The sequence below is a fragment of the Podarcis muralis genome, chromosome 9, assembly GCF_964188315.1.
Source record: "Podarcis muralis chromosome 9, rPodMur119.hap1.1, whole genome shotgun sequence".
Taxonomy (NCBI): domain Eukaryota; kingdom Metazoa; phylum Chordata; class Lepidosauria; order Squamata; family Lacertidae; genus Podarcis; species Podarcis muralis.
In genome coordinates, this window is record NC_135663.1 from 20,906,329 (window position 1) to 21,186,937 (window position 280,609).

The window sequence follows — 280,609 nt, forward strand, 5'->3', positions numbered from 1 at the left end:
AAATCTTAGCTAGAAGTCTGGTAAGTAATTGCTGAATTGGGGTTTGGCTAGCAAAACAACCCACGAAGGTGAAGGCAGGAATTTTTTGTGTGTGTGTTTTTCCAGCTCACACAGGCCTAAACCGTAGTTCTACAGAATAACGTAATGAAGGACTATATGGCAAATGGTGCTATGCAACTAGGATTTATTCAGAGTAGAGCCACTGAAATTAATGAACATCACTTGGGTCTCTTAAATTTCAGTAGATTAATTTGCACATGTAGATTAATTTACCACCCTCGCAAAAAAGAGGGGGGGGGAATAGGATGAGATGCAAGTAGAACAGTCTTTTTTCAAAGCTTAAAAGAAGTTAGCAGGAGTTACTGCATGGGGGGGGGGGTCTTAAACCCTCCCCATATATTGTGCTTGTAGGGACGCGGGTGGCGCTGTGGGTAAAAGCCTCAGCGCCTAGGGCTTGCTGATCGAAAGGTCGGCGGTTCGAATCCCCGCGGCGGGGTGCGCTCCCGCTGCTCGGTCCCAGCGCCTGCCAACCTAGCAGTTCGAAAGCACCCCCGGGTGCAAGTAGATAAATAGGGACCGCTTACCAGCGGGAAGGTAAACGGCGTTCCGTGTGCTGCGCTGGCTCGCCAGATGCAGCTTGTCACGCTGGCCACGTGACCCGGAAGTGTCTCCGGACAGTGCTGGCCCCCGGCCTCTTGAGTGAGATGGGCGCACAACCCCAGAGTCTGTCAAGACTGGCCCGTACGGGCAGGGGTACCTTTACCTTTATATATTGTGCTAGTATTAGTCCAATAAATGGGAAGCTTGGCCTTTTTAAAGAGGGCGCTGCTAGACTTGCCTGCCTTCACTTTGCTATGCTCAGAGACGAACCTGTTTTGGATACTGGACTCTGAAAAATGGGGGACTTCTTGCAGCAGGGCCTTTTCCAGATGTTTTTGATGAGACAGAGTACACAGTTGTAGCCCAGATCAGAGTCCATTTCTCCTGTCAATATTCAATCCTTGTACACTGAAGTTCTCAAATAGCAGTGTATGATGTCATAGCAACTGCTTTACGAGAAGCCAGATTTGAAATCGAAACCATCAACTTACCCCTATTATGAGAGTTGTAGCCACTCTGGTTCAGGTGCTATTTCAATATGACATTATAGCTGCATTTTTTTTAAAAAAAAGTAAGCTAGTGGAGCAAAGGGGAGACTGCGCTCTGGAGCTCCTGCCACCTGCTGTTTCGGGGAGGGCGTGCACCTGGCCCCCTGCATAACCCGTTTGGTCCCAAGTTTGAAAGCATCTTAGCCACAGACCTACAAACACTAGCTTTTGTAAGCTGGCAAAAGCTCATCTATTTCATCTAAAACAAAACCCTTGACATGTCCTGACCTGCAACAAGAGAGCTATTTATTTATTTTTTTGTAGCATGCCTTTCCCGCTCTCCACTGATTCAGTCCAGGTGAGAACTGACACCCTCCAAACTTGCATGCCATAACCCAGATTTATTTAAGAAAAGGGGACAACACAGCTGTATGCCTATGTAGGAAAAAGGTTTTAATCATGATTCTTCTACTCGGGTTAATACCTCCCAATTGCAGGATATTTTAGAACAAAAAGACACCGATTGTACTTGAGTTCAGTCTAACAGCAGTCAATAAACTGTTTAACTGCAGAGATTTCTGGCACTTAGTGGTACAGTAAGACATGAGCAGATATTAGCTGTGTCTAAGATCAGTGTTTTGTTCACATTGTCAAGAGCAGGTGATGCTTCTAACTAGAACAGCTTTTCCTAAATCATTTTTGACCAACGCATCCTGAATTACTGTTGCACTGAGTTGAACTGCGGTGGAAGCTTCCTTCAGGCTTCTTGAAACTTAAGGACACTTCGGATGCTGCAAGAGTGAAAGAAAAGAGCTGAGATCATGAATTTGATTTGTACTGTCAAACTTGATTTGATCTTATTTTAAGAAAACTGGCATGCTATCATGCAGCCTTCTGCAACATGGTGCCACCATTGGTCACACTGATCCTATGGGCAAGGCTTCGAGTAGGAAAGACGCTATTCATGGGGGTCATGGGGGGTCATGATGATCATGGGGTCATGATGATCATGGGGGCACTGGAACAGCCACTACAACAAAACATCACAGGGTTGTTTTGAGGAAAAGTAGACTGCTATATGTTGGCAGGATAAAGGGAGAGAGAAACTTGCCAAGGAAAAAGAGAGAAATCTTTCCCAATGGTTGCTTTTACAATAAATATGCACCCTCCTGTCCCAAAGCATACAATTTAGGTAACTGAAAGGTAACTTCTGAGTAGACATATATGGGATTGTGCTGTCAGTGATGTTGTCATTCTAAAATCTGTCCCAGCACACAATATATAAAAAGTAAACTTGTTAACAAACAGCAGACAGTACCTACCTCTTTCCAGCATGCATGAGTTCAAAAGCCTCATTGATTTTGTTAAACGGTAAAGTGTGAGTCACAAATTCATCCACTTTTATCTTTTTGGACATGTATTCTGCTACCAGCTTCGGAACACTCTCTACACTCTTCCAACCTGTTAGAAAATGAAATAATTGTGTACCGAATGTGATGTGACACAGCAAGATGGATGAAGGAGCATTACAAAAGTAGTATCTGTGTCAGACAAGGAAATCTTAATGATGCAAGCCTGAAAGAAAACTCTTTTCTCTCTCTAAGCTAGAAAGGGAGAGTTGTCTCTTGGCTATCCTTGGCATGCTATACTACTGCATTTGTAATGTGGCTGCAGCAGCAGTAAGAAACCTGGAGCCTTCCAGATGTTGCTGGCATGGCCAATGGTCAAGAAAGACTGGAGTTGCAGCACAGCAAAATCTGGAAGACCACAGGTTCAGCACCCTATGGTGCAGCCTTGGGATTGTCTGTGCACAATACTGAACTGACTATCTGAAAGTTGCAGGGCAGTAATAAGCAACTTGCGTTAAAATCGCAGTAGACAGAGCAATGCTCTCATGTAAGAGCCGGATGTTCGGCTTTCAAGGCAAAGTTTGCAAACCAGAACACCTACTTCCAGGTTTGCAACGTTCGAGTTCCAAGTTGTTCGTGAACTAAGCTCTTCGAAAACCAAGGTACGACTGTATGTATAACTTAAAGATACCCTTTACTAATGAAGATAATCAACCAGAAGATACTTAGGAACGTATTGCATTAAATAAAAATGGGGAATCGCCTCTAGACTTTTTCTAAGTAAAAAGTCTACATGGGCAAGTGCAATGTATGCTTTTAGAAACGGGATATCCTGTTTTGGATTGGAGTATAAGACGTCTCTTGCAATTTTGATGTCCTCTCTTAAATGTCCTGATGTATACATGGACGGGTTATGCCACAAGTTTGCTAGCCTTTTAAGGTTCATGGGATTCATTAGCAGTTGTCCTGTGCAGAAATGCACACATGCACAAGAACATACTGTGACTGCCCTATGTAAGACAGGTTCATCAGCACTCCAGCAAAGTTATACCTCCAAAGGCAGTCCCTTTCCATGTTCGTCCAGTGACTAGCTGGAATGGACGGGTGGCAATTTCTTGACCGGAAGCAGCAACACCAACTATGACACTCACTCCCCAACCTTTGTGGCATGCTTCCAAGGCTGCTCTCTGTGGGATGTGAAAGAAAGGAGGAGCAAGTGATACAAACAAAAGAAGTGGATGGGTGGAAGAGAAGCATAGTTCAGTAGCAGAGCACATGCAGACAATCCCAGGTTCAATCCTAGCATCTTCAGGTAGCAGGAGATGGAAAGAGCTGCTGCCAAGATAAACAATGCAGAGCTTGATGGACCAGTGGTCTGACTTGGGATAAGGCAACTTCTGGGTGACGCTGTGGGTTAAACCACAGAGCCTAGGACTTGCCGATCAGAAGGTCGGCGGTTCGAATCCCCGCAACGGGGTGAGCTCCTGTTGCTCGGTCCCAGCTCCTGCCAACCTAGTAGTTCGAAAGCATGTCAAAGTGCAAGTAGATAAATAGGTACCGCTCTGGCGGGAAGGTAAACGGTGTTTCCGTGCGCTGCTCTGGTTCGCCAGAAGCGGCTTAAGTCATGCTGGCCACATGATCCGGAAGCTGTACGCCGGCTCCCTCGGCCAATAAAGTGAGATGAGCGCCACAACCCGAGTCGCCCACAACTGGACCTAATGGTCAGGGGTCCCTTTACCTTTAATGTTCCTAGAGAGATGCTCCAGGAAACAGTATATTTAGAAGGAATGATTGGTAGGCTGCTCAAGAGATCACCAGTTGCAAATATTTAGAGATGCAAATCCAGAACTGGCTATGGATATTGGCTATGGCATCTAAATGCAACCTTCACGGCTGCAGATCAGCACAGAGTACTGGCAGAGGCTTCCCAGTTCTGGAGATGGCGTTGATGGGTGCTGAACTGACTAGACAAAACAGGCCTTCACCAGACATTTCTGATGACTTTCATTATGCCCTGGCTCCCATCCATGCCCCCACCCTTGCCACATTCCAGGCTCCGCTCACCCTAGGGTGCTACCTATGGACAGACACACTTACCATGACACCAACGTTACCGATGCACTCAAATGAGTAATCTACTCCTCCATCCGTCAACTCCACCAGGACCTCCTGAATGGGCTTCTCAAAGTCCTTGGGGCTGATGCACTCTGTGGCCCCAAATTCCTTGGCTTTTGCAAATTTGTCCTTGTTGAGGTCAATCCCGATGATCCGGGATGCACCTGCCACCTTGCAGCCCATGATTACTGCTAGCCCAACTCCACCCAAGCCAAAGACAGCACAAGTAGAGCCAGGCTCCACCTGAAAGAAAGAACATTCACTTGAAGGAGAACAGTTCTTAACATCGAAAAAATAACAGCTCTGTCTGCTGCAATAAACCAGCCTCTGGCAAATGTTAAGTCTGCTCTTAGAATTAACAGCCATCCTACTTTGAACTAATAACACAAGCTAAAATCATTGCTTGCTGTCGCTGCCCATCTCAGATAAGGAAGACACATGTCAGATAGTTAACTCTTTATTGGCTAGAGAAATACAGCAGCTTCCCCAGAGCTCTGGATACACATTCTCACACACTTGTAGCCTCTAAGCAGCAGTCCACAGGTCTGAGCCCTATGGAGCAGCTGCAGCAACAGTGGGGCCTCTCCTCCAGCTTATATACCCTCCTCTTGACGGATTGCATACCCACAATCTGAGACTTCTTCTGCATGGAAGTCACTGCTGCTCTTCCCTTTTCAAGCCCCTCCTGGTTCTAGGGGACGGCAGGGTGGGAGAAGGTGGGGAGAAGGTACTGACCTGTCCTTCATCTGAGCTGTACCTTCTTCCCACACGCCTGCCTTCGCCTTGAGCTGCCCCGACTCCCCCTGGCTCCTGCCTTGTGGACTGTGCCAAACCCCATAAATCACTGGTCCACTCTCCTGGGTCACTCCCCAGCCCCCTGCCCTGCCTCTGCCACACACTCTTCAGAGCCCTGCCAGTCCATGACACTGGCTCTTCTAACTCACTGGTTGGATCTCCAGCCCCACGGGCTTAATTAGGCATGCAAGGTCTTTTTCGTCAATCCATACTTAATGCCAGGTCGGTGGGTTTGAGCCCCACATTGGGCAAAAGGTACCTGTTGGACTAGGTGACTCTCATGGTCATTTCCAACTTTACAATTGTATGATTCTATACCCACCAGCTGTCAGATGTGGGGTAAGTAAAGACGTCAGAGGGCTGAAAGGGGGCATGCTGACACAGCCAATTAACTGCCCTGGGCACAGTGCTTTGCAAGCCCTGGTGGTCAGCTGATCAGACCCAACTCACAATTGCAAGCAAATGTTACTAACAGTGGTCTCTGCCAAACTGGTGCAAGTGAGCAGATGAGGGCTAAAACCCTTTTCCTCCCCAATGAAGTCTCCCAAGGGGGCGGGGGGGGGGATTAGGTTTCAGGGAAGGTTCTGCCACTTAATTTGTTTTATGAGCTGTTTGCACTGCAAGGAGTGGCAGAAGCAGCAATGGCATGGAGGTGAAAGGCAGTTCATCAGCACCCCAGCAAAGTTATACTGTACCTCCAAAGGTTTAACTTAACTCCTGTTTAAACAAGCTGTGCTTCTAACTTTCAGGACAGGGATGTGGAGCCACAGCTCGGGTATGGGGGGTGGGGTGGGAGGGCTGTAACTTCCTGTACTATATTTTCTCTGTTGTGTGTGGATTATATGGCTGGGAGTGGCGGCCGAGACCATATAACACAGGTCCTGAAAGATCTTCATAGGCTCCCAGTACGTTTCCGAGCACAATTCAAAGTGTTGGTGCTGACCTTTAAAGCCCTAAACAGCCTCGGTCCAGTATACCTGAAGGAGCGTCTTCACCCCCATCACCCAGCCCGGACACTGAGGTCCAGCGCTGAGGGCCTTCTGGCGGTTTGCTTGCTGCGAGAAGTGAGGTTACAGGGAACCAGGCAGAGGGCCTTCTCGGTAGTGGCACCCGCCCTGTGGAATGCCCTCCCAGGAAATGTCAAGGCAATAAACAACTATTTTACTTTTAAAAGACAACTGAAGGTGGCCCTGTTTAGGGAAGTTTTTAATGTCTGATGCTGTATTGTTTTTGATATTCAGTTGGAAGCTGCCCAGAGTGGCTGGGGAAACCCAGCCAGATGGGCAGGGTATAAATAATAAATTATTATTATTATTATTATTATTATTATTATTATTACGCTACTCTGTGCTCAAGAGTCAGAAAAAAATCAACAGGAAGTCAGGGACCCCAACCTTTGCAGTGTTCAAGGCTGCTCCATAGCCTGTAGAAACCCCACATCCCAGCAAGCAGACTTTGTCCAAGGGAGCAGAAGCATCTATTTTCGCCAGAGAAATGTCTGCAACAACGGTGTACTCCGAGAAAGTGCTTGTCCCCATGAAGTGGAGAACCTGTTTTCCTTTACATGTGAACCTACTGGTACCATCGGGCATCACTCCTTTTCCTTGGGTGACTCTGCAGAATAAAATCAGAACAGACGTGTTGTTTAGAGAGCACGTATGGTCACACCAAAAAGCAACAGGCCCATCAGAAAAAAAAATCGTATTGGGGCCATACCTTTATTAAGCCAACCAGAATATAGTTTAGGGTGCTTTGCAAGACTTGACAAGCAGCTGATCGCTGCTGCTTTATGGTGCCTGCAGACTCTCTTGGCTGAGCCAGGTCTTTCCAATGCCACACGTAGCATCACATGTGAAGTAGGTGGGTGTGGTTTGGCCAAAATGGCCTTGCAGACCAAATGGGGAGATCTGCCACACCTTATTAGGTTTCTGCCTATGTGCAGAGAAGTTGAGAAAGGGATACAGTCTCTGTCATTCTACACAAAGCAAGAGACTTCTCCAGATGCCAAGCTCTCTGCAAAGCTCAAAGAATTTGGAAAGAATTTGCGAAGCTTTAATAATTTGCACTTTGTTCTGGGCAACTGGGAGCTGGCGATCGCATAGAAATTAGTGTGTGCTTTTGGCCATCTGGCTGCTGCTGCATTTGTGAACCCCTGGCACTGACGTCCGTGCTCTGTATGACAAAGGAAAAGATGGGGAAGGGGGAAGAAGGGGAGAAGAGGACCAACCTTATTTTCTGGCAGAGATTGGTTTTAGGGTTTAAACAAAACTTGCATTCTCCACATTGTGGAATGTACAAAGGGATTACTGTGTCTCCTGGAAAATACAAAGAGTTGGTTTTTTATTTTATTTTTTAAATGTTTCCAATACTGTTAACTGATAAAAAGCACACTGTGTTAAAATTAGATGTTCCATTAGAGCATGACATACTAATACTTTTATACAAGTGGCATGTTTTGTACTCCCAAATTGTTCCAAGGCAACTTCAGATGCAAAGCAATGGAAATATTTCTGCTGAAGGGCTGGCCGAACTACGATGAGCATTAGGGTCCTTGCATCTTAAGCAGAATCCCCTTACCTGGTTTGAATTTGGTCACTCCTTCCCCAACACTCTCCACAATCCCTGCTCCTTCATGACCCAGGATAACAGGAAAACTCCCTTCAGGGTCAGCACCGCTTAGAGTATAGGCATCCGTGTGACAAACAGCAGTGGCAATGATCTACAAAGTCATGAAGAACAATCAGATTCAGCAGGTTATTTGACAGGCATTGTGTTTTCAGGGCACTGGAGCTGTAGGGCAGCTGAGGGAGAGGCGGCAGGCAGACCGCAGGAAAGCACTGCGTTGCCCGAAATAGCAGCGTGGGTCTTGTGTCGAACTGCGTGGAAGCTCCCTGCCCCCAGGGTGTCCATGCGGCTAGCTATGCCTCTGGGTCAAATATCCTAGTCCCTAATGGTTTAGGGCAAGCAATGTAGCAACTATTTCATTACCTTGATACGAACTTCATGAGCTTTAGGTGGTCCAACTTCCACCTCCTCAATGGACAGTGGTTTACCCGCTTCCCAGGCAACAGCTGCCTTGCATTTGATAACCTAAATAAGAAATAGAAAGAGTGCCCTATGACATTGCACAGCAAGCTTGTATAATGAGCTTCCTTCCTTAGAGACTGAAGTCACACACTACAGACGCTTTGGAGATGACACCCTGTCGGAACTGGTGGAGCTCAAACTGGACCTTTGCTGGTTAACAGATTGTCAAACAGCTCTGAGAGCTGCTTGTGTAGGTACTGGTGATGGTGGGGGCACCCTATTTGTTTACTTGCATCATTTACAGGCTGCCCCATGGCTAAAAAAGTTATCTCAGTGGCTCACATGAAAATAAAATCAGTTTAAAAATGCGAGTGCAAAAGCTACAGTCTATGAAAGGCCAAACAATTCTAGCATCTGTAGAACCTGAGAGATGCAGCAAAATATACAGGCACAGTTCCTCTCATTTCCATGAAGCAATAGGCCGTCCATGTTTTACCTTGTTTCACTCGCCCATCTCAGGGAAAATTCCTGCAAATACCCAGGCAAACAGGAGCGATGAGAAGGTCTACCTCCTCAATATGTTTGAACAATAAGTGAAAACTACATCAAGTTACTAACCCGAGAGAAATCAACTCCATGTAACTTTGTGATTATTGAACGTAATCCTGTTTGCTACAAATGGAAGTGGCTGGTACATTTTATCACCCACAGCAGATGGCAACTACATACTGGGCAAATATTATGAGGCAACCTATTGGTTTTTCTTAATATAATTTATATAATGCAATTCAATTCTTAGCATTTGTTACTAAAAATGTAAAGCTAAAACTGATAATGGTTCCTATTATTTAGTGTGCCCAAATCCTCTATGCAAAATAGCGACAGATAAACAAAACTTCCAGTGTCACTGAAAAGAAATGCATGCTATTTGACCCATGCTGCATGGCTGCAATGTCCTAATTGACCAATTAAGAAAGCAAGAAGAGAAAATGAACTTGTTATACAACTTGTTCATTCCTTCAGTGACAACCTCTTATTAAGCACAAACACTACTGCCATGGATGTTTTAACTTGTATTTATTGTATATCCATGCTGTACACTTTTGTAATAGAAAAAGTAAGTAAAAACTGTAGCTGTAGTGTTCCTGCTTAAAATAAGGTTAATGTGTGTGTATGCCAAGGGACCAGTCACAGAAAATTTAACCAGCCCTAAAACTGGTTAGTTTCTCACAGAGCAAAGTTCACAAAGATCATATGCCAAGTAAAATATTTACATTCTTCAATTTCCCCTTCAGTTAGGGAATTTCAAGTTTAAGAGTGAAATATGGAAAAGGTATTAGTAAATGATTTACATATTCTGCATAAAAGGGTTTTGGAAATAACAGTCAAAATGAAGTTTTTATAGGAGGTACTAGTTAGAATCTGGTACAGTATATTATATGACATGTGTAGCGTAAGAGCAACGCAAACACTAGTTTTATAATTTATGTAGGCTAAAGGAATCCGGACGATAGCATGGGCCGCCGCCGGAGCCCTAGCGGTTAATCTGTGCCAGTCGCTTTCCCCTGCGTTTTTGTCCCATCTTGACGAATTTCCCTGGGGCGCAACTCTGCATGTTTACCCCCGAGAGCAAGGGCCGTTGACTTAAGTGGAGCTTACTTCCGAGTAGAGCGCGCACTGGGGCGCGACCTCCAAGCTGGTGCCTTTCTGCCGGCGCCTCGTCGGAAGTAACGAAAACGCAAAGGGCGCAAGGGAGCCTAGCTACGCCTCTGCTCGCCCGTTGCAAAAGGCTCCCCCCCCCCCAGACCCCTAAATTGACCCCGACTCGGAAGCTTTCCAAGTTCAGACGTGGGCTTGCAATCCTGCGCGCTTCCCTGGGAGGAAGCACGCTCGGCCTGCAAGGGAAAGAGCAGCGGCGCGCTCTTTCGCCGTGCCGCGTCGCCTCCCGTTTCCTTTGCACCCGCAGGAGGGGAAAGGCGCCCGCGCTGCTTGCCCGGGGAATGTTCGACGACGGCTCCAACTTACCCCGCTCGCCATCAGCGCCGCTGCTCCGCCGCCTGCAAGTGCCCCTTTCTCGCCGTCCGCGAAGCAGCTGCCGAGCGACTTGGGGGCATGCGCGCTCCTTCGAGAGCCGCCCTCCAAGCAGGGGCGGGCCGAGGAAATAGGGCGCTGCTCCCTCGTCTCGCTCGTCTTCTTAGGGAGAATTGCAGTGCCCTCTGTCGAAGGATGCTCGTTCAGGAGGCTGTGATTGCAAGCGCAGCTACTTAGGAGGCGGGGGAAGTCCTGCAGAAATCTGTGGGGCTCGAGCAAACGTTTAGGAAGAATCACAGAAAGGGTAGAGTTGGAAGGGACCACAAAGGTGAAAGGATGGCCACAAGGATCATCTAGTCCCAACTCCCCTGCAATACAGGAATCTTTTCCCCAACGCAGAACTTGAACCCACGACCCTGAGGTGGTGCTCTGTACCGACTTGAGCTATCGGGCTGCAAGGTTATTGTCGTTTTGTGGTTATGAATATCTAGGCCTCGGCTTTTCATTTTGGTATTTTCCCTCACAACTCTTTTTTCCATTTGGCTCCTCAACCGACACATCCATGGCAGGATTTTGAAAGTGGCTAAACTGTCCAAACAGTCAGAAGTACAACCAGAGCAGCTTGGAGATTCAGAGGCAGATTTGTCCCCCAGTAGCTGGACTAGGCCATGGAAGTACAGTGGTACCTTGGGTTACATACGCTTCAGGTTACATACGCTTCAGGCTACACACTCCGCTAACCCAGAAATAGTGCTTCAGGTTAAGAACTTTGGTTCAGGATGAGAACAGAAATCGTGCTCCAGCGGCAGCAGGAGGCCCCATTAGCCTAGTGGTGCTTCAGGTTAAGAACAGTTTCATTTTTATTTATTTATTTAAAAAAATAATATTTATTACTTATCCAACAATTTAAACACTACAAAAAAAAGAACAATACAATACAATACAAAAACACTACATAACACTAACACATTAAACTAACAAAACAAAACAAAAACCGTTTAAAACACATCAAACAATTTCAATATCTTATCTTTCATTCACTTATTTCAACGACCTCCTCACACCTCCCTTTTTGTATTCCACTTCTGTTAATTGTTTTTTTTTTTCATAATAAATTTTTATTAGTTTTCCATAAGTAAAGAAAAAACAAAGCAAAAACATAAACATAAACAAACACAAAATCGACTTCCCCATACCACCCCTTTTCTGCATTCTTGTTTCAAGATTTTTCAGCAACCCTCTGATAATAAACTTGATTATATTTCATATATTTAACTTCAATTAGTTATTAATACAACTGTAGTTCTTTATCTCTTATAACTCTGAGCCCCTAATTTTCCAAATTACAACAGTTTTTGAGATAAACTTTAAATTTGTTCCAATCTTCATCCACCGCCTCTTTCCCCCGGTCTCGAATTCTGCCAGTCATCTCTGCCAGTCCCATATAATCAATCACCTTCGTCTGCCATTCTTCCAACGTGGGTAAATCTTGCGTCTTCCAATACTTTGCTAGAAGAATTCTTGCTGCTGTAGTGGCATACATAAAAAATGTCCTATCCTTCTTTGGCACCATTTGGCCCACCATGCCCAAGAGAAAGGCCTCTGGTTTTTTAACAAACGTTCTCTTCAGAACTTTTTTTATTTCATTATAGATCATTTCCCAGAAGGCCTTAATCTTCGGGCAGGTCCACCAAAGGTGATAGAAAGTTCCCTCCGTTTCATTACACTTCCAACACTTGTTGTTGGGCAAATGATAGATCTTTGCTAACTTAGCAGGAGTCATGTACCACCTGTAGATCATTTTCATAATGTTTTCTCTTAAGGCATTACATGCCGTAAATTTAACACCAGTGGTCCATAACTGCTCCCAGTCAGCAAGCTCAATGTCATGCCCAACATCCTGTGCCCATTTAATCATACTAGATTTCACCATTTCATCTTGAGTATTCCATTTCAACAGCAAGTTGTACATTCTTGACAAGTTTTTAGTATTGGGTTCTAACAGTTCTGTTTCTAGTTTTGACTTCTCCACTTGGAAGCCTTTCTTTCTGTCCTGTTTGAATACTTCATTTATCTGTCGATAATGTAACCAATCTCTCACCTTAAACTTCAGTTTCTCAAAACTCTGCAATTTTACATTTTCACCATCTTGTTCTATAATTTCACAATATTTAGGCCAATTAGAACCCATATTCAATTTTTTCACCTCTTTTGCTTCCATTGGTGACAGCCACCTGGGGGTTCTACTTTCAAACAGATCTTTATACCTTATCCAAACATTATACAGAGCTTTCCTCACCATATGGTTCTTAAAACCTTTATGCAATTTTACCTTGTCATACCATATATATGCATGCCAACCAAATCTATTATCAAATCCTTCAAGATCCAAAATGTCTGTATTCTCGAGGAGCAGCCAATCTTTCAACCAGCAAAACGCTGCTGATTCATAGTAAAGTCTTAAGTCCGGCAGGGCAAAACCCCCTCTATCTTTCGCATCTGTTAATGTCTTAAATTTTATTCTTGGCTTTTTGCCCTGCCAAACAAATTTCGATATGTCTTTCTGCCACCTCTTGAAACAGTCCATCTTGTCTATTATTTGTAATGTCTGAAACAGAAATAACATTCTAGGCAATACATTCATTTTGATAACAGCAATTCTGCCTAACAAGGAAAGTTTCAGCCTTGACCATATGTCTAAATCTTTCTTAACTTCTGTCCAACATTTATCATAATTGTCTTTAAAAAGATTCACATTTTTCGCTGTCAAATTCACCCCCAAGTACTTCACTTTTTTTGCTATCTCCAGACCTGTTTCATTCTGGAATGTCTCTTTTTCTTCATTTGTTAGATTTTTCTCCAAGACTTTAGTTTTTTGTTTGTTCAATTTAAATCCTGCGACTTGACCAAATGTCTCGATCAGTTCTAAAACTCTTTTTGTACTAGTGATTGGCTGCTGCAAAGTCAAAACTAGGTCATCTGCAAATGCCCTTAATTTATACTCTCTCACTCCGACCTGAATTCCTTTAACCAACTGGTCCTTTCTAATCATATTTAGCAAAACCTCCAGGACCAGTATAAAAAGTAGGGGGGAAATAGGGCATCCCTGTCGTGTTCCTTTCTCTATAGCTATCTCTTCCGTTACCACATTATTCACAATTAGCTTTGCCTTCTGCTCAGAGTAAATTGCACCTATACCATTTTCAAAACCTTGGCCTACCCCCATCCCTTGGAGATTCTTTTTCATAAAACTCCAACAAATATTGTCAAAGGCTTTCTCCGCGTCCACAAAAATCAAAACCGCTTTTCTGTTAATGTTCATTTCCAACAGTTCCACAATGTCTATTATGTTCCTCACATTGTCAGACATGTGTCTTCCCGGGAGAAAGCCAGTTTGATCCTTATGAATCTCACCTGTCAATACTTTCTTCAGTCTTTTTGCTAAAATGTCTGCAAAAATTTTGTAATCCACATTTAATAATGATATCGGGCGGTAGTTCTTAACCTGGTTCTTTTCAGTCTCGGTCTTTGGTATAAGTGAGATAAAGGCCTCTTTCCACGTTTCAGGTGCCTTTTTCCCCTCCAATATTTCGTTGCAAACTTCTTTCAGTGGTTGCACTAAACATTCTCTCAAAGCTTTATAATATCTAGCCGTCAGTCCATCTGGTCCTGGAGACTTTCCCAGTTGTGCCTTTTGAATGGCCTCCTCTATTTCTTGTTCTGTTATTTTCTCATTCAAAATCAACTTGCCCTGTTCTGAAATTTTCGGTAGTCCATGATTTTTAAGAAATTCTTCTATTTCTTGTTCGTTTACTGGCCCTTGTGTGTATAATTTCCTAAAAAAACTTTGAAAACAATTACTTATCTCATTTGGCTTATGAATATTCTTTCCCTCTATCTCCAAACAGGTAACTGTATTCAATTTTTGCCTCTTTTTCAATTGCCATGCAAGGAGCTTCCCACATTTGTCTGCAGACTCAAAAGTCCTTTGTCTCATTTGTTTAATTTTCCATTCTATCTCTTGATTTGTCAATTCCATATATTGCGTCTGATAATATTTTATCTCTCTCAAAATTTCTTGAGACTTTGGTTTTGACCTCAGTTTCTTTTCTCCTTCCTTCATTTTTTCTAAAATTCTTTCTTTCCTTTCATTTTGCTTTTTCCTCTTGATTGAGTTCTGTTGTATCAGGAAGCCTCTCATCACGGCTTTACTCGCGTCCCAAATTATTCTTTTTTCAACATCTGTTCTCAAATTTATCTCAAAGTAATCTTTCAATGTCTTTAGGGCCTTTTTACAGAATTGTTCATCTCTAAATAAGGAGTCATTCATTCTCCATCTAAAGGATCCAGTTGTTGTCATTTTCATTTCCATCTTTACGGCATTATGGTCGGAGCAGGTTTTTGGGCAGATTTCTATTTTTTTAATCTTTGTAGCCATCACACTAGATACCCAGATTTGGTCAATTCTTGTCCATGTCATTTTAGATTCCGAGAAAAAAGTTCCCTCTCTCTCGAGAGGATTCTTTGTTCTCCAAATATCAATCAAGTCCATATTTTCCGTCATCTCGAAGAAAGTCTTTGGTAGTCTTCCTTCTTTAGATATTGTCTGTCTTTGTGCCTTGTCCATATTTGTAGAAACCACTCCGTTCATGTCCCCCATCATTATTATTTTGCAGTCGAGATAGTCTAGTAAAGTCTCATGCAACTTCTTAAAAAATTCTGCCTTCCCATCATTTGGTGCATATATTCCAATTATCAAATATTTTTCCCCCTGGATCTGTACTTCAATTGCCAAGTATCTTCCTTCTTCATCCTTAAATTTTAATTTTGGGTCCAATTTTTCTTTTGCATAAATCACTACTCCTCTCTTTTTTACTTTATCGGAAGATATAAATTCTTGTCCCAATCTTTTGTTCACCAACAATTTCCTGTGTGCTCTAGTTATATGAGTTTCCTGTAGACATATCAGATCCAGTTGTTCCCTTTTCAAAATGTGGAAAACCTGTCGTTTTTTTCTGGGATGGTTCAAACCATTGCAATTCCAGCTTAGAAGTTGCAGAGACATTTTGTTTGTTAGATGTTTGATCCTCCGACTGCTCCAAGCTTTTCTTCCTCTTCAGTTGGCGGTTGTGGTAGTCCAAATGATAGATTTGCAATGTCCGTTAGCCCTCCTCCTTCTGGTGTTAATCCTTGTCCTTCTTTTGCCGGGTCCACCGTACCTTTCTGTAGGTCCTCTAGGTTTCTCTCCAAAAAGTACTCTTTCTCCTGTACTGTTCTTATTCTTACTTTCTTCCCTTTGTAGTTAAAGGACAACCCCTGTGGAAATTCCCACCTGAAGGGTATAAAGTTCTTCCTCAACAAATTGGCAAGGTCTCTATAAAAAGTCCTCACTTCCAAGATGTATTTAGGGATGTCCTTAAAGATTTGGACTTGAATGTTTCCAATCACCAAAGCTTTTTGATAGTGAAGGTTCAGTATCTTGTCTCTTTCCTCTTTGGTTCTAAAGGTAATCAGACAATCCCTTGACTTCTTGCTTTGCTTTCTACCAAGTCTGAAAGCAGTTGTTATCTCCACTTCATCTTCCTCCAGATCTCCTTGCCAATTTTCCAGAATTGCCTCTGTGAGAAATTCCGCCAGATTGTCCTCTTCTTTCTCTGGAACCTGTCTAAATTTCAGATTCCGTTCTTTCCGTTGTAATTCCAGTAAGGAGAGGGCCGCTTCATGCTCATTCACCTTTTTCTCAATCGGCACAAGTCTTTCCTGTGTCTCACCTGCAACAGATTTCGCACTCTCTGCAATTTTCCTCGTTTCTGAAGATTCCTGAATCAGTCTATTTATAGATTCTGTATTTGTTGCCACTGATGTAGTGTTCAGATCCAATCTTGCTGTAAGTTCTGTCAATTTCTTTGAGTTTTCTGTAGATTGCTTTGTTAAGGCCTCAAGGGATTGATTTATTTTAAGCAGTGCCTGTGTCATAGATTCCATTGATGCTGCTGTCACACTATCCGGTGCAGGCACTGTGTTGCCAGAGATTGATCCTCTTTTCTTTTGTGTTAGTTTAGCTTTAGATCTGGTTCTTATCTCCTCTGCCGTGCCACTCATATCCCAAGGCCGTTCTCACAGGAAAAACTTGCAATGGAAAATCCCACTATTAGTCAGTTACTTTGCAATTTTTCCCTCTTAGCCCTCAAGAGGGAGCAGTTAAAAGTTTCCAAGTTAGAGACAACAAAGAGACAGAAAGCCGGATGTAAGAAATCTCAAGTCCGCCATTAAAGTTGTAAAACTTTTTCTCCAATTTAAATTTAGCTAGTCCAATATCAGTAACAAAGTCCCATTCAAATCTTAAGAGTCTTAAAATTTTTTCACCATTTAAGGTATAGTCTATATCCACTTCAAAGTTATTTTAAAGAACAGTTTTCCCGGTGTTAAGTCCTGGCAGATCGTCCCCGGGGATCAGAGCAGTGAAAAACTTTGTTTCCCTTTAAATTAAAAGTATCTTCACAAGACTATCTTTTTTCCCCCTTCTCCTGCCAATCTGGAGGGAAGAGATACTTTTGACAGCTCAGGGTTGACAGTTCGCAACTAAGTTTCTTATAACTGCAGCGAGGTCTTTCGTTGCTTTAAATTCCTGCAGTCCGGGGGGGGCAGACTTCCTTATTTTTTGCCCTCCCGTTTTCAGCCAAATTTTCTAATTTTAAAGGTTCCTGATTTTTTTCCCTTCTTACTCACGGGAATCCAGTCCAGATTTTCTTTTCAGGAAGGAATCGGCGCTCTCCGCTAATGGCGACGCGGCTTCACTCCGCAGGCTGGGTAGCGACTCTCAGCACCGCGCTCACTCCCGATGCCGCTCCGGAGCCTTTAAAAAGGCTCTTTCACAGTACCGGGGGGCGCAAAGGTGCCCACCGAGTCTCCTTGCTCTCAGGCTTCCGCGCCTGAGATTTTAGGGGTCCCCCACTCGCCGTAGCGGGTAAGACCCGAACTTGCGGAGCAGTCCTTCTCCGGAGCCCGGAGGTAGGACCGCCATTAAGCGCTGGCACCGACCGGAAGTCTCCCACTTCTGTTAATTGTTTCAGCAATTCCTTTCCATCTTCCTCTGTTTTCTATCCTATAATTATTTTAACACATTCTAACCTTATTTTTTCCTTTAATACTCTATTAATCTATTTATACTTAATTCCTTATAACATTTCTACTAAAGCCATATAACTTCATTCCAACATTTTTCTAACATTCATTAATTTTACAGTATTTCTGTAAATAGTCTTTAAACTTTTTCCAATCTTCTTCCACCGACTCTTCTCCCTGGTCTCGGATTCTGCCAGTCATTTCCGCCAGTTCCATATAGTCCATCAACTTCATCTGCCATTCTTCCCGGGTGGGTAAATCTTGTGTCTTCCAATACTTCGCGATAAGTATTCTTGCTGCTGTTGTTGCATACATAAAAAAAGTTCTATCCTTCTTTGGCACCATTTGGCCGACCATGCCCAGGAGAAAGGCCTCTGGTTTCTTCAGGAAGGTATATTTGAATATCTTTTTCATTTCGTTATAAATCATCTCCCAGAATGTCTTAATCCTTGGGCATGTCCACCAAAGGTGAAAGAATGTACCCTCAGTCTCATTACATTTCCAACATTTATTGTCGGGCAAATGGTAAATGTTTGCAAGCTTGACTGGTGTCATGTACCACCTATAAATCATTTTCATTAAATTTTCTCTTAGGGCATTACATGCCGTGAATTTCATACCTGTGGTCCATAACTGTTCCCAGTCAGCCATCATTATGTTATGTCCAACATCTTGTGCCCATTTAATCATAGCTGATTTCACCGTTTCATCCTGAGTGTTCCATTTCAACAGCAAGTTATACATTCTTGACAAATTCTTGATTTTTGGATCTAACAATTCTGTTTCCAATTTTGATTTTTCCACCTGGAAACCAACTTTTTTGTCCAAATTGTATGCCTCCATTATTTGGTAATAATGGAGCCAATCTCACACTTTGTTTTTCAATTTTTCAAAGCTCTGCAATTTTATTCTGTCTCCATCTTGTTCCAGAATTTCCCAATATTTCGGCCATTTGGCCTCCATATTGAGTTTTTTCTGTGCCTTCGCTTCCATTGGTGACAACCATCTTGGGGTTTTATTTTCTAACAAATCCTTATATCTTATCCAAACATTAAACAATGCTTTTCTAACAATATGATTTTTAAACGCTTTGTGTGCTTTTACCTTATCGTACCACAAATATGCATGCCAGCCAAATGCATTGTTGAAACCTTCTAAATCCAACACGTCAGTGTTTTCAAGAAGCAGCCATTCTCTCAGCCAGCAAAAAGCAGCTGATTCATAATAAAGTTTAAGGTCTGGCAGGGCAAATCCACCTCTTTCTTTGGCATCAGTTAATATATTAAATTTTATTCGAGGCTTCTTGCCCTGCCAAACAAATCTGGAAATATCTTTCTGCCACTTCTTGAAACAATCCATCTTATCCAAAATTTGCAATGTTTGAAACAAAAACAACATCCTTGGCAACACATTCATTTTTATCACAGCAATTCGGCCTAACAATGATAACTTCAAATTTGTCCATATTTCTAAGTCCTTTTTCACTTCAATCCAACATTTTTCATAATTATCCTTAAATAAATTCACATTTTTGGCAGTCATGTTAACCCCTAAATATTTCACTTTCTTAACCAATGTTAGTCCTGTCTCCTCCTGAAACTTCTCTCTCTCATTCACAGTTAAGTTTTTCTCTAAAACCTTAGTTTTCATCTTGTTCAACTTAAAACCTGCTACCTGTCCGAATTCTTGAATCAGTTCCAATACCCTTTTAGTACTAGATTCTGGCTCCTGTAAAGTCAATACTAAGTCATCAGCAAATGCTTTCAGTTTGTACTGTTTAGCTCCCACTTGTATACCTTTAACCTCTTGGTCCTTTCTAATCATATTTAACAAAACCTCGAGGACTGATATAAAAAGCAATGGAGAAATTGGGCAACCTTGTCGTGTCCCTTTCTCAATCTTAAACTCTTCTGTCACTACATTGTTCACAATTAATTTTGCCTTTTGTTCTGAATATATCGCACCTATACCAGTTTCAAAACCTTGACCTACCCCCATCCCCTGTAGATTCTTCTTCATAAAACTCCAAGAAATGTTGTCAAAGGCTTTCTCTGCATCCACAAATATCAAGACTGCCTTAGTATTGATATTCACTTGTAGTTTTTCTAGAATATTAATTATATTCCTCATGTTGTCAGACAAATGTCTGCCCGGGAGAAAGCCCTCTTGGTCTTTATGAATTTCTTCTACTAACACCTTTTTTAATCTTTTAGCCAAAATATCTGCAAAAATTTTGTAATCCACATTAAGCAGCGATATGGGGCGGTAGTTCTTGAGCTGTGTCTTTTCAGTCCCTGTTTTCAGTATAAGTGTAATGTAAGCTTCCTTCCACGACTCTGGTGCCTTTCTCCCTTCCAATATTTCATTGCAGACTTCCTTCAATGGTTGTATTAACCATTCTTTCAAAGATCTGTAATATCTTGAAGTCAGACCATCTGGCCCTGGAGATTTACCTAATTGCATGTTCTGGATGGCCCCTTCCACCTCCAAGAACAGTTTCAGGTTAAGAACGGACCTCCGGAACTAATTAAGTACTTAACCTGAGGTACCACTGTATTTGGTTGCACTGGAGGTCTGGAAAATTTGGCCTGAGGTTGACTTTGAGGCTGTTGTAAGCAACTGCGTCTCTTAAATCTTCAGAAACTGTCAGCAAACATCTTCAAGGCCCCAGTGTAAATACCAGTATTCCCTTATGTACATAATGTCCCCCTTAATACACTAACAATCTTCGTTCATCCTGTCCAGTGTTGGTGTTCATCTCACTCTTAAGCTTACTATACTAGCTACTAGGTTGTTTTGAAAGCACTCCGAGTGAATTGGTGTTGGAGGAATATTAAGGAAGCCTAGATACCTAAACCTGTGTTTATACAAAGTGACACCTACACAAGCCAGCAGCCCTTAGTTCCTTGTTGATGGATGAGGCCTGCATGTCTTTCCTTCCATTTCTCAAAGAGTCCCAGGGCAACTCACAGCTAGACACTGGTGGTTTTTGGAGTGGGTGGGAGTGGAGCAGGCTCCCTATAGCTGCTCCTAGATAGAACAGTAATCTGAGGCAGTGTGGAAAATTAAAATGTAGACTAGACCCAGCCAAGGGTGTTCATGTTGGCCCCAAATGCTACAATAACTGTGCCTAGTTACAGAAGTCATATTCCCACTTAATGAACCATGCCTCAACTTTTGGAGAAATTTTATTTTGGCACAGAACTTCCTAAACGCCAAAAGTATATTGTTATAGGATTGTGGTGGTTGAGGTAGCTTGATTGTCACTTTTGGAATTCCCTCTCAGCCAGTAGTTTTATATCTGTAAAACTGGATTCTCTAGAAAGAGAGACTGCTAAAGGGTGAAACCAGTATCTGTGGAGTTAATTGCTGCAAACCAAGTTGGTAGTATCTATTTGCCTGACTAAAAAATACAATGGTACCTTGGGTTACAGACGCTTCATGTTACAGACTCCGCCAACCCAGAAATAGTACCTTGGGTTAAGAACTTTGCTTCAGGATGAGAACAGAAATCACATGGTGGCGGTGGGAGGCCCCATTAGCTAAAGTGGTACCTCAGGTTAAGAACAGTTTCAGGTTAAGAACGGACCTCCAGAACGAATTAAGTTCTTAACCCAAGGTACCACTGTAGAGGTGATGGTTCCCACAGAAACTACTAATAGCAATACTTCCAGAAGGTGGGTTAAAAGGGTTAGAATCTTCCCTCCTCCTCTGGTTGAAAGGGATATCATTGGTGTGCAAAGGATAGCAATAGTCCTGGACCAGTCTTGTCTTGAAGTGGGTTAGGAAGAGATAGAGAGGTTTACCTGACTTGCTCTCTGTGCTGAATCCAAATCTATGGCATTGCGGGGCTAAAAATCTAATGGAGGAGCAAGTTTTGTTAATGTGTTAATGTTGTGAGCCCTTCCATCTTATGCTCAAACTGCCTATGTTTGTAAGTAAAACCATATTTCACAAAGACACTATCTCCAGTGGTCTTCATTCCAAGAAAATGAGTTACCACCACAAAACCTCTTCCTGCTTGGAGATTGGAGTACACTAACAATATTATTCACATGAATTATTATGTCATTCCATCTTTTTAAAGTTGCCACCTTTTCCCAGGCAGAGTTATTCCACCTTTAACAGCTTCATGTAATTTAAAAATTCAACTCTGCAGTTTTTCTGATCACTTTTCTTTTGTCAGGAACAGATGCTCCCGTTAGATTTGTGTTTTTTGTATGCCTATTAAACACACAGAGGCTTTTACAAAAAAAGGGGGGGGGGCGAGAAGAGCTAACCTAAATCTTCATGTTATTTCTGATGAATATGGAATATAGAACCAAAATGTAGTTGGCTGTTACTTAAGCTTGGGTATGAGAACATGTCCTGTGCTATGAAAGTTTTAAAATGGGATAAAATTACCATATATTATAATATCAGTTTACTTATTTATTTCTCTGACATCTACTAGTGTTAAAATAACCATAAAATCAAGTTCTTGATTTTTATTTTCAGGATGAAATATTGAGCTTCAAAATCCATAAGAAGAAAAAGTTAACGGTAGGTGGCACTATAACATTCTAGATAAATTATATTTCAGTCACTGCAGTGTTATGGCTTTTAGGCTTCCTGTGTTTAGAAAACCTTTGTGTGTTTTGTGTTGTCTGCTGAGGAACTCTTTGCAACTACCACATAAACTCTGAAAATTGCAAAAGATTCTGGGGTGTGTGCTAGGGTGCCCACAACTCTCCTGGGGAGCTAGCTCTACCCATCTCACTCTTCCATTGTCTCCCGAGACAGACGGATGCCAACAGCAGACCCTGGAAGGGTAGAGCAATAGTAGTGAGCAATTAAATGTGTGTACCATTAAATGTAGGGACGCGGGTGGCGCTGTGGATAAAAGCCTCAGTGCCTAGGGCTTGCCGATCGAAAGGTCGGCGGTTCGAATCCCCGCGGTGGGGTGCGCTCCCATTGCTCGGTCCCAGCGCCTGCCAACCTAGTAGTTCGAAAGCACCCCCGGGTGCAAGTAGATAAATAGGGACCGCTTACTAGCGGGAAGGTAAACGGCGTTTCCGTGTGCGGCTCTGGCTCGCCAGAGCAGCGATGTCACGCTGGCCACGTGACCCGGAAGTGTCTCCGGACAGCGCTGGCCCTCGGCCTCTTGAGTGAGATGGGCGCACAACCCTAGAGTCTGTCAAGACTGGCCCGTACGGGCAGGGGTACCTTTACCTTTACCTTTACCATTAAATGTGTCTACCGTACCTCTGATAGCCTTTGCCTAGGAAGAATATAATACTAATGACTTCCAGTAGATTTGTAATGAGAAATGAGTCTTAAGCACTAGGTGTCCGCTTCATATTTAAACCTATGCAGTGTTGCAATTTGCTAGTCTACAATTCCCATCACCCCTGATTGTTGGCCATGCCAGCTGGTCCTTTTTAACCCCTTGACAGGGGCCTAATTTTGCTCAGCTGTTTGTTGCAAACAAGCCAGCAACACTTTGGGAATAAGTTTGGTAGGGATGTCAGAAGCTGGTTTGGTTATACTGAGAGGAGTTTAGAAGTGGTACGATGGAAAAACCCCCACACAAAATGTCATCACCCTGAAGCGAGGAACTTATTGCAAATGTTTTATTGTGACATCCGATTAAATCTATTTGAATCTATTGTTTTCACACAATAGCTTTAACAGAAAATGATTTTGTACCCAAGTGACCCTACACATTTAGAAATGTGATGCACCAACACAATATTCATATGTATATATTAATCCATGAGTGACACAACACAACAGGAATTGTCAGTTTTAATAGTGACCTGACAGTACAGGAACTAAAAAAGTTGCTCTAAAATATTACACCTATGGCTTGGAGATGCTGAATTATATGCTCATGTATCACAAAGAAATGCTTTTGCAAACAATGTCCAAGGGGATACATTAATCAGAAGTCAGTGGGGCAGATTTGAATAAGGATCACATTTTGTTGGGCTTCTAGTCCTCCGGCGTTTGTACTGGGTTCTTAGTACACCAATACAGTTCGGTTGCTGAAAAACAGGTAAAAAGCAAAAGGGGGAAATGTATGTGTTCATTAGCAAAAGGGACTATGCTAAGCATCTGTTACTGGCCTATTTCTGGTGATGCAGTTAGGCTGCTTGCACACCAGGGGTTTAGTGGGTAGAGCAGTTGTTTTGCAGGTTCAATCCCCAACAGCCCCATCCTTTATATGCCCAGCTGAAGAGGGCATAGAGTCCTCTCCCCAAGACTGCTGATTCCTTATGTGTCTGTGGTGCTGTTTTTGCTAAATGAGCAACAAACCTTAAGAGCGTGACCATAGGAAATAAAGGGAGTGATACACATGTGTGTGTGAACTTGCCCCAAGAGTTTCGGGTTTGTTGTAATGCCTTACCTTTTCCCTTGACGCATAAGATCAAATGCTTCGTTGATTTTATCAAAAGGCAAAGTGTAAGATACAAGTGCATCCAGGCTGAATTTCCCTGCCATGTAATCCAACACCAGGTTTGGTACAGAATCCACACCCTTCCAGCCTGTGAGGGGGGAAACAAACAGATTCAAAACTGAATTCCTGATTTTTTTTATATGATATGTTTGCAAATATGCCAGCATGTTGACTGGGAGATATCGTACAACAAACTTGTTTTCCCCAAAGACCAGACTTATTGTGTAAGGAAAACTATAGGGAAATGCACAGAAAAGTGTGGGATCAAGCTTGCTCTGACACATTATCATCTAACCTCCCTGCAAACAAATCAGAATGAACGATTTTAAAAAAGCAAGTCATCATGAACTGCCCCCCCAAACTGCATGGATGATCTGAATGCCTGAATGTTGTTGTGCCAGTTTTTCCTCCTGTTTCACCACCCACTTTCCCAGCTCCTGGGGCACACTGTGCATGGGCCCACACTCTAGAATGATGTCGAAACAGCTTTTCATTTATTTCTCAAAAGTGGAACAGGCTGTTCCATTTAACATCCACCAGATATTTGGATTCCAGAAATGGGAGGCAATTCAATAAAAACATTCCAGCTGTTATGTTTTTTGAGGTTGGCTCAGAAAGAAATATCATCCATATCCGGGAACATTTGAGCAATTGACAATAAATCACAATTATTTTGTACTAATTGCTTTGGCTGCCATAAAATCCGCAAAACAATTGAATGAGTAGTAGGAATTACTGGGACTAAGGCATTTTCTAGTACGGTGGGACAGTAACTAAAATCTGTGTGGCCCCAATCCCCATTAGCTTTCTATTTAGTACATGTCTTGTTGCCTTTCTCTTTAGTGTCTCCTTTGGCTTAAGAAATCTCTAGTGCTCCAATGAGAGTTTATGTAATCTGAGATAATTCTTTTACTTTCAAAAGACCTTTAAAAGCCACTGAGAAAAAAGCTTGCACGCTCTAGAATGTGCCATCGATGTGCCACTCTTCTGACTTCATTCTCTTAAGTCAGGGGTCACCAACCTTTCTGGGCCAGTGGGAAGATTTGGGATCTTGTGAAAGTGACGTGGGCACTACTTACAAAATGCATGCTGTGGAATGTGGTGCATCACAACATGACTGCTGTGGGGGTGTGATGTAATGAATGCCACATCAAAAACTGCATTTGCTCACAGAGAGAAGCTGTTTGCACCTCTCCTCTGTTCAGAACAGATAGAAGGGCCTGTGTCCAGTTCTAGTATCCAAAGAAAAGTGGGCATGTTTAAGGGAACATGTTCAATATAGGAGAGGCGGAGCAGGCAAACAGGAACTGAAGAGAAAGAGCAAATAGTCTCAGGTATTGCGTGGCTATTCCCTCCCCACCCACTAGTGGAATAAATGAAGACAACGGAGACAGAGTTATAGTTTAATGGGCGTAAATGGCCACAACTTTATTGATTACAGGAAAGAAGGGTATTGGCATTAGGCATTGGCCCCTAACCGACTATCCGGTCTAACCGGGAAGGGTTAAACACCAACAGGGGGAGCCACCCGAGATGCATATCCCTAGGCGCTCCCCGAGGGGTTACCGCTCGGGGGCGCGCTTTAGGCCCTAGCCTCCGTAGGTTTCGGACGAGGCGTCGCCCCTCGGAGTCCTTTAACGAACTACCCTTCAAGCCTTGGGGGAGGTGATGGCGTTCCTCCCCCCCAACCACATCTGCATGACAATACCCCGGCCAATGCCTACCGCCAAAACCAAGGAAGTTGTGACGATTTGCTACGAGGTAGGCGAAAAAACCAAGTGGCGGAAAATGAGCCAATTAGCCAAATGGAAAAACTCCTACCAGGCCCCTTGCGGCGACCAGCCGAAGCCCATAGCAAAATCAAGGGAAAAACCTAAAGGGCGGGAGGGTGGGAAACCTCGTCGTCTCTGGAGCCAAAAGGGGCGAGCCCGGGGCTGCCCCGACCTTAAATGCCCTCTCTAAGGCCCGCCCCTGCCACCAGCCGATTGGCTGGCGCGTCAGGGGATGAAGCTGGGGAATCCCTATCTCCCGCGAGGCTGACGGCAGCCTCGCGGGAGTGCGAGTGGGGTGGTCCGTGATCCCGCAACCCCCCCTCCTCATGACTCTCGGAAGGGGCATTGCGTGGCTATTCCCTCCCCACCCACTAGTGGAATAAATGAAGACAACGGAGACAGAGTTATAGTTTAATGGGCGTAAATGGCCACAACTTTATTGATTACAGGAAAGAAGGGTATTGGCATTAGGCATTGGCCCCTAACCGACTATCCGGTCTAACCGGGAAGGGTTAAACACCAACAGGGGGAGCCACCCGAGATGCATATCCCTAGGCGCTCCCCGAGGGGTTACCGCTCGGGGGCGCGCTTTAGGCCCTAGCCTCCGTAGGTTTCGGACGAGGCGTCGCCCCTCGGAGTCCTTTAACGAACTACCCTTCAAGCCTTGGGGGAGGTGATGGCGTTCCTCCCCCCCAACCACATCTGCATGACAATACCCCGGCCAATGCCTACCGCCACCGAGCCGCAAACCGGCTCGCCACCAATACCCTCAGACCTGTAACCAATCCCTCACACCTTGAAAAATATCAGCCAACCAAATGTCATTGCCAGCATCAGATAGATGCACGCCATCCCAGCGATAAAGCGCTTCAGCGTCAAACCGTATGCGCGGGTGCTGAATAACGCGGCCGCCCCATGCGGCCACCCTGCGCGCCACCGTGCGCTCCACAATCCTCCTAGCCTTATTCACTGCCACTGGTTTCTCGGCATCCCGCCAACATCGCCTTTCCAGCAGGGATGACCACAGTATCGTAATGCACCCGTGGTCTGCCCTCAACCTCTCTAAGTCATTTATCATGTTCCACATCAGGTCCACCCCTTTCCTATACGCCAGGTCGTTCTCGCCCAGCTGGATGATCAAGGCGCTAGGTGGACCTTCAACCGCTATCCTTTTGGATACAGTTGGGAAAAACTCTTCCCAACGCATGCCCCTCCTAGAAATCCATGACAATTTGACCCAGCTGGGCAGCTGTAACTCATTATCCCAGCCCCTTTGTTCGGCGCGCTGCCTAGCCCAATACACGATGCTGTGGCCGAGGATCCACAGTCGAACGACACCAGAACCTGCAACGAAAAGAATCGGAAAGGCAGATCAGGAGGAGCGCCGGGAGGCAAGCTGAGGGGGAAAAGCTGGGGGGGATTTTTATAAGGGCTCCCGGATGTAACCCCTGTATGCGTTAGATTTCCATCGCCCCATGTCCATAATTCTTTCAGCTGGTAAACCCATATGTGCAGCGGTGGTTGCCGCCCCAATACGGAAGGAGTGGGCTGCGTACTCCTCCTGAGGAAGCCCAATGGCAGCCAGGGCCTTGCGCATGACCCTCGTGAACTGCTGTTTTGAGAGGGTCGAACCGTCAGAATGTACGAAAAAGGGGCCACTAGACTTCGGTCTTAAAAACAGGTATTTCCTAGCATCCTTTACTGGGCAAGGGCCTGCCTTTTGTGTTGCCTGTAAGCGGACCAACGCGCCCCTACCCAGTTGATCAGTCTTCGAGCTACGGATTCTTAACGTAACCTGCGCCCCATCCACGGTCACATCCTCCAACAATAATCCTCTAGTAGCCGCGCGGTCCTCACAGACCACTTCACCTATGCGTAGGGCGCCAAAAAACGCGAAAGAAAACGCTGCTGAAAATAACCTGGCTTCATATCTTGACCAGCACAATGACCTCAGCTTACTGCGGATTCGGGTGAGTATGTCTAAGGTTATGGGCCGTCTCTTGTCCTGGCCGTGTGGCCTGGATCTGCGCCAGCCCTCAAGCATCTTCCGCACTACGAAATGCGCACAGGGATCGGTGGAAAACAAAGTTTTGGAAAAGAAAGATATGGCGGCCGAATGAATATTGAGGGTTTTGGGTGCCCGGCCAAGGTCTCTAAGGTGGACCATATATTCTATGACCTCCGATTTGGATGGTGACTTGCCAAGCTTGAACCGCCCCTTTTTGATGCGGAAAGACGTGAAGTCTAGCCACGCCTTATTATAAGATCTCAGGGTAGAAGGCGCCAGCGCAGACAATACTCCCTTTAATGCTTCTCGTTGCCAATATTCCAGAGGTGCTCCGGGAATGGTTGCGGCTGCTGCTGCGCATCCGGCGCCAATGAGCGAAAGCGTTCCATCTGGAAACGAGATAAAGCATCCGCGATGTTATTATCAATACCAGGTACAAATTTAGCAGAAGCGTGGAGGTTCAGCCGCAGGCAAGAAAGGACAAAGTACCGAAGAAGGGACGCTACTCTGGGAGAACGTGCCGATTGTTTATTCAAGACTGACACGACTGCAAGATTATCCGTCCAGAAACAGACCCTATGGTTTTTAAATTGGTCTTCCCATAAGTGTATCGCAACTACGATGGGAAAGAATTCCAAAAATGTCATGTCCCGAAGTATAGGTTTACCCTGCCAGGAGGAGGGCCAGTGCTGAGCGCACCACTGGCCCCTAAAGTACACACCGAAACCCAAGGACCCAGCGGCATCCGAGTGTACTTGGAAATCTGACTGTAGAGCCAGACTATCCTGCCAAAGCGAGATGCCATTGAAGCCCTCCAGGAATTGCAACCAAACATTGAGGTCCGCCTTTACTGCCTTGGAAAGGCGTACCCTATGATGGGGTGATCGCAAACCCTTGGACAATTTTGCCAAGCGGCTACAGAAGGGACGGCCAGGAGATACCACACGGCAGGCAAAGTTAAGGTGCCCCAGGAGGGACTGGATCTGCCTCAGGGTGACCTTCTTTAAAGGCAGTATCTGACTGATAAGCTCCTTGAGAGCAACCAATTTCTCAGCTGGTAAGCGCGAGGTCTGGGCTACTGTGTCAAGTTCGATGCCCAGATAGGTCATGGTGGTGACCGGGCCTTCGGTCTTCTCGCCTGCCAAAGGGACCCCTAATTCCCTAGCCAAGGACTCGAAAGCCAAGAGGAGCGACCTGCACTCCTCCTCCACCCTAGCGATCAAAATAAAATCATCGAGATAATGCCCCACCCCCAAGGCGCCGGTTCTAAACTTTAGGGCCCATTCCAGGAATGTGCTGAAAGTCTCGAACGCAGCACAGGCCACAGAACAACCCATGGGCATTGATTTGTCGATGAAGAAGGCTCCCTGGAATTTGAAACCCAACCATCGGTAGTCATCAGGATGTACCGGGAGTAGGCGGAATGCTGACTCAATGTCGCATTTTGCCATAAAGGCCCCCCTGCCAAAGTTCCGAACCAACCTCACAGCTTGATCGAACGATGAATACTTCACCGTACACATCTCCTGGGGGATGGCGTCATTTACCGAGGTACCTTTGGGATAGGACAGGTTGTGAATCATTCTAAATTCTCCTGGGGCCTTCTTTGGGACTATACCCAGAGGGGAGATATGAAGCCCCTCGATAGGCGGAGTAGCGAATGGACCGGCCACCCTACCAGCTGCGATCTCCTTTAGTATCTTTTTAAGAGCAATGTCGGGCCTTTCTAAGACTGATTTCTGGTTAGGGGGGCAAGAAGAATTGGGAGTAAAAGCGACCGGAATTCTAAAACCTACAGAAAACCCTTCATCCAATAGGTGAGCCGCCTGTCTATTTGGATAGAACTTCAAGAGTGCTCTCAAGGGCTCCAATTTTATCGGAGAGCACGCAAGACCCAGGGAGAAGTTAGTAACGAGCCCCGGCTGGCCCTTGTGCAGGGGCCGTGGGTCCAGCAGCGCCACCCCTGTTTCCCCGGGCGAGGTGACCCCTTCCCCCCCGAAAGGGCTGCTGCCTCCCTTTGAAGCAGTTGAATGCTGGGTGGCTGCCTAAGCACCTTTCGCATTCATGTAGGTACTTACAGGTAACGCGCTGACAGGTACCCTTGTTGAAGTCCCAGCACTGTCTACGGCGCTGGGTCTCCACCTTACCGGCTTTAGGCTGTTGGGCGGTTTTCTTCTCGATATTGGGCCCCACATGGTCAAACCAACAATTGTTGTCCTTTTGGTCCCAACGAGTCGAAGACAGCAGCGAGGAGTTCCTCCTGAAGTCCTCATCGTACGCCAGCGCAGCTTCCTCTCCTGCCATCTCCCGAGCCCTCCTGACGTGCGCCAGGTAGGACACGAGGTGCGCGCCCCTCTTAGGATAACAACTTGACACCACAGCCATAAACACTTGATATCCGTTAAGCCAATTTTCGAACGTTCGCTCTACTCGGGGTACCCTGTACCTCCTTTTCCCATAGTACTTAATTTTTTCCCCTTTCCCCTTGACTTGAGCTGGCGGCAGCAGTGAAAACATATCCACGTAATTACCATTCAAAATCTTGTTCCTCTTCCTCTTAGAGAGGTGGTTCCCCAAAATAAAGTCGGTAGCCGCATTGGTCGAGACTTTAACGTCTGGGACCAGGGCCCCATCCTTCCACTCAAGCGTGCCATTAAACGTCTTCCTATGTGAGTTGGCCCTACGTTCATGCACCCACTGGGGAGCTCCAATGTCCTCTCCCTCCCCCCAATACGTTTCCATAGGGGCATCACTATCCCCATCTGAAGAAGAGGTACCTGTTTCCTCCTCGGAGTCCGAAGTGTCCCTCCTCTTGCTCTTCTTCGCCCGATGCTTCTTCTTTGCCTTACGCTTTCCGCCCCGATGCGCATCGTCGCGGGGGGCCGGGTCGCTGGCGGCGGCCACCTGCTGAGGGGGCAACTCCTCCTAGGATGACGACTCCTCCGAGGTGCTTGGTTGCCTAGGATCGTCCTGAAAAACACTGGGGACATCACACACCTCCGGCCGCGGGGCTGATGTAGATGCCGCCACCGGCCTGGCCTTTTGTGCGCTCGACCTAGGTTTTTTAGCTGGTGCCTTGCCTTTTTGTGGACACGACTTGGTTTTTTGAGATCTAGTAGCTTGTAAGCGCGTCCGCGGCCTACTGGGTGCCTGCTCGACCGCGTCGGCTGTACTAGTGGAGGGACCATCCTGACCCTGCTGGCTAGGTGGTGTGTCTGGTATGCAATCTTGGGACACCTCCACTATGTTGGGAGAAGGAGTGACAGGTGCCCTGCACTGCGCATAGAATGATTGCAAGGCGGAGAAAAGCTGGGCCAAGGCCTGGGGGTTACAAGGGCCTGTTGGCACTAGGGCATTGCCGAGCTGAGATTGTTGGGGGTTGTTGTTGCTCTCCATGACCAAGCTGGGGCAGTGCCCTGGGTTGGAGGGCGCAAAACAAAGCAAGTATTCCCGCAAATTCGAGTGACTCTTGCGATTCAACTCCTGTCCCCCTTCGTTTGTTTACTTATTTAGTTATTTAGTTATTTAGTTATTTATTTATTTTTATTTTATTTTATTTTATTTTTATTTTATTTTTATTTATTTATTTATTTTTTTAATTATTATTTATTATTCCTTATTATTTACTATCTATCAATATATATATATATATAGGTTTTATTTATTTATTTAATATTCAATTATTTATTTGTTTATGTATTTACCTTATTTACTTATCTGATTATCTAGGTATTTGTTTTACTTATATATTTATTTATTTATGTATTTATTTATTTATTTATTTATCTTGAATATCTATGTATGCTAGACGTATGATATGTACGTGCTTATTTTTTGAATTTTTCTACTTATTTATGTTTCAATCGCTGCCAATGTATATATGAGCGTGCCAATTCTGATTGCCTTTAGGCTACTGTGGCAATAGCGCTAGCAAAAGACCTAACCCAGGTGGCTGATGGCCGGGGAAAAACACCTAAGCTTACTCTGGCCGGAAAAACAACTGGAAAAGGCTCAGAAAACCCTGCTTGCAGAAAGGTAAAATAGACCAGGCAGAATTGGCCAATATCCTTTTAAATCCCTTAGCTTCCCTGCAGGAGACCAGCAACTATGTATGATGCACAAAACACTTAAGCGTCAACAGCCAAATGCCGCCTATAAAACTGAAATGCTACCGTGAGCAATATATAAATGCTGACAATAATGATTTAACTGCAGTTGCACACTGCTGGATTGCCACTAGGGTGCGACCTCGTTTCAGAGTTCCCCAGTGAGGCTCCCGGGCTAACTTGCCTCTGGCAAGATGGCGGCCGTGACCAAACCACGTGGTTTGCAGCAAAATGGCGGCCGGAGGCAACCCGTTGCCTAGCAGCGACGCTGACTATTTACGTTGGGAAAGCAAACAACCGAATCGGGCAAGTAAAAACAGTCTGGCAAACAAGGTTCCAACCCGCAACCAGGGGAACCCCACCACAACCCTCGGAATTAGCGAGGAAAATAACAGCCCCAAAGGTAGCCTTAGCCCCCCTTTTAGCAGCCACGGGCAGCGGCCACCCCCCTATTAGCTACCGCCGCCCGCCGGGGCCCTACAACCCCTTATAAAAACCTGTGCGTTGTAATGCTGAGGAGTCCGGGGATGCGTTAAGTAGCGCTGGAGGCGACCGGTGTTCGCTGACACGTGCTACTCGACGCGGCAGGCTCCGTTGGTGGGCAGCCGCTAGCCCGCTGTTTAGCCGTAGAACGAAATCCGCCGCTGCCGGATCAGCTGATGGGCGGCCGGCTAGAAGGGTTGGTAGCGGCGCTCCTATAGGCCGCGAAGGGTCAGCTGATTGCCGGCTGCTGGATGTCGCGGCAGCGCTTCCTGCGCCGAAGACCGCTGCTCGTGAGGCCGCAAAGAGAAGTGAGGAGCAGGTAGCGTAGCGTCGGGAGCGTTGTAGAACACGAGTAGGTAAGCCGCTTGTAATCCACGCTCGCGCGCAACCGACACGGAGAGGGAACGATCTAAACCTCGTCGTCTCTGGAGCCAAAAGGGGCGAGCCCGGGGCTGCCCCGACCTTAAATGCCCTCTCTAAGGCCCGCCCCTGCCGCCAGCCGATTGGCTGGCGCGTCAGGGGATGAAGCTGGGGAATCCCTATCTCCCGCGAGGCTGACGGCAGCCTCGCGGGAGTGCGAGTGGGGTGGTCCGTGATCCCGCAACCCCCCCTCCTCATGACTCTCGGAAGGGGCATTGCAGGTTTTTTAGCAAACTTTTTGTGGGCATCGCAGGACGTGCTGGTGGGCACACTGACTCTCATAGAAACCAAGTTGCAACCTCTTCTTAAATCATGAATGGGGCGGCATGAGATGACCCAGTGCCAGAAACTGATCCTGACACGATCCATATGCGGACCAAAAGGGTTTCAGGCATCATGCTTGTCTGTAGTCCAGCACAAAAATGTAGAGAAATGTAATACAAATAATACAATGTAATATCACAGGGTGGCGAACCTGTGGCCTGCAGACTGGATCTGGCCTGCCAAACCAACTGCAGGTGCCTCACCAGTCCTTGTCAAAACCTGTATGTGCAGTCCAGCTCAGCGAAGGAGAAATCACCTTATCACAATACTGAGCTGAGCAAGCAGATGGGCTGGATTCAGGATTCAAAGCAGCAAGAGGGACAGAACACCTGTAAAATGTGTTTTACGACAAGCTACAAGAAAACAAGCTGTGTTCTGTCACCCCTGCTCTTGCAGATAATTAAAGCAGCGCTGCCCATCTTGATCATGGCAGTACTGAAAAGGAAAATAAAATAAATCAAATGTGCAAACCTAGAAATAACTATGCAAGTGTTATTTCAATCCTAGATACTACTACAATGCCATTTCTGGCATGCATATACCGTTAGGGAAAAACTAACCTCCAAAAAAGGTGGCGTTGATTTTCCGGCCCATTATCAGGTCCAGCGGAGAAACAACGAATCCTTCTTCACCCACAGCCACTCCGACGATTACACAGGTGCCCCAGCCAACAGTGGTACAGCAGAGAGCAGCTTTCTGGAAGGCAAAGGAAACTAACCACCCAGTCCTGCTTATAATTAGGAGCCACAAAGTCAACTCTGCCCATGAGTTCAAATGGAGTTACAACATTCCCAGTTGACTTTCACTGGCTTCTGCAACATTTAAAGAGGGGGCTTCCAGATGAGTGCTTAGCGTGGAATGGATGCTCCTTTTGCATGCTAGTAATAAATATTAGCAGTGTGCACATGATGTTATCAGCATCAAAATAGTAGCCTATATTCGCCCCTTCTTTTACTCTTGATTTATGCTTTCAGGAGGAAATACTATGAATAATAATTAAAAATCTGTTGCCAAAATCCATTTGCAATATTTTGTTTGCAAATTAAGTCCCTGTCTGGGGAAGCACCCAGAGTTATATGCTGCAGTTGAATGACCATTTGGCACCAGTGCACTGACAGGTTTCCATTTGCAGAGGTCTCACCATCTCATTAAGGCAATAAAGTTTTGTCTCTGTGTTGTGTGCATTGCAGAAATATCTCCTGTCACCCACCAGGTATAAAAGCCCCCTCTCTCCAGTTTACATGACACTAAGCATAGCCTGCCCCCTAGCTACATTTTACATGGATGTCCTGAAGGCATTAGGCAGGTGGAAAGATGGCTCTTTCGAGTCCCAGTATAGTCCAGCTTTACCCACACCTGCTATTTCTGCTTGTTTCTGAACAGTTTACCCAAATCTATGTCCTTACTTACAGTACATTGGGATCTGCTGCCCCTGTCAATCCTGCTGCCTGAGGCAATCACTTCACCTTGCCTCATTAGTGGGCCAGCCCTGACATAGGCTTACTATATTCATATAGGAATATATATGAATATGCTTACAGTGATCATATAGGAAGCAAAAACGCCCCAAAACCCAAAATCGCATCCCATAGTAAATAACATGTGACAAATGGGAGAGACAAACTGCTTCCTTTGTTGAACAGTTGAGTTTTCTATTGCACTGTAAACAAAAAGTGAGGTTCCCTAATGAGAACCTGCAAGTCGGACCTTGGTGTGATGTGGTGGTTGCATTAGTCTAGAACTCAGGAGACCTGATCAGCTTTAAAAGACAGACTTATGAGTTCTCATGAAAAAACGAAGCAAGGCCACATTCATTAGGGGTGGATTTTGAGAAAATCAGGGAATTCCCGGTGGAATTTCAGGAAAAGCTTAGATAAAATTGAACAGCTTTCTCATTACAGTTGTTGGATTTTGCTCATCCTTACTTAGAACATAATATTTTAGCTTTCCTGCTTTTATTACCAATCTTTACTGCATTGTAACTTTATTAAGTGAAGGCTAAAATACATACCATTACTTTTATGTTTCCAATGCACTCGATGGCAAAATCTACCCCTCCATCGGTCATTTCAGCTATAACCTCCTGAATGGGGTTCTTGAAATCCTCAGGACTGAGGCAGTCAGTGGCTCCCAGCTCTTTTGCTAGTGCAAATTTGCTTTTGTTAATGTCAATCCCAAAGATACGAGATGCTCCAGCTGCTTTGCAGCCCATGATAGCAGAAAGGCCGACCCCTCCCAAACCAAAGACAGCACAGGTAGATCCAGGCTCCACCTAGAATAACATGAGAGAAATTCACATGGAACTATTTTTAATAGCTGGATTTCCTTTTTTACAAAGAACCTCTTATCTATTTGGCTGAAACAAAAGTAAACCACAGGGTGGGTGGAATTTCCTCTTCTACACAACTATTAAGGGAGAGAGCCCTGCCCCCTTGTGCATCCCCCATGCAAAAATAAACAAAATCCACCCCTATACAAAGCTAAATGTAGAGAGGAAATAATTTTCTACTCTGGTCTTCTTGACATGATAGTTCCCTCACCCTGCGACATTCAGTTAGCTGTGCCTCTGCTTGCAGTCTGAAGTAAAACTGTTGACACAGCTGTACCACTGCAGAGAGAATTAGGCCCAACTTAATGTAGGATAACCAGCCTCATATAACCAATATGCTTAAGTCTAATAAATGCATGAAGAGGTTAATACCATAGAGTAAGCTGTCCAGCCTGCTTAAGCTATGTCGCTTCCTTTTACCTTGGGAAGAAATAAACAAGCTTTTGTCTCTCTTCCCCCAGCCTACTTGAGAATTCAGTATGTGAGGAGGGCTGAGTTGGTTGCTCCAGCTTAGCTGCATGGCTTTCATAAGCCTCTCATGTGTTCCTGTACCAATAGTTTAGGAACTTTCACGACTTTGTAACTAAGCTACGTTTTACTGCCTTTGCAACTTTTCTGATTGATGTATGGAAGAGCACATGAATCTGACCTTTAGAGAGTTTATAAGTAAACAATTTTTTTACTTACTAAATGCATGGTCTTTCCCTAAGCTGGGGAAAGTGGAGCACTTTGGAAGGAACTTTTAAATGGGACAGTTTTGGAATTCACTTGGAAGGGTGTATCTTACAGCCTAAATTTCCATGCTTTGCTTTGTTGCATATTTGGTGATTTTAAATATCTGCTGGGGTTCTCTCACCAAAGAGTACTTGCCCCAAACTTGGATCTTGGCTTTCAGGAAATTCTTCTCTTTTTTGAATCAGCACTTAAAACTAGTAGTCTGAGCACGTCTTGCTTAGCAAGGGGTTGAAGTAAAAGGCTTTTGGGATCCTGCCAAGTGCTTATTTTTGTAAAGATTCTAGTTGGTCTTGACATGGCAAAAATGTTGATACCTCCCCTCCCCCTGTTAATTATTTTTTTTAAAGTAAGACTTGAGCCATCATGAACTCACCTTGGCAGTATTAATAGCAGCTCCATAACCCGTGGAAAAGCCACACCCAATCAAACAGACTTTATCTAGAGGAGCAGCAGGATCAATTTTGGCAAGAGAGCTTTCTACCACAACTGTGTATTCGGAGAAGGTACTGGTCCCCATGAAATGGTAAATCTGCTTTCCTTTGCACATGAACCTGCTTGTGCCATCAAGCATCAGGTCTTGGTCAGAAATTGGTGTCTTTGCTTTGCTGCAGAAGAAAAAAACAAAAGTGAAATATGAGCATCCATGGGCATCCAGGATTTTTCTTGGGGGGCAGCCCAGGCCTTTTGTTGGTGGGGGCAGGTCTTATGTTGGGGGAGGGTAGAATCTCAGTTACCTATGTATTTTCACTTTTATTGATTGGGGGGCAGCTGCCCCTCCATGATCCCCCCTGGCTATGCCCATGTTAAGATCCAAATTTGCTTATTTAACTTCTAAGTATAAATACTGTATGCATAAAATTTCTACACACATACCTCAATCCTCCATCTAGATAAGCAGCAAGCATGATCAGAGTTCAAGGATACATTCCAGGCAGGCAAAAAAATGCTTGAGAAGGAGGTGAAACAGAACCAGTAGCAGGCATGACTGGGGAGAGTGTGTAGGTTGGGGAGAGTCCCAAGGAAGAGATGGAGAGGTTTGGATATATCAAAAAGTGAGTCCCCCAAAACAATATATACACAAGTGGGGTGGTAGATAGGGCAGAGATGCTGTGTTAGCTCCCTGGCAGTTGGGTTACTCTTCCTCACCATGAAGGAAGCGGTAGGGAGGTTGTCACAGTGTAAATACATTGGAAGGCACACTGTATTGGCTCTGGTGCATTTGCACTGTGCTCAGCTCTCTATTGCCTCACTTGCTTTCATTTCCCCTCCTGGTAAGGAACAGGTTTTGGTAATATTTCTACTGATGGCTTTGCAGCTCACTTGCTAGGTAACCTAGCCTAGGTTACTTCCATATACTGCTTGCCTGGCTTATTAAGTTGTCCTCAGCAGGCTCCAGTGCGTACATGTGGGCAAACAATGTGACAGCTGCAGTAACTGGTGCCTCAAATAAATTTACTTGAAATGTGTACCTGATCCGTTCACAGAGGTTAGTTTTGGGACTCAAGCAGAACTTGCACTGTCCACACTGAGGAAGATACAGTGGGATAACTTTGTCACCTAAACAAAACAACAAGAACGCATCCAGTATTACATTTATTTCTGCTATGAACTTCAGTACAAGGCAAGCCTTGGGCTCATGAACTCTCCCGTCTCTTCTAGCCTGATCACAAAGCCATGTTCAGATGCTTTTGCTTCCATTCTTGATTAACTGCAGCTTGTCATGTTGTCTACAGTTGAACAATCTGTGGTGGATCTGATGGTTTGAAACGGTCTAGCTGTGGGTCATGAACCTGTCTTGCTTCAAACAAACCATAGTTAAGATTAACCACAGCTTAAGGTTCAAGTGCAATGTTAAACGGGGTAATTCAAAACAGAAGTGAACATACCAACACAAAGGGAAGCATGCTGTTTAGGAGTTTAAATTGACAATGGGGAATATTTCCCAGCCTAAGGCCTGTGTTCTTTCACGGAGAAGCTCCCAAGGGCCACATGTCAATGTGGGTAGAGCAATAGATACGATTCTTACTATATGACAGTATAATAGGCTACATTTGAGCCATGCAAAATCCAGAAAAATCCTACATTCACACCTTCCAAAAATGTTCAGCTGAAAATTGGGGTGCGTGTCTTTTGGTGCTGCACTGCTCCGCAAGTCAGCTGGCTGCCTCCCCTGCCATAGCCCCTACCTGCCAGCTTCTTGTATGGGCTTCTCACTGCCCTGTTGGGGGCCAGCTGAAGTTTTGAGATTGTTTTCAAAGGCTAGAAGACAACAGGGGTGTCACATGCATGACAACAGGGGTGCCAACTTGAATAAAATATTGGGGGGGAGGTACGCCCCACCCCACATAATCAATGACATGACGCAGTGCACGCACACAATTTGAATGGTAATGCACATCAACTTTGCAGGGCCCCCGGCCACCTCAAATATTTTATTGGGGGAGGGGAAGCCCCCTCAGCCCCTAGGAGTTGGGCTCCTATGCCTGACAATAAAAACACTCCTTTTTCGAATAGCCGTTTAAAGCGATTAAAGACCTTCACATGCAGTATATAGTTGTAATCCTTACAAAGATTATGTAAAATGCAGGCAATCCTGTAAGGTACTTCCTATTGCAGTTGCACTCAGACTGAGAGAGGGTGACGTGCCAGAGGCCATCCAGTGAGGTTTTGGAAGATGCAACATCTGAACCAGGAACTTCCTTTAGCCTATTACAGTTTTAAACTGTTTAATTTTTTTTTATTTAATTGTTGTAACTCACCCTGGGACCTTAGAGTGAAGGGCAGGTATTGATTATTTAAAATAATAAATAATAATAATAATACCACCACCTTTCAGGCAGTTGAGCATCTTAAAAAGAGAAATGGGCCAATGGCACTGAGGGCAATTTATAATGTATCAGTACCTGGTTTAAATCTAGTCACACCTGGACCAATGCTCTCTACGATTCCAGCTCCCTCGTGGCCTAGTATGACAGGGAAAAGGCCCTCTTTAAAACTTGGACTCATGGCATGATCATCTGTGCGGCACACCCCGGTAGCAATAATCTGAAAGAAAGACGTAAAACACAAGTTGATAACCTAACTAGATGGTGGTGGTGGTGGTGATGATGATGATGCAGATTCACACTCATTCTCCTTCATAGACTTCCATATTCACTACTGTCTTTCCCCATATTCATCCTCCAATATGCATCCTCCAGGAACTTTAGGGAGGGTAGGGGAAGCCAGTGTCAGTGTATCGGGGAGAGACCTTTCCAAAATGGCCTCCATGTTGTTTGCTGTAAGTTACAGTTGACATTATTTCAAAGCTATGCTTATAATGTAAGCTGTGGGGTATAATAAAGATGTTTCTCAGATCTTTGGATGCTCACCTTAACTCGTATTTCATGCTCTTTTGGAGGGGAAACTTCAACTTCCTCAAGGGAAAAGGGTTTCCCTGCTTCCCATACAATGGCAGCCTTGCATTTAATAACCTGGAAAAGAACCCATTGAACTGAAATGTAAGGTTGGTATTAATGACCCCTGAACACCCCCGCTCCCACGGCCCTGTTATTTTATAGCTCTAAGATCAGATTCTGCATAAAAAGAGACTTTGCCTAGCAGTTTACCTCTGGCTAGGCGAATGGGCTTTTGCACAACTAAAAAGATGGCCATAGAAGCTAGTAGTTGGAGATCCTTGTGGAAAGTGGCATGTCTTTCTTCAACCCCATCTCCCCTGGCTGGAGGTGATGCCATCAAGTGGTGTGTGTAAAAGTAAGAGAACGTATGTTTGGCAGTAACAGAACCAGGTCACTATGAAAGAGACAGAGGCCTGACTCATTCTTTGTGAAAACCTGGTGCCTACAGCACCGGGAGTTCCTTTAGAACGTTAGTGGGGGAACAGGACCAGTTGCAATGTGAATGCTGTGAACATTTCATCTTAGCCTGTAAATAAAACCTGTTGCAGAAGTGCCATCGGTCTCTGGCTACCTCATTAAAAGGAAACCAACTCCAGGGGTTGTTTTTTTTAATCTATATCTATATCTAATCTATATCTATATATCTATTCTGATTATTAAGCAGGTTGTAAATAAAATAAATAAAAACAGATCCCCTAAAATGTAGCTTTATGGCTAAGCAATTGAATGCTTTTACTGCAAGATACTCTGAGGGCCAGTCTTGACATGTGCTTAAATATGTAGCAGACGCCTCCCCACCATCACCACAGTGGTATCAACTGGAGACTTTTTTTCTTAGGTTCCTAGTCATTGGAGAGGAGTCCAATCTCCATTCCATTCAAGGCAAGGGAGAAAAGAGATAAGCTTCTCCTTCCCATGTGTTGCCTTCACCGTAGGAATCAAGATCTCTCGTCCCTGTAATTAGCTATGGAAAAACAAGATATGTAGCTGCCTGCTACGTATGCCTAGGTTGGCCTTCAGTCTCATTTGAGGGGGAAACTATCGTACATTTTTGAAAATTAGCCATGTGAAATATCTTACATGTGTCAAGACTTCAGAAGAACGTGCTGGGGGCAAATCCAGTCCAAATCTAGTTTTTAGCACTTGCCAAAATTATGTTGGCTGACTCCAATTCCCATTGTTATGTTGGACACATCCCATGAACCAGCTGGACGTGGATTGATTTCTACTGTGTGTGAATTGCCAAGGCCATATCAATCCACTCTTAGCTGTATTACAAAATACACAGCAATCAGATGATATCCAGATGTGAACAGGGTAGCTGCCTACATATTACTATTATTTGATTTGATTTATAACATGCACTTCCTCCAAAATGAGGAAAAGGAAATTTCACCCAGAAAGCATAAGTGCATCACCCAAAAAGAGGACACCAATTTGCATTTGCTGATTTATATGGATGCATGCTAATTTAGAAATAGTTACTATGCTATAAAGAGAAATATATTTCATCATAGCAGGTCAGGTGCTGCTAAGTGTTGATGGGCAAGTTCAAGACTCCAGTTCTGCCTCCTTAGGGTTCTTTATCTTTAAACTAGGTTTGGATTGATCAGCTCTTTGAACAGAGGACTCCTTCAAAGAGAGCCTGACATCTAACAACCCTTCTGACACAGGACTGTTCTCTGTAAAAATAACATTTAAACACTCTGTCTGTCTCTGTCTCTCACTCTGTCTCTGTCTCATTGTTCTGCATGTCTGTGGAAAATACTAGCCTTGATAGCATCTCTGAGCTGGCACTTCTCTTTATTAAGGACACTCATGGGAGGTCAAGCCAGCAATGGTTGCTATCCAAAAATCATCAAGGGGTGTTCACGATCAAATTTTAAATTTGGAAGTGAAGAGACAGATACTGCAATCTGTATCTGATCTATGTATGTGTCCTATGTCATAAGAAATGGTAAGTGGGCTGGAGCATCTTCTCAATGGAAATAAACCTTAAGAGGGTTGTTTTTTTTTTAAAAAAACAACCATAAGAATGTGGAGCTTTCTGTTTGGAAGGGGGAGGATGAGAAGTATTGGGGGGGGCAGTATAATGCTTTATGTGTTGTCTTTGGCCATCCCCTAAAGTACTACCCAGATATCAGATACGCTGTACTGTTTTAACACTGATTGGGAGCCGCCCAGAGTGGCTGGGGAAACTCAGCCAGATGGGCGGGGTATAAATAATAAATTATTATTATTATTATTATTATCAGTCTCCTTTCCCTTCTCTTCCCTCTGCCTACAAGCAGCTCTGCTGCAGGCCTGTGTTAAGAACCCCACCAGTAAGCTGCAGATAACCCTTTTAATAAACCAGATTACTAACTAATTCACAGGGCTTGAATTCAGTAATCAAGATTGACCAGATATACAGCTTATAAAAGTAGAGCCCTCTAAAGCAGAGCACATCTCCTCTGACTGCATCACTGGGATGAATGACTAATGAGAGCAAATCAGGGTGAATGTGGGAGAAATGCACATTGCCATCACTGGTGGACCTTGGGGTCTCAAATTTCAGTAGCTCCCTGTGTGACACCAAAAATTGGCAACCCACTCCTCTCACACTCTATTATAAATAATGGTTGCGGTGTCCCCTGAGGCACTCCTGAGGCTTCATGCCCAGTTACAACCAAGCCAGTTGTGCTCCCCTAAATCCGCCTCTGTTGCCGTATAATTTCCATGCAAACAAACTGGAATGAATGCATAATAAAGACTGGCTTTAATCTAACATTTGCAGAAGCTTTGTGCAAGCAAATCACAGGGAATTCTCAATAAACAAGTTATCTGGAGGGTCCCATAACCACCCTGTCCAGCACTAAAGGGAGAAGTGCATTAAACAGCATGGCTGCCAGTGCGCACCCCAGTTTCTTACTTTGCCAGCAGTGCTCATGCTTCGTTCCTGGGGAGATCAAGACGAATTCAGCTGGGATCCCTTGGGGTCAGTGGCTCTGTGAAGGAAGCAGCTTGTAGAATCTGTGTCTTTGGAGGGAAGATGTGGCCTAAATATCAGCTGGAATTCCTCTTCTGCCACTCTCTCACTTTACCCTTGCCACCTGCTCCCTCTTCCCTCCTACCAGTGGAGGTGTTCTTGTTTTTAAGCCCTCTGTCCTTAACCCGTTTCCGCAATTATAACTTTATATTTTATTTGTATCTATGCAGCCAACATCCTTTTCCCTTTATACCTAGACTTTCAGCACATGCAAACATATAATGTTCAGTAGCGTGTCAGTGCAAACAACTCTAGTGACAGGAGAGGCTTTAGCAAAATTAATGGTGACAATGATACCAGCTCTTTACTCTGGAAATGAGAGTGGGGCGTGGGGAAAACTGTGCTGAAAATAAAGTCGCTGTAATATGAACCTCACCACTACCCTTTGCTTATACAGTGGTACCTCTAGTTACAAACTTAATTCATTCCGGAGGTCCGTTCTTTACACACATATATATGTGTGTGTGTGTGTGTGTGTGTGTTGGTTTTTAGCTTAAAAGGTAAAAGGTAAAGGTACCCCTGCCCATACAGGCCAGTCTTGCCAGACTCTAGGGTTGTGCGCCCATCTCACTCAAGAGGCCGGGGGCCAGCGCTGTCCGGAGACACTTCCGGGTCACGTGGCCAGCGTGACATCGCTGCTCTGGCGAGCCAGAGCTGCACACGGAAACGCCGTTTACCTTCCCGCTTGTAAGTGGTCCCTATTTATCTACTTGCACCCAGGGGTGCTTTCGAACTGCTAGGTTGGCAGGCGCTGGGACCAAACGACGGGAACGCACCCCGCCGCGGGGATTCAAACCGCCGGCCTTTCGATTGGCAAGCCCTAGGCGCTGAGGCTTTTACCCACAGCGCCACCCGCGTCCCTGAAAAAAATTATTACAAAATTATAAAACAGACCTCACAGTTTATCACAGATACATTCTTATTTGGACTTCCATCAGCACCTCTGATAATCCTCCGTCTTAATCACTTCTTATGCCTTTCTTAACTTAATATTGCCATTAAATCTTTTAACATTTCATCTCTCTTTTTCCATTTTTACAATATTTCTAATATTACTCCTCACAGAACGTCTTGCAAATGGAGGTCCGTTCTTAACCTGAAAGTGTTCTTAAGTAGAGGCGTGCTTTCGCTAATGGGCTCTCTTGCTGCTGCCGCGCCGCCGTAACACGATTTCCGTTCTCATCCCGGCGCAACGTTTTCAACTCGAGGTAACTCTTCCAGGTTAGCGGAGTTTGTAACCTGAAGCGTTTGTAACTCGAGGTACCACTGTAATTGTAATGCACTCAGAACTACTTACAGGAATTGCAAGTCTATTTGAGACTGACTTGGAGAACATACTCAACAGTTAGATCAGCTGATCATCACTGATTTTGCCTTTTAAAATTAAGTGTCTTGCTTACTCAAAGCAATGTTAAGCACATCAGTATTAAGAAAGAAGCAACCTATATCTGAATTTTAACCAGAAAAAGTAAAACAAATTGTTCTTTAAAAACCCTCTTACACATCTGTTTTGATTGAATAGTTTTTCTGCTTCCAAAATAGCAACCAAGAAAGAGCGATCGCACTAAATTCTTGACTCCAAAGTTTGCAAGGGGTAGAAGGACATGATTAATTGGCCCCATGGAGTTCATTTTAAGCCAGATGGTTTTTGTCTACAATTTGATGCATGCTTACATGGGAGTAAGTCCCACTGACCTCATTCATAGTATCATAGGATTGTGCTGTTACTTAGGTAACCAAGTGCATAACTGAAAACAGGGATGGGGAACTTGTGGAGCTCCAGATGTTGAAATATAGCTCCCACCATTCCTTACCACTTGCCACGCATGCTGTCAAGGAATGATGGGAGTTGAAGTCTAACAGCATCTGGAGGGTCATAGGTTCTCCATTCCCTCCAGCAATGGGGTGGGGGGTGGGAGACTACTTATTTCCCCCCAAGTTTAGCATGTAATTCAGGAGCCGACACTGATCTGCTTGCAAACTCCCTGGACAATTAGGTGGGGTGTAATGCTCAAGGAAGACTGGTCCCAGACAAGCTGAAGTAGACTTGGTGTTATTCCTTACAGTCGCTGCCAGCTTTCCAAATCCAACATATGCTACATTTACAATTCTACTTCCTGCCTTCCCACTCAATGGGGAAAGGTTGGTGGAGTGGAAGGGGCTGTTGTGAGTGGGGACACTGGGGGCGGGGCTTACATGCATTGCTGACACCTCCTACTTATGTTTTAAATTTCCTGTTCAAGGCATAGCACATAGGGCTTAAGTGCTACATTGCAAGAGCACCACCTTGGCTGCGGCAATAATTAGCTGATCTCACTGGTAATTCTTACTCATCTAGGCCTTTAAAGCAGGCTTAGGCAAACTTGGCCCTCCAGATGTTTTGGGACTACAATTCCCATAATCCCTGATCACTGGTCCTGTTAGCTAGGGATCATGGGAGTTGTAGTCACAAAACGTCTGGAGGGCTGAGTTTGCCTATGCCTGCTTTAGAGCTTCTGAATAACTTAGGAGGATCATAGGGCCATAGACACAGACCGTCCTGAGTCTTCCAGGTGTAGGGCGGTATATAAATTCAATAAATAATAATAATAATACTTAGTGCTTTTTTCTTTTAAAAAATGTACAGTGGTACTTCGGGTTACATATGCTTCAGGTTACATACGCTTCAGGTTACAGACTCCGCTAACCCAGAAATAGTACCTCAGGTTAAGAACTTTGCTTCAGGATGAGAACAGAAATCATGCTCCAGCGGTGCAACGGCAGTGGGAGGCACCATCAGCTAAAGTGGTGCTTCAGGTTAAGAACAGTTTCAGGTTAAGTACGGACCTCCGGAACGAATTAAGTACTTAACTCAAGGTACCACTGTATAGGGATACTCTCATTTTGACTCAAGAAAATCACCATTTTATAGCTGAAATCGGGGAAAATGAAGAAATGGACAAAAGTACAAAGATTCACAAAATGTATGCGTACCCCCTGCGTACCCCCAGAAAAAAGGACTAATAATAACCATCAACTGCTCTGGAAAAAAGGAGTGGAAGCACAGAATGAAAGCATTTGCATGGAAGAAAAAGCATGTGGGTTGTAGAAGGATGTGAGTGATTAAACTTTCTTTTCCTTGTTGCCACAGCCACTTTGCACATCAATGGGAAACATGGGCCAGGCAATATTGTGGGGGTTTTTTTTCTTGCAAGAAGACAGTGGCCAAAATCTCAGTTCCAACACTATGGTATTTGCAAATATGTCCCCAAGCAAAATGGAAAGATAGTTTCCTTACCTGGGCCTGCCCTTCTGGAAGTGTCCTGTCACATGCATATATAAGCACAAATAATATTGCAACACTGGGATTAATCACTAGGACAAAAATATTAATATTCTGCTTCAATAAATATTTGTTGCAAAGGCTGGCTTATCACTGGTCAACATGGTTTTGAATGAGCCACCTGCTTGAATGTTTATTTTCCTACATTTTACTTTCTGGCAGGATTCCTCAGAATTTATATGATAATACGTATTGATTTAAAAAATATTTTGCAAACTAAAGCTTCTAGTTCGTGCCTGTTGTTGGAGAGGGCCTCTAGCAGATCTGAAAATGTGATTAATTTCTTAGGAACTTTCGTTTACGACTAAAGAATCACATACATTGTCACTTTGGCTGAGATTAAGTGCAATGTAGCATCTTGTCGGGCTAATCAGACATCAATTTAATATTTTTATGTTGCCGTTCATAAGTCCTTTGCTTTACCACTAATTCATTTCCTTTAGCATCTAACCACCACCACCACCACCACTACTACTACTACTAGTACTAATACTTTTTTATTTATACCCCGCCCTTCCTGGTTTAAAAACCGGGCTCAGGGCAGCTAACAGCAAATATATAAAACATTGATTAAAATGCGACTTAAAGCACTGAAGCACATTCTTTTTGTTCTGTGCTGTGTACTATCTCTGATAAGCCTCTCATTGCCCACCTTATCTGTTTCAACTAACATTGATTTTCATGTTGCTTTATATTATGTTATGTTCCATTTATGACCCTGGGATCAAAGTAATTATGTGGGATATGTTTATGGGCTTGAATTGGTTTCCATAGTATGTTCCTCACTGAACACGACCTTTTTATCTGTCTTGCTCATGCCTTGCGTGAGATATCCCTGTAGCCATTGGGGGAAGCAGGAACATTATCGCAAAGGTTACAAAACAAACTCAGTTTTATCTTTAGGTGCCATCACAATTCATTTAGCTTTTAGTTTTGTAAAAGGAGGCCAGCATCGCACAATAGTTTATGTTTCCGTGCTATTGTATTGATTCTAGAGTTTCTTCTCTAATCTGTAGCGACCAAACATTTCATGGCAAAGAGGTATCTGCAGCCCAGCAACATTTTAACTTGTTTCAGCAGACCCAGATGACAGCTGGGAAAACAAGACTTTTGGCGTTTATTGTCTGTTATAAAGCAAAAAATGGCTTGTTGATGATTTCCCTCAGGAATTCCCCCCCCCCATTTATGACAGCTTTATATACAAGTTTATGACCACTTTGAGGAGAGACATATTCACACTAAATGTGTGTGGCGAATGAACGGAATTATTTGCAAAAAGTGACAGGGTTCTTGTTGCTACTATGTTGTATGCTATTTGTTGTCCTGATCACTGCCTGACATCCATTTCACCACCAGGATTTGTGCTCTTCCTAGTTCAGAATAAAGGCAATGAAGGAAATCAGGAGAAAAGTATTTGCACTTCCTTTGCAGTCATACCAACTGCTTTGACCACTAGTACTGTTTCCTGCTCCTCACTTCTTCAAGTGGTGAGAAATCTCAGGGATAATGCCGCAATAAAAGAGGGGGCCTGCCCCCACCAAAGTTGGTGAGCATTTCCATTCAAATAGTATGCGTGCGCCATGTCATGGGCTTACCTCCCACCCCCAATATTTTATTCAAGTTGGTACCCCTAGCTTGAGGAATGGATAAATCTGCCAATTTGGGTTTCCTTCAATTTCTCATGTCTCCAGTTTCAGATTTTTGCTAAATTTCCACGTTTTGCATTTTAAAAAAGTCCTCATGAAAGTCCGTCAGTATTTTAGTGTACATCTCTTGAAACATAAACATTTTTGCAAGCTACTGCCCCTAATCCCATGCATTTTTGCATTTTGTTTATGTAAATATGTGTGTTTCATTCGTACTCTCCCTAAAGCAGGTAGAGGCAACCTTCGGCCCTCCAGATGTTTTGGACTACAATTCCCATCATCCCTGACCACTGGTCCTGTTAGCTAGGGATCATGGGAGTTGTAGGCCAAAACATCTGGAGGGCCAAAGGTTGCCTGTGCCTGCCCTAAAGCAATGCAATTTTGTATGTTGTTTTCGCCAATGTAATCACTTTTATGCATACGTTCCCCTTTTATGCGTAATTCAACCTTTGCGAACAGAAAACCCCAGTTTCAGTCTCTGGTATCTCAAGGCAGGGCCAGGAGAGAACCCATGCCCGTAATCCTGTAGAGCCGCTGCCAAGCAGTGTAAATGATACTGAGCAAGGTGAACCTATGCTTACACTCTCTAAGGCAGCTTCCTATGTTCCTATAATCGCTAAACCTGTCATTGGCTCTGGGTACCACCTGTCATAGGTGCCATCTCACGCCGAAGATTGTGGGTGCCCACAAAAAGGGCTTCAACTTTGCCCATTGACTTTAGTGGGGCTCAGACCCCACAAATATATTAATGTGGGTGCCAAAGCACCCACGGCCCCCTGGAGTTGGCTCCAGTGCCTCCTGCTGTTCGTCTCTCTGCCTTCTGTCCTATCAGTTCCAGTGGATACCAATCACCAACCATGTAGTTTGGCCCCCAGGGAAGGTCAGTAATGGTGCAGAAAGCAAAATCACCCCACCTAGCTATACAGTTCGTAGTTAGATATATCGCAGGAGTGGATTAGACCACACAGAAGAAAAAGCACTTCCCACCTGGCCACGTCAGCTTTGAACTGGCTCATTGTTAAGGATTAAGCAAGTTTACTCTTACTGTTAAAATATACAATGATCTCATTGCTTTTGCAGTAGCTTTGTAGACAAACTGTAGCATGTGTTTTGCTCTCCCTTTTTTCTTCTGAAGTGAAACAAAGAGCCAGGGGTTGGATTTGCAGAGGAATTATCAAAATGTCCCTGGCTAATGTAGCATAAAGCAGTACAGAAGATTGCTTAAACGTTACTATGTACTCTAGGTCACAAATACGATAAAGCCTCTGTCCTAAAGGATATTAATGATATCCTAGATTATTACAGTCCAAATATGTGGAATAAATGCTCGTTTGATACGGGCAGCATATCACCTGACACAAGAACAAGAAAGCAGCAGAGACTGCCTTTAACTTTCTAGGTGCATGACTCTGACTTTACAATACAGTGGTACCTCAGAGGTCGAACTGAATCCATTCCGGAAGTCTTTTCCAGCCCTATCAGGAGATGCCAGGGATTGAATTGGGGAGTTTTGCAAAGCAGATGCTGTTCCACTGAGCTCAGGCCCTTCCCTCTGTGGTCCCATCCTTCCTTGGCGCAAGTGGCATGCAAACTGCTCCCCTTTGGCAAGAGCCCATGTTGCTGAGGTCAACATTTCAATACATATGGATCCTTCTTACCCAACTGTTGCCTAGTCATGGAACATCCCTTCCTCAACCACAGGACCACACAACCAGGTTAAGAATAGAAGCACTGATTTGGGCAGCTAACCAATACGATATAATGTTTCTTATTGTGTTATACTATTGTTTTAATGGATATTTTTAAAATCCTGATTTTAAGCCTCCTTTTACAAACCACTAGGCCAAAAGATGAGATTAAAGCAAATTTATTTGTTGCGATTATGCACCAGCCATGTCTGTGTGGTTTATAGATCCAATAATTTCTGGCCGGTTGGAAACCATAATCTATACATGAAGGGGGTTTAGAAAGTTTTTGAGGTCAGCAGTAAGAACTTTTAAACAGAAAACAAATGAAAGTCAGTCCACAGCATTTAGATTTGGTGGGAAAACAGTAGTCCATGCATGCTTGCATGCCATGGTTGAGGAAGCCCAATCATATCAGAGCTGAGATGGGTATTTAGAACGGTATGGTAATGTGGAATAAAATTATACTGATTTGAGTGTATTTTACATCGTGACATTTTAGGATGCTGGTAAGTTCATATATTGCAACACAGTCATTGTGGAATCTTTCTGACAGTAGCTGCAGCCTATTTTAAAATATTGCATCAGTATAGTTTGAGCTTCTGTTCCCTAAATGACCTCTAAAAATACTACAGCTTTAAAACAAAACATTTCATATCTTTAAATGGAAATAAATCTCTAGCAGAAAGTTACAGTAAATATTTACATACTGTGAGATTATTGCTGGACAAAGATTTTGCTTAAAAAAACGGAAAGCCTTAATGGTTCTTACATAATGTTTCCTTATATAATTGAAACAGCAAGGCCCGAAATCAGTCACAAGAGTGTTGCTGCTGCAATGAGAGTAGAAAACCAAGCACTTAAATGAGGGTTGGAGGAGGAATTGGTTTTACCTTTAAAATTTGTAGTTTCTACTCCAGGAGAGCTTGGCCTGCATTGGGTCGTCTCTTGAACTGAAGACCTAATTATGTCTGAGGCCGTTATTCATTATGTGTGTGTGGAGAGGGGTTTGATTAAAAAAGAAAGTGCAAGTAAAACACTTCCTAGTTCCCAGTATAAATGGGTCAAGTCTCATGTGGTAGTATATTTCCGCAACATAATCTTGTAAATATTAGTAAGTAACTATATTTATGCAGTTAATTCATTGTTGTATACTTTAGGAAATGTATAGAGTCGTACCTTGGAAGCCAAACAAAATCTGTTCCGGATGTCCATCGACTTCCAAGATGTTTGACTTCCAAGGCGCGGCTTCCTGCAGCCAATCGGAAGCTGCGGAAGCCTCGCCGGACATTTGGCTTCCAAATGAACATTCGCAAACTTAAGCAGTCACTTCCAGGTTTGCAGCGCTCGGGAGCCAAAACATTTGACTGCCAAGGCGTTCGTCAAACAAGTTATGACTGTACTTAAAACATAGAAGTATACCCTAAACTTCTGTGATTATGTACACTCCTGTATATATCTGAGTACATATAATATTACAATATAATAATGAATATTATGTGCAATCATTTTTCATTTTTTGTAGAATTGTAAAAAACAAAACAAAAACTCCCCCTAATTCTTTATTGAGATCAAGGATTAAGACAGAAACTGGAAGGAAATCTCTTTTGAGGATGAAAAGAGTACCCCATGCTCCTCAGCTAGTCCACTGAGTGTGTGTGCTGGTCCAGGGGGGAGGTTACCGTGGGGCAAGGTCCAGGAGCTGAGTCAAGGGTCGGCAGACAGTCCTCCGTGGGTGAAGCGGGGTCCACAGCGAGGAGCCGGGCAAGGACAGGAACTCTGGGGGAACCGGACTGGGTGCTGGCCGAAACAGCTCTTCAACGACGTTGCTCCCGCAATCTGGGACCGGGCTGACTGGCCTTTATCTTCTCTGAGGCCAGGGGCGGTCCTGGCCCCCAGGAGACCCGCCTCTTCTGGCCGTGAGGCGAGCACTCCTCCTGGGAGAAACCAGTTCCCTCCGCCTCTCTGCCCTGAGCCTCTGCAGTTCAGGAGAGGCTGAAGGGTTACTGGACCCAGGGGGAGACTCACCTGTAGGCACTGAGTCCTCAACCACCTCCGGAGCCAGAGTGGATTCACCTGGTGCCTACTCCTGAGGATCCGGCACAGGTGCAGGCGCTTCAGAATCAAGGTCCTGCCCCAGTTCAGCCGGCCCTGGAGGCGGGGACTCCTGTGCAGGCTGGGATTCCTCCGGTTCAGCCTCTGAATCGGATTCCCAGGCCATCACAGTGTGTCTGTGAAGGGTGTGTGTGTTAAGGGTGTCTGTGTGTCATTGTATGTGCTTCTGTCTTAAGCAGGGGTCCGCAAACTATGGTATGCGGGCTGGATCTGGCCCACCAGGGTCCTGAACCCTCCCCGCCCGCCTCTATCTTAATTTTTTTATAGCTGTAAAACTGACTCATCGGCTCAATGGGGCAGCCCTACATTGCAAGCACCCAACCAAAAATGGAGCTCTCTTTGAGGCGCGCAAACCAAACCAAATAATAAAATAAAAATAAAGATGCAACAGCAATGGCCTGAGATGCTGCGCCCACCGCCGGGAGAGGCGGGGCCTACAAGCCTTCTAGTTCTGACTCGGCGTGACTTTCCTCCTTCTAGTTCCGGCAAAAGGTGCGCTGCCCTGGATCCAGCTGCAGCTCCCTTAATTCCCACTCCCAGGCGCAGCCAGCCTTGAGTCGCGTGCAATTAATGCTTCCCCATGTTCCTCTTAGACTGCGTTTCTCCCTGCCTTGTGAGTGCTGTGGAGGAGGCTCCTCAGAGGCAGCGTAAGAAACCTGGAACACTCTGTCACAAGAGACCAGGGCCCTGCGGGACTTGACATCTTTCCGCAGGGCCTGCAAGACAGAGCTGTTCCACCAGGCCTTTGGCCAGGGCACAGCCTGACTCCCTCCCTCGGCAATCTTCGCGGAGCTCTGGCCCAATGGCTGCCAATGGCTTGAATTAATTAATTTTATAATGAATGATTTTAGAGTGCTGTTTATGCTGTACTTTTGTACTGTTTTATTGTTGTTAGCCGCCCTGAGCCCGGCTTCGGCTGGGGAGGGCGGGATATAAATAAAATTTATTATTATTATTATTATTATTATTATTATTATTATTATTATTATTATCAGCACGCAGGTTTCTCCCTTTGCTGCCGCTCCCGGGGGTTTGTGTGGGAAGCAGCATGCACGGAAATCATTATGTAAAAAAAGAAAAGAAAAACTGACTCTGAGTGCAGGCCCATGCTTCCCATCGAAATACTTATAAGTTTATGTTGATAAAAATCGTTCTTCATTTTAAATATTGTATTGTTTTTCCTGTTTTTTGTGCACTACCAATAAAATATGTGCAGTATGCATAGGAATTCATTCATATTTTTTTTCAAACTATAGTCCGGCTCCCAGGAGTGTCTGAGGGACAGTGAACTGGCCCCCTGTTTAAAAAGCTTGAGAGCCCCTGGTCTTAAGGGTGTGTATGAAGAGTATGTGTTAAGGGTGTGTTTAGCCCCATCTAAGCTTGGGTTTGGCTCCACCCACTGCTGGAATGAGCCCCCCAAGAGCTTTCTATCCAGATAATCCAACACTTTGGTTGAAAAAATATTCCTCATGCCTGGTATAGGAGGTCCTCTTACATCAGGAGCTCAGTTGTGTTGTTGGCAATGGCATAGCACCCAAAACTCTTCCATTTGGTGGAGGCAGTCAGAACCCCAGGCCTGAAGCCTAACATGCTACATTTGCCAGGAAGAGAAGGAGCAAATGCCCCATGAAGTGAGCCGGTGGTACTTGCTTCCTCAAGATGAGGAATTCGTGCCCATTAAGCTAGGTGCCAGTAGGAGGGTAAGAGTCAGTTGGGGTAGTCTCCATCCCACCTCCTCCCTTCCTTGGTGCCATTCAGTGACAGATGCTGCCATCACACTAGATGACAGGTGAGGGTAGCCCATAACACAGCAAGCAAGCAGAGAACAGGTTTGCCTAGTGTGTTCCTTCATCCCTCTCTTACTCACCCAACAAACAAAATGGAAGAACGGACTGTGTATTGACAATAGCTGTGACAGGTGATAAAACATATCCAGTGGGCTTGCCAATTAACCTTGAGCACATAAGTGTTATTGTGGGGTTTTTTTTGTCAGCTTCCCCTTATAATATGCCCACAGTAACAAACAAATTAGGGACGCGGGTGGCGCTGTGGGTAAAAGCCTCAGCGCCTACGGCTTGCCGATCGAAAGGTCAGCGGTTCGAATCCCCGCGGCAGGGTGTGCTCCTGTTGTTCGGTCCCAGCGCCTGCCAACCTAGCAGTTCGAAAGCACCCCCGGGTGCAAGTAGATAAATAGGGACCGCTTACTAGCGGGAAGGTAAACGGCGTTTCCGTGTGCGGCTCTGGCTCGCCAGAGCAGCTTTGTCACGCTGGCCACGTGACCCGGAAGTGTCTCCGGACAGCGCTGGCCCCCGGCCTCTTGAGTGAGATGGGCGCACAACCCTAGAGTCTGTCAAGACTGGCCCGTACGGGCAGGGGTACCTTTACCTTTTAACAAACAAATGCCCAATGCTATAAGAATGAATTCCATTTTATTTCTTGTCTGCTGCTGTTAAGCTGTTTTTCAATGTCAAAACATACGCACTGCAATGTCAGGAAGTAAGAACTTTCTGATTTCTTACAGAAAGGAAGTAAGAACTTTCTCATTTAGCTGTTGCAGTGGCAAAGTGCATAGAGTACATGGCAAGATTAGATCTTTCTCAGGAAAGCTAACAAGAACAGGCATGGTTCCTGTGTTTAAGAGAGGCTCAACTTCTATTGTTTGAGAAACGACAGGAAGGATAAGAGTTCACCAAGAATGGAATGTATCGCCTGTTAAGCATTAGAATCATAGAATTGTGGAGTTGGAAGGGACCCCAGGGCCATCTAGTTCAACTCCCTGCAGTGTAGGAATCCTGTCCACAGCCTTCCCCAAGTGGCTCAAAACACCAACCTTCTAGCTAACAGTGATTGTTCAGGCGAAATAGCTAGGGCATCTTTTTCAGTTTTCCACTGAAATCTTCACCAGAGCCAGTGATTCTGTTTTTCTGAGGTTTGGCTGGCCATCTTCCCCAACTGTGTTGCACACCACCAAATTGCGGTAAGTTGTCTGGAGGTCATGTAGGAGCTTTGCTGCCCCACCCATCCAGGGAAGCAAGAGACATTACAGTGGTACCTCGGGTTAAGTACTTAATTTGTTCTGGAGGTCCATTCTTAACCTGAAACTGCTCTTAACCTGAAGCACCACTTTAGCTAATGGGGCCTCCTGCTGCCGCCGCGCTGCCAGAGCACGATTTCTATTCTCATCCTGAAGAAAAGTTCTTAACCCGAGGTAATATGTCTGGGTTAGCAGAGTCTGTAACCTGAAGCGTATGTGTCAGAGGCTGCCCTAGGTCCCAGCTCACAAAGGACCAACGCCAGGTCGTTGTTATATGAAATAGTCTTTATTTAAGTTCTGTTTCTTTCTTACATTCTCAGCGTGCAGCTCTACGTCTCGAACTCTAGACCGCCGAAGCTCCGTCTGAGTCTCCTCCCCCCAGGCACCAGTTTAAGACCCTAGTCTTGCTCCACCTCTTCCTTTGTTCTTTCCTCCTCTGGGTCCTCTTGCCCGCCGAGGACTCGCCTTTCCTAGACACTTCAGAAGCTGAGTCTCCCGAGTCCTCCCCCAGCCTTCGGCGGGCTTTAGGACCTGGTTCCCACTCCGGGCTGTCAGCAGTCCCGCGCGCCTGTACATTTGAACTTGGCGCGCGCGCGCAGCCCGACACCTTCCTCCTCACTGCTACACAGCTCCTGTCGCTACTCTCTTCCCCAGGGGTGCTGCCTGGCTCTGACTTCCCCTCCATTCCCTCACTCTCCGACGGGGGCGTGGCCAGACCTGACTCCTCTTCCCCCCCACTGCGCTCCGGTGGGGAAACTGGTCCTGATCTCCAGCTACTACTTTGGGAGTCTCCGCTGGCCCCTTGCTTCTGGTGTGTCCCCTCTGGGACCCCCTTCTCCCTGGCCGTCGGCGCCCCCTTCTGGGAGTCTTCTGATTCACTGGAGAGGCTTATGGAATCTCTCGAGTCACTGTCATTCTGTTCTCCGCTACCCTCAGATTCCTCCCCCTCGCTCTCCATTTCCTCTCTCCCCTGTGGCTCAGTCCCTGAGCCCCTGACAGTATGTAACCTGAAGCGTATGTAACCCGAGGTACCACTGTATCATAATTCAAAGACGCAGCCTAGTGAAACACTCAAGGAGAATGCAAAGCAGGACTGGTGAGCGGTGTGCCCTGTGTCAGCAGCAGGCAGCATGGTGGGGCAGCAGAGCTCCCCTGATCTCCAGACAACTGTGTCACTGCTTACTGGGGTATGGTGGAGGGGAGAGCAGCATAGTGCAAGCTCACTGGTGGAGCCAATCTGACATTCCTGCTGGTGTGTTTGCACCACACTGACTTCCCCACCACCTTGCCCCTTCACCTCTCCTCCCTGTCAGGTCAGGTGACCACTATTATCCTACCACACTGCCAGCTACTCATCTGGGAAGAGGGTATGTGACTGAGGAGGGTGGTTTTTAAAGGTGGGTCCTTAGGGCCACATAAAGAGGTGGGGGCACATTTGGCCCCTGAACCTGAGTTTCCTCATTCCCATACTGCTACCCGTCTGAATGTATGTTCTCATTTTCCTAAATGAACTTTACTTTTGCTTAATACTTCATTTGTTTTTATCCTGGGTTATTCGGGAGCTCTGAAATTCACCAGTGCCTCCTCCCTCTTGAAAATACATTATTTTTAAATATAATACAGAACAGAGCTAAAAGCAGGGTGACTGGAACACCACCCCAAATTTAAAAAGGCACTCGTGGATCTATATCACCTTTAATCCTGGTGGTTTTAAAACCCCTTTCAATGGTGGCAGCCACCCTATGATTAGTGTTGGCATGACAGCTAGTTGGCCTTCATTAACTTGTAACTGTCAAAGGTCACACCAAACAGGCTCTATGAGAGGCAAATATGCAAAGATGACTTAAAGTACCCGGTGAGATTATGCTAACCCATTTTCACAATTGCGGAGCTTGAAGTACTGATACATTTCCATTCATTAGCTGACTTTTATGCCTGAAATCCGTGGATCATATTTAATTAAAAGCTTTAAACTCCCAAACAGTGGCTGTTTTACTTGCCTCTTAAAAGAGTATTTGAAAAATATCTGGCTATGGATAATATTATGTTTCAGGGCTGAATATATCCTGATATATTCTACATTCTATAGCTATTCTATAGCTACAGAGTAAATAATATCCACAGGCCAGTGACGTAAACTAAAAATCAGCCATACAGCTGGCTTATAGTTAGTGAAGATCAAGTTTCAGCTCTGAGCTTGTTAACAAGTTACACAGCTAAATATATACCCAAGCCACTAAAGGAGACATCAGAAATGGGTGGTTGTAAAGGTCTGTTTATTCAGCTATATATGTCCTTTTTTGGCTATTAAAGCCAGTTAGTAAAGTCAGTAACAAAAAGGAAATAGTTTCCATAGTGGAAGTAGCTATACCCTCCAGATTAGGGATGGGGAAGAAATCTGGTTTGCATTTCAATGAGAAGTTGCTTCCTTCATACTTTTTGAATTAACACACAAATCACAAGACAATTATCCTTTGAAATTCTCACGTCTCTGAATTTTGCGATGTAGTTCTCCAACCAAGCAATGTGCACTAAAATGCATATATTAGGAGAATATGCTTGAAGAAATGCATGTATTAGTAAAAAACTATTTACAAAAATGAGTATATTAGGAGGAACACACAATAAAATGCTAATGAATTTTCACCAGTACTTTTTATAAAATGACGTATTGCTGCAGAGATGTGTGGAATCCAATTTAAGAGTGAGTTTCTCTTTTGAGTTTTTCCCTTTTTCCAAACTGACAGCTTCAGCCACATCTTCTCCAGATGTTGTTGGACTATGACTCCCATCATCCTTGACCCCTGGCCACGCTAGGAATAGGCACCTAACAACATCTGGAAGGCACTGCATGCCCCACCCCGCTCTTCACTAGCAAGTGCTGTTACTGCTGTTGCTAATAGTTCTAAAAGAAAAAGCACATTACACGATTAGCAGATCATGTATGTGATGCAAAGAAGGAATTTACATGCAAGCAAGTTTCATCTGGAGTTTCTTTTGAGCCTCTACTCGATTTACAAACTGGCCTTTCTCCTCAAGAGTGGGAGCCACTGCACAGAAAGTTGCAGTCAGTGCCAATGGAGAGGCCTTGCTCTTTTGGCTTGCAAGCGACGGACTCTCTACAGCTAAACTATTGCTGCTTGTTTGCTTTCTGTTGAGCTCCTGGGGAATGTTTTAAAAGACTGCTCTGGGGCACCCATATATCCTAAGATGTCTGAGGAAATGAGCGTGCGATTGGGTGCTGCCTACAGAGTTCCTATAGGCCTTGCTGGAAAAAACAAGGATAGTACCTGTCAGGGGTTCAGGGAGAGAGGCACAGATGAGGGAGGAGACTGAGAGCGAGGGGGAAGAATCCAGGAACGAGGAGGAGGAGGATGACAATGACTTGAGGGCTTCCATGAGTCTCTCAAGTGAATCGGAGGATTCCCAAAAGGGGGCGCCCCTGGTCAGGCCAAGGGGAGCCACAGGGGGGACTCGTCAGGAGCAGGGGAGCAGCAGGGAAACCCCGAGTGGGAGTGGGAGATCGGGGCCGGCTTCCCAGCTGGAACGGAGTGAAGAGGGTGGAGTTCCCAGTGTGACACAAGGAGCAGAGCAGGAAGCAGAGAGGGGAAGGAGGGGCAAGACGTCCTGCCGGAAGGGGTGGAGAGTAGTACAGAGAGTAGTATAACTGTCAAGAGGAAGGTCAGGGGTAGCGAACGCGCGCCAAGTTCAAATGTGGAGGCGCGCGGAAATGCGGAGAGCCCGGAGGAGGAGCCTGGTCCCAAAGCACGGAGGAGGGGGGAGCAGGCGTCTGGGGACTCAGCGTCAGGGGAAAGCAGGAGGGAAGGAACCCAGGGGGGCAGAAAGACCCTGCGGAAAAGGAAGGACAGGAAGAGGTGGACTAGCACAAGCCTCTTAAACTGGTGTAGAGGCGGGACTGATTCAGAGGGGACTTCAGCGGTCTAAGCGTAACAGACGTGGGGCTGCGCGCCTCGGCTGTGGAACAAACAATGTACTTCAATAAAGACTTTTGTAAATAAAGTGGACTTGGCGTTGGTCTCTTGTGAGCTGGGACCTGAGGCGGCCCTGACAGTACCTATCAGCTGTTCAGGAAAGGAACAATGTTGTTCTTCTTGCTCTCCAAGTCAGCTAATAGTGCTATCACCACTCATGCATACCTAGCCTGCCCCAGATGTAATGAGTCCCACTGAGATGAGAAAGAAGCATTGTCAGTTGTGCCAAGGAAATGTCTTGTCAAAGGATCACATTGTAAGAACGACCCACCCGCAGGGACAAAAGGTCCAAGTATGATAAACATAAGAATCTAGGATCAGATCCCTGTTGGATCAGACCGAGGGTCCATCTATTTCAGCAGTTCTCAACTTGTGGGTCCACAGATGTTGTTGGACTACAACTCCCATCATCCCTGAGCTCTGGCCTTGCTAGCTAGGGGTGATGGGAGTTGTAGTTCAGCAACATATGGGGACCCACTGGTTGAGAAAGGCTGATCTAGTCCAATGTCCTGTTTCACACAATAGCTAACCAGATGCTTCTGGGAGATGCACAAGCAGCTCATGAAGGCAATGGGCCTCTCCTGTTGGAGCTCCCCATCAATTATGGTATTGATCTGATATAGGCTGTATTCAGGGGTGGGTTATATTTGGAGCGATATGGTGGTATTCTTAGGGATATACTCCCCCTAAATCTGGAGGTTTCATTTAGTTATTATCCCCCGTAGCCCTAGTCAGAGAATTTGTTAGTCCAGCACTGAGTGAAAGTCTAAAGGGTATTGTAAGTGCATAGGCTGCTGTGAATGGGAACCCTGATCATGCAGAAAGGGTCAAGGTCACAAGCAAACTGTATATTTAAAACATACACAAAGCACATTGTTTCTCCCCCAAAAATCCTGGGAACTCTAGTTTGTTAAGGGGTCTTGGAATTGTAGCTCTGTGAGTCGTGATTGTTAAAGTGGTGTGATAGCGTTTTAAATGTGTAGTGTGTTCACAATGGCTCATTGCAACAGGTGATGGTGAACTGGTTGGAAAGTTCCTATCTGGACACCAGAGGGCTCCAGCAACATCTTAAAAGCACCCGCACCCTGCATTTGCAGGGCTACAATAACGGATATAAGGGTTACATGTTTCCCCTACATTTGCTTCTCAACTTTTATTGGTTGTAAACCCTCAACCATTTCAATAAAAGCTCAGTTGAATTTGGGGAGGGATGCAAATGATCTGCAGGATGGCAAGCTGTATTCAGCTGTGGCCCCTCTTGCTAGATGCTTCTGGAGGTTTAAAACAACAAAACACAGCGAATACTGAAAGAGAAAAGGGAAAACATTAATATAACCATGAAAAAGCACCCTAGCAACATTCAGTAGACATCTGGTGAGATCATAGCAACAGCCTTGACTCTGCTTGGATATTTTATAGCTAGGGCTGGTCCAAGATATTTTTTGGCCTGAGTCAGAGGACAAGATGGTAGCCCCTCCCTCCCATTCCATGTTCAGAAGCTGACCAGACTGGCTACTGAATCCTATTCTGACACAGATGACGCGACTGCATCCATCATTGTGCCTAAGGACAACAGGCTAGTCCAGGGGATGTAGGTCTGTTCACATTGCACCAACAATTTCTGTCCTCCAGCATCTTCCCAGTGCTGTGCATCTCTTGGCATCTGCCACCTGAAGCAGCCATCTCACTCTGACTAATGTCAGGGCTGGCTCTGCTTATAGCTCTTAACAGTCTGTATACTGTCATCTGAGGCATTTTAGATTGCTTTGATGAAAGTCAAATTCTGACGTTTCCAAAGCATGTAAAAAGGAACACGAACATTTTCACTTTCACTCTTTTGACTTGAAGACTGACATGGAGATGAATGTGTTGGATTTGGACCAGGGAGACCCCAGTTCAAGAGGAGTGACATGGCTGGGAGGTTGGCATGATGCAAATGAACCAGCAGGAACACTGGATTGGCTCTGCTGGGGTGTTTTCACCACACTGACCTCCCAGCCTCCTCAAACTTCCGCCTCACCCCTCAGCTTTTGGGAGGTCAGCCAAGTGCTGCCACTCCACTGTTCTATCTGCTACTGATTGGAAGGAAGGAAGGAAGGAAGGAAGGAAGGAAGGAAGGAAGGAAGGGGGAAAGTCTAAAAAATAAAACATAGAACCCATACCTTTTTCCTGCATGTAAAAGCTCAAAGCCTTCAGCAATTTTCTCAAAGGGTAATGTGTGACTTATTAATGCATCCGTATTAAATTTCTTTTTCATGTAATCAGAAACCAGTTGAGGGAGAGCATCTTTTAACTTCCAACCTGGGGTGGGGGAAATAAAAGAACATTGGATCAGCATGGAAGCTGGATGCTTATTATTTTTAAAGAACAGAAAATGTCGGGATGTGTGAGCTATAAATTAATTTTTTTTAGAAGATGAGGATAACTCCTGTTTATAAGTTAAGAAAATAAGCTTAATAGAATCAGAGGCCAGTGGGATGGAGGTACTTAAGCAGAGGCTGGAGGGCCATCTATCAGGGTTGCTGTGGCTGCAGAGAAGCAGATTTCAGCTAAACATTAGGAGAAACTACCTAGTGTAGGGAAGCAGATTGGCTCAGTGGGTGATGGGCTTCCCTAGGCTGGAGGTATTTGAACAGAAGCTGAAAGGCCATCTATCTGGGATGATGTGGCTGTATCCCACTCTGCAGATCCTGCACTGAGGAGGGGGTTGGACTCGGTGACCTTCAATGTCCATTCCTGTTCTATGGATCAATGCAGTAGCTGCCATATATCACCAACTTTAACCAATCCACACCTCCAAGCAAGCATCCTATTAATTTCTTTCCTGTGAGGAGCAGAGTAGGGTCGATGGAGAGCTGTGATCCTGCAGGAGGTGCCCCAACAAGCACACAGGTGCCATGGCCCAAATGGCAGGATTTAAGGGCAGTGACCTGTTTGGGACACACAGAAAAATGAGGTCAGAAATGGAAATGGTATTGCAATATAAAAGCATATGAACATAATAGCCTGGTGGATCAGGCTAGTGTCCCAACTAGTTCAGCATCCTGTTCTCACAGTGGCTAACTAGATGCCTGTAGGAAGCCCCAAAACAGGACCAGAGTACAGCAATGCTCTTTCCTCCTGCATTTTCCAGCTAGTAGAATTCAGAAGCATATTGCCTCCAACCATGAATCCTCCCTCTGTCCTCAGAATTTCCCACCTAAATCGTTTACGTAGTCCCAACCAGGTGCATTGCTTATATAAGGAGAGATCAGCCCTAGGCTGAACAGGAGAGCCAAAAGATGGAGATGTGAGCCCAAGTGATTAGCACCAAAACAGAAAACATACCGCAATGTCTGTGCTTCCAATCACTTCAAATGCGTAGTCCACGCCAAGACCTGTCATCTCTACCAGAACATCATTCATGGGCTTCTTGAAATCTTGAGGAGCGATGCATTCTGTGGCTCCTAACTCTTTGGCCTTAGTAAATTTATCTTTGTTGATGTCAATCCCAATAATCCTGGATGCTCCAGCAACTTTGCAGCCCATGACAACAGACAGACCAACACCTCCCAAGCCAAAGATGGCACAGGTAGAGCCTGGCTCAACCTGCAAATCAATAAAAACTGCATTAGGGACTTCCCAGAACACAAGTGATGTAGCAGGATTGAGGATCTGGGAGGAAGGAAGACTGGCAGGCCGGAAGAGAAGAGGCATACAGAGACAGAACTGAGAGACACTGTGGTGTAGTGGTTACGGTGTTGGACTAGGACCTGGAAGAGCACGGTTCAGATATCCATTCTGCCATGAAGCTCACTGGGTCACCTTGGGTCAGTCACTGGGAATATTGTAGGACCTAAACTAGTTGGGGCATATGCCACCTTGAGCTCCTGGAAGGAAAGATGGGATACAAAATATGTCATGGACTGGTTGGATGCAGAGGAATGTTGGGAGGAACTAGTTGGAGAATCACAAAGAGAGGAAGGCTCAGAGCCTGGGGTGTGGTGGTGGGATAATGATGAGTGGTCACAGGGAGAAGAGGTGGTGTCAGAAACTGAAGAAGTAACAGGTTTTAGTAAGCTGGGAAAGTTTGTGGCGCAGAGAAGTCCAGAATCAGAGGGAGAAGCTGAAGCTGGGAGGTGAGTGGAGATACACCAGGAGGCAGAGATGAATCAGGCTGGTGAAGAGTCATGAGTGTCTCCCCCTCCTGCTGTGACAAGCTCCCTCCCCACTTATCTCCCAGAACCAGAAGAGGCATAAAAAGGGAGGAGAAGAGTTTAGGTTCACACAGGTACAGTCTCTGATTGCTTGAGGGAAACCCTGGAAAGGGGACTTCTGGGGAGTAAAGCTGGCGAACTAACAATGCCTGGAAAGTAAGATCAAAACACAATGACCTACCCAAACAACAGCCTTTTACTGCTTCCTTTTAGAGGTACTGTTGGGAGGCTTGAGCCAGTGAGAGCAGGGAAGTTCAAGTAGCATCAGCTGTTTTTTTTGGAAAAGTGATATCTGAAGGTGCCTCTCTTCTCTAGCAGGGAGTAAGCAAACTCTTGTTTCACTTATTTGAGAAACAGAAATGTGAACTGATTCTTACCTTGGCACAATTGACTGCGGCTCCATAGCCAGTAGAAAACCCACAGGCAAAGAGGCAGACTTTATCCAGTGGAGCATTATTGTCGATTCTTACAATGGAAACCTCAGGCATAACTGTGTATTCGGAGAAGGTGCTCGTCCATAGGAAGTGGTGGATCTGTTTCCCTCTGCAGGTGAACCTGCTGGTCTTATCTGGCATCAAATTTTGAAGAGGTTCACAGAGGCTGTTTGTGAAGATTCAGACTGGTCTGTATCATAAATTGGACTAAATACTAATTTTCCATATTACTAAGAAAAACAAATCTTTAATAGAAGATGCCAGATGAACTTACTGGGACTTGAGGCAGCAGTTAGCTTTAGGACTTAAACAGCAGCCACACTCTCCACACTGGGGAATACAAAGAGGAATGACTTTGTCACCTTGTGGGAAAACAACAAGGACAAGGACAAAGTTTAAGTTCATAGGCTTATTGTTCTATTCAAAGGCCATGAAAAACTTGTAGCAATAGTATTAATGAAATACAGAACATACATGCATAATGTAAGCCAACATCTATGATGTAAGGGAGAGAAGTTACCAGAAACACAAACAAACTCAAATCCAGCTTGATTTCAGATTAAACCTCCAAATTGCCACAACAATTTTTGGTGATTTTATCTAACCCCCTTTTCCTGATTTATTTGTAGCCAGTACACAGAGGGCTGCTTTGCACTTTAGGAAGCTTTTATTGTCAACCAATAAAGCCAAAGCATTTCTGCCAGGGTGTACTTGCTTGCTTGTGTGAGAAACACAGTGATATTAACAAGGAATGTTGGAAAAGCAGAAATGTATTTCCAGGGTTGGCATCAATGCCCAAAGGAAATCTGATGGTGGGCAAGGATCCTTAGCGCATGCAATCTCTTATCCACCCCACCGGCATATTTTTTTAAAAATTGAAGCTTTTTCATAATACAATACAATACAATACAATACAATAAATGAAAACAAGAACAAAAGAAAGAATAGAAAATGCAAAGTCATCTCTCAAAGGTAGCTCTTAACCCCTATCTCACACAAAAAGGGGCAGACCCTCCCAGCTCTCACCTGGCAGCTTCCCTTTACCCCCCCTCCACCTCCCACCCTGGGAGCTCTTTTCTTGCCTGCCTCCCACATAGGATACTTCACCAAACCACATTAGAGGACACCAAAAGGAAAACAGAAAAAAGGGGGGAAGCTTGATTTCAGATTGAACCTCCAAATTACCACAACATTTTATAGTGATTTTATCTAACTCTTTTTTCCTAATTATTTTTAGCCAGTGCTTAGATTGCTACTTTTTCTGTTACGAAACTATTGGAAGAGGTATTTCAAGAGAGAAACATACTATCAGGTTTGGTGGCAATGCCCAAAGGTCATTGATTCGGGACAAGGATCCTTGGGGTATGGGATTTCTTACTATTCTGATGGGTACTTGAAGAAAGAGGTTATTTCTACAACTCCCATCATCCCTGGCTATTGGGCCTTGATTGCTGGGGCTGATGTGTAGTCAAGCTATTTACACCATGCTTGCAAATCCTAGTGGTGTCCAATACACAAGCACTTCTGAGTTTCTGATCTGCCCCATCCTTACCTGGCTTTACGGAAGTGACTCCTGGTCCAATACTTTCAACAATTCCAGCTCCTTCGTGACCCACAATAACTGGATAGTCTATGTTTGGAAAAATGCCTTTCAGTACATGATCATCCGTCCTACAGATCCCAGTGGCCACTATCTGCAGGGGGAATGCAAAATACTATTCCAGTACTTCCACCGCTTCCACCTAGCACACATATTCATCAGGAACTGGCACTGAATTTTTTTGTCTCTGTCACAAACATGGGTCTCCAGGTGAACAGGAAATCACACAGATACCCTGTTAATACAACTGCATCCCCTGATGGAGAAATCATTTGGAAACAGAGCCCTCAAAGAATCAGGTATTCACAGAGAGGACTAGCTCACATGGGAAGTTTCAGCAAGAATGTTACCCACTTGATCTCATTCAGATTTTACTAATTGTGACCCAAAGGACTAGCCAAAAATACATATTTGGAGGATATGATCTAAAGGCACATGAGGCTACCGCTTTGAAGAAGCTAAGCAGGTCCCGGTATGGTCAAAGCATACCAGGTAAATCATCAGATGGTATTACAATATGGTAAAATTTTGCCTGGGTTGACTTATTTCAGACTGCAGCTGTGGCATGATTCAGGGGCTGGAGTCATATCACTGGATAATCTTTGTATGAAAGATGACAGGGAGAATCTTTCACTGTTAATCTGTTTGAAGTTGCTCAGAGCTTTTGGATATGCCTTGATTCTTACTGCTGTGTAAGTTTCAAAGGCAATCACACCAAAACTATTGCTGAAATTCTGCACAAATCTGATTGAGAATTTTGCAGGATCTTTCTTCTTTTGCATGGAGTCCATTCAGTTCTGCTGATAGCTGCCTTGTCAATAGACACTGGTGGGGAAAGAGCCACCTTTGAGTTTTAAGTATAAGTCTTCCAGAATCATTGCCCCACCACTCAAGACTCCCCTGTCCAAGTTTTCAGAGTTTAGGCACAAGATCCTCAGCCACTGCATTCATAATTCACAATGAATGAAAGCACGTTCCCTTTTGGAATAATATGTTTTACCTTCACTCGAATTTCATGACTTCTTGGTGGTGCCACCTCCACCTCCTCCACAGAAGGCAATTGGCCAACTTCCCAGATGATTGCAGCTTTGCATTTAATCACCTGTGGAAATGGAGTCAATCAAAACAAGATCAAAGATGAATTTCAAAGGCAGGACAATATGGGAGGAGGCTTTCCCTCGGATATTAGGTCCCAAGCCACTGAGTACTTAAAATCTAAGGCCCAGCAGAGATCAGTTGTCCTCATCCTGTGCTATTATTGCCAAAACAGCAGGTTTTGCTGCCATTTTACCTTTCTTTTTAGCATCTGTGTGACAGTTTTTCGTCCCTTTTAAAAGTGATGGTGTATTCACAGTTTTCCTGAGTTCAAATGTGAGATTGGGGGAGACACAGTCTGGCCAACTTCCCTCCCACCTACAGTCTGTGTGCTGTTTTAAAATATGATAACAAAACAAACACATCAGAAAACAAGGAGAGTGATTTCCTCGGTCTCCGCCTCTATCCCCTCTGCACCCAACCCCTGCAGTATAACAATTGCATCCCATTCTGGCCGCCTCCTATCTCTGGCTCTGTTTGGATAAGCTAATCCAAACTAAACATCTGTATTCCACTGCTGCTGCAAACTACAGAAAAAGGGGAAATAAGAAATGGAATTGGAGTGATATGCAGAGTAAGGCCAGCTAAACAAAAAGGAGAAAGTAAGGAACAATAATGTCCCAGGAAACTCAAGACATTATGCATTTGCATTTGATCACCTGTGGAAATGGAGCCAATCAAAACAGGTCAGAGATGAATTTCACAGTGTACCTTACAATGATTCAGTTAAGATTGCAACCTTAGAGTTGCTCTAGTCAGCATGGAGATTGCCACTTTCACCCTACAGCAAGAATGCGCAACCTTGGCCCCAAGGCCTTATTTCAAAATTGCTCTGCAAATTATCAGTTCAGACTGCTGGCAAGAATAATCTCTCCCTCTTCCAATAAGACATTATGTATTTGCTCAGTTTGCAGCTTGGCTCACCCTAACAGCTTGGGGTGCGTACAGGGGTTGCCTGGACTATGCTAAACCATTGGTCCATCTATTCCAGTGAGAGAGCAGGACCACTGGCATAATCCAGCAGGCTTGTCTTATGTTCTTAGTTTCCACTCTTCAACCCATCCACTTGAATATAGCAATTCGGTCTTCATACAATCTAGTCTCTGCCCTCCACCTCAAAATGGCAACTCAAAATAAACAGATACAGTATAGAAGATGCTCAGATAATGATGATGATGATGATGATAATGATAATGATAATAATAATAATAATAATTTTTATTACCTGCACTACACTAGCAGGTCCCAGGTGCGTTACAACCATCGAAAATTAAAAAGCAGAGATCCATGCCAAATACCCTCTGCAATTTCTACACAAAACTTTTGTTGCCTCAATCTTACATGTGTTTGCTCATAAGTAAGTCCCATTTTGTTCAATGGGACTTACTTCCTAGTAAGTATGTTTAGGACTGCAGCCTTACTGTGAACTAGGTTGTACACCCAGAAATGCGCACTTGTCTTTGTCACCGTTTCTGTTTTGGTGCAGTTTGCCATATACTACATTATTTGAGTCACTGTTGGCTATTTAACATAATTTATGCATCTGTTGTGGGTTTCAAAAACAACAACATGGTGCCATTGCCACTCTTAAGAGAACAAGGCAGAAGTTCATGGTGAGCTTAGGTACCTCTTTTGTAGAAAAATGGCACTGGAGTGAATACTGATCGTTTTCATTGGATTGGAATGGATCATATTCACTGGATTGATTTCCAGCCTGGATATGACACAAACTTGCAAACAGTTGCAAATTCTGCTTCCGTTTCGGAGAGAATTCTCCGACTTCCCTACTGGATTCTGATTTCATGCTTCACCCTGTTGTTGCTGATGAAATCTCAACAAGTGCTTCGTTCTCGAAGTTTTCCACAATGGGATATAGGTACGAATTAGTTTGATACAACAACCATGAAGCATGGGCATAGCCAGGATTTATGTTGGGGATGGCAGGCTCTGTTAGAATTCCTGCTCCGTGATTGCAGTCATGGAATTGTTGTTTTTCACATGACATGGTATGTTTTGACTCCACAGAGTGGGAAGTGATGGAGACAGAATGTTTGTGTTATTGTGTTCCGTGAAGTGGGACTATTGTCCTTTGTTCTTTCTCTCTTTGCTGTCTGATGCTAGAGAGAGAGGGAGCCATGTTGCAGTGCTCCGTGTGTATTTATATGTAAATAAAGTAGATTAGCCAAAATGCTGAGGTCTGTCATGCAAACTGCAAAGACTCTGCGGATCCCTAAGTGTGCCGATGTCTGCTGGCATCGGTCGCTGTGATTTTCGGGCTGAAGAAAGCTTTTGAACCTCCCGAACATTCAACCAGGAGGGTGAGAACATGCCAGTCGGGCATGTGTCTCTGCCAGGGTCCTACTCGAGTGTAGAACAAGCTCCTGACAGGCTTCATGTTACAGGGGGCAGAACCTCAGTTAGTTAAGTATTTTTATTGATTTACTTGAGGGGGGGGCAGCTGCCCTCTGACCCTCCGTTGGCTACGCCCATGCCCGGAAGCCCTTTGCTGTGTGTCTGTTCCCCTCACCAGTTTTGAGCCTTTTGTTTCATGCCCTTAGGCTTCGTTCATATTAAAGAAACACTAAAAATGGGAATTTGGGTATTATAGGAGACTGCACTGTCAAGAATCCCGCATACATAAAACCAGGATGGATTTAATTTAAATCAAATTGATTTAAATCACTAGTCAGTAAGACTTGATTTAAATCATTATTTTTTTAACTGAAAGACTCATACTTGCTGGTATAATCTTAGTATTTACAACCAGATAAAGGTTTCATTTTTGGAATAATAAATTTTCAGAGTAGCTTTTACAGTTATATCAAAAATTACTGATTTGGTTATACTATTAGAAATACATAGACAGATAATTATAAAATTATTGTGTGGTTCAATAAGTTAACTGTTTATATTTGGACAACTTTTCTGCTGTACTTTATTGGAAGGAGAAAAATAATTTTTTCCTTAATAACAATTTAAACAATTTATTTAACTAAAACAATAACATTATAGCATATGTATCCATGTTTGTTAACTGATGTGGTTAAACAATTTTTTTTTAAAAACCCTCAGACTGAGTTTTAGCACACATGAAAAACTTAAAACAAATCCTTATTTCCTGATGAATAGCCTTTGGACTATAATGTAACTTAAATAGAAAACTATATTTAGAAACTATCTTTATTTTAGAAATCCGATTTAAATTATAAAAATCTTTTTAAAAAATAAAATAAATAATCATTGATTTTTATCCACCCTGCATAAAGCTGTGTGTAGTTCATGATAAGCTGTGGATTCTCGCATGACTGTTGCACCACAAGCTACTGTACTATAAATCTCTCTCCTTGAAATACAGCTCTTCTGAGCTGTTTACCACTAACAGCAGCCTTTTCTACATCTCTGCCTGCAGCATTCAGTTACATAGTTATTGTGGTATGCAGTTAATATACCAGAACAGTCAAGGTCCACACCCAGTTCTTTCATTTATAAGGCATTTTATAAGGCATTTTAATAGTACATAAGTTGCATCATTTAATCCCCATTTAATGACAAATAGTTTCTGCCATGTATGGGTAAACGTGGGGATTACTCCCGATGTTGAACCTGCAACACCTCAGGTGAGATTTGTAGCCCTGTTTCCAGGTAGTATCCCTTCACAGGTTGCAAGTAGAGGCTTGCTTGACCCCTCCTCTGTACAAAACATTCCTGGCACCTTCAAAACAGGTGTGTAGGAGAGAAGCCTCGGCTGGAGAAACTGTTCCCTCCAACATCCAGGCATGGGGAAGGAATATGATCCTGTTTCCATTTTAATAAGAAATTACCTAATTAGGACTCATTTAACCAAAACATAGCTGTTTGAATTTTGTGCTTTTTTTTTTAATTTCGCAGTGCTGTTTTCCAATCGAAAAAAGGTGTACAAAAATGCAACTATTAGGAGGGAATGTGCATAAAAAGTCATGCATAGATGTGTGTGTGTGTGTAAAAAATAGTTCACTATATTTGGGCAAATTGTTTGGAAAAAGATTCGTCAACTCTGCGTACATAGATGTGTTTATTAGGAAAAAATTGCACTGAAACACTGACAAATTGTCATGAGGATTATTTTTTTAAATCACAAATTGCTACATAAATGTGGAGAACTGAATTTCTAGCTGAAAAAAGAGAAAACACAGAGAAAAGAAACAGACAGTTTTGTTTGTCTCTACTGACATCTAGTCTAATATAACATGTCCCTTGCTGTTCTGTGCTATAAATCTGAAACCTTTTGATAGATAGATAGATATAGATATAGTGTACACACACACACACACACACAGAGAGAGAGAGAGAGAGAGAGAGGGATCAGTAAAGATAAATGTGTTTCTGGTATAATGTCTTAAAGTTTGCAAGAGTGAGAGACATCAGCTCCAAATACAAAACCAGTTGTCATATCATAGAATCATAGAATCATAGAATTGGAATAGACCACAAGGGCCATCGAGTCCAACCCCCTGCCAGGCAGGAAACAATATCTCACTCCTGCAAATTGTTTCCCCCTTACATTGCGCTAGAAGGGCCATGAGGGGGATGCAACACCTGCACTTCATGTTGACATACTTGTTGTAACATGCAAAGCTGTCCAAAGGTTCATGTCTTATTTCTCCCTTTAATATGAAGAACATTGTGTTTCTTTGAAATGGTGCACACTTATATCTCCAAGACACATGAACGTGCATAAAACACTTCATCCGTTTAGAATCAGGAATGTTACAAAGCTCATAATGGAGATATTTAAGGAGCTCCCTTATACAGTGGTACCTCAGGTTACAGATGCTTCAGTTTACAGACTCTGCTAACCCAGAAATAGTACCTCGGGTTAAGAACTTTGCTTCAGGATGAGAACAGAAATCGTGCTCCAGCGGCACAGCAGCTGTAGCGGGGGCCCCCATTAGCTAAAGTGGTACCTCAGGTTAAGAACAGTTTCAGGTTAAGAACGGACCTCCAGAACGAATTAAGTTCTTAACCCGAGGTACCACTGTACTGAGTTGCATGGCAATCTCTCTTGTTATGATACAGTACTGCCGGCAGGTATCACATCTGGCTGACTGCTCCTTCCTACTCTCCTGCTTGAAATTCTTTAAACAGGGCACCTGAGTCAGACTATGGCCTATGGCATAGTACAACTCTAAGCTTTTGCATCACACTTTTCAGAGTTTAATTTCCACCGCAGATGGGAGATAAAAATACTGACTTGTAAATCAAACTAGAGAGTTTTGCTTTCTGAGGCAAAAGGCCAAGAATATTTGCATAACTGAAAAACGGAGTCTTCTTATGCACTGATGCAATTAGATACAAGACAATGTCAAACAACATATGCTGCTGGGAACACTGTAATTATATACATGCATCATTATACAAACGACAGGTTTCTTATCAAAATAAGTTGGTAAGGTTTGTAAAAATATTTTATCTCTCTATATGTAAGGGATTATTTAAAAATAGTAACTTGGGTAAAGCAGCTTCCCAGTTGTGGCTGAGGCAACCTTTAAATCCAGAACTTCTCCCTTTATTATTTAACGCCTACACAATACAATGCCAGCTTTTTAGCATTGTCGGGAAAATATAACATCCTGCTCTTTGTCTCCTCCGCGTTTATCAAGCAGGCTCATGTTTCGAATCTACAAGTAGGAGATAAGTTTTTCCAGCTTGGTCTTTGCAGCTGCGAAGTGAATTTGCACAAATAAAATTCAGAGGAGGTGTCTCTGCTTTGGCAATGGGGATGTAGCAACACTTAGCTCTTTCCTCTTCAAAGCAATGTAGCAAACATTAGCATGTTGTGTTTAGATATATTTAGGTAGACTGAGCCATAAAAACAGTCTTCCTTACCTTTCCTGCAGTTGCCATGTGTCTGGATCGTGACTTTCAGTCTTCCCACAAGTTTACTTCTTTACAAAGGACTTCTCTTCTTGCTTATCACTCCTTGCCTAATGCAAGAACATACACACAGAGTAGTATTTCCACCACACACACATACACAATGTATTATCTATGATAGGCCATCTGGGAAAGGGGAGGGGCCATTTCCAGCTGGCATTCAAAGTTCTTTCCTTCTTGGCAAATATTTAGTTTAAATCAAATCCCCCTGGATCTGCCATCTAAAGTTAACTATTAAGAGCTAGCACAATACTGGATCCAAAAAGAAAAAGGTCAGCTCAGTTACAGATTTTTTGACTAAGAACTTGTACATACTAGTAAAAATCATTCTGGTCCGTGTTCGCTTTCTCAAATTATTTATATAAAATAGAGCATAATCACAGACAGTGCGTTTACTCAGATGCTAAAAACCCTTAGGGTCAAAACTGGGAGAGAGAAATTCCATTACAAGTTTTTGAAGAATATCTGTTAGTTTTGTTCTCATGCCAGCTCTCTCATGCCATTTCCTGGTTTGAATCTCTCTCCCCCCCCCCCCCATCTATTTCCCATGGCTGTGTGGATACACAGTGAATCACATTTAAGTGGAGGGGATGCCTGTACTGAATGCAGTTCTTGCACTTCATTTGCAATGCTTCCTCCTACTTGCGTAGTTCCCCCCTTTTCTGACTGGTCTCCAGCTAAAATTTCTAGTGTAGATATAGCCCCTGCCCCTGCCTGGGCACCTGGACAGAAGCAACTCCTTCCAAATCCCTTTAACAGGATACCCCTGAACTCTGGAGAGGCAAGCAGAGGTCTAAGCTGCCAAAGTTGTGACAATTGCTATGAGGTAGGCAAAACCATCAGAGAAGGCCAATTAGACCGATGGACAAATTCCTGCCTGGCAACCTGCAAAGTCCATCGCAAGGTCAAGCACAGCACACAAAGCATAACAGATAGGGAGGATGAGTAGATTTGACCAGAAACTGTGTGGGGTGGTGGAGGCTGGCGGTAATTTATACCCGGAGGGTGGACCAGAGAAAACCTGCTGGCTCAGTCTGTTGTAAACAAAATCTGCCCTTTTTCCCTTATGGGGTATCCAAGAGCCCGTATAGAGTCCTTACGTGGGTTCCCTATTGGTAGGAGAAAATAACAGAGGCCAAACAGAGAATACTGAGAAGCAAAGCGGCTAGTAAGCCTGATCTTTATTGATCTGTTGCAACAGGGTGCTCCCCTCACACGTAGGAAAGGAGGAGGACCCAGAACAAAGGTGTGCCTGCCCTTATATAGACATTTTAAATTCCCTGCCCTGGAGCCCAAGACCACCCCTCCATACATCATACATACATCACAGAAGGGGTGTAACCCAAGACCACCCCCCACAAACATCATACCTACATTACAGAAAAGGTGGTCCACAAAATTTGAATGTTGTTGCTTTTCCTGTCTGCCAGGTTGTCTGATAATGCCTTATCTGATTGCCTTTCCTGGTAGTCTGTCACCCTTTGAAATGGCGATTACTCAATTCCTGAGACAATGGGAAGGCTCCCTGACCCCCTCCCTTCTTGCAGAGAAAACATTTGGTCAGCTTGGGAGTCAAAATGGTTTCAGGTTGGTCTTCCTGTGTTGATCTATGTACGTGCTTGGTTGGTACATTTATGAGCATTTATTATATATATAAGACCTTAAATTTTATTATTACAAGTTGGGCCCACCCCTCAGGAGGAGCCAGCCTTGCACCCTGCCCGTGATTGGCCAGTTTGTGGGCAGGCTACAAATCTGACTTCCTGACTGGTGCGAGAACCCTTTTTGAGGTCACGGTGGCCAGGAAAATCTCCAGAGCAGACATTACCTGTTGGGTCATGGCAGGGGTGGGGAATAAGCATCACTCCACAATGCTGCCTGACGAAAGAGGGTGAGCAAATTTGTGTCAAGGAGATGTCTTGTAGAAGGGTCACATTGTAAGAACAACAGGGGGTCAAGGTCACATGCACACTGTATATCAAAAGCATACGTAAAGCATATTGTTTCTTCCAAGAAATCTAGGGAACTGTAGTTTGTTGAGGTGTCTTAGAATTCTAGTGTTGTGAGTGGAAAGTCATGACTGTTAAAGTGGTGTGATAACATTTTAAATGTATGGTATGTTTGGAATGGTGAACAAGTGATGGTCTTAGAAACATCTTAGAAGTAGCTGCACCTTGTATTGTATGCAAGTTACAATAATGTATATAAGGGTTAAATGTTTTCCCTGCATTTGCTTCTCTTGTTGGCTGTAAACCCTCAACCATTTCAATAAAAGCTCAGTTGAATTTTGGAATGGATGCAAATGATTTGCAGGATGGCAAGCTGTATTCAGCTGATGCCCCTCTTACTAGATGCTTGTGGAAGTTTAAAACAACATGGTGAATACTGAGAACGAAATGGGAAAACATTAATGTAAATATAAGAAAGCACCCTAGGAACATTCAATAGACATCAGGAGAGATCATAGCAACAACCTTGACTCTGCTTGAAGACTTTTAAAATAATAATAATAATAATAATAATAATCAGGAATCAGGCCTTTATTTATGAAACTGCACAGATAAAATAATCACCTTGATAGACAGTAAAGTATTTTCTGTTGTATGACTCCCCCCGTTGTATTTTAATAAATTTTCAAAAATTTCACATATACATTCCAATACATAAAACAAAAGAAATAATTATTATCGACTTCTCATCCCATTTTTCATGGTGTTTTTTATTTCACCCCTTAACTCCTAGCTCTTATACAATAACAATAATACAATAATCTCTAATTCCTTCTATTGCTCGTAGTTCAAATCCTGTTCGCAAATGCATCATACTATAATATTTCTTTAAATAGTCCAAAAAAGGCTTCAGTTCTTCCACAAAACAATACTCATTCTCTTTTTTTTTAGCTGTTTGCTTTGCTGATTCTGCATAGTCCATCGCTTATCCATTCTTTTTTGGTGAGAACCTCTTCCTCCTTCCATTTTTTTGCACAAAGAATCCTAGCTGCTCTCGTTACATACATAAACAGCTTAATCATCTTTTTCTAACTTCTGCCCCTATAATCCCTAAGAGAAAAGCATCAGGTTTTTTTTTTGTATGATCACTTTAAACATCTCGCCGTATATCATTTCCCAAAATATCCTCACTTTCTTACAAGTCCACCCTATAAAAAAGATCCATCTACTTGAGGAACCTTCTTATACATTTTAGACAATTTGTTAGGTTTTAGATACCATCTATGCATCATTTTCATATAATTCTCTTTTAAAGCATATCAAGCAGTAAATTTCATGTCAACTTTCCACAGCTTTCCCCATGTATTCATTTATATATTATGTCCTAAATCTTTAGTCTACTGTATCATTGCTGACTTAACCCTCAACCATTTCTGTTGAATTTGGGGAGGGATGCAAAGGTACGTACCCAGCTGAAACCCCTTTACTAGTTGCTTCTGGAAGTTTAAAACAACAAAACGCAGCGGATACTGAAAGAGAAAAGGCGAAACATTAATATAAGTACAAGAAAGCACCCTAACAATATTTAGTAGACATCAAAAGAGATCATAGCAATAACCATGACTCTGCTTGGAGAATCTAAAGCTGGTACAATAGATTTTGTGGCCTCAGTCAAAGTACAAGATGGCACCCCCTCCCTCCAATTTGACCAGAAGCTGACCAGACTGGTCACCGAATACTATTTTGATTGAGGAATACCATTTAGCCTGAGGAAAACAGGTTAGCCTAGGGGACACGGCATTTCACGTTGCACCAAAATTCATGTCCTCTGCCTAACGATAGGGCCAGCTCTGCTTAAAGTTCTTAAGACATGTGTTGCGATTCTGTATGCTGCCAACTGGAGTATTTTAGATTGGTTTGATCAAAGTCCAATTCTGACATTTCCAAAGCACTCACAGGGTGCCTTTGGACCAGTCACTATTTCCCAACTTAACCTACTGCACAGGGCTGTTGTGAGGGTAAAAATAAACCACAACAATATCACTGGAGGCAGTAGCAGACAGCATGGGGGGGGGGGGCAACAGTCCATGGGCCTCTTAACAGTTGAGTCGCAGCTGCTTACTGAAGCAGTTTCAGCTTGGTGGCAGAACATCTACTTTGCATGCAGAAAGTTCCAGGTTTTATCCCTAGGTAGGGGTGGGAGGGGCCCTACTCTGAAATGCTAGAGGGCTTCTGCCAATCATTCTAGACCAGGGTTTCCTAAACTTGTGTCTCCAGCTGTTTTGGGACTACAACTCCCATCATTCCGAGCTTACAGGACCAGTGGTCAAGGATGATGGGAAATGTAGTCCAAAAACAGCTAGAGAGACAAGTTTGGGAAACCCTGCTCTAGACAGTACAGTGGTACCTCGGGTTACATACGCTTCAGTTTACAGACGCTTCAGGTTACAGACTGCGCTAACCCAGAAATAGTACCTCGGGTTAAGAACTTTGCTTCAGGATGAGAACAGAAATGGTGCTCCAGCGGTGCGGCAGCAGCAGGAGGCCCCATTAGCTAAAGTGGTGCCTCAGGTTAAGAACAGTTTCAGGTTAAGAATGGACCTCCGGAACGAATTAAGTTCTTAACCCGAGGTACCACTGTACTGAGCTAGAAAGACTACTGGACTGCCTCAGTATAAGGCAGCTTCTTATGTTTTAAGGAGAGGGAGAGGTATGAGATGGCTGGGAAGTTGGCATGATGCAAATGCACCAGTAGGATCACTGGATTGGCTCTGCTGGGGTGTTTTCACCACACTGACCTCCCAGCCTCCTCGACCTTCAGCCTCAGCCCATAGCTATCGGGAGGTCAGCCAAGTGTTGCCACCCTATCATTCTATCTGCTACTGCAGTGTTTCCCAACCGGTGTTCCGCGGCACACTAGTGTGCCGCCAGACGTTGCCTGGTGTGCCGCGAGATGTTGCCTGGAGGGAGTCGGGCGAGTCGGGCGGCGAGAGGCGGGGCGGCGGGCAGCTCGTAGAGGAAGCGCGACGCCCCGGGAGCAGCCATGGCCCCCCGGCCCCGACTGCCACTCTCCGCGCCCTCCGCGCCCCGGGCCAGGCCATAGGAGAGCTGGGCGCCGACGACGGAGGAGGCCGGCCGCGGGAAAGGGGCCACTTCCCCTTTAAATGCCGCTCCGGGCGGGGGAGGGAAGCGGCCCTCCGCCGCGCCGCTTTGCGCCTGCGCCACAGGCCCCGGGGAAGAGCGCTTCGCAGGACTCGCGGGCCAGGCGGAGCCACCTCGAGCGCCACCCAAGCGGGCGTCTCTATAGCGACGGACCCGCCCTTTCCGCTGCCCTCCCGCGCTGCTCTGGCTCCGCCTAGCGGCCCGAGGAGGAGCCGCGCAGCCTGTCGCTGCCGCCCCCGCGGAGCCTGAGGCGAAACGCGCAGGGGCCGCCGCCGCGCCGAAGCCTCCCTTCTGGGGTCCCCTCGGGGCCATTGGGCGGGGCTGTCGCCTCCTGGACGCCGCAGCCCCGAGCTCGTGGATGTAAACCGAGAGATGGACTTGCTTGGGAGGAAGTTCCGTTGTACCAGCGGGAGTTATTTCCTAGTAAATATGAAACACTTGGGGATATTAGGTTGAGACTGAGGGGAGCGTGGCTGGTAGCCCGAAACATCCGGAGGGCGCAGGGCTGGCGAAGGCTGGGGGAGCACGAGACTTCGACAGTCTTTTCAGTATGTTACAACATAAAACTGCTGGAGCAAGTTAACATATTTTGTTACCTTGTGCATTAAAAGGACCGTATGTAAGAATATAAGTGGGTTTGCTTCGTTCCATAGGATTCACACCTCAGAGTGCAATGGCAGGCAGATCTTAGAGCCAGCTTCTGTCTATGTATCTGAAACCTGTTCTGCCCCCTCCCCCACACTTGGTGCCATTTTCATCTACACATGCAGCAGAGTAAGTTGACCCAGAATAGTACCAATTCAGATGGCAGATGGGAGAATGACAGTGCTGAATGCTTTCCCATGTAGAACAGTCCCTGCAAATAAAAACCTAGCATATTTGGAAGAGGGATGCTAGCCTAACCATTACCTTCTATGCTGTTACTATTTTTTTATTTTTTTTTACATAAGTAAAAAGTGACCTTTCCCCATCTGGCATGGTGGTGTGCCTCGAGATTTTTTTCATGAAACAAGTGTGCCTTTGCCCAAAAAAGGTTGGGAAACATTGTGCTACTGATTGAAGAAAGGAAGTGTAAGAATGTAAAAATAAAATAAAAAACAGAACATATACCTTTTCCCTGCAAGTAAAAGCTCAAAGCCTTCGGTAATTTTATCAAAAGGCAATGTTTGAGTAATTAATGCATCCATATTAAATTTCTTGTTCATGTAATCAGAAACTAGTTTAGGGACAGCATCTTTTAACTTCCAACCTGAGGCAGGAGAAATAAAAGAACATTGGATTAGTCAGCAAGCTTGATTATGATTATTTTCAAAGAATATAAAATGTTAGGATGTGTGAACTTTATTAAAAAAAATTTTTAGAAGATGAAGATAACTCCTGTTTATGTTAACAATGTAAGATTAGTAGAATCAAAAGCCAATGGGATGGAAAGGCTTTTAAAATAAATAAAGACTGCCCCCAAATTTAGTCTGCATACCTATTATGTCCACCAACACTTTCCCACACTGTCCATCAACCTCATATTTGGGTTCCTCATTTGCACAGATTTCAATAGGTGGCTGTCTCCAGACATTGGCAAGTCATCATATAAATGGGTCTAGGCACCCATTCTGAATCCTCTAGATTTCACTTACATTATTTTGCTGCCCACCAATAAGGATGGCAACTTTCATTAGAGGTTTTTAAGCAGAGCTTGGATGAATGTTTTAGCTGAGTTTCCTACATTACAGGGTGTTGTACCCTTGGGGTCCCTTCCAAATCTACAATTCTCTGTTACTCCATTGGGCAGAACTAGGATCAATGGGGGAAATTGCAGGGAAGCAGATTTCAGATAAACACCAGGAGAAACTTCCTGATCACAAGAACTGTTCAACAAGGTCGTAGGACTGACTCAGTAGATGATGGGTTTCCCTGGGCTGGAAGTATTTAAGTAGAGGCTGAAGGGCCATCTGTTAGGGATGCTGTGGCTGAATCCTGCACTGCAGATCCTGCACAGAGCAGGATCTACACTCAGTGACCTTCCTGTTCTATGATTCAGTGCAGGAGCTGCCATATATCACCCATCCGCACCTCCAACCAAACATCCTGTTAATTTCCTTCCCGTGAGGAGCAGAATAGGTTCGACTGAGAACTGTGCCCCTGCAGGAGGTTCTCCAACCAGCACACAGGTGCCATGGCCCAAATGGCAGGATTTAAGGGCAGTGACCTGTTTGAGACACAAAGAAAAACAAGCTCAGGATAGGAAAAGATAAAGGAACATAAAAGCCAGGGTCCCATCTAGTCCAGCATACTATTCTCACAGTGGCCAACTGGATGCCTTTGGGAAGCCCACAAACAAGACCAGAGTACAGCAGTGCTCTTTCCTCCTGTATTTTCCAGCAAGTAGAATTCAGAAGCATATTTCCTCTGACCATGAAGCCTTCCTCTGTCCTCTGAATTTTACATAGTCCCAAGCAGGTGCACTGCTTATATAAGGAGAGATCAAAGCTGTGAGCCCTGGGCTGAACAGGAGAGCCAAAAAATGGGGATGTGAGCCCAAGTGATTAGCACCAAAACAGAAAACATACCACAGTGTCAATATCTCCCGTCACTTCAAATGCGTAGTCCACGCCAAGACCTGTCATCTCTACCAGAACCTCATTCAGGGGCTTCTTGAAATCTTGAGGAGCGATGCATTCTGTGGCTCCTAACTCTTTGGCCTTAGTAAATTTATCTTTGTTGATGTCAATCCCAATAATCCTGGATGCTCCAGCGACTTTGCAGCCTATGACAACAGACAGACCAACACCTCCCAAGCCGAAGACAGCACAGGTAGAACCAGGCTCAACCTGCAAATTGATATAAACTACATTAGGGATTTCCCAGGACACAAGTGATGTAGCAGGATTGGGTACCTGGGAGGAAGGAAGACTGGCCGACCGGAAGATAAGAGGCATGGAGAGACAGAACTGAGAGACACTGTGATGTAGTGGTTGTGGTGTTTAACTAGGACCTAGAAGATCACGGTCCAGATCCCCACTTAGCCATGAAGCTCACTGGGTCACCTTGGGCCAATCACTGTATTAGTCCAACATGGGAATATTGTGAGGCTAAATGTTGGGGGGGGGGGGACCATGTATACCACCTTGAGGTCCTGGGAGGAAAGAAGGGATATAAATATAATTAATATAATTAATAACCAACTGGGCAGGAATCATTGAAGAGAATAAGGGATGAACAAGAGAAACAAAAGAATGCAGTTGGGAGGCTGAGATAAGGACTAGCCTCGGATAGGGAAGGAGGACCTGTGTTGCACTTCAACACCCATCACCCATTCATGGCAATTCAGAATGATGGGGACTGTAGTCTAACAGTGCCTGGATGTGACATGTTCCCCATTGGTGACCTATGAGGTCGAAACACACTGACTTACCCAACCATCAGCCCCTTGCTGCTGCTTTTGAGAGCTACTATTATGAGGCTGGACCCATTGAGAGCAGGGAAGCTCAAGTAGTGTCAGCTATTTTTGCATCTCGGAATTGTTACAGGAAAAGTGATCCCCGAAGGTGCCTCTCTTCTCCAGCAGGGAGTAAGCACACACTTGTTTCACTTACTTGAGAAGCACAAGGGAATCAATGTGAATTGATTTTCACCTGGGCATAATTGATGGCGGTTCCATAGCCAGTGGAAAATGCACAACCAAAGAGGCAGACTTTAACCAGTGGAGCATCGTTGTGGATTCTTGTGATGGAAGCCTCAGGCACAACCGTGTATTCGGAGAATGTGCTCGTCCATAGGAAGTGGTGGATCTGTTTCCCTTTGCAGGTGAACCTGCTGGTCTTATCTGGCATCACATTTTGAATAGGTTCATAGAGGCTGTTGAGGAGATTCAGACTGGTTTGCATAATATATTGGACTAAATGCTAATTTTCAATATTACTAAGAAACACAAATATTTAATAGAAGATGTCAGATAAACTTACTGGTTCTTGAGGCAACAATTAGTTTTAGGACTTAAACAGCAGCTGCATTCTCCACACTGGCTAAGACAAAGAGGAATAACTTTGTCACCTTGTGGGAAAACAAGGACAAGAACAGTTTAAGTTTAAGTTCAAGTTCATAGGCTTATTCTATTCAAAGGCCATGAAAAACCTGTAGCAATAATATTAATGAAATGCAGAACATAATTCCATAATGTAAGCCAACATCCATGATGTAAGAGAGAGAAGTTACCAGAGACACTAACAAACTCAAATCCAGCTTGACTTCAAATCTCCAAATCACCACAACAATTTATACTGATTTATATTCTTTTCCCCTGATTATTTTGTAATCAGCATATACAGGGCTGCTTTGTGCATTATGAAGCTATGGTTGACACTCAAAGGAAACTAGACCACTTCTGCCATGGTGTACTTGCTTGCTTTTGTGAGAAACACAGTGATATTAATAAGGAATATTGTAAGAGGTGTGGCAATAGGGAAGCATATTGTTATTTTTTTGGGGGGGTGCTCCTCTAAACCCTAGAAATTAATATATGGTAGGATTTTGATTATTTGGAGTATTGAAGGAAAGATTGCAGACCAGTGGAAAAATCAGGATAGAGGCATTAACATGACAAAAGGCATTGAAGGCCCATCTAGGAGGAATCTGGGGCCTGGGCAGGCAGAAGGTTGCCAGGATAACTTGGTGTGAAGTGCAGGAAAATATAGTTTTTAGCAAGGTGTGCAGGGAAGAAGTGGGTGAACAAAGTCTGGGATCCATCTTGGGCAGACTGGCTGAAGGCTGGCTGAAAGATAAGCCTTTGACTCCAGGGCTGCACTTTAGTGCGATGACAATGCTGTAAGATTTGGACTCCCTCTATGCACTGAAGATGTAAATAGGTGAATAAACCATATTTCTTAAAGCTACAACAATCTCTGCCATGTCTCAATTCTCCAAAGGAACACAGACCCTGGCTGAGGGCCTGGAACCTCCTGGAATCATGCTATCACTCAGCAGGAATAGGGGATGGCATTTGTCCTACATCTGTAACACTATTTTCATGCATACCTTAAATTTCTGATGGGTACTTGGAGAAAGAGATTATTTGTAGTATATAATGTGAACAACTCCCACCATCCCTGGCTATTGGCCGTGATTGCTGGGGATGAGTGTTGTGGTTCAGCAACATCTGGGGGCCCAAAGTTTCCCCATGCCTACATTAGAAGGCAACTGGTAGAGAAGCTATTTACGTCATGCTTGCAAATCCCAGCGGGGACCAATGCACAAGCACTTCTGAGTTTCTGATCTGCCTCATCCTTACCTGGCTTTACGGAAGTGACTCCTGGTCCAATACTTTCAACAATTCCAGCTCCTTCGTGACCCACAATAACTGGGTAGTCTATATTAGGAAAAATGCCTTTCACTACATGATAATCCGTCCTACAGATCCCAGTGGCCACTATCTGCAGGGGGAAATGGAATATATATTATTTCAGTACTTACTCTGCTTCAAGCTAGCACACATTTTCATCAAGAACTGGCACTGAATTTTTTTGTCTCTGTCAAAAAAACGGGTCTCCACGTGAACAGATGACCGTGCAGATACCACATTCACACAACTACAGGTATTCGCAGAGAGGACCAGCTCACAAGGAAAGTTGCTTACGAGAGTTTCAGCAAGAATATTACCCACTTGATCCAGTTCAGATCTGACTAATTGTGACCCATAGGACAAGCCAGAAATACATATAATCTTTGTACGAAAGATATTAGGGAGAGCCTTTCACTTTTATTCTGTTTTGAACTTGCTCAGAAGTTTTTGGATTTCCTTTCATCTTATTGCTGTGTATGTTTCAACTACAACCTCAAACAACTTTAGTTGAAACTGTGCACAAATGTGGCTGAGACTTTTGTGGAATCTTTCTTCTTCTGGCAGGGAAAGAGCCACCTTTGAGTTTTAAGTATAAGTCTTCCAGAACCATTGCCCCACCACTAAAGACTCCCCTATCCAAGTTTTTGGAGTTTAGGCACAAGATCCTCAGCCACTGCATTCGTAATTCACAATGAATGAAAGCACCTTCCCTTTTGGAATAATATGTTTTACCTTCACTCGAATTTCATGACTTCTTGGTGGTGCCACCTCCACCTCCTCCACAGAAGGCAATTGGCCAACTTCCCAGATGATTGCGGCTTTGCATTTAATCACCTGTGGAAATGGAGTCAATCAAAACAAGATCAAAGATGAATTTCAAAGGCAGGACAATATGGGAGGAGGCTTTCCCTCAGATATTAGGTCCCAAGCCACTGAGGACTTAAAATCTAAGCCCCAGCAGAGATCAGTTGTCCTCATCCTGTGCTATTATTGCCAAAACAGCAGGTTTTGCTGCCATTTTACCCTGTGACAGTTTCTCGTTCCTTTTAAAAGTAATGGTACATTCACTTTTTTCCTGAGTGGAAATGTGAGATTGGGGGAGAGAGACACAGTCTGGCCAACTTCCCTCCCACCTACATTCTGTGTGCTGTTTTAAAATATGATAACAAAACAAACACCTCAGAAAACAAGGAGAGTGATTTCCTCGGTCTCCGCCTCTATCCCCTCTGCACCCAACCCCTGCAGTATAACAATTGCATCCCATCCTGCCGCCTCCAATCTCTGGCTCTGTTTGGATAAGCTAATCCAAACTAAACATCTGTATTCCACTGCTGCTGGCAACTACAGGAAGAGGGGAAATAAGAAATGGAATTGGAGTGATATGCAGAGTGTAAGGCCAGCTAAACAAAAAGGAAAAAGTAAGGAACAATAATGTCACAGGAAACTCAAGACGTTATGCATTTGCATTTGATCACCTGTGGAAATGGAGCCAAACAAAACAGGTCAGACATGAATTTCACAGTGTACCTTACAATGATTCAATTAAGATTGCAACCTTAGAGTTGCTGTAGTCAGCATGGAGATTGCCACTTTCACCCTACAGCAGGAGTGCGCAACCTTGGCCCCAAGGCCTTATTTCAAAATTGCTCTGTAAACTATCAGTTCAGACCGCTGGCAAGAATAATCTCTCCCTCTTTCAACAGCGCAAAGGAAGGAGAAGAGAGGGAGGGATGGAGAGGGAGGAGGAGAATAGTCGAAAGAGAGATGGGAAAAAGCTGGTTCTGACCACTTTTGGCTCTGGTCCTGCCCACTGCTAGTATGTGACCCTTGACAAATTACACCTGAAGGAATGTGGCTCTCAGTAGCTAAAGGTTGCCCTTCCCTATCACATGACTTGCAAGTGTCACTAGACCAGCACACCTGTGCTCCCAAAGTCTACTGCCTACAAACACTTTAGTAATGCCCAACCCACACCAACAAGGATGCCATTTTATGCTGTAATGCTTAATGGGGTTCAGTAAACAGTAGCATTCAAATAAATAATATTATGATCATTATTGGACAGGGCTTGTATTTCAGTGACAGAAGACAAGCTTTTAATACAAAAGCTTCCAGGTTCAGTTCTCTGCATCTTCAGTTAAATGTAGAAAAGACCGCCATCAAAGACCTACGAGGGCTTCTTTCAACCAGCTAGTGCCAATTTCCTGATGTTAGTAAATGAAATATCAACTTCAGGTCAATATAATTATTTGAAACTGACAGTCTGCATGACTATGTCAAACCATATACACTTTTGGGAACACTGTAATTATAACATGCATTGTTATAAAAATGGCAGGTTTATTATCAATATAAGTTTGTAAGGTTTTTAAAAATAATTTATTTCTATGTATGTAATGAATTATTTCAACAACAATAATAACTTGTGTAATGCAATCTAATGGTTGAGGTAACCTTCTAACCCAGAACCTCTTGGTTTATTATTTAATGCCTACACAATGCAATGTCAGCTTTTAGTATTCTTGGAAAAATCGAGTGTCCTGCTGTTTGTCTCATTCACTTATATCAAGCAGACTCTTGTTTTGAATGTATAAATAGGAGATAATTTTTTACATTTTGGTCTTTGCAGCTTTGCAATTTGCACAAATAAAATTCAGAGGTTTCTCTCCTCTGGCAATGGGAATGTAGCAAAGCTTAGTTCTTTCCTCTTCAGAGCAATGTAGTAGCTATGCAAAAGCAAACATTAGAATGCAGCGTTCAGATCGACTAGACTGAACCATAAAAACAGTCTTCCTTACCTTTCCTGCAGTCGCCATGTGTCCAGATCTGGCTTTCAGTTTTGCCACAAGCTTGCTCCGTTACAAAGGACTTCTCTTCTTGTTTCTCACTCCTTGCCTAAAGCAAGAATGTAGAGATACACAAACAACTATTTCTTCCACCACACACATAATGTATAATCTATGATAGGCCAGGGTCCATTTCTAGCTGGGATTCAAAGTTCTTTTGTTCCTGGCAAGTATTTAGCTGAAATTAATTCCCCCTGGAGCTACCATCTAAAGTAAACTAACATTACGAGCTAGGACAATATTGGATCTAAAAAGAAAAAGGTCAGTTCAGGTACAGACATTCTGACTAAAAACTTGTACATACAAGTGAAAATCATTCTGGACCATGCTCAAATTATTTAGAATAGAGCATAATCACACACAATGCTTTTTACTCAGATGCCAGAGGCACACACTTTTTACTAATGCATAAAGGAGGGAGTGCAGAAGCCGTTAGGGTTGAAAACTGGGAAAGAAATTCTATTACAGGTTATTGAAGAACAGGCAAATCCTCACTTTTGCGTGATCGCGCATACACACAGCACCAGGAAATAATTAAACAATTTATTTCGTAGCCAGAAATGTCGTGAGACACCTAGAGAGTCCTTATGGTTTTCTGCGTGCCCTCCAGCCTCCTGCAGGCTCCAGAGCTCCCAATTCCTGTTGTGGGATTTACCAGAAGGAAACTAGTGTATTTTCTTTTGTGTGTTCTTCTCCTACCCAGTGCAGGTGCCTGAGGGTTATTTGAAGAGCTTAATAAACAGTTGAAGTTCACATTTCAAGTGGTTTTTACAAGGGAAGCCAAAAACTTGAAGATAAGCCTTGATCTGGTTTCTGCCCTATAGGAGAATATGGACTTCCAGATTGCAAAGATCACTGCATTTGGCAGAACTGATGTTTGCCATATAACCACCGAAATTGCTGTTATATGTTTATCACATCCACCCTCCAGGGATTCAGGCAGTAAATTGCCTCTCTCCCATGTTATCTTCACAACCTTGTCCTGTAAGGATATTAGGCTGAATGGCAGGGCAGAGTGTAGTGATTGCCTCAGGTGGCATATGTTGAGGGATAGGGAGCTGACAGTGCAGAGAGAGTCGTGAGCCCTACCCTTTGATCTTTAAACTAGCTGCTCTCAGGTGTGGTGAACTCAGTCCCATTGTCAATGTTGAAGTAAGGATCAACCAGCCTGGTTGGCTTTTGTATCAAGAACCAATCTGCTATCACTGGTCAAACTCTTGTCTTAGACTCCTCTTTAGCTCTGTGGCCTATGGAAACAACCTTAAATCCCAAGGTCAAAACAAAACATTAGTATGGTTGTCATTAGTGGCTGCGAGAATGAGAGTGGCTCGGCTTTGGAAATCTTCTACTCCCCTTTTGCAAACAGTTTGGCTCTAGTACTCTCAGAGTAGCTCAGCCACCACTGAGGAGTGCTTTGGGTATGGTATCAATTCATCTACTTATATAAATAAAATTGTGGGAGTGCTCCACCCTCCTGTCACTCACATGTCAATGTGGAGATTTTATCTTGGTGTAGATTAACAAAATTAAATTGTGCTTATGATGTGCTTATATTGATCTGTTTTGTGCTGCAAGTCTGTGTCAGCTCTGCAAACTGCACCAATGCTTTGGAAAGCGGTTATTTGCTTTTATCCTTTTGTATGTTTTGAGATAAATAAATTTAAAAAGAGAACCAATTTGGACTTAAGGATAGTCCCCCCCCCCCCCAGGACATTCTGGCAACAGATTTTCTGCAGAGCTTTCATTTATCGCTAGCAAAAGACAAATCAACATAACATTCAAATGAAGCGAATGAAGTCCGTTTTGAAAAACAATTCCAATTTGGACTTCAAACCGCCTTTGGGCTTCCAAGCATGAATTAACATTTTTCATTGTGTATTCTGCACAATTTCCTCTGAAGTTTATCACTCATAGATCTTTCATGCTCTTCCACTCAAGAATTCCAAGTGGTGCTGTGGGTTAAACCACAGAGCCTAGGGCTTGCCGATCAGAAGGTCGGCAGTTCGAATCCCCGCAACGGGGTGAGCTCCTGCTGCTCGGTCCCTGCTCCTGCCAACCTAGCAGTTCGAAAGCATGTCAAAGTGCAAGTAGATAAATAGGTACCACTCCGGCGGGAAGGTAAACAGCGTTTCTGTGCGCTGCTCTGGTTCGCCAGAAGCGGCTTAGTCATGCTGGCCACACGACCCGGAAGCTGTACGCCGGCTCCCTCGGCCAATAAAGTGAGATGAGTGCCACAACCCCAGAGTTGTCTGCGACTGGACCTAATGGTCAGGGGTCCCTTTACCTTTACCTTTAGTGGCCCAAACAAACAAGAACTATATCTTTATTCCTTGATCAGCTGTCCTCAAGCAGTGCTTGAAGTGTGAGAAACAAGGAAGTGGGTAGATTTCTTTCAGATCAGATCAAACAAAAGCCTTTGTCAGATGTTTCCACCACCTTTCCATTACCTTCTTGTGAGGAAGGGCAGCAGCGGTAAGCTCCCAGGTCTCACCACCTTCCATCAGTTACCACTCTTGCAGATTTCCACATGTTGAAGGCTGAACTTCTGCCGTGAGAAAACCTGCTCTACCAGGTTTAGAAACCATCAGGGTTTTATACTGCAAAAGGAGTCTATGAGAGTATGTGAAGGGAATGCTTGTCTTTTGCCTGATTCTCCTTGTGCTTCTCCCTGTCTTTGCTCCCCTCAAGATCCCCCCAAAATCCTTAGATCAGTTTAACATATGGAAAATAATCTAGCCCAAACCCCTGCAATGCAGGAATATGCAGTTGTCTCATACAGGGATCGAACTAATGGTGCATTATCAGCACAATGTTCTAACCAACTGAGCTAAATTGTATTGAATCAGAATGAACTGTGGAAACCTCCTGCACAGGACAAAGTCCGATGCTGTTTACACTTGTACTATTTATAATTGAGATTGCTGGCTGAACTTGGCAGTATATCATGCACCGGTCCTGTGGTGGGCAAAGAGTTGTTGATTTAGTCATAAAATATTGTGCTCTTACACAGCAGAGACCCGGCAGGGGCTAATGTATCAATAAGATAAGGAATATGAGCAGCAATAAAGTATATTAATATTAATTTAGATAAAATTGATACACACCTATACTTAATGACTTTGACGCATTTGCTAATGTTTACTAATTATTTACTAATTGTAAGAACTGTATAACAGACTTGGGAGATTTCTCTGTTCAGGTTTTGGGTTTTGACCTGGGGGTACTGTCCTGCTGCAGGAGAATAAATAATTTCCAGGGTACCTCCTGGAAGCCTTGCTGGTTTACTTGTGGTCTTGCCTGCCTGATTATTTAAGATAGCTAAAATCCTGCCTGGGGACACGGGTGGCGCTGTGGGTAAAACCTCAGTGCCTAGGACTTGCCGATCGAAAGGTCGGCGGTTCGAATCCCCGCAGCGGGGTGCGCTCCCATCATTCGGTCCCAGCGCCTGCCAACCTAGCAGTTCAAAAGCACCCCCGGGTGCAAGTAGATAAATAGGGACCGCTTACCAGCGGGAAGGTAAACGGCGTTTCCGTGTGCTGCACTGGCTCTCCAGATGCAGCTTGTCACGCTGGCCACGTGACCCGGAAGTGTCTTCGGACAGCGCTGGCTCCCGGCCTATAGAGTGAGATGAGCGCACAACCCTAGAGTCTGGCAAGACTGGCCCGTACGGGCAGGCGTACCTTTACCTTTAAAATCCTGCCTAGGATGAGCTGAATTTGCGTTGTTGTTGTTTTAAAGTTGCAGAATGATGCAGGAACAGGATAGGAGAGTTATGAACAAACTCATAAGAAACAGATCTAGACTGATCTTTCCATCCCTAGATAACAGCTTTCTGTTGGCTAATTTAAATCAGCTCTGGGTGCTCAGAAATTGTATGTTTTGTTTTCTGTGTATGGTTTAGATTTGAGAGCATGATTTGGGATCTCTAAGCATCCAGAGGGAAGTGAAACCAGATCACTGTCATGAACCATGTTATGTTTGTTTGTATAATTTCCACTCCCATAATAAAATGTATGAAAGGCACTTCATGTCATTTGCCAGCAATTTTTATAGTGTATTTGTTTTTGTTGGTTTTTTTAAAAAGCAACCATATTTGGAAGAGAGAGAATTCTTTCTGAGACGTTCCAGACTGAAGGCATTTGGGAAGCTTCAGCAAGCCAGCAACTCAAAACACCAAGACAATACGAATGCTGAAAGGAGGAAAAAGTAGAGTTAACTTTGCAAATCCTTTTGCTGAAAAAGCAATGAAGCAGAGTTTATTTTTGGACCCTCATGTGATCATTAATTTTTTGTTCAACATACTGCTGGACAGATGTTGCTGGCAACTTGGTGCTGAGGAGAGGGAGAGAAACATGATTGCCATTCTTGCAGTCTGCTTCCAGTAGTACAGTATCCAATATCCAACAGCATTTCGGCGAGGTGGCAAATCTTATCTTGTTATGTGGCGACATGTGACGGAGAACTGGCACCTTAGATAGCTGCAGTTACCCTAAGATAAGCTTACTGAGTTTTCATACACCTCCCAGCGCCTGCCAACCTAGCAGTTCGAAAGCACCCCCGGGTGCAAGTAGATAAATAGGGACCGCTTACCAGCGGGAAGGTAAACGGCGTTTCCGTGTGCTGCGCTGGCTCGCCAGATGCAGCTTTGTCATGCTGGCCACATGACCCGGAAGTGTCTCCGGACAGCGCTGGCCCCCGGCCTCTTAAGTGAGATGGGCGCACAACCCCAGAGTCTGTCAAGACTGGCCCGTACGGGCAGGGGTACCTTTACCTTTACCTTTTTTTATGTGGTAAAGAGCAATCCAAATCCCCTTTGCACCAAGTATGGTAGGGAGGGATTAATTGGGATACCAAGATGAAGGTCTACCAGGCTTGTGTGTCAAGCACACTGCTTTATGTGAGCCATAACTTACAACCATCAGCAGCAACCTCGCAATGCCTTACACATGCACTGTGTCAGGAGGATTTGGGGTAAAAAGGTAAAGAAAAAAACCACCGGATGGTTAAGTCCAGTCAAAGGAAACTATGGGGTTGTGGCACTCATCTCACTTTCAGGCCAAGGGAGCCGGCGTTTGTCCACAGACAGCTTTCTGGGTCATGTGGCATGACTAAACTGCTTCTGGCGCAACAGAATACCATGACGGAAACCAGAGCACATGGAAACGCCGTTTACCTTCCCTCAGCAGCGGTACCCATTTATCTACTTGGACTGGCATGCTTTCAAACTGCTAGGTTGGCAGGAGTTGGGACAGAGCAACGGGAGCTCACCCCGTAGCGCAGATTTGAACCGCTGACCTTCAGATTGGCAAGCCCAAGAGGCTCAGTGGTTTAGACCACAGCGCCACCAGCATTCCCGGATTTTGGGTACCACGTGGCAGGACAGAGTTTCAAACAAAGGTGTGCTCTCCCAAGCCCACATTCCCAGCATGTTTGCACTCCTGTCTCAGCGACGTCTACGCTGGCTTGACCATGTCCACAGAATGGAAGGTGGCTGGATCCCCAAGAGCGTGCTCTATGGGCTTCAGGCACTAGGCCCATGGGCAGACCAACTCTGCATTACATAGATGTCTGTAGACGTGACATGAAGGCTGGTAACATCTACCCCACCATGTGGGAATCCCTTGCAGATGACTGCAGTGCCTGTAGACAAGTTGTGTATCCACAGCAGTGTCCAGGGAAGGAATGAGCTCTGGGAGGAGCAGAGAGAGAAGAAACACCACAGTGCATCTGCAACAGCACAACTGGATGCCTTCATCTACCCCTGCTGCAACTAAACATGTCTCTACGGCCACAGCAGGTGCTGTAACCTTCCAACAATTTGACTTCACCCCCCAAAGGTGCATTCTTTCACTGTCTCCTGAGACAGACAGATACCATTCCTCTGCCCACTGCCAAGGCCATTGATGGTGGGGTAATGCCAGCATTACTTTGCTGCTGCAGATCTGTGGTCAGAGCTGGTGAGGCATATTTGACAAGAAGAATCTGAGACTTTAGAGTGCTCACAGAGTTGTTGCAATCACTAGAGCAGGACAAACCTTGTATGCCTCCCTTGGGGGAAGAGATTTATAAAAATGCACCTAAGTCAATAGAGCATCTCCCAGGCCCCTTCCAGCTCTATAGCTCTAGTAGTATAAGCCAAAGGGTTTCTGGTCTACCTGGGAGGGTTGAGATCAGGGTTTTATTGAAGTGGGTCTTGCAATGCCCAGGTGTGACTTAGCCACATTGTCCTATAAATATCAAAATACTCTTAATTCCCAAGTAGTGATTGGTGCCCATCCCTTCTTCTCAGACAAATCTCCAGAAGGCCAGTTCCTCAGAATGTCAGTGGCTTTAAAGAAAATTCTGCAACAGAAAGAAAAGAAGTTCTGCAAGTACCAATAAGTCACAAATCTCACCTCTTCCCTGCATGAAGCAAATCAAATCCTTCGCTGATCTTGCTGAATGGCAAGGTGTGGGTTATTAAAATATCTGGCTTAAATTTCCCCTCCATGTAACTGGATACCAGCTGAGGGATAGAATCTTTCATCTTCCATCCTGGAGAAGCAACAAAACAGCAGTTGGAAGCAGCAATACTTCTGAATACCAGTCGCTGGAAACCACGGGAAGGAAGAGTGCTCTTGCATTCAAATGGTTTCCGACAGGCATCCAGCTGGCCACTGTGAGAACAGAATGTTGGAAGAGACGACCATTGGGCTCATCTTATGTTATGCCAAGCACCACGACCCACACAATGTTTATCACCCAGAATTGACTCAGTAATACAAGGCTCGTGATATTCTCAAGGTCTTATAAAGCCAAAGATAGGGCAAGAGGACAATCAGAAAACACGTGGGTTGCTACTGCTTATTCTTTTAAGAAAATAAAGGGCAGCAACAACCAGTCTTTAAAACAAAATTTGGTTCTGGCAGCAACCCATACTGCAGCTCCCATTTCTAGTCCAGGAATTCTTACAGATACACAGCTGTAGCTGGTATAGTGAGACTGAGCTACCCTCCAAACACCAAAATTGCTGCAGCTTATCTGGACAGGGCTAGGATGGGACAGGATGGGAATGGCAAGGGGTGTGTAGGCCGAGTGGAATGATGGCTGAGAAGGAAAGGGTTAAACAGCCTCCCTTCCGTAGGTGGAGAGATTCACATATGCACATGCATTCTTTATTACACCAATTCAACATTTCAGCCCCTTTCCAGGGGCAATTCTAAGTAGAGTTTAATTTTTAACACCCTACACGGCTTGTGACTGCAGTATCTAAAGGAATACCTGTATACAGAATTTTTTAAAAATGTTTAATGTTTTATTCTGTTTTTATACAGTACATGTTGGAAGCCACCCAGTGTGGCTGGGACAACCCTGTCAGATGGGCAGGGTACAAATAAAATACTAATACTAATAAGTACGAATCCATGCCCTGAGATCACCATCAGGTGTCGTTCTCTGTGTGTCTCTGCAAAGAAGTGGGGCAGCAGTATTTACCTGAACTCCATCTGGTTGTGTCACTGCTTACTGGGAGGTGGAGTGAGAAGACAAGGCCAATATGGTGCAAATGCACCAGCGGGAATGCTGGATTGGCTCCGCTGGTGTATATACATCATGCTGACCTGATTCCTCCTACTGAACCTCCCAGTAAGCAGCAGTGATGTGACCAGCTGGAGGTCAGGTGAGCTCCACCACCCTACAATGTCCCCTTCTTTCACGATTTAAAGATCTTCTAGGGAGGCCCTTCTTGCCAGTCTATCCCTGGGTGGAAGCACACTGATCAGTCACCTGGGAAAGGACTGTCTTAGTAGTGGCACATAGACATTTCTTCACAGTTATGAAACAACTTCATGACCTATTCAGGGTTTCACAGTACTAAACACAGGAACTGGGAAATGTCCATACATCAACATGCTTGCTCATTCATGGTGCATCACCATACCTCCAATGAAGCTCCCTTTCAAGGTGCGTCCTGTAAAAAGCAGCATAGGATCGAAGGAGAGCCTAGAGCCTAAAGGAGGCACACCAACCATCACGCAGACTCCGCAGCCCATGTGACAGGACGCTAGAGCAGCTGTCTAATGGAAGTAGGGGGGGAAATTGAACAGGTTGCTGTCATGCAAAGGAACAGGGACATTTTATGATGCACTGCAAAATAGTTAATGGAGAATAATGAAGTAGGGGTTGTTGTTGCTTCGTCATGGGTGTTTATGAACCATCTCTTTCATCTTACAAATCATCAATACAAATCAATCAACTTTCTAGGAATGCCAGGGATCCTGGGAACAATATGGACTGCTTCAGATGAAACATAAAACCATGGTTTTGTGCTACATGCACAAGTCTTTATGAACTCTTGGGCTTGTGAATTGATTTGCCACCTCCCTCTTCCCTTTGTGTGCTACAATTCCCCTTTTCCTGGTTTGTTGAGCACTGATTGCACGTTGAAATTTCTTCCAAACTGGCGAACTATGGTTATCAAATTGCAGATTGGAGCCAGAAATCTTTTGACTAAAAACAATACATACCAACGTATCCAAACACCCAACAACCTCAAATGCATAGTCAACACCATGATCTGTCATTTCAACCAGCACTTCCTGAATTGGCTTCTTGTAATCCAGAGGATTAAGGCATTCTGTGGCTCCCAATTCTTTCGCTGTTACAAATTTGTCTTTGTTAATGTCGATCCCAATGATCTGCGAAGCTCCAGCTGCTTTGCATCCCATGACCACAGAAAGACCAACTCCTCCCAAACCGAAGACAGCACAGGAGGAACCTGGCGTGACCTATAGAGCCATGGAGAAAAGAGGACCAGGATAAATTCCAGTTGTGGAATAGGGTAATGTAGGCCATATTTCCAACGGAAGAAGCTCATGTCTATTACACAGACCAAAAGAGTCTACCAAGGAACACAAACGGAGCACAGGATTCCTCACCTGGGCTGTATTGAGGGCAGCCCCATAGCCGGTGGAAAATCCACAGCCAAAAAGACAGACTTTATCCAGAGGGGCACCATCATCAATTTTAACAACGGTTGAGTCAGGCATGACTGTATATTCTGAGAAAGTGCTGATCCAAAGGAAGTGGTGAACTAACTTCCCCTGGCAGGTGAATCGGCTGGTTTTGTCTGGCATTAGATTCTGTGGCTCAAGAAGGCTGTTTCAAAGAGATTGGGATATGTCAATAACAAAAAGCTGTTCTGCATATTGCCGAAATAGAAATACAGGAGAAATTTCCAGAGCAACTCACTGGGTTTTTAGGCAACAGTTGGTGTTAGGTTTCAAGCACGAGGCGCATTCTCCGCACTGAGGCAGACAAAGAGGGATAACTTTGTCTCCTAGAAATAAAAGAGGCATAAAAATATAGTAGATAGAAGCAACCTAACAAAGGGAGTCTGCATCCATAACCAGTGCTCAGTGAAGGGAGTGAGCTATGTATCAAAATACTGTGACCACATCATCACAACGCTCTTTTTGCTACAGCAAAGACTGAATAGCCACTCATTAGCAAATGCTCCAGCCTGCTGTCCAATTCAGCGAAGTAAACAAGGAGCCTTCACTCCTTGGAATAAAGTGGCAAAACTTCTTCTGGCACATACAACTTCAGGCTGCAGCAGGTAGTTCTACATCGGGAGTGGGGAACCTACGGCCCTCCAGAAATTCTTGGACTCCAAATCCCATCAGCCCCAGCCAGCACAGCCAGTGGCCAGGAATCATGGGAGCTGCTGGAGCAAGGCACCCTCGCACCCTCCCATTAGCTGCTGGGCAGTAGGCGCATGCCTTGCTCAAGAGAGGAAAGTGGTTTCCATTGGAAGTGGTTTCCATTCCATGCTGGCTTGAGCCAATGGCAGTTGTAGTCCATTAGGGCATTAGGTTGGTGGAGGCTGCAATAGGGACTAGGGTGTTAAGTCAGTCCTTTTAAATTGGCACTGCCTGCATATTGACACACATCCTTTACTCAATGTTATTGTTCAGAAAAAGTTAATTTAAAAAAGAGCCTACAGTCCAGAGAGGAAGAGGCACTTACGTAGTGGAAACATTCAAAGATTAGTGCTGGTTCACCAGGGATAATCTCAAATACAGTAAGAGTTACTTGGGCAAGCATAGATTTTACCACAACTGTGCATTGTTAAATTATGCTGTGGTGCTTTAGAAAGATATTGATAATACATCTAAAATCCTTTTATGTACCTGGCTTCACACAAGTCACTCCTTCACCTATGCTCTCTACAATTCCAGCTCCTTCGTGCCCAGGAATGACAGGATAATTGACTTTAGGGAAAGAGCCTGTCAGAACATGGTCATCAGTTCCACATATCCCTGTGGCTATTACCTGTAAGAGAAGAAAGTGCATTTCTTTGACTTTCCCTGTGCTCTATTCTATATTCTGTTTACTCCAGCCCAGCTTTTGACACCCTTCAACGTGTGGTGTCTGGGGCCAACAGAAGTTGTAAACCAAAACACGTGGTGAGCATCAGGATGGTGAAGGATGCTCTACTCCAAAGACTTCTTGGGTTTCCATTTGCAGTGATTTACAGCATAATATTAAGGTTGGAGTTAGGGATAGCGTAATGGAAGTGAAAGGCACCAACGTAATACAGATCAAATTCCTACTGAACACCAGGAAGGACTTTCTAACAGCAGTGAGATGGACTCCCTCAGGAGGTTGTGGGCTCTCCTTCCTTGGAGGTTTTAAAGCAGAGATTGGATGGCCAACTGTCATGGATGGCCAACTGTCATGAGATTCCTGCATTGCAGGGTGTTGGAATGGGTGACCCTAGGAGTATCTTCCAACCACACAATTCTATGATTCTATGAAATTTAGCGTCGCCTTGCAATCATTTCAAAGTTATCAGGTAAGACACAAAGTGCTATGGTCACTGTGCTCTGTAGGAGAGGACCTGTGATAACATCCCATCAGGAGGTCGGTTCCATACAATGCAGGAACCGGGCCTTTAGGGTGGTGGCACCTTCCTTTTGGAACTCCTTCCCCCTATAAATCAGAAAAACACCAACTCTATTGCATTTTCAGTGACTATTGTAGACCTTCCTTTTCCAACAAGAATTTTAAGTGATGTTCTTATATATTTATATTTATTCTTATTCCTACTTATATACAGCTTGAAATGATGCAGTCTAAGCAGTGATATATGACTTTATAGTTAAATCACTTGGTGCTGTCTTATTGGAAGTGTTTTGCAAATCAAACAAATAAACACATTTATGATCAGCAGCAGCATCAAATTAAACTGGAATGAAAACTCCATACCGGTCTAAAACGTCTCTTAGCTTACCCATCACTACCACTGCTGACTCACAAGCGTAATAAAATCTGTATGGCCATTTCAGAAACAGCTGGAGAAACAGAGCAACAACAGACACAAGTCGTACATTGATAGGGAAAATTATCCACATAGCGGAGGAGCATGGAAAAGGCTACAAACAATTCATCTACCTTAACACGAACTTCGTGAGCTTTTGGAGGGGCAACTTCCACCTCTTCAATAGAAAGCGGCTTCCCTACTGCCCAGGCGACAGCAGCCTTGCATTTTATAGTCTGTAAAAACAAGGGAACAATGAGATGCTCAATCCAATCCCAGGGCAGGGCAAAAAGGAGATAGGCTTGGATGAAAGTGTATAGTTGCAGGTTGTAGCCTAAATGGAATCTTGTTTGGTGCAGCAGATGGGACTTTGTGAAAGGAAAATCAGAGAGAAGCTGCTGTGGTGGGTTCATCTTCTACTTCAGTGGGGAATGTAAAAGTATAGTGTCCATCTCCAGGGTGTAACCTGGTATCTCAATATAGGCCTAGAACAGAAGCTGGGAGTTGTAGTTAAGCAACATCTGGGAGTCGCAATACTCTTTCTTGCATTTTCTCATTGAGAGAAAATTGGGGGTGGGGGGGTGGAGATGCATTTCTTTGCCACAAGAAATACAACCACGAGCACTGTACTGAGACAGACTCTTGCTCCATCTTGCTCACTTTCATCTGCTACACGAGGGTTAAGTTCTCCATTTTTTGCCGTACTCCAATTCTCACCAGTCCCAGCCAACAGGGGCAATGGTTAAGGATGATAGGAGATGTAGTCCAACAATATCTGGAGGGCACCATGTTGGCTGCCCTGTACTGCATTGACTGGCTGTTCAGCCTTTGCCATACCGGGATAGTGCAGTTGGTAGAGCATGAGACTCTTAATCTCAGGGCTGTGGGATTGAGCCCCGTGTTGGGCAAAATATTGAAGGGGTTTGGACTTGATGACCCTTGTGGTCCCTTACAATTCTATGATTCTATCCCAGTGTTCTGTAGATCATTTGGACTACAATACAGAGAGCTGTAGTTCAAAACATCTCAAAACCCACTTTCGTTTTTTGTTTAAATTAACTGCTATTCCCCATTTTTAGGCTAAAATAAAACAGCAATATCTGGAGGGCACCATTTTTAGGCTGGGGAAGTTTCTTATGCCTGTCTGCTAAGAAGTCCGGGAATGAAGCCTAAATCCTTCCACATGCAACTTCGTAAGACACGTAAAGGCTGCGGTTTAAATGCAATTATTTTTTGATCACGCAATTGTGATCATGCAATTCTGCACGCAGCTACTTCCCCCTTTTCATCCGCTTCCACAGCCAGAACCTTGGAGCAATCAAAGCTTCAAACCCTAACGTGACCAGGAACCATGAAATGCAAGTGGAAGCATGCTTACTCGGAAGTAAGACCTACTGAGTTTAATGACACTTACTCCTGAGGAGGTGTGCAAGGGCGGGATTGCAACTTTATGAAAGGGTAATCCTTCAGCGCACAATCCGAACCGTGTCTACTCAGAAGTAAGACCTATTGAATTCAGAGGAGCTTACTCCCAGGTGAATAGGGCTTGGATGGGCTTGCAGCCTTTCGATATGAAAGAGAAACTGGTGTCTTCTTACTTTCCCAGGAGTGTCCATGCTCGCGCGCTCCTTTGCGCACAGAAATCTGCTCGCCTCTTTTGCACAGCTCCTCCGATTCCGAGTTTGGAAAGCGGAAACAACGACTAACCCCGATCTCTACTTGGGTGCGTGTTTCTCGTGGGAACCTTGAGATTCCTTTAGAACAAAAACGTAGCGGAATGGGGCCACGTCTCTTAAACTGGCCTCTCTGTCTGCCGTAGACCTACCGCCAGGGACTCTGGGGGATGTAGTCTATAGCTTAGCCAGTAGACGCAGATCCAGCGCTTTTCCTAAAATGCCTCAAACTTCCCTGAATAGGGAAGCGTATTTGAGAAGATGCGCGCCAATGGTGAGAGGTAACAGGCAGAAGGCGGGGACGAATATTTGCGCAGGTTTGCACTCCTGGTCTTTGTTTTGCCAGACACGTGTTATTTTAACCTCTGCACGGTTTTATTATTTTATTGGGAAAGATCCCTCTGTTTGCATGCTTCATATATTATCTGTTTCATCCTGTGTTCCAAGGATAGGTGCTAAAGGAGTTATAAATATAAACGATGTTTAAAGATAGTATCTGCAATATGACGCTGTTTGGTGGTGAATAAAATTTGATGATGGTTTTGTTCACACACTACACTGAAAACAAGTACAAGCTGTCTCTACATAGCCACAAGCCTTTGTGTGAAAAAAGTGTCCTCTTGTCTGACGTTGCATGGGATGGAAACAAGAACAAATGCAGGCTGTGCCCTCTTTGCTAGATCCACATTGAAAACTTGGGGAGTAGGGAATCAGGGTGGAATTAGCCCCAAAGCCTCAGCCCCATGATCATTGCAGCAGTGGGATGCAAATTAGCTTCCTGGGTGGGGGGAATGCAAACTATACATAAACTCTGCTAGCATAAGAAGTGCAGGTAAAGGTACGGGCCAGTCTTGACAGACTCTAGGGTTGTGCGCTCATCTCACTCTATAGGCCTGGAGCCAGCGCTGTCCGCAGACACTTCCGGGTCACGTGGCCAGTGTGACGAAGCTACTCTGGCGAGCCAGAGCCGCACACGGAAACGCCGTTTACCTTCCCGCTAATAAGTGGTCCCTATTTATCTACTTCCACCCGGGGGTGCTTTCGAACTGCTAGGTTGGCAGGCGCTGGGACCGAACTACGGGAGCGCACCCCGCCGTGGGGATTCGAACCGCCGACCATGTGATCGGCAAGTCCTAGGTGCTGAGGTTTTACCCACAGCGCCACCCACGTCCCATAAGAAGTGCAGATCACACCAAATACATGCCTAGCCTGACATCCTCTTCCCCAAAGCATCCCAGATGCTTATGGGAATCCCAGCAGCAACACATTAGGGCAATAGACCTCTGCCTTGGTTGTTCCCCAGTGATGGGAGTTCAGAAGCCTCCTTTCTCTGATCCTGAATTTAGCATGCAGCCATTCTGACAAGTAGCCACTGAGTCTAAATCTTCCATAAATTTGTCTAATCCCTTTTCAAAGCAGTCTATAACCATCTATATAGAAATGAATGCACAGGAGGCAAACATTTTTTGACAAGGTGTAGCAAGAGGTGGCAGCCTCACTTGGGTAGGTTCTCGTTCTATTTATTATTATTTTTCTTGGCAATGAGAGAAGTTTGGTGGGCAAGGCATGGTCTTTAGTTGGCTCGCTGATACTTCTTTGCGTGTGCGAGGCAGGGGGATTATTGGGTCAGTGCATTTCGCCATCACTTTCCTAATCGCAAAAAAAGGCCATTTAAAAATAAAATAAAGTTGATTTGTTGCACTAGGGTGACAGAGGGATTTCATTCATGGGACAAACAAACTGATGCTGATAATCAGCCCTAGGAAATGAGTGGCAATGCCAAGTATATTTGGTGACTCCATCTTGCTCCATCTATAGGAAAACTTGCAGCTGCAAGGCACCAGGGAATGGGATTGTATTTCTATGCAAATTGTGGGAGCATGGATATGAATTGGGGCCATAGTAGAGAGCAAAGGGTTATTGCCCCCTTGGCCACATATTAGGGTCCCAAACCAGATTTGGTATCCCTAGAAGAGCAACTTGAATAGAAAAAAAATCCAGTTCTTTATCGAGTATGAATTATTGCCAAGTTCGGCCCTCAGAGTATTACACAATTTTTGCAAATTCTCAGAATGCTTAAAATACAACACACACAGAGAGAAACATATGTTTCTGATCAACCCCTGAGTTCTCTTGCCCCTTTTCGGGGTGGAGGGCGCTGTGAGGAGAAAGATGGTTCTCCAGAAGAAACATACTTTTCCTCAGAAACAGAAAGAAAAACACACCATTTTGGTCACAAATGATTATGGGGTTAAGTATCTTGATTACTTTCACCTTGAGGGAAGGAGCTGCATATATTCTTATGGATTCGGTTCACAATGGCACCCAATCCATAAGAAGTGCCCTCCTGCTAACATTCACTAACTCTAGCCATTATAAGTGCTCTTGAACCCCCTAAACTCGATTACCCCAGACTTGCAATATGCATTTCTTTTTTTTCTTTTTTTGCATTTTAAAATTTTATTGAGTTCCAACTATTTAACAATTTATCCATATTACAAACAAATCATAAACATTTTGGACTTCCTTCAACGTCATTGGCTCTCATTCGTAGTAGTATCTTTAATACACATTCCATTCTTTCCTATTGCCATTTGTTCTTCCATTCCTGTAGATTTCAAATAAGCAATACTTACTGATTATTTACAGTGCCTCTTTAAACCCCACTAGCGTTGTGTTTACATCACAATTATTTTCCAGATACCCCACAAATTTCTTCCAGCCTGCAATATGCATTTCTTATGGATTGCAATATGCACTTCTTATGGATTGGGTGCCATTGTGAACCGACAAGCTGGAATGATAACATCAACATTGCAAAATGGTATTGTATTTTTCTTGTTAGTTAGGAAGTTGAACCGCCTCAAAAGAGCAAATATTAATGCAAACAAAGCAAGGCCATTTGTATGAATCCTGGCAAGAACAAATATGACTAGAGGGTGAGGCTTATTCCAAACTGAGCAAGAGGTGTAATAACTGTAGGAAGGCTAAGTCAAACTTCATGTGAACTGTTCCTTAAGCCAGAGATGGGGAACAAATGACCCCTCAGATGTTGTGGGAACACAACTCCTATCATTCTTCACAAGGGCTGGGGGAGAAATTTTAAGTTCATATTTAAAGCCAAGTGTATCAATTTGATATATTTTGAAATTCACATTTACCCAAATTTTGTGATAAGCTCTACAACCTACCAATGCCTGCAAGAATGCATATTGCAAGTCTGGGGTAATCGAGTTTAGGGGGTGCAAGAGCACTTATAATGGCTAGAGTTAGTGAATGTTAGCAATTGCTAAATGGTAGAATTTAGATGACCCTAAAGACCCTGATGCTGGGAAAGATAGAGGGCACAAGGAGAAGGGGACGACAGAGGACGAGATGGCTGGACAGTGTTCTCGAAGCTACCAGCATGAGTTTGACCAAACTGCGGGAGGCAGTGGAAGACGGGAGTGCCTGGCGTGTTCTGGTCCAGGGGGTCACGAAGAGTCGCACACGACTAAACGACTAAACGACAACAGATTTTAGATAATATTGGGAGTATTGAAGAGAAGATGTCAGGCCAGTGGAAAAAATACAAGCTAAACTCCCTTTCCAAGCCAGGGCCTCACCCAGGATAAAAACAACACAGGGGCACACATTCCCAACATCCCCAGCCGTGCTTGGCCCTGCCTTCTTCACCCTGGACCTTTGTGTGTTCATCATGAAGGTCTGAAAGAAGATTCTAAGGACATTCAGCTAAATACCCTTAAAAACATTCCTATGATCAGCATGCCTGACAATGTGAGACTCCAGAACATGTGGGGAAAATGCTAAGGGCATTTAGCTGAATGTGCTTACTCTCCTTTCAGAATGCCGGGGTATAGAAGTTATGCCCTTACGCATTTGGGTAGGTGTCTGAAGAGACTCTATACAATAGGGTTTGAAATAGTTACATTTCCTAACCAATGAAGCACATCTCATGAGACTTTCGGGTATAGGGCGGTATAGAAAATAAATAAATAACATAAATAAATAATATAGGCCTCACTAAAGTTTTTTAAAAAAACCTTTTGATAGGTTTTAGGATTATCTCAGTTATTTCTTACTGTTTATACTTTTATTTAAATATGCAAAGATGACAATCAGCGTCCCTTCCAACTCTGTGATTCTGTGAAAGGTGCCTGGAGAAACAGAAATATTAGTGATGGAAGTCCACTGGAATTCATAACTATTTTTATCAGGTGTTTATGATATAGTCCATACAGTTTACCACTCCTTGCGATATAAGGCACAAAGCACACCCACCCTGGAATTTAAGCAGCAAAAAACTTGTGTTATTTTGCCATTGCCAGAATTTCATATCAGAACATACAAAAATTACAGCAATTTTCCTTAAGGAGTTCTCAGGAAATTGATATCATTTGTGCATGATATCCTATATTTATATCCTATATTTATAAACAATGTAAAACGGTACCAAATTTATTTCTGTAAAGAGATTTCAAGCATGTATACTCCACTGGGTTGAGTGTGACTTTCTCCCAAATATATATAAGACAGCTGCCTAAACTACCCAACCTCTCACCTTTGAAATACATGATAATAATTATTTGTGTTGTTGCTTGATTAAACAGGATATTGATAGTTTGAACCACAACCTAAGATTGTGTTTATGGTAAATTTCTTCTGTTGTATTTGGAGGAAAAATGTGACGGTCTTGGGATAGACCTACGTGTTGAAAAAGGAGCATTGCCAGTGGTGACATTGCAGAGTCCAGTCATTTTCACATAAGTCCTACTTGGCAATGTGGCAATCTGAGCTTGCAAAGGTCATTGTCTTGTATTCTTCCTCCTCACCTTGGACTTTAAAACACCAGGACACTGCGAATACTGAAACAATAAGAAACAGTTTTAAATGGAAGGGTGACAATATCTGTTAGATTTTTAATGTTAATAGGCTAATATTTCAGTAGGTTTAAGATCTTGCCACAAATTTCTAAGGCTTGGTCTGGTTGATATTAAGGGAAAGTGATATTTTAAGCATCATCCATTCATTCTGTTTATTATCCAACCAAGTCGATTCTATTCATTTATGCCATCACAGGAAGCTGAATACAAATGCATATTTGTCCCTAACAGAAGCATCAAGGTAAACAATTTGTGGGTGTAATTTCATTGCCCCATCCAAAACAATATCAATTTCAGTTACAGATAGGTAGCCGTGTTGGTCTGCCATAGTCAAAACAAAAAAAAATTCATTCCAGTAGCACCTTAAAGACCAACTAAGTTAGTTCTTGGTATGAGCTTTCGTGTGCATGCACACTTCTTCAGATGCACACTTCAGGTATCTGAAGAAGTGTGCATGCACACGAAAGCTCATACCAAGAACTAACTTAGTTGGTCTTTAAGGTACTACTGGAAGGAATTTTTTTTGTTTTGAATATCAATTTCAGTTTATAAATCAATTGTTGCTCAGCCTAATGGGATGCAGATTGGCCACAGTTGTGGCGCAAGTCTTGCTTATGAACATCCATATTTGCATGGATGTACATTGCATTGTTTCTACATGGGTTTCATTGTCCCATTTAGTTATTCATTTTCATTCTTTGAGGTGTCCGTTTCCCCATTTTGTCTTCTGTTTCTTTGTACATAAATAGCTTGTGCAACTTTCAGTACTAGAATCTAACCATGATCAAGCTAATCTCTCTGGTTTTTTTTGTTTTTGTTTTGGCCACATTTTTTTTTGTAGATGAATAATGCGTAGACTTAATTTTAAATGTAGGTCTTATGGGGGGGGGAGAGAGATGAAAGAGTCCTCTTTGGGTGTTGGAGTGAATGAGTCTTGAGTTAAACTGGAGAGGGGTTGGGAGATGTGTACGCAAGCCCAGCTCACACTACAAAGGAAAACCTGGTCACCCTATATATAGATGTCATGTGATTGACAGGTCAGCAAGCCACTGCAGTTAGGGGAACTGGCCCACCGACTGGATCTAATTCCTCCCTTCCCCACACTGTACAGAAACACTCTGCAATGCAACATTGTTTTGGAAGTCCCATACATCCATTTTTAGTCTGCAACTCAAACAAACCTCCAAGCCCACCTTGTTACCCTTTAGACCACATTTGCTCCCATTTAGGTGTATCTGAGATCCTTTGGCATTGAAGACCCATTACAATTACTGCAGCTGGATCCTAGGAGGGCCCTGTCTCCAGCATCCCAGAGTCTCCCAGTCAGTGTGAAATGAGAGCTTTTTAGCCACTGAGAATAAGTCTTCTTGCCCTTGTGCTGCTTGGAGCCAATCTGAGTGGAAGGAGTTGAGCCAGCCACTGAGGTCATTCTGGAGAAGGTGCATGCGAATAACACCCAAGAGCAGTTGTTCTGTATGCTCCGAAGCTAAGCAGTTGTCTTCAGTTTCAAGACAGTGATGTGCAAGCTCTGTTGTGGACAATGGAACTTCAAGGGCAACACAGCTTGAGTCACTCCAGCGGAGGATTGTGTAATCTTATAATGACTATGGCTATGACTCTCAGAACGGCACCTTGCCTTTTCCACTACAATATTGAGGGGTGGTGGTGGGGAAAGGTCTTACCTTTTTCCTGAACGCAGCAGTTCAAAGCCCTCGTTGATTTTATCAAAAGGCAAAGTGTGGGTAATTAGTGGATCCAGAGCAAACTTCCCCCCCATGAAATCTGAAACCAGCTTGGGGACAGCTTCTTTGCTTTTCCATCCTGAAAACAGTAAGTGCACAGTGAAGATATGGTACTCTAATTATAATGCCATAAAAAAGGAGCAAAACATTGGTTAAAGGACTGGCAGTCCCACAAATTTTTAGCCTGGAACCGTCTTTGAACTTGGGTTATGCAATGAGATTGGCCTTGATGTTATGACAGATATGTGGGTGGGAGGGAGATAGAGGAGATACTAATCTAGTAATTATGGGGCAAGAGCTTGCGTGGAAAGCCTACAGAGGGCCAAACCTCATGAGATCTTAAATGTATTTTCACATGGTAAGAGCATGATTTTTTTTTAATCTAAATTGCATTTCTGGGGGTGGGGAAATAATGAACAAATCAAGGTGTTTCTCTAATTTTGTGTTATGCCATGCTCTCAATGACAGACGTTTTATGGCACAACCTGCTGCCACCCCAAGCTATTTTCTGACGGGCGCCCTCAACACTGTTTCAGAATTTGAAATGCGCTCTCTTGATAGAAAGCTAGTAGGCCCATACCTCCAAATATAGATCCTTTCCAAGTGCGCCCCGTGAAGATAAGCAACGGAGAGAAGGTAATTTCAGAAGCTGAAGGGGGCACTCCAACAATCACGCTGGTCCCATAATTCATGTGGCAGGAAGCCAAGGCAGCAGTCTGGGGGAAATCCAAAGGCATGACTCTTGAATCAAGCCAAGGAGAAATACCATCCATGATCACCTTCCATGACACAGTTAGATATCTCAAAGATTTTACTGTTCAAAGCATATTAATAGCAATGGATAAAAACTTCCCTATTTTTCCCCCTCCCATGTCCAGCTACATGCACATCCTGAAAAGCCTTTTTGGATGGTTAGGGCCTTCTGAAGAATGTGGGAAGGGATGCTGGGTGTGGGCTTATGTGGGAGAGCAGAATCACCGAAAAGGATCATTCTCACCCCTCCATTAGCTCCTCATGCCTCAGTCCCATCTCACATTATTCCATAAGTTACCTGATCAATGCGAGGAGGATGTTTAAAAGTCTGACACGTTCTACTGTCTCAGAACCCAAGGCCCTTGCTGCAATAGATTATCGGATCATAACCCAGTGAAAAATAGGAACCACTGAAGAACAGGAATGCAGGAAATGCTATCTTCCCTTTTCAAAATAGGACAGTAAAATCCTGTCTTCATGCATGTACCATGGTGTCTGTGCGCCCAATCACTTCAAATGAATAGTCAACACCTTCACCGTCTGTCAAGCCATACAACACTTCATTGATGGGCTTCTTGAAATCCAGAGGGTTGACACACTCTGTAGCTCCCATCTCTTTAGCCTTGGGAAATTTATCCTTGTTGATGTCGACCCCAATGATTCGGGTGGCTCCAGCAGCTTTGCAGCCCATGACAGTTGAGAGGCCAACTCCTCCCAGACCAAAAACGGCACAGGTTGAACCATGCTCCACCTGGAATCATAGAATCATAGAATTGTAGAGTTGGAAGAGACCATCTAATCCAATTCCCTGCACTACTTGGGTCTCTCCTTCAGTATATGATGGCAAGGGTGCTCCCCCTGGGCAATTGGTTGTGGATGGGATTGCTCCTTGATGTTCAAAACATCCAAGAGAGAGGTGGGATGCTGGAGAACTACGTCGGTAGCAAGAATGTGAATGCAGGTCATGAGTGGATTGATGGGTATTTGGTGGCTTTGCTATTTTATATTGTTTTGATTCATTTACTGTATTGACTGTGCTTTCACCTGGTTCTGTGCCAGAGGCCCAGAGTCCACCTGTCTTCCTCTTTCTGTCTAGACCTGCTACAAATTCCTCACACTGAATATGAGCATTACCAATGTTTTAATCCTTACCTTTGCACTGTTGATGGCAGCACCATAGCCAGTAGAAAACCCACAGCCAATCAGACACACTTTTTCTGCAGGAGCTGCAGCATCAATTTTGACCACTGCAGACTCATGCACCACGGTGTATTCTGTGAAGGTGCTTGTGCCGAGAAAGGTGTGGAGCTGCTGGCCTTTGTAAGTGAACCTGCTGGTGCCATCGTGCATTAATCCAGAGGCGGTAAGGCTAAAAGTTGAAGAAAGGAAAATTGTGCTTTGGGTTGTGTTTTTTTTTTTAACCCAACATATGCACTGTTGCAAATAACAACTCCAACTCACTCGCCCATTTTGCACAGATTGCCTCTGGGATGTTTGCATGTGCTGCATTCTCCACATTGTGGGGCAAAGAGTGGGATGACTTTGTCTCCTGGGAATGATGAAAATACCATCATTAGCCTGCTTAAAATATTCAGGAAATGCTTTGTTGGGGGCGGGGGACAGTACAAAATTGGGGGGAGGGTTTGAGGAGGGTCAGTTGGAGGTAGGAAGTGAGAAATGTCCCTATTTTCATCTGAGCAATGTTGGAGGGTATGTCATGAACATTGCAGACTATGGGGTGGCATCACAGGAGTGTCAGTCCGTCCCTTGCTCCGTGATTTAGTGCCCCTGCCGTCTGCCACATCAGCAATCTGGGGCAAACTGCGGGTCATCGAGACAGTCCTCCCCTGCCCTGGGGAGGCTGCCAGGGCTAATTACCCCCATATCAGCCCTGAATTATCAGAACGGCTAAATTCTGATCGTGTGGGATCCGCCATTTTCCACCGCCGGAAACAGGAAGCCCCACCAGACCCTAAAGACCCTCTTGGGCAGGCATCCCCAAACCCAGACCTCCAGATGTTTTGGGACTACAATTTCCATCATCCCTGACCACTGGTCCTGTTAGCTAGGGATCATGAGAGATGTAGTCCCAAAACATCTGGAGAGCTAAGTTTGGGGGTGCCTGTTCTTGGACATTCAAATCGGTAGAAGGGGCCCTTTTGGTCGTTCCTCTTTCATCAACATTTTGGGGTGCTGGCAGTATAGCAGTCCTGGTGTTTGGCACCTGAGAATATGGACTACCCTAGTCTCTTGACTGCAATTTGTTTTAAATTAATATTGCAAGTTTCAGTAGTTGTGAACCACCCTGGCAAGTGATAGTAGTAGTAGTAGTAATATCAGTATAAAATAACTTTGCTGACTCCTATTCAGAAATGTCTAGCAATTGATTCCAAATTCTGGCATTTACATTAAAAATCTAGTCATTGGCCCAGAGCTGACCGCCCTTCCCTAAAGAAAACACTTTCTTGGTCATTCTTCCACCAGTTGGTTGGCTCTCCTAGTTTCATTTGATCTTTGTTGACCAATGCTGTGAGTTGATATTTTCTGGTTGCACTCTGCTTTACCTTACCTGGTTTCACACAGGTAACTCCTTCCCCAACGCTCTCCACAACACCAGCTGCCTCGTGACCAAGAATAACGGGGAATTTTACATACATTGCCCCACTCAGCCCATGGTCATCGGAGCGACAGACTCCAGACGCCAAAATCTGGTTTAAAGGAGAAAGTTTTTTATTTTATATTATTTTTTAAAATTCAGATCATGAATTGCTTCCCATAAGATATCTCAAAATAATATCACAGTAAAAACATAAATAATAGAAACAATTACAAACAGATCAACCTATACAAATATTTAAAACAATCAAAAATAATTTCATGTGTGAAAACAATTTCACATCTACCATATTTTTCAGTATATAAGACGCCCCTATGTATGAGACGACCCCTATTTTTTGAGCGCAAAATTAAGAAATAATTAATTGCAACATTCTGTGTATAAGACGACCCCCAATTTTAAACTTAAAAAATCTGGGGGGAAATACAGTCTTAGACACAGAAAAATACGGTAATTCAGACTGAGTTAATGATCTCCACTTTACAGGGTGGGGTTTTTTTTTTGGAAAAAGGAAGTCTTTAATTGACACCCATCATCCAATAGCAAAAATAACCAGGGAGCTTTTGAGCTTCACCTTGGTCCTAGAAACACCCCTCTCATGATATTGCTCACAATCCCTCTCCTGCAGCAACTTGCAGGGGTTCAAAACTCTCCTACATTTCCACATCAGTTTGCAGGTTTTTGTTTTAAAGTACTCATGAAAATTCATCAGGATTTCAGTGCAAATTTCTCCTAATATAAACATGTTTGCATGCAATTTTGCCTGATATGCAACAGTGCAAAGCAACGTTGTCTAATATCAAGCATATTTGTATATTATATTCATTAATACTGGCATTTTTGTGCACATTTTACACCACTATATGAATTTTTACACTTATTACTTGGTTGGAGAAGTGCGAATTTTGAAAAATGGGTGTGTTTTGGTTCTCATAGGAACACAGGAATCTGCCTTAAACTACAATTATGACAACAATTAATCCAGAATGCAGCTTCCAGACTGGTGACTGGGAGCGGCCTCCAGGATCGTATAACACTGGTCTTTAAAGATCTACAATGACTCCCCGTGTGTTTCCAAGCACAATTCGAAGTGTTAGTGTTGACCTTTGTTGTGATTTTAATATTCTGTTGCAAGGCACCCAGAGTGCCTGGGGCAACCCAGTCAGATGGGTGGGGTACAAGTTGTTGTTGTTGTTGTTGTTGTTGTTGTTGTTGTTACTTATACTGAGTCAGACCATTGATCCATCTAGCTCAGCATTTTCCACATTGACTGAAAGCAGCTCTCCAGAGAGTCAGACTAGGGACTCTCCCACACTTGCCTGGAGATACCAGTGATTCATCTTCAGACTTTTGCAAGCAAAACAGCTGTTCCTCCAGGGCTGCAGCCCTTCCCCATTCTCATATTGTTTTTGAAAGCATAAATTAGGTAGATTTATCTTTAAGTGCAAACTGAATCAAATTTCTCCATCTCTAGTGCAGATACTAACAATCTGCAGAAATGCCATTTTTGGTTTGTCTCTCTTACCTTAATCCGAACTTCATGTGCCTTAGGTGGGGCAACTTCTATTTCCACAATACTAAATGGTTTCTTGACTTCCCAGACAACGGCAGCTTTGCACTTAATGACCTGAGATAATAGAATATCATACAAAACATGAAAACAATTTACAGTGGCAGCTCTGATTTCAATGTCCTGTTAAATAATAGAAGAGCATATACTATTTTTTCCACGTAGCTAACATTGCAATCCTGTGCATGTTTAATATTTAATATGCGCCCCAATACCAGTGCAATTTTTCTAGTAAATGAGGTGCTGGAACTCACCATGAATGCCTCCTTTGTTCTCTTACAATGGCAATGGCACCCATCTGAGAGGTGCCAGAATTGAGTTCTGGTGAGTTCCAGCTGAAAAAAAGCCCTACCTATAGCTAAATTCCTCAGGGTGGCTTACAATTAGCCTATTTTTATTGTTTGTATTTATGCATCTTGGGGCTGAAAAAGCAACTTTAAAAGAAATCATCTACTTACTTTCCCTGCAGTGCTCATGATGTTGAGCTTTGTAATCGACCGTATCTGCTTCCTCTGTGTCGTTTCAGAACTTCTAGTCTGTTCTCCTAGAAGTACAAAGTTCTGCTTCAAATATTTGGCTTATCTTTCAAATAAACTCAATCATTCCCTAGTTCAATGCCAAGAAATGTGGCCACTCCTCTACGTTCAGTTTGACTCCACCTGCAATTTCACAACTTTGAAGGAAGTAGGTTAAGAGTCCTCAGCTGCAGTACAATACACCGTACATTTAGATTGCACTCAAGGAAATAAGTCTGTGAAGGGTGGGAATTGTAGAGAGGCATTGTGTGACCCACATGCTCCCATCACCCATGGCCATCTTGACATAAACACACGGGACACGTTGCTTGGGTCAAATATTGGCACAACTTTATTGATTACAGATGAAGTGTTTGGTCAGGCATTGGGAAAACCAGTTTAAGTGCCAGCCCGCCTGTATATCGGTGAGCTCAGCTCAAGGCAAAGAGGCTCCTAATGACACACAACAAGTACGAACCTGCCTGGGCTTCAGAATAGAAGCCACTCCTTCCAGATCCCTTTGCAGGGTTTCCCAAACTTGGGTCTCTAGCTGTTTTAGGACTACAATTCCCATCATCCCTGACCACTAGTTCCTACTAGCTAGGGATGGTGGAAGCTATAGTCAAACAACAGCTGGAGGCTCAAGTTTGGGAAACACTGCTTTAATGGAATATCCGTTTGTACTTGAGAGACAAGCAGAGGGTACAACCTCCCCTCCACCAAAAACTAATGCCTTAACTGCCACCCAAGCCAATAGGGTTTGCCATCACACCATTACATCTGCAACCAAGCCTTGAAGCCTTCTGAGATGTCAGTGAGCCATGCATTATTGCCAGATTCAGATAGATGCACCTCATCATGCCTAAACAGTGGCTCCTTCTCAAATGTGATGTTCAGGTGCTAAATTACCCTTCCGCCCATAGCCTCTACTTTGCGCCTGACTGCGTGCTTCGCCTTTTTCTAGCCTTGTCAATTTTTGCAGGACCTGGAATATTCCACCACTAATATTCCAAGAAGTTCCAACCAGCAAATAGCCATTAGTGGGTGCAGGAATTTAAGGGAACCCTGGTCATCACATATGACCCAAATAAGATCTGTGCCCTTTAACATCAGGGGGAATGACTTTTCCTGCCTAGCCTTGTCCCTGAAATTCCGGTTTTCCAAGTGCAGGGAATATTTTGTGCGGAGGAAGATTCAAGCAAGCCGCAACCTGCAACCTGTGAAGTGGTGCTGCCTGGAAACAAACTTCACCTGTGGCGTTTGAGAGGTAGAAGTGGGCTCAACCTTAGGAATCATTTCCACGATTACCCACACATAGCAAAAAGTATCCAGGTACCTTTCTTCATTTCATGGGTTGTAAATGGCACAACTTAAAATAGGATTGTGGATTCAGAAGGGCCCCAAAGCACCATCTGGTCTATGTAAAACCTGTCAGATGAAAGACAAAATTGAGTGTGGGCCTTCATTAATGGCATTTTATGATGGCATTGATATCAAGTATTATTTTCTGTTGGTGATGTATGGAAGTGAGAGCTGGACCATAAAGAAGGCTGATCGCCGAAGAATTGATGCTTTTGAATTATGGTGCTGGAGGAGACTGTTGAGAGTCCCATGGACTGCAAGAAGATCAAACGCATCCATTCTTAAGGAAATCAGACCTGAGTGCTCACTGGAAGGACAGATCGTGAAGTTGAGGCTCCAATACTTTGGCCACCTCATGAGAAGAGAAGACTCCCTGGAAAAGACCCAGATGTTGGGAAAGATGGAGGGCACTAGGAGAAGGGGACGACAGAGGATGAGATGGTTGGATAGTGTTCTCGAAGCTACAAACATGAGCCTGACCAAACTGCGGGAGGCAGTAGAAGACAGGAGTGCCTGGCGTGCTCTGGTCCATGGGGTCACGAAGAGTCGGACACGACTAAACGACTAAACAACAACAACATTATTTTCTGTGCCTGCTAAAAACATTCTTGTTTAAACAAGCCTACCCAGATGCTTAGAAAGTTGATGTGGATTTTAACCGTCCTTAGTAGGTTAACTTTTTGCATATTTTAAACCACTGTTTTATCTTTGAGGTTTTGTTTCATTTTATCAAGCAATGTATAAATTTGTTTTCAAGTAGTATATAAATTTAATGGAAATGATATTAGTAATTTTGCTATATTAACTGCAGGCTGCAGCAAAGATTCAGAAGAAGCTGCTTTCAGAGAAAGACAGCTCTGAAGAGCTGTGTTTCAAACTTTTATGTTAGCTCGTATCACAATAACCATGCAAGAAATCAGTTTATTGTGAATTGCACACACATTTTTGTGTACGCTGGAGTTTCATGACAGGGCAGTCCTCTGTAACATCCAGATTCTCTTTTTGGTGATGCTGTATCTAACTAAGTCATACTCTGAGTAGCCCTAATCACCTTAATTGACCAGCCTCAACTGGATAAAGATTCTTACTATCATATGTGATATCATTATATCCCATTGTTGAAAGCTTCCAGAATTGAGTGTTTATTGAGATTTCAGCACCAATGACAGAGTAAACATGAAGACAGAACCCAGTAGGGATGTCAGGTAATTTTGTCAGAAACAGAATCAGAAATTGCAACTGTTTGCATTTTTGTCCCATGTCCAGAAAAGAAATCAATCTAGCGAATATGGTCAGTACCAATCCAACAGATGTGATTGATATTCAGTCAACCTTTGTTGTTTTCAAACCCCCACAACAGATATGTAATTAAAGACTCTTTTAAAATATTGTTTTGCTATTTCCTTACAACTGAAATAGTGGGATAATTGTGTAAGTTAAATGTTATGTAAATTACATAAATTACGTTAAATAGCCAACAGTGACACAATTCATGCAGTATGGGGAAAACAAAACTGTAGCAGATTATAATGAAGACAAGTTTGGATAGAAATTGCTGCTTTCTGACATCTTTGGTTTCTTTGTTGGAGTCTTTGTACTTCGCAGAACTGATTTCACACCAGCAGTTGGTAGCAGATGGAGTAGCAATAGCTACGCAATGGAAATCCTACAGTGAACGGTAACTAGACTTCTGGTATAAAGAACTGTGGTCAGGAGCTAACACGCCCAGTATCTCTTGCAAGAGGACACCAATGGAGCCTGGCATGTTGTATAGGGGGATGGGAAATTCACTAACAAGAATAGCTGTGGAAGGACACCTCCATAATCCCATTGACAAATCTGGAAAGGATGGTGTTTCCTTTGTACCACAATGGCAGCTAAATTCTTTGTAGTTTGTCTTATCTGCTAGTCTCACTTTTTTGTTTGCAGTTTTGAGTGATGCGCATTTTTGCAAGCAATATAATATAACAACACAAGGCATCTCTGTATGTTCTTTTCACTAATATTGTTGTTTTCAATGCACACTCTTGCGGCGCAAGATTGTGTGAGATTGTGGTGCCCAAAACGCCCACTGTGCTCTAATACAAAGAAAGAGTTAAGGACTATGAGATACTACAATACTTTTTTTTGGTGATACCTTATTTAATGCATTCCTTTTTTGGGAGGAAGGGGGCTTGGGGGGGGGTATTGCACCAAGGCCCCCAACCACCTTAATCTGGACAAACTAATGAGCATTCAGCCTGATTTGTTTGTGGAGAGATTAGATAACATTGCATCAAGCATGTGTTAATCTGCAGTCTCTGTTGCATTTCTCCATCACCTTCCTTACTGCAAAAAGTTGGATCCACAGCCAGGATATTCCAGGATGTGATTCAATCCCATCCAAAAGTAGTAACAGTATGGAAGTGCCCTTTATCCCACTATCCTTTGTCGTGAAGAACCTTCGGCTCAGCCAAGTCACAAGAAATCTCAACAATCCACCTCCTGTTAAACATTAGTGCCCTTAAGCAAGAAAATGTGATTTGCAAGCTCTGTGTCTCCCCCCCACCCCCGTTGGTTTTTTGTTTTGTTTTGTTTTGTTTTGCATGCTGGTGCTAATTTAGATTCAAATGCAAGTACAGCTGTCATCTCTTTGTTCTGTTCTAAAGGTCTTTTGAATTATTAGTTTACAGCTGCGTGCTCTCTGTCGCTCTCTCTCTCTTACTCTCTCTCACACATTTTTTAATAGTAATAGTAGTAGTAGTAGTAGTAGTAGTAGTAGTAATAATAATAATAATAATAATAATAATAATAATAATAATAATAGCACAGTTATAAAAAGCAGCATGGACACATCCTGTGTCAATGGCTGGGATCCAGTTCTTTATCTGCAGTGCAGTAGGGACAAAAAGGCACCCCATAACCACATTGTACAGTGTAAATGGGTTGGAGGGCGCACTGAATACCTTTAACAAGACTAATGTCTCTGCATCATCTGCATCTAGTTCCTGATGTAGGAAATGAGTCTCTTCACTCAAAAGCTGTTTTCCTGGATCAAGGTTTTAATATTTTGCCTTGATTTCTATTTTTTAAAAATCATATGAAAAAGGGTTGTTTCTCTGCTCTTAATTAAAAAAAAAAATTGACGTTTTCTCAAAGTAATAGTAATAATAATTTCTCAGTGTTGGCACCCGCCCTGTGGAACACCCTCCCACCAGATGTCAAAGAGAAAAATTACCAAACTTTTAGAAGACATCTGAAGGCAGCCCTGTTTAGGGAAGCTTTTAATGTTTAATAGGTTATTGTATTTTACTGTTTTGTTGGAAGCCGCCCAGAGAGGCTGGGGAAACCCAGCCAGATGAACGGGGCACAAATAATAAATTGTTTGTTTGTTTGTTTGTTTGTTTATTTATTCATACCCTGCCCATCTGGCTGAGTTTCCCCAGCCACTCTGGGCGGCTCCCAATCGAGTGTTAAAAAGAAGACAGCATTAAATATTAAAAACTTCCCTAAACAGGGCTGCCTTCATATGACTTTTAAAAATAGGATAGCTGCTTACTTCCTTGACATCTGATGGGAGGGTGTTCCACAGGGTGGGCGCCACTACCGAGAAAGCCCTCTGCCTGGTTCCCTGTAACCTCACTTCTCGCAATGAGGGAACCGCCAGAAGGCCCTTGTCGCTGGATCTCAGTGTGGAGACGCTCCTTCAGATTATACAGTACTGAGGCTGTTTAGGGCTTTAAAGGTCAGCACCAACACTTTGAATTGTTCTCGGAAACGTACTGGGAGCCAATGCAGATCTCTCAGGACCGGTGTTATATGGTTCTGGTGGCCACTCCCAGTCACCAGTCTAGCTGCTACATTCTGGATTAATTGCAGTTTCCAGGTCACCTTCAAAGGTAGCCCCACGTAGAGCGCACTGCAGTAGTCCAAGCGGGAGATAACTAGAGCTTGCATCACTCTGGCGAGACAGTCTGCGGGCAGTTAGGGTCTCAGCCTGTGTACCATCCTCCAACTGCCTCCAGGCACTCACACAGGACATTCACTGCCTTCACTGGTTCTGATTTAAAGTAAAGCATGAAACAAGAAAACAGGACGTACAAAGCACACATTTGCCATTCATCGTACAGAAATAAAAGTATTTAGTCCAAAGATTGTGTTCATGCACTATTCTCAGGAGATCTCCAAGTATGTATTTCTCAAATAGCGTTCCATCCTCCCTAATGTAATTTGTGTTAATGGAGGCTGCATAAAGTGTCCATCTCTATTTGCATATGAAGGATAGGGCTATCCATTATCACCTTTAATGACTGTTTTGACACACCCAGTGCTCCAAGGATGCTATAAGCCATATCTTATCAAGCCAGCCTTTCACTGAAAAGCCCTTCATCTTCCAGTAGCTTTCCACTTCCATTCAGCCTGCTGAGGGCTACCAGTTTCCATTGAAGCAACTGAGGGTCCCCAGGTTGCCCAATATTTAGTAATGCTAGAACTGGGTGCTCTTTCCCCACACCTCCTCCCGTAATGTACTCCTCTTGAAATGCACAGGTTTACCCCGTGCAATTTGATCAGGAACCAATGCCATCTCTCTATTGCCTTAAAGGTTGCTTCCTTTCCGTAGGCCGCCCAGAGTGGCAAGGGAAACCCAGCCACATAGGATTAGTATTATTATTATTATTCCTGGATTATGACTGACATAGTTTATAACAGTGTTTTGCCTATGTTTTACCCCACATAGCATTCCAGGGGCGGACTTTGGTCTTTAAAATTTCATCGGTGCCCAGTGTGAGGCCAACTACATTATAGTTGAGACACCTTGCAACACGCAGTGCAGCAGAACCGTCACGATGCCCTAAATCTGCCTCTGCTGGGTGTCTTCTGAAATATTCTGCCCCTTCAGAGAGCCCTAGCAGAGATATTTGCTTTATAATGAGAGGAAAGGTTTGCTAAACACATCTAGCACTGTCACCCTGAATACCTAATAAAGCCTTATATTTCAGGCAAATATTAAACCCATTACCCTTGACTGATTTCTAAAGCATATTGACATTCAAGTAAAATCAATGATTTGTCAGGACGCCTTTCAACCGATGTCAGCGACTGGGCTCAAGAACTGGTTCTGCCCCGACTGGGCTAGGCGACTGGAGCACTTTCAGAGACCTTCCAGTCCTGGAAAACAGGTCCCAGTGCACTGGACCCACAACTGCGCATTGTGAGCACCATTCTCATGCAGAGTATAAATAACGCGGAAGCTAGCTGTGAAGCATAACTCCTTTTATTTCTAATAGTTACTACAAACTAAAGAACTGGCTTGCATGAATGTTACATCTCCCACTCAGCCATCTAGTCACTACATAGATAAGACTCTCTCCACACACAGAGTCAGGAAGTTACTCTGGAGCAGAAGAGTAGAAGAGCAGTTTCCGCCCCCTTCTTTCTCAAAACATCAGATCAGGAGATTCTGTCAACAGGAGGGGTGAAAATATCAACATGATTAAGCCCGGCATTTAGCCAGTGGCTATTTAGCTTTGCCATTGATAGATAGACTGGTAGTAGTTTTGTACCCACCAATTCTTAGGAATCTCTGCAGAGAGATTTCAAGCTACTGATTTCAAGCATGTATACTCCACTGGGTTGAGTGTGACTTTCTCCCAAATATATATAAGACAGCTGCCTAAACTACCCAACCTCTCACCTTTGAAATACATGATAATAATTATTTGTGTTGTTGCTTCATTAAACAGGATATTGATAATTTGAGTCACAACATAAGATTGTGTGTTTATGGTAATTTTCTTCTGTTGAATTTGGAGGAAAAACGTGACGGTCTTGGGATAGACCTACGTGTTGAAAAAGGAGCATTCCCAGTGGTGACATTGCAGAGTCCAGTCATTTTCACATAAGTCCTACTTGGCAATGTGGCAATCTGAGATTGCAAAGGTCATTGTCTTGTATTCTTCCTCCTCACCATGGACTTTAAAATACCAAGACACTGCGAATACTGAAACAATAAGAAACAGTTTTAAATGGAAGGGTGATAATACCTGTTAGATTTTTAATGTTAATAGGCTAATATTTCAGTCGGTTTAAGATCTTGCCACAAATTGCTAAGGAAAGGCTTGATGTGGTTGATATTAAGGGAAGGTGATCTTTGAAGCACCAGCCATTCATTTTGTTTATTATCCACCCTCTGCAATCGCGTTCCAGGTGGGTTACTACATTTTCAAATTCAATATTAACACAATTAACACAACTTACAGTCAGAGGAGCAGAAATAGGAAAAGTATATAGCATACACAATGAGTAATTTTCAGAGTGGGGGGTGGAGAGGGAAATCTGAACCTGTACAGAAATAGGAAACCTTTTTTATACTTAACATTTTATTAGAAGGATTTCATTTATAAAGGAATAAAGTGATAAAAGAAAAAGAGAAGAAAAGGGTGTGAAAAAGTGGAAATAAGAAGCCAGGTGATAAGCTTATAAAAGTGATTCCAAGAAAAAGAATTGCACAAGAAAAAGCCCAACAAGTCGATTCTATTCATTTATGCCGTCACAGGAAGCTGTATACAAATGCATATTTGTCCCTAACAGAAGCATCAAGGTAAACAGTTTGTGGATGTAATTTCATTGCCCCATCCAAAACAGTATCAATTTCAGTTTATAAATCAATTGTTGCTCAGCCTAATGAGATGCGGATCGACCACAGTTGTGGCACAAGTCTTGCTTGTGAACATCCATATTTACATGAATGTACATTGCATTGTTTCTACATGGGTTTCATTGTCCCAATTATTTATTCATTCTTAATTCTTTGAGGTGTCCGTTTCCCCATTTTGTCTTCTGTTTCTTTTTTACATAAATAGCTCGTGCAACTTTCAGTACTAGAATCTAATCATGATAAAGCTAATCTCTCTGTTTTGGGGTTTTTTGGACCACATTTTTTTTTTGGTAGATGAATAAAGCGTAGACTTCATTTTAAATCTAGGTCTTGGGGGGGGGGGGGTGTTGGAGTGAATGAGTCTTGAGTTAAACTGGAGAGGGGTTGGGAGATGTATACGCAAGCCCAGCTCACGCTACAAAGGAAAACCTGGTCACCCAATATAGTGATGTCATGTGATTGACAGGTCAGCAAGCCACTGCAGTCAGGAGAACTGGATCCAATCCCCCCCCCCCATATTGTACAGAAAAACTCTTCAATACAACATTGTGTTGGAAGTCCCATACATCCATTTTTAGTCTACAACGCAAACAAACCCCCTAGCTTGAGTCACTCCAGCGGAGGGTTGTGTAATCTTGTAATGACTATGGCTATGACTCTCAGAACGGCACCTTGCCTTTCCACTACAATATTGAGGGGTGGGGGTGGGGAAAGGTCTTACCTTTTTCCTGAACGCAGCAGTTCAAAGCCCTCGTTGATTTTATCAAAAGACAAAGTGTGGGTAATTAGTGGATCCAGAGCAAACTTCCCCCCCATGAAATCTGAAACCAGCTTTGGGACAGCTTCTTTGCTTTTCCAACCTGAAAACAGTAAGTGCACAGTTAAGATATGGTACTGTAATTATAATGCCATAAAAAAGGAGCAAAACGTTGGTTAAAGGACTGGCAGTCCTACAAATTTGTAGCCTGAAACCTTCTTTGAACTTGGGTTATGCAATGAGATTGGCCTTGATGTTATGACAGATCTGTGGGTGGGAGGGAGATAGGAGATACTAATGTAGTAATTATGGGGCAAGAGCTTGCGTGGAAAGCCTACAGAGGGCCAAACTGCATGAGATCTTAAATGTATTTTCACATGGTAAGTGCATGATTTTTAAAAAAATCTAAATAGTATTTGCTGGGGTTGGGGGAATAATGAACAAATCAAGGTGTTTCTCTAATTTTGTGTTATGCCATGCTCCCCATGACAGACATTTTATGGCACAACCCGCTGCCACCCCAAGCTATTTTGTGACGGGCGCCCTCAACACTCTCTCAGAATTTGAAATGTGCCCTTTTGATAGAAAGCTAGTAGGCCCATACCTCCAAATATAGATCCTTTCCAAGTGCGCCCTGTGAAGATAAGTGCTGGAGAGAAGGTAATTTCAGAAGCTGAAGGGGGCACTCCGACAACCACGCTGGTCCCATAATTCATGTGGCAGGAAGCCAAGGCAGCAGTCTGGGGGAAATCCAAAGGCATGACTCTTGAATCAAGCCAAGGAGAAATACCATCCATGATCACCTTCCATGACACAGTCAGACCTCTCAAAGATTTAACTGTTCAAAGCATATTAGTAGCAATGGAAGAAAGCATCCCTATCTTTTCTTCCTCCCATGTCCAGCTACATAGGTAAAGGTAAAGGGATCCCTGACCATTATGTCCAGTCATGACCAACTCTGGGGTTGCGGCGCTCATCTCGCTTTATTGGCCGAGGGAGCTGGCGTACAGCTTCCGGGTCATGTGGCCAGCATGACTAAGCCGCTTCTGGCAAACCAGAGCAGCGCATGGAAACGCCATTTACCTTCCTGCCAGAGCAGTACCTATTTATCTACTTGCACTTGGACGTGCTTTCAAACTGCTAGGTTGGCAGGAGAAGGGACCGAGCAACGGGAGCTCACCCCATTGCGGGGATTTGAACCGCCGACCTTCTGACTGGCAATTCCTAGGCTCTGTGGTTTAACCCACAGTGCCACCCGCGTCCCTGCCCAGCTACATGCACACCCTGAAAAGCCTTTTTGGATGGTGAGGTCCTTCTGAAGAATGTGGGAAGGGATGCTGGGTGTGGGCTTATGTGGGAGAGCAGAATCACCGAAAAGGATCATTCTCACCCCTCCATTAGCTCCTCATGCCTCAGTCCCATCTCACATTATTCCATAAGTTACCTGATCAATGCGTGGAGGATGTTTAAAAGTCTGACACGTTCTACTTTCTCAGAACCCAAGGCCCTTGCTGCAACAGATTATCGGATCATAACCCAGTGAAAAATAGGAACCACTGAAGAATAGGAATGCAGGAAATGCTATCTTCCCTTTTCAAAATAGGACAGTAAAATCCTGTCTTCATGCATGTACCATGGTGTCTGTGCGCCCAATCACTTCAAATGAATAGTCAACACCTTCACCGTCTGTCAAGCCATACAACACTTCATTGATGGGCTTCTTGAAATCCAGAGGGTTGACACACTCTGTAGCTCCCATCTCTTTAGCCTTGGGGAATTTATCCTTGTTGGTGTCGACCCCAATGATTCGGGAAGCTCCAGCTGCTTTGCAGCCCATGACAGTTGAGAGGCCAACTCCTCCCAGACCAAAAACGGCACAGGTTGAACCAGACTCCACCTGAAATCATAGAATCATAGAATTGTAGAGTTGGAAGAGACCATCTAATCCAACCCCCTGCAGTACTTGGGTCTCTCCTTCAGTATATGATGGCAAGGGTGCTCCCCCTGGGCAATTGGTTGTGGATGGGATTGCTCCTTGATGTTCAAAGCATCCAAGAGAGAGGTGGGATGCTGGAGAACTACGTCTGTAGCAAGAACGTGAATTCAGGTCATGAGTGTACATTCAGTGGATTGATGGGTATTTGGTGGCTTTGCTATTTTATATTGTTTTGATTCATTTACTGTATTGACTGTGCTTTCACCTGGTTCTGTGCCAGAGGCCCAGAGTCCACCTGTCTTCCTCTTTTTGTCTAGACTTGCCACAAATTCCCCACACTGAATATGAGCATACGAATGTTTAACCCTTACCTTTGCAGTGTTGATGGCAGCACCATAGCCAGTAGAAAACCCACAGCCAATCAGACACACTTTTTCTGGAGGAGCTGCAGCATCAATTTTGACCACCGCAGACTCATGCACTACGGTGTATTCTGCGAAGGTGCTAGTTTTGGCAAAGCTGTAGATCTGTTGGCCTTTGTAAGTGAACCTGCTGGTGCCATCGAGCATTAATCCAGTAGGGACACCAAGGCTAAAAGTTGAAGAAAGGAAAATTGTGCTTTGGGTTGTGTGTTTTTTTAACCCAACATATGCACTGCTGGTGTTTCCAATACTGTTTCAAATAACAACTTCAACTCACTCGCCCATTTTGCACAGGTTGCCTCTGGGATGTTTGCATGTGCTGCATTCTCCACACTGGGGGGCAAAGAGTGGGATGACCTTGTCTCCTGGGAATGATGAAAATACCATCATTAGCCTGCTTAAAATATTTGGAAAAGCTAGTACATACCAAAGGCTTGGGGAACCTTCAGTCCTTCAGTTGTTGCTGGACTACAACTCCCATCAACCCTAGCAAGCATGGTCAGTGGCCAGTGTGATGGGACAGCTGAGCTGAGCCAAAACAGCCAACCAAAGTGGAGTGCAAGGAATCTTGATTTTCTTTTTTTAATGCTTTGTGTGTCTGTTTCTAATCTTGCCCCTTTCTAAAATTTATCTATTGCAGTGTGTTTTTCTTTTTGTAAATCTAGCAAAGAATCAAATCCGATTAGGATTTAGGGGTTTTCTCAAGATGGTGGAGGGCATGTGTACAGTGTCGCATTGGTGCAGTGGCCCTTCCTCTGTTGGGAAATGCTTTTTTGAGGGCGGGGGACAGTACAAAATTGGGGAGGGGGGTTGAGGAGGGTCAGTTGGAGGTGGGAAGTGAGAAATGTCCCTATTTTCATCTGAGCAATGTTGGAGGGTATGTCATGAACATTGCAGATTCTTGTGCAGCTAGCTGTGAAGTGGGAAGGGCTGGGGGGCTGAGTTTGGGAGTACCTGCTCTTGGACATTCAAATCAGTAGAAAGGGCCTTTTTGGTAGTTCCTCTTTCATCAACATTTTGGGGTGCTGGCAGTATAGCAGTCCTGGTCTTTGGCACCTGAGAATAGGGACTACCCTATTCTCTTGACTGCAATTTGTTTTAAATTAATATTGCAAGTTTCAGTAGTTGTGAACCACCCTGGCAAGTGATAGTAGTAGTAGAGTTGTAGTAGTAGTAGTAATAATATCACCAGTTAAGTAGAAAGAATGTTGCTGACTCCTATTCAGAAATGTCTAGCAATTGATTCCAAATTCTGGCATTTACATTAAAAATCTAGTCACTGGCCCAGAGCTGACCGCCCTTCCCAAAAGAAAACACTTTCTTGGTTATTCTTCCACCAGTTGGTTGGCTCTCCTAGTTTCATTTGATCTTTGTTGACCAATGCTGTGAGTTGATATTTTCTGGTTGCACTCTGCTTTACCTTACCTGGTTTCACACAGGTAACTCCTTCCCCAACGCTCTCTACAACACCAGCTGCCTCGTGACCAAGAATAATGGGGAATTTTACCTGCAATGCCCCACTTAGCACATGGTCATCGGAGCGACAGACTCCAGACGCCAAAATCTGGTTTAAAGGAGAAAGTTTTTTATTTTATATTATTTTTAAAAATTCAGTTCATGAATTGCCTCCCATAAGATATCTCAAAATGATATTGCAGTAAAAACATACATAATAGAAACAATTACTAACAGATCAACATGTACAAATATTTAAAAGCAATTAAAAATAATTTCATGTGTGAAAACGATTTCACATCTAATTCAGACTGGTTAAAGATCTCCACTTAACAGGTTTTTTGTGTGTTTTTTTGAAAAAGGAAGTCTTTAATTGACACCCATCATCCAATAGCAAAAATAACCAGGGAGCTTTTGAGTTTCACCTTGGTCCTAGAAACACCCCTCTCATGATATTGCTCACAATCCCTCTCCTGCAGCAACTTGCAGGGGTTCAAAACTCTCCCACATTTCCACATCAGTTTGCAGGTTTTTGTTTTAAAGTACACATGAAAATTCATCAGGATTTCAGTGCAAATTTCTCCTAATATATACATGTTTGCTATAAAGATCTGCAATGACTCCCCATGTGTTTCCAATCACAATTCAAAGTGTTAGTGTTGACCTTTGTTAATATTCTGTGGAGGTTACCCAGAGGTGCTGGGCAACCCAGTCAGGTGGGTGGGGTACAAGTTGTTGTTGTTGTTGTTATACTGAGTCACACCATTGGTCCATCAGCATTTTCCACATTGACTGAAAGCAGCTCTCCAGAGAGTCAGACTAGGGACTCTCCCACACCTGCCTGGAGATACCAGGGATTCATCCTCAGACTTTTTCAAGCAAAACAGCTGCTCCTCCACGAGCTGCAGCCCTTCCTCATTCTCATATTGTTTTTGAAAGCATAAATTAGGTAGATTTATCTTTAAGTGCAAACTGAATCAAATTTCTCCATCTCTAGTGCAGATACTAACAATCTGCAGAAATGCCATTTTTGGTTTGTCTCTCTTACCTTAATCCGGACTTCATGTGCCTTAGGTGGGGCAACTTCTATTTCCACAATACTAAATGGTTTCTTGACTTCCCAGACAACGGCAGCTTTGCACTTAATGACCTGAGATAATAGAATATCATAACAGTATTTCTGTATGTAATTGTGCAATCCTATCCTGGGCAACCCCCACCCCCAATAAAATGTATATACCACTTGATTCTACAAAACCTCAAAACAATTTACAGTGACAGCTCTGATTTCAATGTCCTGTGAAATAACAGAAGGTCATATACTATTTTTCCACGCAGTTAACATTGCAATCCTCTGCATGTTTAATATTTAATATGCGCCCCAATACCAGTGTTATTTTTCTGGAAAAAGAGGTGCCGGAACTCACCATGAATGCCTCCTTTGTTCTCTTACAGTGGCAATGGCACCCATCTGAGAAGTGCCGGAATTGAGTTCTGGTGAGTTCCAGCTGAAAAAAAGCCCTGCCTATAGCCAAATTCCTCAGGGTGGCTTTTAATTAGACATCTTTTTACAATCTTCACCAGGGCTTACTCCCTGGTTAAGTTATTTAGGATTGAAGCCCTGATGACCACTGAGCTAGTTTTCAACTTGCTGGATGTTTCTCCCTCCCCAGTCGAAAGCATGTTTAACATTCACTGGTTTGGTATTAATGATGGTGTTCCAGGAGGAGGAAAATAGAAGAAACTTTCAGGAACCCCCAAGATGAAACTTCCAAAAACTTATTGGATGTACCTCAAGGAATGTATTGCTCCTGCTTATAGTACAATAAGCCTATTTTGTATTTTCTAAAGCTATTTATGCATCTTGGTGCTGAAAAAACAACTTTAAAAGAAATCATCTACTTACTTTTCCTGCAGTGCTCATGATGTTGAGCTTTGTAATATACCGTATCTGCTTCCTCTGTGTTGTTTCAGAACTTCTAGTCTGTCCTCCTAGAAGTACAAAGGTTCTGCTGCAAATATTTGGTTTATCTTTCAACTAAACATAGCCCTTCCCCAGTTCAACACCAAGAAATGTGGCCACTCCTCTACGTTCAGTTTGTTTCCACATGCAATTTCACAACTGCAATTTCACAAGGTTAAGAGTCCTCAGCTGTGGTACAATACACCGTACATTTAGATTGCACTCAAGGAAATAAGAGCCGTATCCTCCATGAAAATTCGCTTTAATCTTTTCCAAACTGTGCAACGCATCCGTTGCGGATCCCACCCCATGGGCGACTCTGGTCCGTGAGTCTGCTCTCAGCAGGGCTAGCACTGTGTGTGATTAAAGATGATAGCAATTAACAATGGTGATAAGAAAGCCCAAACAACCCCTCACCCCGATCGTCGCAAGCGTAGCCGTTGAAGATCACATTGTCGTTTTTGAACAGGGACTCTAGGGACGAGTTGAAATCACTCTCCATCCTTCTGTTGGAATCGGAGCTGCTGTCGGAGCTGATCTTGATGACGCTGCTCGTAGTGAGGTCGCAACTTTTGGGGAACTTGGCCCTGCCACATGCCCCCATCATGCTCCCATCACCCATGACCATCTTGGCATAAACACACGGGACACGTTGCTTGGGTCAAATATCGGCACAACTTTATTGATTACAGATGAAGGGTTTGGTCAGGCATTGGGAAAACCAGTTTAAGTGCCAGCCCGCCTGTATTTCTGTGGGGTCAACTCAAGGCAAAGAGGCCCCTAATGACACACATCAAGTACGAACCCCTTGCGGGGTTGCTGCCTTGAGGAGTACTCTGTCCCTTCCTCCCTCCTGCCTGGGCTTCGGAACTGAAGCCACTCCTTCCAGGTCCCTTTGCAGGGTTTCCCAAATTTGGGTCTCTAGCTGCTTTGGGACTACAATTCCCATCAATTTAATGGAAATGATATTAGTAATTTTGCTATAGTAACTGCAGGCCGCATCCAAGATTCTGAAAAAGCTGCTTTCAGAGAAAGACAGCTATGAAGTGCAGCTGTCATCTCTTTGTTCTGTTCTAAAGGTCTTTTGAATTACTAGTTTACAGCTGCATGTTCTCTGTCTCTCTCACTCTCTCACACACATTTTTAAAAAATAATGATAATAATAGCACAGTTATAAAAAGCAGCATGGACACATCCTGTGTCAGTGGCTGGGAATCCAATTCCTTATCTGCAGTGCAGTAGGGACAAAAAGGCACCCCATAACCACATTGTACAGTGTAAATGGGTTGGAGGACGTACTGAATACCTCATACAAGACAAATGTGTCTGCATCATCTGCATCTAGTTCCTGATTTAGGAAGCGAGTCTCTTCACACAAAAGCTGTTTTTCTGAATCAAGGTTTTAATATTTTGCTTTGATTTCTATTTTTTAAAATCATATGAAAAAGGGTTGTTTCTCTGCTCTTAATTTTAAAAAAATTTGCCGTTTTCACAAAGTAAAGCATGAAAGAAGAAAACAGGACGTACAAAGCACACATTTGCCATTCATCGTACAGAAATAAAAGTATTTTGTTCAAAGATTGTGTTCATGCACTATTCTCAGGAAATCTCTAAGTTTGTATTTCTCAAATAGTGTTCCATCCTCCCTAATGTAATTTGTGTTAATGGAGGCTGAATCAAGTGTCCATCTCTATTTGCATACGAAGGAAAGGGCTATCCTACTCCATTAAGTTTATTACCGTACCTTTAATGACTCTGTTTTGACACACCCAGTGCTCCAAGGAGGCTATAACCCATATCTTATCAGGCCAGCCTTTCACCGAAAAGCCCTTCATCTTCCAGTAGCTTTCCACTTCCATTCAGCCTGCTGAGGGCTACCAGTTTCCATTGAAGCAACTGAAGGCCCCCAGGTTGCCCAATATTTTGTAATGCTAGAACTGGGTGCTTGTCCAGCAATAGCTGATACTTTCTGCAAACACAGAATTCCAACACTCTGCAGGAAATCTGCATTCCTACCATATGTGGATAGGACTCCTCTTTCCCCATACCTCCTCTCAGAATGTACTCCTCTTGAAATGCACAGGTTTACCCCGTGCAATTTGATCAGGAACCAATGCCATATCTCCATGGCCTTAAGTTTGCTTCCTTTCTGTAAGCCACCCAGAGTGGCAGGGGAAGCCTAGCCACATGGGATGATGATGATGATGATGATTCCTGGATTCTAACTGACATAGTTTATAACAGTGTTTTGCCTGTGTTTTACCCCATATAGCATTCCAGGGGCGGACTTTGGTCTTTAAAATTTCATCGGTGCCCAATGTGAGGACAACATCGGCCCCCTTTGCCTTCTGTTCTGCTCAATTGACTACATTATAGATGAGACACCCTGAAACACCCACTAGGCTCAATGTCCAAGGCAGCAGAACCATCTCGATGCCCTAAATCTGCCTCTGCTGCGTGTCTTCTGAAATATTCTGCCCTAGCAGAGATATTTGCTTTATAATGAGAGGAAAGGTTTGCTAAACACATTTTGCACCGTCACCCTGAATACTTAACAAAGCCTTAAATTTCAGGCAAATATTAAACCCATTGCCCTTGACTGATTTCTAAAGCATATTGACATTCAAGGAAAATCAATGATTAAGCCTGGCATTTAGTCAGTGGACTCCAAGCTCAAATCTTGTAACCAGACAAGTGGCACATCAAGAAGCTCCTGTAAGGATGTTGTTGTGGCATTTCTGCCAGAAACTTGAGAGTTTAAACCATGAGTCTTCAGTGTCCAAAATACACTGCTGCAGACCATCTGGAGTGCCTCAGAATTTTGGTCTACTCATGAGGTGTAGCTTCTTCACAAGGAGCCTGTTACTCCTGATGAGCCCTTGTTCTTCAGGCAGGCACTTCAGTGTCTTACAGCTGACCTTTAGATGCTAGCTCATCCTCTAGTGGCAGCTCATCCTCTACCTCTGATACTGTTCCTGGGACCCCTGTATCTTGTGGAGGGGGTTGGGGATGCAGTCACCTCTGAAGGTCCCAGCTCCTCCTGCTCCATCTCACTGTTCATTGACATAACCTGCTCCCCTGTAGATGATCCACCTGCAAAGAGGATTCCTCCAGTGGGGGCATGACAGTTATAATATCTTAAGAGGTATTTTGAAAGGTTCAGTCCACAACTCCCTGCTGAGCAACCCAGCTGCAACCATTTGCCTCCAGAGTTTCTGCTGGAAGTACAGTAAATATCAGCGCTAGCAGTATCTGGGAGGAGAATGATTTTCAGCAGAAAACTGTGGTGGGGTCCCAAACTGGATTAGGAACATGTTCTGGATTGGAGGTTGCCCTGCAGCTGCTTTGCCTTCAAAGTAGGCACAGTGTAGTAAAACCACAAATAATGTAACATGTATTTTGACTCTGTGAGATGATTAGAGAGATAGATAGATGATAGATACTGTATTTTTTGCTCCATAAGACGCACCTAGTTTTTAGAGGAGGAAAACAAGAAAAAAAAATATTATGAACGAAACAGTGGATGTGTGATTTTTTCGGTGCAGGCTGTAGCCATGGACATGCTATGTGATCTGATGGTGAATTTGGGGTGACCCAGTGCAAAAATCCTGAGGATCCATGTGGATCCGTGCTTTGTAACCACGTTTTTGCGCCATTGCCGCCCCACGAAACAGTGGATATGTGTGTGTTTTTGGTGCAGGCTGTGGCCATGGACAGGCTATGTGATCTGATGGTGAATTTGGGGTGACCCAGTGCAAAAATCCTGAGGATCCATGTGCTTTTACCCCCCCCTCCCAGGCAGCCTCTTTTATCTCTAGAGTCCCTTATGTCCCTCCCGATCCCTTGCCGATTAGCTGCTCAGTGGCTTTGTTTCAACACCCCCTTCCCTCTTGTTTGCCTTAGTGTCTTTTCCTTAGCTGGAGCAGTTTTTTGCTCCTCCTTTTCTTCTAATTTCTCTCCTCATTGCTTTAATCTTCCTGTCTCCTCTCCTTGCAAGTTTATTGTCTTTACCTCCCCCCTCCCAGGCAGCCTCTTTTATTGCTAGAGTCCCTTATCTCCCCTCCCGATCACTTGCTGATCAGCTGCTCAGCGGCTTTGTTTCAACACCCCCTTCCCTCTTTCTAAAAAAAATAAATAAATCACGATCTGCTTTTTGCCCCTGGGCAATTCGGCTCCAGGGACCACGCATTCGCTCCACAAGGCGTACAGACATTTCCTCTTACTTTTTAGGAGGAAAAAAGTGCATCTTATGGAGCGGAAAATATGGTAGATGGTAGGGCCACCCCACGCCCACCCCATTGAGCTTCATGGTTGAGTAGGAAGCTGAACACAGATGTCTCCATTGGATCCAACATTCTTTGCATTGGATCTACTTTTGGAGAGCTGACAGTACTGTCGGTGTACATGCTCCCCCCAACATGATTTCTGGTCAATCTACCATGGAAAAACTTCAGGCAAGCGAAAGGAGCTAACCTGTGTCCTCCAGATGTTGGAATCCAGCCCCTCAGCCCTAGCCAATGTGACTAATGACCAGGGAGTGATGGAAGTTGTAGCCCAGCAACGTTCGGAGGGCCGCAGGTTGCTCCCTTTTATCTACTCCTTTCAGGTTAGAAAGGTTGTCAAATAGCTGGATTGCAGAACTCACAGATTCACGCCAGCTGAATACAGGAAAGTTTATTGATTATATGCCAAGGGGGAAAAAAAGACACATCAAAGAGCAGAGACAATGGTAGAAAGGAAAACAATAAGATAAAATCAGGCTACACCTAAGTTTACACGGGTTCTAATACAAACTGTTACTACAATCTTAACTCATCTCTTGGCAAACTTAGGGTCAACATACGGATGGCAGGGGAGACTGGGGACATGGCCACCCAACATTTTCATAAACATTCCGTAAGTTCATGGCAGCTAAGCCAATACATAAGGAGGCCCCGTTTCAATATACTGGAAGCAAAGTCCTTACAGCTGATAGCAACAAAAGTTTCAGAAATGATAACCTGCTATTAGGCCACATCTTTCTTTCGTAGACTTTATCACATGCTGAGATGGGAATTAGCAAGAACTTTGGTCTGGATTCAACTAAACGGGCACACTAGCGGAAACCAGGACAAAGGTATCTGCTAGCAATTTACCCACCTCTGCACCTTCTCAAAATTCACCCTGGAGCATCAGGATAAACCCCTAGAAAAGTGTGGGGGGAGGGAGGGGGGTTACTCCATCTGGCAAGCAAGAAGTGCTTCCACTGTCAGAACAATCATAATAGCACAAGGTTGAATTCCTCCCATTATGAGAACCTGTGTGTCCCATGACTTAATCTGGTAACTAACCCATCTCTCTGTATATATAACAAGTCACTTAAAAGATTATCTAGTACCGGCTTTGCCTTTGGAAACAGAAATATAGTTATTTTACTGTAAGTATAATCTATTGTAATGTGATTTATAGTAGCACTTTTTTTTTTACTGGCAATTAAAAAACTTTAGCTAGACTTTACTGCGCCCTTGAAACAATTTGTATAATAAATGTAGATACTGCTAAATTAAGGCACTTTATATACAGCTCCGAGTGATGAAAGGTGCTTTATAGAAATAGATGCAACAATTGCTCTGATCCAGATGACCATTCCGAGTACTCAGATGCATACATTGAGCTCTTCTGGTGAGGTCCCATTCATGTAAAATGCATATTATCAACGGAGAACTAAATTGCACATGCATCCATTTGCATGCAGAAATAGTGCTCAAAGGAAAGCTTTTGTACATGGAGAAATTCTACACATGCATCTGAGTTCTTCACCTATAAGCCATTTCTAGATCAGAAAGAGAGTTTACATGAAATCTTACTCAAATGCCAAATGGATAAAATGATGTATTTTTAATATGTTAGTCCAATATAACATGTCATTCTCTGACTGAAAATGAAAGTCGTCATCATGGTTTTTTTGGAAACAATAAGAAACTCAATATTATGTCAAGCTCCTTAACACCTGATAACTTGAGAACTGTGTTTGCATTAGTTTTCATTTATTTGGAAGTACAGAGGGGCTACTGTGCAGAAAATACCTTATCAAAAGAAGGTATTAGATTACCTTTGGCCATCACCTGGTCAACTAAGCTCTCAGGCATCTACATGTTTTCAACTCCTTAGCTAGAGAGAAAGCAAACCTCTTCAGATTTGGTCCATTAAGCAAAGATGAGGACAGAAGAGAAGAAAATGAAAACATAAACAAACTTAGCACTCATATTGATTATAGACATTGGGAGTAGTAGCTTCCTCTATGGTTCACTCTGTCATCCTTCTTCTCACCCCAAGATATTAAAATGTCAAGACAGTGCGGATGCTGAAACATAAAAAACAATATATATATGATTCTGACAAGCCTTGTTTCCCAGGTACTCAAAGAGTGCTGCTAGAATCTTACTGTCTCCTGTACTTTTCCAACCTGCCTTTGCAGGATATCAGTGACTACTAGCTATGATGTCTATGTTCTGCCTCCACTGCTGGTGGCTGTATGCCTTCAAATACTGCTTACTGTTGGAAAACTGTGTACGTGCAGCTACTCACACAGAGTCAATTAGGTTTGGCAGACAGCCAGAAGGCAATCTGAAGGAGTAAGTCCGTCTGGTGATAACAGAGGCTCCCTGATTGGTCAAGCTCTCTCAAGGGAGTGATAATTAATGGCCTACTAACTGGAATACGTGTGTTCAGTGGTTGGGTTCAGAGTTCTGTGTAAGTGTAGGAGTTGTGAGTCGTGTCAGAGAGAGCTAGCATAAGATCCGTGTTCTGTTCCTGTAAATAGTCCACTGTATATAATAAACACCTAACTACAAGTTCCTGGTTCCTGCTTCGTCTATCCTGTCTGGGGCCAAGTCGCCAATTGCTTCTGTGGATTCTGCGTGTACTCTGCTAGGTCTGGCTAAGGTCCTGCAACTAGTCAGAAAGTTGCGAAACTCCAATAGGTTTTGCCAGTATGGTTTCCCATATACATCTGATTGGTCACTATGAGAACAATCTGCTGATGAGCCTTTGAACTGATCCAACAGGACTCTTCTCATGGGAGAGAGAAGAGTCAAGGATGTTTGTCTTGTGCACATGGTAGTGGTCCACATGCAATCAGAAAGGGTCCATCCATTAGGTAGTGCGAGGCCACTGCCTCAGGCAGCAAAAGCCCCCCAAGCAGCATACCCATGGGTTCCCCGCCTGCCCCACCACCTCCACCAGTGGCAGAGAAGCAGAACCGATTTGAGGCAAGACAGCGCCCATTTTGGGTGAGATCTTGCCTGAAATTGGCACCAGCGGTGATAGTGCTTCTTCCCAGCAGTGGATGCAATGGGGCACAGGGCAGTGGCATAGCAGGTGGCCGTAGGAGCAGATAGGTGGTGGTGACAGCAATGACAGCAGAACTTCCAGGTGTCACATAAGCAGAAGCAGCTGCCTTGTCACAGGTGAGACTGTTTGTCCATCCATCAGAACCTGTTAGTTTGGGTATGACCTGATGATAATCATCTTGTTGTAACACAGAGACAGGCTTCTTCACTGGTAGAACCAGTGTTGCCTGCTGAAATACGAGACACCCCATAGATATTGGCATTTTGCTGCCTCGTGAAGATGCATCTCTATAGACAAACCTTCTCCTGATCTCCAGACCTGAAGCTCCGGATCTAATAATTTCAGTGCTGCTTAATTGATAAACTATTTTAATGCATTTATTTTATTGTGCATTTTAATTAGGTGTAAAGAGATATTCTATAATTGGTTTGTAAACCCCTAAGAAGCCATTTTGTTAAGTAAGCGATATCAATACACGCAACCCCCCATTCAATATGTGTGCAACTGTGCACATGTGCATTGTGCCAAACCCAGAAGTGACACAAAAACATCACAAAAATGTCAGAAATGGGATGTTTGCAGGCTTTTCCAATGGTGTTTCAAATATAAGCAATTTCACTGATCCGCATGGTGTCTCAGAACACAACCCCCAGGTAAATTGGGGGGGGGGGGGTTGCCTTTATATAAATAATAAAAATAATCATTTTGGCCAGTAGCTTTTTCTCTGACTAGTGACAGTGCTGTTCCAGAGCCCCAGACAGGGGGCTTTTCCCTGCTTTTCCCTGCTATGCCACCTGATCCTTTTCTGAAAGATTGTAAGCTGAACCTACACATGCAAATTGGATGTTCTGCTATGGATCTTACAGACATCATCCCAAACCCATCCCCTATGTGGAGGCAGCAACTGACATGGAGGCTTCCATTCGCCCAGTTAGTCTTGCCTGATTGGAAATCTGCAGGTAGCCCCACAAACTGTATCCCATAGTCAAGGAGAAGGTATTTAAAAGTACAGCTAAGAAAAAAGACAAAAGAATCACCTCTTTCCTGCCCGGAGCAATTCAAATCCTTCATTGATTTTTTCAAATGGTAGTGTATGGGTTATTAATGGATCCAAGATGAATTTCTTCCCCAGGAAATCAGAAACCAGTCTGGGGACAGAGTCTTTGCTCTTCCACCCTGAAAACCAGCAAACAGGGAAATATCAGGCAAAATGCAACATGGAAATAAGAGCAATACAAACTGTGAAACTATTTCCCTGAAGTTTTACTGCAAAGGACTCCTGCTTCCTTCAGAAAGAGCCACTAGAGCCCTTATCCAGGACTGTTGCAGGCCCAGCCATGCTGTCAGTAGCAGATGGCATGGTGGCACAGATACATTCACCCAATCTCTTGGTAGGTGCGTTGCTGCTGCTTACCAGGAGGGGAAGGGACAAACCAGAAGAGAAGGCAGAGCAGTGCAAAGGCACAGGTAAGTGCATTGGTTTAGGTACACTAGTGCATTTAAACCATGCTGACCTCATTGCCACTTCCCCTTCTTGGTAAGAAGCAATGACTCACCTGCCAGACATCAGGTAAGACTAAGAGCCTCCATCCCACTACTGCCTGTCGGCATCCTCTGACTCAGGATAAGTTCCTTGTTTTACCTCTGTCTCATCAGTCTTGAATAAGCCAAATAATACAAAATAACTAGCTGGCCAGCTTCTCCTGGGAAGTGGAGCCCACTACAGTCCAGCTTTGGTCATGAGGCTTCATCTGACTCTAGCTCACTGCAGGGACAACTTCTCTTGCAGCTGTCTTGGAGCTGTCCAAAGTGCTGAATGCTCTCTGCTTGGCTTGGACTTTAGACTGCTTCCCCTGCGACCGTTCAGGCTCCCACTTGAACTGGACAGCCTGTTCCTGGATCCAGCAGTTCACTGTTTCTCACCCCACCCTCCTCCCCAACTCTAAGAACCTCCAAGAGAAGCTTGAATTAGTACTGAGAAGTGGGGAGCTATCAAGTATGCCAATGGAACTCTTGTCATTGGCAGCTGACAACAGGATTCAGTTGTGTGCTGTTCCTGGGTTTGGAGGTACAGTTTGTACATTTCTGCATTAACTATCCCAAAGCACACTCAGAAACTCACCGCCATGTCCAAAATTATCCCTTTTTTGTGGACATGAAACTATCCAAAATTTTAACCTGCACACATGGAATTAATATGCTTTTGGGGGGGGGGAGCCCACAATCATACCTCCAAAAACAGATCCTTTCCAGGTACGTCCTGTGAAAAGCAACATTGGGTCAACAGCAATTGTAGAGGTGGAAGGAGGCACTCCCACAATTACACTGGTCCCATAGTTGCTGTGGCACGATGCCAGGGCAGCCGTCTGACGTAAAAAACAAAGACATGGCATTCCATTATTTGTTTCACTTACAAAATGTGGTGATGACAAAATAAAAGCTCTCCACTGGCCTAAATAGTAAAATGGGACAATGGTTATGTGGCACAGCCTACCCTCAGACATCAGTCATGCACCACAACCAACTTTATATTTTGCCACATATTTGTTCACCCAGGACTTTCTCAATCAATACTCCTGACTGTACTGATCTATCCCCAGGTTGGCGATTTTAATTCTGCCTTATTGGCACTAGTTGGCAGTCCAGTTTCTGAAGTCACATACCATGGTGTCAACACGCCCAATCACTTCAAACGAGTAGTCTACACCTTCACCATCAGTCAAGTCAAACAGCACTTCATTGATGGGCTTCTTGAAATCCAGAGGGTTGACGCACTCCGTGGCTCCCATCTCTTTAGCCTTGGGAAATTTATCCTTGTTGATGTCGACCCCGATGATTCGGGAAGCTCCAGCTGCTTTGCAGCCCATGACGGCTGAGAGACCAACTCCTCCCAGACCAAAAACAGCACAGGTTGAACCAGGCTCCACCTAGGAAACCATAAGATCAAAAAAATGGTTGCACAGCTCGGTAGTCCTAGTATATCTCAGTGTAGCATACTTTTCCAACTTTTGATCAGAAGACAATTTTACTGGTGTGGAAAAAATATGTAGTATTTTAACTTCTCAAAACAGGGTTTGGGCAATAGGTGGACAGGGAGCTGTTTCCATCCTGCTCTGCCAATTCACCTGGCTTTTTGGTCCCTTCCAGTAGGGACCAGCTTAGAATTTCAGAAATAAGGAGCATTTAAGGAGCTGTACCCTCTGAAATATGGTCCTTCTAATATGTGGTACAAAAAGTGTAAAATATGGAGCTATCCTTTGTGTGTTATGTATTCTGGATTGGTCTCAGGGCTATCCATCCCTTGAAATGGTAATTCGCAGACTTTGGTTCCTGAAATCAGGTTTACACAATACCTAGAACAGATCAGAGGGTTCTATACCTTGATTGTAGAACACCTGTTTTGGCTCAGTACAAAACAGCTTCTCAAGACTGTTGGAGATAATGGTCCAAGGGGACAGCATGCCATACCTATGGTGACAGCAGCATGTGCTCTGTCTCTTTGCTGTGACAGCTAAGTAGGCAAGACACTGCTGTGCTGAGATGGGACAACAAAGGACACATTGTATGGAATGCTAATGATCCTCAGCTACTTTACATTATTTTTCATCTCCGGATGAAATGAACAGGGGAACAAGGGATGAGACAAGACAAATGCATCCTGACTCATATGCAAATGGTAGGTAAATGGCAGAACTGAGCAGACCAATCTGTCAATGAAAACACAAATAATTGTATTTGCATCTAAGCCTGTGGTTCTCAAACGCTTTTCTCCGCGCAACACTTTCAGAATAAAAATTTTCTCATGCCACACCAATTTTTTTTAATTGATAAGAAATGCACTGGGAAACAAAAAGAAACAACTCCTAGCAGTGCTTGACTTATAACATAGAACACAACTACTTTATAAGATTATCATTGGACATCCAGAAAGTATAAAGCAATGCGGCTACATAAGAACATGAATCATTCCCAGGCTATAATTCTAAATGAGCCTCTTACATATGTACACAAAATATGTAAACAAAGTCAATGAGAGGTATGAGCTTGCTTTGGCTAGGTAATTTCATTTATATTAGGTCTAATTTGAGACAAACAAACTCATGTCTCCTCATCAACACAATGAAGCCGTTCGCTTTCTGATCATTCATATTTGTCCGAGTTGAAAATGCCTGTTCACACCAATATGTTGTGGAGAACAATAGCCAATGCTCTTTGAAGAGAGGTGTGGATACTGTTTCTGTTTGTATACCCCCCCCCCCAATATTTTGATACTATACTATTATTTTATTTATTTATTTATTTGTACCCCACCCATTTGGCTGGGTCTCCCCAGCCACTCTGGGCAGCTTCCAACAAAGATTAAAAATACATTAAAATGTCACACATTAAAAACTTCCCTGAACAGGGCTGCCTTCAGATGTCTTCTAAATGTCAGGTAGTTGTTTATCTCTTTGACATCTGATGGGAGGGCGTTCCACAGGGCGGGTGCCACTACCAAGAAGGCCCTCTGCCTGGTTCCCTGTAGCTTTGCTTTTTGCAGTGAGGGAACCGCCAGAAGGCCCTCAGCGCTGGACCTCAGCGTCCGGGCAGAATGATCAGGGTGGGGATGCTCCTTCAGGTATACTGGATCGAGGCCGTTTAAGGCTTTAAAGGTCAACACCAACACTTTCAATTGTGCTCAGAAATGTACTGGGAGCCAATGTAGGTCTTTCAAGACCGGTGTTATGTGGTCTTGGCGGCCGCCCCAGCTGCCGCATACTATACTATACTATACTATACTATACTATACTATACTATACTATACTATACTATACTATACTGCTTAAATGTTTCTTTGATTGTCCTTGAATCTTCCCACCGCCCTTGCCATCCTCTCCTGCCACACCAATGTGGCATGCCACTCCTTTTGAGAAGCATTGAGCTAAGCAGAGGATATACTTGTGCTCTAGTAGAACTCACCTTGGCTGTTTGAACAGCTGCACCATAGCCGGTGGAAAACCCGCAGCCGATCAGACACACTTTTTCCAAAGGAGCAGCAGCATCAATTTTCACCACTGCATTTTCGTGTACCACAGTGTATTCCGTGAAGGTGCTGGTGCTGATGAAATTATGAAGGCTTTTCCCTTTGCAGGTGAACCTGCTGGTGCCATCAAGCATTAATCCACGAGCCTCACTGAGGCTGTTGAAAAGAGACAGGCAGAAATGGAGGAAAAAATAGACAGTGACCTTAATGTGCATCTTAAAATGCAAATAGCACCACCTGGTTGTGTATATATAACAGTTATTGTAGTTCGGGTTAACCCTTTCCTTCTCTGCAGCAGCCTTGAGGAAAATCCTCCTCTAAATCGTTATTGTATCAGGAGGGAAGCTTCTATCAGAGGCAGTGCCAAATACTGGCTACAGTGCCCAATGGAAGCAGGTGAAGAACAATGTGAATCAGTACCAGTGCTTGGAATGAACTAGTTTAGTTTAACGAAGTTCACTGAATTGACTCAAAAATCTCTGAACTACACAGAGTGAACCAAAGATGAATTAGATGAGAGGCAGTGTGGTGTAGTGGTTAGAGTTTTGCCTAGAACCTGGGAGAAACCAGGGTTCAAATCCCCACTCAGCCACAAAGTCCACTGGGTGACCTTGGGGCAAACCCTGCCTCTCAGCCTAACCTACCTCACAGGGTTGTTGTGGGGATTAAATGAGAACACCACCTTGGGCTCCTTGGAGGGAAGGTGGGGTATAAACACAATTAATTAAAAAAAAGTAGTTCCTTTTTAAAAGTGAACTTCTCTGATTAATATAAGGAGATGGAACACTGCCTTGTGTACCTGCCTCTTTCCCTTTGTTTTAATTTAAACAACAGCCATTAAATTATGTCAGAAAAACTGTGTAATAATAATAATAATAATAATAATAATAATAATAATAATAATAAACAACTGAAGCTCACTCATGTTCAGAACAGAGGTTCCCTTTGGTACTTCGGCATGAAGTGCATTTTCCACATTGTGGAACAAAGAGGGGGATTACTTTGTCTCCTGTGGAGGAAAATACACAAATAGTTAAAACTTTTACATGAGACCCCATAACAATGTAGGAAAGCACAACTCAGCAGCCACTTAAGTAACACAACACTGGGAAAAAGGACTGCAATGTCATCAAAGAACTGTATTAAAACTTTTTTTATATATAAAAAACCCCCACATATTCATCATAAACTGGACAATTTGCATAGTGCAAAGACAACCTTCTATTTTTTTGCACAGGGCAAAAACGTTTACACTGTGATTTGCGAATATTAATTTTGCAACAACTTCTTCAGCTGAGACACTGATGGTCACAAGTGTTACCGTGTGAGAAGTAGCCCTCAGGGTCTCATGCGAAAGCCCTCACCCCCCACCCTTCATACCTGGTTTCACACAAGTCACTCCCTCTCCCACACTCTCTACAACACCAGCTGCTTCGTGGCCCAGAACAATTGGAAAAGGCATAGCAAAGGCACCGCTGATCACATGGTCATCTGAGCGACAGATCCCTGTGGCCAGAATCTGCACAGAAACAAAATTGTGCTTCAGGAGAGGAGAAATCATTGTGTTCTTTTCCTGTTTGGACGTTAGATATTAACACATTTCATGATAACTCGTTTAGCACCTGGCTGTTACCTGTGGAACAACATCTTGCAGCCTAGAGATGAAAAACGTGTGACCTTCCAAATGCTGTTGGACTCCCAACTCCCATCAGACACTGCCAGTATGGACAATAGTCAGTGATGATGGGAATTGGAGTCCAACAATATCTGGAAGGTCACAGGTTCACCATCCCTGCTCAAGGCTCTTGAATAAAAAATGTTCACAGAAGGGTTGAAGGAACTAGATTCCCCTACAGCAAATGATGAAACCAACAGTTAGATAATCTTGCATGCTTGCATTATTTTATTTTTTTGCTAAACCCATTTAATATGTATGGTGTACTTCTTAGGAGCTGGAATGATAATATTTGCTAAAACAGTGGCAAACAAGGGAAAACAGAATGTCTAAGGCTGTAGACACATTCAGAACACACACACACACACCCAGTTGTTAACCCTGTTGTTAACCCCTCACAGAGTTACAATTCCGAGTAATCCTTAACAAACTACAGTGCCCAGAATTCTTTGAGGGGGGAAAATGTGCTTTGGATGTGCTTTAAAGGTATATACAAAATAAAGGGTCTGTTTACCTTGGTTAAACTCGTGGCCTATCAAAGACCACCATTAGATCATCAAATGTGTAAGTCTTGTTATATGCTCTTTATTAAGAGCATTCTATTTCTCTAACGTAGACTGTGACTTCCTGAATTTGATTTCATAAATGCTATGTAACCGTAACATTTTGAACTATATCTTGTGTTTTTCAATAAACAAAGAACAACATTGCAAGGATGAGTCTTCAGTCCATGTAGCTTCAACGTGCTATGTCTCGTTTACCTTAATGCGAACTTCGTGAGCCTTTGGAGGAGCTACTTCCACTTGCTCAATGCTCAGAGGTTTCTTAACTTCCCAAGCAACGGCTGCTTTGCATTTAATGACCTGTCAAGATGATAGAAGAGATCAAATCACTTTTGTCATTGTGTGTTACACTTGAGGCACCTTAGATAATAGCTGGAAGATGGACCTCTGAGGTCTTCTAGTCTATGTTCAACGTCAGAAAGGTCCAAACAGTGAAGACAGGCGCAGGAAGAGCAAATAGTCTCTTGTGCATTGTAGATTTTTGAGGATATTTTCATTGAGACCTTTTGCAAGTGCCATAGGAAGTACCAGTAGGCACTCATGGGCACTCTGTTGGCAAACCTTGCCTAGCATAGGAATGGAGAAACCACAATGAATAACAGATGAGCAGCTGCTGGAAGCTTGTTTCTACCTTCCCTTCATCCTATGACCTCTACATCTCTTCCTTTTAGGTATGGAGAACCTCTGGCCTGCTGGCCCAGTTTATATTTTATATTGACATGCTCATTATGACATTTATGAAACATTGACTGTGTATTGGGATTTTCATTTGGTCTGCTGAGATTGGAACTGCACATTATTATGAATATGATGGTAACATTTGTAGGCCTTAGCTATTCACTGAAGTTAGATGGAGTTGTGTAAACAGTTCTACTATTCAGGGAAATAAAACATTCCCTCCCTTGAAAAATGGCCCCTAATTTTCCCCTTGAAAAATAAGATTACATTTGCTAAGGAATCTTATAGCAATGGGTGACACTGAATAATATACCAAAAATATTAAAACCATAAAAATATCAGAATATCAGCTGCTGCTGAGTCTTCAAAGACGTGGATGAAAGAGTTACAATAATGAACAAAAGGAAGATTTTGGGTAAGATTTGCAAGTTCTCCATGAAATAAATGAATTGATTCAATATACAACATAAGTTGGGAGGGATGAAGGAAATGTGTGAGAAAAAAACAGTTTCCAGATGCAAATCCTGCCAATTTTTATTGTGCAAAGTAGCTTATTTTCAAGAATTAGCAATGGTCCATAATTGGTTAATGGCAAAATCTTCCCCAAATTAACTTCCAAGATTAATTATTGGACAAGCCTAAAGAAAAGTCCCATATACAAAGGCTAGCTTTCAAAAACTGAGTGGATTAACTATTTCCAGATGCGTATCTGGGAAGAGTGCTTTAATTATTCAATCTGTCATGCAACATAGCACATTTAGAGATCCATACACATAGAAGTAAGAGCTGTGTGTGGAGAGAGGCCCTTTCCTCATCCTTTGGCCCCTTTGGAAAACTCAAAAAACCCTCTGCACCTGTCATTGGGAGGGGAGAGTGCAGCTGAATTGGGCACAGCTGTGGGCAGCCTGAGGAATTACCTTCCACCTTGGGCCTGCCCATAAAAAGCAAATCTAGAGTGAGAGACGAAGGTGATGTTGCCTTCTGTTTCCAGGGACTCTTCTGATATTTGCAGGTGGGCTGTGAGTTTGTTTGGGCTCTGGGTGAGAACCCAGAGGTGCATAGAGAAGGTGTGTCAGAAGGAAAATGAATTCATATTGAAATATATGAATTAATGCAACATTTTTATATGTAACTGTGTATTTTTGTAACATTTTGTTTGTCTGGTGTTGCTTCAGTTTTTTGTACACTGCAATTAGAGAAATTTTTAATCTATTAAGCGCTAAAGAAGTTAAATAATCAAATAGACTTATGCAGAGTTACGAGACAGATTTTGGTATTTTTCTTGTGGGAAGGGATTATAGGACCTCTTATGAGAGAGCCAGTGTGGTCTCGTGGTTAGAATTTGTAGTGGTTAGAGTGTTGGGTTCGGACCTGAGAGACCAGGGTTCAAATCTCCACTTGGCCATTAAGCTGACTTGGGCCTGTCACTGCTTCTCAGTCTAACCTATCTCACAGGAGGAATAATTGAGAAGGAACTACAGTGTATGCCACCTCCTTGGAGAAAAAGGTGTGATATAAATTCTGTGGTATTTTTTGTGGTTTTTTTAAAAAAAAGTGATGCTAAAACAACTTTTAGCCTGGAACGTGTCATTGGCAATACTATTAATGCAGGATAGAATGTAGAAGGGGAGGTATTTTCAAATGAGGTGATGAATATTCTTGCCAGCACATATTTTACATTGGAATTTCAGATCTGGCAAATGCAATAAATGTAGTGGTGTGGTGTTGCTTTTAGTAACCTCATTTCAATACAACCAGTAAAAGCTGCCTAAACAACACCCAGCGTCAGTTCATTTACTTTATCTCTTTTGCAGAAAACTGCTTCTTGGCAGGACATTCTGTAATAGTGAAGCAATCCCCACACCACTAAATATGTATCATCTATCTGACATGCTGTCTTTGGCAAAATTAGTCTTTTTTTTTTTATAAGCATGTCTGCTGTTATTGTAGGCAACATTAACTTTGGGAATCCAAAACTACTGAATACCACAAAGCACTTACTAGTGTCTCCTAGTTAAATGGTTCATTGAATTAAATGATAGAAAGTGCCATAGGTATTTGTTCATAATGGAGAGCGAAGAAATACAACTTTTTGTATATTCCTTTTATTGAATTGTATCCAACTGTCTGAGGAGAACCATTTGACTAACTTGGCAGATCCACTTAATTCAACAGGTCTATTCTGAGTATTACTTCTGTCAGATAAAACCCACTGAGTTTATGAGAGGAATAACAGAAGTCTGTGGAAGTACAGAAGCATTTCCATAATCCAAATTGAGATGTTGACTATCCTTAAGTATTCTTGTTAAAAATCAGTGGTGTGTGCATTCCTTATCCTTTAGTTTATTTCCACATTGTGAAGTTCTGCTTATATATGTAGAAGAAAGCCTCAGTCTGTGTATTTATTGAAGAAAATTGTGTTTCTTGGCAGTGCATTCAGGAAAATACTCAACCGTTTCTAATAAAACAGGCATATTATGCTTTAAATTATTTGAGCAAAGGAGTATCTGCCTCGGAACTGAAATATAAGAGGCCTGGCTTAAGAGTCTGTAGTATAGGGCTTAGACACAAAGGTAGCAAACACAGTGTGAGTTGTAGTCCAGCCACATCAACTCTCACCATTGGGAGTCCTGAAACATTGGGCTTCTCACTTTCTCAGTTTAAACTTCCCCCAGGTTACAGAGAAGAATAATGGGAGCAAAGGGAAGAAAACCATACACACCTCCCTTAGCTCCTTGGGGAATAGGTAGGATTTAAATAAAAGGTGGTGTTCATTATGAGCTTAATATCTGCGTTCTGTATGTTCCAGCTGAAATCTCACCAGAAAGTTTTAACCCACAGCCATCAGATTTGCACCTTTATGGATTGTTTAATACATATCTTTTTTTAAAAACGAAATACTTTTCTCAATGTGTTTATGGGAAGGTCCATGGCTTAGTGGTAGAACATTTGTTTGGCATTTAGAAGATCCTGGGTTCAATTGCCAGCATTTCCGGGTGGGGCTGGGAGAGAGCCCTGTCTGATATGCTAGAGAGCCACGGCCGGTCAGTGGAGCTCGGTGGACCAAATGGCCTGACTCTGCCAAAGGGCAGTGTCCTACGCTGCAATGGAAGGAGGAAGAAGATAGGCAAAGAGCTTTGAGGTGCCTTGAAGATTAAAAAATTTAAAATTCGGCTTTGTAATTCGGAATTTATGTGATGTGATTTAATTTGATTTGATTGGCCGGTTAATAATTTTTTATTTTTTAAAAAAATGAAGATTAAAAAATGATGAAGTGGACTGTACAGCAGGAAAGCGTGTGACGGAATAAACGCTGGAAGTCTAAGGTGCCACAAGACTCCTTGTGAGTTGTGCTGCTAGAGATTAAGACTGCTAGCCCTCTAAAAATACATAGAGCAATCCCAGTCCTATAAGATCATGAAAATAAGAGGTATTTGGGGCATAATGTATGCACTGCTTTCATATAAGAGGGAAGCTTAAAAACTCCAAAGTGTGGCAACAATCCAGCAAAAGTGAAGCACTGTTGAAGTCCCATTGCTTCCAGCAAGAATGAGTTAATCATGTATTTTAACTTTCCAGCTATAATTGGTGGAAACATAAGCAATGGCTAGGTATTGCTGCCCTACTTGTATTTTAACTTGAACAATGCTTTCTTTCTTTTTTTTTCTTTTTTAAAAACCTTTTGCTTTCAAGTTTCCATTATCTTAAAACGATTTTTCAATGCAGCAGCCTTCAACATAACAATTTTGTTGGATACTGTTGTACTGTACCTACTTGTTCCTTCCCAAATCGGTGGGCTCTTCCTGGCCCATGCAAAGTACTCCATGCCATAGAATTATATAATTTTAGAGGTGAAAATGACCTCAAGGGTCATCTCGTCCAGCTCCCTGCATCTATGAATGTTGCTTCTCCAGCTATTTGTGTTTTTAATTTTATAAGTTTTGTGACGACTCCATTGGAGTTTTATCCTTTTCAGCCCTGACTTTTAGAATCTTTTTTAAAAACTATATACAGTATATATAATCTCAACTGATACCCATGAAACAAATTTACAATTACAGGGGAAAAAATGAAAAGGAAATTACTTTAAAAATCATTTGTGCAGTCCAATATTAATTCTGGACCACGAGCACCAGTGAATACTCAGTGTTGATTTTTCTACTTACTTTGCCTGCGGTACTCATTGTGCTTCTTCCTCAGTTTTGCAGTCTCTCCTGCTCTCTGCTTTCTTGGTTTAGCCTGAGCAAATTGTTGGACAGTTTGCTTACCCAGTTCCCTTGCAAGCTACAACTGCACAAACACAGCTTGGTGCCTTTTAACCAAACCCACTTATTCTTAAATCCCACCCCAGAGCCCAAAAAGGAGATGCATTAAACCACTCCTCTGCTATGATACACGATTCCACACTGCAGCTTAGCAGCAATGGAGATAACGCTTATTAGATGTTGATTGATGCTTATCAAGGTGTTTAAAGCAGTGTTATAAACAAATATCCACACAGATATGTGCCAAATTAAACAGCATAAATCCATCCTGCTCTAATCACAGGTGCATCTAACATAGAAACCATTCATTCAGCTCCAGAGAGGAAATGAAACTAGATATAGGGTGTCTAGCATGTTACACTCCAGACCAATCTAATGAGGGGATGAAGAGGCAGCACTGTTCCTGTAGAACCTAGGGTTGCTCACTTGGCACCAGTTTTGATGAGTTTAGATACCTGGTGAAAATCTTATATATGCTAGGCCTTTTATTGACTAATGTTATTTTTTTAAAAATTGCCATTCATGTGTATCATTCTGTTTGTTTTTTGGTGAGTCTTTTGCTCTTTTTATTTTTAACATACTAATGGCATTGTGTGCCAATTATTAATTTGTTTGGAATGCACCTCAGTTTCGCACACTGAAAGACAGGTGATAAATCTTTTCAGTCAATCAAACTTTGGTAGGTAGTAGAATTACAGTAGATATGTCCAATCAGAAGCTGTGATGGTCAGATCTGTCAAGGTCGGTTTTGCTCCATTTCTCAGTTTCTGCATCAGTTTGCAATGCTATTATGAGCTTTCCATCTGTACAAGCATTACAGCTTTCCAGGCAAAATGGCCCACTCTTGCAGCCCCCACTGCATGTCCTAGACTCTAGAGGATCTCCCAACCTTCCCCTGAATCCATTTGGGGGTCATGGGAGAGTGGGAAAGCCCTGTTGCACAATTGGAAGTCCTTGCACAAGACTTCTACTAACTTAGCTCATTAAGTGAATTGAGTTGTATTCAGCTAACATATACTCAGAGTAGACCCTCTGAAAGTAATAGCCCCAAGTTACTCATAGCTATTAATTTCAGTGGGTCTACTCTGAGTAAATTAGTTGACTACAAGCCATTGTTCTTTTCTAAACAGTTTAATAAAAAGACTGGAAGTTTACTTTTAACTGGGAGCTGGGAGGCACAATGTTTAAATGTTTAATGTTTCATGACTGCGTAGCTTGTAAGGTTTTTGGTTATGACAGTTGGCACTAGAATCAAGCTTTTATATAGGTCAGTAGAAATCCAAAAGGTCAGGCAGTAACAGTGTTTGGAGGGTTCTGACGAGAGAGAATAAAAGGATAGGAACAGCACTGTTGTAAAGAGTTTTTAGGAATGTGAGGTTTTCTCTATGTGGCAAGAATGGCGAATTTCTGTTGTAATCACTCAACAACTGGCCACTGCTCTGTTCTTTCATAAAGGTAAAGGACCCCTGACAGTTAAGTCCAGTCGCAGATGACTCTGGGGTTTCAGTGCTCATCTCGCTTTACAGGCTGAGGGAGCCTGCGTTTATCCGTAGACAGTTTTTCTGGGTCATGTGGCCAGCATGACTAAGCTGCTTCTGGTGCAACAGAACACCGTAACCAGAGCAGCGCATGGAAACACCGTTTACCTTCCTGCCGGAGTGGTACCTATTTACCTATTGCACTTTTGGGCGTGCTTTTGAACTGCTAGGTTGGCAGGAGCAATGGGAACTCACCCGGTTGCGGGGATTTGAACCGCCGACCTTCTGATCGGCAAGCCCAAGAGGCCCAGTGGTTTAGACTACAGCGCCACCCCTCCTGTTCTTTCATGCCTGGTACCTAAGTATGTGAAATTGAAGGTCATTTATTGACTTCTCAGCAGCTTTTTTCTTAATCAGTTGTGATCACCTCTGGGATCAATTAAATAAAATCTTTACTGGTAGAAGATTACTGATGCTGATGTGGGAATCTTCTGAGACCAAGATTCAGATTAAGTTAAACCTTTTAGGTTCACTCTCAGATCCACCTGTGAGGGATACTTATTAGCCCCAGCATTGGTTTAACACTTACGTCAAATCATGAATAACTGTTTTAGATAACAACAGTAATTATGTACCCCCTAAATTGGGAACCAAGAAAGATACAGTACTTATGTAGGCTGTTGACACTATTTAATTGTCCCAACTACAACATGGGCCAAGAAGACTTTTGAAATATTTTAATCAATTGGCAGTGCAAGAAATGCTAAAAATTAATTATGAAAAGACAAAAGTTTTTGGTTTTGCCAATAATAATAATTTTATTTATATGCCGCCCATCTGACTGGGTTGCTCCAGTCACTCTGGGCAGCTCCCAAAAGCATACTAAAAACTCAATAAAACATCAAACATTAAAAACATCCCCATACAGGGCTACCTTCAGATGTCTTCCAGAAGTCAGATAGTTGTTTATTACCTAGGTTTAAAAAACACAAGAGGCAAACTGATGGGCACCCCATTGAGCAGGTGAAATCCTTTAAATATCTAGGTTTACGCTTTTCTTCATCTGGCAATTGGAATAAACACTTCATAAATACAAATAAATTGACCATTAATACACTGAACTCACTTGCTGTATAAGAAATAAGAGTGCTGAACCGTATAAAAATATAATCTGATAATCCTTGTCAGAATTTCAGATTGTGTGATCCCCCCCCCATTGTAGTGTACCATAAAGAAGGCATGTTATTGTATTGCCCATTTTATTGTTAATTTTTACTCTGTTTTGTTTTTATTCTGTAAAGCTTCCCTTCCAACTTTTATTATAGGGAAGTCAGTAAATATCATAAATAAACATATTAACAGTTTGAAGCTGAGGGAGAAGATGCTGATTCCATCTGTGTGTGTGTGTGTGTGTGTGTGTGTGTGTGTGTGACCGAGTAGGATCAGCTCTAGACCTTTGGGTGCCTGAGGCAAAGTACAAAATGGTGGTTCCATCACTCCATGTCCAGTAGCTGCCTGAATGGACAGCTGAATCTTGTTTCAGTACAGGCTATAGGACGGTGTCCTCCATCGTGCTTGAAGTTACCAGACAAGTTATGGAGGTGCTGGGCAGGCCAGGAACCACACATAGCTCTTTCTCCTCCAACAGAAGAGCACATAGCCAGTAGGCTCAGGAGCAACAGCCAAGGGGATGCTGATGTTGTCCCCCCTCCCCTCAATCTGTCTGATGGGACCAACCTTTTTGTTGAGAACAGTTTCCTCCATGAAAACTGTTGTGCTAGAGCCAAATTCTGTCTGCCATCACAGTAATGAAAATTTATGAATCTGTTTTCCACCTCACATTGTGCATTTGGCCTATCGTGCATTGAACCAACTAATCATGGTGGGATGTAAAACAACAGACATATTTTGCATTGCTGTTTAGTTGTTCCTTTCATCTGCTCATGATTTATGGAAGGGTTTTTTTGCATGATATGATCATAAGGTGATAGTAAAGAGAAAAGTGGAGGAAAATATTTGGGAAGACATTTAGAGAGGGAGGTACTCAGCTGTACGGTTGCTAGGCTGCAGACTTTGGCACCGAAGCTCAGGTTTTTGAGTTCAATCTTGGTGCAGCTGTTAAAATCTCAAGGCAATTAGATAATCTGGCAAAACTACACACTTGATAGCTTCTTCTAAGTATGCAGGCATGGCAGACTATGTCCTAGTAGTGAATTGGGGGGGGGGGGGAGAGTTTCAGTTCAGTTTGCATTTTATTGTGAACATACTTAACTGGCAGTTCCTAAAACAACACCCAGACCAAAACATGCTTCTCCTTCAGAACTCATACTTCCCTGAGTGTTGCAATGCAGTTCTCCAACCAAAAAACTATGGACACCAATGCACATATTAGAGGGGAAGTATGGGGGTGGGAATTACATCTGTTTAGTGAAAATAACATACAGAACTGCATCATATTAAGGAAAATGTCTTGCACAAATTTGTCAACGTTGCATACAGAGTATGTTAGGGGAGATACGAGCTCAGGTAGAGGCAGATATTTGTGAGTGCTAGGCCCCCACGCTTGGCACTTGGGAAGTGTTGAACATTTTCTGCCGTGCTTTCCAAATGCCTGAGAGCCAGCTGACTGTCACTAGTCCCATGGAGCTATTCTGGATGGAATGGGAAGATCCTAAAGAGGTGGGGACAGAGGTCAGGGAACTGGAGCTAATGACCTAGGGGAGAACCTGAGTGGGATGAGGGAGGCAACGTAGACACCTCAAGAATGGTTGCAGTTGGCAGAGGGGTCTGGTGATCAGGAGGGTCAAGAGCAGGATCCTGGGGAAGGTTCAGACAGGTTCCTGCCCCTGCTTTTGCCTCCCCTGGGGGGAGATGTCTAAGAGTCAGCTGGATACTGAGTGGGCACCTCCTTCACCAAGGACATAGAGATGCCAGAGCCAACGCAAACAAAGATGTCCAGCCCATGCAAAGGCATGCCTGCTCGCTTGCCTGTTGTTTGCCACTTAATTATTGTGCTTGCTGCACTCTTCAATAGGAAGGAGCCGGTTTGTGTGTAGCCTGTTGGGCCAGCGGCTGAACTCTGAACTTGCACTTAGCCATGCAGTGTCTTTAACCTTTGCTTTGCCCAGGTCTATGCATTAAAGAGTTTGGCAGAACCAAAATCCTGAGTGTGAGCTCTTCCTCTGACAGGGAGGGCCAGGACGCGGTCAAGTATTTGAGAAGCCTTGCACAAAGCACTTTGCAAGCCCTGGGGTCAGCCTGAGCACCCAACAGTGATGACATACCACGGGGTTACCTGTCTTTTGGATCTCTGACATTTGTTATCTTCATGTGCTTGAGAAAGTAGTATCAAAGTGCAATGTCAGCACATTAATGTATAACTAAATCAATGATTAAACCTGAAATATTTTCCCCAGCAATAGGACTTGCTAACAACGTTCAAAATATGAGGTTTGAGTTAGTGCCCCCCCCACCAAATATTTCTGATCAGGTCTTTAAGATGTATCTCTGTGCTCTCACACACCTTTTACATATTTATCAAAAAATATACATACATGCAAGGGGAATGACATTCTGTTCTTCACTGTGAACAGCTGCAGAATAGATTTATATAAATTCATTACTAACCATGCTATTTTCAATCCCTCTCCTAACAGGGCATTTGTCTTTTTCACTGCTGTCACACACTGAGTTCATGTTTGCTTTGAGCTTTCCTCAAGACATTCCTTATTTTCCTGTCATTTCACTGTCATTTCACACCCCATGTAAAACAGGAATCCTTTTGCTCCAACGTTCACAATGCTTTACTTACTCAATATGCTTTACTTACTCAGTTGACATTCATTTGCCATTTTGCAGACTGTTTCTCTTGTTTGAGGAAATCCTTTTAGACCTTTCATCCACATATATGTAATTCAATAATAAAATAAACTTGGTTACTTAACTGCTCTCCCCTTCTTTAGGTAAAGGTAAAGGGACCCCTGACAATTAAGTCCAGTCGTGAACGACTCTGGGGTTATGGCGCTCATCTTGCTTTACTGGCCAAGGGAGCTGGCATACATGTGGCCAGCATGACTAAGTCGCTTCTGGCGAAGCCAGAGCAGTGCACAGAAATGCCATTTACCTTCCCACTGGAGCAGTACTTATTTATCTACTTTCACTGCGTGCTATCGAACTGCTAGGTTGGCAGGAGCTGGAACAGAGCAACAGGAGCTCACCCCGTTGAGGGGATTTGAACTGCCGACCTTTCGATTGGCAAGCCCAAGCGGCACAGTGGTTTAACCCACAGCGCCACCCGCGTCCCTCCCCTTCTTTAACTTGGTGCAATTTAACATTTGTGAACAATCACAGCAGAGTTTCATGAAGGACCCCCACTGCTTGGTTTCAAAAACTGTCCATTTATCCATAGACTCTGCTTTCTGTCATTTAACCAGGTACCAATCAATAAAAATGTACTCTGCTCACAGGGTGTATGACCTGAAGGCACATTAGGATAGCCACTTTAGATCTTGTCTGTGTCCACGTGGGTAGCTATCTGGGAACCACAGGTATGCTGCATTGGGTTTCATGATGAAAGAAAGGAGGGCTATAAAACAGGAAATTAATGAAATAAAAGGGCCCAACCTTCTAAATCCATACTGCCATGATTAGTCAGGAGCCCCTGGCAATGGACTCTGTTAAAGGTTTATTTGAAATGCAAATAGATCATGCCCACCAAATCGCTCCTATCTACATGTCTGTTGACATAAGAACATCGGAAGAGCCTTGCTTGGATCAAAGTTGTGATTAAAATATGCCTGTGCATCATTAACTGTGGAGTTGCACACAAATGCAGGCTGAGGTTCTCCAGTTGCCTTCCCCAGCTATTTACCCACCATAGTGGTGGCTCTTAGCCATCACTTCTGTTTGTTTTCCCCTTGTGTAAACAAGTTCATAACCTGTAGCGGTCTGCAACATTTACACAGCCTCTTGGCTGCTTGCATAATGCTTACTCAATGAAACATGCATTACTGTAATACATGGGTAGACAGTGAAGTGTCCTCCAGAAGTTCTTGGACTACAACTTATCACTCCTGACCATCAGTCATGATGGGAGTTGGAGTTCAACGCCCCTGCAATCCCTGCTATAATTAAATCTAACGCAGAGTTAAAGAGAGGTCCCCTCTGTCATTTCTGACTAGCTAGCTAGGTTACACATTATTGATTATTGTCATCACAGCCTACTGGTCTGTGGGTAGAGGAGTTCCACTCACCTGACTGCTCTGCTCTGCTGTTTTCAGAGTGGCCCATACAGAATTCTCATACAAGTTCTGTTAGAATGAATGGAACTTGCCTTGAAGCAACACAACAAAGCACTGTGGTTTGAGTGAGCAGGTCCAAACTGAAGCTGAAATGATTGAATTGATAAACTGCTGGCATAGTTTTTGGTCTCCCTCTTCACACATAGGAATTTTGCACTCGGAGGCAATGGAGCTGAGTTCTCTATCTACAACTCTACTAGCATCTCTCGATATTGTGAATATCACCGAACTTACCTTTTGTTGGTATCTTCATGAACTTATCTAAAAGACGGAGTTAAGCATTTGAAAAATATATTGAAACCAGACATTATGAGTTCATTTTAGGCTGGGTAGTTCGCAAGTCTTTGTGGCTTTGTTTAATGTTTTGTATTTTTCTCAGAAGGTTGATAAAATATGTATAATTCCGGGGGCCACCAGGTGGCGCGTTGGAAGATGGCCGACAATAACATCTCTCTGACCCATACGAGGTACTAAGGGGCTACTATGGGAAGTATGTAGCCTTCCTAACTCCTCCAGGATGTGGAGGAGAACTGCCCTGCCAGCGGTGTTCACAATGCACCCCCTGAAACGAGTGATGGGGGTGCCGAACACTTGCCAAAAGGCCCTCGGTGAAGTCAGACCTTCCTGACGCCGATTCCAATCAGCGCGTACTGGTTGCTTCAGCTGGAAACATACGATTGGAAACGAAGCTGAAAGCACATACATCAAGTAAAGCTTGTGTGTTGCATGAGTCGCACTACTGGCTCTGAGGTGCAGGCAGAGGGCATGGCCTCCCTGGACGGGAAGAAAAGGGGAAAGAAGCACAAGGAGTCTTGATTAATTTTTAAAAAATAAAATGCTTTGCACAGCCGTGCACAATCTTACCCATTTCTAAAATTTCTTTACTGGTGTGTGTTTTTGTAAATCTGCCAAAGAATAAAATCAAATCAGGATGAAGGGGTTTTCTCAAGACAGTGGAGGGTGTGTGTCTGCTGTGTCTTGTTTGTGTGGTGGTGGCAGCACTTGCTCTCCTGCGGAGGGGGAGGCAAAAAATGGGGGATTGAGGAGGATCGGTTGTAGGGAGTGAGAAACATCCCTATTTTCAGCTAAGGTATGTTGGAGGGTATGCATTAGGTCCCTTAGGTATCTTTTTGACTGTGGGCCCTGCTTAAACCAGAGCACACTCTACCAAACATTGCTCCACATTCCCCATGATCCAGTGGCTGAGGTGTGCATGCAATTTGCCTGATGTGCACATGATCCTTTGCAGAAGCTTCCTCTTTCATTTCAATGGGTTGTAGCCAAATAATTTCTACTCAGGGGTAAAGGTAAAGGGACCCCTGACCATTAGGTCCAGTCATGACCGACTCTGGGGTTGCGGCGCTCATCTCGCTTTATTGGCCGAGGGAGCCGGCGTACAGCTTCCAGGTCATGTGAACAGCATGACTAAGCTGCTTCTGGCGAACCAGAGCAGCGCATGGAAACACCGTTTACCTTCCCACCGGAGCGGTACCTATTTATCTACTTGCACTTTGAGGTGCTTCTTGAACTGCTAGGTTGGCAGGAGCAGGGACCGAGCAACGGGAGCTCACCCCGTTGCGGGGATTCGAACTGCCGACCTTCTGATCGGCAAGTCCTAGGCTCTGTGGTTTAACCCACAGCGCCACCCGTGTCCCTTTCTACTCAGGGGAGACCCACTCAAATCAAGGAACCTAACAGCCATTTCCATTGATCTCCCTGGGTTTGGTCTAGCACTGGATGCAACCCAATGCTTGGATCTACCTTGCTTGCAGAAAAGTCCAGCTTCAACCCCCAGCATCTTCAGGTACGGCTAGGAGAGAATTCTGTCTGAAACCCTGGAAAGCTGAGCTAAGCAGACCAGTGGTCTGACTTTGTATGTTTCTGAGGTAAGGGAGTTTAGGGGCCAAGTTGCTGGACATAACTCAATTCATGATAGAGACAAGTCCTAGGAACTGATAGTTGCTGGATCATTTGCTAAGCAAAGCCTCTTTCCTAGAAGTCTGTGCCTTTTGGTTCATTTCACGCAGGCAATAATTAATCTTGTAGCAAGCACAAACTGGAATAGGTCATCCCGACACCGGCACTCAGTTCTGCCAAGGAATAAGCCTTCAGGGTGGGTGAAGTGTGTTCTTCATTTGTTGCTGTGTTTTTTTTGTTTTCATGGTAATGACTAGATATGTCTCAGTTTTACTGTAATTTTGTTTTTTATGTTTTTATCTTGTACATAGCTTTGTGATTTTAATGAAAAGTGTCACTAAAATCATTTTGAATAAATAAATGAAAGGGTGCACAGGGCTGGTGAATATAGCATGCTTGGATTCCACATAGGAGACTATTTGGCTGGAAACGTAGCTCAGATCAACACTTGCCAGGGTTGTGTTTGGATTTCTAAGTAATCACGTCTCTAAAATAAGCTATCCTATCCAGTTGGCCTATGAATCTTAGCACTTTGAATGAAGGCAATGGAACTACTTCTAATGTTACGTTATCCTACGATTGGGAGTGGAGAATCCATGTTTCAGGACAGATTTGTGGGCATACTCTGATTTGGCTCGTGGAACTTTGCTGCAATGTGGATTGTTCATTTTTAAATGATGCTTTTAAATTTTTTACACTCTGCATCTACAGGAATTCCCAAACACTCCTACAGAGAGAAAGATACTCTATATTGGGATCAGCCCTGAAACACCAGAAGACTGCATTGTCATCTCCTCTTTATGCTCCTTTTATAATGGCAATAATAATGTAAATCGAGGCCATAATCAACATTTTACCAGTCTCATAAAGAAAGCCAAGGGTGTTAATGCATGTTTTCCCACTGCTAACTGCTCTGTGGTAGTGTTGGGGTGTGTTTCACCAAGATAGTAGGGAAGAATTAAATCTCCCATCCCTATTTGCTGTGGGTTTGTGACCAAACACTCCCAACCCCTTAAACTGGTATTTATTCATTTTTAAAACCAAAAATGTGATTGCTAATCACATGGTTAACATAATGCAGGGGTGGCTAAGCTCCAGATGTTGTTGGATTCCAACTCTAATTAGCCAGTCAACATGACCAGTGCTCAAGGATGATGGAAGTTTTGGGAGTTGTAGTTCAGCAACGCCTGGAGGTTGTTACTAATATGCCAGGAGAGGACATTGCAAGACAACAGATCATTCAGTGGGTAGAGAAAGCTTCAAATGGCACAGAACTTTGGTATCTCTTTGGAAGGGATCAGACAATGTTGGCTTTTGGGGTGTTACCTTGTAACCATGGATTGCTGTTATCGGTTATTCAGTTTGGGAGGGCAGCTCAAAATGTGGGCTTCACAGCACAAAATGGACCAAACCAGCACAAAACTTTGGCATACGTTTGGAGGGGATTGAAAATTTCAGGGTCGCATGTTAATAAAGCTGGTTGAGAACAACCTACAGCACCTGTGAGAAAACTGGTCCTATGAAGCTACAAGAGAGGTGAAATGTTCAACCTGTAAAAGATTGCAGGGCATGAAAGAGCACCATCTAGTGGCACTTTGGGCTACACTGGAATATGTGCTGGGTTTCCTATGGCAGTCGTTTGAATGCCCTGTGTCCAATGCAGAGTGCCCCGAAATGAGTGCTTTCCCAAGAGATTAAACTAGAGCAGATCTGTGAAATGTGGCAGAAATTTCAGGGATTCCTCCTATCAAACACGGAACTGCCAAAAAGTAGGGTTAATAAGTGTATGCAGGACAGTCCTCTGTTTGAAGAGCTGTGACTCAGAGGGAGGGCTTCTTTTTGAAGGCATCCTCTGTCTGAAGGGCTGTGCCAAACTCAATTCCAGTTTAAAGATAAATAACCCAAAGGAAGAACGAACAGGAGAGGCTTTGAAGTTGTCCATCAACAACTGACACCTGTGCAGCAGTCTGAGCAGGCACACAGGTGAATTGTATTGTTTTCCATTTAAATGATAATTATTTCTAAAGGTGCACCTATACATATAAATTAGCACGTTCAATATTTTTTGAAAATATGCATCCCCCTTTGTCCTTTTCGTGTGTGTCCGTTGTACCATGACTTGCCAAGATTTGTTATGTTGTGATGCCCGAAAGAGCCTTCTTGGTGGTGGTGCCCAACTCTGAAACTGAAATGTATGGAATTATATCTGTCCCAATGCTTGTTTTGGGCAAAAGGAACTGTCACACATGGTACCCTCATGCTAACAGTCAATGTACCGTTCATAGAAAGAAATAACTGTGGAAACACACCAGACTTTATAGTCAGTCTGTTGTCTGTATATTTTCCTGAGTTGCGTGCTTGACATCAATCCTATGGTAAACCACATTCCTTATTTAGGAATTGTTTTTTTGTTTGATATCCATTTGATGATCCTGTGCAGGCTGAATATCTATATAAATAAACATCTTTGCAGTCCCAAATGAGGAATAATCACATGGGGTCTTGCTTACTTTACTGTATTGATTCTGTGATAAACACTGTTATAATTCCTCACACACCACTGGAAATGTATTTATTTAAAGAGCTGTTCAGACTGCACAGGCTCACTTTACCGTAAGCAAGAAATCACATGCTTGCTTTACGCTTGTATGAGGCTGAAAGATGTCATAAAAGAAGGGAATGTATACAGAACTCTGGAGGGAAAAGATTCTTAGATTCCCAATGAAGGCTTGGTGGCCCCATTGTTTGACTTTTGAGGAGATGTTCAGGGAAGAGAGAAGCCAGTGAGGAGAAAGAGAGCAAAGTCCAAGTTGAAAGGTCTGAAGGCCTCAGAATGGCTGAGATGAAAACTTGATATCGCAGGGCAAAAACTGCTTTGCCCGGTCAGTTAACTGACAAATATTTTATGTTCAGCACAGAAGAGCAAAATGTGTCCGTTAGGTCCATGTGTGTTGTCTCCTCTCTTCTTCCCTCATTAGGGCTCTCTGGATGAGATGCTGCTACAAGCTGTGGTACCAAGAATAGCGGCGAAGAAAATAGAAACCCATTAAGATGAATATCAATTTTAGAGCACAACCTGAGCCTCAGCTGATCCCCCTGGGAACCCCGCGGCAAGCTGCAAATGAGGGCTCTTCCGGGAAAACAAGTTACTTTGTTTGCAGACACTCTCCACATCCAAAGACAGTGTGCCACATTAGAGGTAAACTCCCCCTGGAAGGGTTAATATGGCCAAGCCAAACTCTGTATTCATTTTTTGCGTTTCCTGAACAAAAACTTAGGCTACATTCAGGTGGGGCTTTATTCTGTCTTCCTGACATTTTCTTACCTGTCGATTTTTGCATCTCATGTGATCTTAAAAAGCTGCTTCTTGAAAATCTAGTGGAATCTAGCAGAAGCCTAGTGCTTATTTTTGCGTTGTTTCCAAGGAAAAAAATACCTGTTTGCAACCCCGTGAACTCAAAAAGGTGTGGGAGTTTTGCGTTGTCATTTTTCCACGGGTTTCATGGTTGCACCACTGCCACTCATGTGATGAAATCTGAGGTGGTATCCTGGCATATGCAGCTCTTTCCATGTATCTAAAATTTAGCATGACATGGCAGCATATTGCTCAAGAAGCTGCAATTCCAAAACACTGCGGATACTGCAGTGTAAAAGGAACATTAGAAATTGGGACAGAAGTATGAGCATTAAAACTAGGAAAACCAATACTATAATCACCACATCTGAATGCAGCCTAAATGCAGGGTTTTTAAAAATGCATGTTCCTCTTTTTTTGAAGGGCAGAACTCTGCCCTCCCATAAGTTTGAAGTAAGATTCAACAGCCATTGCAGCCAACTCCTGTATGTGGACTGGGGAGGGGACACCATTTTGTTCTGCACTTCAGGCAGAACCATAGCTGTTAACTTTTCCCTTTTCTTGCGAGGAATCCTATTCGGAATAAGGGAATTTCCCTTAAAAATGGGAAACGTTGACAGCTATGGGCAGAACTGCATGCAATTCTGAATCACCTAGTGTTGGTTCCGACATAAATCCGCATCAGCTGATGGCTGTCAAGCCTTGTGTGTGAACCATCTCCATAAAGCTATGCTGTGTGAATGAAATCAAAGCTTTGGGACAAAAAAACAAACAAACATGGATCGACTCATTCACAGGTATGATTTTATAATCATACAATCAATATTCATGTAGGAACTAAGTGTTGTATAATCAAACATACATGCATATGTGAACCAGCCCTAGGAAACTATAATACTTTAGTTCAGGACTAGAGATGGAAGGATCCATTAGTTTTGGTTCTCTCAGTTTCTAGTTTGTCCAGTATTAAATTCCGTTCTCCACATTTCTGCAGCAATTTGATGTTTTTCAAAAATCCCTCATAAAAAATCACCAGCATTTTAGTGCAAAATTTCCCCAATAATCCCCCAGTTTTGTACGCAAATTTGAGTAACATGCAGTTTTGTGATGTACAAAAATGCATATAATGCATTTTTCTGTTTTCAAAAATATCTCCATTTGTATGCCCACTTTTGTATTTTTGCATATGCCATTGAGTTGGAGGATTGCATCTCAAAATTCAGATTTCTGCTTGAAGGATGGCTGTGTTTCAATTCTGACATTGCTTTTAAATGTGTGGAGTTGATAGATTTGCCTACAAAAAGGATCAAAATTCTTCACCATCCCTATTTGAGACCCCCATTTCCAGTGTATCCCTGCACCAAAACCAACTGCACAATTAGAAAAATGTAAAATGCGTTTTTTCCCCACCCAGGACTAAATGATGCACCTGTCTGTGTTGTGAAAGACCGAGGATACAATGAAGGACGCTTCGTTGACTCAAGCACAGAACATGCTCAACTTCTCAGAAACACTGCAATGCCCACTGACAGTTCTTTTCCCAACAATACCCTGCCAAGCCTGGTACAAACCCCACTTAGAGCGAATGTTGGACGTAAGTACCCCTGGTTGCTTGCACAAAGAGATAGGATGTCTACTTCAAAACCACAATTAGAGAGCCTCAATGACACCCCTTAGGAGGCTTCATCTGGGGCAGAAAGCTTGGCTAGCTCACCCCCAGCTACGGCTCTGCCTTTATTACCCCCTCCTTTATTACCCCCCACTAGATTGAGTTGCTGATGAATGTAAAGGTAAAGGGACCCCTGACCGTTAGGTCTATTCGCGAACGACTCTGGGGTTGCAGTGCTCATCTTGTTTTACTGGCCAAGAGAGCCGGCGTACAGCTTCCGGGTCATGTGGCCAGCATGACTAAGCCGCTTCTGACGAACCAGAGCAGCGCATGGAAACGCCGTTTACCTTCCCGCCGGAGTGGTACCTATTTATCTACTTGCACTTTGACATGCTTTCAAACTGCTAGGTTGGCAGGAGCAAGGACCGAGCAACGGGAGCTCACCCCGTCGCAGGGATTCGAACCGCCAACCTTCTGATTGGCAAGCCCTACGCTCTGTGATTTAGACCACAGTGCCACCCGTGTCCCATGATGATGAACGTACACGTCTGTAAATTCTTTGCAAAAATTTGGTTGACACAAAAACCACCACGGTATCGTGCCACCTACACTGGAGGCATCCTCTGCCCTCCCATGTTACATAGAATTCCTGTATTTTTCAAGAGGTCTCACCAGGCTTTAATCCTCTATAATCTTAACATGAAAACTCATGCAAAATCCCTCTATTGCATTTCAGAGCTTATGAGAGACGAAATTGCAGAGCTCAAGCAAAGAACAGGAAACACCCCACTTTTAAAGAGAAGGGTAACGAGCCAAACTACTGCTGGTATTTGTAACTGAAACCATCAAGACTTCTTGGAGCATCCTTACTCTTGCAGAACACTCCATTCATGATTTCGGGTTTACCTTATTTCTGGGACTATAATCTGTTTTGTTTTTAATTCTGAATTTTAAATTGTCCTAACCTGCTGGTGAAGGGCAGATGACAAATTTGAGGGTGGCAGTGGCGCTTTGAAGTTACCTCAAACCCTAACCTATTCTACTTTGCCTGAACAAAGCGAAAGCCTTTACAGGCAGACGCCTCTATTCTTGTGATCATGTAAAGCTCTCTGCTTCTATAGTGAAGGGCATTTGCAGACATGCACGTGAGTGTGCATTGGCTGGAGGCAAAGCTTGCTATACCCATTCTATACGTGGATTCAGCACCTGTGTATACTGAACACCTGAACAGGGCTTAAGAATTGGAGTTTGTTGATCTATTTCAGCTGACCAGGAATCCTGTAGGATCCAGATGGCTGAAACGCATTTAAAGGGTTCAAGGTGCAAAACCCCATCAGTTTTCTAGAGAGGACAATAGCAAGAGAGCCATTGCAACCACAGCCTTACCCTTATACTCAAAGCAGAGATGGGCCATACAGACATAGAGTCCAGCTCCCATCACCCCAATCATCAGCTATGCAAAATCCAGTAACATTTGGGAAGCCACAGGTTCTCCATTCCTCCAATGCACAACGTAATGATTAGTCCAGATGTATTGGAGGTAATCAAAAGCAAAGAAGTAGAGAAAGTTGGGTGGTGGGTTTTGGGGGGCGGTGGGCTGTCTGTATTTGTCTCTTTATATTCTGCTTTATCATCAGGACGATCCCTTGAGGAAATACCTTGCAGAAAATCCACAAAATAGGATTCCTCCAGAGCACCCTCTTTTACCTGCCCCGGGTACGCACTACAGGCCAGACATCATTGAGAATATGAATTATACCCCTACTTACCTGGAACAGGAAATAAAAGTAAGATACCATCATTAAGTGATTATGTCATATATCATATGCTTCTGCTTTAACTGATAAAAAGATGTCATTTAGTACATTTAGGTTGCAATACTATACATGTTTACTAGGGGGTAAGTTGCATTTAACTCACTTCTGCGTAAATATGCATAGGATTACACGGCCAGTTTGAAAACCACCAATCTGTTGAAAAGGTGGCAATGATGGCCCATAAAAGAGAGAGGAGGCCATTTCTGAGATTTTGATGTTGCAAGCTCCTGAGTTTTACAGAACTCTTCACAAAGCAAATGCCGAAATACAGATACTTTCAAAATTACCCAAATTTTGTGATGCAGGTCTCCAGGCCAAATGGTGTGTACAAGAATGTATATATTACGGAGAAATGTGTGTAACCATGCATGCATCGGTGAACGTAACATACAAAATGCATCATATTAGGGGAAATTGCTTGCAAAAATGTGTACTTTTGGAAGAGATTCACACTTACAAGGCTGTAACAGTGCCAGTTCGGCAGATCAAAGTGGTTGGTGGGCATACAGGGGGGCAAGACAATCCCACAAGTAAACTGGCCCTACCTAGGCTTGTAAGGGCTTTGAATACTAATAACATTTGTTGCATTTGCTGCCCAAGCATTGGTGCTGCCACCACTGCATTGGTTTCAGGGGGCAGCAGTCAGTCAGTCAGTCACCGTGGTGAGTTGTGTACCATACCCCTTGTTGGGTGCCCTCTGAGCTATCCTGTTCCCTCAGGTGTGGTGAAGGACACTGGCCCCCGGCTGATGTTTAAGTGCCACTCCATTTGGCTTTCGTATGTGTAACTGGGATGGGGGTGTCATAAGAACAGAAGAAGACACTGCTGCATCATGCCAATGGCCCATCTAGCACAGCATCTTTTTCTCCCAGTGGCCCACCAGATGGAGAGCCTGCAAGCCAGGACCTAAGGGCAACAGCACTCTTCCCGTTTTAGGCAGCAAAATGTATTGCGGCAGCCCTGACTGCAGTGCTTCATTGGTCTGATCTGTCCTCCTCCTAGATCTTGGAAAGGCTTCGTGATATTTTACAGACAGACTCGCTTGCAGAGATCCAAACCTGGTTATCAAAGGCAACTCTAAAAGGTAAGGAGAGAACATGTGATAGTTGCACATGGCTGAAGTGTCAACTGACTTTGGGCTGCATGTGGCAAGCAGGAGAGCACACCCCTCTTTGTACAGTGGTGTCTCGCAAGACGAAATTAATTCGTTCCGCGAGTTTTGTCGTCTTGCGATTTTTTTCATCTTGCGAAGCACGGTGTCGGGAAAGTTTTGGAAAAGCTTCAAAAATCACCAAAGTCTTTAAAAACCTCAAAAAAGGCTACCACACCGCGTTCTATGAGTTGCTCCTCGAAGTCAAGTCGCAACTGTATTAACGGTGTTAAGAAAAAGGAAACAAACTTGCAAGATGTTTCCGCCTTGCGAAGCAAGCCCATAGGGAAAATCGTCTTGCGAAGCAGCTCAAAAAACAAAAAACCCTTTCGTCTAGCGAGTTTTTTGTCTTGCGAGGCATTCGTCTTGCGAGGTACCACTGTATATCTATCTCTATGTATATAAAATCAGATTATCGTTCCCTTTGATAACAAACTATTGGATGAATGCCTGCCAGTTTAGAAGTGCCAACCCCAAATACGGTAGCAGTTTTTGCATACTTGAGGGATACTGAATATATAACAGAGGAGTTATCTCTCTACTCAGCTGTCACACCTAAGTCAGCTGTGGCATGGCAGGAGGTTCTAAAGCTCCCACGATATATAGGGATGTTTCAGGAGGTAAGGAAATGAACTGACACCTGCCCATCCCAATAAACCTCTATATAGCCCAGAGCTGTTTCGACATTTTGCTGCCCGAGGCAACCTACATTCATCTACATTCATCCTCTCCCCACTTCCATGTACAGAAGCTGACTGGGCAAGCAGTTGATTCTTACTTCAACACTTGCATCCTCCACTCTCCGAGTGATGCTAAGGGGGTCCCACTAGATTAGAGGGTGGTAGCAAACTTTTATGTGAGGGGAAATTACCAAAGCACTCTGGTCACAGGGAATGAGCCCCCAGATCCTGCCACCTAAGGTGATTGCCTCACTCCGCCTAATGATAGGGCAGGCTATACGATTCTCAGGTTCTGGCCTTGGACAAGAAAATAACCCCACCCCCAGCCTGCACCCATGCTTTATTTATATATAGCATTTTATCCCACTCTTCAGCCAGAAAAGGGTTGCAGAGCAGCTGGTCTCTTGGAACAGCCTTGCACCACTTCTCTTCCCTCCTCTTTTTTCAGCCTGATGCAATTGCTGCTGCCAGGTGACAGCTGATAGGAGGACCACCCCAAATTAGATTATATTTAATTTTTACACATCTCCCACTGTTATGATGATTTAACAACAAATGTGTTGGAAACCAAAGAAGGGGAAAGTGCTCTTGTGCTTGAATCCTGCTTGTATGTTTCTCACAGGCGTCGTATGTGTTATATTTAAAGAACTTAAGATTTGTTTAAGAAATATTATGGAGGGGGAACCTGAATGGAGAAAAACCTGGAATGCATTTTATTTCCATTAGATGAAAGAAGTAGCATCACAGTTATACCCTTAAGATTAAGTTCTTGGATATTTAGTCTGTGGTGCACACACAGATATGTCCATACCATCCTCTCCTATTTCTGGGAGTGTTCTTCCTATGAAATAGGCTTGTGTTGACCTTTCTCTGCCATCGAAAGAAAATGGGGAGTAGCCTTTCCATGCACACAGAAGACCCTGACATATCCATTATATTAATATTACTACCTGGTAATGTTGTACCTATTTGAATTGCAAAGCCACAACATTTGGAACACAAGCTGCATCTATATTCCTGGTGTTTCAGAGAAGGAGTTTGTGTCCAATTTCATCCGTTCCGACGTGACCAGCCGAGATCTGCTGAATTATCAGAAAAGGGCACTGAAAGAAGCGGACGTAGAGGCTCTGAGTTTACGAGATATGCTGAAAGCTGAAAGAGCACTTCAAAATAAACCAGCAAGTGAAGAGAGCCGGCGCAGGTAAAATTGATAATGAATTGCCCTAGGTATGGTGCTACTGGGAAGCCACCAGATTGGTCATTTGCCTTGTTTGCAGCATGGGCTGGGATTATTCACAACTAGCACTTTTTGCTCACCATGGATGGTGATGTTGAGATCTTGTAATTTACACAAGTAAAGCAGGTTGAGAAAGAAAAGGAAAAATCCATGTCATTTCCAAACCACCAAAAGGTATTTGACCTTTAATGTCAGCTACTGGCCAAAGCATAACTTCTGAGGAAACCAGCCTGTGTTGGTTCTAACAGGAAATAATCCAAAAACTTTAGGTCATATCTTAAAAGCCAATTGAGGGTAATAAATCTTGGTGGGGAACCATGCAGAATTGTGCATTTATCCAGGAAATCTTTCTATTGCATTTCATTCAGTAGTAAAATTTTGAATGAGAGATACTGTCTCAGGCTACTACTGGCAGCACCTCTACTTTGGAACTCTCTTGCGATCGAGATCAAGCAGGCGTTTTCACTGTATTCTCTTTTCAGCCCCTGGTTAAAACTTTTTTTTTGGGGGGGGGGGGCAAGTAAATCCGGACAAATATATGACGGAATTTTAAAAAATTTTTTTTACTGTTAATGTTTAACATCTTTTAAATGTTTAATTGTTTTAACTGTGTTTATTGATAATTTTACTATTTCTTGTGAACTGCTTAGAGGTTTTACTAAGATCAAGTGGCATTCACATTTTGTTAACTATAATAAATGCTAGTTTATCTTTGCTCCTGAACTAAGGGGTCCTTGAACTAAGCAACAGCCACGGCAATAAAGAATGTTGAAAGCGGAAACCACAAATTCCTGACTTATTGCTCTCACACTTCTTTCTTTTTAATGAAATTATTATCATTGTGTTGTATTTCTGCTCAAATGTGGATGATCTGCACATTGATTTTTCTCCTGTCTCCACCATCCATCCTAAAAAAAATTGTACTGTACCTCATACTATGCAGAATGCCTAATATTGTTCCAATTTCATGGAATTTTCTTTCAGCTGATATTAGACAGGCCACCTCCTTGCTGAATACTTCTTAAAATTTCAGCAGGCATTTAAAGTCACTTCTGATTATATAGTTTTTAACCAATATTTACCTTTTTGTCTTTACTGTGTACCACTTAAAAGCCATTGTAAATAAACAGTATATAAACTGTATAAAAAAACCTAAGAAGTCTTCTTTCTTTTTTAGGCTTTCAAGCAGAGGAACAGCATCCAGTAAAGGTGAGAGGCTAGTTATGCATTGTACATTTTTATCCAGAAAAATAAGACCATGCTTGCAAGAGACTGAGTTCATATGTATTAAAATTAGTTGAGAGGAAGCCACATCATCTTGCCTCTTGACAGCATCACACATAACTGCTGTCATATGGCATAAATGAGGACAGCTCTGTCATTAGATGCATAGACAAAAAACCTTCAGTTCAAACGGCCTCGGTCCAGTATACCTGAAGGAGCGTCTCCACCCCGATCATTCTGCCCGGACACTGAGGTCCAGTGCCGAGGGCCTTCTGGTGGTTCCCTCACTGCGAGATGTTACAGGGAAGCAGGCAGACGGCCTTCTCAGTAGTGGCACCCGCCCTGTGGAACGCCCTCCCACCAGATGTCAAAGAGAAAAACAACTACCAGACTTTTAGAAGACATCTGAAGGCAGCCCTGTTTAGGGAAGCTTTTAACAGACTATTGTACTTTAATATTTTGTTGGAAGCCGCCCAGAGTGGCTGGAGAAACTCAGCCAGATGGGCGGGGTAAAAATAATAAATTATTATTATATTATTATTATCAGTGCATTAATGTAGCTTTGATTTTCACAATCTCATTCAGACAGGGAGAGAAGTACACACACAAGAGAGAAAATCCGAATCCCAACTTCTGAGGCTCTAGAGCGTTCCCCCAGCAAACTCACAGTTCTTCAAAGTCACCCCCACAGTCCTGCATTATCCCAAAACAGCACCCAGTTGCTGTACAACAAGGCTTACTCTAAGCGACACAACGCTGCTTCAAGAGGTGAGGCCCGATTTCAGAGCATCTGAAAATCAGCACAATGCTTTTCTTGGAAGATAACATGTACAGTGAATCTCACACAATTTTTTCCAAAGCTCTAAAGTGTCATTTTTGTTGTTAGAAAAAGTTTATAGCCACACCATTTAAGAGTTTTACCTGCTAAACAGGTATTTGTAAAGTTATACACATACACACAAAATACTGAATGTTAGAACACTGGTAAACAAAATGCTAAATAAACATTTTGTTTTTAAGAGTGCATGTCATTGTGTCTTGGTAATTGATATGAAAAGATATCATGAACATTTTCATTCTTTCTGAATACAAATGATAGAAGTGATCTATTTCTGCATAATCTTCAGAATTTTGAATATTCTTTAAAATTAATGCACTGCAGGTCAACATTCGAAAAAATAAGTCAACAGTGTTTACAACTTAGTACAGCTCCCCTGGGCTTCATTCAGGTCAGTAATGCTTTAAGTGGCTATAGTATAGTCATTCAATAGCACTCCAATCTGCTGGATTTTAGTGGAGTTCATATCCATGTAGTTTGTTAGGACTGGGGTCAAGACAATTCATTAAGGGAGCCCCTTCTAGTTGGCTGTTCCGAGAGAATCCAGCTATTTACTTGGATCAGTGATATTAACCCAAAAGCCAGAATGAAAGGAAATGCAATACGCTCTCTCTTTCTAACAGATTTCAAATGAGCATGCAACATGTAGCCAAACTATGGAACTCAAAGGCAGTGATGGCCGCCATAACTCAGAACAGTGCTGGTGGACTCCATTGTCAACATTCTGGCAATTCAGTTGCTGAGTGCTAAAAGGCACTTTTTAATACCCACAACCTAGGTTTCAAGTTGTGCCATCTACTAGACACATGTCACACCAGTGCCGAGGGACCTATTAGCCACTAAGCCAGTTTTTAAGGTCTTGTTACTTACATAAAAGAAACACCTGCTTACACACTTTCCCTTAATTTCTCAACCTAAGAAAGTTTTAATATTATTGTTGCTAGCATTAAGTGGTATATAAATAATATCTTCCAGTGTACTTGCCATGAAATCTATATTGTAATCCAGAGCACTATGCACAAATGATAGGTTTCTGCAGGTGCATGGATGGGGAGGGCAATCCAATTTCTCTTTCGGGCTACAGCTTCTTGTGTCACTTCTGTGAATGTTCTCCAGCCTTCAGAAGCAGATTGGGGAAAATCGAGGGGCTACAGTGAGATGAGGGCTGGAAAAGCCACAGGGCACATATGGAACACCATATATTGCCCTTTGGATACTGATGCACAGCCATCTGTTTATTTACCCTAGCATAAAGTTGCAGGAGGAAAAATAATGCCTATGCCCTCCAATTCCCCTTCCACCCAATACCCATGTGCACCTGCTCTTTTGCTGACTTGAGTTTCCCACCAAAAGAAGAACCAAAACAAGTCAGAGCACAGAAATGATAGCCAAGACTATTCTGGTGAGGTGGTCACATTTCATTGTACTATAATAGTGATATGGCCCATCTTCAAACTCTTTCCCCCCAGACACTAACAGCTGAGTCTGCAGTCTTCAGGATCCTGTCTGTCTGGGGCTACAGAAAAGATTCAGATACACAAATCTAAAGTCATAATAATTTAAATAGCCATACATCCATGTCAAACACTTCATAAAAGTGTGCAGACTGCAACCCAATATTCCTGGGCACATATTTATATAACTTGCCCTAGGGAGTTATTAAACATGCCGTTGGAGATTTTGTTCCAAGTCATTAAAATGAAAAACCTCTACAATGTACAATAAACATTCAGTATGTTATGGGAACTGCATATAGTCAACTATTTTCTTAAAAGGTAGCTAATGCAATAGAGAGAAAGCATATAAAACAGACTTCCATGGGAACTTTAATATTAGTTTTTAAAACAGATCAGACCAAGATTTAGTGGTTACCAGTGCCAAACAACCAGAGCAGTCTGTTGTGAACATGATGCAGATGCCATTAGCAAGGCAGGGAAAGTTATGTGGGTTAGCTGGTGGTATTCTCTTACTGGAAAGATACGCAAATTACATGAGATGTGCAACACATAGTAACACCCCCACAAACATTTAGTGCATTGCTTCTTACGAGAAGAACAAGTGTGGTATTGAAAACAGTGTTAGATTTGGGCTCAAATCCCTACTCAGTCATGAAGCTTGAAAGGTGAATTGGCCATGCTGGCTGGGGCTGATGGGAGTTGTATTCAATCATCTGGAGGGCACCACGTTGGGGAAGGCTACTGGAAGCCACTCATTTACTCGAAGCCTAATTTAACCTGCCACTTCATTCTTAAAATGCATCACTAGATAACTGAAATGATTCAGCTGGCCATGGAAGTTCGCCCTTAGCAGCTCTGTTACATCAGCTACTCCTTACAGAAATACAAAGAGGAAAAGTATTTCAGTGCATATGTGCATATGCTATTTATAACATGAAGACTACAGACACAAACAGGACTGTACAAATCATGATCTGCTTTGTTTTTTTAATGGGACAAAATTAGTAACATAAAATGCATTAATGAAAGTCTTATAGCCTAAATATCATAACAGAAAATTGAGAGTGATGGCTAAATGAATGCCTCAGAAGACAGGAATTAAATTTGAATGGAAAACTGGGTTGAAACTAGCAGTTATGTATTTAATACAAAACTCTGTATTCAAGGATGGGGAAATCAAGATACACAGGTATTAATAAGGAACAAGTGATTGGCAGTAGTACTTGTGAAAACAATCTTGGCATGGTCAATAAAAATCAGAGGTGCTACTCAAACTTAAAAGCTCCCCCTTCTGGCAAATATTAAAGAAAAATAATAAAAAGAAAAATATATATCAGCTTCCTTGGGAAACAAAGTTTTCTTTAAATGCCCTTTAGCAGGCTAAAAAGCTACCAAAAATCAAGTATTTTCTAAGTAGTACAAGTCCAGATCTGGCAAATAAAATTAGTGCTTGATAATAACAGATAAGCTATGCAGCACTCCATAAACAACTGTACACTGCAAGGACAGCAAACCATTCCTGTGTATTCATTCAGCCTCCATCCATTGCCATCTTTGGATATTAAATATTTAAATTAAATTAACATCCAGAGATGCTTATTCACTATCTGAGATTTCACCTTGTACCATTTCTGACTTCTGCCGCTTGCACATGGTGGCTTCGGTTGTCTCATTTAGTGGTTTGGCTCCTTTCCGTTGTGGCAAAACCGTGAAAAATGCTTCCTCCCAGTCTCTCTTTTCCAAGAATGCAAGGATGATTTCAAACACTGCAGCAAAAAGATCATATGTCCTTTAAAAATAATGGAAGTGTCTGACAGAATCAGAAATTTATTGAAGTTATGAAACTAAATTTAATAATAACCTCTGCAGCAACAATAAAGATAGTTAATCATACACAGGAAGATTGAACAAGCAAAGCTTTCACACCTGCCAATATTATATAGCATTTTCAGCTATGCAAGTAGTCAGCATGTGTTTGCTGTGTAGGAAGCAATTACCAGGTTTCCCCTAGTATTTCTTGTTTAATTGTCTAATGGTCTATTTATGGGAGTGGCAATTAACACCCATCAGTTGAGACATAATAACTGGGGGAGGGGAGTGGTGTGCATTGTATGCTTAGTTTCTTAGACTTCCAGGTGTTATCATTACTGCTGAAATCCAGTGGATGTGACGTTGAAAAATAAAAGCTAGCTTCTTGTTCTGAAAAGTTGACTTGCTATCAAATAGTCAGCATATGCGGCAATTAATGGTACTGGTCTCTGACATTTATGAAAAACATGCCTACTAGTAAATTTGGAAACATCTAAGAATTAGTGGAAATTAAAAAGAAAAAGCAGCATACAGCTCACTTTATGTATTTTCAAACTGTAATAAACGTGAGTGGGGCAGCGTGAAACAGTTTTAGAACTCTGAAAAATCAGTGCCTTAAAACGTGGGGAGCCTCCACAAGTACTGAAGGCTCCCCACTGCACTGTCCACATGTGAAGGGTGATGACAAGAAAGAGTAAGAGCTAGTGTGCTCATCCCCACTGCCTGCTGCCACATTTACTATATGCAGCTTCAGAATCCTTCAAGAGGTCTAGAGTACTACAAAGCTACTACACACAGGTGAATTACTGCGTTACCTGTGGCACTAGACCAAACGACTGTGTTTTCTCTCACTCGCTGCTACAAAAATAGTATTATTATTATTACTACTACTACTATCACTATTATTATCTACTGAATCACAGCATGTGGGTGCTAAGTAAAAAAGACATCTGACATAATGAGATAACAGATGACAATGATCTCAGATGAATGCCACAAAGAAAGTATAGGCAAAAATCAACAAGGTCCATATTTAAACCATCAGCCTTTAAAAGGAGAACAAAGGAAAGTGTCGTGCACGATAACATTTGACTATACACACACTTATTATTTTCATTTTTTGTTTACTTTCATCCTTACCATGATTGACTGCCAGAACTTTCCGACTGTTCATTTTCACAAAGATCCCTAGTGGAAGTTGTGCATGACTTATGCCTTCTTCTTGTGCTCTTTTGTATGTAATGCCCTGTAATAAGACACAGAAGAAAAAATAATTAATTCTGATTATCAGATCTGTACATTGTGAGAGTTTCACAGAATGTTAAGAGCTTTGTCTTTTATATATATATAGCTGTGGGTACATAGAAGAAGTCATATGGCACAACTAAAAAAAGTTTCATACAGCTTATATATAGTTTGTTTCAAATTAGTAAAATATTTTGCAACTATATCCTAAGAGGCTTTACTGTTTGTGCCTTATGTGTGTTCAAACAAATAACTTGATGCAATTCATACTCAAGCAGGCAAATACAGCTCATTTACAAGCCAGACTTTTCAAGACACCTGCAGGTCAGAGGCTGTCCAAAAATACTGGAAAATCCGCTCTTAAGCAAGTATTTCCCTGAAATTATTCTGTGTGCTTTAGTTGCATGCCACCTTCTTATCGATGAGACGGCACACTATGAACCACTCAGATTTCTAAAGGAAGAACAAGATGATTAAGTGCTTGGTATGTTTACTATTATCACCCAACTGCTTGCTTTATTTGTATATTCTAAATATTTTCACTTAAGCTTATGTTCAGCATCTCTATTTGTTACAAACACTTGGATATGCTACTTGGGAGTCTATTCTTAGTTACTACCATTACTACATTAAATATGATTAAAATAACCATCACAGAAAATGATCTGTTAATATCAGCAGCAACCACAGAAACGCTGCTGCTGTGGGCATTTGCTGTAGCTGTTTTAGGGACCATACTGCAACATGGGCCGCAAATACCAAATTGTAAATTTCATGTACAGAATGATGGAGGGGGACAGAAGCCAACCTGAAAACTCAGTATTCCTTCAAATTTGTTTTATGAGTCCTGGTACAGGGTGATTAAATGAACTGTAAGCGCCTCACATCATACTTCATCAGAGAACAGTGTGGCTTTTTAACCTCTCTGCTTTTCCAGTACATCCCTCATGCACAGAAAGATTTCTATGGCAAGTGAAGTATGATGATTTATTAATGTCTTCTCTTCCCATCCTTCCCACAACTGTGGGGCAGTAGATAGTCTGTCTTTCTTAGTTTATTTGCCTTTAGTTCGACCTCTCTGTCTTTCCAAATATAAATTGCTGACACAAAGAATTTGCATTCCAAATGCTCAGTCTGATGTGACTGGCTACTGAAGGAGGCAAAAATGCACAGAAGCAACCACCAATTCTAAAAGAGCAAAGCCAAAAGGGGCGGGGGGGGGGGCTTTTAACAGAATGTTTGCTGCTCAGTTTCAAAGCATTCAATGAGGAAGTAACTCAAGAATGAAAAATCCACTACTTTAGTACAGTGGTGCCTCGCAAGACAAAATTAATCCGTTTTGCGAGTCTCTTCGTCTTGCGGTTTTTTCATCTTGCGAAGCACGGCTATTAGCAGCTTAGCGGCTATTAACGGCTTAGTGGCTTTAAGAAAAAGGAAACAAACTTGCAAGAACTCGCAAGACGTTTCGTCTTGTGAAGCAAGCCCATAGGGAACGTCGGCTTGCGGAACGACTCAAAAAACGGAAAACCCTTTCGTCTAGCAAGTTTTTCGTCTTGCGAGGCATTCGTCTTGCGGGGCACCACTGTAGATGTTGCCAGGTGCCCAGAAAAGTAGCAACCTGCCTTTCACATTATAACACAAAGCAGCAGCTTAAAATAATCATGTTCCATAGCATTATATGCACATTAACTGAGTTCAACGGGACTTCTTTCCAAGTAAACATACACAGGATTCCACACATTAGTTCTCTACCTTGTGATGATTGTGATCCACAAGGCCTCCAATGACATAGGCTTTGGACTCATCTAGTTCATTCAGGACTTCAGGAGAGTCCGATGTAAGGTACACAAGGTCTTCTTTCTTCATCAGTTCACTATAATGTTCTGATTTAATGTGGATATCCTTCAAGACACAAATACACACAAATGTATCACATAAATTGTCTAACTATTGAAGGACTTTCTCAGAGAACCAGTCAAAGTGGTAGACACAGTTACAAAAAGCAGCTACATTCGACTGTTTCTTCTACATGTGCTATAATGTGGTGGGTGCGATTTTAACAATGTCACTGGCTCTACTTAGAAGACTAGATGAGATTTTTACTTCCACCTCCAAGGCAGAAGGAAGTCTGTCTCAAGAGAACCTGCCCAACATTACATCTTGAGCAGATCCTCTGAATCAAACTACTTTCTTGTCAAGAAACATGTCCCAATCAGCCTGGATACAGAGAAGAAAAACTTGATTCATGACTGGCCTCAAAACAGCAGAATTTTTAAAACAGAAAATGAAAAAGCTGCAACAAGGTCCTTTTGTACATATGCTCATTCACTTAGGAATTGCAATACTGTTCTCTTCTTCAAATTTATCAATCTTCACTTATAATTCAGAAACCCAGACATAAACAAAGCAGCCTTCTCACTCAAACTCATAACTGACCGGACAGAAAATCATCAAAGGAGGAATTAAAAGAGTTCACGACACAATCTAATAAGCTAGAAATGATGTGGTTGAGAATTCCCACCTCATGTGTTTCCTAAAAGCTAGTAGTGAAGTGGTTGCAGCTGCCAGACTGGTAACTGGGAGCATATGGCTAGAATCATATAACAACGTTCTTAAAAAATCTACATTGACTCTCAGGATGGTTCCGAACACAATTCAAAGTGTTGGTATTGACCTTTAAAACCCTAAACAACCTTGGCGCTGTATAACTGAAGGAGCATTTGCACTCACATCATTTAGCCCAGGCACTAAGGTTCAGTTCCATGGGCCTTCTGGCAGTTCCCTCACTGCAAGAAGTGAAGTTACAGGGAACCAGGCAGCGGGCCTTCTCAGTAGTGGCACCCGCCCTGTAGAAGGCCCTCCCATCAAATGCCAAAGAGATAAACAATTATACAACTTTCTGAAGACATATGAAGGCAGCCCTGTGGTTGGGGCATTCATTTAAACACACAAACAGGACGAAAAAGTGTTCACAACAAAAGTTAAGCAAATCTGAAATTGCCAGTACCTTCCAGTTTACCCATCCTTTGTCAGTTTCATTCATGTTGTCCTTTAGCTGGCCTCCATGGCTAGTCAAGTAAAACTTGGGAAGATAAAAAGGCAAAAGAAGTGTATAATGTTGACTGCTAATATCTAACTTCTAATTAGGTACTCCTCTGTCCCTAACAATACAAGCATATATTATTTTTGAAGGTGTTCAAATGGATTTTGATTACGTATTTTTCGCTCTATAAGACGCACCAGACCACAAGACGCACCAGACCACAAGATGCACCTAGTTTTTGGAGGGGGAAAACAAGAAAAAAAATATTTTGAATCTCAGAAGCCAGAACAGCAAGAGGGATCACTGCACAGTGAAAGCAGCAATCCCTCTTGCTGTTCTGGCTTCTGGGATAGCCGCGCAGCCTGCATTCACTCCATAAGACGCACACACATTTCCCTTTACTTTTTAGGAGGGAAAAAGTGAGTCTTATAGAGCAAAAAATATGGTATTTTAGCAAAACAGGATTTAACAAAACGGGATTTTGCCTAAAATGTTCCACAGCAAAACAGTGTGGTTATGGCCTATTTATATAAAAACCAAATATTTAGTCAATTTCAGTCTTAATTTAATCTTTGTACACCCTGCATTTTTAAAAGTGCTTAAATGAGTACTCTATTGCAATAAAATGTAGTTATACCATAATTAACCAGCCATTAAATACTTCTACATAAGGTAGGATGGCTATCTTACTTTGCTTGTGTTGTGTTTTGGACTTGGGACTAGACAAGCACACAAGTACTCTAAAATATTAACTGCATGACAAGATTATACCTGTTTTTAGGCATACACAGATATTTGCACTTAACAATATATTGAAATGCAAGTCTGACAAAAATACTGTCAAATTATGTCTCTGTTTGTTATTAAAGAATATATTTTCATTTTTTGAAGGAGTGGCCTTTCACATTTCATGTATATAACTGGTCCAAACACAAAAATCAGAAAATAGTTTACAACAACATACCTGTACAGGATGGAGTGCTTTGCGATTTTCTGCATAACATCTCTGAATTTGCTTGTGAAGTTTCTTGACATCCTGTATACAACACAATTTGTTTTTATATTGTCCTTCAGAGAAAGCACCACAAAATGCTTTAACCAAGAGATTCAGAGACGCTAAAGAGAGAGAAAGGAAACTTTTAACTGACAAAAAGTTATTTCTGAATAGAACATTTATTTTTGGAAAAGAAATATTAAGTCACTATAAAAAATAACATTGCAATTAAATAATTTTTCAAAGATCTCACATATTCACTATTGTACTTAAAGGTCATCATGTTGAAAATAAAAAATAATACTAATTTACAAACAAGTTAAAACTGAAAAGGAAATATCTAAGATGCAATTCTATGGCTGCTTATTTGAGAACAAGCCCCTCTGAAATCAGTGGAACTTTCTTATAATCAAGTGTGTACACGACAGTAATCCTAGTCTAACCACTGTAATAATTAACAGTGATGCACAATTCCTTCTAGAATAGAAGGAATTTCTTCACCATGTGCTTTCAACTGCCATTCATTATTAAGTACAGTAGAACAAACATTTTAGGAAAGTGAGATGCAAATGTCTCCAAGCCTATTGGACACCAGTGGTGCTCACTAAATACCAGTGCTACATACTACCCACTGTTGTAAAACAGAAACATTATACAGTAGTTTCAATCTCAATAGCCTTATTTTACTAACATATCTGTATGTCTCTACAGCCCTACACCAGAGCTTTCCAAACTTTTCATGTTGGTGACACACCTTTTAGACATGCATCATTTCGTGACACAGTAATTCAGTTTTATTAGGAAACCAGAGATTAAACTAACCCCTTTCTAGCCCTGGGAGGAGTGCCATGTGTTCACACCACACACCTACACACTACACCCAACACACTAACATGTGGCAACACACAGTTTGGAAAGCTCTGGCCTACATTATTATAGGCATACCCTAATAACCAAACAAAAGCACCCTAAATAACTTGCTTCTGAAAAATATAACTTTCATTTACCTTTAGCTCCATTAAATTGTCAAAACTGCAATCTATAATAAGGCGAAGGGTACTAGGAACAACATCTCTACGCAAACGTTTCCTGAAACTTCCATCGTTGCTAGATTCCAACTGAGACTGGCGCTCTTGTTTTCTCTTCAGGCGTTTTTCTTTACGTTTCTGTCTGAAAGATAGCAATTTGTAAACACCCAAGTGCCAAGGTATTAACTATACATTGCTTCTGCACACATATGCAACATAAAGAGATGGTAGTAGATTAGTTAAGCACTCTAGCTCACCCATCTTGTCTAGGGTACAAACACTTTCATACAGTCTTTCTCTTCAAGTGTTTTGTGTTTTGACCTGCAGTGCTCTGGCCTCTCTGACTTGCTGTCTTGTGCCCTTGCACTCGCAATGCCTAGTTCTACATACACACCCTTTCTTGAAATGTTCATCAATTTCATCACCTTCATCCCAGGGGAAAGATTTGCTGTTATCCTTTTGCAAGACAAGTAATAGCTTTACTCTTAGTCTTTCATAAGCAACTGTCTATAAAAAATGATTTTTAGAGAAAGAAACTGCTCAAGGAGAAACAGTTATCAAAGCAGAAGTACAACTGAACCTATTATTCCTTCCAGTGTCTTGACTGGGACAAAACAAAAGCTTCACACAAACTGCAGCACAGAAAAAATGGAAGAGGGATTTGAAGAGAATGTTGGTTAAAGCTCAAGAACTCCATTGCAACTGTTAGCCGTGTTGTGGGATAGAAATGCCAAGGTCAAGAAGAATAAATGCACAATTTCCTTTTTCCATATCTGAATGATGGAAGGCAGGAAAACTAAAACATGATACACACATTAAATCATATGTGAAATGTATAAGATTCCTGTGACTCATTTATTCTAATCAGGTGATTGTATCAAATGCCTAGTGTAATGTAAAATAAATAAATATAGGTTTTGCAGTAGTTTCTAAGCAGGTTTTTATCATGCAATCCTGCATTTAAATAAATGTTAGTTTTCCCTAACACGTTTTTTCACTTCTCCCCACAGTAATGGGAATAAAAGGGCATGAGATAAAGAAGCCCATTTCTGATCTTTTCTTTTATACAAATTGGGGATAGAGAGAAGAATATAACCTGAACCTGCTCAGTTATTAACCCAAGCTTGTAGCAAGAAATAACCCATACTTGCGCAAGTTTCTTTGTTCTTCCCACTGTTTCTGTTTCATTAGCTTCTTTCTTTGCCTCTTTGACATAGCTTCAATATTCTCCATCTTTTCCAGTAATTCATTTCCTATTTGATCAAGGTTGCACTTCCCATCTCCTTTTATATCAGTAACCTTGGATGCCACAAGGTTTTCTGGTAGCATTCCTGATGACATGAGCTTTCTAATTATCTTACTTTTCTTTTTTCCCTGAAGATGCTACAAATGTTGGAATCAATATATTGTACAACTTCTGCTTCCAATACTGTGGATAAAATAGAAGTTTTGATATTATTTTAAAAGTATGCATAGAAATCTTTGTTTGTTAGAACTATAACAATTAATCTCAGAGAAACTTACAAGACTAGGAATGCAACATATTGTTTCCAACCTATTTTCCTATTATGTTGCAAATGAACCAACATGGAGGATAACAAGAAAACAAAAAAAACCACCAGTATATTTCTAAAAATCAGTATGCTTTAATGTCAAATCGGTGGTTATGAACAAAGGATAGCACACGTTTAAGGCACGAGGCAAACAATTTGTCACCTCAAATAAGCCATACGATGGGCAGATGTCCTAAACTGGTAAGAAGCTTAAGGAAGTGTGTTCAGTGTGTTCAGAAATTAAGAGCCTTGAGGAGGCTTACTGAAGACGGACATAATTCGCTGCGGAAGAAGCTTCAGCCAAGTCCGCCTCCTCTTTTACCTGAAGCTGCGGCCTCTTGCCTTTTATTTTTATTTTTACGAGAGCTTCAACCCATTTGTAGCCTCTTAAGACACTTGGAGCTGCTCTCGCTGCGACAGACTAAACGCGGCTAAGCCGTCTGTAGATTCACTTATTATTATTATTATTACTACTGTTTAAAAAGAGAGAGAGATAAACCCAAGCGTTTTAAAAGGTGTGTGTGTGGGGGGGGGTCCGTTATCAACAGCTTTCCCTTCGCTACCAATCGCCGCCCTGAGGCGGGTGGGGAGGGAGGAAGGAGCGCCCGGCCGAATGCTGAAGCGGGGAGGGATACGAAGAAACGCGGAAAGGAAAGGAAAGCACCTGCCTGCACCCGCGCGCGCCAACCCGCAGCAACCGCCACCAACAAACGCCGTGGGCTGCGCGCCGCCAACCGTCTCCTCACGCGCTACCTCAGGCTGAGCGGCGGAAGCGTGAGATCCCGGCGCGCGACAGTGACGCAAATCCCCTCGCGACCACGGGCGGGGCTCAGGGAAGGAAGCTCCGCCCCTGGCGGGCGGGAGGGCGAGCGACTAGCGCGATGTTTTGGGGTCCTAAGGTTGACGCGCCGACGTGTTGCGGCTTGTACTTTAGCTGACTCCGTCGCTGCCTGCGTGTGCCCGGCTTTACCAACTTATATGAAAGTTAACACGGCAGTGTTGGGAACACGCTCTCTCTCTCACGAAAAAGAGAGTCGGTGTTTCTCAAATTTGGGTCCCCAACTGCTGTTTGACTACAATTCCCATCACCCCTAGCTAGCAGGACCAGTGGTCAGGCATGATGGGAGTTGTAGTCCAGCAAACACCCGAGGACCTAAGTTTGAGAAACACCGTGAAAGAGAACCTCCATTTTCAGAGGCAGTGTTTATCTGGGCAGTAGCTGCGGGGGTGGGGAGAGTAGTGGGTCAGTCTTACTTGATGTTATGTACTGAGTTGACTAAGATCCAAAAGGCAGCAGTCTGATTGGTCCTAGAACAATAGGGTCCAGAATGCAGCAGTCTGATTGGTCCACAGGAGCCACCCAATCCAGCTCCAGGTGGAAGTGAACCCGCAACCTGATTGGCCTACAGGATAATCCTGAAATTAGCCAATCACGTGGGGCCCATTGTGTAAATAATGTATATAATGCAGACATTCTGGGGAAATTTCCATTCATCCTCACTACTATGAGCTGAATAAAGAGCATGAAATCCACACTTGACTCCGAGTATATTTCACTTGAGGACTTATTGGGAACATGTAGTCACGTGAATGTTGGGAAATAGTGGTCTAGTGGCGCTCTGCTTGCATAGCTGTCAACTTTTTCCTTTTTTTATATTGAAGGATGCATTGCAGGGGGCAGGTTGGACTAGATGACCCTTGGGTCTCTTAAGATTCTAAGATATGGGAGGTGTGTGTAGAAACCAGGCCACTGTGTCAAGTCAGTCCAAAAGCATGAAACACATTGGGAGCCATTCCCAAATCCCAAATTACATTTTTATCCCATTGTTCCGCCAAGGAGCTCAACCATCATTTTATCCTTTCAACAATCCTGCAAAGTAGTTATCTGAGAGATGGTGATTGTTCCAGTGTAACCCAGTGAGCTTTTTGTCATGTCTAAGTGGTGGTTGTGAACCTAGATCTCCCTGAACTAAATTCAGCACTCTAGCCATTAAACTTCTGGCTCTCAAAACTTCTTAAAGCTGCAAACCTGACTCCCCCCTGTTACAGGAAAAATCCGAGGGCTCCCTTGGACAAAACAAAGACACCAACCAGGATAACTTGGAGCAAAACAGCAGCCTGTAGGCTTGGCCTTTATTGAACTGATGCATCAGGGTGTTCCCCTCACTTGCAGGAGAGAGGAAAGACCCAGAAAAATAGTGTGCAAGGTCTTATAAAAACTTTTGAAATTCCCCTCCTCTAGGTCAAGCCCACCCCCAGAAACATCATGCATACATTACAGAAAGGAGGGGTTGAGGGAGGAGTTGGTGGTAACCTGAGTATCTTGTCACCTGGCTGGTTCCTCCTTTCCCCCCTCCCCATGAGTCACTTCCAGGAGACAAAGGGGAGTTTGCAGTTTCCTGCCCCCTGAGGGAAGATCTGATCATTGTCCTTTGTTTCAGTCCATGCTGAATCCACTCCCATATGCAAGTTCTTTGTGATTTTGATTGTCTTCTGTCTGGGATCATCTGGGCAGGGCTCCTGCAGATGTGCTGGGATGTGCTGAGATGGTGGAGGGATTATGGCTGACCAGGAATAAGTCACCCCCCTTTGTTAGTTCTAGTCATATGGAGTAAAATAAAAATGGAACAGTGCAAATCCGATGTTTGGTTGATTTTCTATGAATTTATAACAGAAATGTGGCGTATGTAGTGTGTGAGTGTGTGAAGTTTGTACAAGCAGAATGATTGGGGTGGGGGGGTTCCTGCTACACCCCTACACCTGAATAGAACCAGATTTAAACCAGCACTGCATACCACATTGTAACAACTCATCCAGAACCAACCCATTTTTATGTGTTACATGGTGAAAGAAAGCATGGGAAAGAAGGAAGTTAAACAATTATTTAATATCAGCTTTATGAATCGTAAAAAAAATGTGATGTGCATCATTGTGTGTGTCTTTAAATTTATGTGGTGGCACAGCAGATTTAGGACCACAGTGCATGATGTGTAGCCTGCTTGATTTCAAAAGTCCACGCTGGCCAGTGAATCTGCACCTTTATTGTCTGATTAGATAGAAAGTGATGCAAGTCTTGTCTTTCCCAATCAAATATTTTCTGGGAAGAATACTGTACTAAAGTTACTGTATCACAGGAGAAGCAGGCAATATAAAATGAAGCTGTGTGTTATGTGTAGTGCATGTTAAAGACATATTCACATAGCTCTTGAAATAAAGCATATGAAGCCAGTAAGTGTATTTATATATCGTAGCCATAATATATATTTCATATCAATATGAACATAGAAACATTTATCTCGTTTCAGCTTGATATGCTCATTCATTCCTGGAATATGAATGGTTTTAGATTTAGGATAGTATAGTTATTGTTCTGAGTTTCAGTTTTTACAATTATTAGTATGAATTGATCATCATTCAATAATCAAGGCATGTTTTCAAAATAATATAATATAAATTAGTGCACATTTTATGCTTTTTAAAGTGAAATCCTAAACATGTCTACTCAGAAGAATATTGTGATGGCCATTAGCTATAAATTTCCAGGTAAATCAGTATAGAACTACATCACTAATAATGGTCTTTGGGAATTTGATATACCATTGTAAAGAGATTAATCTTGTATCATTTATTTAATTATTGTTTCATCACATTTTGAATAAAGTACTAGTGTCTCAGAGTCATTTATTTGAATTAGAATTGCCAATCATAAAGTACTGTGAGAACATTCCTATCGCTGCACTCAAAGAGTTACATAAATGTATGGTAATTTCCATTCTATACAAACCATTTCTGCTTGGCTGAAAAACAGTTAATTTGGAATGACAATATAGAAATGACAAATATGCGAGTGACATTTGCCCCACTAACCGCTTACTTTGTCTTCTGTGAGGAGTAGAATGAGAATGTTTTATTGAAGTCAGCATGGTCAAAGGAAGCACAATTAGTTTTATTAGGTGATAATGGTAGTACATTTATTGCTTGGACTCTGGAAATTTATGACAGTGGTCGTACTTTAACCCTAGAGCACTGGCCACCACGACTTAACTGAAGTGTACCGGAAGGGACCATCATGCAGCCTTTGTTCAAATCAAGGGTTATAACTGCAATTACTTGATTGTACAGCAAGTTTATCCTGAAACTATGAATGTGATTCTCTGGAAGCTCCTCTACAGAGTAATGTGGTCACTTCTGATTTTCATTTCATTGGAATTCTATGGAGCTGCCTTATCCTCAAGATCAAACTCCATGGTTCACTATATACCATATTATTTCCAGGATCAGATGCAGTATACCTCGGAATAAAGGGAAACAACAGTTGGAGAGGGCTGGTGTCCTCACCTTCTGCTTGTAAGTTCTCCATAGGCATCCGGTTAGCTGCTTGCCAGATCAGATGTTGGACTTGATGGGTCTCCATTCTGATCCATCAGGGCTCTTATTATGTTCTTATATTCCAGTTATGTGTCCATGATTCATATGGTGTGAATGGAAGGTGGCTTGTATATTACAAGGTCTCTGAGTACCTATAGATCAGCTTTCCAGTCACCCCACTTTTCTTCTCATAATGATTGTCTCTCAAGGACATATAGATTATATTCTCAAGAAGAAAACTGTGCCCATGATCTGTGTCCTCTTTCCAAAGCCACATTCAGGCAGCAGCTGTGGAACCTGGTGACTTTTGAACAATGGCAGTCAAAAGAGTCATGTGATGATCACTCAAAAAATCGTATTCCAATTTCACCTAACTGCCAACGTGTGTGAGCATTTGTGTGCATTTCTGAAATATTACCTCTGTAATAGAGGAGGAACAGATACTTTCTGGTGAATATGTCATTATTCCTTACCTTATAGAGATTTTAAACATGAACTACCAATAAGTGTTGAGATACAAGTTAAGCTAGCATGGCAGAGAAGCACACAATTTCCCCCTTTAATTACAAAGGTGTCCCCCTCCTCCAGTTTGCATTGGAGCTGCAGCATGCTGGAAGGGGAAGCTTAACCCTCTCCCCTACAGCTGCCATCCTGTCAGAGGAATAGTTTTCCTTATTTCCCCCATGTGACCCAGCTGTTAGGGTCATGAGAGTTTTGGTTCTGCAGTTTCTCCACACATCTTGCACATCATAAATGAACGAATCAGTCAAAACAGAAATAATAATCCTGGCCAGCCTTTACAGAGGAGTTGTAAGAATTTACAGAATTATCCATGTGAAGGATTTTGGGGGCTTGCAGCTCTCCACAGTACACATCAATGGGCTCTTGAGACTGTATGATGTTTTATCATCAGATGGTAAGAGGGCACGGAGGAGGGGTTCTATTCAACAACAAAAGCAAAATCCCCACATAGCATGTTTGAAGTAGCTCTTTGGGTCCCAGCTTAAATGTCATTATCATTACCTAGCGAGCATGCCCTCACCTAACCCTAATTTGATTTTCAAGATTGCCGGTGTTAAGTTGTGGGCGAACATGTCAGACGGCACAGCGATTCTTTAAACAGCTCTTCTTTATTCAGATGCCAGAACAGAACTAGGCTGAGGAGCTCAGTCAGCCTGCTTATATAGAGCTCCAGAACAATGCAACTGTTGCCATTTTCTAAAACTATCCAATCACTGAACGTCACTTTTCGATCCTTCATTTGCATACAAAACTATCCAATCACTGAACGTCACTTTTCGATCCTTCATTTGCATAACTATCTACAGTATCCCCCTGCTGGCCCAGGGTGAGAACTTCAGTACATAACAGCCGGTATTAATTAAAAACAGTTCTTCAGAAAAGCAGGGTTTCACTGAATCGGAAATAAGGAATGAGGTGAGAAAAGTGTGTGCAATTTTTGCCAGAGGTGGCAATGAAATATGTGGGGAGGATGACACAGGAAGTGCAAAATAGGTTATGAAGTGATACAATCTGCCATACGGGCTGGTCAGTAGGGTGGCACCATGGAGCTGGCCTCCTAGCAGCAGTGTTACTCCCACTTCCCAGGGTGTTGTGGTGAGGTTGGAGCAGTACAGGTGCACTGGCAGAGACAAACTGGTACTTCTACTTATGCACCTGAGCTGCCTCCACCTCATCACTGCTCGGCTTGTCCCAGGAAGGAGCAATAATGCTGCTGTCAGGAGGCCCCCCCCCCCTGCTGTTCTGTATTGCTCAAGTTATTTGGGAAATGAGGCTATGCAATGCAGAGGACAGTCCTGTATTTGAAGGGCTGTCTGGTCCATTACAAAGAACCCTAAGAGGAAGAACAGATACCTTGAAGTTGCCCTTCTATAGTCAGCACCTGGACAGCAGACTGAGCAAGGCACACAGGCCACCTGGTCACAATCTTTCCCAATGTGGTCTGATGTATTCTATTTCTATTAGGGTTGCCATGTGTCCTTTTTTTCCAGGACACATCCTCTTTTTCATGGGTAAAATTTCTGTCCGGGTAGTTTTTTAAAAAAAATTACCAAAATGTCTCTGGCTATACAGTGGTACCTCGGGTTAAGAACTTAATTCGTTCCAGAGGTCTGTTCTTAACCTGAAACTGTTCTTAACCTGAGGTACCACTTTAGCTAATGGGGCCTCCTGCTGCTGCTGTACTGCTGGTGTGCGATTTCCGTTCTCATCCTGAAGGTTCTTAACCCAAGGTACTATTTCTGGGTTAGCGGAGTCTGTAACCTGAAGCATCTGTAACCTGAAGCATCTGTAACCTGAGGTACCACTGTACTTTCTGGATGAGACATACCGTAACTGGTGGTTGAAGACTTGCTTTCCTCTTTTCTTCTCCTACCCCCCCTCAGCAATACACCACAGCTTCTATAGCCTACATAAAGTAGGGGTATTTAAAATGAGAGTCGTCATGGCATCCTCTTTTTTGTTCTTCAAAATATGGCAACCCTAAAATTAAAATCATTATTTCTAAATTTGCAATTTCTATATGTATTGGCATCTACACACTTCCTTGGTCCTTTTTAATGGTAAATTCCCTCTCTCTTTTTGTTGTTGTTTAGTCATTTAGTTGTGTCCGACTCTTCTTGACCCCATAGACCAGAGCACGCCAGGCATTCCTATCTTCCACTGCCTCCCGCAGTTTGGTCAAATTCATGTTAGTAGCTTCGAGAACACTGTCCAACCATCTCGTCCTCTGTCGTCCCCTTCTCCTTGTGCCCTCCATCTTTCCCAACATCAGGGTCTTTTCCAGGGAGTCTTTTTGGCAAAAGTGTAAATGGCCTAGACAAAGAAGAAGTCAGTACAGTACTTTCCCCCAGAAGAGTGCTTGTCTATCCTTGCCTTCCTATCGTGAAGCCTACAGGCTTTGCATTTACTAAATTTACAAGGAGATGAACTAAGTCATACAAGAGCTACATGCCAGCATGTATTTTAGTAAAAAAAACACACACCTGAGGAGAACAATGAAATGTCAGAATGCCACCGGTTACCTCAGTTCTTAATAATTAACTGGAAAGGCCTTCAATGAACTTAGTACCCAAGTGTGGAGTTTGGAATCTGACCCTTACTACATCTAGATAAACATTATTGTGACAGATTCCGAAGCCCTCTTTTCAGGCTTCACTCCAATCGGAGCAGTTCACTTCTCCATAGCCTTGAAATATTTCACAGTATTACAGCTGTTAGACAGGGCAAGCATGATTCTTCTTACTGTGCTTTTCCCGTGCATCATTTCCACCTACTCAGCATCTGTGAAAGGTAAGTTACTGATTTAGATAATATTTTGTTATTTCCTTTAGTAATTTTGATGAAAAAGGGGGCAGCAAAGGGTAGGGGAAAACTCTGCTAATCTGAGACTTTTTGTTTTTAGATCATATTAAATTTGCCTTATGCTTAGATCACCCAACTGTGGCTCATGAGTCATGTCAAGAGCAGCTTTTCTGTAGTCTGAAAAAGGAAGTGCCAAAGGCATTTATATTATCAGTGAAACTGTCTTTGTCCCTCTCTGGTGGAGTCTGGATCTGGGCTTCAATTCTGTAGCCATTAACAGGGATCTCTATGGAAATGGTGTCAGGAAAGTGGCGCTGCCATTGTAACCCCACTAACCTGAGAGTAAACCTGACTGAATGCACTATAACTCCCTACTGAATAGACATGGTTTGGATTCCAATGTGCTTTTATTAATTTAGTCTGCAATCTTATACCCACATACTTGTTGGGAGTGAGTCCCATTGAACCCAATGGAGTTTACTTCTGAATGTATATGAATGTATTGTTCGCCACAGTTCCTGAATAACTGTGTATAATAGTTATTATAGTAATAGAAATAATAGTTATTAGCTGAATAAATATTTAACACCCCCCCAAAAAGTCAGTATAAAATTAAGCTGTTACATATCTTCGTAAAAATAGCCTTCTTACAAAGATTGGAGATAATACTCTGACACTAGACCAGATGTTGCTTTTTATGACTTCCAAAAGATTATTATTATCCTCATGATTATGAATTCGTTTGAATCACTTTATGGGATTCATATCAAGAGTGCTCACCATCTTTGTCTTGTCAATCTGCCTTTGAATAACATTTAAGAAAAGAAAAGAAGACTCCAGTCCATTTAGGCTTTGAATCTGGCAGAGTTCTGAGGGTGGAATATTCAAAATTCACCTCTAATTGTGTACTATAACAAACCCCGGGACGCGGGTGGCGCTGTGGGTAAAAGCCTCAGAGCCTAGGGCTTGCCGATCGAAAGGTCGGTGATTCGAATCCCCACGGCGGGGTGCGCTCCCGTTGTTTGGTCCCAGCGCCTGCCAACCTAGCAGTTCGAAAGCACTCCCGGGTGCAAGTAGATAAATAGGGACCGCTTACTAGCGGGAAGGTAAATGGTGTTTCCGTGTGCGGCTCTGGTTCGCCAGAGCAGCGATGTCACGCTGGCCACGTGACCCGGAAGTGTCTCCGGACAGCGCTGGCCCCCGGCCTCTTGAGTGAGATGGGCGCACAACCCTAGAGTCTGTCAAGACTGGCCCGTACGGGCAGGGGTACCTTTACCTTTACCTTAACAAACCCCACCTGTCTTCTTCAGCTCTTCCATGCTGCTGAAAATCCTGAAGTATCCTTTCATAACAGTGATGTGTAGGCAGCCTGCTGGCCCTTGCAAATGGCAGGCTAATGTGACAGCTATGTGATATGACACCTTTCTGTGATGTAGAGGAGGATGAAACTCCACTTTTCCAATGTCTAGGTAAACTCTAGGTCCATAAGTGAAATGAAAAAGTGGCTTGCTACCTTCTTACACATGAGGTCAGCCAAGCAATCCGTCTACATAAATACAATGTGAATAGCTACGTAGCACAAGGACCAGAGTAAGATCTTATAGGACTAAAGGTAGGAGCTTTTACAGCCACAATGTCCCCTAGACTTTGAGACTAGAGGTCAGAACATGAGTTGCAATCAGTCCTCAAAGAGGATTAGGAAGATATGCTGACTAGGTTCAATTCTCAGGACAAAATGGCTTTCGGTTTTCCATGAATGGTTGTTTAGTACAGAACGCTTAATGATAAAAAATTGGGGGAAAGATAATTAATTTTGATACTTTGTGTGAGGATTTTTCTAGTCACCATTTTGGTTCCAGGAATTCTCAAAGGCCCATAGGATCTCTTCAGAAACCATTTGGTGGATCCCTTAGCCCATGGGCACCTGTGTCATCACCTGATCTTGCCCCTATTCATACAGTTTCTGTAGTGTAGTGTCCCTGTCTACCCTTCTGCCACCTTTTTCAGTTCACCATTTGGGTTCGCAGTCCTAGACCCTTTCTACATTCTTACTTTTGCCTCCGCTTCTCCCCTGAGATAAAGCTCTCCTTATTCCCCCCTCCTCCTTTCTGCTTGTCTTTCTCAGTCTGTTCTCTTCATTTTCCTTGTTCCCTTCTAGACCCCCAGGCTCCCACTCCAGCTCACTGGGGCCTTGTTTTGCAGTGTCTGCAGCCTCTGTTTTATGAGACTTCTTCCTCCCCATTTCTAAGCCTGTTCTGGTCAGCTTCTGGTCAGCCAAGCAGATACTGTCACATGGTTGACTCTCAACACTTTGCTTTTACAAGGCTGCTTTCCGCTTGCTGCACAGAGAGAAGGTTGTTCACCCTGTTCTACATGGGGTCGCACTGCTTGAAGGCTGACATTCACAATCTTAGGGTGCTTATTGACCCAACGTTGTTGTTAGAAGTTCACCTCTGTGGCTCAAAGTGTTTTTTATCAGGTTTGGCTGCTAAAGGTCACTAGCTATGACCATAACTGAATGGAGATAGCTTGGCCACAACTACCCATGCTCTGGGAACCTCTCTTCTAGACTCTTGCAATATCACCCCCAATCTCCACAACAGTGCAATATTCCCGAGAGATCTAGGCTCTTGCCTGGGGTCTGTGTTTCATTTTGGACAATGAGGCATAGCGGAGACTATGGTGTATTTTAGGACTGGGTGATATATGGATATATCATCCAAAAGCAGTTTGAAGTCCATATTGTGATATCGGTTTCATAGTTTTTGACCTGGCAATATATTGTGAATCATGATGTGTGTTAGGGCTGGGTGATATATCTCCCAAAACCGGTTTCAAGTCCATATCATGATATTGGTTTCATAATTTTGACCTGGCAATATATTGTGAATCATGTTGTGTGTGTTTGGGGGTGGGGGTGGGGGTGGTTTGCTATGCAAAAATCACAATGTGGGAAAACCGTGAAGCCAGTCAATGCCTCTACATAGCTATTTCTGACATTGTGTGATATATTGGTATATTGTGGTGTTTAGCTGGTGATATATTGCAATGTTGAAAACCAGATATTGCCCAGCCGTAGTGTCTTTATGATATATGGTTTATTTACACGTATGCACAACCTGAGCCTAGGATAGGGGGGTGCACAGCATGCATTCCAAAAGGGTCTTGCTTCTATCATAGGCACAGTCCTGGGTTCAAACAGGCATGAGACATCCTGCCTGTTGCCCCACAGCTTGCCTTGCTTTCCCACTCACATAACTCCTAACTTTTCAGTAGGCAGCTGCCTAGATTGCATTGCTGCTTACTGATTCACAAACCTTTTCCCTTAGAGCACACCAGGCATACAATACAGCAATCCTGAAATTGTACTACTTTCCTTTGTTCTTCTACCGAACCTTAAGCAGGAAGGAACTTCAGCCATCTTTCCGGCTGGCACAGAATCAGCCTTGTTAAGCACCCATCTCCCTGCCTCCTTTGTTTGCTTAACCATTATCAGGCTGGCCTGGACATGGGAAGCTGAGCCCAGCTATTAAGGGTCTGGCTTCCAGTTTAGCTCTCTAGGCATTGATTAAATTCTAGCACTTACTAAATCCAGGCAGCTAGAAACTCTAGCTCTCAAAACCCCATAACAGTGTTATACACAGGGCTCCCTATGTTTAACAGACTTTATGAAAACAGGCTTCTCTCATGAATAGTGAGCAGTGGAAAGAACTGAAAAGGTCATGGTTGTGCATTGCTGCTTCTCTATTTCACATTAAGTACCAAAAATAACCAGCTTTCTTTAAATATTTCTGACGTATAACAGGGTTTAATGTACCGTATCTCTTCCTCTAAGAAAAGATTCTGTCAGTTGCTGCCACAAGGCTCCTCCATAAGCATGTTTATTTAGAAGCAAATCCCAAGTTAAAGAGACAGAAAGTACTGTGCACAAGCTTTATATAGTTTACACAAACTTTGTGTAGTTAAGTGTATTTATAAAAAGGTCCCATTGGAGCAATGTGTGAGACAGTGCATACTCCCGTGTATAATCAACTAAGGACTGGAGTGGTTTGGTAACACTTCTTTCATTTAAAAAATGAATGTTGTGCTGGTGGCCAAGACAGTGGTCCTCATCTGCTTTACGTAATGCCCCATCATGTTCTTTGTTTCTCTTGCTTCAGCCACAAACAGAGCTCAAGCACCTATTCCTGCCAGGCAAAAGCACTCAAAAATAGTGCAAAGCAGGAACAATAAGGGAGAATGTAATCTCTCATACCTGCATGCTGCTTCTGTGGACAGCTATAATACTGCTCAAGTATGGTGGATTTTTATGGGGACGCGGGTGGCGCTGTGGGTAAAAGCCTCAGCGCCTAGGGCTTGCCGATCGAAAGGTCGGCGGTTCGAATCCCCGCGGCGGGGTGCGCTCCCGTTGCTCGGTCCCTGCTCCTGCCAACCTAGCAGTTCGAAAGCACCCCCGGGTGCAAGTAGATAAATAGGGACCGCTTACTGGCGGGAAGGTAAATGGCGTTTCCGTGTGCTGCGCTGGCTCGCCAGATGCAGCTTTGTCACACTGGCCACGTGACCCGGAAGTGTCTGCAGACAGCGCTGGCTCCCGGCCTATAGAGTGAGATGAGCGCACAACCCTAGAGTCTGGCAAGACTGGCCCGTACGGGCAGGGGTACTTTTATCCACCTTTATGGTGGATTTAAGTGGTGTCATAGGCGCCTCCCCGCAACAAGCCCCATCGGGCATTCTTGCAGCCTGCCACAGGTGTGGCAAAGCAGAGCAAGGCTTGCAATAAATGATTAAAAGGATCTAGGAGGCTTAGTAGACCACAACATGAGTCAACAATGTGATGCTGCAGCAAAAAAAAAGCTAATGCTATTCCAGGCTGCATCAACAGAAGTCTAGTCTCTAGATCAAGTTCCACTCTATTCTGCCTTGGTCAGACCACACCTGGGATACTGTGTTCAGTTCTAGGTGCCACAATTTAAGAAGGATACTGACAAAGCTGGAACGTGTGCAGAAGATAGTGACCAAGATGATAAAGGGTCTGGAAAGCAAGCCTTATGATGAACGGTTGAGGGAGCTTGGTATGTTTAGCCTGAAGGAGATTGAGAGGAGATATGAGAGCCATCTTCAAATATCTGAAGGGCTGTCACATGGAGCAAGGTTTTTTTCTCCCACTCTGGAGGGTAGGACATGAACCAGTGGCTTCAAGTTATGAAAAAGGAGATTCCAAATAAACATTCGGAAAAACTTTCTGATAGTAAGAGCTGTTTGACAGTGGAGCAGACTCCCTTGGGAGGTTTTGCACTCTCCCTCCTTGGAGGTTTGTAAGCAGAGGTTGGATGGCCATCTTTCATGGATGCTTTCGTTGAGTTGCAAACCTAGTCATTCCCAAGCAACTATGATGACTCAGAATAATTTGTCTGCATCCCTTAAGAATACAGCGAGAATACAGCAAGCTGTATTTTACTGAAGCCAAGCCACTGGTCCATCTAGCTCAATGTTTCCTACACCAGAAATCTTCAACCTTTTCAGACCCAGGACTCACTTTTAAGCCAAACATGCATTTGGAGACCCAATTCTTAATCTGTTAGTTGCATCTATTTACACGGTTGCCGTGCTCCTGTTGCGATCCACCTTCCCAGGTGTTGAACCTGGGAACTTCTGCATGCACTGAGATACAGCCCTTCCCAGGGCTGAATTTAGGTTTGATGAGGCCCTAAGCTACTGAAGGTAATGGGGCCCTTTATATGTCCAGCTGCCCTTTGTCAACAACAAATTGTCACTGTTTTTTTGTGTCGAATATTTGCTATATGGTAATTTATGGACCTAATAGGTATCTAAAGCCATTTGCACATAACAAATAGGAGCCTACACAACACAAAGCACTGTGTGCAGGTTTTATTTTATTTGCTTTTTATCTTATATTTTGGAAATGTACATCCAGGTGTTTTTTTCTTTAAATTTTTTTTGGGCCCCCAAGAGTGTGGGGCCCTAAGCTATAGTTTATTTAGCTTATACGTAAATCCGGCACTGGCCCTTCCCTTTGTCCACATTAGCTGTCTCTTTGCTCTGATGCAGTCTTCAGGTAGAAGCAGTTGCACTGAGAGCAACCTCTTCCTGTGTGTTGCCTAGGCAACCAGACAAAGCAAGATGCTAGCTTTCACATAACTCTGTCCTTAACACCCAGTGTGCTCAGGCAAGCACTCTCTTCTTTTTTGCTGAAAAGAACCAGACAGATAGCGAAGACTTCTTTAAACAAAGAATAATTAGGTTTGATAAATTCTACACAGGTGGCGCTGTGGGTTAAACCACAGAGCCTAGGACTTGCCGATCAGAAGGTCGGCAGTTCGAATCCCTGCAACGCTCCCCGTTGCTCGGTCCCTGCTCCTGCCAACCTAGCAGTTCGTCAAAGTGCAAGTAGATAAATAGGTACCGCTCTGGCGGGAAGGTAAACGCCGTTTCCATGCGCTGCTCTGGTTCGCCAGAAGCGGCTTAGTCATGCTGGCCACATGACCTGGAAGCTGTACGCTGGCTCCCTCGGCCAATAAAGCCAGATGAGCGCCGCAACCCCAGAGTTGTCCGCGACTGGACCCTAATGGTCAGGGGTCCCCTTACCTTTACTTGAGTAGAAACACTGGCCTCCCCAATCCTCACATACAGGCAAACCATGCTTTTGCTGGGTTAATTTTCTTGCACATTGAGGTTGCTTGTTTGCCCCCTCCCTTGAGTTCTGAGAAGGGCTTTGAAATATTCCTGCTACCCCTACACCCAAGGAAACAAGGGCACCAGGCAGATTCTGTCCAGTTCCAAGTCTTCTAAGGGTGGGGTCACAATGTCTTTATCCTGAATCACTTGCCCCAGAAGCTAGAAAAGTACAGTGGTACCTCGGGTTACATACACTTCAGGTTACATACGCTTCAGCTTACAGACTCCGCTAACCCAGAAATAGTGCTTCAGGTTAAGAACTTTGCTTCAGGATGAGAACAGAAATCTTGCTCCGGCAGCGAGGCAGCAGCGGGAGGCCCCATTAGCTAAAGTGGTGCCTCAGGTTAAGAACAGTTTCAGGTTAAGTACGGACCTCCGGAACAAATTAAGTACTTAACCCGAGGTGCCACTGTATCAGCTACTACAACAATCAAACAAACACATATTCTTGGTAACCTCCTAAGAAATCTTCCAGTAAGAGGCCTTAGGAGGTTACCAGGAAGATGGCAATCTGAATAATCTGATGGTTAGTGTCACAACTGGTCCAAGATTAACCTTTCTTTTTATTTTGTATTTATATTTATTAAATTTGTATAGCACCCTTCATCTGGTTCACACATAAAAATACAAGATAATACAAAACAAAATACTAAACAAAACAAAACCATAATAAAATTAAGAACCCTACCCCCAACCAATAAACCTTCCTCCAAACCCCCATATTTCTTCAGGATATCCGGTTTCATCTGCTTGGAAATATTTTGGCTTGATTCCATCAGATTATAAATATGCATTGCTCGCAACACATTAATATTATTTTCTAATAATGCTGCTTTTTTGATTCACTGAGATTACAGCAAATTATGAGTTGTTACCAAGCAATGCATTTTACTAGTATTTTCTAATAAATAGCTTGCTGCTCTTTTTATCTTTTTAGAAAAAAATATCTAAATTTACAAGAGCCAGTGCAAGCTTACGATCTAACCCAAGCCAGCTAGTGGTTAGCACATGTTGTGCATGCCGAGAGTACTAATATAAGGCACAGGCCCTGACAGCTGTCCCAACTCAGGCAGCATAACTTTGTGTATTATACGACAGTATCATGATTTAATTATAGACAGCCGTAATGGCAGACACTAGGGTTGCAAGTCAAGCTGTATATCTACCCACTCCTTCCTGCAAGAACCCAGAGGCACTCTTGACCCTAAGTCAGTATATCAAATACTGTACTAAAGTCCAGGTCTGGCACTATTTAAGGAGATGGGAACCCAAAGGGCATATGATTGCCCTTCTGCAAATATATCAGAAGGGGGACAACAAAATCAAAAGGGAAAGCAGCTTGGGTTAAATAAGTTCTTTTGAATGTTGAGAGCCAGTATGGTGTAGTGGTTAAGAGCGGTAGTCTCGTTATCTGGGGAACCGGGTTCGCGTCTCCGCTCCTCCACATGCAGCTGCTGGGTGACCTTGGGCCAGTCACACTTCTCTGAAGTCTCTCAGCCCCACTCACCTCACAGAGTGTTTGTTGTGGGGGAGGAAGGGAAAGGAGAATGTTAGCCGCTTTGAGACTCCTGAAGGGGAATGAAAGGTGGGATATCAAATCCAAACTCTTCTTCTTCTTCTAAGAACGGATGGCTATGAAGAGGACATTTGCACATTGATGCTGACTTTTAATTGTGCATTAAAACTGGGAACCATTTTGGAAGACCAAATTTCCACTTGTTTTGAGGGAGAACTGGAAGGCAGCACTTCTGAGAGAAAATATTAATGTGAAATACTAATCCTAGAATTGCAAACCCTCCGACATTTTTCTGATGAAAATAGGGATGTCCTATAATAATAATAATAATAATAATAATAATAATAATAATAATAATAATTATTATTTTGCTCTTTATAAACCACCCATCTGATTGGGTTGCCCCAGCCACTCTGAGCGGCTTCCAACATATATAGAAACATAACAAACCATAACAAAACATTAAACATTAAACAACTTCCCTATACAGGGCTGCCTTCAGATGGTTCGGGGCTCAGATAAATCCATACCCTCCAACATTTCTCCGATGAAAATAGGGATGTCCTAAGGAAAAGGGGCACATTCCAGGATCAATTCCAAAACTGGGACGGCTTCTGTAAATCCGGGACTCTCCCTAGAAAACAGGGACATTTGGAGGGTCTGGAATTGCAGAATTGGAAAGGACCCTGAAGACCAACTAGCCCAATCCCCTGCCATGCAGGGATATGCAGCTGTCTTGTACGGGGATCGAACCTGCAACCTTGGCAATATCAGCACCCACTCAAAGCAGCTAAGGTTGCCTGGCTGGCAAACCAGAGAGTCCGTCTGACTTTTAAGTTTTCTGCTGCCCTGGGAGAAGAAGCCAATGTGGTGGTGTCAGTAATAAGAGAGGCTGCTGATACAGTGACTCATGGTGGGCCCTGCTGGCCAGTCAACAGCTGTGTGCTTGTACATTGCTGCCTCAGCTCCCCCTACCCCCTGCGCCCCATGGCCATCTCTTGAAGTCTTCTGCTGTAAAGGTGGCTGGGGGCTTCCCCACCCAGCAGCCGAAGACTACCTCCCACTCCACCTTTAGCAGGGGACTTGGAAGGTAAAACGTTCTCCAAGTTGCCAGACTACTAATAAGGGAGTGTTTTTGAGCACTCCAAGAGTGTTGTATCTTCATCTAGCACTCTGGGCTTAGGGACAGGCATGTCCAGGCTTGTGGAGGGCATGACTCAGAGAGAGGTAGGCTGGTGCGTCATCTCTCATTTTTAAGCAAAGCTTTAGGGAGAAGAGCATTAGGCAGGCAGTTTGGATTTATGTTGGTCACTGACTCTGTGCTTTCCACCTTTCTTTCCCCATCCTCACAGGCCACAATACTGGTCCACGAATAAACAATGACAAATTATATAAGTTCGCCTACTCCACAGATGTGCTTCTGGACAGGGTGAAAGGCTCATCCCTGGAGAGTGCGGGCTACCGAATTTCATGTGGCGTGGATGTCAACTTAGTATGGAGAAATCCTGATAATGATGACGATCAGCTGATTAAAATTGCGGTAGGCAAGCAGTGGACGCAAAAGGACATATTTAATGTGTTTTCTCCCAGTTGGTTTAAGTAAGAAAAGTGAACCCCACGTATAACGTGGGAGGCAGAGTTAAAATTGAGTTAATTTTTTCGCTCGTGTAAACAGTAAATACATGCTGCATTTAAGTAACTTAAGATGCAGTCAGGGTTGCACCGCTAAGTTTACTTAAATGGAAGTATGGCCCAGTATATTCAATAAGTTACTGGTTCCCACCCCAATCACTTGAAAATCGCTGAGGGATTTAATGATGGTGTGCTAGAGTTTGCATGCTTTTTAACTGCATTTTATTTCTTCTTTTCTTTCTGATATATTTTATTGTATTGCAGTTGGGGTTCCAACATAAGAGATAAAAGAAGCAATGGAACACAATTAAAAACCAGTTTGAATATTTTATGCAATAGATGTGCCGTCTCCCATCTTCAACCACAAAAAGACAGGGACACCACGGACCACTGGTGGTCTGTGAATCACAGTTTGGATACCCCGGCTTATGCTTCCAGTAGGCAGAGTCAGGTGGCTGCCATAGACAGGAGATGGTGGGGGTGGAGGGCAGAGAATGATGGCAGGGTATTGGAACTAGTGAGAATTGCCACCCTTAGCCTGCTGCCCTCAGGTAAAGGATGCTGTCACACTGCCGGTGTTGAAGTAAGAGTCAATTGCCAGGCTGTTTGGCTGGTAGAATTGATGGGGGAGGAAATCCTGTCCTTTGACTCAGGCAGTAAATTGCCTTGGGCCAGACCCAGATCAACGAGATATACTCCCAGATGAGCACATTTAACTGTGACATCCTTAACACAAGGTACTCTTGGAATGGAAGTTTGATGAAGCACCCAGAGATCTTAATGGGAGAATTTCCAGTGCACCAAATTCAGATGTGGGGCCACTGGACATGGTCACACCCTCCCATTCCATGTACAGTATTCACATGCACAGTAGAAGATGTGAAAGGGCATAAAATCAGGGCGTCTTATTATATGGAAGACCACATGTACACAGCTGTGTGCAGGTACGTCTTTCACATCTTCTGCTGAATGTTCAGAGGCTAAGGTGGGGGCTATGGAAATATGAAGGCCAGTCATGGGGTCACTGGGCACAATGCTATTTTCTCCTCCCTAGAGTGTTTTGTATATCCCTAGAAGGAAGGTATGATCCTGTTTGTGTATGGGTCATAACTTTAAAGTACGCTTTGTGTGAATAAGACTCCAGGTTCAGTCCCTAGTATTTCTAATTAAACATATCTCTGGCAATATTAGAATCCAAAAGATATCTGAATAGGCCTTAGTGGGCCTTATCCAATGTTAGTCATACTCCTCATAGACCTATTGAAATTAATGGATATGACCAACTTGGCTCCATTCATTTCAGTGAGTTTGCACTGAGTAGAAACCAGTTGGATACAATTCAGTGTTAGAAGAACAGCCTGTGGTAACAGTAATAATTTCCACATAGTACATTGGATTACCGCAAAATATGCATACTGAAAGTACATTAGAGTGGGTGAGGTGAAAATCTCTGTAGGTAATCTTCCCCTGTCAGCAGAGGTGCCAAGTTACCCCCAAGATTGAAGGGGCCAGCCTGCGTTGTGTGTGTGTGACATCAGGCACGCAATGCACATGCGTTGTTGCATCGTCTGGAGGAGGTTGAGTGCTCTGGATGAGCCGGCCACTGAAGCTGTGCCACGTTCAGCTCTGCGCTCAGCTTCTTCCACTACTGTGCCTGCCTGCCTGTCAGGTAAGTGTAGGTGTCTTCATTCTGCCTTTCCCATTTGCTTTTTCAGATTACAGATGCAAAACTTGAAAACGTGCATGAGCGTCCAAAAAAGAAAAACATTTTTGAAGGAAAAAATACAGCTGCAGTCATTGGAAAAGAGCACCTGGCAGCTTTAAAAAGGCCTGTAGTTCTGCAGTGGACTCGTGGAAAGGTAAGGAGTGAGAAGACTTTATTTCACAGTCCCTGTCCATTCCTTGAACGTATTTACACATAATCTCTTCACTTCTTGATATACAGTGGTACCTTGGGTTACAGACGTTTCAGGTTACAGACTCCGCTAACCCAGAAATAGTACATTGGGTTAAGAACTTTGCTTCAGGATGAGAACAGAAATTGTGTGGCGGTGGCGCAGCGGCAACGGGACGCCCCATTAGCGAAAGTGGTACCTCAGGTTAAGAACAGTTTCAGGTTAAGAACGGACCTCTAGAACAAATTGAGTTCTTAACCAGATGTACCACTGTATTGTGTTAGGAAAAGTGTAGGATCCAAGGCTTATTAGCCAACGCTGTGTCATAACTTGTGATGTTGCTTTAATGATGGAAGTTGAATCAAGTGTTATGCAGGTGCAGCAGCAGGTGGAAAGATCACAGGTCAGGGGCTTGAGGTGAATCACCTCCAGTGCTTTTTTTTCTTAAAAAAAAGTGTTTAGGCGTACTCTCATTTTCCTACTCATATTGAAATACAGCCCCTCAATGAGGCCAAACTTAGATTCACAAAACGTTTAGGGGTAAGCGTACCCTTGCATCCCCAGAAAGAAAAGCACTGCTCGCCTCTATACCTGGTTTTAAGCAGCATAGGAAAATAGATTTCTCCCACTTGTATCACATAGGATATTGTTTCACTATGATGCCACAAAACACTGCTGTCACAATGGTGTAAATCTTTAGCAGTCGGAAGCCCAAAACAGATAACAGACTTTTTTGATGTCATCGTTTTTAGAGGTAGAAAAGCCCTTTTCTTAAGCACTAGCTAAAGGTGCAAAGTCTTGAGTTAAGTTCAGATGTAGCAGGACTGTCTGGCAGGTCGAAGTTCACTGTGTTTTCGACACGTCTCCATGCCGTTGATTTGGTTACTGTTCATTTTTGCCTGATGAGGTTAAAGTACAAGATATACATTATCTTGAAATTCTGCTGGGGTAGTAAGAGAAGGATGACTATAAAACGTGAGAGCATTCTATATCTTTTCCCCAAGACTATAGCACTTTTCACACAACTGTTATAAGGGTTCTAAAGGTATGGACAGTGGATGCTGCCTCGCACCAGGTCAAAGTCATCCATCTAGCCCAGAATGTCTACTGGTGACTATCAGCAACTCTTCAGGGTTCAGACCGAGGTCATTCCATCATCTGATCCTTTTTAGATTGGAGATGTCAAAGATGGTACCTAGGATTTCTTGTACGCAAAAGTATGTACTGTGAGAAAACCAAGCATTTATTCCCCCATATGTACACAACTGTCTAAAGATTTTTTCATGTCATCAGGCCTGAGTTCTGGATGACAATTTTCAGGTGAAAAAAATTATTCCACTTTGTTGTTGTTTTCTCTCTCCACTCAGGTTAAGAACTTCTACTCCTATGAAAATGAGCCTGCTGTTATTCAGAATCTCAAGAGAGGCCTGGCTAGCTTGTTTCAGATACAGATGAACTCTGGGACTGTCAGTGAGGTACTGCATCATGTTATGCAAGCTGCACAATCTCTCAAATGTTCACTGCTAGTATGAAATATATTTGACTTTGCACATAATACAGAAGCAAATGTGTTATTGAATCAAAGAGCTAATCAGAAGGCAGTTAATAACCTCTGCCTAAGGCCCAGTCACATCACCCTCGGAAATGCCACGCAGCAACATGTGAACAAGAGCATGGTTGATGATTTTAGTTCCTGTGTGTGTGTGTTTGTGTCTGTGTGTGAAGTTTTAAGACCCATATGGATTTTATTGTATTGGTGTCAATATCATGTCTACAGTGGGCCTGACACTCTGGCCCAGAGGCTTTTAGGTATTCCAATGTGATAATGCCTTTGCCATTTTTTATTGATTATTATTTAAATTTTCTAGGTGGATATTTCCGGCAAATGTGATGTTACTTACCGGGCTCAGGAAAATGAAATCACTAAAATTAAAGCCTTGAAATCTTGTAAATTAGAACGGACAGGATTTACCAGCCACAGTCAGGTATAGTATGGATAATATCTTCAACACATACTGTAGGCATGCGCAGAAGCACTGAATCATGCTTTGTGCATGTGCAGAAGCGCCAAATCACGTCACACGCATGCGCAGATGTGGCGCTGCAGGTTATGAATGGTGCAGGTTGCGGACGTGCCTCCGTCACGGATTACGTCCGCAACCTGAGATTCCACTGTACATGTTTCAGACCATTGGTTCAATGCAATTTCTAACTAAGCAGTGTGTACTAAAATGCAGATACTGGGACAAAATATGCATAACATTGAATATACTAGTGAAAACAACATATGGAAATGCATTACATTAAGGGAAATTGCATGCAAAGATGTGTACATCAGAATAAATTCGGACTAAAATGAGGACTTTAAAAAAAATAGCAAACCTGTGTGTATATCTGGGGACCCTGCCCTAATCACAATTGTTCATAAAGTCGTTACACATGCAACTATACTGTAATTATAGTCATTACACATGCAGCCATACAGTAGTACATATCTAGCATACCATAGCTATGTTTTGGCATGTTTTGCACTGACTTTGTTTTTGCATTTCCTGGTCCTAACAAAATTATATTTCAGCTCTTTGACATCAGCCAAAAATCAGTTTCTGCCACAACATATGTGCTGGAGGACACTTTTATTAAATCAGTGCGAGCAGAAGAAAATCACATTTTGAACGTGAATATTCAGCGAGCAATTGATGCGAAAGTAGTTTCGAAGTAAGCTGGCTTGTTTAACTATTTTGCAGAACATGCTTGGTGGTGAAATGATATGTTTTATAGCCTGCTACCCTTTGCTGCTATCCCAAGCACTGTGAATTAAAGCAAATACAGGAGTACTTTGAAAATTATTTAGTATTGTATGGAAGTTAAGAGTTGTTGTTGTTTAGTCATTCAGTCGTGTCCGACTCTTCGTGACCCCCATGGACCTAATTCGATCATTGCTTTCATCAGTCTGTTACAGTTGCATTTCTTCCATTTGCTCAGTCATTGGCAGTAAATGTCATAATCCATGTTACAATTTAAAGAGCCATGTGATCTTGGAGTCAATGAGTCCGCCCGCCCCCCTTTAAACTGAGTTTCTTGGACTGCTGCAGCTGAACCCAATGTCTAAGTGCTCACTTGTATGGTGTGGCCTGTCACTGAATATAGAAACAGTCTGCTTATTGCCATCACTTGGCTATAGAAAGCTTAGAATGTGAAAGTCTTTAAGTCCCTACTTACACATGGTGACATGAAGTAATGCATACAGTAATAATTACAAGCTACTGTTTGGGATGGAATTGGGGATATATATTAAGGTGGCCATCTGCAGAAAAGCCAGGGCTTTTGAACCTTTAATAGCTTGCATGATACATTATGCCTACTGAAATTCCCTCTTCTACACAACTATTAGCACAGCTATTAAAGGTAGAGAAGTCGCGTTTTCTCTTGCATCTGGCTACCTGGATATGACTTCAAGTTGCAACCAAGATGTAAACTTCTGTTTCAATATGTGTACCTAACAGGCAGAAACTGGAACTGAAGTCAACGGAAGCTGGCCCAAGAGTGATGGCTGGGAAGCAAGTTGCTAAGATTATCAAGGCTCTGGATTCAAATTACATTGCAATTTCACTTGCAGCAGAGCCTGTCTCAGATGAATGTAAAAGTTGCCCCACAGTAAGTAAATAAAAGAGCAATCTGTGTGCGCCTTAAGTTCAAGTTGATAAGTAAAAGCACTCCTTGAAAAGTAATTATTGTTTACCAAGATGTTAGTGAGATATTAGATTTGTAATTATCAAACACAGACATTTTCAGATTTATCGAATATTCTACAGCAACTTGGCTGACCTCATGACACCACAGCAACACATTAAGGCATGTTGTTTTATCAGTCAGTGTTACCTGCCTTAATTAGAATCAGGTCTCACAAATGTTATGCTTGCTACTAATATGCATTTTTAATAGGGTGAGAAATTTACCCATCTGTGAATGCCAAAGCTATGATACAGCACAGCTGAACTGTGGTATAATATTTGAAAGATCTTTTGGAAGAAATGGCTGTAATTCTAAAGAGCCATCCCTGATCCCATTGAAGTCTTAATTGGGCTGTGTTTGACCTGAATGCCAGGTCAGCAAGGTTTTACACACAATGTTGAGTGTGTCATCTGTAGTGCTGTGTAAGGTTGTTGTTTTTTTGTATTGTGGGGGGCAGGTCCATTATGAATCAGAACCACCTGACCACATAGCATAGAGAGGGAAATTTTAACCTTCTCCCTTACCTGCCATAATCCCAACAAAATTCCTCTTGTGCTGTCATCAACAACAGGAAAACACGCTTCTCTTACTGGCATCATTGTTTCCCAATTGTTGTGTTAAGAGCTTCTTTATTACTGTTGGAAAGCTGTTATTGTAAGCAGCTCTGTGCTTCATGCAGGGAGGGGATTTGATTAGGTTATTTGACAAATATTGTTGTAGTGTGTCTTTTGCAGTCAGCTGCATGCTTCGTTTGCTGTTTAAAACTATGAAAAAGCTGAACCAAGGTATTGTTAATTAAGTAGAAGAGGCCTTCTCCTTGTCCTTGTTGCTTTCCTGGTGACTTCTGTGCCAGCTGGTACCCTCTGTTCAATTGTTCTGTCTAGCAGAAGCCATTTAGATCTATAATTACAGCCATACTCATCTGGGGGCCTTACAGAGGGCTGTAAGGGGAAGGGGGCATCGGATTGTTATGGCAAACCTAAAGGAGCTCTTCGTATTAGCTCTGCTCTCTCACTGGTTACTGTATTTTACTGTAAGTGCTATGAAAAGATTGGGGTTATAAATAGAGTATGGTATTTAGAGGGACAATAATAGTATCCAGCAGTTGCATATCTCAATGCGTATATTAATACCACTCTGTTATGGCATGTAGCACAGCCTTACATATACTAAAGTCCCACATCTTGCCTCTTCGTAAGCGTTTCTTAAATGTTTTGAAGCCTGCTCCAATTCCACCCTGCTTCTGGGTGTATTCTACTTTACGAGATCCCAGTATAAGATGAGATTCAGAGAGGTGCATGTGGAACGCCCCATGGACATGAGGGCTTTGAAGGACCTACCTTGCCTTTGCAGATCCTTGGTCCTTCCAAGTGTTTCATTGGAAACTTAGAAAGTTGCTGCCTCTGGGTCCCTCCTGGGTCACAAAGCAACCAGCAAGGGAAGGTGTGTGAGAGCAGGGCTGGATCTAGACACGTCAAAGAAGTGATTCAGTTAAACACACTGCAAACTCATACAGGGAAATTTGGTAGGGAAAGACGGGACTCTGCAGCGCCATCTGGTGCCACAGTGTTATATTACATATACAACACATATAAAACACTTTTTCTTTACGAGCCCAGCTGAGTCCCAGGACAATTTTCTCCCTTTCCCTGCACCACTTGATTCAAGGAAGCAGGTTAGGATAATAGCATTTGCTTTCTGAAGCCAGCTAAATCTGCTTATAGCTTTTCAAAAGGAATGAACTTATGAATGCATGAAGCTGTTATGTACAGTCAGACTACTGACCCATCTAGTCCAATATTGTATATTCTGATTGGCAGGGTCAAAGGCAGAGGTCTTTAAAATAATAATAATAACAAAACCCTGCTACCTGTTCCTTTTATCAAGCTGACTTTTGGTTCGAACTGATAGAACTTGGCATCTTACAGGATTCGATTTAAGTATCCTGACAGCAAACAAAACAACAGCTGGTAGCCTCACATAATTTCTGGGCCAGATCCAGTCCCACCATACTGTTTCTCAGATGGTGACTGCAGAAACTTGCTTGAGGCATTGGGGATGTGGAAGGAAAGGAGTTTGGATGCCCCCACCGTCCAAAGACCACTTGGATCAAAAGAAAATCAGTGGAACTGTGTGCCAGCCTTTTCCTGGGATAAGTCAAGGGTGTGTCCACAGCAGGGAGCTAAGCCAACCAGTTCTGTCTTGGTTGCCAGTAATCAGATGCTGCTGTAACTGTAGCCATGTAAGCCATAGTTTGCTCGCCTACAAGCGAAGCATATCTACAGCGTCAGATATAAATAACACGGCTACATTTCAGAATTTTGGGTTGTCCATAGTTGCACTGGACAGGTGATAGCCTCTGGGGGATGGTGGAACGACCCATTTCACAGTTTCATTGAACAACTCTGGTCTAGATGTATTCAATTACAAAGCCCATAAAAAGGGTGAAAGGACACACTGAATTAAAACTGTGAGATGAACTACCACAATGGAAAACAGTGTCGTTTATTTATGAGTTCATCTATCCTTCCACAGTATATTGTGGCTTTAATTTTTTTAATTTTTATTATATATAAAATACAGATTACAAACACAAGTCCCCAGATCCACAGTATATTGTTGACCATTCTAAGCTTCACTAAAGCCCTGTTCATCATTGTGCTGCACATTGATAGAGAGGTTGGAGAATTCTGATGGGAATGGGAACAGAAATCATCACTTATTTGCCCCAACTCTGAGAAAGGCATCAATCCAGCACATACAATCTGTATTTGCCGTTGTTGCATTCAGTCTGCAAACAATACATAATTGTTTATATTACCCCTCCCATTTGTATTACATTTCCTTTGCATTGAATGGGGTACAATAATGTAATAACAGTGTAACGTACATAATTAAGTACTTAAGTTATGTAATTTTGCCATAGTGGATAGTGGGACAAACTGTAGTTTTTGGGAAAGGGTGAGCAAACGGAAACAGTGCTGTGTGTTACAAATACAGAATGGAAAATGGTGCCTTCTTGCACATTAGTGACCACCATTTGAGATTAATAGTCTCCACCTGTGTTCTGGGTCATTAATACACCCCTGCTGAGCATTAATCCACAGGAAATAGCCTCCACCTCACTCATAATTACCTAATGGCTTAGCTACAATTCATGGAAGATGAACTCAGTGCTGCTGAAATTGTAGGGCTATTTGTGGGTAGCATCATCTGCTGTTTCTTCACAACACGGACCCTATGGAGATAGGATATTTTAGCAAAGGCTGAGCTGGTATTGATGTGGTTTCCCTATAAAGAGAGCTGGAATAAATATTGTTGAGGGAAAACAGCTGCACCTTTTCTGAGGAATGCTATAGATAATGTTAGATAACAGAGGTGGAGGCATGAAATGTGAGAGCGCAGGCCAAAATACCCGCTCTGTTTCTTTGTGGAAGGTTGTTTGAAATGACAAAGCTCAGCCTTCTGTTTTTCTCATGATTGTTTCCCCCCCCCCCTATGTTTTTAGCTGTTGTTTTTTTATCTGTAAGCTGCCTTGAGTCTTTGTCAGGGAAGAAGGCAGATTTAAAATGTTGGTTGGCATCTAGGCAGTATATACCGTATTTTTCGCTCTATAAGACGCACCAGACCACAAGACGCACAAGTTTTTGGAGGAGGAAAACAAGGGGGGGGGGGAATCTGACTCTCAGAAGCCAGAACAGCAAGAGTGATCGCTGCGCAGTGAAAGCAGCAATCCCTCTTGCTGTTCTGGCTTCTGGGATAGCTGCGCAGCCTGCATTCGCTCCATAAGATGCACACACATTTCCCCTTACTTTTTAGGAGGGGAAAAGTGAGTCTTATAGAGCAAAAAATACAGTAGTTCATAATTTCTGCAGGGCAATGGGAATCTATTGCTGTGGCACTAGCTTCATGCAACATGGATAGTTCACCCCAGTGCTTAGAGTGGGGAGGGGACAGGTTTATTTCTTTTTCATATTCTTATATATTTAGGTCCTGCTTATTCTATATATACTAATGGATAACGAACTGCACCTAGCGATAGTATAAAACATAACATTATATAAGGTATTAAAATGCTCATTGTGCTGAAATAGTATACAAACAAATGGCAGCATCAAAAAGAACACCAGCTGCAGATAAAAAGATTTATGTACCTGTCAATCATCACCCCAAGGCACAATGAGATGAAGTAAGACTTGCTGTCCTTTGAAAACGAAGCAAATATGGAATCAGACTGAAAAAGCATGGAATCCCCACCACAGAAAAAGTCATGTGTATTGTATCCATTCACTATACATCTAAAAGCCACTCTCCCCCACTACAGTCTTCCTGAATAGACTGTATTTGCTTTCTCATTGCCTCCCAATTAGTTCTATGGAAGACATGGGACAGGCTGCAACAATAAGGTATGGGCTGACCAATGTGTTAAAGTTGTCCCTTTCATTTCAGCTACTGTCAGAAAACATGCAGTTGCGTTTTTGACCTGTTGCAATCAGCACATAGAAATACTAACCAATGGGGAAGATTTACCACCAATTTTGTCCATTTTTGGCAGCTCACTCAGCAGTGGAAGACTATCCGGCCACAGATGGAACCCGAAAACCTTTCCAAAGCCGATGCTGTGAAAGGATTTTTGTCATTCATTCAGAACTTGAGGAAAGCTACGACAGAAGAGATTCTTCAGATTCTGAGAAGTGAAAGCAACGTGGAAGTCCTGTGAGTTTCTGGCAAGCTATTTTTCCATCTCTAGCATATCCATCTTAAATGTGTGCATACACAGAAGGAGAATCAACACGTTCATTCAGGTTTATCTACCTAGGTGGAACCTACACACACATAAAAAAGCTGTGAAAATGCTTTTTTAAAAAAGCGTTTTGAAAAATACATTGAATTTTTCATAGCTCACTATCGCCATCTAGTGTCACATTTGTATATTGCACTTTACAACACATTTAGAATGTTTTATTTGCAGCTGTGTAGCTGAGGCAGGAGGCAGTGTAAGACAGGAGTGCCTGGCGTGCTCTGGTCCATGGGGTCACGAAGAGTCGGACATGACTAAACGACTAAACAACAAGGGACGTTGGTGGTGCTGTGGGTAAAACCTCAGCGCCTAGGACTTGCTGATCGCATGGTTGGCAGTTCGAATCCCCGCGGCGGGGTGAGCTCCCATCGTTCGGTCCCAGCTCCTGCCCACCTAGCAGTTCGAAAGCACCCTTAAGTGCAAGTAGATAAATAGGTACCGCTTTATAGCGGGAAGGTAAACGGCGTTTCCATGTGCTGCGCTGGTGCTGGCTTGCCAGCTGCAGCTTCATCACGCTGGCCACGTGACCCGGAAATGTCTTCGGACGGCACCAGCTCACGGCCTCTTGAGCAAGATGAGCACGCAACCCTAGAGTCGGACACGATTGGCCTGTACGGGCAGGGGTACCTTTACCTAGCTGAGTCCCTAAGCTACAACAGCTAATATTTTCTTCTCTTTGACGTTAGCAGAAAATCAAAGCACTGTTGTAGAGGCCTTGCTTCTATAATAACCTTTGGCACAGTGCTCAGGCCTGGAGACCCTTTTAAATTGCCTCCCAAAGTAGAAACCTCTGTGGATTGATATAGATGCAGTGTCCCCAATCTCATCAGGGCATTTAAGCGACTGGGAGTAGGATGTGGAATTGTGGCAAACCTTCATTTCCAAGCAACAGCACCTCAACCACAGTGACTGCTTAAACAAGCTCTTTCTTATCTAGGCTTCGATACTTTGCTTTTAAATCCAGCTTCAAACCCTGGTTAAGCAGATAATCTGGTTGAAGTTTGTTGTTGTTGTTTAGTCATTTAGTCGTGTCCGTCTCTTCATGACCCCATGGACCAGAGCACGCCAGGCACTCCTGTCTTCCACTGCCTCCCGCAGTTTCGTCATACTCATGTTTGTAGCTTTGAGAACACTGTCCAACCCTGTCGTCCCCTTCTCCTTGTGCCCTCCATCTTTCCCAACATCAGGGTCTTTTCCAGGGAGTCTTCTCTTCTCATGAGGTGGCCAAAGTATTGGAGCCTCAGCTTCACGATCTGTCCTTCCAGTGAGCACTCAGGGCTGATTTCCTTAAGCAGGATAAATATTAGTGCTGATTTGTCAACCATGGTTAAGGCGGGTCGGGGGGGATTTAATTAGCCACTTGGTGTCTTTATTATATTAGAGACTGAGGTGACATTTGAGCTATCCTCATGCAATAAACTGACTGGAGATGCCATAACCATCACTCTGCCCCCCCCCCCCAAATGCCTTACAATAAATAATTCCTGTTTTATTAAAAAAACCCTTCCCTTTTCATACAGTCCCCAGTTGGTTGATGCTGTAGCCTCTGCACAGACCTCAGCCTCTCTGAAAGCTATGCTGGATTTCCTGGATTTCAAGAACAAGAGTGGATCTGTCCTTCAGGAGAGGTTCCTCTATGCCTGTGGATTTGCTTCTCATCCCAACGAGTTACTACTCAGATCTCTAATTGTAAGTCTCAGTGGTGGTAAAGGGAACATTGGCTTACAGAGCAAGAAACGTGCTCTGAAAAGGAATTGCCCAGTCTTTCAGAAGAGCTGAAGATGAGCTCATGAAAGTGTGGAGAAAGTGGACAGAGAAAAGCTTTTATCCCTTTCTCATCATGCTAGAACTTGGGGACATCCAGTGAAGCGCAATGTTGGAGGAAAAGAACTTTTTCACACAGCATATAGTGAAACTCTGGAATTCACTCTCACAAGGGATCTTAGACAAATTCATGGAGAATAATGGTATCAATGGCTACGAGCCATGATGCCTGTGTTCTACCTCCACTGTCAGAGGCCGTATTTATTTCTTTGACAGTTGCACCTTAATTGCAGTTGTCTCTGAGTGGAGACTCGGTACAATGAAACTAAAAACGAGTTAAAGCAGCCTGCCTCTGAAAGTCAATTGCTGGGAATCACAAGCAAGAGTGTTGCTGTGCTCAGCTCCTCTTGCAGACTTTCCACTGGCCACTGGGAGAACAGGATGCTGGACTAGATGGGCCATTGGCCTGATCCAGCAGTCTCTTCATACATTTTAAAAACAAGACCATAAGGCTGATATATTATGGAAGCAAACCCCATTGAACTCAGTGCTCTGATTTAGCCCTCATGTTTCTATACCACAAGCCTCACTTTCAACAGAGACAATAGCAAGGATGTGTACTCTTGTGAGTGGATGTCCTGACCTGCCTTGTGAAGCAAGTAAGGTAAAGATAAAGGGACCCCTGACCATTAGGTCCAGTCATGGCCGACTCTGGGGTTGCAGCACTAATCTCGCTTTATTGGCCGAGGGAGCCGGCGTACAGCTTCCAAGTCATGTGGCCAGCATGACTAAGTCGCTTCTGGCAAACCAGAGCAGCACCATTTACCTCCCCGCTGGAGTGGTACCTATTTATCTACTTGCACTTTGACGTGCTTTTGAACTGCTAGGTGGGCAGGAGCAGGGACCGAGCAACGGGAGCTCACCCCGTCGCAGGGATTCAAACTGCCGACCTTCTGATTGGCAAGTCCTAGGCTCTGTGGTTTAACCCACAGCGCCACCTGCGTCCCTTTTGTGAAGCAGTAGGCTGGGCTAATTATTTGCAATGGGAAGCATTCAATATGTCATTTATCGCTTCTCGTCCACCAGCTTTTCCTGGGAAGGAATAATCCTGTGGGAAAGGGAATCCAGTGAAACACATCTGAGGGGGATCGAATATACATCCAAGGGTTAAGAGGCAGAGACCAATAATGTCTTTTCTTCTTCATCATATAACAGAATACATATAACAGCCAGATCGGCAGCAGTGAAATCCGAGAAACAGTTGTCATCGTTATTGGGGCCCTCATCAAAAAGCTGTGTGACAAGGGAGGCTGCAAACTGCCTGTATGTATTTTCTTCTCGGTGTTGGAAACAAAAGCAGAATTGTGCAAATATGAAGCTCCATCCAAGCTGACCTCTTTGCCCACTTCCATCTTTCTGGCTTCTTTCATAGTGCTCCTTACATCTGGAACAGCCTTTCAATATTTATGCCCCAAGCCAGCTCCCCGCTCACGAAGCATTTCTTTCTCAGAACTGTTCTCGAACCATCCTTATTTTGCCTTACCTGCTCCTTTGGTGTAATTCACCTGGTTCCTTCCTCAGACCTCTCTCTTGCCTGTCTATCCCAGTTTTGTCCATCTAATGAAGGTTGCAAATCCTCTGAGGTGAAGAGATCATGTCACTTCCATATTCTGTACAGCAACACAGCACACTGGTTTACATAAAATCTAATATTGTATCAGCAACAACAATAGCTTTTGCTCTCATGGGTGTCTCTTCCCACCACTGCCACCACTAGCCCCTCCCCAAATGGGGTAGACCTACTTGATTCTTTGCAGCGATCTCAAGGCTGGGAGCTGTGTTAATAATAGTGAGTATATATTGCTAGATTTTATGAAATCCAGCAAGGAGCTCATGCTATCATCTATTTATCTATGTGCTATACTCCTAGGTGTAATTTTGCCAGATTTCCCAAGTTTCACTTTCATTGATTTACTACCCAATCGCATGGATTCCCCACTCCCACCCCCGCTGACCCCCTCAATATAACAGTGTTTTAGGAAGTTTTGCATTTTCTTTCCAGGCTGTTATGGAAGCCAAGAAGCTGATCTCTGGAGGTTTGAACAGGGCAAAGACGGCTGATGAAGTGAAGGTCTACCTTCTGGCATTGAAGAATGCTGTTTTGCCTGAAGCTATTCCAGACCTTCTGAAATACGCTGAGTCAGGAGAAGGCCCCATCAGCAATGTTGCTGTTTCTGCTCTGCAGAGATATCACCACTCTTTCATTACCAGTGAGGTAAAATAATAGAAAATTGCCCAAGGAGAAGATGGCGCAGGTGGACATTTCAAATAATAACTGTCTCTCCCTGCCTGATAGTCCCTCGTTTAAATATCAGGTGTTTCTAAGTAAGATAAATATTCCATTATATATATTTTTTTATCATTCTATGTCCTGAAGAGTCTGGGAAGACAATTTTGAAAGCAACTAAGTCTTTCTCATAAGCCTCATTGACAGATATTTTAGGGACATAGGCAAGGTAGCGCTAGGTCCTTGTCCTCTGCCCTGGACCAGTGAGCAGGAGTTGCATTGTAGGAGATATTTATCCATCTATCCATCTGCATATCAGAAGAAATGTAAAATGCTATCTCAATTCCGGCTTATAGCCCTAAAAAGCATGAGGCTCTTTCTAGAAGGGGTGAAAAGAAGAATTAGGTGGGTAGTTATATGGGAATTTTATCTATCATTCACTCCTACAGCTTACAAGTAAGACTCATGACTCACATGATTTCCCATCTTCCCCCTCCCCCACTTCCCAGAACAAGCTGCATGTCAGTCAGAAATTTTTCCTGATTATACTTTCGCATCCAGTCTGGGACTGGAGGAGTCCCATTGTTTTGGACTGATCCTAGTATAATATTCATGAATTTTCGTACTATACTTGTATATTGTTCCTTGAGAAGCCAGCCCACTGATCTGTTTTTATTTATTGGTGATAAATAAAATTTCCTGCTTTTGTTATGCTGCCAGTTATGTACAGGTGATGAAACTTGACTAGATTGTGTCCCCATTAGGTGAAGAAAACTATGAACAGGATTTATCACCAGAACCATAAAGTTCACGAGAAGACGGTACGCACCACAGCAGCTTCCATCATCTTCAGCAACAATCCTTCCTTCATGGAAGTGAAAAACCTCCTGCTCTCTATTGGAGAGCTGCCTCTGGAAATGGATAAGTACATGCTTTCGCTAATCCAGGACATTCTACGTTTTGAAATGCCTTCCAGGTATATCAAGTTTCATTTGTTATTTATGTTTCTCCACTTGCCTGTGCATAGTGTTGTTTCAGGGCAAAGGCAAGGGCAGCATTTGGTGGGGTGGGGGCTGTACTGGAAACATGTTCACCATGTTCAGTATAAATCCACCTTTTTAGACTGGGGGGAGAGGACTCAGGATAAACTGCAAAGTATTGAGGCAAAAATATCTGTCTGGTATTTAATGGATTGGTTGTTTTTTTTCCTAAAAGAAGGGAAAGACCCTTAGCAGATCTAACGTTTAAAATAATTTCATTATCCTCCTCTTTATAGGTAGACTACAAAAAAATACATTGAGATGTTATTTTCATTTCAGTTGTTTTTATTACTATACCAGAAAATCCAGGATCTTTGGCCTAGAGCAGGCACCCCCAAACTCGGCCCTCCAGCTGTTTTGGGACTTCAGTTCCCATCATCCCTGACCACTGGTCTTGTTAGCTAGGGATGATGGGAGTTGTAGTCCCAAAACAGCTGGAGGGCCAAGTTTGGGGAAGCCTGGCCTAGAGCCCTTGTGACAATGCCACATTCGCTGCCTCCCTCAAGCCTCCTCACCACATCTGAATATTCCTATAATTGTTATTCCTTTACTGTTCTTTTAACCAGTGAATTTCTTACATAAATAAGCAACTTCGTCTAACAATTTCCTCCAGTGTTTCTTATGCAGTGATTAGAACTTTACAGAATCATCAGTGATTTCAGCAACTTTTTTGTTAAGACCTTTTCCAATCTGTAAGCCAATATAATAATAGCATTTTTATCTTCTGGTTGTGGTATTTTGATTACACTACTCAAGCAACACAAACCTTCCCATTTGCTGCATGTTGCCATTTGTAGAAGATACTTAATTTTCTGATGGTTAAGGACACTTTTTTGTGTTTCAGCAAAATGATCCGTAAAGCTCTGAAGGATATCTCCATCCATAACTACGACCGATTTGCGAAAACAGGTTCTTCCTCCGCTTTCTCGGGTTACCTAACACGTAAGTGACTAACAAACTAGATAGTAGATTTTAATAACATTTATTGACACTCAGTTTCACCAGAAATCCTTACAACTTATCTCTCTGTTTAATCAAGGTTCTCCGGATGTGTCATCCATCTATAGCCTTGACATACTCTACTCTGGCTCTGGAATCTTAAGAAGAAGTAACCTGAATATCTTTCTTTTCAATAAATATGCTCAACTTCATGCCAACCAGGTAAGTCCCATGCGCTACTAGAGTAATAACTCAGCGAAAAAGTATAAGTGTGCAGCTTGGACATAATGTGGTCGCTCCATTATACCATACTTTGAACCAATGTGCGTAGCAGCTGGTGGGTTGAGCCCCTCAAATGGAAATGTAAGAAGCTGTCTTATAGTTTGGGGTCAGACTGTTGTCTAGGTCAGTACCCTCTGTTGTGACTGGCAGATCCTTTCCAGGGTTTCAGGCAGAGCTCTTTCTTATCAGCCTCCTAATCAGAGATGCAAGAGAATAAACCTGGGACATTCTGCATGCACTCAGCTACGATGTCTCCCTTAAGAGTGTTCCCTTATCCAAGGTTTGTTATAGAAGTAATACTACCATTTTTGTTCGAGCTTTTGTTTTTTTTTGATGACAGTGGGAGAGTGTTGTTGCACTCATATCCTGCTTGTGAAATTCCCACAGTCTTCTGGTTAGACAATACAGTCATACCTTGGGTTACAGATGCTTCAGGTTGCGCTTTTTCGGGTTATGGACCTCTGAAACCCAGAAGTACTGGAATGGATTACTTCCAGGTTTTGGCGGCTGTGCATGCACAGAAGTGCCAAATCGCACTTTGCGCATGCGCAGAAGCGCCGAATCGCAACCCGCACATGCGCAGACACGCCGCTGCGGGTTGCGGATGTGCCTCCTACACGGATCACATTCGCAACCCGACCATCCACAGTACAGGAATAGATGGCCCTTTTGTCTGATCCAACAAGACTCTTCTTATGTTCTTACAGAGGCTGTGTTTATATGTAATACTAAACCACAGTGTAGCCCTAAGTGGATGAACCTCCACAAGCCCAAGCCCAATGCCTGGCTTGCATGTTCCTTCCCTGCCTTCTCCTCCTCCTGCTTAGTTCTCCCCTGCCCTCCTATGATGGCATTCAATTTCCTCAAATCCTTACTGTCCAAACAAACCAGGAATCCTGTTCTAATCAATTTCAAACTAAGACAACTTCAGACTATGAGTTATCAGTTTGCTTTATTGAACAGAGTTATCTTTAATCCAGAATTCCAGATTTGTATATAACACTAAGATGACATTGAAGGAAAATCGGCAGTCATCTTGGCAGCTTTCCTCTGGTCACATTGGAGGTGTACAGTCATACCTCGGGTTACAGACGCTTCAGGTTATTTTTTTGGGGGTTACGAACCTGCCGAAACCCAGAAGTACTGGAACGGGTTACTTCCAGGTTTCGGCGGTCGCACATGCGCAGAAGTGCTAAATTGCAACCCACGCGTGCGCAGATGCACTACTGAGGGTAGCGAATGCTGCGGGTTGTGAATGTGCATCCTGCACGGATCACGGTCGCAACCCGAGCGTCCACTGTACTATGCTCTGACTTTCTGAGGGCTCACCCAGTAGCATTGAACCATGATGATTTAGCATTACGTGTGAACCAGTCTAGACAGCAAGTGTCCAGATGCAAAAGAGAACAGGCCTATTCCATCTAATAGTTGTGCAGAAGAAGGAATTTCAGCAGCTGCAGTTTTCCACACCCTTGGATGAAAAAGCCACATTGATAAAACTTTCTGTGCAACTCTGACCTAAAAGGAGCCATGGCATGCCTCTCTTTTGGACACCTAGATATAAAAGCAGGGCATGGTCTGATGGCAAATTCTGCAGCTACCTTGTGGACTTTAAAAAGGTATGGATGGCATGTGCTTGCCTGCAAGTGGTCATCATTCATCATGCAAGCTGTGTGCTCCTATCTCCTTTTAGGTGGTGATTGAGGCTCAGGGCCTAGAATCCATTATAGCTGCATCTGCTGATGAAGGTGAAGAAAATCTAGAGTCCTTCGCTGGTGTGTCAGCGCTCATGTTCGATGTTCAGCTTAGACCCGTTACCTTTTTCCAAGGGTATGGCGATCTCATGTCTAAAATGTTCTCAGCCACTGGAGACCCCATAAGTGTGGTGAAAGGACTCATCCTTCTGATGGATTACTCGCAGGTGAGTTCTGCATACCGGGCAATTAAATAGCTTCCGTGCATAGATAATATCCTTTACTCCCCATTTGACATGCACTTACGGGGAGATCACAAGTAAGAACAACCAGAACTGCATTAATTAATTTTGACTGCAATCCTGTGCGCACCTAAGGTAAAGGTAAAGGGACCCCTGACCATTAGGTCCAGTCGTGGCCGACTCTGGGGTTGCGGTGCTCATCTCACTTTATTGGGCGAGGGAGCTGGCGTACAGCTTCCGGGTCATGTGGCCAGCATGACTAAGCCGCTTCTGGCGAACCAGAGCAGCGCACGGAAATGTCGTTTACCTTCCTGCCAGAGCAGTACCTATTTATCTACTTGCACTTTGACGTGCTTTCAAACTGCTAGGTAGGCAGGAGCAGGGACCGAGCAACGGGAGCTCACCTCGCCGCGGGGATTCGAACCGCCGACCTTCTGATCGGCAAGTCCTAGGCTCTGTGGTTCAACCCACAGCGCCACCTGAGTCCCAATAGGTGTGTGCACCTATTTTGGAGCAAATTCCATTGAGCTCGATAAGAATTGCTTCTGAGTAGACATGCATAGGGTTGCTGTGGGCTTGTCCACACTTCTGCTTGTCCCTTGCTTAGGAAGAATGGGTCCAAGTAGTTTCCCGCTTGTCTCATGCGATCTAGGCAGGGGTCCGAGTAGTTTTGCTTTTGGCTTACTGCTTTCATCTAGAAAACCTGCTCTTTAGTGCTAAATTGAACCAAAGCCAATCGGGAGTGTGAGAGGGGGTGGGGAATTGACATTTGCTCCAGTTCTGTGAGTTTTCCCAGGGAAAACAGCAGGGAAAGTGGAAGTGTGGTTGAGCCATCTATATTCCCATTGGCGGGAAGTGGGAGATGCTATTCCCATTGGCGGGAAGTGGGAGATGCTAAGTTATTCAGAGTCTACATGCAACCAACTGACAAATGCTAAGCTCAAATGCTTAAACCTCATCAAGGGGAGAAATCACTGACATTCATAGTTTCATAAAAACAAGAAACAAGGCACATTTTTTATAACTGTGCTTAGATGTGACGTAACACAATACACCATTTTATGTATTGCTGTTTTTCCCCAAGTGTTTTATTTCTTATTCACCATATGATTGCATATTCCGAAGTGCATCTAGCCACGGGGAAATGTCAGGTATTTTTCAACCCGTGGCAGCAGTTTCCTGTAGCATTTGATTGTATTTCATTAAAATCTTGTGTGAATGAGTACTTTAAATCTCCCTTTTTGATATAAATCCCGTTGCTGTGACTAACTGTAATTGAAAATCAGATGGCGTTATGAATCTAGGCTAAGATTCATATGTTTGTTTAGAAATGTACAGAGAACCACCATTACCCAGTATGGTTATATCGAGTATCAGACAAGGACTGGGGCAACCCAGGTTCATATCCCCATTTAACCATGAAGCTCCCTGGGTGATCTTGGGTCAGAGACTCTCTTCCAGCTCAATGTACCTCGCACGGCTAGTGTAAGGATTAAATAGGAGGGGGACACAGGAGCAAGCCCTGCCCCCAACATACACACACATAAAAGAAAGAGGAATGTCTGCCCTTTCCCCAGGACTAGAGCAGCTCGATGGCTAGTAACGTGAAGTCACATTTATTTGCTTATATTTTACAAATTTATAAATCACCTCATAGCATGGAGCCACGGGAGTGCTGTGCAGGATAAAAATAGAATAAAGCAGAAAAACACAAGCTCTAAAAGCAAATGAGCCCAATGTGCAGATTTGCTATTATTTAAAGCATCTTTAAAAATCTGCCTTGCTGAATTACAGTAAAAAACCTAGCCGTTCCCCCATTGCTATTATTTTTTTAACAAAGCAAAGGGCAGTGGGAAAAAGTGCTCTTTTCAGTGCCATCTGCTTCTCCCATTTTATACACCTTCCATTTTCATGGGTCTTACTTCAGCGTAAATTGCGCATTGGATCTGGACACATCATGCCTTGTCTCAGGCCATGTAGTATGGCTATATTTAAAGTTAATCTGATTTCCAAGTCCTGTGAACTTTAAAATCTTGGCTGTCTATCAGCATTCAAATGAAATGACTTGCTCTGACCCTGAGCTATTATCACTTCCAAAATTGACTCAGTGCGATGGACTTCCAGTCCAGCTGTAAAAGATTCTGACAGCTGTAAGCCTCAGCCTTGGCAGAAAGCTCTGTGAATGCAACTATCTCCTCCTGCCTGCCCATAAAGCTCTATCTCCAACCATTTGGCACTTCTTGCAACAGCTCTTTTGCACAAATTCTTGCTGCAGGTGGTCTAATACTGGGGGGAAGTGGTTTCTTTTTTGTGTCTTCCCAACTTCCTCTAGAAGGCATGCAGGGGTCAGCAAACTTTTTCAGCTGGGGGCCGTTCCATTGTCCCTCAGACCTTGTGGGGGGCTGGACTATATTCTGGGAAAAAAATATGAACGAATTCCTATGCCCCACAAATTACTCAGAGATGCATTTTAAATAAAAGCACACATTCTACTCCTGTAAAAACACCAGGCAGGTCCCACAAATAACCCAGAGATACATTTTAAATAAAAGGGCACATTCTACTCATGTAAAAACGTGCTGACCGTCTGCGGGCCGGATTGAGAAGGTGATTGGGCCGGATCCAGCCCCCGGGCCTTAGTTTGCCTACCCATGGCATAGAGAGAGCCTTGTGATTAGCAACCTCAAGTTTTGCAGGCATTCAGATAATCTCATGCAAATGGGGCTTGAAGTTTCTGGATTGGAAACTTAATAATAATAATAATAATTTTATTATTTATATGCCACCCATCTGGCTGGGTTGCCCCAGCCATTCTGGGCAGCTTCCTGCAAGAAATGCTGAATTGGCTGAATTGAGTGGAGATACATGCTTGCTTTTTAAAATGTCTCACTTTCCACACAGCATTAACAGCATTCCCAAGAGATGCATTTCGGTATGAAAGATGTCCCTAAGGCAACTCCTGGTGTGGTGGTCTCAGGCTGCCAGCCTTATCTATGGTTACTGCTGCATTTAGCTGGCACTGCAAGACTTTCACAACCAGACGATTGGAATTTGTGAATGGTAGTTGGTAGCTGATGTACCTTTCTTACATAACTTTTCCCGTGCTGTGTGGGATTTCTGTGCCAGAAGCTGATCTTTCTTAAAAGCTGTTGGTGTTCCTGCAGCAGGTCAGGGGTACGAAGAGTGTCAGGAAGCCTATGGAGAATTCTCCTATGTCTCTTAAATGCAATGTGGATAAGGACCGTAAAATCTATTTAAATCTGCAGGTGAAAGATGCCCTTGACTTTAGCCCCATCACTTCACCCTGTTTCTGAAGCTAAGTCAAGAAAATCTTTTAAATATTTCCATTCCTTACACATTCTGCTCTTAAACTCATGCTAAAACAGTAATGATGTAAGCTTAGATAATGCCCAAGCCAGGTAACGATAATTCAACAATAAAGAAGAACCTAATTCACAAACAAGTAAGCAATATCACAATAAAACCAGTTAAGAACAGATTTTAAATATTGGTCATATATTGAATAAAACAAGGAATGTTCATTGTGCACCATTTTGCATCTAGGTAATTCAGCTACAGTCTGGGCTGGTTTGCAGCACGGAATTCCAGGGAGGCCTGGCCATTGATATTTCGGGAGGAATGGAATTCAGCCTGTGGTACAGAGAATCCAAAACCAATGTTAAAAACCGGTGAGATGACCTAACTCCAAACATCCTTAAAGGAAACGCATCAAATGATTTTGTCAACATAGGGAATTTTAAATCTGAGGAAAGCGTGGAAATCTTAAAACGCTTAGCAATATGAACTGAATCCCTGTTTTAGACAGAAATATTCATGTTTCTTCCTTTGTGGGGACTGTTTTTGACTAATTGGTTTCAAAAACTATGCTGGCAATGATGCAGTTGTAATCCTCATCAAACTGGAAGTCAGTCAGTCAGCCAGCCCCATTTAACACTCGTTTTTTTCTGAGCAGACTTTGACTTTCATAGGATTTTGCTGCAAATGTAGAAGGGCAATTAATGATGCATAATCATCATGCTTATGCAAAGTTCTTGCACTTCCCCCAAAAGGTGCTCAAGGTTAGGCTTTGTTGAGGTTGTGGGGACGATATTGACAGCCCTTCTATGTAAAACTGGATTTCATTCGTTGCCATATTGGTAAGAGGAGTTTCTCAGGCTATCTGTGGGATTTGAGGATGGCTTTATCAAACTGAGATTCAGAGTGGAATTCGATGTGGCAATTGAATTGGAACTGCAGCCACATGTCAAGTACTCCCTCCCTGCTGTTTAGGCATATTTACTTGTCTTGGGGTGTCCTAAGATGTCTTTTTCCTACCACTAAGAGCCAGTGATACAGAGACGTTGGGGAGGTGGCATGATGTGATGGCCTTGTTACCTAATGGAGTTTGCAGGAAGTTACAGACGGGAGGGACGCTCTTGTTCTTTGGGTGCCGGAATGTTATCTAATATATGACGTCCTGGTTTATCTCAATCTCTTCTTGCAGGGGAGCTCTGGTGATAGTCGGCAACATTGTTGTGGATGCGCTCTTCGTCAAGGCTGGCATGGAAAGCAGTGTTGAAGCCGAAACAACTCTGGACTTTGTCTCTACAGTGCAGTTTTCACAATATCCATTTTTAGTTTGCTTGCAGATGGACAAAATTGAGAGTCCTTCCAGGTAGGAAGCAGGGGGAACTATTTGTCTGTAATGTTAACAGTGTACAGTGGTACCTCGGTTTAAGAACTTAATCTGTTCCTGAAGTCCGTTCTTAAACCAAATCCGTTCTTAAACCGAGGCGTGCTTTCCCTAATGAGGCCTCTCACCGCTGGTGCCCTTCCGTTGTTTGGCTTCAGTTCATAGACCGACATAAAGTTCGCAAACTGGAACACTACTTCTGGTTTTGTGGAGTTTGTAAACCGAATAGTTCATAAACAGGACTCTTCATAAACCGAGGTACCACTGTACCCTAACTAGACTTCGGGAGGGTTGGCTTAGGAAGAGTGTCAGGAAGTGGATTCAGAGCCTGGTGGGCCTGGAGGTTTCTACCAACCCTGGTGAAATCCTGAAAATTGGCTTCTAAATATCTTTAGAATATGCTGGGTGGGAAGAGATTTTGCCACAAAAATGTGCAGTTGGGCTTATCGTTAAGAACTACTGCTCATAGGATAGATACTTTATGCCCTCTGAGTTACAATATATAATGCAATATCATTATTATTTTGCAGGAGATACTTAGTTAAATATGAAAGTCTACCATCAGGAGAATCTTATACCTCTCGGAAAGGAAAAGTGAGGCTGCTGCCTGGTTCCGAATATCCCCTTCACCAAGAGAACTCCAACATGTGCAAGAAAGTTTTCAGTGATCAGCCTGACTCCTCGGAAAGCTGGTTTTGAAACAGACGCCTGATCTTTCATTTGACCTCAACCATGGCTGATGTTGGCTTTTATACGTACTGCCGTGGTGGCTTAGGGCCTGAATCTGTGATACTTGAGCCCATGAAAACTTTACTGTCAACTTCAAGAGGCCCAGAATCTTGAGTGCGTTTTCACTGTGTTTACATATTTACATATATTTAAAGAAACCCTTTTTTATGTGACAAGTTCAGGAAATCATACCAATTGATGCAATTCTAGGCACTCGTTGAGGGTCCAGTTAGATGTGTTGTGTGGCCATATGCAGATCTTCCTGAGTCCCTTTGTTTGGTTTTAAAAACACCTGGGGGCAGGCCCTTTGGATTGGGGCCACAGTGAAGGAGCAGAGAGGGCTTAACTCATGGGTAAGCAAACTAAGGCCCGGGGGCCAGATCCGGCCCAATCGCCTTCTCAATCCAGCCCGCAGACGGTCTTGCAATCAGCATGTTTTTACATGAGTAGAATGTGCCCTTTTATTTAAAATGCACCTGTGGGTTATTTGTGGGGCATAGGAATTCATTCATCCCCCCCCCCCCAAATACAAAATATAGTCTGGCCCCCCACAAGGTCTGAGGGACAGTGGACCGGCCCCTTGCTGAAAAAGTTTGCTGACCCCTGGCTTAACCCATGTCCCGCACCTCATTTCTGCAGCTTAAATCACTGCTCCTCAGCCATGAAGTTACTTTTACCCATGGGAAGGGATTGGAAGGGAGGATACTTGTCCTTGTCTTTTCTTGCTTCATAGCAGCATTAAAGATTTTAACAGCAGCAATTTAAGTAAAGGACATGATTCAGTGCAAAAGGGGGGGATTTTCCTTTCTTAAATATCACAACCCTATTCCCAGTCTTCCCCACCACCCACCTCCAGCTACTTTTAACCAAAGAAAAAGACCACAGGAGTTCCAATTATCTGATTTTGCCCTGGGGCCAGTATCACTCTGGCGTTGACATTAAAAACACTGCAAACACACAATGTTTCTTGAAGGAAGAAACAGAAAGGTCCATGGTTCTCCCAGGCGTTTTTAAAACCTGCACAGTAAAAATAATGATTATTTATTATTTCAGTTGTAATCCTGACTTTAGTGGAACCCATTTTTTTAAAGTGCAGTAGTGTTCCATGCTAAGGTAGCACAAATAAACATTAATGCAATCCAAACTGAAACCTTGCACCAGTTCCCGGACAATTCCTGCTCATTTTAATGGGACATGAGCAGAAGATTTTGCTGGATGCTGTTGTGTGGTTTAACTGGAAAACAAAAAAATATTGGAGTTAGGATAATTGATGGAAATATGCTAATGCACGCTGTACAAAAGAAATAGAATTGTATGTGTTCATAAATATTTTCCATGTATTATTCTAACCCCAGGCTTTTTTAATGTACTGTTTGCAAGATGAAGAACAATGCTGTACATATGTACTTACTTGAAAGTAAATCCTACTGTGTTCATTAGGACTTAGTCCCTAGTTATGTGGTTAAGGATGGAGGAAGACATTTGAATCAGGTCACAGATTTGCACTTCCTGAAACAGTAAGTGAAGCAAAACACAGCCATCCTTTGAAATTCACACTTCTCTGAGTGCTGCAATGTGGTTCTCCAACCAGATAATGTAAATGCATATATTAGCTTATATTAGTGTCATAGAAAAATTGCAGTATATTGGAGAAAATTGTTTGCCACAAAACTGGTTTGTAGGCAAAACTGGATATAAAACGTGCAAGGAGAAATGCACACTAAACTACTGACCTATTTGATGTGGAAATATAGGGAACTGGATTTAAGACTGGGGAGAAATGAGATTCTGAGAAAATCCTGAAATTGACAGATTTGCCCATCGTTATTTAGGGTTTCACCCTTAGGCTAGTACTCCTTTTTGTTTTGTGGTTTGTTTAATCAGCACTGTGTTTGAAAGGACTTGGGTTGTTAACCTATGTGTTCGTAAATGCCTGCTTATCTTTTTTTTAAAAAAATAGTGTGCAGTTGGAGACAGTTCTGATTTGGGAGAGGGTAAAATCCCAAGTCGTAAATTTGCTCTTCTGAAAGCCAATTGGTGGCTTCAGTGGAAATAAACATGGTTCACACTGGTGCTTTTAAATGAAGTAGGAATGTGTTCATACAGACATCACTCAATTGGGCGAGGAGAGGACAACATCAGGACTCGAAAGAGCCTCCTCTCTGTCTCACCTTCTAATTAACCTTTTTACAAAGGCTCCACCTCATGGTTCTGACATAGTGTGATTTTTGGGCAGTCATGGGCCCCATTAATGGTAGATTTGCATTCTGGGCAATGAGCAATATGGCATGTAAATAGATTTAAATAACTCTGCAGCTGAGAAGTTGCTGGGGTTTACCTCCCCCTTCTGCAGTTAAAGTATCTACCGTGCATAGAATCGCTCACAAAGCTAACACACTGAATTTATTTTTGTGATGGGTAGAAACCATTAGGGAGAGACTGGATTTATTGGGAGCATCTGCAGAGGATTACAAGGATGACTAAACACCATTGACAAATCTATTTCCTCTAATCCTGAACCATATACACACACATATGAGTGTAGTTTTTCTGCCACGCTCTTGACATCTTCTCAAAAATGTTTTACCACCCTAGATGCAGATAAGTGATCATTATTATGATTATGGTGCTATTTTAGGCTGCATCAATAGAAGTATACTACAGTGGTACCTTGGGTTATAGGCGCTTCAGGTTACAGACACTTCAGGTTATGGACTCCGCTAACCCAGAAATAGTACCTCGGGTTAAGAACTTTGCTTCAGGGTGATAACAGAAATCGTGTCCCGGCTGCGTGACGGCAGTGGGAGGCCCCATTAGCTAAAGTGGTACCTCAGGTAAAGAACAGTTTCAGGTTAAGAACGGACCTCCAGAACGAATTAAGTTCTTAACCCGAGGTACCACTGTATCCCGATCAAGGGATGTAATAGTACCACTCCATTCTGCCTTGCTCAGACCACACCTGGAGTATTGGGTCCAGTTCTGGAGACCACAATTTCAGAAGAATATTGACAAGCTGGGGGGCAACCAAGATGATCAAGGGCCTGGAAACCAAGCCTTATGAGGAACTGTTGAGGGAGCTGGGTATGTTTAGCCTGGAAAAGAGACTGAGAGGAGCTATGATAGCCATCTTCAAGTATCTAATGGACTGTCACATGGAATATGTTATGTACTGAGTTGAATAGGATCCAAAAGGCAGCAGTCTGATTGGTCGTAGAACAATAGGATTCAGAATGCAGCAGTCTGATTGGTCCTAGAACAATAGGGTCCAGAATGCAGCAGTCTGATTGGTCCACAGGAGCCACCCAATCCAGCTCCAGGTGGAAGTGAATCCGCAACCTGATTGGCCTACAGGTGAATTCCGGAATTAGCCAATCATGTGGGGGGCCCATTGTGTAAATAATGTATAATAAAACAGACATTCTGGGGGAACTTCCATTCCTCCTCACCACTTTGAGATGAATAAAGCGCATGAAATCTACTCTCGTCTCTGAGTATATTTCAGAAGATGAAGCAAGTTTCTTTTCCCCTGCTCCGGAAGGTAGGGCCTAAACCCAGGGATTCAAGTTAAAAGAAAGGAGATTCCGACTCAAAATCAGAAGGTTCTTCCTGATGTTAAGAGCTGTTTGGAATGGTATCCCTCAGAAGGTGGTCGGCTCTCCTCCACTTGAAGTTTTTAAACAGAGGTTGGATGGCCATCTGTCAGGGATGCTTTAGTTGAGATTCCTGCCTTGCAGGGGTTTGAACTAGATGACCCTTGGTATCCCTTCCAACTCTATCATTCTGTGGTTGTTCTGCCAGGGCCCGAATGGTTGGTAATGGGGCTGCTGCCAAGCTATTCCTTACAACACCATTCCTAGGTGTGAAGGTCAAAGTACTCCTGTTCAGTTGTAGTGATGGGGATGAGAAGTGGTTTAATTTTGTTTGGAGGGCTGGGGTTGGTACTACTTAAGCAGTTTTATTGTGCTGATAATTTTGTTTATTGGTTGTCCAGCTGTGCAAAACTCTCCTGGCAATTACAGACCCACTAAGGTAGCTGGTCAGCTGTTCCTACACAGAATATTCCATTTAACTCTTCAGGGTTAGTCTAATATTGCCATAATTATCAGTAAAATTATCAGTGTCAGATTTTGGGGGAAAGATCTTTAAACACACCACATAGCTTTGTACCGTATAATGCAGAAGAAGCTAATTGCCTTTCCTCATAAATTGGTAAAAAATATTTAACACAACAGCTGAAGCTAACAGAAGCAATCCCATACCTTTGATGCAACTGATTTTCTTCATGGCAGTAGGATTTGCAGCTAATGTCATAACTTGGGGGGAAACAAGGTGCTCTCCTGTAAAGGCATTGCAGGATCACGACCTCTTCATTAGGAAAAATGAATGAAATTTGTTCCTGGCTATTCCTCGAATAAGGCTGATCGCCGAAGAATTGATGCTTTTGAATTATGGTGCTGGAGGAGTCTCTTGAGAGTCCCATGGACTGCAAGAAGATCAAACCTCTCCATTCTTAAGGAAATCAGCCCTGAGTGCTCACTGGAAGGACAGATCGTGAAGCTGAGGCTCCAATACTTTGGCCACCTCATGAGAAGAGAAGACTCCCTGGAAAAGACCCTGATGCTGGGAAAGATGGAGGGCACAAGGAGAAGGGGACGACAGAGGACGAGATGGTTGGACAGTGTTCTCGAAGCTACCAGCATGAGTTTGACCAAACTGCGCGAGGCAGTGGAAGACAGGAGTGTCTGGCATGCTCTGGTCCATGGGGTCACGAAGAGTCAGACACGACTAAACGACTAAACAACAACAACAATTCCTCGAATGCTCCACATGCCTAATTCTTCAGAGGTGAGTGGCTGGAATTGTCCCCCCTCTCCCATTGATAACTGTGTTAGAAAAAAGAAATACCGTACATACTCCAACAACAACAAAATCCAAATTCCTAATTTGGTAATCCTGAGATGACATCACTTATTTATATTTTCTTGTCAGATAAAATATTTACTTCATATATTGGTCACAAGATGCTGAGAGAAATGAAAGAGCCACTATTGGACTTTGACACAGGTTCAGTTCTCCACTCAGCCACAAAGCTTACTGGGTGACCTTGGGCCAATCACCAACCTACCTCACGGGGCTGTTGTGAGGATGAAAAATGGGTGCATATGCTGCCTTGGGGCTTCTTGGAGGAAGAATAAATAAAAATGTTTAACATTTTTCATCACTAACATGACTGTGGTATCAAGGAGACACTGTCCAACTAATCCAGAGCTTTTACGTGAAAGGGCTTGCATATTTGCTTCAATTTCAATGCACTTCCTTTGTGCATGCAACTGCTGCTCTTGTGTTGAAAGAATGCAGAGCTCACAACAGAGCTCCATGTGTGCCCTGCAACTCCTTTGGCTGCAAGGAGAAGTTGCATTTCCCAGGACTCCGAAACACCTCATCTGCTCCCATAGTCTAGATGCCCAGGAGGGATAGAGGGAAAGACGTCTCTGCTCCACCATAGCAAGATAAGATGAGGTGGAAAGAGCAGTCCTGCAGTCACAACAACTGCAGATGTAGTCAGATATAGAAATTTGGGATTGGGAGAAATTGAGAGGGATAGGACACATGGGGATGCATCTGGCTCAGAAATTAACTGAGCTATTTTCTGACCTGGCTTGGCTGGCGTAGCACAGCCCAAGTCTGAATTGAGCCTAGGTGTGATGGCCTGGGACTCTGATTCAGAGGCTGAACCGTAGGAATCCCAGCCTGCACAGGAGTCCCCGCCTCCAGGGCCGGCTGAGCCAGGGCAGGGCCTTGAATCTGAAGGGCCTGCACCTGTGCCGGATCCTCAGGAGCAGACACCAGATGAATCCACTCTGGTTCCGGAGGTGATTGAGGACCCATTGCCTGCAGGTGCTCCTCTCCCAGCTCTGTCAGGAGAAGGTGAGGCTGCCTCTGGGTCCGGTAACCCTCCAGCCTCTCCTGAGCTGCAGAGGCTCAGGGCATAGAGGCAGATGGAGATGGGTTCTCTCAGGAGGAGTGCTTGCCTTAAGGCCAGGAGAGGCGAGTCACCTGTGGGTTGGGACCGCCCTAGGCCCCAGAGGAGATAAAGGCCAGTCAGCCCAGTCCCAGGTTGTGGGAGCAACGACGTTGGAAACCTGTTTCTGCCAGCACCCAGACCTGTTTTTTCCGGAGTTCCTGACCACGCCCGGCTTCTTGCTTTGGACCCCGCTTTGCCCTTGGTGGACAGTCTCCAGACCCTCGGCCCAGGACCGGACTCTGACCACGCCTCACCGTACTCCCCCCCCCCCCCGGGACCAGCACACTAGGAAGGTTCATCCATCACTAATTATTAGTTGTGTGTGCAGAGGTCTGTGTTGCTGCCAACAGAACTTGGGCTGTACAAGGACAAAGGTAATTTTGTAGGGTAGGATATTTCCCATGTGCATCTCCTATTCCTTTCACTGTGGGTTGTGCACTCTAACACACAAACACTTTTTGGAATTGTTCTATGAAGCTTATCTGGCAATGGCACAGACTATGGTAGGGCAGAAAGTCATGGGAATTAGTGGAAATTAGCCCTTTGCAATCAAACAGCTGGTCTGCTCAATCATCCTCCAACCACCACGAACTCTTGAAAGCGCTCTGTGAAATCAAAACAGAGCTGTCAGCAAATGGAAGCTTCTGAACCCAGTTTTACTCCTTCAGCAGTGATAAATGCCCTTCTGGATTTTCTCTCCTATCAGAGTCATGCACTTGATTCTGAAGATATCTGACCCCAACAGCTGGACATAATGGGGATTCCAGGAAGAGAGTTAGCTCAACAGCTGGGTATCGGAAGGTAATGGTTTACTTGCTTGGAGGACTATGTTGCTATGGCAACCCTACAACAGACAAAAATATGTTTGCAGCCATATGCAGTCTAAACTCACATATGAAAGTCATAAAACCCCATGGAGCTTTTTCATACAGTACAGGCAAATCTATGCAGCTGGAGAAATGATATGGTGCAGACTCTACTACTGGAGAGCGCAGATGGCAATGTTTATTCAAATGCTGTCCTAAAATCCTACACTACATGTAGAAAAGTAACATGGTAGAGCTAAGGACTATAGTTTAGCTTATTTGTTACACTGAAAAAAACAATACATACAGGAAAGCATTTGTTTTCATCACTACCCCTGACCTGGGCACTCCTTTTACTAATATTTTTCCAGCCCAATGCTCCAAGCAGTGCCAGGCAGGTGAGTCTAACCACTATTTTCAGTTTCCATAATGCCACAGACAAAGTGTCAGTCAGAAGTATCGTGGGAAGCTTAAATAAGCCTAGCACTGCTGCTGCTGCCTGGGTCCACTAACAGGAAGGGTTCTATCAGAGAGCAGTTTGCACAGGATTCCTTCAAAGATGGGTTCAGTCCCGGTCTGGAAAATATTGTCCTAGGAGGCTCTCCAAAGGTTCTTCCCTCCGTACCATTCCAGGGCAACCGAGTCATGTGATTTCAGTGGAATTTCCCCCCAAAAGCATATGGAAATTCCCATTTGCCCCAGTAAATTCACGTGTTGTTCTCCGCATAAGAGCAAGTGCACTCATAAGAGCAAGTGTGATACAGGGGCTTAAGAGTGTCAGACTAGGAGACCAGGGTTACAAGCCCTACCTGGGCATGAAGCTCACTGGATTGGCCCAAGCACTGCCTCCCTGCCTAACCTTCCTCACAAGGTTTAATTGTGGGGATTGTGATACACATCACCTTGAGCTCCTTAGAGAAAAAGGAGGGATATAAATGCAATTAATTAATGTTGTAATAAAAGGGTAAAGGTAAAGGGACCCCTGACCATTAGGTCCAGTCGTGGCTGACTCTGGGGTTGCAGCGCTCATCTCGCTTTATTGGCCGAGGGAGCCGGTGTACAGCTTGACTAAGCTGCTTCTGGCAAACCAGAGCAGTACACGGAAACGCCGTTTACCTTCCCGCCAGAGTGGTACCTATTTATCTACTTGCACTTTGACGTGCTTTCGAACTGCTAGGTCAGCAGGAGCTGAGACCGAGCAACGGGAGCTCACCCCGTCACGGGGATTCGAACCGCCGACCTTCTGATCGGCAAGTCCTAGGCTCTGTGGTTTAACCCACAGCGCCACCCGCGTCCCATAATGTTGTAATAAAGAAGTATGCAAAAGAGCAGTTAAGTGTCTACCTCTCATGGAGTATATGTGTGTTTGTGTTGGCACATGTACTTATCATGCAGTTTTGCTCTGCAATCACTCAACCACCGTGGATAGTAGGCAGCCATCCTGATTCCTGTACAAGATGGAGCTGCAACAGCGAAAAATATCACAGGTGGACAGCACTTTAGAACTGGTTTCTTCACTGCACATAAGAAAGTGACTCTGATGTCGGTGGTGCTAATAAGCTCATTATTCAGGAGAATGCTTATTTTAATCTCATGCCTGCAAGTGGTCTGTGACAGCCTGAAACATACTTGGCGCTAGTTAACCAGGAATGTCTTTGCTAAGCAACCCTTTAAAAGCCCATTGCTAACTTTAACTTTGCAAGTTTTCCACCTGCTGCTAGAGGAGCAGTTAAAAACAACAACCCTCTACCGTGTCATCATCATCTTCCCACTTTAATTTGTTAAATAAAAACTTTTATTTCACTTATTAGCATGGCAGTGTTAACACTTTTGGATTGCTTTATATTGTTTTTCTCATTTTATAGGCTGAAAGGAGAAAATGTCCTTTTCAAACAAACGGAACCTTTCAACCTACATCCCATTTTTAGCTGAAGTTTAATTTACATCAATGTTGGAAGGATTTACATGGTTCCATTGATGGGCTTGAGCTGTAACAGTACAGCTGCACTCCATTAGCAAATGTGCAATCCTTTTCCTGATACTGTAATGTGTATCGTGTTTTTTATCATCATCATCATCATTATTATTATTATTATTATTATTATTATTATTATTATTATTATTAAGAGTTTTACACCATATTTCAGTACAGGACTAGGCCCAAGTTTGTTCCGGCATTTTCTTTTACAGAAACTAACACATATTAAAATCAGACATAAAAAATAAAAATAAAAATAAATGAAAGAGATAACTAGTTAAAAATAGTTTACAGAGCCAATCCAAATGCCATCCTGAAAAGGTCTTCTTGTAGGCCTGGAAAGAACAGGCTGTGCTGATCAGCAAGCATCCATCAGCTAGCCTCCCACCCTATCATTCTGAAAAATACCCACTCAGTCTGCTGTGCTCCCTTATGCTTTGCTCTGGAAGTTAAAGAGAACCCTTATCAAGATGGTACAAGTGCCCTTCTGTAGTAGAGTGCAAAGTGCTGAACTCCCACTCAGTGGGTTTTAAAGGGGTACTCAAGGGTTCTCAGTATCAGCACCTCTTTTGTTGTTGTTGTTGTTTAAACATGTGGCATTTACTGCAACAACTACATGGTGAGTACTGGCATCTATTTTTCTTGGGAAAAAGCAATGCTCCCACTTATCCCTCATAAGAAGAGAGGGAATGGCCATTATTAACGAACCATTTCTCCACACTCTGGTCTTCATACCTGTTGTGTGTTCAGTTGCTATTAAAGGATGTGCTGCTGGTGCAAATGCAATTGGCGATCAAATAAGAAAAGAAATTGTGCCGCTACATGTGTCATGCTACCAACACAAAGACAATACATGAACCGCTAGGCAGCAGTGCAAAAGGTCCTAATCTGAAATTGTTTGCCGCAAATCTCTCTTTTCTTTGGGTGTCACTTTGTGAAACTGTTGTTGAGCACTATTCTGAGTTTGGTAACACAACATACCGTATTTTTCCGTGTATAACACACCCCCATGTATAAGATGCCCCCTATTTTTGGAGACTCAAAATTAAGAAAATGGGGGGAGATTGCCCCCGTGTATAAGACTACCCCTCCCAAACATTATTTTTTAGTAAAAAACAACAACCCTAGTCTTATACACGGGAAAGTATGGTAATTTCTCGCTTTTGAAATAACTAAAACCCCCTTGGAGTATGATTTACAGGCACAAGCAGCTTTATTAACTGGGAAGGTATATTTGTCCAAGCTGGATCCACTATAATGTAGAGAGCTTTTTAAAAACCTGTCAGATACTAGGTTAATATAAAGGGAAAACATTTATCATGTACCGATAAAATGTATTTTATTTAGATGACAGAGAGTAAAATGCTAACAGTAACAATGCTTTGTTGTTACATTTTGCAATGCAAATCAGGATTTGGTGAACTGTCCAGCAATTAAGCTTTTCTAGGGTAAAAGAGCTCATATAATACATCTTATGCTAATATTTTATATAAATCCTATTCCCCTCCTAATTGTTTCTAACTTAATAACTACAGCTAGAATGTTGGTTGCAAAGGAAGTAGCATGAATCTACTCATCTTCACTAAAGGAATGGCTAGCATTGCAATGATGTGTTGTATTTAATTAACTTTTACTCAGTGCAATTAATTACCATGACTTGACTTAGGTCTACTTCAGTGGCTCTACCCTGTATGAAAGTTTAATATAACCCAACATGAATAATTCTTGTCATATGTTTTGTGTGTGTATAGACTGAAAATAAAACATAAAAAACCACGGTGTACTTAGGAGGTTGTTTATAATATAGTTTAATGAAAAATACATTTTATTTGTCATAACATTCAAAAAATATACAAATGCTTGCTTGTTTGCATACAAAGGTTGATGCTTAAAGCATTTAAACAGTTTATTATATTCTTGTGATCCTCATACAATTAAATCTTCGCTATGTGCAACACACCCGTAGTGCAATTCCCAGAGCGCCTTTGCTGGGTTTGCTGTCCTTGAATTCCAAGCTCACAGCATTCTGTAATGGGATCACGCCAGACTTCAGCCAATAACTCGCTACAATCTCATCTATGTTGAAAGCAGCATAGAGTCAACATTTTCTAGATAATTGTCTTTAGGTTTTCCACAAACAGCAGTCCATTTCACCAAAACAGTCTTCAAAGCATTCTGCCCTTCCCATTTTGCTCAACTGCACTCAAGCCCAACATACAACTGACATTATCATTCATTACCATTGCACTTTCTTTATGTCTCCCCGCTCTTTAAATTACTTGACGCTGATCCTCCCTTATCTAGAAGATGGAGAGAGGCGGAGAACCACCACCACAGATCATTTTAAAAATCAAGCACTTTAGAATTTACTGCCCTTAGGTAATTTGCTGCAGTTTGTAACAGGAAAAGAAATGACGCCACAGCCATCAAAAGTAGGTGGCAAAGGCATCTTTCTGTGGACAGAAAACAAAGTTATCTGAAGCAGCTACCAAAAACAAAATAGTAACAAACATAATAGTGTAAAAGTCATTCCTGTATATAGACATTCAGTACAACATCTCAGGCTTGAAAAGGCGGCCTCGTACAAGACCCGGGGAAGCCAAACAGAAATTTCCCTGTGGGTTGATTGAGTGGGCTCTGATGCTGACCCAAACCACTAAAGTGATGCCTACATGCTATCATTGCTTCTTAACTGAGAGTAATCTTACCTGCAAAATGATATGGCTGCAATGTGTAAAATATATAAACCTATTGGCATGTTAACCCTTTTATGGGGAGACCATGGTTTACATTACAGTAAATCAAAAGCCCAACTACTTGTGACCTGGAAACTTAAATTCTGCCAGATACTGTAAGCAGGTAATATAAATTACACCTGTTCTACAAATGTTGTTAGCTGATTTTATATAATCAACTAATTTGGCTTATTCATGGGCTTGAATCTGAAGCTGATCTTCCTCGTACGGAAGGGTTGTTTTACCGTTTGTGTGAGAATGTGGTTGATGAAAAAAGGAAACCCAAAGAGGTTTGCTTGTACAACAGCCTACACAAAGCAAACAAACACTTAAGTGTTTGCAGAACAGCACCAGCAACCATTTCCCTTCTGCTCACGGTTCCTTTTATGCAACCCCATAGTCTGGATTCAAAGCACAGTTAATAAATCAAAAACTGATTTATTAAATGATGTTCTGCATCAGCACTCACAATAGTAACTAACATGAAGTAGGACAAATCAGGTTCGGTTTTCTGTCTTAATTTGTATTAATTTGAAAAGCTGTAGGATGATATGTTAGCCATACTCAGGGTAGATACATAGAGATCAATGAACTTGAGAAACATGTCCATTTATTTCAATGGGTCTACTCTGAGTATGACTTAACTGGATATCAGACAAAATAAATAAATACATGGATAATGCAAGGCATTAAGGATAGGGGAAGAAAAGTTGGAGTAGGGCTTCAGTGGGCAGGTATACAGACTTGTGAAAGGGAGGGGGATCTGATCCTTGAAGCCCTTCCCAGACTACTGTATTTTTCGCCCTATAGGACGTACTTTCCCCCCTCCAAAAATGAAGGGGAAATGTGTGTGCGTCCTATGGGGCGAATGCAGGCTTTCGCTGAAGCCTGGAGAGCGAGAGGGGTCGGTGCACACCGACCCCTCTCGCTCTCCGGGCTGCTCACAGCTCTGCGCAAGCCTGGGGAGACTGGCGCGACTTCCTGCCGGGCTCCCTAGGCTTGCGGATAACAGGCTGTTCTCGGGGCTGGGGTCAGGGGAAGCTCGGGCTTCCCCCGCGCCAGCCCCGCACCTGGGGGAAAAATAATTCCCCCCCCTTTATTTCCCCCCCAAAAAAACTAGGTGCGTCCTATGGGGTGGAGCGTCCTATAGGGCGAAAAATACGGTACATACAGTTCAACTTTTAAAGCTGGCTTATAGCAGACCAGTAATCAATTTAGTGCAGTGTTGCTATGCTGACTGTCCTTGGCTCTCCAGAGTTTTAGGGAGACAGTCTTTGCAGCTCTGCTACATGAGATCCATTAACTGCGCTGAATCTGAAATATGATACAAACCAAGCATGTGCTCTACTACTGAACTACGACCCCTCCCACATAAGGCATATGCAGAGCACCACATTTATTGGATTTTTCCAGCTTCTTGGACCAGTATTTTTAGAGAGGGCCAACTCCACAAACCTGGCTGTCTACACGTAAAAAATTGGGGGAATAATCCTGCAAAGTAAACCTCTGACCCTGATGCAGTAAAGTATTTACTCCTCTGCTTTCACCAAGACCATTCCTGTCACATATTTAATTGCTTTCCTGGCTTGGGTCCAGAATATTGTCAGGAAATCTCACAGCAATCTTACAGAATCAAGTTCTCTCTACAATCACAAAAGTGTAGTTAGTATATAACAGTAAAAAATTAAGCATAACCTGATATTATGACTGAAATGCGCCAAGTGAGGAGATTTGCCCTGAGAAAAGTTTTTTTTTAAAAAACAGGCACTAAAAATCTGTACAAACATTTAAATATAGGGTGCCTGGTCTTTTTATAACAGCAGAACTACACATTATCAGAAACACTTCCCCGGTGGTTTTGGGTCATTATACTGTTTCCCCAACACTGCCAGCTAAAAATGAAGGATTGGTCAAAAATGCTCAGTGTAATGATGTCAAGACATGAGGTAATTTGAATCATGTGCTACTGAGGAGGGGGAGGGGGATCTAACACAGGGCTGCTGTGTTTTTGGCAGTAAGTAGCCCTGTGTTTCTGATCACATGCAGTTCCACTCTTATTTTCAAGTACACTGGGCAAAATTGTAACCCCTGAGAGCTTCTGGCCACAATACAAGACAGAATTAAGTGTGCCTAACTCTGCGCAGGGTTGTGGTGTGTGTTTGTGTGTGCAAACATGTATCTTGTAAACTGTACAGAGAAACATTTTCATGAGCACCGAGATAGAGGAAATATGTCACTGATTACACGGGTTCTAATATTATGTGAATGAGAATATGACTGAGCTACTGTGGTATCCATACTGTCCGGCAGTCTGAAAACATCATACAAGTCTTTTGTGCACCACATGCAGGCTTTGAAAAATAGCAGAGAATACTTTGAGAATTAGATTATTATTTTTTAGAAAGAAAGAAAAGAATGAATGAATTCATTTTCTGTTAAGAAGCATTAAACTAAAACAAACAAACCCCAAGCTAGAAAAATAAAAATTTTTATACTATACAAAAAAATGGGGTTGTGACCCATTCGTTTTTCAGAGTTGGTATAATTTCATTTCATACAGGAAAACGGGAAATGCACATATTAAATCACCCCTAATTAGAGATATGCTTGCAGAGTATTTAATAAGGATGTAAGATTTCAGAGCTTTTTCACACATGCCATAGAAATTATCTTTGAGCCCCTCTCATGCTATTTGTAAGCACATGTGAATGGTGATAATGCAGCTCTGACTGTGCAGGCATCCCATTTTGAAATAGATTAAATAGACTGAAGGAAGGTGGATTGCCCTTTTAGCCTTCATTTGGTGCCATGTGTGAACTGGTTTTCCATTCACCATTAATACCATAGAGGTGAATACTTTCTGGAGCAGGTAAGTGAAGGACTCTCCTGTCCTACACTTAAATTGGCACTGGCACTTGTAATCATTCAGCTTCTTTAGTTGTGGTTGAAGAAAATACGAATAAAGTCAGGGGGTGTCTTGGGTAAAGGGCTTGCATGAAAACACTTTTACACTGCAACAGATCAAATGGTCTACCCCTATACTATCAAAAAGTTTTACATTTAGTGTTCAAAGCAAGTCGACAAGGCCACTGTGATGCTCACTTAAACCTATTGTGATGGAACGTGGCCCGATAAATATGTATCTTTGAGCTCATCAAACTAACTAGTTCAATAAGAAGAAAAAAAACCTCCAACAATGCGAAAAAACAGAACCCATCCTTAAGAGTACTATAGCTTATTTATTTGGGCTGGGAGCTGCTGTAAATGCTCCCATCAGTTACACAAAGCACCAGTAACCATGTCTGGTCTTTGGGGGGACTTGGCTGCTGGTTTTATCAGCCTAGCATGGCACAGTTATGGGACACGCCCTTAGTTTTGACATGCCTTGGCCATTTATTAAGACTGATACAGCAGCCCGCTTTTCCTAATGATCTATTCAATAAAAGATCTGCTTCTCCTTTAAGCTCTGTATCGTAAAGTACTGCACAGCAATAACATGAAATGGAATTGTATGTATAGCCTTTAGTATCTCTATTGAGTATATTTTTCTTAAACAGGCTTTGCGTGTTTCAAGTTTCACTTTCTAGCATATCCTCATTACAGGTGCAGCAAATGAACTCAACTTAGACTGACCGGTAATGTTGTGTGAACACACATGGCCTTCACTAAAATCTTAGGATGTGTGAAATCTCCCCTGATAAATGTTACAATTCCTGTATTGAAACTACTCTGGGCTTCCCTTGAAATTCCTCATACAGTGCTACCACGGTTTACAAACACTTTGGGTTACAGACTCCGCTAACCTGGAAGTAGTACCTCGGGTTAAGAACTTTACCTCAGGATGAGAACAGAAATCGTGTGCCAGTGGCGCAGTGGCAGCGGGAGGCCCCATTAGCTAAAATGGTACCTCGGGTTAAGAATGGTTTCAGGTTAAGAACGGACCTCCGGAACGAATTACCGTAAGTTCGTAACCAGAGGCACCACTGTAATTTCTGCAAATTCACTTTAGGCAATATACCATGATAGCGAAATGATGTGCAGAACAGCCCTTAGAGCATCTTAAAGAAACTCCTGTGTTTTGCTTTCCTCGGATGTTTCACCTGAGGAGGAAGATCCCAATTCACTCCAGTGGCAATGCAACTAAAATCACAATAGCCAAATGACAAACCTCCCCACAAGGGAAACGCAGCACCTCATCCCTAGCTAATTGATCTAGTCCAAAAAGTATTGATTGCAATGCAACAAACAGTGAACGGAAGGTATGTCTGTATGTTTGGGGGATGGGTACAGAGTTAGCATATCTGACAGAGCATATTCTGTCTCTCTCAGCTACAGATGGCACATATGCCCAGTAATCATGGCAGGCCTGGGAAAGTCTCAAGTTCTCCTAGGGGGGTCCTAAGTGTAGCTAAGATTGCAGTGCCTGCATCAAGTAAACTTCCTACAACATTTCTCTATTTCAAAAGCTCACTAAAGTGTTCATTCTCCTCCCTTGAGAAAGCTTTGAGGTAAATCTTTGAGCTTTAGCTTGATGCCAAACATACATGTAACTGGCATAGGACACTGACAAAAAATAGCAGGTTAAGTTAACATTCATAAAATACTTTCTAAAGAGACTCTCCAAAATTCATACATTTGCAAAAACACAAACACAAAAAATATGTTTAGCTTAAACACTTGGATAGAAGGGAAAATAAAAATTATCTTCACCTTTAAAATTAAAGGTGAATGCCTTTTGCATACCTATATACAAGACTAGAATATCAACGAGAATACCACTTTTTTCTACATGAAGATTAAGTGATGGAGTAAACTTCACCATTTGAATGTCTGTCTGTTGCAAAACTCTTAAAGGCACCCAGCCTGCTAAAGAAAATTAGTATCCCTAGATTTAAGTACATTCTTTTTCTAGTTTTCTGATCTTTTTTTTAATGTAGTCAAGGCTCCTTATAAAATCACACAAAATAGTACAAAGCAGCAAATTTTGAATTATAAAGCAATCAAAGCAAATTTCCAGTTATTTTTACAACCAAGTCTGTAAAAACCATAATTAGTGATTAAGGCCCAATCCATCTAAATCATAACTAAAAGTGTGATCCTATTCACATGTATTTGGCAATAATCCCCAATAACTTAATGTGATTTGCTTCAAAGTAAACATGCATAGGATTGGGCTTCATATACTGCTAAAATCAATGCAATCCCATCCATATATAATCTGAAGTAAATCCAATTGAATTCAATGGGTCTTACACTTGGGTGAGTGGTTTTATGCTTGTAGTCTTCGTCTTGCAACTAATAGGAGGAATCCAAGGAGATCGCTTTGTCAATGCAAGCATTTATGTTTGCCTGATGGGATGATCTCCCCTTTCCTTCCCTGTGTGCCATTCTTTGGGTCCTCCTGTCCGCCCTTAGCAAATTGGGGGGGGGGGGGGAGCTTTGCTGTGCTAGCTCAAGTCCTATTGTGGGCTTCTGCTAGAAGGACCTGTTAGTTGAATCCGGCCCAGGAGCACCATATTTGTTTTGGGGGGGCATCCCCCCAATGTTAGGTGAGGTCAGAGGAGCCAGGAACATGGCAGCAGAGCGGTGTCAGTGGCCAGTTCCTTCTCCTCCTCCTGTTGTGGAGGGGAAGGAGAGGAAAGCAGCCTCCAGCCGGTGACAACAACAACAACAACAACAACAGGAGGATGAGGAGGACCTGCCAGCCACTGAAGTCATGCTGCTGCCGCAATCCTAGCTCCTCCGACCTAGCGCAATATGGGAACAAGGCACTTCACATCCTGATGCAACATCGTTGCATGCATCACCTCCAGAAGGAACAATGGTCCCCCAATCTGCCTCACAAGCTGGTGCCTCTGGTTGAACCCTGTATGTTTTCACTGGGGCATAGACACGACTGGCTTTAGCTAAACTGGAACCGAGGTGCATTGAACCAAGCTCATCAAAGTGCATACCTATAATGTAAACCACGTCCTAACTCAGCTCCTACTGAAGATTATTTCAAGAATACAACTTGTGTATTCTTTCAGGGGAAACAACATGTGTTGGCTGTTACTTGCAAACTTTTAATACCTTTGAAGAAATGGAACTAAATTTGAAATGACTTTACATCATCTTTACATGTCTTTTTCTCAATGGAGTGGATCCCTGAAAAATAGTTCAAGTTAAAGCTTAAGGAAAACTACATGTTACACACAAATGTGTGTATCAAATTCCTTCCAATCAATTTAAAAAAAAAATAAACACAGATGAGGGAGGGGCATCTAACCCTTCCCATGTTCAGTTTTTGTAGTTATGTCAGGGAAAAGGTTAAGCACTTGCCTTCTTTCTGTACAGTATTCTGTTGTTTTTCCACTCAAAGCTGCTTTTCATTAAAAAGCAAATGGCTCGTATTGTTTCTTTACATGCATTTGCATGTAGCATGTAGTTAGCCACATGTGTTAGCAGGCATAACAATTACCTTGCATTATATATAGACAGTTTACAAAAAATACCACCACTCACCCACCCACCCTTGCATAATTAAATTTACGCACAGTTAAAAAACAGGGGGAGGGGGTGTTATACAAACATGAACATCATCAACACTTGTGTTGTACAAAAAATGCATGAGAAATACATGATAAAGAGAAAAAGCAGCTTAAATGAGAGCTTAGCATTACCAAGTCGTTTTCAGATTAAGGGAAAGAAATTCTCGTTGTTTGTGCCTGTAAGATAAAGTACAAACAAAAAAATAAATCCTTGATTTAGAAAACAAAGTTTGTTAGAAAGCATCTTAGAATAAAGGTCCAATTATTAATATCTCTCTCTCTCACTCTCTCTCTCTCTCTCTCTCTCTCTCTCTCTCACACACACACACACACACACATCATTGGATATGCTGCTTTACTGTTCTTGATAGCGCTATATCCAACTCAGTCACACTCACCCTAGACTAACCATCTCCATTAAATACAGTGGGAGTACTTCGCACATGGTTTATATTAGATACAACTCATAATATTAGATACAATTCATAAATTCTCCAGTCCAAAATCTGATCTCAGAATCATAAAGTTGGAAGGAACATTGAAGGTTTCCCAGTCCAACCCTGACATGCTTACATCACACTCTGCTTCTGCATCTTAAATCTGTGTTAAATTCCTCATTCACAAAAACAAGACTCGCAACCAAAGTTGGTAGTCAAAAAGGTGCAGGAAATTTCTACCTTTGAAGACACTCCCGAAATGATTTCCATTATTCTGAGGGCCACCAGTTTCTATTTTTATACCAAAAACATCTTTAGACAAAGCCCAAGCAGAACATACCTCTGAAGTTTGAATCTTAGTGTATGTGATTGGATAAAAGCGTATAAAGTTATGCATTTTGTGGAGAAAGAAAGAAAAATATCCCCCTTTCACAACACTAGAACTTGTGGGCATCCAATGAAGCTCAATGTTAGAAGATTCGGGACAGATCAAAGAAAGTACTTCTTCACACAGGGCCTAGTGAAATTGTAGCATTCACCCCCACAAGAGCTAGTGATGACTACCAACTTGGATAGCTTTAAAAGAGAATTAAACAAATTCATGGAGGATAAGGCTAGCAATGGCTACTAGCCATGTTGGCTACGTTCTACATTTCAGATCAGAGTCAATATGTCTTTGAATACCACTTGCTGGGAATCCAAGACTCACAACCTGCTTGGGCAGGTTGCTTTCGTGATTATGCCTTGCACTGAATCCACAAAGTAAAGGTTACTCTAGATGAGATAGTGGACCTCTTGCATTAAAAAAAGAATACCAGCTGCCTATTTTGGATTAGAGCCACAGCAGTAGGGGATGGGTAGCCCTTTCACTCAAAGCTCCTCCTCCCCACTCACACTGGGCAAGTAACTGCTTCAAGGCAGGGGGCATGATTTAAAAATGAAAGGAAGGCGTTGGAGGGGTGTGCTGTAAGCCCAACCTGGTTACCCTATAGCTGTTTTTAACCTTTTTAAAAAGAAAGAGTGGGAGGTGTCCTCCTGCCATCTTATCTAAGTGCACACTTCGCTTGCTTGAAGTTCTAGTGTACAGAGACCGACAAGGCTATTTGTGTAACCACAAATATAGAGTATCCACTCGCCCATTAAGATGAAAGATTTATTACACTCAACTCAAGCTTATCCCTCCGTACACAGATACACCTCTTTAAGAAAGAAGATGAGACACTTCAAGTGGGGGGGAAAGCATCCTAGAAAATGAAGTACAATATGATGCAGGAGAATCTTTTGCTGATATTGAATCTTGGCCAAGACATACAGCAGACTCCAGGCTTACCCTGCTCTCACCCACTGGGTGCAATGAGGGCCAAACTAAACATTGCTTTAATAACCATTTTTGAATACTGTGGGTCTAGCCAGGTCTCATTTTTTGCAAAAAAACCACCACAAGTGAGCCCAGTCCAGATCAAGACCTTGACATGGTGGTGAACTCTTTTTATTTCACTGTTTCCCTGCTGAAACCTAAGCTGCTATATACCCTAGGCTTTTTTTTAAAAAAAACAAAACACCTATGGGTTGTATGCAACTGGGGGGCGCCAGTCATAAAATAGCTGCTATGGGGGGACATAGCATAACACATGGGGAGCATTGCATAGCACAAAGTTAGATAGCTACCTCCAGCAACCTTATACTTACCATGAGAAATCAGCTATGTGCTGCTGGTCCTAATTGTGGAGATCATACAATATTGATTTTACACGCGCACACACACACTGATGGTGGCCACAGTACACCCACTCTCATTTCACAGAAGTCACTTAGAAGGTATCTGTGCATTTTACGCCATAGATTTTTTTTCTAGGCATGCTAGAGTGAGAGCCATGGTACTCATGGGTGCTGGGTTGGCGACCCCTGAGATAAATGCTTCTCAGGGTAGATCCATTGAAGTTACAGTAACTGGCCTAAGTAAGTCATGCACTCTAATTTCAATGGGCCTACTCTGAGCATGGCTAACATTAAAATGTTCTGAACTGGCAAGACCTCTCTGAGGTAATTTGCTGAATGTTATGATTGCCAACTTTCTTTTCCTGGCAAGACTCCTGTACCTTTATCTATACATAATGAACAAAAACTCCACCTGCAGAATCTCTGCTTGTAGAGCAGCTGCTAAAGCCCTACCAGAAAAAAGTTGGCAACTCTACTGTTAGTATGAACAGTCTAATATGTCACAGATGAGTGATGAAACTGCAGCTCAGTGGCTCTTGGCATTTCTTTGAAGTGTGTAGTGTGAGCCAGGTGGTGATCTACAATCTCGCCACTTCTGTGATATGTCAGAGTATTCACGCTAACAGTCGTCAATACACACAGACACTCCTCACTTTCTTCAACTCAGCTGTTCCTCTGAATTTATCCTGCCTTATAATCAGACAGGGACCACTAAGAATCTGATGCCTCTCATCTTCCAAAACATTATTCTTCTGCTAACCCTCTCTCTTGCCAAAAACCCCCAAAAACCTATCTTGGAGAAGATGCAAGTGGGTGAATTAACCAATAAACCTGAAAGTGCTCAGATACAGAGTTTGATTAATCCATTACAGAAAACTTACCCCCCCCCCCAATTAATCACAGGGCTACTACACACATGCAACAATGACTACCTTTAAGGACATCGCTTTCTGCACAGGAAACATGTATAAACCTCATGGACACCATCATGCGAGTGCACACATATTATTCCCCTTTGGCAACTGCTTCCTGGTGTGAATATACAAGAGAGCCACTTGTGACAAATTTAATAACTAATCATCATCAGTACCAGCTTATTCATGGGGATTGAGAAAGGGCTGCTCAAGTTATTAGCGTTATGACCAGCTGCCCTGAATCAAAGGTAAAAGTAAAAGCTCTCAATGTGCACAGTGCCTTACCCCACAGGGCTTCCACCTCACAACTCACACATTTGTAGGAAGTAGGGTTGCCACCTTTGTTCTGGCAAACTACAGGACAAGGTTGTGATTGGAAGAGTGTTGTTGTTTTAAAATCTGATGCTGAAGTGACTTCAAAGCAATCCATTACAATTCATTGCAACTTAACAGGATGGCTCCTCTGGAATTTATAGGTGGGCACACACATGAATTTGTAAAATCTCTCGGTGCTTGGCTACCCAGAGCTGAAATACATTACCGTTCACACACCCTTTCAAACCCATGCAACTTGGCAGAGATTGAGAGAGAGAAAAGACCTGACACCCAGGTCAAAATTGTACCCTTTTGCCCTGAAACACAGGACAATCCTATATTATGAAGGGCAGGTGACTATCCTAGGACTAGTGGGCGTGCATGGGTGTGTGTGTGTGGAGGAGGCCCTTTCCTAAGTTGCCTGTGAGGAGGCCTGGGATCACAAACAAGCGGCCCTGGCTTGCTGGCCAAGAGCCCAACTCACCCGTGGCAGCAGCAGCAGCAGCAGCGAGCAGCAGCATCCCTGGCCGGGCTCTCCATCACCGGTGCTCCACGACGAAGCGCATGGTGGTGCCGTCGAAGGAAGGAGGCGCGATGATCCTGGGCCCCAGAGGCTGCGAAGTGATGCTGATGAGCGGCGCCTTCCCCTCGCCAGGAACCCCTTGCTGCTGCTGCTGTGGCGACTGCTGTGGCTGCTGCTGCTGAGCAGCTTTGCCCGTGGGCATGTAGTAAGGGCTGTCCGCCCCGGGGCTGGCGGGGCCGAGCTCTCCGCCCGGCTGCTGGGCGAGCTGGCCTTGCAGGGCGCTGGCGGGCAAGACGGCCGGCAAGAAGCCCGGGTAGATCATGTAGGCCGCGGCCGGGGCGCCGTAGGCTCCCGCCGCGCCCAGCGCCAGGGAGGACACCGGGAGGGTCATGGGGGCCACGGCCGGAGGTGGCGCCTGGGCCGGCAGGGGCACCTCTACGTACTGCCCGGTCTCGGGGTCGAAGAGGCGCCTCTTCTGAGGCGGAGGCGGCGGCGGCTGCAACGGCGCGTCCACCACGTAGCACTGCCCGGTGCTGAGGTCCAGCAGCACTTTGCGCTGCGTCTGAGGCGCCGGGAAAGCGGCGGGCTCGGCGGCCGCGGGCGGAGAGAAGCACAGCAGAGGCGCGGGCTGGGCAGCGCCCGAGAAAGCGGCGGCCGCCGCGGCCAAGGACAAGGCCTGAGGGAAGAGCTGCGCGGGGGACACTTCGAACTGAGGCGGCTGCTGCTGCTGTTGCGGAGGCGGCGGAGGATGGGTGGCCTGAGGCTGCGGGGCGGCTGCCTCTCCGCGCTGCTGTTGCTTGGCCGCCTCCTGCCCGTGGGTCTTGCTGGTGCTGTAGGGCTGGTGGCTGCACAGGGCCGCGGCGGCCGCCGCCGCGGAGATTAGGCCCGGGCGGCCGCCTCGGTCTCCTGACGTGGCAGCCCCCGGCTGCTCCGTCGACGACGACGCCTTGAGAGGGATGGCCAGGTAGTTCCCGCAGTCGGGAGCCGCCGCCGCCACCTTGGGCACCCTGTCGGGCTCCACGAGGCTCCCCTGCCTGTCCCCAAAGAGCTTGATGGAGCGAGGCCCGGCCTGGCCTTTCAGGCCTCTTGGTGGCGGGTCAGGAGATGGTTCCTGAGGTGGCTGCTGCTGCTGCTTGGGCTTCTGGGCCTGGGCATTGAAGGTGAAGGTGCTGCGGGGTGCCACCGGGGCCCTGCCTCTCTCCGTGCCCCCTGCGGCCTCCCCGCAGAAGCCCGGCCCGCGTGCCCGCTCCCGAGCCTGTGCCAAGCTTTCGAAGGTCGCCATCTTGGCTGACACCTTCTCTGCGTTCTTGGTTGGGTTGGCAGTCCGGCTGCGGGGTTGGCGCTCGGGCGCAGGCCTGCTGCTGGCGATGCAGCTGGGGGAAGTCGTCAAGGCTGCACTCTGACTGGCATCCTGGTCCTCTGCCTTGGCGCCGGCCGTGGACTCTTCCCTGGCTCCCGTGGCTCCTCCTGTGGCCTTTTCCTCGCTGGCGATGAGGGACAGGACGTGGCTGTCGGTGATGGGCAGCGGGTCGCTCTTGCGCTTCCACTCGTTTTTGTGGAAGCTGTAGAGCTCCTCCATGCTCCGGACGGCCGCTGTAAGTTTCTCCAGCGCTTGGTGGTTCGCTGTGAGGGGTGCCTTGGCCACCTCTTCTCGTGGAATTTCTTCTTCGCTAGCCACCACCAGCGGGCCTACCTTGCTGCTTTTCTCCACTGGTGTAGGTTGAATTTGCGGCGGCGGCGGCTGTGGTTGCTGCCTCCAGGGCACAGATGTTTTGGAGACTATCTTCAGCACAGCAGGCTGGCGAGGGTCACTTTTGTTAGGGGCGATTGTAGCTACGGGCAGCCTCCCTGAGGTCCTGTGCACCAGGATTGTCCCATCTTGGCTGGATGGCAGCATCTTGCCCCCGCTACATCCTTTGGCCCCTGTCTCTGAAGCCTTGCTGGCCCTCTTGTCTTCCTTGCTGTTGCTTACTGCCTGACAGGTTATCACCATGGGAGACAGAGGCCTGGAAATGCCTGCTGTCACCAGCTGCTTGGGTTTCTGCTCAGATGTTCCCTGGTCAGAGTTGACACTGCCTCTGTCACTGTTGTTATCCCCCGACTCATGGCTGTAGCTACTCTTAATTAGTTTCCTGACATCTGTAACCTGATGGATAGGCCCTTGCACCTTGTGTTTGTTTTCTCTTACATCGCGTACCAGAAATTGAGGCACTTTGTCCATACCTTCCCCTTTGAATTGTTTTTGATGCTGGCTTCTGGTATCTTCAGCTGCCTTGAAAAAGTTTGGGACACTTCCAGATAACTTGGGTGTGAGGAGCTTAGCAATATTGAAAGGGTGATCTTTATTCTGCTGCATGCTACCCAAGCTGATCTTGATCTCGGGAGGTTTGGGCTTTATCATTGTGGTAGCGATGGCAGTCTGAGCTGCTGTGTTGGTTGCTGTAGAATATTTTGTCACTTGTGTGCTGGATTGCTTTTCTTTGGTTGTTTGTTGAATATTTGGAACAAAGAGACGAGACATTTTAGTTGATTTGCTGGCTGAGAATTCTCCCAAATCAGCCTTCCTGTCACCTTTGGATGAAATTTTCAGTTTTCCCACAGGAGCTTTCTCCTCCTTTTTCTCTGCTTCTTTTTCTTTCCATGTTCTAAATGCACTATTCTGACTGCGGAGAAAAGTTGCCTTGAGAGTTTCAGAAGCACTCTCTTTTATTTTACATGCCTCGTCTAAGAATGTTTCAGAAAGGGATCGATCCAGGCTAACATTTCCATCCCGGGGAGTAGATGGCTTGGAGGTAGGGGACTTGCTGTCAAAAAACTCCCCCAAATCATCTGCTGTTACAATAGTGTATTCAGAGCTGCCTTCTGAATATCTAGAATTCTGTCTCTGCAAACCCCCATCCTTTAACTTTTCTTTGAAAGCACCGTCTACCTCTTTAGAAGATAAGGAATTGGACATACCAGAATATGTGGTGTCTGAGATTTCGCCCCTTTCCATTTTGAACTCGTGCTCCAGTTGCATTTTCTTTGAGATAACATTTTTGAGGAGACTAGATGCAAACTTTGATTTATTCTGTGTGCCTTCCATGGTTTCTGCAGCCAGCCCAGTTTGTTTGCAAGTTTCATTGCCCAGCTCCTTTGGCAGTGTTTCTGTAACTTCATCTGTGCAACTTGATCCAGCAGCAGCATTTTCAGAAGGTTTAGCAGGTCTGGGGACACCCGCTTTTATATTGCTGCTAAAATTGAGAGTCTCCAACAAAGTAACAACCCGGGAGCCTGACTGGATCCGTTTTTCAAAGCAAGGTGGTGTCTCAACATGCGTTATTTCCCCATCAAGCTTGCTGACAACAAACTCTAATGCTTTCGTCTGTGACTTATTGGAGTGAATGTAGAACTGGTCACTGGATGTCTTTGTCCCAGTGCTTCTGTTCCATCCTGCAGATGCGGTGCTGCTTTTGAAAAGATTTTGCTCTGCTTTCTGCCCAAGGCTGCCGCACTTTAAATCCAAGTAAGTTGACCACCGGTTGATTCCTAGTGTGTGATCCGAAAGAGATGTGGAGGATTCACTGGAGCTCAGGTTCAAGGTATCAAAGTAGGGATAAGCTAAGCTGCGGAATGCCCTTGCTGTCAGGCTTCTTACTTCTTTATCTGCATCATCCAACTCACTTACCACGCTTGAGGCACCGCTTGAATATCCTCCCAATTCTCTTGCTCTTATGGCTCCACACCTTGTTTGCAAACGTGCAGGAACTGCAATAAATTTTTTTGCATAGTCATGAAACACATCTTGTTTCAAACTTGAATTTCGTTCATGAGCTGTGGAGACACAGAGGCTCATGTCGCCTTCATGCTTGGCAGCATAAATAATGTTTTGCTTTTCGTGCTGGTTGCTAGGCTCATTTATAGCCCTGGAAGTTGGTTTGATTGATAGGAGTATCTGGCCTGCAGAATTCTCACTCATGTTGCTGAGGTTCTTGGACTGACTTTCTTCCGAGCTGGCGCATTTGTCTGTGCTAGGGGTATCATTTTCAGAATTAATGCTGACTATCTCTGTACTGCTGGTATTATCGATACTGTCTGTCTGATTATTGGGATCACTGGTGGTCGTGCTGAGATAACAGCTATTGTCCTCTTCTGTCTGGGTATCCGCAAGAGTCTCGTCACTCCCAAAGGAAGCGTAATCCACAAAGGAATAAATCACATTGTTGTCCTCGAAATCCCACCGAGAGGCTAACCCATAATCAAAGTCCATGTCATGGTCCACTTCGCTAAGCTGGATTTCATGGGTTGTAATATAATGTGCTTCATCGTTATTGTTACAGTTGTTCTCACTGGTGTAGCTTTGCTGCGAGTGCATCAGTTGTGAAGCACGCCTGCACCCTCCTCTCTGGTTACTCAGACAGATTTCTTTGCAGTCTGCATCATCGTCCTCATCACTTTCATATCCAAATGAAGAAGAGGAGGTTTTCCCCTCCGTTCCCATGTCATCCATTTTTGGAAAGCTGCCTGTCTCTTGTACTGGCGAAGGACAAGAGGATGAGGATGATTCTGGGCAGCCATTTGTGTAAAGCTGAATGTTGGAGATACTAGGGGACAAAGTGTTCTCAGACCCTTCTGAGCTGGTGCCAGTGATGCTTCCCCCCACCTCATCAGCCTTCATCCCCACAGGGGAAGGAGTGCCTTCCATTTTAGATTTATAATCCTGGGGTGCTTCATTTGCAGATTTGTCTGCCAGCATATTGTTAGCCAATCTGTTAATCTCATTGATCCCATAAGGTCCATTTTTAGGTTTGATAAAGGCCACTTTACTTCCATTCCCTGCCAAAGTCAGTTTTAGAGCTTGGGGACTCTCTCCCCTCCCTCCAGGGAAATCATAAATCTCCACATATTTTGATTCCTCAGATGAGGATGTTGATGGCTCTTGAGAATGGTGCTTCATCATCCGGCTGTTGCTTTCTCCAGCACTCCCTTTTTGAGTGATGATCTGCTCAGCAGGCGATTTTGTAAGCAGTTCCATTCCGATCACTGCAAATTGACTGAAGGGAACAAAGAGATTTCGACCAAGACTCGAAGCTGGGACACACACACACACACGTGTCTCCAGTGGTTGGTTCCCAAATTCACTCCCTGCAGTTTAGCAGAAGACCCTGGAGAGACGCCCGATAGTCCCGCAGTGGTAGTAAGGCGGGTGGCTGCTGTTGTCTCTGCGGAGATGGGGGGGTAGCTGCTGCTGCCAGTGTCTTATTCCAGAGCTATGAAGTACAGTTGTTGGTTTGGCACGAAGAGCTGTCAGTCTGAATGCCATTGGTAACTGAAGTAGCAGTATTAGCAGCATCTGCAGCTCAGCTTCCCCAGACATCCCAAAATGAAGAGAAAGCATATGGAAATTCTTGTACTTCTAGTTATGAAAGGGGCGGGGGGTCCTGTTCAGTATATAGTCGTTATATAGTTAGAGGAATATTAGCCTTATTTATTACGTAGTATTTGGACGGAGAGAATGCTCTGTGACAAGAAGAAGGGTGGAAAGCATATACTGCTGTTTGAAGTGCTAATTTTAAATATATAAATAAAAATTCCAGACACTGTTTGCATGGACAAGAGGCCCACATTGAACTAAGTTTTCATACAGCATTGAAGACAACAAATTACTTGCATTTTAATAGTAAACTTTTTAAAACTTCCGAATTTTAGTTCATATTAGAGAAGTTAGTTTGTCTAGCACCTGGTTGAAATTTCATGCAAAAATGTTTAAAGTATTTCATGCTCAAAGTATTTCAAAAAGTTTTTCTTTAGTGTAGCCCCATATCAAAATTATTGTTTTCCTCCAAAATACTTGAAGCAGACATCTTCTGGATATCTTAGAACACATCTAGTTAAATAAAAGAATTTAGGTAATTTTAAAGTACACAGAATCTATCAGTTAAACCCTCAATCCTATAAACTGAGTACAGGAGGAAAGAGTTTTAGTCAAGGCATGTCAGCCACAATTAATTGCACTTAATTCCCATTAGAGTCAAGGGGACTTAAGCATGTCTAACTTTATGCTGGATTGTGGCCACCTGTTATAATCAGATCTAATCACATTTCAGCACAGAAGACAATTGATAATCTTGGGTAACAAATAATTTACCTTCTCTCTGACTCCTGTAAAGCTGTTCCTTGGATAACAAGCAACTTTTTGTACCTCACAGGAAGAAAATAATTTCCTACTGAATCTTCAGATATATCTTTAACCGTCTGGAAAGGGAAGTTGAAGAGAAGCACTGGGAAAATGTTAAACTGGTTTGGATTTTCATAGCCACTTTGGTGAGAGTAATGAAACTGTGGAGCATTTTTGTAAGATCAGTGTAGCTTGCTAGGTCAAAACTATTAACTATACATAGACTGTGTGTCATATCATCCGATTGAATAAAGTACTATTTTAAACTATCACATTTGTACATAGCAGAAATAAATGTGTTCAGCCATCAGTCACAGCAAGAATCCCAACCCCCGCTAATAAAATGTTCTTGCCCATCTTTCTACTTTCAAATATTTAAGGTGGAAAGCTGTTACTGAGAGCAAGGAAAATACAAACAAAAGATGTGAAATTGTGGATCAGGTAGAATTAAGTGACATTTGCATAGGAACTGTAGTTTGGAAAAATTCTTCATTTGGGTAACCTGTGGTTGGAAAAACCATGTTCCAAATGTATATCTTCTTCTGGACCAGAGGCAATGTTCTTTACCATGTTTTTTCTTTACAATGTTCTGCTTTAAAACAATGTTGGCTAATATGAAAATTAAGGGAACAGTTCCATAACCATATAATTTATTTCTATTCACTTTCTTTGAAAAAGAGTGTAGTACAGAAATGCTAAATGTTCAGAATTCTAAAACTTCAAAAGAATAAACACTTGAGCAGCACTAAAACAGCATATAACTTTTAAAACAGCAGGGGATGGGGCATACATCAAGTGCCTGCCTGGATAAAAAATGTGTTTATAGACTTCCTGAAAGCAGGAAGTAAGGGAGCCTGTTAGATCTATTCAGGGAGAAAGCTCCATGACCATGGCACCACCACCCAGAAGACCCTTTCCATGGTGCCCAAGTACTTCGGATATGTCTGAAAATGCATCATCTCTTTCCACTGGAGACAGGCCAAAACCCACAGTGGCATCATCTCTTTCCACTGGAGACAGGCCACTGGAGACAGGCCAAAGACTGTCCAAAGCCTATCTTCGGGCTAAAGTAAATTAATATTGGCAAAGGTAGACCTTAAGGTAACCTGGGTGTCTTTATTGTTATGCAATAGGGATTTGTTTGTTGTGAGAAGACATTTCATTTCCATCGGTGGGAAAAGGAACAGTAGTAGTGTTATGTACTTGAGTTGAATAGGATCCAAAATGCAGCAGTCTGATTGGTCCTAGAACAATGCAGCAGTCTGATTGGTCCAGCTCCGGGTGTAAGTGAATCCACAATCTGATTGGCCTACAGGAGAATCCCGGAATTAGCCAATCACGTGCAGCCCATTGTGTAAATAATGTATATAAAGCAGATATTTTGGGGGATCTTTCATTTCTCCTCCTCACCACTATGAGCTGAATAAAGAGCATGAAATCCACTCTCGACTCTGAGTATATTTTAAGTAGAAAACTCGAAAAAGGAAGGAGTGATGTGTTCCACAGTGAATGTTTCTTTTTATCTATGACAGCTCAGTTTTGGTCAGTAACATTTCCTCATAACATCAGGTAACTGGTTACGGTAGACTTCTATTTAACATTGGCAATGCTGCGTAAGGTGAAACTTGTGAAGCAATTTAAGATGGAGTCTTAGGTGTCATTAGTAGATAGAAAGATTACTAACATTAAAGATGATTAATATTGAAATAGAATGAAAATAGATCCGTAAGAAAGGAGGGAAAGAGAGTGACACATGCCACATTCCATCTTTTTTAGGAGAAGAACTTTGATGATACTCAACAATGGGAGAATATCCAGATAAGAGGGTGGTGTTTTTTTTTTTAACTAATTTACCCACTATAGTCTATTAATAACTGATAATTTTGAAGTAATTGTTGTCCAGAAGCATTCTGTGACTACAAAATTAGACAGTTTTAAAATTATAGTTAGATCGAAGACAGCATTTCTAGGAAAATGGAATGCTCAGGTTATATTACAGACTGGATATTCAATCAGAGTAAGGCACTGAGCCAGTCATACAGTGTTCATAATGTAACAACCTGCCGTACAGGATAGCCAAATTTGGGAATCAATTTGGATCATGAATCACTTCTCAGGACATCTGTGTCTAAGATCAGGTGGGAGGGATTTAAGTCCCTGGGCAGTAGAAAGGAAAAGCATCACAATTTCACACTTTAGCATCTGGTCATGGAGAGCTATTTCAAGTGTCCAGGAAGGTCCAGTGGGAGAAAGATAATTTCCAGGGAGGAAATTGATTATGAAGGGCAAAAACTGGTTTGGAAGGACGTCTTGTTTTAAGAGTTGCCTGCAAAAAAATACCCCCAGTTACAACCTGTCATCTCTGTACCCAGTATGAAAATGCAACACATTTAATGAAGTTTCCACTACATGCCAGGGGTTCAGATTGTAGCTTGCTTTTTGAGGTTTGCAAGTCACCATGGGCTGACTGGATAGCACCAAGAATTCCATTAGCTTGTACAAAACGGCCCTCTAGTGTTGAAATATTATATTGTATTAGTTTCTTGGTGTTTCAGAAGATAAAGACACGCCTTCAAAAAAATATGTAATCTCTTACTTTAGTCTGCAACATGGTTGCTACTAGGAAAGTTTAATGTAGAACATTTTTCATAAGTATTAAATACTCAAGCCTTGAGTCTTGAGGGCCATCTAAAGACGTCTGATACAATTAATACTGCAGACTTTGGTGTGCAGCAGAATTTATTTGATAGAGTGTAAAGTGATTTACTTTACATAAGCTCCTATTCCATCAGTCTGCAGGAGAGAGAGAGGGGTGGGGAAGGGAAGGGAAGGGAAGGGAAGCAGGGCCACTCCATCTGTTCAACTGAGAGACCAGCTTCTGGTGCCTCCTCTTCAATTGTTGTTTTTTTTATTCTAGTCGGTTGTTATAAAAACTAAGATCAGGTGGCCGAGTTTCCTTTTATTGATTTTTATAGCCACTGTATGCTTTTTTCTGGTTGAGAGGTGGGACAAAACTGCTACGAAAACATCTAAATTTAGAGCCACTTTGGGCCTTCTTTCAGGTCAAACTTTGCTGAAAGCACTATACAGTGGTACCTTGGGTTAAGTACTTAATTCGTTCCAGAGGTCTGTTCTTAACCTGAAAGTGTTCTTAACCTGAAGCACCACTTTAGCTAGTGGGGCCTCCTGCTTCTGCCGCACCGCCGGAGCAAGATTTCTGTTCTCATCCTGAAAAAAAGTTCTTAACCTGAGGTAATATTTCTGGGTTAGCGGAGTCTGTAACCTGAAGTGTATGCAACCTGTACCAATGTCTTCCTTCCTTGTTGGAAGCTTCCTACATAGTGGAACTGTTTTCTTTCCATGCAAACTTTTTTTGTCAGGAAAATAATAACCAGTGTATATTTAATAATGAGTGGTATCCACTGAAATATAAAGAATTAGGAAACTGATTATGAGAAGGAGGAGGAGGAAGAGTGCGGAATCTGTTTCAGCTAAAATAATCTGTTGCAGCTAAGATATCGGTAATTACACAGGGGCAAAATCTTGTTATCCTTAGTGTAATCCTTAGCAGTTTGGCTTAAGTAGTACCTGTCATTTAGATGGATAGTTAACAGGACAAACGCATGTAAGAACTGGAATTGGAAATGGGAAGAATTTGGGGTTTTTTTTTGAGATGGGTTGTTTCTTGTGGTGTACTTGAATAACTACTATCATTAACTTAATTTATTTTTATATGCATGTTATAATGTTGAGTTACATTTCTTTAAAAGCAGGAAAAAAATTGTAACTTCATTTTGAAGTGGCACAAACATTTCACTGCCATTCTGCTACATTTGTAGATCTGACCTTATTCCTGAACAACTTATACTAGATTGTCTTTTCTGTTAAAGCATTCTGAACATCTCAAAACCAGGACTTCTGTGCATTAGAGACCTATTTTCATGACCTTAATTTTTTTTTAAAAAAACCAAACACCCAAATCTTTAGTCCCCTGTTTCATTTGAGAGATTAGGATCATAATAAGCTATTTTGCACATGTCAAACACTCCTGGCAACCTTTTCAAATTTGCCTTTCCCTGCAAGCGCAACCCTCTTCCAAGGAATGGAACTGTAAACCTGGACAGGTTTCAAGACCTTAACCTGAGTGAGATTAAAAGGATTTAGAGGCCTTACATTGCCCCTTAGAATGGGAGACTGCATTTCCTCTCCAGGATGAGAACGGATCATATTCTGGCATGCTGTATTACACAGTGCAATGTGCTGCCTTGTAACTGAAGCCCTGTTAGTGTCAGGGGCAGAAGTACTTGCGAAATAACAGATACAAAAAAGTACTCCCTTTCCCCTTAATCAAGTCACACCATCACGCCAGATGCTCTTTGCAAACACGCTGACCAAGGCATGATGAAGTTATTAAATTGTTAACCTTTCACATCCCCCCTCCTCCCGGCTCATCATGCTGCATTTATTTTAGAAAGAAGCACCTTTTAAAGAAAGCAGAACTACTGCTCGATTTCTGTTGCATGAATGCCTTTCCACCAAACAGATTAAGAGCTAAACACCTGCCATCCTGACATGCAAATAATCTTCACTACATCCATCTAGAATTTACAGTGCTGTTGGCATGAAAGAGTATTTATGGGAATAGCTGGCTTTACTGAAATCCAAGGAGATAGCATTTCAAGCACAAGCAGTGTGTATCATGAGAAAAATTGAATACAAGAAGTTTTGTGGACACACACACACTCTTTTATGTGCTTCCTTTTAGCCCCTTTTGTCCTTGGAACAGAGGATAAAAGACCTTCATTGGGCGGGGTGGGGGAATCAGTGAGGTGAAAATCTAGGAGTACTTCAGATATTGGGGCTTAGACAAGAATAAAGGACAAAATGGTTGCCTCTCTCCCATTTCCACATACAGAAGGTGACTGGACTTACTTATTTAAATATGACAAGGGAACGTATTTCTTCACCCAGAGCATAGTCAAACTATGGAATATGCTTCCACAAGAAGTAGTGATGGGTGCTAACTTGGGCCGTTTTTAGAGGATTCAACAAATTCATGGAGGGTAATGGCTGCTAGCTAACATGACATTGTTCTACCTCCACTGTTGGAGGCATTATGGACTTTGAATAGGAGTTGCTTGGAATTGTAGGTAGGGAGAGTGCTCTTGTGCATAGGTCCTGCTTATGGTCTTCCTATAGGCATCTGATTGACCACTGTGAGAATGGGATGCTGGACTTGACGAGCCACTGGCCTCATCCAGCAGGACTCATGTTCTTACTTCAACAATAGCAGAGAGACAGTGTCTTACACTGCACCTGAGGCCACCTGGTGGGGCTGATGGAAATGATAGTCCAACAAAATCTGGAGAGCACCATGTTGGCAAGTTCTGACACAGGAGACAAGTTTTTATGGAAGCCCCAGCCCAAGCTAATGGATGAAATCATTCCCTCGCCAGCCCTAAATCCCATACCCTTGGTAACCACTCACAGACAATGAGAGACACTAAAAAAATGCTTATCCCACTTAGAGGTATTATCTGATGCTGTCACCTCTACCACCCCATTCTAACTACTCAAGGATTCAGGGTGAACAAGCAATCCATGTAAATAACTACTCAGAAAACAAACAATTAAAAAAATAATTGGGAGCTCAGCCTGTATTAACGGATGGCACAATGGGAGAGAATTCAGCAATTTGCCCAAAGTTTCCTAGTCAAGTACAATCTCCTCCCTAAAAAATAGAGACTAAAAAGGATGTGGCCCTTGTGCAAACTCAACAGGTTGACACAAAAGAAGAAACATCCGCACCAGTTGTGCCTCTATCTGGAAACAGCCCTGACCAAACCAAAATGACTGCCATGTAGATAGGCCTACCTCCTGGGTCATGGGTCTGTCTGCTGCTGCTCCCAGTTCATCCTCACAGCAGGCAGGTACCTGGGGGAGGGGGCTAGATAGCAATGCCTTCCCAGGGACAGATGGTCCAACTGCTGCACCACTTGATCTCTCCATCTGAGCAGAATTTCCAGGCCTCCAGTTGCTGCTTCTCTGGCTACGCCTCTGCAGCATTGCTGTTGTATGCAGGGTAAACAGTCATTTGTACTAGCTGTGTGTTTGTGAAATAAATATAAATGGAATGGACTGTAATAGCGTGTGAGAGGTCAAATAGTTGAGATTCATAAGGAGCTCTGAGTGATGGAAGTTTGGTTTGCAGTGCCATCATACACTGCTTGAGACACCCTGAACAGTGGTTGAGATGAATATAGTGGTACCTCGGGTTACATACGCTTCAGGTTACATACACTTCAGGTTACAGACTCCGCTAACCCAGAAATAGTACCTCGGGTTAAGAACTTTGCTTCAGGATGAGAACAGAAATCGTGCTCCGGTGGGAGGCCCCATTAGCTAAAGTGGTGCTTCAGGTCAAGTATAGTTTCAGGTTAAGAATCGACCTCCAGAACAAATTAAGTTCTTAACCTGAGGTACCACTGTATTGGAAGATTCAGGCCAGACAAAAGAAAGTACTTCTTCACACAGTTCATAATCAAACTATGGAGTTGGGTCCCACAAGATGGAAGACTAGCTGCCACCTTGGATGGCTTTAAAAGAGGATTAGATCAATTCATGGAGGGTAAGGCTGTCAATGTCCTGGCTCCCACCAACAGACAAACAACTCAGACTCTTGGCGTGGGAAACCCTAAAAGTTTTATTAAGGAAATGGGTAACACAATCTTTGCATCAGTTCAGAATGAAGGTTGCAAGGTTCAGCAGGTACAATGGCAGAGTCTAGGACACATGGCTAGGCATAAGCAAAGACATTCCAACATCTGACATGTAGATGTTAAGCACCATAGAGGATATAATCAAACCCTGAGGAACCCCATACTGAAGTCTCCACAGGACCAAAGATCACTCCCCAAGCACTCTTTGGAAACAACCATTCAAGTAGGACTGGAAGCACCGCAAAGCAGTGCTACCCACCCCTAACTCGGACAGCCACTCGAGAAGGACTTCATGGTCGATGGTATCAAAAGCTGCTGAGAGGTCAAGGAGAATGAACAAGGACACATTTCCCCTGTCTCTCTTCCAACAGAGGTCATCATACAGGGTGACCAGTGCAGTTTCTGTGCTAAAACTAGGCCTAAACTCTGATTGAAATGTATCTAGAAAATCAGTTGCCTGGATCTAGTCACACACACTCATTTGAGCCAGTTGGTGATATTTCATTCACTTTTTCATCATTCCATTGACACCTTGATGTTCATTTACTGCCCATGTTCACTCAGTGCACTATTGCAGTAGCATGTCCACCTCTCAGATAGCCTGCATTGTGAATTGGGATCCTCTGCAAAGAATGAATGGCTGATTATGCTGATGGCCAGTTAACATTGCAGGTTCTCTGCATGGTGGGGTGGTGCCACTTGTCCTGCTGCTCTGCCACATGATTTCACAGCCACCCTCTCCTGAAAATACAGAGCAAGATTCAAAATACTGTATCCACATTCACTCTGAACCAGGAATCAAGATACACGTATAGAAGGCACAGAGTCCCCTGCTGGTTTGGGAACTGCAAGCACAGATTGGGTGCAGATATGTAACAACATTAAGATGTGAGGCATCCCAATGCAGATCCTGTTTATGCTACATGCTGTGAATCTGGGAGCAAGTTCCATAATGCTTCAGTGCAGGTGGACATTGAACATACCCAGTCGCTAATGTTAGTCTAATGAAAATTTGACTCTGGGATGTGGCTATGTTTGGTTTCCCCTCTCTGCTCTGCACACAGAAATCCACATTGTACATTTGTGCATAACATGAAAATGCACACTTTTTGCCCAAAGTAGCATACAGGTATTCGTTGTTCTGCACCAGTCCTTGGCTACACCCCAACAATTTTTAATGGGATGAAATGTGCAGATTAATCTATATTTATGCTGTTGATCTGCCAGCTTGAGACACTGGATTTAAGCAGCAGCCAGGATTTGCACTGCTTTAATGTTCTTTGCCATATTAGCGACAATCCGTGACACCTGCTTTTGGTGATATTAACTGAAGCGCATGCACTGCAAATTTCTTCTTTGGCTTGCCTTGTGGGGCAAAGAAGTACTTTCTATCACATGGTGATGGAAAGGCAGATCAAGCAGCTCTCAAAGCAAAGCCTCCATGAAACTGCATTTGCTATATATAGATGAGTGCAATAAACACCATTGTGAATTGTTTTCCAGCCTGCTGTTTGAGATTATTTGTGTGAGTGTGTGTTTATACATATATACCTACACACTGAGATACAATTAGCTCTCTGTCATGCACATCACCATATTTAATATCATTTAGGCTTCAATCCTAACCCCACTTACCTGGGAGTCTGCCCCACTGAATTTGATAGGACTTAATTTGAGTCAATATGGTTAAGAATGTGGTGTTAGTAAATTAGTCAATACAAATTATAGTGAGAGAGGTAGTGCTTGGAGTCTTAACACTACAGCTGCTGTAAAAAAATCAGTAAGTCAAAAGGTGCAATCTTGTACAGTTATTTATTTATTGTCTAATAGCAGTAATAATTACCATCCATGATACAAAACTAAATGCAATAATCAATAAACATTTAAAAGCATCACAACAACTCAAAATAGTTGTTTTTTTAATTAACTGCAAGCTAAAATGTATCAGGAATGAGAGCATGTATACCTTAATGAGCTTCTGAACAGAATTCAGAATTGAATTTCCATCTAGTTGTAAAACACACTGTAAAGGTCAGGTTCAAGAGCAGATCGTGCCAAATCTCTAATGACTTGACATTTTTACGAGACTGAAAAACGATATTGTGGCAGAATATAGGTAGATAGCACCAAAGCACAGGCTGGGTTCTTCATGTGCTTCATATCTTTCACTTTTTAAATGAGTATTGTACAGGAGAAGTGCATTCAACTCCAGTGCACATGAATACAGCCTGGTACTGTATTTTGAAACATTTGCTTGTATTTGTAAGTGAACTCAGGGTACTGCAGCCTGCCGTTGCCTAATCACAGGAAATCCCACTGGACAAAGCTAGTTAACACGGAGCCTGACCCACAAAATTCAGAACATTCTGAATTTCACAAGGCCGTCCTCTGCAACCTGCCACATTCCCCCCCCCCCATAAGCACACACAGGGGTGTCTCATGCATTTGCAAAAAACCTGCAGAATTACTTCCCCCTTCCTACACATGGAGATCTGTGTGGTTCATTTTCTCCCACAGCTACTCTCCTTTCCTTAAGCTGCTTTAGCTTTGCAGTTGGCAGCCTGATAATCGAGAGGGAGCTTGGGCTTCTGATGCATTTGCCAGCTGCATTTGTGTTACAGGCACGATGGTACTTTCCAAACACAACAGGTGTGCCCTCTTTTAATCTCTTTCACATTTTGACAGCGGCACGCAGGACACCAGCTCTTCCGTCCTCCTCCAAGAAAGGCAATTGCTAATGAACCTGGTAGTTACAAGCTCTGCAGTCTGGGCTGAAAGACATTATCCTGATTTCCCCCCACTTTTCACATGAATGAAAACTTCACCATCTCTGTCACATATCTCCTTCAGCCACCCTACCCATTGTCTCTCTTTCCACAGCTCCTCGGCAAACTCATATCAGTTTTAGAAGTTAGCTGTCATAACAGCTTCTTCCAAATAATCCTAGGGTGGTATTCAGCTGAGTTTTACTCAAATTACCGTATTTTTTGCTCTATAAGACTCACTTTTTCCCTCCTAAAAAGTAAGGGGAAATGTGTGTGGGTCTTATGGAGCGAATGCAGTCTGCGCAGTGATCCCTCTTGCTGTTCTGGCTTCTGGGATAGCCGCGCAAAGCCTCTTCAGGGCAGCAGGAGGAACGCTCCCCCTGCCCTGAAGAGGCTTCCCGCGGCTATCCCAGAAGCCAGAACAGCAAGAGGGATCGCTGCGCAGAGTCCTCCCCCCCCTTGTTTTCCTCCTCCAAAAACTACAGTAGGTGCGTCTTATAGTCTGGTGCGTCTTATGGAGCGAAAAATACGGTAAACCCATTGAAAGGTAACACGACTAAGTTACGGCCATTAGTTTCATTGGGTCTACTCTGAGTGGGACTTAGAACTATAGTTTGCCAAAGTGGTAAGCTTTTCCAGAGATCCTTCATCTCACCTGACAGAACTACAGTTCCCTAGGTTTCCTGGGAAGAGGGAATGATGTTTAATCAGCTTTATAGAGTGGATAATTGTCTTATGGCTCTCTTATTCCATGGATCCTTTCCCCTCTACACACTCGAAATTGATTTATCTGTGACTAGAGGAGCCCTTCCCTATGTCTGGATCTCATGATGCGCAAATAATGTTCATACCACATGAGTCAGGCAAATGATACGACTCCTTTGGCATCCATGATTAATCCTCTAAGGCAGAGAGGCCTTAGCACCAACATTTTATCTGTTTAAGGCTACAGTCCTATGCTCATTTACTTGGGCCTAAGTAGAGCTTGCCAACAAAGGTCCGTATAGTTAAAGCCATGGTTTTCCCAGTAGTGATGTATGGAAGTGAGAGCTGGACCATAAAGAAGGCTGATCGCCGAAGAATTGATGCTTTTGAATTATGGTGCTGGAGGAGACTCTTGAGAGTCCCATGGACTGCAAGAAGATCAAACGTATCCATTCTTAAGGAAATCAGCTCTGAGTGCTCACTGGAAGGACAGATCATGAAGCTGAGGCTCCAATACTTTGGCCACCTCATGAGAAGAGAAGACTCCCTGGAAAAAATCCTGATGTTGGGAAAGATGGAGGCACAAGGAGAAGGGGACGACAGAGGACGAGATGGCTGGACAGTGTTCTCGAAGCTACCAGCATGAGTTTGACCAAACTGGGGGAGGCAGTGGAAGACAGGAGTGCCTGGCGTGCTCTGGTCCATGGGGTCACGAAGAGTCGGACATGACTAAACGACTAAACAACAAAAGTAGAGCTGGCTCCAGATTTTGGGGGGCACCAGGGCATTGGGCAAGATGTTCCTCCTTGGGTTGGCCTATTGCCTATTCTTCAGGGCTCAGTCTACAAAACTGCCCACAGGGAATGCTCCTTTGAACCATAGAGTTGAAAGACCTCAAATGACATCCAGTTCACGCCCTGCCAATTCAGGGAATAGACTACTACAGCAACCCTGATAGGTGGCCACCCAGCCTCTGCTTAAAAACCTGCAATGAAGAAGAGCCCACCCCAGGAGCAGAAAGAGACCAGGAGCCTGCTTAACAGATGGAGCAGGTGGGCTTAGCACATATCACCATCTAAAGAGGTAGTCCCCATAAGACCATTAGGTCCAGAGGCTAAAACTGCCTAGCTGTCAACACTGAGTCCGCCACCTTTTGAGACAATCTGTTCCACAGTTGAATAGTTTGTACTATCAGGATGTTCTTCCTAAAGTTTTCTCTACATCCTTTTTCTTGTAATTTGGGTGCTGCAGTGGGGTTTTGTTGTTTATGATGATGGTGGCGCTCTGGCTTCCATCATGGTGTCCAGAAGTGGTTTAGTCATGCTGGTCACATGACCTGGAAAGCTGTCAGCGGACAAACGTCGGCTCCCTCGGCCTGAAGGGAGATGAGCATTGTACCCCATAGTTGCCTTTGACTGAACTTAACCATCCAGGAGTCATTTATCTTTACCTTACCTATTGGTACAATAATGATGGATTAGTAGTGGGTTAGGACTGGACTGTCCACACATCACTACACTGTATTGGCTCTGTGATGCTTCCCCAATGCCTCTACATTCCTGCAATCTGGAGGGGCACTCTTGCATTTCAAAATGAACCAGAGCATTTGTTGTATTAGAAGTTACAGGAGCACAGCAGCAAGATACAAGGCATCCACTGATTGGAAACAAGGCATTCTCTGGCCCAAAACATTTGCAGGTGCAAACAGTATTGAAAGCATATAACCATTCTGATACCATCATGAGTACAAATGATCACAAATGACATTCCCATTCAAACTGGGGGAACTTGATTCAGAATAAATATATTTTACAGTTTTTCCAAAGTTTTCCCTCATAATTTTCTACTAAAAATATTTGGCACTTTAAAACGTTTGGGATTGGCTGTACGTCTGATTCTTTGCCCTATCCAATGGCGTAGCGTGGGTTGTCAGCACCCGGGGCAAGGCAAGTAATTTGTGCTCCCTAACCCGTGGATTTGCGCCCCCTAACCCTGGATTTGTGCCCCCTAACCCTAACCCCCAGATGTTGCGCCCGGTGCAGCCGGCCCCCCCTGCACCCCCCACGCTACGCCACTGGCCCTATCACAACCCTTTATGGATTAAGGAGGATTGAAATGTACAGTACATGCATTTTAGTAGTAGTAGTAGTAGTAGTAGTAGTAGCGGCAGCCATAGCAGTATTAGTAATAGCAGCAACAATAGCAATAACAATAACACAGTGCCAAATATAACTGAGGACTTTAATAAAATGACAAAGCCATCAAGGTAAGTGTCCCAATCAATTTTCAAATATAATGTAACCAGCAGTTTCAGCTCAAGACCTCTGGGACCTCAGTAAGGGAAGGAGAGTTCTGGTGCATGAGCTTCGGGTCAAGATGGCGGCAGGCCAGGCAGTCAGCTCCAGAGCTCCACAAATTTTAACTGAGTTTTAATTGATTTTATCTTGTTTTAACTCGTTTTAGACTAAGTATTTTATTTTTCTTAATCACCAACTGTTTCTTTTTAACCTGGAGCTCGAGAGCAGAAGAATGTTGAGCTGTGAGTAATTAACAAACCTGGAGCTGGAGCTTATCTGCACTGTCAGCACCCCACTTATTAAGTGAAAAGTGTGGAAGTCGGCTGAATTTGATACTCTAACTACTGAGATTTTAACTCAGCCTGAATCTAAAATGCCACCCAGAAGCAAGAAAAGAATCTGGACCAGCCCCAGTAATGATACCGGGGCTCATAAATCCAGTAAAGCGGGGAAACAGATGGGGATGGACTCTCTGGTGCATGGATTCTCTTCCTTAACTTAGAAAAATAGTCATCCAAGGTTACAGTGAAGGGGGTAACTGAAGAAGAAGCAGACAAAAACTCATATGGAAGCTGCTTTTGTCTATTTGCCAGGTCTAAAATCCAGACCAGAGCAATTAGTCTGACGTGAAAAAACAAGGCAACCAGAAAAGGCATCCATTTATGGACAGCTGTTCAGAGGCTGTTGCACTCAGGCCCTACCATGGGTATCTGGTTGGATACTGAGAAAAGAAGTTGCAGTGCTAGATGGGCCTTTGGCCTGATCCTGCAGTGTTAGTCTTCTTTTCTGAAATGTTCTGTGCATTTTTAACACCAGAAACCATTAAAAAAAATAAAAATAAGCTGGATCTATTCAGTGCATGAAGTGCAGCAGCGTTTGCTAAAAGCTGCCTTCACGTCTGTCACTATCCCTGTGAAAAGTGCTGATCTTTCAGATGAATCTTAAAAAGCAATTGATGTGTTATGCAGAGCCATTTCCTGGCTGGCTATGCTGACGCATCAGAACATGAGTTATAGAGACATTCTGTTAAGGAAGGAAGAATGTGATGGTTGCCCAGTTAATTTGTTAAATGACTGTAAGGACTGGAAAACAAAAATAATTGTCCTGGTTAATGGCAGATCTGTTGTAATTGTTGCAAGCATTTGTAAAATGAAGAGTGGAGAGAGGAGCTGGAGTAGCCTGCTGGAATCCTGCAGCCCTGTGCATTTGCATCTGTGTACCTTGAGTTACAGGACACGGGTGGCGCTGTGGGTTAAACCACAGAGCCTAGGACTTGCCGATCAGAAGGTCGGTGGTTCGAATCCCTGCGACGGGGTGAGCTCCCATTGCTCAGTCCCTGCTCCTGCCAACCTAGCAGTTCGAAAGCACCTCAAAGTGCAAGTAGATAAATAGGTACCGCTCTGGCGGGAAGGTTAACGGCGTTTCCGTGCGATGCTCTGGCTCACCAGAAGCGGCTTAGTCATGCTGGCCACATGACCCAGAAGCTGTACACCAGCTCCCTCGGCCAATAAAGCAAGATGAGTGCCGCAACCCCAGAGTCGGCCACGACTGGACCTAATGGTCAGGGGTCCCTTTACCTTTACCTTTTTTACCTTGAGCTACCAAGCGTAGGATGACCTTTCATTCTGGAGCAGGAGGTTCCAGTGCTTAGATGTCCAGGGACTGGGAATCCCTGCTCTAGAATCTATTTATTTATTGCTGTGGAAAAACACTCATGATGGTTAGACAAATTCATGGAGGATGACCATGGTTGCTAGCCTGTGTTTTGCCTCCACTGTTGGAATATACCACAAGCTGAGAGAGCATGGTTGCATTCAAGTCACAGGAAGAAAAGAGCCTGCTGGATCATACCAGTGGTCCATTTGAGTCCAGCATCACCTGGCTGGATGTCCCATCATCCTAGGATGGGGAACAAGAGACCAAGGTGGGAGGGAGGCGATTGGCTGATGCTGGACACAGAGGCATGTCTTCTTCTGTGGTGGCGTCAAAGCTGTGGCTTGGGGCTTCCCTGGAAACCGAACGGGGAAGAAGGGTTCCCCTGTGGAAGCTGTTGTTTCTCAGTTGCCCTGTTTTTGACTCTACTTCTTTCTGCACTCACCACCTGAGATTGCCGGTGGAGGGAGTGGTCATTATTGACAGAGCTTCTTCAGGAAGCTGAAAGTGCTGTTTACTGCCTGAAATGTTGACGGGGTTTCTGAATACTTCTGGCAGAAGTGAAAGGTGGTGCTAAAGGGATTCCCCTGCATCATGCAATCTTTTGTAGACTTTGCGATCTATTCCCCGCCCCCGCCCTTCCTTTGTTCAATTCCACTCCACATAAGAGGACCAAGTGTGTGTTGGGGGCAATGCAACATACAGTGACCAACCAGATGCCTGGGGGAAACTTGCAAGCAGGACACAGGCACAAGAGCCTTCTCACCTCCCGCATTTTCCAGCAGCTGATTTTCAGAAGCATGCTCCCTCCAGCAGCAGAGGTGGAGGTTAGTAGTCATTTGCATCCATATCCTCCATGAATTTGCCTAGTCTTCTAAAGCCATGGCTACCACTGCCTCTCAGGGGAGAAAACTCCATAGTTTAACTGTGTGAATAAGTACTTCCTTTCATCCTCCAACATTTAGATTCATTGGATGTTCCCAAGCTCTTGTGTAAGGCAAGAGGGACAAAAACCTTTCTCTATCTACTCTAGCCATGTATAATTTTGCACACTTCTGTCACGTTGCCTCTTACTCACCTTTTCCTCTAAACTCAAAAGCCCCAAATGCTGTAACATTTCCTCATAGGGGAGTTTCTCAAGAATTCTGGTTGCTCTTTCCTTTTCAGGTTCGTAGCCATATGTTTCTGGTTGTGCCCTGTGAGAGCAGACTGCTGGACTAGATGGCCCTTTGGTCTGATCCAGCAGAGCTCCTATGTTCTTATTTGGATATTTGTGCCATCAATGTAAAACTGGTCAGGGCTGAAGAACTGATGCTGAGCCCCTCGAAGTGCCCCTTGCCTTTTCGCTGACGCTTCACGATAGATGTTGACTGAATTTCATGGGCTGTTGCAAATTCTCCACTTCTCATTAGCTTTATCTGAGATCCGGTTCACATAACCCTTTGCGCTTCTTGGCATGGGAGCTGATCCGTGCTACTGCTGCATTGCAGTGGACACTCGTTGAAGCGGTTGACTAATTGCTTCACCACATGGCCAGGTGGCCCATCAGCTTCTGATGAGCTGAGGGTAAAAATACATACCTCATCACAAGCTGTCCACCCGCACCTTAGAACTAAGGGGGAGGGGATCGTGGCCTTGGGTTACTTTGAAATGTTAAAGGGGAAGGGGGAGAACAGGGTGGAAAATGTCTGCTTTTTGATTTAAAAGACCTGTTCACACATATACCCAAGCACACCCACACCAGAAAGTCCAGATGAACTGTATTAAGTGGAGGGGGGAGCTTCATTGCAGTATAAAAAAGGTAAAGGGACCCCTTGACCATTAGGTCCAGTCATGTCCGACTCTGGGGTTGTGGCGCTCATCTTGCTTTATTGGCCGAGGGAGCCGGCGTACAGCTTCCAAGTCATGTGGCCAGCATGACTAAGCCACTTCTGGCGAACCAGAGCAGTGCAGGGAAACGCCGTTTACCTTCCCGCCGGAGCAGTACCCATTTATCTACTTGCACTTTGACGTGCTTTTGAACTGCTAGGTTGGCAGGAGCAGGGACCGAGCAACGGGAGCTCACCCCGTCACGGGGATTCGAACCGCAGACCTTCTGATCGGCAAGCCCTAGGCTCTGTGGTTTAACCCACAGTGCCATCCGCGTCCCTTCATTCCAGCATACCATGATCCTAATGATAAATCCATTTGCCAGGCTTAGGTTGAAATGTGTGTGCACACCCCATGCATTTAAATGACATTTAAAGCATCCCTCACAGAGCTACAGTTCCCAGCACCTTTAACTAACTGCAGTTCCCAGGACACTTTAGGGGTTACTTTTAATGTATGGTGTGTATGCAAGAAGCAGAAATCAGTAAGCAGAGATCAGAATTTTCTGTAAGAGAAACACTTAGGAGTGTGAAATACCGGAAAGCCACAAAAGGGCTTAGAAAAGTCACAAGGCAGAGTTCTCTGGCAGGTTGACTGAATCATATTGTACAGCTCTCTGGGAGCACAGTGCCAGATGTTTAAGGTTCCACAGGTACCCACAGGTATTTCAAGTATCTGTTTCAGAGATACCTACTTTTCGGAGGTATCACTCATCACACATGTTACATCTTTTTCGCAAAGTGGCACACAGGGATGGCCACTAGCCATCACATCTTCAGAAGCCTCCGAGTGACAGTATCAGTAGTAGCCAGAACTGATAGCTACTACAGGAGCCATAGCTAAATGTGTTCCGGCCCTCCTAGTGCTGTAGCTAGCACTTGCTTACTGAATCATTTACTCTCTCTCACTGAGGAACTGCACTATTACTCTCTCTCTCACTAAGGAACTGCACTATTACTGCACTATTACTCTTGTATCTGTGCTAGAGATAGGGATGTAATAAAGCATCCTTTTCCAGTCTGCCCTGCATTCACCCCACACATCACTGCTTCCGTTATGCTGTAGTTTGTCTTCTGCCAAAAACTATGATATTTGTCTCTCTGCCTGTTGTGGTGAAATTACGTAAGTTACCTAATTATCTATGTAACAATTTCTACTGCTTCTTTCTGTTTTCATTTGAATTCTCTAACTTCTCTAGCTAGAGAACAATAAGGTGCCTTCTCCAGCTAACAGTGAGAGCATATTTACCCATGTGCTTGGCCTGCTCAGACAAAACAAGTGGGATTGCAGCACCAGCCAACAAATTCTAAAGCTTTCTTTCCTCAGAGGGCTCTTGTGAGCCTCAGTTCAAGCTCCAGGGATGGGTCCGACAAACCTTTCACATGTAGTTTGTACCTGTCTGCCCTGGCCGTTCATGGGGTTGAAATTGGCTGAATGAGTTGGTGATTCAGCTTTATGAACAACAACTGCTTGTGTACTAGGGAGCAGGGGACTGAGAAGCAGGTCTGAGATACAGAATTCACCATATTGGCCATGTTTTCATTCCTGGATTTGCAGGTCTTTTACTGTCCAGCCTTGAGTGGCTGGCAGCTCTATCTTCTTCTAGTCTAGAAGATTCTTACTTTAATTCAGGGATGGTGAACCCCCCCCCCCCAATGTTGGACTCATCATTCACAGTCAGGGATGGTGGGAAGTGGAATCCAGTTACATCTGGAGGCCCAGAGGCTCCTTACACCTATTTTAATTCTTTCTGTAGAAATCACATCACCAAGGCTTCAGCTACTAATTATGAAAAGGGAACCCTTGGTTTTTCTTTGTTTTATTATTCTTTATAACTTGGACAATTTATATACCACTTTTATTTAAACCAATCTCTAAGTGGTTTATAGCACAGGTTAAGACATAGTAAATAAAATAAAAAGATGCAAAAAAAGCCCAGAAAACTTCCATATTCTGTATAGCACAATTAACCACTAAATAACTTAGCTTCTTTAGCATCAAAATAAAATGCACATAATGCTACAAAAATACATATAAAACTTCGCATTGAAAAATACAATAAGCAACTAGACATAATATTATCTAAACATCATTACAAGTGAAAATCTACATATTTCACATTTTTAAATAACTGGATAAAATAAAACCCAAGCATCATATGCCCAATCATTCATAACAATTAGACAAGTGAATCCAATTAAATTCTGAACCCCCTTTACAGCAATAAAATCAATTTGATCTAATTATGGTTAAAAATGCATTCTATACAGTTCTGCTCAAGTACACATTCACATCATGTAAACATGTAAACTCTCTAAACCAATACTGTTCTAACACACCGTCAAACCGCTCCCATACTTTAATCTTACATTCTCAATCAACAGCCCACTCACATAGCTACACCGTGAAACCTGGATAAATCTGGACAAATACTGACTCACATGCCAGCAGGGGTTTCTATCCCCAGTAGCCTGTTGGATTAAAAAACAAAAACCACTTTCTCCAACCTTCTAGATAGGCCAGGCAATAACACTTCACCTATCCTCACCTAAAAAAAGGCTACTATAAAAAATATTGCCTTGTACAAATACCACTAATTTTGCCTGTCTCTCGCCCAAGGGGCTAAAAGCTTTCCTGTGGGCATGTGTGCTTAGGACTGCTGAGAGTTGATGGGGCGGTGGGGGGGGGGGGAGATTGAGAGAGAAATATGCCAGCAATTCCAGGAGGTCTCAAGTGAAAGTTCAGTGACCTTAATTGGCTTGCTAATGGACTTTTGCTCTGCTGCTTCTAAATCAGTCTCCTGCATTCGGTTGCTTTCAAATTTTCTTCACAGTGTAAGAGATGAGCTGTTCTTTCGTGGAAGATTAATTCCCAAGGAAACAGGAGGCACAGTTACCTAACCAAAGACCAAACAGGGCTCTTGCAAAAAGAAAAGAAAAGAAAAAAACAACTGGATAATTTAACAACACATTTAAGAACAAAACAAAAAATGATACTGATGGATGGTGACCCAAACCATACCATAACTGCATTTTGTCATTTGTAATTAACTAAAGGTGATCTGGTGGGGCTTGTAGTGTATGCAATAGATCTTCATCCTAGCCAGCATCTTGGGCTCGTCCACACGATGCTATATACTAGCTGGACTGGCAGAACACTGCATGGAAGAACTAGGGAGTGTTTTGCTATGCTTGAATAGGTGACTCTTGAGAAGGTAAATGCAACCTGGTTTTTATAAGCAGCAAGAGACTAATTTCTAAGACTTCCATGGCCTCGGGACAAAACAGGAATTTTCTGTTATGCAATCCTCCAAGTAGCACTGGGAATGTCCCCTACTTTAAAAGCCATGGAGAACTACTGCTGGCCAGCATAGACAATACAGTGGTACCTCAGGTTACAGACACTTCAGGTTACAGACTCCGCTAACCCAGAAATAGTACCTTGGGTTAAGAACTTTGCTTCAGGATGAGAACAGAAATTGCGCAGCAGCGGCAGCGGAAGGCCCCATTAGCTAAAGTGGTGCTTCAGGTTAAGAACAGTTTCAGGTTAAGAAGGGACCTCCGGAACGAATTAAGTTCTTAACCCGAGGTACCACTGTACTGAGCTAGATGACCCATCTTATATTCTTAGGCTCTTATCCTTCCTTTTGCGAGCTTATATTCAGTATAAGGCAGCTTCCTGTATTCTTATGTTCCTGTGAAAAGACCCAATTTCTTATACTCACCGCTCTAACTGACCTTTGTGGTGTGCATGCAAACTGGGCCCAGCAGGTTCATACAGGAGCAAGTGGTTATAGATAGATAGATAGATAGATAGATAGATAGATAGATAGATAGATAGATATCCTCATCCCAAACTATTTAGGGCAAAAGTAATTAAACACCCTGCCTGGGAGGCTAATCTGCTCCCCCCCAATCTTTTTACCCCACCAATTTTGGCAATGGCTTTTCTGTATAATGTGCTCCACCCCCGCCATTTACATCTTATTTGGGGGGTTGCCTGCATGGGAGACAAGATTCACAATAATTTTCTAGAGAAAAACCACATAAAAGTCCCATGGATTTGCATTTGCTATAAATGCAAACTTTATGGGTGGGAGGGATCTCAACTGCTATACTGAAACTCCTGCTGCTGCTGTTCTCAGTGAAGGTGAGAACAGATGTGCCTCACACCAGAGATGGTGTTATCCTCTCCCTGGCATCGTGATGCAGACTTCCCCGTTCAAGAAATGCATGCGCAGAATTGCGCACTCCCTCCACTTAAGCAAGTGGGCACTCTTGTGCTTGCAGTGATAGTAAAGATGGAAACGACTGCCAAGTGGGTGGTTAATTTTATTTATTCACTTATCTGAGCATTTACAAATGGGTAACTTGTTTTTAGGGATGCAGGTGGCACTGTGGGTTAAACCACAGAGCCTAGGGCTTGCCGATCAGAAGGTCAGCAGTTCGAATCCCCACAACGGGGTGAGCTCCCATTGCTCAGTCCCAGCTCCTGCCAACTTAGCAGTTCGAAAGCACGTCAAAGTGCAAGTGGATAAATAGGTACCGCTCTGGCGAGAAGGTAAACGGTGTTTCCGTGCACTGCTCTGGTTCGCCAGAAGCGGCTTAGTCATGCTGGCCACATGACCTGGAAGCTGTATGCTGGCTCCCTCGGCCAATAAAGCAAGATGAGCGCCGCAACCCCAGAGTCGGTCACAATTGGACCTAATGGTCAGGGGTCCCTTTACCTTTTTAACTTGTTTTTAAAATGTCACGGTGGTGAACAAAAAATAATAATAATGAAAACATCACAACATCATACAGTTCAGAACAAATGACCAATATGATGAAGATCTTCTATAGCAGGTCTTAAACCTCAGCATATGAATCTGTGCTGTGGTTTAGGCTTAAAGCCACATTGGAAAGTCAATTGGCTATTAAGAATCCTCCCTTCTAAAAAGTCACATCTAACAGAATATAGTTGTGGGATCACTACCATTCAGCTGAGAGATGTAATGGTGCCCTCACTTACTGATAGTGGCTAGTGCTGGGAATGGGTTACTCTTTTTAAATGGTATTCATAACACTTTGATCCCATTCTTTCTCCCAAGGAGCTAAAGGTGCCTGTATTCCTCGCTCACCTCCTCATTTATCCTCTGAAAGAACCTTGAGAGGTAGATTAGGCTGGGAGAAGATAGGTGGTACAAATTCACCCATGAAATTTGTGGCTCAGCAGTGATTTGAAACAAGGTCTCATCATACAATACTGTGATCTAGCCGCACTGACTCTCAACAGCCCTTGCATGCCTTTGAGCTCTTTCATAGTAATGTGGGATACCTTTAACTACACCTTGAATAAAGGACTAAAGGTCAGCGTGGAGTTGTGTATCTGGTTTTAATCTGTTATCCTCGTCTGGGAAGTGTAGATTAGATCGGTCTGTGCTGGTGTCATTAAACAAGATTTTCAACAGCCCTTGTCAGTCATGGAAGGACCAGTCATACCATCATGCAAAATGAGGCAACTGACCCAAGTAGCAGATATGGGGCAGGGAGTGGCAGCTCCCTCCTGATCCCCTGACCATACCTCATTGGCTATCTGAGCTGTATGTGCTACACTGCCTGTCATATACCCCCTAAACCATGGGTAGGGAAACTAAGGCCCGGGGGCCAGATCCGGCCAAATCACCTTCTAAATCCGGCCTGTGGACGGTCTGGGAATCAGTGTGTTTTTACATGAGTAGAATGTGTGCTTTTATTTAAAATGCATCTCTGGGTTATTTGTGGGGCCTGCCTGGTGTTTTTACATGAGTAGAATGTGTACTTCTATTTAAAATGCACCTCTGGGTTATTTGTGGGGCATAGGAATTTGTTCTTTTTCTTCTTCTTCCAAAATATAGTCCGCCCCCCCCCCAAGGTCTGAGGGACAGTGGACCGGCCCCCTGCTGAAAAAGTTTGCTGCCCCTGCCCCAAACTACTGGGCTGCTTCAGGTACAGTGGAAGATGCTATCCCATTGCCAGTGCTGAAATAAGATTCAACTGCCAATCCAGTCAATCCTCAGCAAGGAATTGGGTGGAGAGGAAACATTACCATGTCCTTTGCTTCAGGCAGCAAAAATGTCTCATGCCAACCCTGGCCTAATCCAGCAGGCTCTTCTTAGGTTATTATGATCTCTCCTCTCTTGATCTGGATCCAAACCATTCCTGGGATCGCGTGGGGGAAAGGATGCTCCATCAGCTTGCCCTCCACACAAAGTATGGCCATTCAGTAAGCAACATTTTTTTACCTCTTTGGGGGAGTGTTTTTGTCTTAATTGATGAGGAATGCCAGGTTCAGATCTTCCTTCCTGCCCCTCTCGCAAACAAGCTAAGTTTAGGTTGTTGTTTGGAACCATACACTTGTCTGCTAGACACGTACAAGTATAAAGAGATCTGTAACCTTTCCTTCGTGTGGAGGACCCTGAAGTCTAAAGAGGGTTGCTGTTTAATTTAGCATGGCACTGCTTTTCTCAGCACCCGTCCTGTTCATATATATTGCTTAGTGACATTTGGAAAGATTTGGCCAGTCATGATTTGGAACAACTTCTTGCTCATTCAGAATCAGTCTTGTGGTTTGTGAATGATCTGCGCAGAAGGGAAGACATTTGGGTGCCTTGATTTTCATGAGAAGGAATCGTGGGGTATTGAAACTTGGCGCTTGTTCATACTTGTTTTCGAGGGATCAGAGCCAATTAAAGTTGATTTGATGTTTTATAAGACTAGCAACATCTGCACGGAAGCCATCTGGGGAACAGTTTAGGCAGGGAGATAACCTATATTGGTATGTTCTGAACTATATTGAGAGCTAGGGTAGGGTAGTCTTTAGAGTCTATTCCCCAAACAACTGGGTTAAAACCCCCACTTAACTTTGGAGCTCACTGAGTTGCCATGGACCAGTCCCCATCTCTCAGCCTAAGCTGCCTCACAGGGTTGTTAGGAGGGAAAAAATGAGTAGGTGAGAGAACTAACCGAAGGGAAGGTGGGATATAGTTATTGTACAGTAAAGAAATACAGTGGATGGGATCAACTTGCTCATTACTGTCAGTATTTTGGGAGAGATTCGAGCACGTCCTGGAAATTTAGGTTTGCACAATCAAAGTGGATTAAAGTTCTCTGTCACACACACACACAAAAATCCCTTTTAAAAACGACTTTTTGCAGGGAAATGCGTTAGAAAGTGTGGTATGATTAGCAGGAAGACATATGAACACCCCACAAAACAATCAGGGAGAATTCTGATTTCAGTACTCTTTGTACCTGCAGAAGTTTTGGGGTGAACATACTGTATTCTCCTGTAACTTCCTACTAAAATCATGTAACTTTTCATACCACAAATGTTCCATGTTGGGGTTGGGTTGCAGTACAGTGCAATAGCTTTCCTCCAGATGCCAACAATGTTGTAACACTGAGGATGCACTGCAGTACAACTAATAAAGCAGAATGATGTTGTGGAGACCCAAGTCACAAATGCACTATTACTGTCTCACTGGCATAACCATAAGTCTGGAGGAGCCCGTAAGTTTTGTGCAAACAAATCAAGACAAATGCTCAGTAAACAAGTTGTCTGGAGAAGCTCCACAGGGAAGCCATTGCTTAGGTGAATGCAGGATTTATGAGTTGAATGATGAACTTAATAAACTTCCAAGAGAAAAGGGGCACTGGAAAGTCCAGATAAAGGAGTTGGGAGGACCTTTCCAACAACATGCAAGGAAATAATTGCAACAGTTGATCTATCAGTAATAATAATAATAATAATAATAATAATTTATACCCCGCCCTCCCTAGCCAAGACTGGGCTCAGGGCAGCTAACACCCGATACAAAAACAAATTGACTGAAATGCAACTTAAAAACAAGATTAAAATACAACATTAAAACGTTAAAATACAGCCTCATTTCAATGGAAACTCCATTCAAAACCTTTTTTTGGAGATAAAAGCGTCAAGTCTTCACCAAGGCTAACTTTCCAGACTGGTCCTACATGGGCCAGAGAAAAGCCAGGGAAGTCCCCAAATGGGGTAAACACCTTCAAGAAGCTTCAATCAAAATACCAGATATTGCAGGTTCTCCAATATCCACCTTTTAACCCCTGGAATCCTATAGATTTCAGCAACTGAAATTAAATTTGTTGACTTCAATACCAAGATCTGATGCTGGATCTCTTTTCTAGGAAGCTGAGCCAGTGCAACATTTTCATTCTTGACACCAAATAAAACCTGCATCCAAATTCACCCGCTAGGTTTTCTTCACACATTTGCTGTTGACTGCTATCTTTATTTTTGCACTTCTGAGCCACCATCTCCAGACTATTTTGGATTTGTAAGTTGCTCTGGACCAATGTGATGGGGTGGGGTGGGGAATATATTGACTAATAAAAACAAATTTTATCACCTGCAAAATATGAGATAGATTAAATGCTCCCATGAAATCTTCTGAGATCGTCCTCTCTCATACATCCAGATTGAGTTACTGTAAAGTCTTTAGGTGTAGGCTTGCCAGAAACTCTGCTACACCATTTGCAGTCGGTTCACAAAGTATCCTGTGCTTTCATCTGACCAAGAAAAGAAGCATTTCTTTCTTAACTCTTCTAATGGAGTGGGAACCATCCAAATTTGGGATTGTGTCTGGAAATGTGAACCCTAAAGTAGAACCGTTTCATTGTGTGAACCTCCGACTGTCATTATTTTGGAGTGAGATACAACTATATTGGTTGCCTCTTTGTTACTGGGCTCAACTGAAAGACCTGAATGCTCTGAGATGAGTGTTCCTTGAGGAATATCTCCTCCTGCCCGACTCAATTAGATCTACATCAGAGCTCCTGCTTCATGTTCTCCTACAGCCTGAACTTCAGCAGGTGGATATAAGAGGCAAGAGCCTTTTCCTTCAGCTATGGCAACGTGAGCTGTCAAATGCCATCCTTAGCGAGGCCTATCTGGCTTCTTCATTCTTCTACTTTTGCCATATAGAAAACAGCTGGAATTTGGGGATCTGGCACATGGACTTGTGAATGTGGTGGCCACTTACACATCTCCCCACCCCAAAAAAGGAACTGGATCGTGCAAGGGAAAGGATTTTTCATCACCAAACATTTGTCCATGCTGAATTTATATCTACAGATACTTGCTACACTTTAAATGGAAATACAATACACCTCACCAGAGTGGGTAAGGCTGTGACCAGGCGACCTGGGAAGCAACATCCTTGTATCTCTTGGTGTTCACTCTTGATGGGCAGCTTCAAGGCTTTTCCTGCTCTCCATTTTTATGATTCTTCATCTTTAAACTGGACTTGACAGCTATTCAAATAGAGGAACATTCTTTGTAAAGTAGGACGCATGGCTGCCCTGATTGTCAACCTTGTTGCTATTCTGTTCTTCTGGGTGCTCTTTTGTTTAATTGTTGGGTGATTAATCCATCTATTAAGCTATCGTCCCTAACTGATCAGTTAACACATGGGAGCAAGTAAAAACCTAACTGACTGATTGTTCCTGACCCCATGTTTTAAGGCTTGCCTGGTCCCTTTTGAAACTCTGGGCTGTCAGTTTGTTTGTGTACTTCCAAATAAATTCACTGTTCTTTGGGTTTTGTGAATTGCTGTGTGTGTGTGCTACCTTTGTTTTCTTTTGAAAGAAAGACAAGCTCTTCTCCTATCTTATTTAAAGGAAAAGGTAAAGGGACCCCTGACCATTAGGTCCAGTCGTGACCGACTCTGGGGTTGCGGCGCTCATCTCGCTTTATTGGCTGAGGGAGCCGGCGTACAGCTTCTGGGTCATGTGGCCAGCAGGACTAAGCTGCTTCTGGCGAACCAGAGCAGCGCACGGAAACGCCGTTTACCTTCCCGCCAGAGCGGTACCTATTTATCTACTTGCACTACGTGCTTTCGGAGTATTTTATTTGTTTGTTTGTTACATTTATGCACCACCTTTTCCTCCAAGGGACTCAAGGTGATGTACATGCTCCACCTCTCCCCAATTTTATCTTCACAACAAACCTGTGAGGTAGGCTAGGCTGAGAGGTAGTCACTGACCCAGCATCACCCAGTGAGACTCATGGCTTGGTGAGAATTGGTCCTATTCCAACACATTACCCAGGGGCGTCTTACCCATAGAGGCTAGTGGCACAGGGCGCCAGGGTGCCAAGTTCTGGAGGACGCCAGGGAAGAGACGGAGGCTGGACGCAGCGCCTCCTGGCATCAGCTCGCTGCCCTCACCCGCTTCCGTCATGCCACGCCGAAGCAGCCCCACGCCCAGAGCCTCCACCTGCCGTGGCCACCACTGCACGAAGCAGCCAGCTGAGCCAGGAGCCTCTGCCTCTTACCCGCCGGAGGAGCTGCCCTCCAGCCGCTGCCCGCCTCCTCCAGCCCCACAAAGCTGGGCATGTTGCTGACAGTGCCTAAAAAAGGTCAGCAACTCTGGGAAACGGGGGGGGGGGGCCCTCCGGAGGGATCTTTGCACCACAGCACCAGATATGCTTAAGACGGCCCTGACATTACCCCACACTAGTACCAGCTAACCAAAGTTCTTGAGGTGCCTTACAATATATTTAAAACACAATAAACCACACAACGATACAAAAGTCATGGAAGCAGAGCAGAGGTATATGTAAGGTCCCGTATGCCCAACACAACCATTCTCTGATGTTTTGACAAGTGTTATTCTGCAGCTGGATCTCCTGGCCTTTGGAAGCTGCTAGAATGCTAGGTGGTTGACCCACACAGGCCAGCAGAACTTCCTTGCTGGGTGGCTGCTGCCGCCGCCACCACCACCTCTCTAAGCCCTTGTCATGGAGGCAGATGCTGGAGGTGCTGAGGGAACAAAGATGTTATTCGCCTCCCAGTTCATCAGCAGCATCATTTCCTCCATTTCTTTTGAAAGAGCACCAAGGCAGGAAACAACAACAACAACAGCAATAATATTGTTATTTGCTCTCTGAGCCCTTAGGCGTGCACATGAATGACTGAGCAGCAGTGACCTGAACAAAAGACCCTACAGCAGTGACCACGAAGGGGCCAGGCAGGCTTTAAATAGTCCCTCCGACAAGGAACTGAAACCTGATCTGCTTAATGTTGCCATAGCCACTTGCCTTGCTGCAAATATAATGAAAACAAACACTTCCCTTCGATGAACAGACCAAATTGGGCTAAGCTATACCTGGGAGGAGGAGGAGGAGGAGGGTAGAGGCTTCAGTTTCCCTGTCTCAAACCAGGCAAGCTGGGCTTTGGACAGGAGCCTCTGCAGCCAAGCCACCCTGCCTTATTTGCCCATAAGAATGAGTCTCCGTGGCTCCCTTGCTTGTGTGCCATCTGTGTTTTGTTTATCTGAATGGGGTTTAATGCAGTCTAATTATAACTCTTCTGAAGTGGGTCGAGAGATCTGCTATGAATAGATGCCGTAAAAATAAAAAAAAGGAGGGTTGATGGACTGGCTGACCTGTTGGCAGAAAGCGAGCATGTCGGCCACGTGGGGCCCTTGAGCAGCTGTTAGCACCTATGTGATAATAAATAACCAAAGGAAGAGGACTGGATCACACTGGATTGGGCGGGGGGGGGGGCAAGGACAAGGGCGAGAAAGTAAAGCATCACTTCATGCTCAGCTCACCTACACCAGTGATTAAACTAACAAAGCCCTTCATTCAGCAAGATGGCATTTTAATTACATTTTCACTGCAACTCTTCTTCCAAAGAGCTCAGGATGGCACCCATGGCTTAACCCCCATTTTATCCTCCCAGCAACCCTGTAAGACTATATCTACGTAGAAGTAAGTCCAATTGAATTTAGTGGGGCTTACTCCCAGGTAAGTGGGATTAGGATTGCAGCCTAACTCATTGGCCTGGTTTGCACATAATGCCAAGCCATATTTTATTAAGCTGTTGTTTATTAAACTATGGTTTAGCATAATGTGTAAGCCCTGCCTGGCAGCTTAACTATGGTTTGTTTATGACCACCGAGGCTTGAAATAAAACCATGGTTGATTTATGAACCTTGGTTTGTTTTATGTGTGAACCTAGCACTCTTCCTTAACCATGGTTTCTTTGACCAGCCTACCCCACACGTGTGAGGCAAGAGCAGCTGGAAATCAAGCCAAGTATTGGAGCAACAAGCCAGGGTTGGTTTGTTCATCTGTGGGACGACCCACACTTGCTTTAGCATTATGTGCAAACCAGGACAGTATCAAACCAATAAGCTGCAGGGTCCATTGGGAATTTAAGCTTGGTTTCCCAGTTCCTACCTCAGCAATCTAGAGAAGGGATAGCCATTTAGTCCTTGCTGGACTACAATTCCCATCACCCCTGAACATTAAGAACATAAGAGCCTGCTGGATCAGGTCAATGGCTTGTCTAGTCCAGCATTCTCTTCCCATTGTGTCCAACCAGATTCCCATGGGAAACCTGTAAGTGGGACCTGAGCACAATTGCACTCCTCTCTCCTGCGGTGACTGCCTCTGAACATGGAGGAAGAGCATAACCATTGTGGCTGTAGCCATTGATGGACTTATCTTTCATGAATTTGTCTAAGCCATGCTGGCTGGAGCTGATGGGGGTTGCTGGATGACATCAGCCTGTACTTGGGAATACCTCTGGGATAGGATCTAAATCTTCTATCCATCGCTGGCAATTCAAGCCATCAAATTTCAGAGAGTGGGAATGGGCTTTTGATTGATATAAAGAACATGACTGCTAGATTTGGCTCCAAAATGGGTGATCCAGTAACAAGTCACCATCTCCTTGGGGGGCGGGCGGGCGGGCATTAAAACACCTTTGTCAAGGACAGAGGTGGAAAACCTCACTTCTGCAGGGTTTGGATGCATCCCTCCAAATATTATCTAGCCCTTGGGACCCTCTATAGACCACATTCCGTTTCTAACCACACCCCATACTGGCCTTCTTTGCAGCTCATTGGGTGGTTTTTGTCTGGCTGCAATGCATCCTTGAACTCTGATAATGTCTCCTGTTTGCCTAGATAGAGAAGGGTGCATGAATGTGAGTAGAAACTATGCTACTGTAAAAAAATGTAACATTAACACTCATTGCTCCACTCACTTTTGTCTCTATCCCCACCTATCACTGGAATATGGTCCTTCTAAGCTCGTTCAGAAGGAGATGTGGCCCTTGGGCTGGAAAAAGCTCTCCACTGCTGCTCAAGGACAAAGAGTAATCACAAGCAGGAGTGGGCTGGCAGTGGCAGTTTTAGGGTAGCGCAACTGGTGCAGTAACCCTGGGTGCCCTCTGCAGGGTGGTACAAAAACAATGCTGAGAGGCAGATTTTAGCATTGCATGGGGTGCTGCTGAGATTTGAGAGCCCAAAGGGGCACACAGTCATGGCCTTTTACATTAAATGGCCTTTTGTCCTAAAGTAATTTCGCTTCTAGACTATGTGGTCACAGACGATCATTTTAGAATAATGCTAAAGAAATCCAATGAGTGCTCACTGGAAGGACAGATCCTGAAGCTGAGGCTCCAATATTTTGGCCACCTCATGAGAAGAGAAGACTCCCTGGAAAAGACCCTGATGTTGGGGAAGATGGAGGGCACAAGGAGAAGGGGACGACAGAGGATGAGATGGCTGGACAGTGTTCTCGAAGCTATGAATGTGAGTTTGACCAAACTGCGGGAGGTAGTGGAAGACAGGAGTGCCTGGCATGCTCTGGTCCATGGGGTCACAAAGAGTCAGACACGACTAAACGACTAAACAACAAAAACAAAAGGAATCCAAACAATGAGAGAAGTAAATTTTCTGTGAACAAGAGATACTATGAGCACTGGTAAGGTGTGTCTATTGTCAGTAGTGGAACAGTTTTAACTGAAAAAATATATTTGCAGCCCAAATATGGTAATAATGCATGAATAACTTTCTAGATCAGAGTGATTTATTTTGAATGTATAAGATTTTTCAGTCTCTGGGTGAAGACCTTTGATATTCCTTAAAGATTTTAAGGAATGTAGTAGTGATCATCAGAGTGCTCCAGTTTTTTTGAATCTAGGACACAACATTCATATATTAGCATATGAGGAGTGGGGTGCCCTAGTCTGATGCAGATTTTAGTGATCACAAGAAGAGCACCAGAAGATCGTATTTGTACTGAACAGATTCACCTGGATCCAGAGAGTGCATTATCTTATGAACGCTCCCTTAAACTCGCCTACAAAGCACATTATACAGTACTGAAAGAAATACTTCCTGCCTCCTTCTCCTCCTCCAGAGGGGAAAAGAAAATGGATAAGAAGTGCCAAGTAATAGACAAGCACGAATCATGGCTTTTAATACTCCCAAATGGCCGTTCCAGGTAAGACTATGCCTCTCGAGAGGATCTCTATTTATAACCGGCATGCTGATAGGCTGTTGGCACCAGGTGTTAATGTGACAAAGTATTGGTTTTTACCATGGCTCAGATGCCTCAACCCAAAATGGAAGACAGCAGAGCTGAGATTCGTCATTCATATCAAGCACTGGTGAGGGGGAGAACAGAGAAAGATGGGTGAGTCAGAATATATACCATGCAGTGCACTGGACACAGCTCAACAGGACTTAAAAGCCTCTTAACTCTTTTGAATGCCTTTCTGGAACGAGAGCCCTTTTCTGCTTAGAAGTCTTTCGTGCAAGTGAGCAGTGGTGGCATTTGACGACTTTAAATAATCAGCCAAGCTGTCAATGGCTTGGAAATGCCACTGGCGTCTCAAATTCCCACTTGTTATCTTTGTGGTTTCTGGTTACACACATATTAATGGTGGCTAAGCCATGCCCATATAGAACTGAAGAGTAAGCTGGGCTGGTGAAGCAACACGTATGTCACCAGAAAGCAAGCATGTGTAGCACGGAGATACTACTAGCATCTGGAAATATACACATCATACATTTAATGCACATTTAATGCTGTTGCTTACTGGGAATGGGGGAGTAAAAGGTTGTGGGGAGGTTGTTGTTGTTGTTGTTGTTGTTTAGTCGTTTAGTCGTGTCCAACTCTTCGTGACCCCATGGACCAGAGCACGCCAGGCACCTCTGTCCTCCACTACCTCCCGCAGTTTGGTCAAACTCATGCTGGTAACCTCGAAAACACTATCCAACCATCTCGTCCTCTGTCGCCCCCTTCTCCTTGTGCCCTCCATCTTTCCCAGCATCAGTGTCTTCTCCAGGGAGTCTTCTCATGAGGTGGCCAAAGTACTGGAGCCTCAGCTTCACGATCTGTCCTTCCAGTGAGCACTCAGGGCTGATTTCCTTAAGAATGGATGCATTTGATCTTCTTGCAGTCCATAGGACTCTCAAGAGTCTTCTCCAGCACCATAATTCAAAAGCATCAATTCTCGCCACGGCAAGGCAGTGATCCATGAAGGGGTGTGGGGAGGTTGGCATGGTGCAAACACATTGGATTGGCTCCACAAGTGCACTTGCACCATGTCAACCTCCCCACTGCTTCACCCCTCTCCCTCCTAGTAAACACAGCAATGCCGCTGAAAGGAGGCCGGGGCATGGTGGTGACAGCTGCCCCTGATTTCCCCCTTCTAGGGAGGTCTGGGGGGAGTAGTCAAAGAAGCTCTAAAGTAGTATAGTCTACCCTACCATCTCGTGATTGTACCATCTCATCCTGTTGCAGGTATAGGATAGCTCACAGACATCTTCTGTCAGGAGTCAGAGTCAGGCAATAAAGCAATAAATCGCCTGATGTCAGTGAAGTTAACTTTTTATTCAAGGAAACAAAAACAGCTCATGCCTCGTGGTCACAGCAACACTTCCTCGCAGTTCCGAGGACTGAAGATCCCTGCCTTCCCACCACTCACCAGTTCCTTCCGCAGCAGCCTAAGACTTTGTCGTCTTGCCTCTTGTTGCTCTGATATCTTCATTTCTCTGTATGTTCTGGGAGACCAGGAGGAAGGGGAGCTGGAGGGGGAAACTCCCTGGCTTATTCAGCCCCATGGCGCCCACTTCTCTCCAGCTTCTGCTTCTGTATCTGATTCTGCACTGCTCTCTGCCACGGACTCTTCCTGCTCACTAAACCCTGTTGCCTCTTCAGCTTCCAACGCTTCCTCCTCCCAGTTCCCAGATCCCTCTTCTCCCTCTGACCACTCATTATCATCCCACCACAAATCCCCTGGCACTGAGCCTTCTTCTGCTGGAGTTCCCCTGGGGGTTCCCCAGCTGATGCCTCCAGCCACTCCTCGGCATCCAGCCAGTCCAGTACATCTTCTCTAAACTCTGAATGGTTGGTCCCTTGTGTACTGGCATTTAAAAGGGACTATTGGGAGGGTTGCCTGGACTTTGCACTGGTGTGTAAGTGCAGCAGCAACAACAACAGCTACCCATGCAGCATACCGTAAAGGTATTGCAGCAAGCCACACATTATGTGTTATTATGCCACATGCCACCGGTGGCCCCTGATGTGTGCCAGCAGGGCTCTTCTTATGCCCTTATGACTTGCCAGCCAGTGGGCCTGCTGACTGTGTGGCAGCAGCTACTATTTAAACAACCTGAGACAGAGATGGCCTGTTTCTCAACTCCTTCCCTCTTGACTCTGATCAGACGGAATCAACACACTATGTCCTCTTTACTCAACTACTCATGCAACTTCCATTTCCCCATTAGGGTGGAGCCATAACCACAGCCCTATGCAAGGGAGTTGATTTCTCCGCAGGCTGCCTCTGCTAGTCTGACAAGGTAGAATGGGAGAGCAGCAGACAAAAGAGGGTGGAATGTCAAAGGCTGGGTGGGAATTCCACTCTGCTAGGAATTTCACGAGTTGGTTCTCTAGCATTGCTTTGAGGGCCTGTACTTCACTGCTTTGTAAAAGAAATATTCTACAACCTTCCTGTCCACTCATAACGATGAGCTCAACTAAGTTTGAATTTTAGGAACAATTTACTTATGCAGACACTAGACTAGGGAGCATATGCAGAGTTCCTGCCATTATTCCATTTCAGGCTGCTGGTAGGGTAATGCATGCTTCAATTTTTGTCCTATGCAAAATTGCAACTGTGATGCTGGCTGCTGTGTAGCTTCTAAGGGCCAAACAGTGCTTTCCTAAATGCATCTTGAACTATTGGGTCAGTTTAAATTCCTTTTTCTTTAAAAAAAAAACTTAATAGTAAGTGTGTGGTGCTTTTCATGGGTACTGTAGCAGGTGCAGAGGAAACGTGCTTTCTTCTCTTGCTGTGGTTCTAGCGAAAATCTCCCTTCCCACAGCTGCAATTAGCCCTGACTGCTGCTAGACACCCATGGCTTTAATAAGAGCTTTCCTGTTCAAGGCTAACTGTTGGGGTGTGTGTGTGTTGGATTTTCATCAGGACCATGGCAGGGGAAGGGTGGGGGAAGGACCTACCCACCCACACTCTATGGTCTTCATAAAAGACACACCCACCCAGCCCCACACCTGTTGCTGTTATTTTTAAAAACCCAACTTGATTGCTAAAGATGTGTTTACTGCCACACCTTATTCGGCCTTAAGGGAGCTAGTGAGGAGCCGCAAGTTCCTGGGACTAAGGCCAGTGGGAGAAGCTGGCAGGAGGCAGGCCTCTGTGAGAGCTAGGTCTGGCCAGCAATAACACCCAGTACCAAGGCTGACTGTTCCTCACTGGAAGCCTGCCCAGTCTATGCCCACTGTTGAAGATGGCATACCTTTGAATATCACTTGCTGAGAATCACAAGTGTGGAGGTCTGTGTTGTCCTTACATCCTGCTTGCGGGCTGCCCATAGGCATCTCGTTGGCCACTGTGAGGACTGCATGGGCCTTTGGCCTTATTGGGCAGGGTTCTTCTCATGTTCCTAATGTTTCGGGCTGCACGTAACAACATTTTAAACCCCAGAAGCAATAATAACAGAACAGGTAGGGTCGATAGACCTTTGGGCTTGTCCAGTAGGGTTGTCCTTACATTCTCGTAGCTCTCCCAGAACATGGAAACAATACGATACCTGGTTGTGAGGAGTCACTCTAGAGAACGGCTGGAAAAAACTGTGGCCCTTCTGTTGTTGCTGGACTACAGTTCCCACCATCATATTCTGCCTTGCTCAGACCACACCTGGAATACTGTGTCCAGTTCTGAGCACTACATTTTAGAAAGGATAGCGACAGTGCTAAATTTCTAGAAAAAGGTGCCAGAACTCACCATGAATGCCTCCCTTTTTCTCTTACAACGGCAATGGTGCCCACCTAAGAGGTGCCAGAACTGATTTTCTGTGAGTTCTGGATGAAAAAATAGCCCTGGGTAATGACAACTGGAAAAGGGACGTGGGTGGCACTGTGGTCTAAACCACAGAGCCTAGGACTTGCTGATCAAAAGGTCGGTGGTTCAAATCCCCGCGACAGGGTGAGCTCCCGTTGCTCGGTCCCTGCTCTTGCCAACCTAGCAGTTCGAATGCACATCAAAGTGCAAGTAGATAAATAGGTACTGCTCCAGCAGGAAGGTAAACGGTGTTTCCGTGCGCTGCTCTGGTTCGCCAGAAGCGGCTTAGTCATGCTGGCCACATGACCTGGAAGCTGTACGCCGGCTCCCTTGGCCAATAAAGCAAGATGAGCGCCGCAACCCCAGAGTCGGTCATGACTGGACCTAATGTTCAGGGGTCCCTTTACCTTTACCTTTAATGACAACTGGAATGTGTGCAGAGGAGGTCTGGAAACCAAGCCTAATGAGGAATGGGTATGTTTAGCTTGGGAGAGAGGAGGCTGGAAGGAGATATGATAGCCATCTTCAAATATCTAAAGGGCTGCCACGTGGAAGATGGAGCAAGCTTGTTTTCTCCTGCTCCAGAGCGTAGGACCAGTATCAGTGGATTCAAGTTACCAGATATGAGATTCTGACTAAACATCAGGAAGAACTTTCTGACAGTAAGAGCTGTTAAACAGTGGAATGGACTCCCACAGAAGGTGGTGAACTCTCCTTCACTGGATGTTTTAAGCAGAAGTTGGATGGCCATCTGTAATGGATGCTTTAGTTGGATTCTTGCATTGCAGGGGGTTGGACTAGATGACCCTGAAGGTTCCTTCCCTCTCTAGAATTCTATGATTTTATGGTTCCTGGCTGGGGCTGATGGGAATTGGAATCCAACAACATCTGGAGGACTATGGGTTACCCATCCCT

At 43.5% G+C, this 280,609-nt stretch overlaps 12 protein-coding genes across 29 annotated transcripts; 2 read left to right on the forward strand and 10 right to left on the reverse strand.

Annotated features, from left to right (window-relative positions):
• Positions 1 to 1,520: 1,520 nt before the first annotated feature.
• Positions 1,521 to 10,556, reverse strand: LOC114603909 (alcohol dehydrogenase class-3). The gene is made up of 9 exons (XM_028743395.2): positions 10,400 to 10,556; positions 8,336 to 8,437; positions 7,925 to 8,066; positions 7,575 to 7,662; positions 6,742 to 6,961; positions 4,535 to 4,795; positions 3,489 to 3,624; positions 2,411 to 2,549; positions 1,521 to 1,879 (listed from the first exon to the last, which is right to left on the reverse strand). Exons 1-9 carry the CDS (start codon positions 10,409 to 10,411, stop codon positions 1,846 to 1,848), a joined length of 1,134 nt encoding a protein of 377 aa, XP_028599228.2. The 5' UTR covers positions 10,412 to 10,556; the 3' UTR covers positions 1,521 to 1,845.
• A 45-nt stretch (positions 10,557 to 10,601) lies between these two features.
• Positions 10,602 to 164,802, forward strand: C9H4orf17 (chromosome 9 C4orf17 homolog). 6 transcript variants are annotated; one of them, XM_028743406.2, is made up of 11 exons: positions 10,602 to 10,826; positions 22,028 to 22,072; positions 111,119 to 111,280; positions 155,690 to 155,910; positions 157,481 to 157,660; positions 158,412 to 158,479; positions 159,313 to 159,462; positions 160,495 to 160,576; positions 162,352 to 162,523; positions 163,737 to 163,768; positions 164,369 to 164,802. In XM_028743406.2, the coding sequence occupies exons 4-11, from the start codon at positions 155,763 to 155,765 to the stop codon at positions 164,575 to 164,577; spliced, it is 1,041 nt and encodes a 346-aa protein (XP_028599239.2). In that variant the 5' UTR covers positions 10,602 to 10,826; positions 22,028 to 22,072; positions 111,119 to 111,280; positions 155,690 to 155,762; the 3' UTR covers positions 164,578 to 164,802. The 6 variants fall into 6 exon arrangements, with proteins under 6 accessions (XP_028599239.2, XP_028599237.2, XP_028599236.2 ...); XM_028743405.2 differs by lacking the exon at positions 10,602 to 10,826 and adding an exon at positions 10,847 to 10,864; XM_028743404.2 differs by lacking the exon at positions 111,119 to 111,280.
• Positions 23,128 to 42,666, reverse strand: LOC114603919 (all-trans-retinol dehydrogenase [NAD(+)] ADH4-like). Its single transcript, XM_028743417.2, has 9 exons — positions 42,456 to 42,666; positions 39,518 to 39,619; positions 39,050 to 39,191; positions 37,616 to 37,703; positions 36,520 to 36,751; positions 35,094 to 35,354; positions 33,643 to 33,778; positions 23,919 to 24,057; positions 23,128 to 23,556 (listed from the first exon to the last, which is right to left on the reverse strand). The coding sequence occupies exons 1-9, from the start codon at positions 42,471 to 42,473 to the stop codon at positions 23,532 to 23,534; spliced, it is 1,143 nt and encodes a 380-aa protein (XP_028599250.2). The 5' UTR covers positions 42,474 to 42,666; the 3' UTR covers positions 23,128 to 23,531.
• Positions 56,634 to 71,719, reverse strand: LOC144328847 (alcohol dehydrogenase 1-like). Its single transcript, XM_077933859.1, has 10 exons — positions 71,557 to 71,719; positions 65,597 to 65,698; positions 64,549 to 64,690; positions 63,271 to 63,358; positions 62,940 to 63,162; positions 61,694 to 61,954; positions 61,161 to 61,296; positions 60,529 to 60,667; positions 58,450 to 59,670; positions 56,634 to 57,664 (listed from the first exon to the last, which is right to left on the reverse strand). The coding sequence occupies exons 1-9, from the start codon at positions 71,572 to 71,574 to the stop codon at positions 59,646 to 59,648; spliced, it is 1,134 nt and encodes a 377-aa protein (XP_077789985.1). The 5' UTR covers positions 71,575 to 71,719; the 3' UTR covers positions 56,634 to 57,664; positions 58,450 to 59,645.
• Positions 74,129 to 84,945, reverse strand: LOC144328848 (alcohol dehydrogenase 1-like). Of its 2 annotated transcripts, XM_077933861.1 has the most exons (10): positions 84,849 to 84,945; positions 82,783 to 82,884; positions 82,000 to 82,141; positions 80,678 to 80,765; positions 80,348 to 80,570; positions 79,283 to 79,543; positions 78,786 to 78,921; positions 77,826 to 77,964; positions 75,022 to 75,082; positions 74,129 to 74,663 (listed from the first exon to the last, which is right to left on the reverse strand). In XM_077933861.1, exons 1-9 carry the CDS (start codon positions 84,864 to 84,866, stop codon positions 75,058 to 75,060), a joined length of 1,134 nt encoding a protein of 377 aa, XP_077789987.1. In that variant the 5' UTR covers positions 84,867 to 84,945; the 3' UTR covers positions 74,129 to 74,663; positions 75,022 to 75,057. The 2 variants fall into 2 exon arrangements, with proteins under 2 accessions (XP_077789987.1, XP_077789986.1); XM_077933860.1 differs by lacking the exon at positions 74,129 to 74,663 and having other exon boundaries at positions 74,710 to 75,082.
• LOC114603910 (alcohol dehydrogenase 1-like) lies at positions 84,859 to 98,046 on the reverse strand. Of its 3 annotated transcripts, none has more exons than XM_028743397.2 (9): positions 97,794 to 98,038; positions 96,330 to 96,431; positions 95,066 to 95,207; positions 94,125 to 94,212; positions 93,812 to 94,031; positions 93,401 to 93,661; positions 92,815 to 92,950; positions 91,292 to 91,430; positions 84,859 to 84,945 (listed from the first exon to the last, which is right to left on the reverse strand). In XM_028743397.2, the coding sequence occupies exons 1-9, from the start codon at positions 97,809 to 97,811 to the stop codon at positions 84,909 to 84,911; spliced, it is 1,143 nt and encodes a 380-aa protein (XP_028599230.2). In that variant the 5' UTR covers positions 97,812 to 98,038; the 3' UTR covers positions 84,859 to 84,908. The 3 variants fall into 3 exon arrangements, with proteins under 3 accessions (XP_028599230.2, XP_077789984.1, XP_028599229.2); XM_028743396.2 differs by lacking the exon at positions 84,859 to 84,945 and adding an exon at positions 88,927 to 89,086 and having other exon boundaries at positions 97,794 to 98,034; XM_077933858.1 differs by lacking the exon at positions 96,330 to 96,431 and having other exon boundaries at positions 97,794 to 98,046.
• On the reverse strand, positions 102,061 to 114,867 carry LOC114603913 (alcohol dehydrogenase 1A-like). 2 transcript variants are annotated; one of them, XM_077933863.1, is made up of 11 exons: positions 114,849 to 114,867; positions 111,285 to 111,376; positions 109,892 to 109,977; positions 109,389 to 109,490; positions 107,816 to 107,954; positions 106,708 to 106,795; positions 106,399 to 106,615; positions 105,734 to 105,997; positions 105,074 to 105,209; positions 104,434 to 104,572; positions 102,061 to 102,733 (listed from the first exon to the last, which is right to left on the reverse strand). In XM_077933863.1, the coding sequence occupies exons 2-11, from the start codon at positions 111,292 to 111,294 to the stop codon at positions 102,709 to 102,711; spliced, it is 1,206 nt and encodes a 401-aa protein (XP_077789989.1). In that variant the 5' UTR covers positions 111,295 to 111,376; positions 114,849 to 114,867; the 3' UTR covers positions 102,061 to 102,708. The 2 variants fall into 2 exon arrangements, with proteins under 2 accessions (XP_077789989.1, XP_077789988.1); XM_077933862.1 differs by lacking the exon at positions 114,849 to 114,867 and adding an exon at positions 114,256 to 114,294.
• LOC114603914 (alcohol dehydrogenase 1B) lies at positions 109,912 to 124,579 on the reverse strand. Of its 3 annotated transcripts, none has more exons than XM_077933865.1 (9): positions 124,424 to 124,579; positions 123,566 to 123,667; positions 122,488 to 122,626; positions 121,340 to 121,427; positions 121,012 to 121,231; positions 120,338 to 120,601; positions 119,309 to 119,444; positions 118,669 to 118,807; positions 109,912 to 109,977 (listed from the first exon to the last, which is right to left on the reverse strand). In XM_077933865.1, the coding sequence occupies exons 1-9, from the start codon at positions 124,439 to 124,441 to the stop codon at positions 109,965 to 109,967; spliced, it is 1,119 nt and encodes a 372-aa protein (XP_077789991.1). In that variant the 5' UTR covers positions 124,442 to 124,579; the 3' UTR covers positions 109,912 to 109,964. The 3 variants fall into 3 exon arrangements, with proteins under 3 accessions (XP_077789991.1, XP_077789992.1, XP_077789990.1); XM_077933866.1 differs by lacking the exon at positions 109,912 to 109,977 and adding an exon at positions 111,254 to 111,376 and having other exon boundaries at positions 124,424 to 124,515; XM_077933864.1 differs by lacking the exon at positions 109,912 to 109,977 and adding an exon at positions 116,549 to 117,290.
• Positions 129,140 to 144,074, reverse strand: LOC114603912 (alcohol dehydrogenase 1A). The gene is made up of 9 exons (XM_028743399.2): positions 143,918 to 144,074; positions 139,272 to 139,373; positions 138,216 to 138,354; positions 137,757 to 137,844; positions 136,772 to 136,991; positions 134,476 to 134,739; positions 134,043 to 134,178; positions 132,850 to 132,988; positions 129,140 to 130,823 (listed from the first exon to the last, which is right to left on the reverse strand). Exons 1-9 carry the CDS (start codon positions 143,933 to 143,935, stop codon positions 130,799 to 130,801), a joined length of 1,131 nt encoding a protein of 376 aa, XP_028599232.2. The 5' UTR covers positions 143,936 to 144,074; the 3' UTR covers positions 129,140 to 130,798.
• On the reverse strand, positions 151,493 to 176,548 carry TRMT10A (tRNA methyltransferase 10A). Of its 6 annotated transcripts, none has more exons than XM_077933868.1 (9): positions 176,419 to 176,548; positions 175,345 to 175,626; positions 174,177 to 174,339; positions 173,140 to 173,211; positions 172,140 to 172,214; positions 170,885 to 171,034; positions 169,028 to 169,133; positions 167,698 to 167,844; positions 151,493 to 151,568 (listed from the first exon to the last, which is right to left on the reverse strand). In XM_077933868.1, the coding sequence occupies exons 2-9, from the start codon at positions 175,536 to 175,538 to the stop codon at positions 151,531 to 151,533; spliced, it is 945 nt and encodes a 314-aa protein (XP_077789994.1). In that variant the 5' UTR covers positions 175,539 to 175,626; positions 176,419 to 176,548; the 3' UTR covers positions 151,493 to 151,530. The 6 variants fall into 6 exon arrangements, with proteins under 6 accessions (XP_077789994.1, XP_028599243.2, XP_028599244.2 ...); XM_028743410.2 differs by lacking the exon at positions 151,493 to 151,568 and adding an exon at positions 164,657 to 165,738; XM_028743411.2 differs by lacking the exon at positions 151,493 to 151,568 and adding an exon at positions 164,657 to 165,738 and having other exon boundaries at positions 176,415 to 176,547.
• A 6,727-nt stretch (positions 176,549 to 183,275) lies between these two features.
• MTTP (microsomal triglyceride transfer protein) lies at positions 183,276 to 218,826 on the forward strand. Its single transcript, XM_028744401.2, has 18 exons — positions 183,276 to 183,430; positions 193,007 to 193,194; positions 195,002 to 195,145; positions 196,549 to 196,656; positions 197,050 to 197,166; positions 197,760 to 197,899; positions 198,688 to 198,838; positions 203,472 to 203,632; positions 205,238 to 205,406; positions 206,697 to 206,804; positions 207,544 to 207,756; positions 208,533 to 208,744; positions 209,653 to 209,750; positions 209,848 to 209,969; positions 211,723 to 211,950; positions 215,530 to 215,654; positions 216,470 to 216,640; positions 217,189 to 218,826. The coding sequence occupies exons 1-18, from the start codon at positions 183,370 to 183,372 to the stop codon at positions 217,355 to 217,357; spliced, it is 2,685 nt and encodes an 894-aa protein (XP_028600234.2). The 5' UTR covers positions 183,276 to 183,369; the 3' UTR covers positions 217,358 to 218,826.
• Positions 218,827 to 227,988: 9,162 nt separating this feature from the next.
• Positions 227,989 to 244,616, reverse strand: C9H4orf54 (chromosome 9 C4orf54 homolog). 2 transcript variants are annotated; one of them, XM_077933872.1, is made up of 3 exons: positions 239,331 to 244,616; positions 235,594 to 235,638; positions 227,989 to 228,272 (listed from the first exon to the last, which is right to left on the reverse strand). In XM_077933872.1, the coding sequence occupies exon 1, from the start codon at positions 244,381 to 244,383 to the stop codon at positions 239,386 to 239,388; it is 4,998 nt and encodes a 1,665-aa protein (XP_077789998.1). In that variant the 5' UTR covers positions 244,384 to 244,616; the 3' UTR covers positions 227,989 to 228,272; positions 235,594 to 235,638; positions 239,331 to 239,385. The 2 variants fall into 2 exon arrangements, with proteins under 2 accessions (XP_077789998.1, XP_028599375.2); XM_028743542.2 differs by lacking the exon at positions 227,989 to 228,272 and having other exon boundaries at positions 232,903 to 235,638.
• Between the last annotated feature and the right edge of the window lie 35,993 nt (positions 244,617 to 280,609).

What these genes read in the sequence shown, in the direction of transcription:
- LOC114603912 (XM_028743399.2), bottom strand. An exon ending in AACCTCTGTTCTGAACATGA is followed by an intron (nt 136,992 to 137,756) that starts GTGAGCTTCAGT and finishes TCTTTTCAACAG; the next exon opens with CCTCAGTGAGGCTCGTGGAT. An exon ending in GAAAGGATCTGTTTTTGGAG is followed by an intron (nt 132,989 to 134,042) that starts GTATGATTGTGG and finishes GCTGGTTTTCAG; the next exon opens with GGTGGAAGAGCAAAGACTCT.
- LOC114603913 (XM_077933863.1), bottom strand. An exon ending in CACATGAAGTTCGGATTAAG is followed by an intron (nt 107,955 to 109,388) that starts GTAAGAGAGACA and finishes CCTTTAAACCAG; the next exon opens with ATTTTGGCGTCTGGAGTCTG. An exon ending in AGTTACCTGTGTGAAACCAG is followed by an intron (nt 106,796 to 107,815) that starts GTAAGGTAAAGC and finishes CATCATTCCCAG; the next exon opens with GAGACAAAGTCATCCCACTC.
- C9H4orf54 (XM_077933872.1), bottom strand. Translation starts at nt 244,383, where the DNA reads ATGGAACTGCTTACAAAATCGCCTGCTGAGCAGATCATCACTCAAAAA.
- LOC114603909 (XM_028743395.2), bottom strand. An exon ending in AGTGACCAAATTCAAACCAG is followed by an intron (nt 7,663 to 7,924) that starts GTAAGGGGATTC and finishes TGTATTTTCCAG; the next exon opens with GAGACACAGTAATCCCTTTG. An exon ending in CTCATGCATGCTGGAAAGAG is followed by an intron (nt 1,880 to 2,410) that starts GTAGGTACTGTC and finishes TCACTCTTGCAG; the next exon opens with CATCCGAAGTGTCCTTAAGT.
- LOC144328848 (XM_077933861.1), bottom strand. An exon ending in CCGCCATCAATTATGCCCAG is followed by an intron (nt 79,544 to 80,347) that starts GTGAAAATCAAT and finishes ATCAATTTGCAG; the next exon opens with GTTGAGCCTGGTTCTACCTG. An exon ending in AACAGGATGTTTGGTTGGAG is followed by an intron (nt 77,965 to 78,785) that starts GTGCGGATGGGT and finishes CTCCTGCCTCAG; the next exon opens with GTTGGAAGTTAAAAGATGCT.
- MTTP (XM_028744401.2), top strand. Translation starts at nt 183,370, where the DNA reads ATGATTCTTCTTACTGTGCTTTTCCCGTGCATCATTTCCACCTACTCA. An exon ending in ATCAGCTGATTAAAATTGCG is followed by an intron (nt 193,195 to 195,001) that starts GTAGGCAAGCAG and finishes TTGCTTTTTCAG; the next exon opens with ATTACAGATGCAAAACTTGA. An exon ending in GATTTACCAGCCACAGTCAG is followed by an intron (nt 197,167 to 197,759) that starts GTATAGTATGGA and finishes ATTATATTTCAG; the next exon opens with CTCTTTGACATCAGCCAAAA.
- TRMT10A (XM_028743410.2), bottom strand. Translation starts at nt 175,538, where the DNA reads ATGTCATCAGGAATGCTACCAGAAAACCTTGTGGCATCCAAGGTTACT. An exon ending in GAACAAAGAAACTTGCGCAA is followed by an intron (nt 174,340 to 175,344) that starts GTATGGGTTATT and finishes GCTATCTTTCAG; the next exon opens with ACAGAAACGTAAAGAAAAAC. An exon ending in AAGCACTCCATCCTGTACAG is followed by an intron (nt 172,215 to 173,139) that starts GTATGTTGTTGT and finishes TATCTTCCCAAG; the next exon opens with TTTTACTTGACTAGCCATGG.
- LOC144328847 (XM_077933859.1), bottom strand. An exon ending in CCGCAGTCAATTGTGCCAAG is followed by an intron (nt 61,955 to 62,939) that starts GTAAGAATCAGT and finishes ATTGATTTGCAG; the next exon opens with GTTGAGCCAGGCTCTACCTG. An exon ending in AATAGGATGCTTGCTTGGAG is followed by an intron (nt 60,668 to 61,160) that starts GTGTGGATTGGT and finishes CCCCCACCCCAG; the next exon opens with GTTGGAAGTTAAAAGATGCT.
- LOC114603910 (XM_028743397.2), bottom strand. An exon ending in AGTGACTTGTGTGAAGCCAG is followed by an intron (nt 94,213 to 95,065) that starts GTACATAAAAGG and finishes TTTTATTTCTAG; the next exon opens with GAGACAAAGTTATCCCTCTT. An exon ending in AACTGTTGCCTAAAAACCCA is followed by an intron (nt 94,032 to 94,124) that starts GTGAGTTGCTCT and finishes TCTTTGAAACAG; the next exon opens with CCTTCTTGAGCCACAGAATC.
- C9H4orf17 (XM_028743406.2), top strand. Translation starts at nt 155,763, where the DNA reads ATGAATATCAATTTTAGAGCACAACCTGAGCCTCAGCTGATCCCCCTG. An exon ending in ACTTAGAGCGAATGTTGGAC is followed by an intron (nt 157,661 to 158,411) that starts GTAAGTACCCCT and finishes ATTGCATTTCAG; the next exon opens with AGCTTATGAGAGACGAAATT. An exon ending in ACCTGGAACAGGAAATAAAA is followed by an intron (nt 159,463 to 160,494) that starts GTAAGATACCAT and finishes TCCTCCTCCTAG; the next exon opens with ATCTTGGAAAGGCTTCGTGA.
- LOC114603919 (XM_028743417.2), bottom strand. An exon ending in AACCTCTGTGAACGGATCAG is followed by an intron (nt 36,752 to 37,615) that starts GTACACATTTCA and finishes TTTCTTCTGCAG; the next exon opens with CAAAGCAAAGACACCAATTT. An exon ending in CTGCTATTAATACTGCCAAG is followed by an intron (nt 35,355 to 36,519) that starts GTGAGTTCATGA and finishes ATGTTATTCTAG; the next exon opens with GTGGAGCCTGGATCTACCTG.
- LOC114603914 (XM_077933866.1), bottom strand. An exon ending in AGTTACCTGTGTGAAACCAG is followed by an intron (nt 121,428 to 122,487) that starts GTAAGGTAAAGC and finishes CATCATTCCCAG; the next exon opens with GAGACAAGGTCATCCCACTC. An exon ending in AACCTGTGCAAAATGGGCGA is followed by an intron (nt 121,232 to 121,339) that starts GTGAGTTGAAGT and finishes TTCAACTTTTAG; the next exon opens with CCTTGGTGTCCCTACTGGAT.